Raw genomic sequence first — 243,793 nt, 5'->3', positions numbered from 1 at the left:
GCCTTGACTTGGGTGCTGAAAGAATCCTCGTGCCTTAGTTTTGTTTGAAGCCCCCCCCCCCCTTCGATGAAACTAAGGTGCGAGGATTCCTTCAGGACCCAAACGCCGCTTTCCAACCGGAAAAGCTCACCCGGAAGCACTTTCTCGTCAAACAAGATGGCGGTGCCCAGCAAACCGGCGACCCAGTAGGAAATGTTCCACGGACCGGTACCGGTCCGCGGACCAGTGGTTGGGGACCCCTGCTCTAAATTGTCAGATAGATGATTCTGTCAGTCGAAACGGCAAGCAGAAGTGAGCCGTGGCTGCGAGCGCTCCACCAAGATCACAGAGATAAGACGATCGGGGGATTAGATAAGCTAATTGCCTGAAGCGGCCATCTCAGGCTGCCTGCGGAGTGGCAGGCTCCGCCAGCCACAAAGAACTGCTCTCTAACTGATCGGGGAGATGACCTAATAGAACCACAAGCCTTGAAATTGCCAAATTAATTGGGGAAAAATTTACAAGCCGAATTAACCCAAGAGCAAACCTGAATTTTGACTAGCTGAATCAGAAAACCGTTCCAGTCAGGGAGTGCACAACCTCTTACCACGAAGGCTGAGCTAAAACTGGGGGATGCTGGGGAGGTGTCCCATGGAGGAGGAGGAGCGTCCCGGAGTTTTAAGCCCAGCCTTTCCAGAAGAGACTGAAGCACACACACCCCCAACTTCTGGATGCTATGAACAGCTCATGGGAGAAATTTCCTTTTTTGCATTTAAAAACAGATGTAAGAAAGCATCTGGAAAATATCAGAAAATGTACATTGCTGCACTTTAAGGAAAAAAACAGACCTCAGAACTTCAAATTTTTAAAGAATTTTGAGAAAGACCATTGCTAAATACATATCAGAATCATTTTACACAGTTTCAATCATTTTCACACCCCAGCCTTTTATCTTAATTTATATTAATTTTCAGCTCTTTTATGGTGGTGACAAGACTTGGTGTTTCACATCTACAATTAATACACATAGGGTCCTTTTATTGTACAAGAAATAACACTAAATATGTAGAATATTTGGCCAGAGGTTTGTTTTTAAAACTAAACCAGCATAACATTAATCAGGAAAACTGAGAGGGGAGCTTTCCTTCCTCCTTGTAACTGATAGTGAGGAAAGCCTGCCACATTCCACATTTGATGGAGCTCAAGCCCTTGACCTCCTCTAAAATTCTTTTAAGATATATGACATTGTTCTTCAACAAAAGCAACCTCCAATATGTGGCCTGGAAACAGAAATATATGTCAATTCCCCAAATAATATATAACTTGACATAATTCAGAACTGTCCCTTTTTTGTCACACTATTACATAAAAAAGAACATCTGACCAAGCTAAACAGGAAATTTCTAAAGAAATTGTGTGTTTATAAATATTTACCAAAGCCAAATGTATGTTATACTTACATTGCTTGGTATATTTTATAATGAAAAGACAATTTGAAAAGCAAAATGTAATTCATTTACTACCTTTCTCTTTGTACGGGAAAACAGTGTCATTTCCCCAACATATAGTGTACCTACTCTTGTACATCCTGTCTTCTAGAATGATTTTTCTCCAGAGATTTTTGTTACTCCCATCTTTACATTATTCAGGAAACTATTGAAGATGTGGTTGCTGTCTTTGGCCTTGGGATAGGGTAACTGAAGGCCCTTCTTTGTTCTTTTGCTCATTTTGTTTACTTTGATCCTTCAGTCTGTTTGCCTCTTAAATGTATGTGTAGGTGTACACACACACACACACACACACACACATACACATACACAGATCTAAAAGACACAACAGACATATATATAGATTCCTAGCTGTGTGCCCACAGTCATATGGGAATCCATCTGCCTATATATTACATCAAACAAATAAATATATGAACCCCAACTGAGGCTGATTATACCACATATAAAAAATCTCCAGCCAGTAAATTGACTGAGATTGCTCTAAAAGGGAGAGGACTGTTACTCTTTTCATGATTCAAGTATCTTAAACATAAATATCCAATTTTTTCATAAAGAAATTCTGCTAAGTCCCTCTATCTTAAACTACAACTCTCACAGTTCCTAGTTGAGTGAATGTACCAACATTAGTATCAAAATACTTCTGTTAGTTTGAAATGTCAACATCATCAACACAGTTCAATTGTAAATTACAAACCCCCCAATATTCTTAGTTTCTACAATATACTATACTCGGGTAGGATTCAAATTTTTTAACAGCCGGTTCTGTGGGCATGACTTAGTTGGTAGGCGTGGCTTGGTGGTCATGTAACTGGGTGGACATGGCTTGGTAGTCATGTTATTGGCTGGGCATGGCCAACTCAATATCACTCACATCGAGGCACGCATCTCCTTGCCTGGCCTCTCATGACTGTGGATGCTGCAACAGTCATGTGTGAAAAATGGTCATAAGTCATTTTTCAGTGCCATTGTAACTTTGAATGGTCACTCCACACAAGCAAAGTACCAGCAAAGGAGGAAAAAAACTCCAGAGAAGTTCCAGAGACAGGAAGTCTAGTCCTTCCAAGAATGTAATAAGGGTTAACGGAGAGGCAGTTTCTGTAAGCAACACCAGAATGTTTCCTTCCTGCCTTCCTTACAGGATTAGGCCAGTAATTTCTTCTAACAACTGATTCTCTGAACTGCTTAGTATGTTAACAACTGGTTCTAGCGAATAGGTGCGAACTGGTAGAATCCCACCCCTGTTTATATGCTTACAATGAAATTTCATTTTAATGTATGCCAATTACTGTACATTCAAATGACAATAAAGTTATTCTAAGTGTAAGTCTAATAAAAGATGGCTAAATATAACAGGGCTTAGTTCTTTAAGTTTGGCAAAAACAAAACTGCAGAAACTAGTTTCTAATCCTAAACAATTAAGAGATGTATAAACTAAGATCATATTCAAATGCATTTGCCCAGACTTTACAATACACAATTAAATTCCAAAATAGACCCAGGAAAATTAAGAAGGATTGCAGAAATATTTTAAAATCTATTGGCCATCAGCCAATCAAATAAATGCTTTGAAATCCCTATAATTTAAATGCAACAGATTTAAATTCTTTTCTTCTGAAAATCAGTGAATTTAAGTGATTAACTTCTGGCTGAATATCACTCAGTACATTTTTGCATGCAAATTATCATCCCTGGCTAAATAAATAATTTATTTCCTAAATGTTTTATTTTGTTGCTATTATTCATGTTCTTTGGGGAATGGTTATGTGTACTAGATCTGGTTTCCAAAAATCTAAATGAGTAATAGATGGCAGGCTTTCTGTGTATCGTTCTGCCACCTAGTTGTCTTTTTTTCCAGCCCAGAATTGGTAGTTTTTATTATGATAAAATGAAACTGCAGTGTTTATATAATATTCAGTCTTCATTGGCAACTCCATGCTATTAAAGACAAAAAAATAAAATAAAATCTGGGTTAGCACAATACATCAAACTACAAAAAAAAAACAGCCACATTTTAAACAAAAATGTTGAATAAATGGCAGCTCATGTGATTGGGTTATGGTTCAGTATAGTCAGGGGTGGGATTCTACAGGTTCACACCTATTCACTAGAACAGGTTGTTAACATTCTAAGCAGTTCGGAGAACCAGTTGTTAGAATAAATTACTGGCCTAATCCTGTAAGGAAGGCAGGAAGGAAACATTCTGCTGTTGCTTAACAGAAACTGCCTCTCCGTTAACCCTTATTACATTCTTGGCAGGAGTAGACTTCCTGTCTCTGGAATTTCTCTGGAGTTTTTTTTCCTCCTTTGCTGGTACTTTGCTTGTGTGGAGTGACCATTCAAAGTTACAATGGCACTGAAAAAAGTGACTTATGACCATTTTTCACACTTACGTCTGTTTGCAGCATTCCCACAGTCATGAGAGGCCAGGCGAGGAGATACATGCCTAGATGTGAATGATGTTGAGTTGGCCATGCCCAGCCACTCACATCCACCAAGCCATGCCCACCAACTAAACCACGCCCACAGAACTAGTTGTTAAAAAAAATGAATCCCACCCCTGCATGGCAGGAAAGGTCATAAAATGAGGCAACAATCACTTAACAAATGTTTCACTTAGCAACAGAAATATTGGGTTCCTAAGTGGAGGACTACCTGCATTATTGCTTTCAATCCTTAAAGCCATTCTGTAAACACAGGATTCTCAAGTGAAGAAGCTAGTGTCATACTTGTCCATTCTTCAGTCCTCAAATATGATTGGTCAAAGCAGGCTCTGAAATTTTTAAATTATTAGGGAAGGATAGTGTTCAACAGAATATGAAAAACATCAGTTGCTGATGTTTACATATATATATTGCTCAATTTATAATGTTTCATTTAGTGACTATTCAGTGGCAATGGCACTGAAAAAAATTATATGATCATTTTTCCCACTTACGATTTTTGTGATCAGAATTCTAACGCTTGGTAACTGGCTCATAATTTATGATGGTTGCAGTATGCAGGGGTCATGTCATCACCTTTTACAACCTTCTGACAAGCAAAGTCAATGGAGGAAGCCAGATTCACTTAACGACTATGTCACTAACTTAATAACTGCAGGGTTTCACTTAACAACAATGTAAGAAAAGCTGTAATAAGGGGTCAAGTTCTCTTTAACAACTGTCTCTCTTAGCAACAGAAATTTTGGGCTCAATTGTGGCTGAAAGTCAAGGACTACCTCTTTTTTCCAATCAATTGATAGCCTTTACCAAAGCAAGAAAATGGGTGGCATATATTATCCCTCCCCCAAAATAAACACAGATAACCAATTTGTGCCTGCAGGAAAATATGCTTTGATTCAATTTATAAAGCTGCCTAGAAGAGATCTGGTAAGAGTACCTTTTCAAGAACCTGCTGCTTGAAAGACGGATCTTATGAAAGAAAAAAACAAATACAATATCCCAGAATCAATATTTTAACCCATGGATGTATAGCTTTGCTAACACAACTGGTTTGTTTACTTTGAACTTAGCAAGCTTTGTGAATTCAGCCGTTGTGATTTAGTTAGCAAACTATTATTTTAACAGTGCATTTTATTTATATCCGCCTTTCCATTCAGGCATATTATGAAGCCAGTAGTGACCAAATATGGTATTAAAGAAATGCTAAATTATTAACAGTAGAACAACTGGAATTTAGCTGAGGGTGAACAATCCTTCCTAAACTAGTCTTACCAACTGAGGAGGATCCAACTCCATTTTGAACAGGCTGAACCAAAATTTCAATTTTCTACTGACCAATAGCCTGTGTTGCCTGGATTCAAGTTCAGCTTCTTCTCGTTCATCCGGAATACACATTGCTTTCTTGGAATTAGATACTAGGAAGCAGTACGGTGCTATCAGCATATTGATAGCATCTCAATCTAGATAACATCCTCTACCAGTTTCCTGCAGATATTGAGCAGCATAAGGGATAAGATAAAACTTTGGACAGGCTTACAGTTCTTCATTACTTTCTAGGCATGACTCAACAGGAAAAATGCAAAGAACCTGTTGCCCCAAGACCCAGTCTTAATATTTGCTCCAGACATATGCCAATTTTAATAGCACTGATTATTGTGAAGAAGTCCAGCACAATTCAGGCTAAATTTTTCCTTTCCAATTTCTGTAAGTTATTCACTAAGCAATCTTAATCATTCTTGCTAAAAGCTTAGATCAAACCATAACTCTAATCAATGTTTCTAATATACAAACACAATAGTCTGTCTCTAGTGACTTCACCTCTATGGAGGTATACAACTTGAGGTATTCTAACCAATATGGCCTTATGCCACTTGATTATTTTTAATCTTATTTTCCAAATATATGCGATAACTCTCCCATCTGGGAGGATTTTAAGTTGTACAAAACTGAAGAAAGTTAATTAAAATGACGTTTGTAGTAAAAACAATGCATCTTGGCCATGATAAAGCTGTCAGTTGAAGCTGAAAATAAGTAATCTCTATTATCTTAAATATGTTTTTTACAAAACATGAAAATGTTTTGTCATGTTGGCATTTAATCAATTTAATTATAAGATGGAGCCATATTAAAAAAACAGATGACTATACACACATATACACTATGCATATGTAATAATACATTCTACCCAGAATGAAATTACTGATATTTATATATATAGGTTTTTGATTAAACATATATCACAGGTAATCCAATCTGACAATATAATGTGTATAAGTTTCTTTTTAGAACAATCAACTTTTGACTCAAATGACTTTAAAACAGAACACTAGTATCTTCTTTTCTTTTTTCATCTTTGCAAATTTCAGAGGGATAGCCTTATTACAACAATTACATCAAGTCTTAAGTCACCTGAGGTTAAATGAGAAACAGTAAACCTGACATTGTGCACTTTTACTCAAAAGTAAGTCCCACAGTAAGTAGTAGTTCATTTCAAAGCATGCATGAAAATAATACACAAAAAAACTGTTCCTTCAAAAGGATATGGAAGATGAGAAACTAGGAAGAAACAATACCAAGAACTGGGAGATGCTTCCATGTATTTATTCATTTTATTTTGGAAAAAAAAAACGTGGCAGCTTTGATAAGTAAAATGGTATTTAATTAAATTTATATTTTGCTTTTCTGTTTATATAAACATTTAAGATCTTAGATCTTATCTCTATCATTTCAAAGATCAACACCAATACTGTAAATTGTGGCTGGTAGGCAATTGGCAGTAAGTGCAGAACTTTTTAAATCATGTGATTCCCATTCTTTGCACCAATTAGCATTGGGACAATCAAGACAGATTGCAACCAATACATCAGTGGTGGGATTCGATTTTTTGTTTACTACTGGTTCTGCAGGTATGGCTTGGTGGGCATTGCAGGGGATGGATACAGTATCAGAGATGGTATTTGCCAGTTCTCCGAACTACTCAAACTTTCCGCTACTGATTCTCCAAAACTGGTCAGAACCTGCTGAATACCACCTCTGCAATACATGGAGAACTCTGTCCCAAAAAGTTGCAATTGGTTATGAGCTGTAAGTTGTGTAAATGCATTCTTTGTCATACCCACCTATTTGAAAAACTAGTTAGAGCTAGGATTAAAAAAAGCATTCCCAAACTGCAAACAGTATCCAAACTAGACTTCATCTAAAGTCCATTTTTCTCCTTGCCAACAGTATCTCCATCTTCTCTGGGTTTAATTTTATTCTCTTCTCTTGCATTCAATCCATTACAAAGATAAGGCAATGTCAAGGTACTCATTCTTCCTTTAGAGTTAGAGGACTAAGGGCAGTAGAATTTGATATTCTTAACATAATAATCACTTCTCCAGTTTTCCAAAGTGATTTCATATAGGTGTTAAATGTACAGGAGACAAAACACAGCCCTATGGAGCATTATAGGTTAATCAGCTAGATAGCAAACAACAATTCTGCAACACAACATCTGCTCATGGACCAATTGGAAGGATTAGAATCATTGAAAAGCAAGTGCATGGTTGATGCTATTGAAAACTGTTGGGAGGGCCAGGACATTTAGTAGGGTCACAGAATCATCCTGCAAGGAACTAAACCAGCCTCAGTAGCATACCCCAGACAAAATTCAATTTGAAATATGCCCAAATAATGCATTTCATCAAAATACATTTGGAGCTGTGAGCCTATCACTTTCTCAAGAACAGTATATTTGAAACTGTCCTATAGTTAAAATAGATATTTTACTCAATGGAGGACCTTTAAAAAAAAGGCCTTTTAACTACCTCCTTTAAACCATTAAAAACCAATTTTATTTATTAGTTTAATTTCTGTAGCTGCCCATCTCAGCAAGACTTTGGACAGCATAAATCATAAAACACAAACAATTAAGAACAGTACAAATATAGTATATGGCACTAAACCTGTTCTATGACTGTTAATGTTAATACAGGCAAGAAACGGTCTTTCACACACTCAAGGCCCCAGGCCAATCAAGTCTCCACTGTCTTGCAAAAGGTCAACAGTTTAGGAATCATCCTCATACCTGAAGGGAGAATATTACAAAGGGCAAGGACCATGGCAGAAAAGACACGTCTCCTGGTTTCCGTGTCCAACATTCCATGTCTGGCAGAGCCTGCAACTTGCTCAACCTGCCTGACCAAATTGGACGGGGAGAGACAAATTGGAGAAAATGGTCCCTTAGGTAATTCAGACTCAAGCCACAAAAGACTCTAAAAGTGATAACCAGCTCCTTGAATCGCACTCGGAAGTACACTGGAAACCAGTGCAGCTCACAAAGCAGTGATGTTACTCGTATTGAATACCCAACACCATTTATTATCTGTGCAGTCACATTCTTCACCGGTTGTAGCTTCTGAATGCTCTTCAGGAGCAGCCCTATGAAGAATGCCTTGAAGTAGTCCAGACAAGAAGTCATGAGGGGCATGAGTGAAGCATTAAAAAAAAAGCATGTGGAGTCCTCATTGAATCAGACCATAGAAATTCAAAAAATCAGAGTTAAACAATCCATATTTTTATGCAAATATCAGTGCAATTATTGGAATTATTCAAAATTGTTTCATTGACTTCAATGGTAGTTTCTCCTGAATAGTGTCAATATTTTTTGTCAAGCAGTTTATTTGAATTTTCATCTACATACTCTAAAACACTGTTTTGGCTTTGTAGCTCTATCTTTCTTCATCTAGGTCACAATTCTGTGCCAGATTTTTCCTTCTCCTGAGATTTATACTTTTTGTGCTCATATCCAACAAAAATAGATTTTTAAAGTATATCAATTTAGGTTAATACTTTTCCCTCCTCAGAAATGTTGGTTTCATAGCTAGTTTTAAGAACCATAATACTCAAACAGATTTACTATCAAAACAATCAAATCAAAACAAATATCTGAAATGGACCATTTTCAGCCTCCCAAGGCTGCAGGGGCTTCCCTCGAGACTCTGGTAGGGTGAAAATAGCCTCAAACGGACTGAAAATCAGCTGGGAGGCGCACACATGCACAGTGCAGGTAAGAGGGCGGGGGTGTTGTGCAGGCATGTGCAGGGGGGCGCATTGTATTGTGGGTGCCGGCACATGTGCGCGCGCTTTCGGTATACCACAACAAAAAGGTTCGCCATCACTGGAATAAGGAATCTAATAAACAACTAGTGGACTTGAACAATAGTCCTGCTGCTTTAATCCATATATTTGTCAATTGTGCTTAAAGCTATGACCCCTAATTATGTTAATGCTCAAAGGCATTACAGGCAGAAGTGATATGGCTTTTCACAGCATGGACAGGCTTTGATTAAAACAGTGGCAACAGAATCTCCTGGTTAAAATAGAGTACTTTTTAGCAAAGACCTTTTGGTTTTGATTAATCAGTGTCTCAAAATGACTTTGTTTCTTTTTTGAGTCATTAATTCATGTAAAGGCAATGAAATTGTTCAACAAACTAGAAGTATGAAATAGTGTTAATGAACCAGCAACTTGAGTTTTACTGATTGACTGTGTTGTGCCTCAGTGAGTTTTGCAAAATGCAGTGAATGTAGTTAGTATATGGTTCATTATATTGCACAAATTCAGGCAAGTGGGTTAATTTAGTATGTTTCAGTTATGTTCAGTAGTGTAATATATAGGGTGAATATAGCCTTAATCTTGCATACAACCAATAGTTGTATGCATGTAAGGGCAAATAATGTCTGGTTATCAAACATTCTTTGTACAAGAAAGGCTGATTTGGCTGCTTTTTCCCAGTCTTCAAGAAGATTATGTAGATGCATTTGTTTCAATATACTTCCCTATCTCAGGGGTGTCAAACTTGCAGCATCACATTGTCATTATGTGATATATTGTTACTTCCCCCACCTTCACTAAAGTGGGGGTGGGCGTGGCCAGTGCATGACGCATCCAGTCTGCAGCCCATGAGTTTAACACCCCTGCCCTATATGATCAACAAAATTTGGTTTCCATAGTTAGTAGGTATTTTCAAAATAAAGTTATTTTGTTATTTTGTAATACATACGAACAATGTAAGATTTACTCAAGTGCCAGAATTATTACAGTAAGCATAGAACTACATTCCAAGATAGAATGATAACTTGAACATCCTTCCTTTAAATAATTTGAACATTTAGTTGAAAGCGGTTATCAGTTCTCAAGAACATGCAGTTTAGCCCTTAAGTTTTTGTTGACAATGTTGTTTTTATTACAATTTAGTAATAAAGATTGATTAAAATGTGAACAGTAGGACTTCTGAAATTTTTACAATTTCATCTTGGCTGATCAAAATAATACAAATAAGATTCAGAATGATATTACTGCTATGATGTATGTTAGTAAAAATCTCACCAGCTTCCCATCTTTCACAGAATGAGCAGTTTGGATTCAGTTGCAAAATAATACTAAGACATAAGAGAGACTACTGCAGGGTGAAAAAAAAACTTACTAAAGGCCCCTATATGTTCTCTGCTTTGATCAAGTTTACTTTATTAGAATGACTTTGTGTCAGGATGAGTTTCTTTCTCAGTATCCTGAACAAGGCAACAAAGGTTTTTTTCCTTTTTGGAGCTCAATTTTTAATTGTAGAAATTATGTTTGCCTGATACATCAGCTACATGTTAAGACAGTCACATTTTAGCCTAACATGTAATATATAAGCCAGTTTGTAGATAAGTATACTTTAGTGTTCTGTATAAACTCATTAGACTTTTTTAGAATGATTTAGATAACCATGGATACCTGTGTAATGTGAACACTTTCTATGATGCGTATGGGAACTGACTTTTCTTCAAGAAACTGTTGAAAAAGGACACAAATGTCTGTAATGGGCAAATAATATGAATCATGAGGCAATTTATACATTTAACCCAGGTGGCATAACACAAGTGCATAATTATGCCATTTGCCTGATCTCTTGATGCATATGTCATCCTTGTGGTATACTGCAGATTCCTACAAAAAGGTGTGTGGGAAGGATGGAGAGTGAGCTTCTTTTTGAAAGATATATTTATCTCCCTCCTCTTCACTCCATATCACTTATGCAATTATTTGAGTCAGAAATATAAGGCTGGAGGGTGTAAGCTATGACTGAATTTTTCCATACAATAGTGTTATCTGTAGCTCAGGCTTGAACTGTGGAACTGTCTTGCAGACATTTCATTATCAAACATCAGTGCCCTGATGATACCTAGTTTGGTGATGAAACATCTGCAAGAAAATCACAAACTATGATTGAGTTATTGAAGATATATTGTCCTAACCATAGAATGTCTTGTTTGGTTGATTGCTTCTGCATTCTATGAAACCAGCTATTATGAATTATAAACCATGCTTGATGTTTCACACTGTAGCAGCTGTAAAATCATTCAACAAGCCACATTAAGCAGACTCAAAACTTGGCTGCAGCACTCCAACAAGATCCAGACTGAGTTCCATCCTTAGACCTGGAAACCTATTGGGGGACTTTAAGCCATTACTTTCTCTTGGCCCAATGAACTTCGAAGGGTGTCCCAAAGGGTGCTTTTTTCAAGAGGCAACAGGACTTTCTGGCTTTTCTTTGAAGACATTTTGCTTCTATCCAAGAAGTTTCTTCAGCTCTTGGGGAAGAAGCTTCTTGGATGAAGAAGCTAAATGTCTTCAAAGAAAAACCAGAGAGTCCAGTTTTGCCCCTTGAAAAAAGCACCTTTGGGACAACCATGACCAGGATGATTGAGAATCTCTGTAGACATACTTCAAAGGGTGATTGCTTGGGAGGGAAGGAGGGTTGGAGTAACATGCCTTGAATTCCTTAACAAAAGGCAGGATGAAAATTTCAGAAATACAGTAGATAGGTTTACATGGTTTCCTTGGGGAAGAGTCGCCACGGAGTGGTTTTTGCCAGCACATCTGTCAGCTGCATGTCGTTCCGACTCATCTTACTGTCTCTCTATCGCAGCCCGGGTCTGCCTACATCGGCCCGTGAGGCATTTATCCTCCCACCGCTTTTCTTCATTTCGAGCCAGCCCCCCATGACCTTTCCTGACCTCGGCGCCCCGCTTCCCCTCCTCAAAGCTCCGCCTCGGAGGAGGAGGTGGGCGTGGCCTAGATTCCCAGACTGGCTAGTCCGCGCCGACAGCTCCTCCCCTCACTTCAACCGAGCTTCAGCGCCGCGCGAGCCGCTTCTCGAGGCTCTCGAGGCAACGGATGGGGATGGTAGCGATAGTGGGCAATTGCCTGTCGTCTGTCGCGGCTGGTCCCGAGTGCGGGGAATAGCCCAGTAGTCCCCGACCGTTTTCGTTTGGCTCCGACGCCGGCCGGGTTGCTAAGCTTGGGGGGAAGCTGCTGGTCCCGGTGAGTTGCTTGGGATGGGGTGGGAGTGAGAGGGACCGAGCTGTGCGTTGGGTCCCGGGAGGCGAACGGAGCCGGTGGCGCGTGCGGGAGTCTCTTCCATCTAAACTCGCGGCGGCATTTGGAGGTGCGGTGCTTCGCCAGGGCGGAAATCTCCAGGGAGCTGAGGGTGGGTGGACGAGCGGAGGAAGGGAATTAAGACAAGTGGATGAGCTGCAAGACCGTTTTGGTTTTTACTCGGTGGAAGATCTAGAACAAATTCTACCATCACCTCCCGTATATTTTGCCTCCTGTGTATAGATGTTCTTTTATGTGTGCTTGCTGCTGTCTCTCCAGAATGAATTAAAACACACACACACCCTTCCAGGCTTTATTCATGAAGTTTAAGCAAAGGCGAAGCAAGAAACATTAGGGCGCGGAGTTGTCCCCCCACCCCACCCCCCCACTCTCTCGCAGCTAAGTTACCCAGAAAATTTGGGCGTGATTGTGCTGATTTGAGCTCCATTCAGGTGTTCGTGAAGGAGTGGACGGAGGGAAAGATGTCCGACCACTCCTTTCACCGACCACTGTCAAGCGAGGAGCAGAGGGGCTATAATGAACAGGGTTAGAGCTATCTCTGCCTTTTATTTTTGGCTTTGGACGTTAGGGGCGTTAGCTTGTTCAATGGGGCTCGGGTTTAAAGGTGGTTTAAACGAAGCCCGGCTTGTAAATAAGAGGAAGGAGAAGGATACAAGTTCTGACAACCGAAGTGCAAAGGAGTCGTTTCACTGTTTCAGAAATTAAAGAGTAACCTATATCTGAAACAAGCTTTGCCTTAAACACAGATGCATAATCACTACGATGTTTAATCACCAGATGCATAATCACCAGATCTTTTTATATAAACCTGCATCAACATTTTGCTTTTCCATACATGCATTTTCCCCTGGCAGCTTGTGGGAGTCACCATGCAATGGATGGCTTACCTCTTAAAGATGTGGGAAAGTAAACTGTAAATGCACCCACATGTGCATAATTCTGCTCCATACATTACATACATTATTACTCACTTCTGCTTTTCTGACTCCTCTGGCTGAATATATATCAGTTATTTCCTGATGGTCTTCTGCTATTAGTGTTCCAAGTTCTTAACCATGACAGGATGGAAATCAGATAGTGTGGAGATTTGTTAAGCTGACAGGTTAGAAACTCTGGAGGTTTGTTAGGCTGACAGTGTTTTCCTTTCCCCCTCACCCCTTAACAAGCAAAAGGGATAGTATCTCTGTTTGTTTAAACTGCTTCTCAACCTGATCAACTTTAAGATATATGGACTTCAACTCCCAGATTTCCCCATGCTAACCATAAAAGTTGCAGAGGAAAATACTGGTGTAAAAGATAGGCTGGGAAGTAAATGAGGTAGGCTGGAGAAATGAAAAAGGAACGTAAATTAAAATTTGTAATTCCCCCCTCCCATTTCATTTTAAATGTTTAGAAGACTGTTTCAAATGGATCTTTAAAATTTTAATATTTAAGAATTGGGATGAACTACTGGCTTTATATAATGCTACTGCCTTTTAAAATAAGATGAGAAGTAAAGTTTTTTTTGTGGTAACGTGTTCAATTTATTTGCAATTGCTCAGAAAGAATTACTTTCTCCACCAAGTGTAAAGTGATAGTAAGGAGAATAAGGTGTAAGATAACATGGGAAATTGAATTATCATAGCTGATTATTCAAGAGTTTCTGTTTGTATCTAGGCCAATATAAGCCCTTTTAGAAACAGCATTGTGGTTAGTGTAATTGTAACAGTAATTGAACTGTTTTGTGCACAATTATCTACAACTTAGTTTAGATTCTTCTGGTTTAACATGTGTAAATTTACTCATTATGGATTAACATTATCTGTGAACCAAAGCAAAAAATTAGGATTCTTCAAATTACAGTTAAAATATTGCTATACTATACTATGTGAAATGAATTTAGCAAATGATTATGGTTGTATGGTTCCAGGTTGTTGCTTATTTAGCAAATCATGTTACATAACATCATAATTTGATGTAATATGTGAATATGTCACTGGCTTAACTGGTGATTGTAAGCTGTGGATACATTCATACAATGCATTAAAGGTGATTACAGATGTATCAATCTGGGTTATTGACTTACCATATTGTGTGAATCTAGACCATTTGGTTAATTTTGTTACAATATTATGATGCAAATCCATACAAGCTTTTCCACTCACAGTATTAAATATGTTACTATATGTAAAAATAATAAAAATTATTGGAAATAATTTCCTTCTTCAATATCTCTATGTCACCTTCAGAATTAGATGTTTGAGTGAAAAATCCAGAAGGTTAAAAACAATTATTGATCAATGTGGGAAATTATTGGAGAGGGACAATAATACTATAAACTGAATTTTATTTATTTATTTGTAACTCCTCCATGCAATTAATAGAATAACAGAGTTGGAAAGGACCTTGGTGGTCTTCTAATCTAACCCCATGCTCAGGCAAGGAACCCTATACCATTTCAGACAAACTCATTTCCCATTAGCTGTGAGAAGCATAGAACATATGTTTGCTTCTGTTCCCAATTTTATATTGCCATCTATTTTTAAAGATTAATATGAAGAGCAGCAGTACTGCCCTGAGCCTTATGATAGAATATTTTTTTAATCTCAATCTCCATAATCTTCATTAATCTCATAATATTCAGTGTAACTTCCACTTTTGAATATGAAATTGATTGATTTAAATTTCTTTGCACAGCAATAATTCCCTTAATGTCATTGCATATTTACAGCAGGTGAGAGGTATTTAGTGAAACTATTATTCTAGATTTGGTCAACCAGAAATACTCCATTCATTTTGGCTGGGTGATGTGCAGAGAATTTGGTGATAACCCAAAGAGTTTTTTGCAACTGTAGGTAGTTCAGTTCTTCTATATCAAGTAGGCTAGAGCTATAAGCTAATTATGTTGCACTCATTTAGTATATGAGAGCAGTGTCTTTCTTTCATACCTATTTTTGGTATTATATTGCTTTGCATGGTTTCCATTATCAGAAAGTCACAGCAAAAGCTTAGATTGCTTTCTGGCTGAACTTCCTGCTTTGTGCCTTTCAGTTTTATTTTGAATTTAGCTCAGGTTCAACTGCAACTAAGCGCTATCATTCATGAAACCATTTCCAAAACTAAACATTTTAAAGAGCAACTAACAGCCTCCAACTATGACATTTTTCAAGAACAATGAAAAATATATTTGCATACTCAGTTGTTTCAGGTGTTTAAGACTTATGTGCATCTGCTCATTGTTGCATACAAAAGTGAAATCATACTAAAAGTGCAGAACTTCAGAGATGTTGGTTGTGTCTTTTGTGGAGTAGTACTGTCTGCTTTGTGCAAATGATTCTTTAAAAAAAACCCAACTGAATTAGTTTAAAGAGCTAAACATTCCACATATGGTGATCTCATATTTTTATATGATGCAGTTCAATATAGGTTTATAGCCATGCTTGCATCATGGCTAAAGATGGGCATACAAAAAAGTGATGGTCCAATAACATCTGTAGGACCATAACATCCCCACCCCCCATTCATACAGCACCTGAACTCTCCCATGTTCCAACCTTCTTCACGGATTAGCAGAACATGAAAGCATAAATCCTTCCCAGAGCTCCTTTTCAGCATTTCAGGAGTAATGTTCGAGTAGCTTTTAGATTAGGGTTTTATTAATCAGAATGCTTTAGCTTGTTAGTGACCTGAACATATAGTAAGAAAAGTTTCTTAACAATTCTTCCTTCTTGCCCAGGTTTTAGGTGTGCAGTGCTGGATTTAGAAGCATCTGAATGCTGTGGATATTTCCTAAGAGACCTGAGGTGGTGAGTCCCAGCTATGATTAGGACTTTTATCTTTTATAACTACTCTGTGTTGCATGTGCATCCCGTAGTTTTCTGAAGCCAGGCTCCACATATGAACCATTCTGGTATTTTTATTTTTATTTGTTTACTATGTTTATGTTACTCTGTTTTGAAATTCCCATCACCCTATATAGAAATCCTAGCTACCTTGAGATTATTTCTTTAATGCAGGAGGTAAATAGTAATCATCAAAATTATCCTATTGAATTGTCAGAAGAATTTTACCATATAACAATTTTAACTTATAGGTAATTGCCCAACCAAGACCACAACTGAGCCCAAACTTTCTGTTTCTAAGCGAGACATTGGTTAAGTGAATTATGTCCTCTTTTACAACCTTTCTTGCCACAATTAAGTGAATCATTGCAGTTAAGTTAGTAACATGGTTGTTACGTGAACCTGGCTTCCCCATTGACTTTGCTTGATAGAAGGTCGCAAAAGGGGATCACATGACCCCGGGATGCTGCCACCATCATAAATATGAACCAATTGCCAAGCATCTGAATTTTGATCACATGACTATGGGGATGTTGCCATGGTAGTAAGTGTGAAAAATGGTTATAACTCACTTTTTTCAAAGTTACTAAATGAACTGTTGTAAGTCAAGGATTACCTGTGTTGTGAAATAAAGGGCAATAACCAATCCACAGACTTGGATTTTTAAAATCTATTCTGAATATCTGAGGTAAAGCAGAAGAATATGAACTTTGCCCTACAGAAACCACACAAATGGAAGTTAAATCTACCACATAATCAGTGATGGTATTCACATATTTTTGCTACTGGTTCTGTGGGTGTGGCTTGGTGGGCGTGACTTGGTGGGCATGGCTGGGGAAGGATACTGTAAAATCCCCATTCCCTTACCAGCCCACTAACCTGCTTTCCAGCTCCGTTCTCCTGTGCAGGGCAACAAAAGAAGACCCAGCCAGTCAGCTGGGACGCGGGAGGCAGAGAATAGATCGGGGCGGGGCCAGTCAGAGGTGGTATTTGCTGGTTCTCTGAATTACTCTAAATTTCCATTATTGGTTCTACAGAACCTGTCAGAACTGACCGAATACCACCTCTACACATAATGTATGTGGAACATTCCTTGTTTAGATATACAGGATCTCCATTTCATCCTTGTTACTGGGTATACATCCTTTAGAAACATGCTCAGCCCTGATGGGTTATTTTTATTTTATCTGTGCCTGTAGGTTATTTTTCACCACAGACCTTTTCCCTACAACTCTACAAACTTTGAGATTCTCCCATGCCACCTCTTCCTCAGATACAGGCAACACCCTTTTGGTTGTGTAAGTGTCAATATTCATAAGTTCATCAGAGTCATAGGAACAAAGGAATATCTTCTCGGCCTGATGCTCTGTTTTGTAGCAGCTTGATAAAATATTTAAAACTGTTGTTGAGATGGGTTAATGAGATTCTGTACAAAGGCTCTCTTTCAACATGGGGAGGGATTGAATGATCTTAAGGTCCCTTCCTACCTTGTGACATCTTTGTGAAGAGTAAATGTTGCAGCTGGCTCATTTTTAACAAGGTTTCTTTATTAGAAAACTTATTTTTCTTTGGATTCTTTGGTACTATAGATTCTTTGCTTATGGTACCAGTTATATTTATTTCTCTGACCTATTGTCTGCAATGTATGAATGGTTGTTCCACATATAAAAGAAATAATCCTATGTCTTTATTTAATATTTGCCAACTACACCAAAACTGTTTCATACTCTGCTTTATTGAATCTTAGTGATACAGGATGTTTATGTTTGTACTTGGCTCTGGGGCTGATCATGTTACTTCTGCACTTTATATTTGCATGATAATTATACTATTATATTGTGATCAGTTTCCCTGGCTCCATTCCAGCAAATAAAAGCTTTGCTGAATGATTCTTTGTGCCTTGTCTGAACTGAAACCTAATGTCTGTCTGTAAAGTCACTTTGTGCCATCGTAACTTGATTGAATCACATTTTCACTTAGAAGCAATTTTGGGTCTGTTAATGGTTTTTGATGAGTGACCTGATTTTCTTTACTGCTGTCAGTTGACTCCGCTTTATGGTTCTATAAGATCTTATTTTTTTCAAAAATACCTTGAATGCCTTTATGGCTCCTTATTTGTACATGCAGATTTACTAGAGAGTGAAAGCTTTCATAAGAAGTTACTTAATATATAAATGTATAGCTGAACACCTATAAAGTCTAATTTTAATTTAATGTCTGAATTCCTTTCCCCCTGATAAGTCATCTAAGGAACGTGTCTTTATGAGAATGATTCAAGATGTGTTGGCTTTGCCCATTTTGCTTCCTTTAATGTTCCTGCCTTCTCATCAGAGACCTGTCAGAGCAACGTCATCTGTTCAGAGTCTGATGGTCAAAACAAATGCAGGAACAACTATCCAAGGCTTTGAATTATGAGTTCAGGATGAAGAATTTCTCTTAGATATTGTAGATTCCCAAATGTGTCAGAAAGTAAGTGCCTGGAGACCTTTTTTAGTTTTGTTTTAATTCCCTGATAGATCTGAACATTCTCAAACAACTTGATATGATTTTTAGACTAGATTTGCATTTTTAAGTAGCCCAATAGCTTTGCCCATTTTTAATTTTTTTTCACATATAAAAGTGATGTATATTAAGTTTTCAAGTGTGAGTCTCTTTTGATTATAGAAAATGTGAGAAGTTAATTGTATAGAAAAGTTAATTACTTCATTGTGAAGCTCTTTTTAGTGAAATGAAAGTGTTTTGCAGTTACCATTATGAGTCACTGTAATATATGCTTCATCTATTTTTATCTTGCAATTTTATCTTTGTATGTATGTATGTATGTATGCATGTATGTATGAAAAGAGTGGCCTAGTGGTCTAGTGGGGAAGATGCTCACTTCCCACTCGGAAAGTCGTGTTCTGACCCAGGCTTTGTTCAAATTAAGAAAACACACGCTGTGTGTAAAAGCAAACCTTTTTCATTGCGACACTGGGAATTATTTGCATTCCCAGCCAAAACTCAATACACACAATTGTCTGAGATAAGAGCACGTCTTTCAGTGTTGTAAAAGGCTGCCAAGAAACAGGTGTCCACTTAATTAGAAGATAAACTGACAGAAGTTTCAGCAAAGACAAACCAGAGTCCCACAGGGCTTCAATGAGGAATCAGAATCTAGTGAACTTCTTTGCTTCCTGCAAAGAGCACATCATCGAGGGCTGGCTTTTATCCCTTATGGGAGGGGCAATCGCCTCCCAGCCTTACTTCTGAGATGCCCCTTTTGCTTCAGCTGCTCTCTCCTTCTAGCAGCCCTGCACACACACACACTGGGAACAGGCTCTCCTTCTAACAGCCCTGCGCACAGGCTCCCTGGGGTCCTCTGCTGCTGCCAGACTCCAAAGACTCTGAAGGCAGCACCCCACTCTCAGATAGTCCTGGCCCCATCCCTGCATCAGATGCAGGACCCTCATCCAAGTCCTCACCAGACTCCCTGACTGGTTCCCTTTCATTCTCACAGTCCGATACCTCTGCTGCTGCACCGGCTGCTGGCGAACCACAACAGGTTGAGAGTTCAATCTAGTAGCAGCAGAAGTTTCTCTTTCGTAGGGTGCAAAGAAAAAAAAATCTGCTATGAACTCTACATGGAGTCAGGAAGAGCATCAGGCCAGTAAATCCTCAGCTCCATCCAATTGCCTTGACTTTATTCCAATTCAAGGGATTACAGAGTTGTAAAAAGGGAGGGTTCTTTTATGTATGAATGTATGAAAGTTCAGCTTAGTGTAAAGGTTAAGACATAAGGCTAGAAGCCGGAAGAATGTGACTTCTAGACTCGCATTTGCCATAAAGCCTGCTGGGCAACACTGCGTCAGTCGTTCTTTCTCTGTCCTATGAAGAAAGAAATGGCAGGCCACTTCTGAAAAGCCTTGCCAAGAAAACTGCAGGGACTTGTCCAAAAAGTCAAAAACTGACTTGAAGGGACGCGTGGGCATACAAACACACACACACACACACACAGAGTTAAGCAGCCCAATCATGGTAATTGGGGCTAATGAGAACCACCTGGTGAAAACTAGTTGCCTATTCTTAATCTAAATTAAGATAGATAGTAGCCTTTTTTCTAACATCTCATTTTGCAAAACATGAAGGGTGAATTTCTATGAGCTTACTGTTGTGCTTTGGTTCTAACTGCTGATGATTTCTCCATCAGTTTTTACCCCATGCCCTTCAGGCTCACCAGTAATTGCAGACAAGCTATTAGTAGAAACAATTTAACAAACAATTTTGCACTTTAATAAATATCTTGCAAAGCAAATGCTGTGATAATTTACTATGGTGACGAAGGATACTGGCTCACGTCATATATAGCCTTACTGGATGATGGTAACTTTTCCCCTAAGAGTTGAAATTGTTAGCCAAATATATTTTGTACTGAAATCTCTGGAGCAGACACTGTAAAATAATTGAAATGAATAAATGACTGAATATTGGGCACAACTGTCCATTCTTGATTAATAATAACTCCACATATTGGCTTACTTAAGCATGAACTATTCTTTCTTATCTAGGCTATTTAGTATAAAACACAATTTTTGCCTACAGGAGATGCTTTCCAAACAATATAGTCATAAAGCACTTCAGAGTTTGATGTTTTCAGAATAAGGGTTGTTTACGATACTAATGAACACAGAGGGCAGCCAAAATATTTGGATTTCCTTTGGAAGTTCTGTGTCAGCTGGTGCTCCATTCAAAATCCAAGAAAGAAATACTTAGACTCTTGTAGTTAGAGAAAAGATATCTTTTACTGGAAGTCAAGTGGTAGCAACAAGAGAATTCTGAATCTGAGGAAATAGGCACATACATTACATATATCAAGGGATTGAAATGTTCCCACCCCCAATAGTTCAAACGGTTCTTCCAATGAAATGTTGTAAAATTCATCATGTGGACATCTTCAGGTGGTTATGATTAGTTGACCTTGGCTTACTCAGATAAAGGTTTGCAGTTGCGAAGAGAAAGCTAAGCAAGAAATAGAAACCCTCCTTAGTTTATACAACATTGGTTATTAACACCTCCAGCTCACTTCCCATACTTTTCCCCCTTCCACCCCCCATTACTCATGACAGCCAGAAAGAAGCAAAGCAAAGGAAGAAGATCTTGAAGGCTGACATTCTGTATACTTTGTCAATGTTGGAATAGACAGTTTTGGCTAGGACTTATCTTGTCCTGTGAAGTCATTGTAACTCATAAACTATGTTTGGAGTATAATTTAACACAATTCATAGTAATATTCATGCTTCCAGAAGAATGCAGGCCATGAAAGTGAAAGTCCACCGACCAAATTTCAACTCTGCTTATACAGATTTGGCCTTAACTTAGTCTGTACCCAACCCAGTACTCCAGAATTTGGGGTTACTAGAGGCCAGGCTGGCTAGAAATATAGGAACTTGGCAGTCCTAGCATACCTGGAGGGTGTCATGTTTGTGAAAACCTGTCTTTATGCTTCCAGAATAACAGGAAGAATAATAGAGTATATTGAAGCAGCCTACACCAGCCTACCATTTTTCAGATGTATTGGGATAGAAACTTCTTGAATTTCCATCCAGAAGACTCAGGAGATCCTAAGAACAAAGGGTGGCAGAACAGACTTAAGCACATGGGATAGAAAGAAAGAAAAAATCAGGGAATGTAGCTTCTTTCTGATTTATTGCTCACAGCTATTTTCTGCTCTTCTTTCCTAATGAAATCAAGGATAGACTTAAGGGCTGTGTTATGAAAATAACCAGTTAAGGACATGAGAGGACTATAAACTGGGTAGAGGCAAAGTCTTCACTAGCCCACCCCAACTTTCAAAAATAAAGATGACTGCGAAGCTGGCTTGCAGGTAGGTATTTTTTCTCCAGCATTCTTGTTTTCAATGGAGAGACAGGAGTTAACAGAAGCATTAGAAGAGAGTTAACTATCTGCAAGATGATGGGTGTGGCAATGCAATCAAGGTCCTGCCCAAGGGCATAATTGTAATGCTGCATCCACATCAAACAGATTTTAACACCTTTTCTGACCCCCCCATCCCTCAGCAGATATCTCTGGGAAAATATTGCTCTGTAAAGCTTTAATGTCAAGCCAAACCCTAAGTTGTGGTAACATGATTTACTTCAGATTTGGCAGACCAACTTATCTCCTCTTGAAAAATTGAACTAAAACTCTCTTATCTCTCTACTGCATTTTCTTCCAGGTTGGCTGTCATGAAAAATACCAGAATAACTTGAGTAATAGGCTGCTTGTCTTTTATTTATTTGTTTTTTTAAAAAAACCACTTAGGTATATGCTAAGGAAAAGTGTTTGCCTAAATGTATATACAGTATCAGTTACTATTTACCATAGGTACATATATTCAAATAGCTTTAGGTAGGTCTACTTTTTTTTACTTTAAAGGCTTCTCAGATGTTTTTATTTATTCACAAAGATGTTGTTGATCATTCCCCATTTAACAGGGTAATTAATGTTTTTCATTGATTAATTGTATTCCCATTCTACTTCTTTCACTCTACAGTTTCTTTGACCTAACAGTGTTTTTGCAAAAGGCAACATGACTTTGTTTTTTTCTTTGATTTCTTTGATTCTGAAGAAGCTTCTTGGATAAGAAGTGAAACATTTTCAAAAAAAAAAAACAACCCAAAAGTCCACTTGCCTTTTGATAAAAGGACCTTTGGGCCAACCATGACCTGGATGATTGAGAATACCTATAGACAAATCTTAGAAGGAAGAAATCAAAGTCCCTTTCTGTGCATAATTAAAAGTCAATGTGTTCTTTCCATTAGTACAGAGGTCCCAAAATTCTGGGTCATGTTAGAAACTTAGTTGGACTTAAGTGGCAGAAAAGTGAGCAAAAGTGAAATTGTATCTCCCCCCCCCTCCTGGTCTCTGGAAAAATTTTCTTCCATGGTACCAAAAAGATCTGGACCACTGCACTAGTAAAATTCCATAGTGTTTATCTTTCCCATCTTTATTCTTTGCTCTGCCATATTTCACAATTGCTATAACATTTCAGATATGCAAAACATAAACTAAATAACTTCTTCCCCATACAAAACATTCTGCTAACTTAGCTTTCTAAAAATTCCAGTCTGAATAAATGAAGTAGTATATTTACCATTCAATCCAATTTCATTGCCAATCTGACTTTGCAATGAAAAGGAAATTTCATTTGCTGCCCTTATGCTGAACATATTTATTAACTCTAGTTTAGATTAGAAAACAACTTTTGCTTTATTTTATATATATATTTTTTAAAAAATAATATAAAATAAAGCAAAAGTTGTTTTTTTTTAAAAAAATAAAGTCAGCATCTATAAAACTACAAATACTTGCCTGGCTGTCACTAGGGAAAATAATAATAAACAAAACATGAGATAATTCAGTGATAATGAAAGCTTTTGCATGTGAATGTAAAACTGAATGTTTTGTTCTTTGGAAGTGGGGAGGTGAAGTTTGATCTATTCCTCTCCTGTCAAGGTCAGGAGAAGAATTGTTTAACCAAAGTTGCTGTTGTGGTTAAGGAAAACCCAGTTCCTGAAGGGAGTTTTCCTTGAATCCAAAATGACATTTGCAGAGTCTTTTCTTTTGCTAAAACAACAGTTGGAAGACTAAACAATCCTGCACCTCTATTCCCAGCTAAACGGCTTCTTGGGCTTACTCTGAATAACTATTTATGTATAAGCAAATGTGCAATGTTGTGATAAAATAATGATCTAGTCTAGATTTGGTGGTGTGAGATTTCCCAGTTTAAACTTTTTAAAATTTAATTTTTTTATCCAAGGAACTTTTAACAAAATAAAAGTAATTGGAATATTAGAAAAGAAAGATAAAAGACAGTGAATAAGTAAAAGAAAACAAGACAAGGTTATAAAGAAGTGACTTTAGATCATTTTTGCAGTGGTTATACAGTAAATCATTTATATTTTATCCCCCCTCTTTCTCTATGTTTAACGCCAGTTTAACCTTTGAAGGATGAGAGTTGTACTTAGTTTATATCCAAAAGGTGTTTTGAACCCCATATTACATAATAAATTACTTTCCTCCTTATCCTTATGCTCATCTCATATAATCTCCTAAATCTTCTCTTGGATCAAAGTACATGTTGTAAGTTTTTGAGGTCAGAGGCTATGCTCTTCTTATTGAAGCACTATTCACACTATGTATATGAATGTATATTAGGTATGCACAGTCTGATTTCCACATTAATCTGGGATGGTTTAAATCAAACATTTAATGCAAGTTCACCCCAGAAGAAAAATAAAGGAAAGAAGAATTTTGGAATCAAGAAGTTGACTTGTCGTATCTAACAACAACACAGTTTTGCTGAGCTGTACTTTATGAGACCATGTTTTCTGCTTTATCAACTGTTAGACAAATGTAAAGAGGCTCCCTGCTATCTTATGTGAAACCCGTCTTCCTCAATTAGGCTGTTTCCCATTCCATCTTCTTTCCATTCTTTTTCTTGTTCACTCATAGATATGTACATTTCTGTAGATTTATGCTACATAAAGCTGTACAAAGTTTTTAAAATGGCATTCTAAATTGTGTTCTGTGGTACATCACAAAAAGATGCTCCTCCCCATAAGAGTCACTAGAAGAAGAAAGCACAGGACAATAGCGTACATATGTTCACTATAAAGAAACAAGATAATCTGATTTCATGGTTTATTTCAAGAGAAGAACTGCATCATGTATCTTTGACATAAAAGTCCATTCCCAATCTTTTCTGTGTTTCCCTTATTTCAATGCAACTGTGTAATTAGAAAAATAAAATGATTCTGTTACATAGTGTTGGGAAACGCCCAGCCAGGCAGGGATGAGGACTCAAGCAGGGAGAATAGCCATGAATCATTGCACAGCTGCAAGAGATCCATCCCTAAGCTTCATGGAACCTTATCTATCTGTTCCCAAGAGAAGGCAAATAGTCTGAGAAGATACCTGTATTGTAGGCATAATACAATAGAGTAGTTAGCTTGAACTCTACGTGTGTGGATCTGTTTGTGCCTGACACATAATTAAGAATAAGAAATCCTTGACAGTTCAATATACATTGTCTAACAACTGGCCAGTAAAACTATCTAGTTTTGACTAGTTTTATTTGAGGACAAATACTCATTTTTCATTCATTTGGAACTTGAAAGGTGACTGATGCACCTGATATCTTAATATCTAATCATTTGCATAAATCAATATCTAATATTTCATACTGGAGGAGGCAAGTATTTGGGTATTGATTGCTAAACAGGTGAATCTAAAATGAGAACATGTTTTATGTGCTGAAAAAATGGTTGTACATGAGTTTATATCTCTATGTATCTTATCTATCCTATCTATCTATCTATCTATCTATCTATCTATCTATCTATCTATCTATCTATCTATCTATCTATCTATCTATCTATCTATCTATCTTACACACACACACTGCTCCCATAATCAGAAATACTGCTTTTTTCTATTGACTCTTTGAACAATGCAAATGTTAATGGAGATTATATGTTCTGTATCTTCTCTCTATCAAGATAAAAGAATAATTACTCCCCCAAATACTTTGTGTCTGGAAAAAACACTGACTTGGTTTATACACATGCTATGTCAAGATGTGATTTGTTTGGTTTTATCAACATATGATGTTAACACAACCAACTAAAGTTTATTCATTTAATCATACTGTATTAAGCAAACTATGGCTTAGCATGGTATATAAACCAGTCACTGCTTCCTTCTGTTGACTCTCAGAAAGCTTGAAACATTGGCTCATGGTGAGAACAGAATGTCATGAACTACAGGTGGCTTTTATAGCTAGGTTAGCAATTGGACTGATGATTTCAGTAGAAATGTTTTAGAGGACAACAGGATTTTAGCAAATAGCAAGATGCTTAGACTTTATTCTGTTCTGAGACATTGTAAAAAACCTTGGATTATAATTCTAATAGGTATTAAGATACAGTGATAGCCCTTGACTTACACAGTTGGGACCAGAATTTCTGTTGCTAAGCAAGGTGTTTGAGTGACTCGCACCCAATTTTATGACCTTTTTGACATAGTTCTTAAGCAAATGACTGCAGTTATTAAGTGAATCATGTAGTTGTTAAGCAAATCCAGCTTCCCCCATTGATTTTGCTTGTCAGAAGCTGAGAAGATTGCAAATATTGATCACATGACCGCAGAATGCTACAACCATTGTAAATTCATGCCAGTTGCCAATTTTGATATGTCTGCTTCTGTGATTGTAAGTGTGAGGATTATAAATTGCTTTTTTCAATGCCATTATAACTTAGAGAATATTGTTTCCTTTAGTAGCAACATTGTCTGATTTGTATACTATTTGCTTGGTTGTTTTATTATAAAACACATCTAATGGTGGTTAAATTTGAATTGCCCATGGTTAGAATTGTTGACCTGGTGTGGTGTTTTAAGTAAGCCATATTTAAACAATTGCTTGGTTGGTAAACCCAACTTATTTGAAACATGGTAAGAAGGGTCCTAAGGTTGCCAAGTTTGGAGACCCCTGCTCTATGCTCTTCAATGCAGGAGTGGAAGTGAGCAGCCAAAAAAAAGCAGGGCCTAGCAACAAGGATGATTGCCTCCCCAGATCTATTGCATCTGGTGAACTTGAACTGCAACAGCTGCAGTAGCTTCAGGATTCCTTTTCCTGGGGCTTAAGTGTCATTTCAGTGTGCAGCTCAATTACTCAGCCCTAGGATAGAAGCATAGATTAAAGAAGCTGCCTTGGCTAGAAAACTTTAACGCTAGATTTGTCCACCAATACACTCCTATTTGTATTTATGATACTAATACACTGCTATCACCTATTTTGATTCTTCAATGTAGGTCTTGTTGGAAAAAAAACAGAGATTCCCAGATTTCGAGCTAAAAAATTTACCTTCTGTTGGACCTTTTAACCCTGGATATTTCTATGGGAGGCTCTGCATATAAGCTGCACTCATATTTTTGTTTTGCTTTTTATGACTCTAAAGTTTCCAGAAAATTATTCACATTCTGATATCTTTAGTCTAAGCATGAACTGGACAGATAGATCCCTTGGCATGCAGGTGTCATTGGAACAGAATATCTTTAATAGCCAAAGTGCTGGTAATTAACTTTAGAGCCCTTTTTTGACCTAACCGTGGGATATATTGAACACTGATTGTCAGAAATGAATTTGCCTGCCTGGTTCGGTCATCTGGAAAGTGTCTGCAAGAAATACACCCACAACCATTTAGGCAGAAGATTTTTTCCATCTTAGCCCCCAACTCTTTGGAACACACTTCCTCCAGATGTGGCACAGTTCTGTTAGACTTCCACTAGCAACTACAGTAAAAGCTGTGTTGTTTCAACTTCCTTGTTGCTATAGGCTATACTCTGCCTGTAGCAACGATTAACTTGTAAATTTGTATTGTTTTTTTTCCCCGAATGTTGCTTTTTATTGCTGGGTATTGTTCTGGATTGTAAAGCCTCCTAATAAAATAAGTGAATAAATACATTTTGGGAAACTGACCCTTGATTATTGGGGATGATAGAAAATGTTGCAAAGCACACTAGAAGGTGCTAGGTAGGTTAGAAATGTTTTAGTAATCACAATAGTTTAGTAACTAGAGACACTTTGGCCGAAAATTCTTATGGTTTAGAAAATTATTCCTTGGATAGGTGCCAGTTGTTGACAAGGCAACTTCGGATAGCATTGAAAAATTAATTTACTGCTTTGGGGATAGGTAATAAAATTACTCTGGCTTGAAAAAGAAGCATTTTTATTTGAGAAATGTAACACAAAGGAGAATATCTTCAACTCTAGCTTTAATATAAACAAAATATAATTAGGTAAATATTGATTAGTATGTATCAAAACATTGTGTAATATTTTCAAAAAGGCAAGGAAGGTAAATGTGTATTCTGTATCCCAAAGGGCTGCTTTTGAGATTTTCATAGGTATCAAAAAAAAAAAAAGACTTTAGATTCTGAATTATTAAACAGTATAGTATATACAAAGACAGATCTATTTTGCAGAGAACAATGGTGTTTATGTTCAGGCCTTGCATTCTTTATGTTGGTTAGTTTTCAGATTTAGAATTGCATTTTAGGTCAAGCCGGGCTAAGATATTCTTTGCAAATTTTTCTGTGAGTGCTGCTGCAGGGGAAAAAGTCAGTGTACTGCCTACACAGTGTACAGTGTATCTTATTTTACTACAGCTTCAGTGCTAGAATAATTGTTCTTGGAAGCTTTCCCAAAACTCATGTAACTTGTTGAGGAACCTCTATTATGTGGGAATGACGTTACTGTTGTAAGAAGTCCTGCATAAGTTGTTGCTGGATTTCTGTATTGCTTTAAGCCATAAAGTGATCAATTTGGCCATGAAATAAGGTTATGTCTGAACCAGGCCATTGGGTGGTAGTTTTGAATAAACTATGGTAGTGTCATGGTTCAGACATAATTTTAATTCATTGACAAACTGATGTTTAAACAAAGAGCATAATGTGATGTAGGAAGCTTAGCATTCTGTATGACAATCAGGTTACAAGAAACACTTTCCTAAGTTTCCATCACTTTCCATCTAATCTATCTCAAGAGTGCTCAACTTGGGGTGGGGTGGGGGGGAAAGCAGCTTTGCACATTGTTTTCCACCAACCGCTATTGTTCAAAAATAAGTTGCTTGGGCATTTCTGATTAGATGTTGACAAACTGGAGTTATTTTCCCAAAACACTGAATTCCTAATGATAAGAGAGAAAAACAAACTTCCTTTGCAAAAGCTTTTATCTTGGGAAAACTGGAACAGTGTTTTTCTCCTTGGGTTAAGGGAGTATGCTTGTGAATGCTTGGTTTTCATCTTGTCTCAGGTCACATTTTATAGATCAGTACTTGGCTTTGATCAATTTGCTTGATTCCGCAGCTCTGAAATATGTAGCTTTCTTCTTAATTATAAATTGCTTATGCCAAAACAGTATTGAGAAATCTGGATGAAAGACATGTTATTAATGAATGGAATTTCCTATTGGTAATAGACCTAAAGATTTTGCTTCCAGATAATTGGCTCTGCTTCAAGGTTGGAAGATCTGATATGACACTGTTCAGATATGTGCCACAATCTTCCTTCTTAGGTTTGCCACAATCTTATTCTTCTAGAGGACTTTCCCTATACCGTGTTGCTGGATCTCCTTGAAATAATGGTAATCTCTTTTGCTTCATGATACTTTTACAAAAAGGAGATGAACTGGAGCCACCAATTTGGCTATAAGAAGACAAATTTAAGAAAATGTAAGCTTTCTGTCTAATGCAGAACATCAACTATTCTTCGCCAATACAGTTCAGGTTGACTGATGATAGATTATTACAGAGACATTTCCAGCTCTAAATTGAAATTGAAGAGTTCTGCTGCAAGCTGTTCTGTACTGTCAGTGTTCCCAAGCTATCCAGTTGTTTTTAAAACAATAATTATAATGATTTGTGGATTTGATTTGGCAATTGGCAGCATTTCTGTACACACCTTTTAGAATACAATAACTTGACTTGATTACACGAGGCAACTTGGTAGCAGACCAAGTGCTCCAGAGGAGTTTATGAAACTGGTCTGTTTAACTAAGCATTGTCAATGAGAACTGGCTTGAAACATGAGCTATAACTAGAGAGCTTCTGCATGCAAACTCTATGCTCTGTCAGTGACTTACAGCCTTTCCTCTTACTTTGGATATGCTGCCCCATATGTTTAAAGGCCATAAATGGATATTAGTTCAGATGTCTTCAGAATTTTCTACAAAGATGCATCAGAAGAAGCTGGGTTCACATTTCGTAGTAAAACACTCTTCAAATATTGTTTTATTTAGCATAACATGGTAATTCAGTCAGTTACTTTATTGCAATCTTAGATCAATATAAGAAATGTGCCCAAGAGTGATCTCTAAGCATATATAAATCTGCCTTAAGAAACCGGTAAATACAATTTGAGACAAAATTAAAATAAATGTATAAATTATGGTTTGCAAACCACAGTGCCTGAATTTATACAGCATGATGTATATTTTCAAAAAGAATAAGTTCCAGTCACATTTTCCAGCTTCTTGCTTTTTTTTGATAGAGTTTCCATATAAACTTTATTTTTACTAAAACGGCACAGTTATTTGCATTAAAAATGCTCAGTTGTATAAAATTAAAACTATTCTTTTAAAATATAGGTCTATGATGGTGAATTATTTTGGACTTGCTATGTTAAAATTTTGGAAAATACCTTACTTGATTCTGCTAGTTTGCCCCCCACCCAAAACAAAAAAGTTTTTTTACATATTCATTTATTTAAAAAAAAAATACAGTCCAATCATGCGTGTGATCCCTAGGATATGTTGCAATCCACTTACCTTCAGGCAATGTTCTCTTTCTGTTGACAGGCCCATGTGGTGTACCTGAGGCAGCTCTGGGTCACATGAGGCCCTTGTTCTTGAAATAGCTTTGGAGAAGGCTCTTCCATGGCCTCTGCACTTTCTGAGCACTCCTCAATCTTGTGTGATTTTCAGGGTTTCTGGAGACTGCTTGAGAGCACAGCCGTCTCTCATGACTTTTGAAGGTCCAGGGGCCATGCGAGAACACACTCCATTCTCACATGCTCTCCACAGCCTTTGCAAATCATGTACATTGGGCATTGATGAATGTTGGTATGTCATCCAAAATGTTGTGGTGTGTCACCTATGACAATTGTGTCATAGGTTCACCATCATTGGTATAGATGGTGAAATGATATTGCCTAGAAAGCAATCAAATTAGTGTATTAAATTACAAGCTACAGATTACTATGGGAAGTACACTGTATGATCATACTGTCTTAATGTGATTATTTTACTGGGGACAAGATTTAGCCACAGAGAAGAAAGCCATGTCATTCTGGATATATATATATATTCTGAGGTTCTCGCGGGTATTTGTATGTGGATCTTTGGTTGTTCGGGTTTTCTCCCGCGTAAGATTCGAAGTATCTAGGCAACGTTTCTGTTGGGTATATGGATACACCAACCAGGTTTGGGTTGAATAAATATGTAAACCTAGGATTAAGTGTCTATGTAGCTTTAAGCAAGAAACTGCAATGTCATTGTGGGTGCGGTTGCAGGCAGTAATATAGGTAGGAAGGGAAACGTAATAGACCCGGCTTCTGGATGCACCTGGTTCTGTTCCTGGTCTGCTGCCTGCTGGAACGTCTATCTGCTTATTTTGGAGGCTACTGTGCCAGATACCATTTCAACTGAACACAAAGACTGTTTGCTTGGTGAGCTGAGGATTCAGCGTTGTCTTTGACAGAAAGGTATCGGGAGGAGAAGATTTACAAGCAGATAAGGACATTGTATTTACTGTTAATGGACTTGATAACTGGATGGATATACTGGATAATGATATATGGACTGAATGACACTTCGTAATCTCTGTGTGCAATAAATAACTATTTTATAACTACAAACAGTGTTTTTGTCTCCAGTGTGTGTATACTCTTGGGCCCACTCTCTCTCTCATTTGCCTGCCTGGCTTGACTGCTGCTGCATACTCTGCTTGGGGGTTTATCCCCAAACACTAACAGTTTCGATGAAGTCTCATTCATCATCTTCAGGCTTCTGTCTCCGGCTCTGTGCTTCTCAGAGTGAACAGAAGACAGAAGCCTGAAGATGATGAATGAGACTTCATCGAAACGTTGCCTAGATACTCGAATCTTACGCGGAGAAAACCCGAACAACCAAAGATATATATATATATATATATGTTTCTGAGGTTCTCGGTATTTATATGTGGATCTTGTTGTTGGTCTCAAGATTCGATTCTAGCGTTGATGAATCCATTCATCACTTCAGCGTCTCGCTCTGTGCTTTCAGAGTACTCTGAAAAGCACAGAGCCGAGACAGAAGCCTGAAGATGATGAATGAGACTTCATCAAACGTCTAGATACGAATCTTACGGGGAAAACCAACAACAAAGATCCACATATATATATATATATATATATATATATATATATATATATATAAATATAAATATAAATATAAATATAAATATAAATAAAATATAAATATAAATATAAATATAAATATAAATATAAATATATTTAGAAATGAAGACCAGAAGCTACTTAGCAACCTGCTTTCTCTTACGAATGTGGAAAATAATGAATCTTCCATTCAGTTTATTTGTGGTTTTTTGCAACAGTGGAAAGACTGTTACATAAACCTGTTCCCGGGATGATTAGAAGGGTCCTCCAAGTATTATTTATTTAGTTAGTTGACAGCTACAAGGAAACAGGTGTTTCCAGTGTTTAGCGATTTGTCCTTTAATATTTGGCATGAATGTTAAGAGCATACCAGTTATTGAGGTAAAGGATTGTGGTAGGGACTACAGTTTCCATTTCCTAAAGCAGGATAGACTGGTTCCAAAGCACCTGCCTGTAGGTATTGCATGCTACTTTAAAAAAAAAAAGATTTTGGCATGTTTGAAAGGGTGCCTTGTACATTTGTCAACCTTACAGCCAGTGCACCCTGACATAAATTGGCAATACTAAGTGAAGAAATCAGCAAGGTATGCCAACCCCCCAAGACCATCGCAGGATCTGTCAGATTTTATCAGTCCATAGGTTCTACTCAGGTTCTTCCACTCAGCTAATTTGACCTGTGCTTCTTGACCAGTTATGATACAAGTGTTTTATATCTTAAAACGAGTCAGTCTTTGATTCCTGATGGTTGTTTGGACAAATCCCTGCAGTTTTCTTGGTAAGATTTCAGAGTTGGTTTGCCATTGCCTCGTTTCTAGAGCTAAGAGAGAGTGACTGGCTCACAATCATCCAGCTAGGTTTGGGCCTAACACAGGACTAGAGAACTCACATTTTCACTATTTCAAGCCCGGTGCCTTAACTACTATAATAAGCTGTCCTTCATTGAGTTTATACTCTACTGAAATCTATCTTGCAGTTTTTCAAAAGTTTTCTTGTTCTTTGGAATTTTATTATACACGCATTAGGCAAGGATGTGCAAAATATGATTGGCTGCCCTTTTAGATTATGTTATCTGGGCACTCTGAGGGTAATTTTCTGGAAATTGATCCCCTGAACAGAAAATGGATTGTGGTTTTATAAATATGGTACAATGGTTATGGATTTGACAACTAATTAGTTTCAAGCTTCTTAGGTGACACAGTGTTTGGCTTCCCATTTCTGTCTATTGCAGAAAACCTTTAGAGGGAATTCCTCCCGTGGACCTTTTTCAGAACAAGAAACAGAAAGCAAGCTGACTCTCCACTCTGCTTGAATGTTGGTTCCCATTAATCTTAGCATTGGCTGATAGAGCTACCTGTCGAATGATTTCAGCAAGAATAGAAGCAAAACCTTTCAGCCTTCAGAGATGAGAGTCTTCTCGGCAGGAGGCAAAAGCTTGCTACCTCCCCTATTGGTTTCCCCACTGAGTTTTTGTTGAAAGCCAGTAGAGAATATTGCAAATGGCAACCAAATGATCACAAGGTACTTGCTAACTGGTTGTAAGTGCAAACGGTTGCCAAGAACCCAGATCGCGCTCATGTCACGGGTCATGGCAAGGGTACTGCTGCAAAATTTTTGAAATGTCCAGTAGTGCTTTATAAACCACCCATTCCAGAATTGTTTTAATTCCAGACTGCCATTAAGGGCTCCATGTACAAGAAATGTTATAGTATCTTGCCAATTTTTATTTTATAGAATTCTTGGGGCAGAGAGAAGTACTCACAATAATTGAAGGTATATTTAATTAAGTTGATCAAATACTACTTGCTGCTGCCTTCTCTGATAATAGCTTTTTTTCCCAAGCTGACACCAGACCTTTTCTTTCAGAATTATCTTTCTTTCCTCCTTCTCTTTAACGTCGTATCTGGAGTTCATGTTAGGTTTGAATGGATTTCACCAGGCCAGGCTTGTGGATAGTCAGATAATTACTTAGTGGAATATTAGAAACATGGAGTTCAGCTAGGCTATTAAAATCAGAATTGTTCCTTCTGAAAAAGGTGCTTAGTACTGAGGGCATTGCCTGAAGCAGTCACTGAGTCCTTTTGGAAATTAACAGTTTAAAAATGTGATTTTCTGAACAACAAATTATTCATTAATCAGTGATCATGTGCATTCAAGTGGATATAAATGCCACTTTGTATAGAAGCTACAATGTCTGATTAATGATGGTTGCTGAGAAAAATTGTTAAATAGAAAACAAGTTGTCTGCTTTTCATCTATGCTTGTACTGTTCTTCCTCCAAGATTTTCTATGAAACAGGTTCTTTTTAGTAATGGATAACTAATTCAGGTTCATATATAGTCAGAGCCATAATTTGTTAATAGTGATAATTATATAATGAGAAAGGCAGGGAAAAGGAAATTGAATAGTAGAGCCAAGGGGCTGTATTATAAACATTATTTCACTGGGTTCATGTTACCAGTCATCTAAAGTGTATATTGTGGATAATTCTACAATTAATTAGAAATAAATTTTATACATTTCAGTGACAGTAATTCTTGTAGAAATGGACTTAGATTAATAGCATTAAGAGACAGTATGGGGACTTCCAGTTTGAACTTCTTCAGCGATAGACCGAAACCTCATCTCTGTGAAGCTTCGATCCGTGCTCACCACTGGAGCGCCCCGAGCCGGCTCGTTTCGGGGCTAAGCTACCTCGTAGAGGTGGTGAAGAGGGGGGAGACTGCCTGCAGGGTTGAGGAGAGCTGCATCTCTCCTCCCCAGCTGGCCATTACTCCCTTTCCCGGAGGTGGTTGCACCGGTGGTCAGAAATGGCCACCACAAAGAAGAACTCGACTGGAAAAGAATGTGCAGGAGGAAGATAAGAAGAGAAAGTTTTGGTTGACCAAGTCAAACAGCAAAAGCAACAAATAAGGAATTGAAACTATTAAAAAACAATAACATTGTTCCCTAAGAAGATTTTTAAGCTGCGAAGGAGAGAGAAAAGGGAAAAGATTTGGTTTTCTCCTTTTCCTATACTGACAGCTAAGAGATTTAAGCAAGAAATTGGAAAAAAATCCACTTTGACATCAGTAGGCATTTAATGCTGAAAATAAAAAGTCAAAGGGATAATAAAGATTTCTGGATAATTAAAACCTTTTGAAAACAGGAAAGGAGAGAAAAAGAATAAAAGGGTAGGATCTGGAAGGGAGGAGACTGCCTGGAATTAAAAAAAAACTTATAGCAAAATCTCAACAAGACTTCCTCAAAGGTACATTCTAACTGAAATATTGCAACAAAAACCCCAGGAAGAGAAAGTCGAAAAAGAAATAAGAAGATATAACTCGGGACTATCTGGATTACTTGATAATTTCTGGATTCTTGATTATTGTCTTGAATGACTCAAATCAATCGGGTGGTTGTTTAAAACTGTTTAAAATGGCTCCACTTTTAGAAGAACTGAAAATGAAACTTAAAACGTACAAAGAAGATGCACAAGAAGGGATAGGTTCTTTTGGCTTCGTATTTCAGTTTTTAGAAATGGAATTATGAGAAACAACAAGAAATGCCTGCAGAACAAGAAGATGTTAAGATTTTAATGATTATAAATGATAGAACTGAACTGGAACGGAATGAGGGTTTCTAATTACATATATTTACAATCTATTTTTTTTTAAGAATATAGTGTGTATTATAAGAATGTACCAAGCAGAATTCGATTGGAAGTTATGTATTATGTATTATGTTGAAGGTCATAAACTTAAGGTATATATTGAAGTTTAAATAAGAGTTGAATGGATGTAATTAAAAGATATAAAGGTGTCATACTCCAATTAGTAAATACAGGAGAAAATTTGTTTAATGAGAGAAGGTAATATGAAATTGAAACAGAACAGACAAAAGTATAAATATAATGAATTGAGATGAGATAATCAAAATAAAATTGAGAAAATTAAAAGAGGGGAAAAACTATATAGAAAATGTAAAATAGTATAAGATATGGAATAGAATACAAAAAGGAGCATGAAATTGAGTTTTGTGTCTGTATAGAGAAGTTCAACCCGGGACCATGCTATTTTCAAAAAAGATGTTTTACTTGTATTTTGTATGTGTGAAAACCCAAATAAAACTTTATTTTAAAAAAAGAGACAGTATGTAGAAATATATTCCATTGAATACATTGAAATATATTCCATTACTTGTTATCTCACTTTTCCTTTAAGGATGTTAGACTGACATCCAAGGCAGGTTTAAAATAATTCTGTGAGCAGAAATATTCATAGGGGAGTAAAAACAAACCTGTCAGGATGGCTGCCACTATGCAATCAAAACCCTACCCTTTGTTTTGCATGTACACATAAAAAGAAAGCAAGGTTTTGAATGCATAGTTGAAGTTCACAATCTTGAATTTTTTTTGCTTGTGAAGTAGGTTAGAGTGAGAGAAAATATTTGATCCAAGTGTTTGCCCCATTAAGTAGATCAGACCAGGAAATCAACTCTACAAAAAGGATAAAACTACTTTGGTTAAGATTGGTTTTAATCACAGAATCTTGCAAGGCTGGTTGTATAGTGCCACTTCTTTCTCCTTATAATTCAATGAATTAGGGAAGTGTCTGTCAGAGCCACTTCCGAATGTTACCAGGACACTCCACACTGATTTCACCCCTTGTTGCCTTGGCAGTGGAGTTTACATAATTCCATTAAAGTCATTTTCCTTACTCTCTACAGTGATGGACCAAAATCAGAACTTTTTGATACTCTGTCAGCTCCACCACTAAGTGCAAGACTGATTCTGCTGTACCTTCTCTCTCCCTTCTCATAGGCCAGTGAATCAGGGATGTGTCCAGCTGAGCTGCTTCAATGTTATCACGTGGTCCTGGAATTTAAAAAAAAAAATCTTTAGCTCCTTTTGCCTTAGCAATATTTTCTGCATATCTCTGTCCTTACTCCCTACACCAAGTCATTAATAAAGTTCCCAATCAAGTGGGAGTTAGGCCCTGGGTTTTCCTTGACCTGGTCTGATGCCTTAATTGCTACACCAGATTGCCTCTCTGGTACAAGAATGAGAGACAGTGATAGACTGGGGAGAAAAAGCAGATGAAATGGAATGTTACTTTTTTGCTCTGAGCCTCCATCCCCATATTGCATCACAAAATTATGGAATAATTTTGGAATAAAGGAATAAATATTTTTTAAGGAATAAAGGAAACAAAATTAGTTGTATGTGGCTCTTGTCAGTGGCTATCATAGTAAGCATCCCATATCAGCAAGAGAGGCATGTTGTATATATCATTTGTTTTACAGTTTCTAATCTGATTTGTGCACCTCATTCCTCTTATCCTAGAATGCTTAGGGAGAAAAATGTCCATTGGATCAAGCAAGTGAAACAGGGTAGAAACTTCAGTATTTGATCAAAGAATATTTAGTTTCAACCTGTTCTACAAAGTGTGCCATTGTTTGATATAGCAAAATTAGAAAAGAAAGCCCAGAGGAATTATATTAATCAGGAAAGAACAGTGGTTCTCAACCTATGTATGGTCCATGGACCCCAGGGGATAGGTGTAATGTCATCACAGAGTGTCTTCAAAAAACTTGAAGAAATGTTGCAATTTGAATCTTAAATCTTAGTGGTCCATGGCCACACAAGTTATTTAAAGGGGGTGCACGATGAAGAAAAGGTTGAGAGCCATTACTTAGATCATGTGAAGAATAGTCTGCATATGAAACACATACAAAAAGCAACAGAAGATGAGAATGACAATAGCAGCAAAATACAGAATAGAATTAATCACAGCTTACATTTTAGTGTAATAAAAATAACATTGATGGTAAGTATAAATGATAACTCTGTAAAAAAGAGATAAATTGGAAAAACAAATTTTAATTGTACCAATAAACAATACCAAGTATACTTCGATTCTATTAAAATAGATAGTATATTTAACCATGAGGGAAATAAGTGAAAAGACAAATGTACAATTTCAGCATGCAAATCAGTACTGGGGGACATAAGCGGTATTTTTTCACATAAAGGTTAGCTAGAATTAGTTTGGTTTCCTGTTAATTAAAGGGAGCTGGAAAATGCCTGGGGTTTCCATTTTTGCCTCTGGAGTCCTTTCCAGATTATTGTGCCCCTGAAAATTGTGAACCCTGTCACAATAGAATGGCCTGATCTTGCCAATTTTCTTCCTCGGTAACTGGCCACCTAGGTAGTTGATGTTCTCCTTTCTGTGTTTGTAGTAAGTGCTTTGTAGCTTGCAGGATGTTCTCAGCATACCTCAAAAGCGATTGGCAGCTGCTTCATGGAAACAGATCTGGGTGGGTAGAAAAGAGCTGTGGGTGGGTAGGGGGAGAAAGTGCTGACCAATCCATTGGCTTCCACTGCTTCACAGGTGTGCATACCTTGCGGTGCTGCTGTAATTAGGTCTGGCCAGTGTGTACAAAAAGCAAAAAAACGTAAGTGCAATGTCTTTATTCTGCTTCTGTTCTTTTTTTTTTTCTACTCCAGGAAGGAAACTAGGTCATTTTGAAAAGTGAACAGAGTGGATATCCACATGGAGTTTCTGAACTGTGTCATGTGCTAATTAATGAATTGTTGCACTGAAGTTGGGGGGAGGAAAAAAAACGGCCAGTTGCTTTTCCCTCAAGGGTTTAGGTTCTTAATGGATCAGCATGTCCGCCTATTCCCAATTGCTGCTCAAAGCAACTGTTGCATTGATTTCTATGCAGCTACAAGCCTATCTCTGAACAATGCTGCTAGTGCTTCGTTTTGTGGTTAAAGAGATTTCTGCTTGATGGCAGTTGCTGATTTGCTAAAAGTAAAAGCTGCATGTCTTGGTTGAGAGCCCACATCCTTTCTTCCTGATTCCTGGAAATATCTTCACCAATAAACACTGTGTCCTTCTTTTGTACCAATTGGTGACTTCCACTCAGGAAAGAGTGAAATCTTTTTGTCATAGAAATAACAAAATAACAGAGTTAGAAGGGACCTTTGTGGTCTTCTAATCCAATTCCTGCTCAGGCAGGAAACCTGCTCAGACCAGTGGTTATCCAATCTCTTTTTTAAAACTTCCAGTGTTGGAGCATTCACAACTTCTGGAGGCAAGTGGTTCCAGTGATTAATTGTTCTAATTTTCAGGAAATTGCTTCTTAATTCTAGGTTGCTTCTCTCCTTGATTAGTTTCCATCCATTGTTTATTTGGAGCTTTAGAAAATAGGCTGATCCCCCCCTTCTTTGTGGCAGCCTCTTAGATATTGAAAGATTATTATTATTAAAATATTAACTCAAAGCATTCATAATTTGATAGAATTGAAGTGTCAGACAAAAGAATTGTTGGGCTCTGAGCATGATCACGAAGATCTAAAAAAATAATAATCCAAAAACAATTTCTGTCCATGGACATGCTTATCTGTTGTTGCCAATCCAAAATGAAAAATGGTTTTAGAGTGTTTGTCTTTTGTATGGGAATGCTTGTGTTGTGTTGAGGAGTGAAATTTAAATGAATGCTGTAAATATTCTGATCATCATCATCTTTAAAATATTGTAATAAATACGGTAGGAATGTTCAAAATTGGTGAGAAAATAGTTATAAATAATACAACTGGGTAAATGTTAAAATAGGGATATGGCTTGCTTAATTGATTTAATATATGACTTGTTACCATGTGAGTGAAGGCTGTATTTGGGCCTGAAGGTTGGAAGAATGTTGTTAATGTTCCTCTACACAAAGATAGCAAGAATGCATACAAAAACTACAGTGGGATGACCTTGTTAGCTGGGTTTGAGAAACTGTTTGGCAAAATTCTGTTTGAAAGAATATAAGATATGAGATTGAGCCAAATTTGGAAAGTGACACAATGCCATGCGGTTGAATAAGGAACCAAATTATGTGCAGTAACAATTGAAAAAGTCAGGTGATTCACCAAGTATGAACCACATTGGTACAGTTGTTAGAGTGCAGTACTGCAGGCTACTTCTGCTGACTGCTGGCTGCCTGCAATTTGGCAGTTCAAATCTCACCAGGCTCAAGGTTGACTCAGCCTTCCATCCTTCCGAGATGGGTAAAATGAGGACCCAGATTGTTATCAGAACTGCTCAGAGAGGGCTGTAAAGCACTGTGAAAGGGTATATAGATCAAATGCTATTGCTATTTAACCATAGCTGAAACAAACCTGGCATAATATCATGAGCAAAATAAGCCTATATTATTAGTCTACCTAGAAATAGTTTCTATCAAATAATCTAATGGCCTGAATATTATCATAAGGAGAATGCTGTGAAAATGGGGTTGTGGTTTAATTAAGTCAAACAGTGATATCCTTTCCAACTCTGCAGTTTTTAACTCTATTCCTGTGGTGATAGCAGGACATTTCTATTTATGTTCTTTTACCTTTTCTATAAAACTGTGAAAAAAAACAAAATTCATCAAAAAGAAATAATTACTTTGTTGGTCTATATAACTGATTTATAACTGATTTCAGGATAGTCAAATAGAACCATTCCAGGCTTTGTTATATGTCCAGTTCAAATTGTACTATAATTTGTACAGGTTGATGTGTGTGTGTGTGTGTGTGTAGAGTGGGAAATTCTGCTTCTAGTTTTATTAATTGCAGAGTGAACAAGATGTTTGCTTGTGAAAATGATCTTCTGTGTTCAATTCTTTTAAGATGGCATTTAAAAGTGATGAACTATATCAACTGATAGTGGTAAAATGAGCTTTGCATCCTTGCCTCTCTTTACTGCTACTTCTCTATCCATTCATAAAAAGAATGAAATTATGGGTAATTTAGGACATAGCAAAAAAAATAAAAAGGTGCTTCTTCCCATAGTGGAATTTATTACTCCAGGAGATATGATAATCACCGTTTTAGAAGTCTCTAAAAGTTGTGGAAGGGGAGGAAGTCAGATAAATTTAGGAAAAATAAGACTATCAATAACTATTATCTATTATAGGTGTATGTTAAATGCTCTGTCTTACATATTGGCAAAAAAAATCAGAAAATAAAATACAAGTTGAATAATCAAGACCTTGCTGATGATCCAAACTCTGTCAAGGACCTTGGAATACTCATCTCTAATGATCTAAGTACTAGAGCCCACTGTAACTACATAGCCAAAAAGGCATTAAAGTGTTCTTAACCTAATCCTACATAGCTTTTTCTCTGGTAATATCACACTACTAACTAGAGCATACAAAACATTTGCTAGAGCAATACTTGAATACAGCTCATCAGTCTGGAACCCACATTACGTACCTGATATTAACACAGTTGAGAAAGTCCAGAGATATTTTACAAGAGTTCTCCACTCCTCTACTTGTTGCAGAATACCTTATGCCACTATACTTGAAATTCTAGACCTAGAAAACCTAGAACTATGCTGCCTTAGGTCCGATCTAAGTATAGTATATAAAATCATACATTGCAGTGTCCTACCTATCAATGAATACTTCAGCTTCAACCATAACAATACAAGAGCACACAATAGATACAAACACAAGGTTAATCGCACCAAACTTGATTGCAGGAAATATGACTTCAGCAACAGAGTGGTCAATGTCTGGAATACTCTACCTGACTCTGTGGCTTCTTCCCCAAACCCCAAAAACTTTAACCTTAGACTGTCTACTATTGACCTCACCCCCTTCCTAAGCGGCCTGTAGGGGGTGTGCATAAGCACACCAATCGTGCCTACTGTCCCTGTCCTAATGTTTCTTTTTATTTTTCTTATATGTATCCATTTCATGTATTCATAACTATGTTTATATGTATACCTGTTATCTTATAATCACTTGACAAACAAACAAACAAATAAATAAAATGTTATCCTTCCTGAAATGAGAGGCAATGTTGTTCTTAAGGAATATAAGTTTTTTTTTTATCATCTTCAAGTCCAGCATGCTGGCTTCCTAAACAAATCTGTTTAGCCTCTATGAAAACCAAATACTGAACTGGAGGTCCATAGTCTGCTCTAATCGGGTTTGTGATCTCTCCCTCTCTCCCTCCCTCCCCTCTCTCTCCCTCCCTCCCTCTCTCTCCCTGCCCCTCCCTCTCCCCCTCTCTAACAGTTCACATGAAAATGTACTTTATAACTATCAGAAAGCAAAAAACAAAAAGAACTTCCTGCATGTTTTACATAAATCATCCCAGCAACACAATAGTTTGGGGAGAGATACAGTTCTTGCATATATGGTTTTCATCAACTCTCCTTGTCGGTTTTCTCCCGCAGGGTTGCTGAGTAGGAGTTGAATTCTTCAGAATTCCATCTCTGCTTTTCCTTTCAGGAATATCTATCCGTCTATCCTAAGGCTTTCTTTCAGCTCTGTTTTCTTCCCTGACTCATTTTACCATGTAACTCTCTCTCTATGGCAGCATTGTTCTCTTCTTTTCCAAAATTGTCCATTTGACATCTTTTCCAAAGGATGAGGCATTTTGGAAAGAGATGCTGCAATAACTGAGTTCCCCTCCCCCTGGGTACCAGAGTAGCGTATGCTGACCAGAGTAACAGGATCCTGGCCAATCCAAGGATAAACCAGGGTGCTTTGCAGAGCTAGTACTCTAGTCCTTGGTTTTATATGAAGAAATGCACTACCGCTCCTTTGTTATTTTGCCTGATGTAGGGAAAGAAGGAAGTACCATATTTTTTGCACTATAAGACGCTTTAGACTATAAGACGCACCTAGCTTTTGGGGAGGAAAACAAGAAAAAAAAGTCTACCTCTGCTTCCCAGCAATTTGCCTCCTTGCAGCAAACAGCAAACAGCCTGTTCAGCTTCAGCACAGCCTGATTTAGCACGAGCAGCTGATTGGTGGTTGGATCGGCCTCCTGAAACACCACTTATCAGCTGTTTGAGACTACGGGGATTGCCACTGTCCATCGCCGCCACCTATCACCATCTCCGCATGCCTCATTTTAGGTCTCTGTGGACCCTGTTTTCAGCCTCCATGCATCCCTGTCTTGAATTAATTTACATAAGGTCATTCATTCAAACTGGAGAGCTACATCAATGACCAACAGCTTCAGGAAATATTTTCTTTGTCACTTGGACTGCAGTTATCTATTAATAGTTGTTTTTACAATGAAGATTCCTTGGGGAGTAAAAATAATTATATCAGAACTTTTATCCACAAGTTAAAACAGCTTAAAGTATTCCAGGAATAAATCAATTGCCTCTATATTTTACAATATACATAGTAATAATGAATGTTTATAATCTTATCAGTGTCCCCATTCAGAACTACTGCATTTTTATACACTGCTCAAAAAAATAAAGGGAACACAAAAATAAGACATCCTAGATCTGAATGAATGAAATATTCTTATTAAATACTTTGTTCATTACATAGTTGAATGTGCTGACAACAAAATTACACAAAAATTATCAATGGAAATCAAATCTAGCAACCCATGAAGGTCTGGATTTGGAGTTACACTCAAAATTAAAGTGGAAAAAAACACTACAGGCTGATCCAACTTTGATGTTATGTCCTTAAAACAAGTCAAAATGAGGCTCAGTAGTGTGTGTGGCCTCCACATGCTTGTATGACCTCCCTACAAAGCCTGGGCATGCTCTTGATGAAGTGGCAGATGGTCTCCTGAGGGATCGCCTCCCACACCTAAAGCATCCCCCAACTCCTGGACAGTCTGTGGTGCAATGTGGCGTTGGTAGATGGAGCGAGACATGATGTCCCAGATGTGCTAAATTGGATTCAGGTCTGGGGAACGGGTGGGCCAGTCTATAGCATCAATGCCTTCATCTTGCAGGAACTGCTGACACACTCCAGCCACATGAGGTCTAGAATTGTGCATTAGGAGGAACCCAGGGCCAACCATACCAGCATATGGTCTCACAAGGGGTCTGAGGATCTCATCTTGGTATCTAATGGCAGTCAGGCTACCTGTGACAAGCACATGGAGGGCTGTGCAGGCCCCTTTCATCTGTGGTGAATTTGCCAATCCTGGTGTTCTCTGGCAAATGCCAAACCTGCACGGTGTTGGGCTGTAAGCACAACCCCCACCTGTGGACATTGGGCCCTCATACCACCCTCATGGAGTCTGTTTCTGACTGTTTGAGCAGCCACATGCACATTTGTGGCCCACTGGAGGTCATTTTGCAGGGCTCTGGCAGTGCTCCCCCTGTCCCTCCTTGCACAAAGGTGGAGATAGCGGTCCTGATGCTGTGTTGTTGCCCTCCTACGGTCTCCTCCACGTCTCCTGATGTACTGACCTGTCTCCTGGTAGTGCCTCCATGCTCTGGACACTATGCTGACAGATATAGCAAACCTTCTTGCCACAGCTCGCATTGATGTGCCATCCTGGATGAGCTGAACTACCTGAGCCACTTGTGTGGTTTGTAGACTCTGTCTCATGCTACCACTAGAGTGAAAGCACCACCCACATTCAAAAGTGACCAAACCATCAGCCAGAAAGCATAGGAAGTGAGAAGTGGTCTGTGGTCACCACCTGCAGAACCACTCCTTTATTGGGGAAGTCTTGCTAACTGCCTATGTTTTCCACCTGTTGTCTATTCCATTTGCACAACAGCATGTGAAATTGATTGTCAATCAGTGTTGCTACCTAAGTGGACAGTTTGATTTCATAGAAGTGTGATTGACTTGGAGTTACATTGTGTTGGTTAAGTGTTCCCTTTATTTTTTTGAGCAGTATATTATTCTGCCTCTCACAGTGATGTTGATAAGCCTGTTTGCAGTGATCTCTGATCTAGATTTTAGTGACTAAAATAATATTCATGGGTTTTATGTTTACATTCATTATGGACTATGATTTTGGCATGATAGGCTATGAATATAATAAAGTAAACATTCAAAATTATTCTTAGCATAAGGTAACACAGCACATAAAAGTCTTTTAAAATTAAGCTTTCCTTAGTTTTTATCCAGCTAGAATTTAAAGACTGACCAGATGTCTGACTATATTGGACAACTTCTTGATTTTAATTTGTTTCATAAGAACTATAAATTCATTGCTTTCTATAATGTAGTAGTACAGGTAGTCCTCAACTTACAACCCAATATTTCTATTGCTAAGCAAGACAGATGTTAAGTGAGTTTTGCCTCATTTTACTACCTTTCTTGACACAGTTAAGTGAACCAGTGCAGTTGTTAAGTCAGTAACATGGTTGTTAAGTGAACCTGGCTTCCCCATTGACTTTGCTTGTCAGGTCACAAAAAGTGACCACATGACCTCGGGACATTGCAACCATCATAAATACATGCCAGTTGCCAAGTGTCCTCATTTTGATCACACGACCATGGAGATGCTGCCATGGTCATAACTGTGAAAAATGGTCACAAGTCACTTTTTTCAGTGCCATTGTAAAACTCTGAATGGGGACTAAATGGATGGTTGTAAATCAAGGACTATCTGTATATTGTTTGGCAAAATATTATTTTGAATCTTTTTCTCTTGCCCTGTTCTTTTTTTTAAAAAAAATATAGGACAAAATATATCGTCACTTTTGGCCCTCTTTCTCTTTTTTTCCAGGATTCCACCATGTGTTCCTCAAACTCTGAGAAGTGCCGTTCATGATTCAGGATGTCCTCTTAATGCCAGATAGTTGTCCCATAGTCGCCTAGACAAGGCTACAGGTTCAGCAGCTGTGTGGCTGAACCCATCAACCAATTTGTGGAAGAAATGGACACCCATATGGACTTGCTGACAGAGCTCCACCTTCTGGATAAAGTACCTACCCTAGAGCGACTCCGAGCTGCTCAGAAACGCAGGGCTCAGCAGTTGAAAAAATGGGCTCAGTATGAGAAGGAGATGCAGCACAAGAAACGGAAGCACGAGAAAAAGAGGAATGTAGTCTGCTCCAAGAAGGTGTCTTTTGAGGCCAGTGTTGCACTGCTGGAAGCTTCGTTGAGGAACGATATTGAGGAAGGTAAGAAATCCTAAAAGTGAAAATCACATGCATTTTGTAAATCTGAAGGTTTGTCTGAAAACATTTTAAGCACCAAATGGTGTTCCACCAAGTAAGATATCGAAGTAAATTGTGGTTGTCTACACACAAGCCAGGTGAACGGCTAGCTGCATGAGAGGGAATCCTTTGATCTTCTATATTTAGAAATTGTATTGCCCACATTTTATCTTTTCCTAATTATTACTTATGTACCTGGTCTAGACTGTTTTGTTTCTAGCCCAGATTACTTCCAGTAAGTTTGGAGCAGTCTGTTTCAAGGTTGGCACCATTTGATCTTGAACTGTTTTGTAGACTTTTCCCTAAAGACATACTTTAGTTAGGTCATATTAGATTAGCTAATGAAAGCAGCATATTTTTTCCTGTATAATCTTCTTTATATTTATCACACCTTAATAAAGGGCAAATTGTCTTTCTTCCTGATACTTTGCATAAGCATTTAATGTGGCTGTGTTCACACAGTGTAGGAAGTCAGTTAGTTAATATCTGAAAACCTGGCCATGGTAAATGATATTGTGTGAGCAATGATAGAATTGTTTAATTTGGCCTCCAAAAGTTTTTAGCTGTGATAGATATTTTTTGCCTAACATGGAAAATAGTTTGATGAAATTATTTTCTTTTCTTATTTGATAGTAGTCCAAATGTAGAACAGAAATTAGTCTGGGTCCATTAGAAGCATTGTAAAGTGACTTAAAAGAAAATGCCATGTACTAGTTTCTGAATTACATAATAAACTGTCAAGGTGCAGTTAAGGATTATTCCAGACACTTCCTATTCCTGCTTCCAACGTTAGACATAAATCATTGAATTAGGATAATGTCAAGGATAATCTGAACTCAGATAATAAAGATTGTGGGTTTGGAAGAAGATTTGGTGTATGTCAGTGGTGTCATTTATGGAGGGACATGAGACTGGGAAGACCGAGGGAGGAGGAGCCCATAACACGGCAGAGGAGACTGCCATGTTATGGGATCGTGAAGAGTTGGACATGATTTAACAAATAAATAACAACAAAAATGGTATATGTCAATGATATATAGTAGTAAATACAATGATATAGTAAATACAATAAGGAAGTTAAAATGTTGAGGTATATTTGGGATTTTATTCAGAATGATTTGTAAAATATCGAGCAACAAAAATATTAAGGGGGGAAATATGTGTTGTTGTATTTTACCAAGAATACATTTAAGAATGCTACGATATATTTGAAGGATTTGAAAGAGATTAATTTATACCATTACATTATGAAATTATTGATGTCATCTGCTACAGTTTTGGAACTTGATATATAGGGTGCAGTGTAAAACAGTTGCCTCAAGGCCTAACTTGACATTCCTTTGAAGATTGGTCTTTCAGTTATATATCTTGCCTTGCTCTTCTTTAAAGCAAAGCTGGTGACATTTTTATTGCAATGCAGTGCATAGAAGAGGCTGTTTATCTCTTCTCTACCTAGCATGATCCATTCCTTGCTTAGCTAGATTTCATTGACCTGATGATATGTAAAGTAGATGAGAATTTAGCCTCTACTGCCACTTCTCTTCCAAGATAGGCACTTCCCATGGGCTCTAGTAGGGCTGACCTTGGATGTATATTCTTTAGTATATAAACTTCCATAAAAAGGTGATATACACAGGTCCTATTGCTATCTATACAATTTTAATTCTACTGGTTTTCTATATTTTTTCAGGATGTATCCAGAAAAGGCGCAACTGAATTTAGTTCCTCTCATTTAAGTGTGCATAGATAGGGCTTATAATAAGAGTTTAATTAGTGAATGAACTACCTCCCCCCAAAACATAATTCTTAAATCAAAATCAAAGAAACCACATTTTGGCTTTGATATAATGTGTGGATCTTATTATAGGCTAGATAGTGATGGGGCAAGAGGAACTAAAATTCCCTGTAGGTGGTCTTCCTCAATGTGTTGACTTCCAGATGTGTTTTACTACAATCCCAGAGTTCTTAGACAGGATGCTGGTTGGGAATTGTGGGACTCGGAATTCCCAGAATATATCTTGGTGGCCATGTTGGTGCAATTGAACCTCTGTCTGTGATACAGACAAAAAGGCAGAGGCATCTTGGTCTTTTTCTCCATGCTATATGGATATCCCTGGAGGGAAAAAGGTTATTGTGAACTGCATCTAAAACTGCATAAATATGTAAGAATATTAACTTTGAAGTGTTTTGTACAAGATTTTTTTTCTCAAGGCAAAGGAGAAAAGATGCGTGATATTTGCTATTTATCTTCTCACTTCAATTTAACAAAGAAAGCAAGGGAAAAGAAAACCTACCAGAGTCTTATTTAACATATATTGTTGCTGCTTGCTTGTCTCATATTAGCTATAGGGTTAGCTTTCACATATTAGGCTCTGAAGGGAAAACAAAACAAAAAATAATTCCTACTTTAAAATCTGTCAGTCTATTCCTAGGATTGATAGGTAGGAATGAGGAAAGGAAGAAAAATCCAGGGAATAATAAAGAATTTGAATGATCTTGTCAGGCAATATATCCACAGTGTAATTATTTTCATGGAGCTAACTCTGGAGATCTGCCCCCAAAAGCTTTATATTTATAAATAACAATACAACTTGGATGAAATTAAAGTAAAGTAAAATCTGATCATTTTTGTCTTGCTTAGAGATATAAGTCTCAGCATGACTAACTAGATGGAAGCAAAAGAAAAAATCTACAGTCCATTTGTATTTAATATAAATGCAGGACTATAAGCACCATGTAGTGTAAATACTCTAAATAAATAATAGGAGTGGCCACAGGGTGTTGTCCAAAAATCAAGATGGTACCATAAGCAGAATAACCAAGGCTTGTCTGGAATGTTATTTGCTTTTTGATACTAGGCATTATAGATTCTTGTTATTAAGTTCAGTCCTCTGTCCTTTTATCTCCTTCCTGTTCATGCCTCTCCCCCCATGCTTAGCCATATCCTTGCACATCTGGTTTTTCCTAAGTGCAGATCCTTGCCTTTCTTGCCACTGGACAACATTTTTTTGGATAGGGCTGACTGTTTAAGTTTATTAAGGTCCTTTTGAATATTTAACAGACATGTTAGGATGTGAACCCTTTTGGAGAAGTAGATCACTGAGCTATGGTTTACACCAAACTAGGAGGCTGGCTTATACACTAGTGAACAAAAGTCACAATTCTAAATTAGTTTGAAAAGCTTGAGCATTAGACTAATCAAACATAGTGGTATTCACCTGTGACAAGTTCATTAAAAAATCCAATCCACAAATATGAATTCGTGTAGATCTGGTTTGGCAGAGTATATGTGGAAAGAAGCTAGGAGTAAAAATGGAGCACCAGCAGAATATTAGCAAGTGATGAGATAAGAAGCTATAGGAACCAATGCAGTCTTGGGTTACAATGATAATAAGAATTAATAACGGATAATATTTGTAGCTCAAGGTTGAAATGAGGAGTCCTTGGTGCTCTCTGAACTTGGTTGTTCTCTTGCAGACTTTTCATTATCAAACTAGGTAACATCATCAAATAACAAATGTGTCCAAATTGCATCAGGGGATAATAATTCCACTGTATCCTGTGCTTCTTTTGGATGTGAAGTTCTAAGCATTAAAATTTAAAAAAACATGGAATATTTTAAGGGAGTTTAGAGGAGAATTATCAGGATCATATGAGGTCTGGCAACCAAGATCTGTGTAGAAGCTGGACATGTTTAACTTGACAAGGCAAAACTTAACAGATGTGTTAAGCGTATACAGATATCTGTGTATAAGCTGTCACGTGCAAGAAGAGTGAATGTAACTGCTCTCCACTGATGTCAAGAGCAGAACAAGTATGAATATGTTGAAATGAAAGAATATTCTGGCTGAATATTTGGGAGAATTTCCTGATAGTTGAACAGAATACCTAGAACAGTGATGGATTCTTCCTCAATGAAAACTTTCAAATGGGGGGGTAACGATGGTACATTTTACCAGTCAGAGAGGTTTTAGTGGATTCTTCTTCAGAGTAGAAAATTAAACATCATGGAATCCAAACCCAAACTGTGGAAGAAAAATAATGCCATATTAAGATTTCTAATATTTGCATGAAACTTTGATGTGTAAGTCTTCACCAGACTGTCCCTGATTCTGTCACATATGTTGGACTTTAAATCACAACATTACTAACCAACATTAAAAAAAGCAGGATTCAAAACCCCTCACATCAGGGCACATATAGATTTGGGAAGATTTGTTTAAACAAACCAATCAAAATACCACAAATTTGGATGGCTGAGGACTAGGTGGACAGAGAAGTTTATAAGAGCAGAAGTATGTCACATACTGCGGAATTTTTTTTCTTCCCTTCCTGGTACAATTTTTGTGGGTGGACTATTTGTTTTTTTTATTTATCTTGTTTCTTTACATGTGTTAATGGAACTTGAACTGCCACTTTCTGCTGGCTAACAATCCCATTGAAAATTAGCTGCAAATTGCATTATCAAATGTCAGTTATATAATTTGAAGGGACAAAGGATCCTGCAAAGTGTTTTAGATGTGCATTTAGCTTTACAGTATGTCCATCTATACTGTAAGACTAATGTTTATTTACTTCATTTATGTAGTCCACAAGGAGGGCAGTACACCAATGATACATTAAAACAAAAAAGATAATACAATAAATCAATAAATCACTATAATAATTCACAGCTCAACAATACATAAAATACATAAGTACATAAAATGGCATAAATAGGTGTACAGATATCAAGTAACAACTAACAACCTTTCAACATCACTAAGGTCACAGGTTGTCTAGCTTTGACTTAAAGGTGGCAAATATTTGTTGCAGCATTTGTATTAATCAGTTTATCTCAATGAAGTGCATTGGATGCCTTTACAAGCTGGCAGGTATTTTAAAGTAGCCATCTGTTTTGCAAACTCTGTGTTGCCAGATCTCAACAGGGAAATCTGAGGACACATTATTCTGTCATTGATTTTGGCAGCTGAAAGCAGATGGTAAGAACTTTGAACTGGCTAAATAATATTTAATCAATCTTCTGATCATTTTAACTGATTGTACAAGGCTCTTAAGAGAAGGCATATTTTCTTAAGTATAGGGTGATTGCAGTCTATTAAGCAAAAGCTGCACAGCATTCATAGGATTTTCAATATTGTACTGACAGAGTAAATCAGTTGGGAAATTGGAATGCAGGATATTTGTTACTATATTCGAGCCAAAGTAGTTTTTAGAAATGATTGAATATGAATTTGATCAGATTCGTGGCAATTCCATATTAAAAATACATAAGACATGTATTGAGATTGTTTTCAATTCCCAGTGATGACAGTAGATATTTTAAGTATATTTTAACCTGAAATCAAAGCTTTGACTAGTTTTAAAATAATTAAGGGGGAAAAGCCATCTGGTTGTCTTTTCAGTAGTTTGGTAGGTGACGAGTTGATATCACATGAGGATAGCTATGTATCTTTCAAACTCAGCTTAACAACACTTGATCAACATTTCAACCTGTAGTCCAGGTTTACTTTACTGATTGATTAAAGGCTTATAGATTTGCAAGCTTATATACTTAATAACACTGTGATACCAAGTTAGTACAGAATAACAGAGTTGCAAGGGATCTTGGAGGTCTTCTAGTCCAACCTCATGCTCAAGCATGAAACCCTATACTATTCCAGACAAATCGTTGTCCTATCCTTTCCTAAAAACATCTAGTGTTGGAACATCCAGAACTTCAGAAGGCAAGTTGTTCTACTGATTAACTGTTCTAACTGTGGGGAAATTTCTCCTTAGTTCTATTGATTGCTTCTCTCTTTGATTAATTTCCACCCATTGCTTCTTGTCCGATCTTCAGGTGTTTTTCAGAATAGTTGACTGCCTCTTCTTTTGGAAACCCCTTAAATATTGGAACACTGCGATCATGTCAGTATCATGTACAATAGAGGTTTTATCTGAAACTAAAGTAAGAAATCAAACTTCTTTAATCTAAAGAAAAACCAGATGTGATGATGCAAAAATCCAGAAGATCACTAGATGGCAGCAAAAAGACACTAAGGAATTCTAATTCTTTACTGCCATCTAATGTTCACCATTTTTATGCAAAATACATCTTGGTCCAAGAAGCGGCAGTTTTTGATGTTTCCTTATCTAAGGCATTGAGGCTTTCTTGGTTAAAGTCAAAACATTGGACTGGCCTTGGGAAAATTGGTAGTACCTTCATAACCAATCAGAAGCATGTAATATGTGCTATATATCCTGGCAAGAATAATAACTTCCATTTCATAGATATGAATTAAAATGTAGCCCTCTCTTGAGTATTTAGAAGTCAGAAAATATTTTTATATGTATATTTACAACATAATTGTCTCTAAGCAGTATACAATATGTAGTTGAACTTGATTGATTCAAAACAGTTAACTAAGGTTGTTATTTGTTTTGTAAATCATCAGGTAATCTCAGATTTATTGGCTAGATTGGGAAATAGGAAAAAATACAGAAGCAGGCAGAGATAGCCAATTCCATGCAGTTGTCAAAAACATTTAATGGATGTGCCCATGTAATGACAATGTCACTACAGAATTCTCCATTGGAAATATGAAATACTAGTTCATTTCATCTGCTTTTAAGAACAGAAAAACAAAAGTAAATTGCATCCCATTTTCTGAAGCAAGACTTCAATAATTATGAATTGGATTAGCAGATTCATCCTCATCATTGTCATTATTGTTGTTATCATCGTTGCTGTTGTCATTGAATCCAGCAGCAAAACTATTTGATTTGGCTACGATCCAATAGCTGAATTTGAAATGTTTTTCCACTTGGCAGCAGTTACCCAGTTTAGGAATGTACTATCTAGTACACACCCTTTCCCCTCTCCTGTTTCACAGGAAGTGCCTCTGTGCTTTCCACTCATGGCACAGGAAGCGGTAGGCGAGGTTTTCCATAGCACACATGGCTGCTCTTTCATTATGACACCCTTTTCAGTGATTGCAAAGTAGATTTGCTTCTCACATTAAAATAGAAGAGTTTTTTTGTTGCTTATATATAAAAAGAGAACAGCAAAACAGGGAAGCAACTAGACATGTGTAGGATGTGAAGGATGCTAAATCATACTTTACAAAGACTCTTATTGCAATGTTTTTTCACACCTATTTTTTCATATAATTATTCTTGGCTATTGTCAATCCTATCCAGAGTTGCTGACACTAACATCAAGTATATCCCCTTTGGCCTAGTTTTCACAAATGATTAGAATATTGATGGCTTTTAACCAAATGACTGAGGATGTTCTGTTTGGAAGGCTTTAGAGATACAGATATGATTTTCAATTTGGGATCTTACACTGATTTAAGTTGATGAGCTGAGCTGCTGGTGAATGTTCCTTAGTTTTAAAAACCTTGCATCATTTTGTATGCTCTTGCTTTGAGGGGACGTTACTCTGCATATCTTTAGCTTACTGTCTTAAATAACGTTTCTTGAATGAAAGGGAAGCATATATATCTGTCACTGAGATCACAATATGTGTTGTGATCTTCAGTTTCTTCCAGTGGAAATAGGTGCAACTGATGCTGACACTTAATGGAACATTTTTAGAACATAAAAACATTCCCTTCCCAGAAGGTGCACATGTACACACACACACACACACACACACACACACACACACACACACACACTGCTTAGTTCAAATGCTTTTATTCAGTTTATCTGTTCTGTTATAAGAATTTTCCCCTTGTTTATGTTGAGGTTACAAATTTGTTTCTATCCAGATTTATATTTGTTAGAAACATTTTTTTAAATAATGTGTTACAATTTATTGTTCTGGATTTTTGTGTTTTATACAATTTTTGAAACTCCTTAGTTTAAATATTTATATAAAATATTTAAATAAATATTATAAACTGCCAATATGGTCTGAGCATTAGAGGATGCAATATAAAAGAATAAGAACTTGCTCTGCTGCCTTGCATGGATGTTATATTGGGTTATCTAGCTTTAGCTTGATTATTACTATATATTGACAAGAACAGAATGAAACACTTTGTGATTTCACTGCCTTTGATTTCCATCCTGCTTTAGCCCACAAAGCTTTCCTTTCCATTGATAAAACCACAATATAACCAAATGTTATTGCAAATTAATCTACTTCTTTAAGAGCAGACAGATAAGGGCATCAATCCAACCTGAAAGACATGGTGTCCTAAAATTGTCATGTGACTAGTACAGAACATGATGCTTCTAGCAAAAGGCATTTATGGATTTCTTTAGAGGGAACATTATTTTGACTGTTCATCAAAGGGCATGTCCATGCTATTATGTGTTTTTATATTCAATCTGGATTTTCCTGAAATTTATTTGCTTATGGATAGAGTACATGATTGGTGGCACACATAGGCACAACATCCCAAATCCTAGGGTCTTCACCTAGAATTTCAGGAAACAGAGAGATCCCTGTCTGAGAGAAGGGGAGTTGCTTCTAAGCAGTGTACATGGTGTGAAGACAGATGGATAGTAGTTTTTATCCAAATAAAGTAGATTCACGTAGTCAGAAGACACTGATGATCAGTGCCTTCACATCTCAAATTGACATTGATGTTCTTTCTTGACCTCAATAATGCAGACAGAGCATTTAGTTATTGCCAACAGATTGCACTTACTGACTGAGGACAATTGGTTAGATGTTTATTATTTAGACTAAAAAAAGAAGGAAAAAAATAGTAACAAAATGGATTTCAAATGGAAGCAGTTAATTAGACATTGCTGTGTACAATATTTTAAGAAGTGTCATTTCTCAGAAGAGTGGGAAAGTGTGTGGGATGCACTTTGTTTTCTCTCACATCTTTTCTGCACCTTCAAAATAGGCATTTTTGAAGGTGCTGGAAAACATTCCAAGTGGGTCACTTTCTATTTTGTAAAAATCAGGGTTGAGAAAAAAGAACATTAACAGTAAAAGATTAATATTAAGTTGCATACCTCTGTCTCACCTACGTATATGCATATTTAATTATATCCTTCCCATCTGACTCGGTACTGCTGGCTTCCGTCATTTCTTACAGAAAAAGCAGAATCAATATTCTAGTTGTTAATATCAGGACAGGCAGTAGTTACTGAGAACAACTGATATTTTAACATACAATATTGAGTGATTATTATTTGACACATATCTGGCTTTGAAGATCTTGAACTGAGGGGATGCTTTAGAACTGCCTAAAAAGATTAGGGTAGTCCTTATTTAGTATAGGGGGAAAAAGATGCAAAACCAAATAAATCAGGCACCAGAGAACCATGGTGGCACAGTGGTTAGAATGCAGTATTGCAGATTAATTCTGCTGATTGCCAAGAGTTCAATCCTTACCAGCTCAAGGTTGACTTTACTTTCCATCCTTCAAGGTCAGTAAAATGAGGACCCAGATTGTTGGGGGCAGTATGCTGACTCTGTAAATGCTTAGAAAGAGGTGAAAAGCACTTGGAACAGTATACAAGTCTTAAGTGCTATTGCTGTTTCTTTATTATCAGTTAAGAAAAACACACACACATGCAATTATAATAGTGAAATGTGAGCATGAGAATGCCTCTATTTTACCAGACCCGTATTCATTAAAAAGGTTATCTTACATTGGAATATCTGCTCTTGAGTTAGGTGTTTCAACAGGCCATTTGAAAATAATATTGATGAGACTTTTGGCATAGGGCAAAATGACATAATACTTCAAAAAGTATTTTTACGAAATAAGTCCAGGTATTTGAAAAATAAAATAAATGCTCATTTTGTTTGCTGGTGGTCAAGCTGGCTAAGATGTTGGGGATCTGTAGTCAGACTTCTTATATACTTATTATACTTTATATACTTATTATAGACTTATTGCTATTAAGATATTTCAACATCATCTATGGAGAAGAGATATATAGAGGCCATTGTAATGAGAGTACCATTCATTTCTCTTGCAGATGCTTTTAACTTAAAAAAGAGATCTTCTTGTTAAATTGACAAGAGAGAAGAAAACTCAGACAATAAACGAGGCCTTAAAATATATGGCTAACACATGTGAAATGATACTACACTCCTTTGCTAATTACTAACTTAGATTTTGCCCTGTAATTGGAATTCAGCATAGCAGATGACTTCTAAAAATGCAGCATCTATATTCCTCTATGAGTGGCAGATATGGGATATCACCCACTCAAATATGTGTTTGTTTTGTATGGGATGTCACCCACTCAAATGATGATTACTATTACTATTTCAGTTTATGTGGCACTTCATAGCAGAGACATCATTTGTCAAACAGTTCTATTATGAATTATTAACTACTGTTGCCAATGTACAAATACACCACAACTTCAGTTGAGAAGTGACTTTTCAGTCTTGAAATATTTCCTTTTTTTTGTTCCTGTTATCCATCTTGCTAACAGTTTTCATCACAAGTACAGTGCTGGATCTGGTGTATGCAATATGTCGCTTCATTATATTGGATTTACTTTAAGTGTGTTGGCTATGTAGCTATAAACACTGAAAGAAACAATATTTGCAACTGTATGTCATATCTGCATAGATTTTACTAAATAGAGTTGGTTGCTTTGGGTAGTAATGAATTAATCCAGTGCTTCCCAATATTTTTTTCATTACCCCAAATCATGTTCAAGGTTCAGTAAACAGTTTTGTTTGTGTTCATTATGGCAAAAGTGAAAAATCCTACTTCACACATGTAGGTGCTTGGAAATGACAACAATTGCATTATGGCCTCCTCACAGGATATTCATTGTGAAGTGTTAACCACAAAGATTCCAAATGATTATTTTGTTCTCCAAATAACATTTTGCACTGACTGCTTAATCTAAGTTTAATCATTTGCTCTACAAAACCATTAATGATTTTATATGTTGTTATCCAAAGAAAAACCAGTTTTACTCAATTTTCAGTAATTTATCAAGGTTTGGGAAGCACTGACTTAATCTCAGAAAAGATTTCTTAATGCTTAATTTGGTTGTTAATAGTCACATTTTGGAACTGTTTATCTCCCTCACAGAGGGATTCCAGATGGAAAAAAGTTACCTATTACTTCATGACAAGAGTAGTTCTCCAGAAGACTCTGTACTACAATGTTCAGGTGTCCAACCCAATCTAGCCAGTAGTAAAAATGCTTGTAGTTAGGTCAATACTTGATCATACTTCTCTACTTCTGTCTCAGAAGACAATTTGTCTGAAATATTATGATGTTTCCTGCTTGAGCAGGGGGTTGGATAAGAAGACCTCCAAGATCCCCTTCCAATTCTATTATTATATTATTCTTGCACCTTCCTTCTCTTCCTTCTAAATCTAATGGAATTAATGCAATCTAGGTGGGTTTAATTCAGACAGTTTCGGTTCAGGGCTGGCAGCTAAATGACAATAAATTTTATCCGGCCTTTTAAAAAATTCCTTCTGGTTCCTTGATTCCAAGGAAAGTACTTGCTATTCTACATTTTGGAACTGTAATTTCCACCGGAAATACAATTATTCTGCTTGTCTAATGGGAATAAAGAAATTCAAATTACTAGAAATCTATCTAAATAATAAGACCAAACTGAAAAAAAACAAAACCCTGAGTAGCTGAAAAAGGCTTAACATTTGATTTGGTTAGCTTTAAGATGATGATGAGGAGGATTCTTCCAAGAATTGACAGCAGAGACTAATCAGAAAATATTGGCAGTAAAATCTAGAGGCTATGTGTGTTTGCATGTTTAGTTGCATGTTTTTCAGATATCTTCATTATGTCAATACCAGGTTTTCAATTATATTTATAATAGTAATTTCACTTGCCTTAAGATCCCAATTACTTTTTTCTGCTGCTTTTTCAAAAAATATTGGAAGCATACCAATTTCTGGCTTCCTGTAGACTTTTTATCTTTTCCTCTGAGAAGCAAAATGCAGCTTGGGATTTAGGATTTGTAAGGAAGGGCTTGGAATGAAAAATATTCCAAGCTGGAAAGCTCCACATTTGCTACTTCTACCCTTAAACATATAGCTTCCCAAGGATGTTTTGCTTGCATGTAGCTTTCCCAACTGTTGGTTTTCATCCAAAGTAATCACTGGAAAGTGTGACATTAAAGAGAGAAATGGTATATGTGTATGGTGGTGGCAGGATGGGCGAGATGTATCTGAGGGGGAGAGGGGGGCAGAACTAAAAAAATTTCCACTCAAAATTAGCTCCTCAGAAGTAGATAAGAAAAAAGGAGTGATTTGGCAATTTAAATAAATAACACTATCCCTCATTTGTGTTCTGAGTAACTGGTGATCCTATCTAGTATAAATTAGTTACTGGTTATTTCTGCCAACCTTGAATAGTCTCACTTCCTTCTCAAGTGTTTTCAAGATGATATACACAGTAAGCAAGAGATATACATAATTAATTACAATGATTTGATAGCCTATGTATGGGGATTGGCTTGAGAAAAGTCACAAAAGTCATTAATTGTTCTGTTCTTTATATATTTGTCTAATCAATAGCAAAGGCATGATTAATTTTCCTTATCCTACCAGTATACAGTATATAGATGGGACATTCTTGAGCCCTTCTAGTCCTAAGATCTGAGTGGCATCTTTCATTGTTCAGACACATTTGCACTAGATAAAGTTGATTTCAATTTCTTGGATGGGTCCCTGCAGGATCTTCCTTTGTGATTATTTTTTTTAATTCCCCAAATCTAGCACATCATACTAGTACTTCTTATAGCCATCTATGCATGTAATAAGCAGGGCAAATCTTTATTAGGCTTTGAGATCGGTCAAGGTTGATGCAGAAATAGCTCTTAGTAGGAGCTGTACAGGTTGCAAATGAAACTTTATTAGATATCCATTTGCTCAATCAGTCTGGAAATAATGGTTTTGATTTACTTTTCAAATTAAATCATAATGTTTTTCTAATGTGGGTTGATCATATTGTGTGAAGTGCAGACATTTTGTCAACTGTAGCTTAAAAGGAAATGGATTATATGGACTTCTGTTGCTCTACAGTGTGCCAGCTTTTCAGAGAGAAGGGAAAAGCTGCTCTCTGGAGTGGAGGTTGTTACAGTTTCTAGAGGGTGAATGTCGTTTCAGTAGAAAAATACAGTACATAGTCTTGGAAATAGTCTAATAAATGCATTCTAATCTTTTTTGGAGTTCTAGAAGCATGATTGTAGGGTGGATATTTGCACCAAGACAAATTCCTTGTGTGTCCAATTACACTTGGCCAATAAAGAATTATATTCTATTCTATTCAGTTTGCTAGAAAACTCTTGATTTCTCTACAAACGAAACTCTTAATGGAACTTTAATTTTATTTACCGCACAAAGTTAGTTGTTGAGATGGGAGACTGTACAAATTGAATAAATAAACAAACTGGAAACTCCCGCTTGTTTTAAACGTGATTTGAATTCAATCTTGTACAGAAATGTTTTGAGCATGATTGTAAATATTAGCAATTTATCTATTTTGGCTAGAGATTATCACACAAAAACTGTTTTTTCAATTTTAGTGACTTTCTTTAACAATGTCAGAGTTCAAAGTCCGGTGTATTGTTATGCCAAGAAGCTAACAGAATTCCCATTGTACATCAGCTCATAATTAAGCTGATGATATGATAATTAAGGCATAATGTCTTGTTCACATAATTTAGCACAATATATTGTTGAGCTTTGTTTGCTACAGATTATAAATGTTGTGGTTCACTGGCAGCTGGTGCAGCTGGCAGCGGAATTGGACAGTAAGAAAGAAAGGGGACCAGTCAGGGAGTCTGGAGATGACTTGAGCGAGGTTACTGTGTCTGATGCAGGGAGAGGACCAGGACCATCTGGGAGTGGGGTGCTGCCTTTGGAGTCTGGCAGCAGCAAAGCAGAGGATCCAGAGGAGCCTGTTCCCAGTGCGTGTGTGCACAGAACTGCTAGAAGGTGAGAGCAGCTGAAACAAAAGGGGCGACTCAGGAGTAAGGCTGGGTGGTGATTGCCCCTCCTATAAGGGATAAAAGACAGACCACAATGATGAAACCTTTGCAGGAAGCAAAGTAGTTTGATAGATTCCGAGTCCTCCGTGAAGTTCTGTGTACTCTGATTGTTTTTTTCTGGTACTTCGGTTGGTTTCTGATATAATTAATTGGATACTTCTGTTTTTGGCAGCATTCCACAGCACTGAAAAGTGTGTGAAAGCAATTCTCAGCGTTGCAATAAAATAGGTTTTGCTTTTAAAACAAGTTTGATATTAATTACATTTGATGAAGCCTGGGTCAGAACACTAAAGGGGTTGCAGGAGCTTAAAGTGTAATGTAAGTATAGTGCAGCCTCCAGCAAACATGACTCAATAAATCACATTAGGGTTCAGCATGACACCTGAGTTTTCATATTTTGCCTTTCTGGACTGGGAAACAGTGCAAGACTAAGAATATACCTTGTCTCAGTGTATAGGAAAAAGGACCAAAGAGTTATCCTGAAAAGTTAGGTGAGAGGAAGTCCCTTTCTGAATGCAAATTTCTGTGCAATCGTTTTTCTCTTTCGATAATGAAACAAAATTCTAGTTCAGCAAGTTCCATTGGATCCATTTTCTTTTCCTGTGAAAGACAAGTATCATCTGTGAAATTAGGTAAAGTATTCTGAAGAAGAAATTATAATAAATCTCATCCTGATCTTGTTTAATACAACAGGTCTATGTCAGTCTGGCTTATTCTCTTAGCAAAGCCCAACACTTAATCTCCCAAGTGTTAAGTCTTTTCTTTTCAGGATATCCCTACCAGCAGAGTTTTAGATGTAGCAATTAGATCACTCAATGTGGAACCAAAGACTAAAAGTTATCTGAAAGCATTTCATTTAAGAAGAATAATCCTAAGAAATCTTGCATTGCCCCTAGTTTAAGACATGGCTATGTTGGGAATTGGCAGAGCATTCAAGAGAAATAGCTGCAAAGTCTCTTTGATCACCATATTCATTGCCTGAAGTAATATATTTATTTACTTATTACTGATTTTTTTTATTGTCTAGCTCCAACTGACTGGAAGGAGCCATTCAGGTCATTTAATCCAACCCCATATTGAGGGCAGTAAAGGGTATAAGATTCTACTACATTTCTGGATAATTTGTTTCACTGTCAAATTACTTTTACACGACATTCGAGTAAATTTTCTTTCCTGTAATTTAAATCTGTTTATTTCATAAGATTGAATTGAGAGAGAACAGTTCCTAATCTTTGATTTAGCATTCTTTCAAGTATTGGAAGAGTACAATTATATCTTACTTAGTCATCTTTTATCCAAGGTAAACCACCTAGTTTATTTAACTGGTCTTCATAGGTTTTAGCTTCTCGTTCCCAGATCATCTTCATTGTCTTTCTCTCACCTTGTTCCAGTTTCTCTGACTTATTCATAAACTCTGCTACTCTGAAGTGGTCATAGTACTTGAGACTAGAGTAGAAAATGGAGGAATAACAAAATAACAGAGTTGGAAGTTGGAACTTCATCTGATTTCCATCATTTTATTTCATTTGAATATTATAATTCTGCTGATGCAATCTAAAATGCACTTATCTTTTTAGCATCCATTTCATGCTACTGGCTCATATTCAATCTTTACTCAAAATATTATTCCAATGTTTTTTCACAAATGCTATTAGTTAGCCAGATCACTCCCATTCTCCATCTGTGCTTTTGCTTTTTGTTTTCTTAGATAAGGATATTTCACTTTTCACAGTGAAATTTCATTGTGTTACTTTCAGTTTTTTATCATTCATTTTGAACATTATTTTTGTCTTTTGGGAAATGACTTATCCCACCCAATTTTGTTTTATCTGCAAAGCTGATAAGCATCCACTCTTATCTCATTGTCTAAATAATTTATAAAAAACATTAAATAATAGAAGATCCATAACTGATGCTTGTGGCTCCCACTTGTTCCTTCTCTTCAGTTTGATGAAAAACTATTGATAAATACTCTGAATATATTTTTGAGCTACCTGTTTAATTATTCACTCATCCAACCCACAATCTACTGATAAATCAGCATATCATGGATACTTTGCCAGATGCTTTTATTTTTTTTTGTCAAGGTTCTGGTCTTTTATAGAGCTTTTTCTGCAACAGAGGCTTGTATGATGTTATGAGGGCCATATGGCTCTGTCTAGTACATGGATCATACTTTTACTCTGGTGTGGAAGTAAACATGGATATGTACTAGTCATAGTAAAACTGCTAGTCACAGAATAATCAGGCTGCATATTCTTGTAGATCTCAATTTACCCAAGACACATTGTGTCAGAGCTTTACCTGGATCCCAGCAATCACTGCCTGTAGCCTGTACTCAGGAGCTAGTAGTAGGACTACACTTGGATAGAGAAGTTGCTTTTATTCCTCATACAAGATGGCTAAGAAATGAAGGAAGTCAGCCACTAAACAATATAGTAATTCATCCCACTATGTATAATAGGTCTGTGGTTTAAATTGTATTTGCTTTCCCCTGTTGTATAGAGTAAATGGCAATAGCACTTAGACTTATATACCACATTACAGTGCTTTATAGCCCTTTCTAAGTGGTTTATATAATCAGCATATTGCCCCCAACAATTTAGGTCCTCATTTTACCCACCTTGGAAGGATGGAAGGTTGAGTCAACCTTGAGTTTGGTGAGATTTCAACTGCCAGATTGCAGTCAGCCAGCAGTCAGCAGAAGTAGCCTGCAGTACTGCACTCTAACCACTGTGCCACTACCGCTCATGTTGTTCATTTCTTGGCCTTGGGTGTATAGGGCATCTGAATCATGTTTTAATAATTATTTTCTCTGGTTGCAATCTCTTTACTATCAGCCTTGGTAGTTTCAGCCCTCAGGGAATGGCTACTGAGTCTTAGAGCATGGTGTTATCAGTCTGTAGAACCCACTAATTCCCCCCACCAATTCCTGAAATTCTTGATCAAAAGTTCTGGTGATAGAAAACTGACTATGTTTGAGGGAACTCCTCCCCCCACCCCCATCTCTCATGCAACCCAATCAAGTTTTTGTGGAACCCAAATGTTCCATACAGTCCAGTTGTACAAACATGCTTTGGAGGAGGCAGCTGGAAAATATTTGAGTAGGATTGTTTGTTTGTTTGTTTGTTTGATTTATATTGCGGCCTATTCGCCCATGGCGACTTAAGGTGGCTTACACAATGTAAAATCATATTTAAAACAAAAAATAAAAATAAAAACAATAAGAACTAACAAAAAGAATCAATTAAATTAGAACAAACAATAGAACAAAATTTGGGAAAACAAAACAAATATCCCAATTCTCTTGGTCAAATTGGCCCTTCTTATAGTGATAAACTATTTTTGGTTCTGATGTTTTCTCATATTCAAGGAAGAAACACTCCATGTGGGTTTGTAATACATATCCTGCTATGTTGGCTTGCTGTTGGCCATACTGTTTGTGGATGATGGTTTTTGAAGTTCAAAACATTCAAAAGATATTACTCTGTCAACAATTAATATTTTCCTATGGCATTGTGAATTCTTTAAATTTCCTTTGCTTGCTTTAAGATTTAAATGGGGGTGGGAACAGAAGCAGCAGTAATGCATATAACTCCAGGACTAGTAGAGATCATCAAATGCAACTAACCATGAACTATCATCCCATAGCATGTTACCAAAGAGCCATTCCAATATGAAAGACTTGCTGAAATAGAGATAGTTGGTCCTTCTTTAGGAAGGCATTATGCTATGACTAATCTGACTGTTTGCCATCTCTGCCTTCAGGGCATTTGGATTTGGATTTAACATGTTCAAACATCAATGGGCATACATATTATTCAGCCCCAGTTATTTTGGATAGAATTCCCCAACTAGGAAAGGCTAATTACATGGAAAGTCAACACAATAATGGAATTGGATCTCCTAGCTTGTAACATACATATTGAAACAAAGGAAATCAACTGTGATAAGAGTATTTTAAAACTTTACCGTATCTTCCGCCACATCATGATTTTAAGAATCTTTTTTTTTCACTGTATTAATTAAAAATGGGTCAGTTAGTATTAATATTATATTCCCGAGGGACTGAACCACCCCAATTATGTCTGCCTGTCCCATTAGATCTGGAAAACAGGGCATGCTTTAATTCCTGTCTACTAGAGACTTAGGAGGTCACCATCCTGGCACCCACATTATGGAACATTCTTCCTCCTCCTTGAAGTGATGGTGGCTCCATCCTGCTAAAGTTTCATAAGTATCTCTAGACTTGACTTTGTCATAGGACCGGAGATATTCTTAGGGGATATTCTTAGTTCCAGTAATTTACTCTCCCTTGTATGACAGTTTATATTTTCAAGTATGATAGTATTATATTTTCTAAACAAACAATTGTTGTTATACATATATCGCTTGATTTTTCTGGTGTACACTGCTCAGAGTCATTTTGTGTGAGGTGGTTGGCCAGTGTGTAATTGTACAATAAAGGAGTGATATATTTTCTTTTGCTGAATCCACAAGCAACCAATCAGAGTTCTTTCTTAGAATTAAAAATAAATGCTCAGTTCATCTATGTGGTTATTACAGTGTGGAAAATTGAGATTCTGAAGACTTCAAAGCTGGAAGTGTTGGCACTTTCTGAACTGTAATGATTAAAAAAACACCTTGTCCTCACAACTTTACTACATAAAGCCAAGCTCTTGCCTTCTAATTAGAAGTGACTCATTGCTTCCCTGGAACATTACTATGATCTATGTCCGTAGTATGCAATTATCTCTCTTTTCTCTCGTGCAGCATAGGCAGCCCCTTCAGCATTAATTACTTTAATGAATTTGCTGAGATCACCTTTGGCTTCTAAAACAGTTTATTTGATGCTATAAATTGTGAAGACAAAACAGTGTGCTCGGAGTCTAAGTATTACTCTAAAAGTGGCTGCTGTACCCTTGTTTGGGTTTTTTTTTTTTTGCAGTAACTTTTGAAAGTTAGTTTCCATAGTGAGCACTGACTTATTAGCAAGCACAAAATACATGGTTTAAATCTTCTTCTCTGTGTTATTAATCTTGACAGCTTAACTGGAGGTTAATGAATATGGTGCAGTTGCTAAATCTGATGAAGTGACTCCTATGCTTTCTAATAATGGCATCTGCAGCAAAACAAATTAGTTGAATAATACAAATGTATCCAGGTTGTGGGTTTTTATCTTGGTTTGACTTACTTCTGAATGAATAAGCAAACAGAACTACCATGTCACAAATCACAATAAAAATGAACATTGGTTTAAGTTTCAGATGAGAAATTGCAGTTGATAGAAATCTTGACTTTCTATCAAGGAAGGTCAAGGTTGTATTTGCATTATATGTTAAATTATAAAATATGATTAACAATCCACCTACAGTAGTTGTGATAAATACCAGTAAACCCTAGTGTCCTGGTTCAGAGATCATGGGGAAACATGGGTTGGGTTTACTCAAGACCTTTTACATTTCAAAGGGACTGTATTTGTTTAATATGCTAAATTTGGGTGGTATAAATTTTGATTACGCTTTTGATGGCTTGGCATGCTGTGCTAAATCCAGCATGTTTGGTTACATTTGTCATTAAATGTATTGGGTAAATCCAGAATATGATTAATTCAGTAACCAGATCAAGCATTTTTTGAAAATACACTAATGATTTTTGACTTGGCTTGGCCCTAATAGTTTTCGATATCACGGCTTGGAGCTTAACCAAATCACATGAAGCCAGATCTAGCCAGTGTGTGTGTGAGTCACACAACCTGATCTGTCTAACCCACTCCCCTTCTACAAATTTTTAAAAAATCTGTGCTTGTAGAAGAAATGAGAGCCTGGTTCGTTAAAATCCTAGTTATAATTTTAAAAGCATTTGAATGTATGCAAGAAATATTTTAAATGTTCTTTTTCACACGTTCTGTGCAGTTAATATCGCTTCAATACTTTCAGTGAAATGTACACTTGGATTTTGTTTTGATAATACTTTCTGCCTTTCATTAACAATACTCACAGATTCCGGATGCTTTTTTTGTAAGACATGAGAACATTTCTAGATTTTGACAAGCCTCCAAGGGGAAATCACAACTTGGTGTTGTCAACATCCTGATGTCAGTATTTAATCATGATTCTAATACTTGGCAATTGGGAGAGCTCAAAATCTTTTGATTGTCATTGTTCCAATAATAATTATGCTTGAAATTAGATGGTAAAATAGGGCTTTCTACAGCTACCTATTGAAGCCATGGATGAAGTGAAATTTGATTCAGGTGCTTCCTCTGACTGGTATTCTATATGTAGGTAGTTCTTGACTTATAACTACAATTGAGCCTAAAATTTCTGTTGGCAAGCGAGCTGGTTGCTAAGTAATTTTTGCTCCAATTTGCTACCTTTCTTGCTGCAGTGGTTAAGTGAATCACTGAGCTTGTTAAATTAGTAATATGGTAATGATGTATCTGGCTCCCTTATGGACTTTATTTGTCAGAAATGTGCAAAAGGTGATCACATGACATCAGGACACTGCAACCACCATCAATGTGAGTCAATTGCCAAGAGTCTGAATTTTGATCATGTGACAATGAGGATACTGCAATGGTTGTAAATGTGAAAATCACAAGTCACTTTTGTAATGTAACTCACGTGAGGGGCACCTGTGGTGGTCTGGGGAGAGTCAGAGTCTGTCACCTGTATCATAGGCAGTTCTTCCACCTCAGCTCCACTGACTGATATTTGCTTTTAAGAATATTCAAGAGTTCTGCATTTCCCTTTTATTGCATGTTGATCAGCTGTCATATGTAGTACTACATTCTGCTTGAAAAAACAATTTTACCCCCCCCCCATCCCTTTTTCATGTAAAATACAGTGCTCGTTTCAATATACTGAATCTGAAAATCATTTGTGGGTTGACTACTCTTAAGGTAAGTATCATACAAGGCTGTTTTCAAAAAGCAACTTTATTTTGGATTAGAAACAATGGGCTGGTTCTTTGCTGTTGGTTTCAGAAGGCTGCTCTTTCCTGTAGCTCTGCAGCAGCAGCTGTTGTAAGGATAGATGAACTGTTGACATAGTATCAAGCTGCATGGGTGATCATGTTGCAGACAATGAGATGGGAATTCATTGGTTGCTTTGCCAGTTATGATCTCTTCTCTCTTTCTTAACCTCCAGATCAAAGAAAATGCTTACTACAGGTGGTCTTGAATGAAGAGAAGAGATTAAGAGATTTTATTTTTAAAGGTTTCCTAAAACCATGTATGAAAAGGGAATCTTTGTACTGCTTTCTTAATCTGATACTGTTAAAGAAACAATCATGAATTTTTGAACTGTTTTCATGCTATTTGATATTGAACAGTTAGATACTTCTGGTTTTAAGAAGACATTGCATGCCAATGCATATAGCAACCCATCTCTAGTTCTAGCTTCTAGGAGGATCAGTGGAATTAACCCTTTTACACTAGCTGCTGCCTCTTGTAATTTCACAAGTTAAATGATTTATGCAAATGGATCAGAATCTCTTCTTTTAAGAGTGAGCTTGAACATTGACCACTTCTGCAATGAGATAATTCAAAAATAATGCACTAGTTTGTGATTTCAATCTTCTTGATTTATCATCAAAATGAGTAGAATTTGCCTTCCTAAAACAATATTTCCCTAATGTATTTGTCTTCTTCTGATTTTGATAGTACTTGTTAGTAGAGTTTATTTCATTTTATTTTTTGTCTATGTAACAAGTGAGCCTTCAGAGCCCAATGTCTTCTTTAGAATGTGAGAATTTTCCTTACCTCTTCACAACTCTATAAAACATACCAGACCTAGAAGAATCAGACCTTACAGAAGGTACCCAGGAAGGAGGCTTCAACTCTTCCAGTAAGAGAAATTTGCCTTATGCAGTCTACTTAGAATTAGTGTCTGCTACCATATGAGTTCCTGTTTCTCTTCAGTATTATATGTCTCACATACTGACTGAAGCATCCATTTAAGATCTAAGTCTAGATATTTTATTGACATTTGTTCTTTTTTTGGGGGGGTCATTTTGAGATGCAATAAATCATGTGATTTTTGTAAGTTTGAAACTATTGTCCAGACTTTGCATATTGGAGGCTTAGATATAAATTGTTGGAAGAAGAAAAGTTCTGTATTAACTTAGAGCAGCTATTTCTTCTGTGTAGATTTCATCTCCTATAGTTGGAATTGTATCAATCACCATGTTGGTCAACATACCTGGGAATAGTCTCTGAGACATAATAAAATGCACTTTTTCCTGTCATTCAACTATTTTTAGGTTCTTGGGATTGTAGCAGTGATAGCAGATACTCTCCTAGCTTCCATAATCCCAAGGTTGCTAGACTCTAAGGTCTAGCAGATTTTGTTTTTCTTATTCTAATAATTAAGATGACACTATGACATACTTGTAGAGGAATGTGCTACAGAGGACTTGTGTATACCCAGGTTATGATAGTTCCTCTCTATTTATTTATAAATGTAGGGGGTGTTATTTGCTTCATCTATGAAGAAGATTTTCTGAGCCGATAACTGAATGTTCATGAGTTACAAATCTTTGGAAGAAATTGAATATGCATTCTCCCTATACACTACTTTTGTGCCATTTTTTGTTTTAAGGGGGTTCTCTCTATTCGGGAACCTTGAAGAATTAAGGTTTCTGTTCATGCAGAGGCTACGCACACAGAGACATGCATGCTTAATATATGCTTAATATGAAGGCACTTCTGGGTTCACTTAATGTGTGGACCTCAAGCTTTGTGCTTGATATGGTTCCAAGCCCAGCTTGATGTATTCAGTGATTATGGGAAACTTACCTGAAAAAGCTTAAATGTTTTGCCTCTATTAATTAATTATAATGTTGTATAGCCAATTTTCATTTATTTATTAGATTTTTAAAAAATCCCACTTTTATTACTTTATAAGTAGCTTCAGATGGCAAACATACATAATACTCCTTTCTCCTATTTTCCTCACAATAACATTTTTGGCCAATTATCATAAAAATACAAAATAATGTCAACTTGTTTAATATTCTGACGCATTTTTACTAGTAAAATCTTCTGTTTTGGTATGTTTTGTAGTTTTTTTCTTGAGTTGTCCAGTTTTGGTAACTTCAATTTTTCATATATTTCTCTGATTATTCACAGTGCCTTTGTAGCTTGGAGTTTATTTAAATGTTTTTATTCTGTTTCCAGATAGGTTTTAGGTCCAAAGTTAGATGTTTTGAAAGAGCTTTTGTTTATATGGATTTGACTGTACTGCTGAGATAAACAGCTTTTGGGGCTCATCAGGATATATGGTTTCACAAGTCAGCCTCCAGGTAAAGGAACTGCTTGGGATAGTCTTGGAAATAATTATATTGCAATTCCATTGTATATAGATTATTATGGTTTCAAAGGGAAGTGGCCTTTGGGCAGAGATAAAATGTTGGATTTAGAGCAAGAAGGAGAGCAGGATTAAGTCTTTTTTTTTAAAAAATGAAACCCTTATAAGACACATTTGAATGAAAATCGATTGAAGTAACCCATTAAAACATCAGCTTTCTTTTAACATATGAAAGCGAAACAAAAAAAAGGTTCTTATTCTAGGAAATCTGAGACAGACCTTTTTACATCAAAATATATGCTTAATATGAAGGCACTTCTGAGTTCTTGATATCTTGTTCTAGGTATGGGTATAGAGTTGGGCCTATTAATCTTTTTTTTTCTTTCCTAATTTTACTATTTTAAATAATCTCTTCAGTAGTTATTGGTCTATAGATGTCAGGAACAAACAACCAGACTCACATGTGTAGAGTGCAATCTGATTACTTTATTATTCTATGCCAAGTCGACAGGAATATCCCCAGACTGGCATCTTTCACCTGGGAAGACTAGATAAATCGTAAGGGATTTGGAGGTGTGTGTGTGTGGGGGAGGAGATTGCACTGTTGTGCTTATGTAACAATTCCAGACTATCTCCTCACTTGAGCTCTCCTCCCAAGTGGGATGGTTGCTCTCCAGCAATGTGGGGGAAATGCAGGTACTTCCTTATGTTACCGATAGAAGCGCCAAGTATCCCACTTCCTTGAGTCCTACCTCCATTTCAGCTCTTTCCTCCCTCCTGATGCAAACAGTAGATGTGGAGAAGGAAAAGATTTAGAAAATTGTAGGAAGGGTTAAATAAACAAGATCCATGCTACTTCTCCAATAAATTATGTAGCCCTTGAAAGTTGTATTAGTCATGGAATATTATCCAGCATAAGATGTAGTTTGATTCTAAAAGTGACTTGAATGGTTATATTAGGGCTGGAAGGAAGGGAAAAAAAATCACTTTTGAGGAGATGGTCAGGGGCTTCTCTAAGGAGAAAGGAGTAGGCCTCGTTTTATGGGGTAGAGGTTGTTTGTTTTGGTTCCATGTGTTTTGCCATTGCCTCCTTCCTAGGACTAGAAGAGAGTGAGTAACTGGTCCAAGATCATCCAGCTGCCTTTGTGCCTAAGGTGGGGCTAGAAGAAACTCAAACTCGCATTGTCACAGAGGTGTCATGTGACATATCGGGACTAAACCGGGCATGGGTGTGGTCAGCATGTGATGCATCTGGCCCATGGGCCATAAGTTTGAGAGCCCTGGGCTAGAACTTATGCCTTAAACATTAGACCAAACTGGCTCTTGGTGTATGCATGCAGATTATCATGTGCTTTTTCCTTCATGTAGATTGCATCATAGTTCTTTCCTATTTCATACCACAAAATAGTGGGAATCCATATTACGGAAGCACATTTGAATGGATTCTGGAATCCAGGAGCTTGGAGGCATCAGTTGGGGCCCACATTAAATTAAAATATTGTCTTGCACACATTATGTTTTTCATTTTCTAACAAATTCTAATATGCAGCAAGGCATTTGGGCATTTATGGAGTATGAACACAACTGTATATTCAGTGCCATAATTCTCAAGGATATGTATAATATATACATAGGAAAGAATTGTGTTTACTCTTGTACTGATTTTTTTCATCTGTATTCAGTCCTAAAAGGGTTTTGAAGAGTGACATGGGTGGGCTTGATTTAATTAATTAATTATATTTATAGCCTGTCTTTCCTTAAGAAGCTCCAGGCTAATTTTCCATAAGTGTGTAGGTACCACTGTTATCATTCACATGAACATGACCAAGCAGAATGAATCTGGATTTACAAGCAAAAGTGTCTTTCTTATATTCACGAACGAGTGTATGCCATGCAGGGCAGAATATAATTTGTTTATTCTGCAATCAGCCTCATTGTTCTTCCTGCACTGAACCAGTGAGTCAGTTTCCGTTGTTTGTGTGATTTGTTTTTTGTTCGGTTATAAAAGACCTTTTTAACAGACAGAAAACTGCAAACAGAAAAAGCCTAATGCAGGAGGTGTGAGCATATATTTTACTTAATAACAGTGGAGCAGATTGCAGTTTGTCACTGCGTGACTTTAAGCTTGGGGGAACAGTCTAGAAAATAGTTCCTTGTGTGTGTAGGCAGCCTTAACAACAGGGTGATAAAAGAACATTCAAAGGAGGCTGAAATTTAAAAAAAAAGTGCTGTAAGAAGAAGGCGTTGATGAGGTTAAAGAGAGTTAAATTCATTGGTGGCGCCCAAAGTTTTAGATTATAACCAGCACTACTGATGCACTGAAGAACAATTTGTAATTCTTTCTAACCCCTTCAAAAGTTACATAATCCATGGCAATTATAAAATAATTGGAATTGCTAGTCCAATAAAGGAATCTAGCTGTTTAATAATACACATTTCAATCATTTTAATTGGGCTAAGACTAGACAAACAAACAAAAGACAATCCAAGGAAAGCAGTTGTAACCTGGTCTTCAAACACCTGCCATGCTCTAGGCGGCATCTTGGCATTTACAGGTAGACCTGAAGGACTTCTTTCTGAAAATCCTAGAGATTTCTTACCTGTCAAGGAGATAATTCAGGTTACACTTTGTTCTAACCCAGGGGTGGGGGACCATGGCCCTATTAGGGCTTGTGACTTCAATTGGCTCAGAATTCTGGGAGTTGAAGTCCACAAGTCATAAAAGGGCCATGGTTCCCCACCTCTGTTTTAAGCCATAATATAGGGTTTTTGGTTTTTTTTGAATTAGCATACTCTGTGAACTTACGTTTTAGCATAATCAGTTTTTTTTCCAATAAACTATATAGTATTTAACAATATGTGATTCAACAAAAAATAGCCTAATAAGATATATGAGAGTTCAAGGAGTTACATCAGGACTAGCTCTCAGCCTAATTTAATATGTATTTATACCTAATTTCAAAAGATCTATCTAACAAATTCAACTGTCTGATAAGACTTCCATGGCCCTCATGTTGCAGTTGAAAAGAGAAAAGTATAGAGTAGAAAAGAAGAGGCATCCATTTTTAACTTTGGCCATGCTTGGAGTTAGTGTGTAACATCTAATAAATTGCCTTCATGTAATTACTCTTCATTGCCTTCCAATCAATTACCCTCAATGACAGCCATTAAGGCTCCAGCTAGAAAACAAAAGTCATTGAATTCTGGCCCATCTTTGGCAGGAAGACAGCTGGGTGAAACTGCAGCAACTAGTCCAGGCAGTCACCAGAAGTCAATGATGACACAAAAGCACACACATACATACAGAGTTCCTCAACAAAAATAGTTTATATGGCTCAGAAGGGTTGGTACTAGCAAATTCTTTGATTTGAAATAATCTGGGTATATTGCAACTGGGGTAGAGATTAATGCTCCTTAAAAATCATCATTTTTCTCACTCAGAAAGATGGGCATTTCTAAGATTAGAATCTCATATTAAGGACAACCATGGCTTTTTAAATTTTTGGTGATTCAGTAAGCTACACGGTATGTTCACACACAATTTTAAGCAATCCACAATGGTTGGGTTCATGTATCATATTAATCCAAAACTAAGTGTTCAGTTTGATATGTGAACCTTGCCATTCTTTCATGGCTCACCTACATTGTGTATGATAAATATATATATATATATAGCATTCAGCTTTGTTCGGGTATTTTCCCACGTCATTGTAGTTGTGCTTTTAAAGTTGTAGCAACACTTCGGCAGAATCTCATCTGCCATCATCAGGCTTCTGTATAGTGTTCTTCTGTTCATCTACAGAAGCCTGATGATGGCAGGTGAGATTCTGCCAAAATGTTGCTACAACTTTAAAAGCACAACTACAATGACGTGGGAAAATACCCGAACAAAGCTGAATGCCATACATATAAGTACCCACGAAAACTTAATATATATATATATATATATATGTGCAATCCTTATATGTATACTCTAATTTTTAAAGATTTTTAAAAATTACCAATTATTGTCTATATATTTTTAATATTGTTTTTATGTCGTGTTTTTGTTTGTTGTACACCATCCAGAATCACTTCTGGTGAGATGGGTATCTATATAATTCTGATAAATATATGAAATTGAATCTTTGCATTTAGAGGAGGAAACAGATAACTTCTCTTGCCCAAAAAAACTCCTTGTCAGTTTTTTGTTTCCCCTTTCATGTGTTGTGTTGGCTGTTTTCTCTACATTTTTTAAAAGTAAAACAAAAACCATAATAAAAAGAATAAGACCATATGAGTGCTGTTCAACTTTGCTTGGCTTGCTTCCAGATCAGGATCAAGTAATTGACCACCAATTGAAGATCAGTGAAGTGTAGCCTCCAGCGACACCATGAACTTAAGACTGTCGTGTTTATGGAACACCTTGAGAAATGATGTTTCTAGGAGATGATAAGTTGCTATACTGAATGGTTTCCTGCTGACTGCTTCTGTTTTGTTTGTTAAATAATAATAACCTTTTGCAAAATTTGCAAGCTGAAGCCTGCACACACATGAAGTCCTGTAATGTCAGTGAAAGGTCAAGTGACCATATTCTAGGAATAGCTCTCAGGATAAAGAAGTAATTGAGAAGTAGAAACATTCATGAATTTGAAAGCCGGGGGAGAGAGAGAAGTGAACTGTCTAGCAGTTTATCTTAACTGTGTCAAATTATGCCTCATACATGTTCTTGGCAACTAACAGTCTGCCCTGGGGCTAAAATCCTTATACAGCGGTCCAATATTGTGATAGTAGGCATTTTAGAGACAAGCAGTATAAGGTAGGCAGGAAGTAGTCCAGAGATTTAAGGGCATTGAGAACTGTTCAGTAAAGTCTTAATTCCTAGTTTAACGGGTAAGACTGATCATGTGTCTTGCAATTCTGATAAAAAAGCTTTGTCCAAGAGTAACCATTTATATTATGAATAATAAAGTCTTCAGCTTTATTGATGCACTGCTCTTGAAACAATTTAATATGCAAAACTAGGCCACTGAATTTAAAAGTAGAATCTTTTAGTGAAACAAAAACCTTTGCAACCCCTGAGTTTGCCTGCTCTCATTCTTTCTTTTGAAGAATTTAAAGCAGGAATGGGTAATTCTCAGAACCCTGTCTGATACTGACATTGAAAATCAGTACGGTTTTTCCTTTCCCTCATTAAAAAAAATCCAAAATAGATAACATAAGCTTTAAAATAGTTTAGACCTGGTTTCTAGAGCAGAGAATCCCAACTGGATTTTCTCCAAATCCCAGGAAAAAACCCTATCCACAATGTGTGTGTGCTGGCCCGCTAACAATTTCCAGAGAAACATCTGCTTCCTACTACCTGCATTTTTTTTATTTAATTGCCATTGAGTCAGTCTAAGGATGGCCTTAGGTGCTCTGCTTTCACCTCCCAATGTGGTATGAAGGCAGTGTTAATCTCATTGATACACAATATGGTCAACTTGGAATTATGTGTTCTGTATTGGTAAACCTGTAGCTCCAATTACTTCTGCTGGCTTCCAGTGCTAGTTTCCTTTGTGTGATGCCACTTTCATTCAGCTTCTAACCTTTTCTCACACCCCTCAGTTTTCTTGAAGGAAACTTGATTCAGCAGCCACTATTTCCCCCTTTTTAAAATAGGTTGGTCTACCTAAAAAAAGAGGGAAACCCTGAAATGGACTAGCAGCTAGCTTTTAGATATCTTGCATGGTCACTTTTCTTAAGTTAGTATTCTTGGCAGTTAGTCTTCACACTAGGAAATTGTAAATCCATTTTTTTTAAATTATCCAACTAAAGTTCCCAGGATTTTCTTCCATCTGGCACTGAATTTGTCTTTTGTCTGAATTCTTGAAGTCCCTTTTGCTGTACTGCAGTTGCCTTATTGCAAAATTGTACTTTCATTTTAAAAACATATTATGCAACTAAAGTTCCCAGTATTTTCTTGGGGAATGAGAAGAACAAGTAGCCAAATAATGTCCATCTGGCATTTAATTTGTCTTTATTTACACACTTTAAGTCCCTTTTGCTATACTGCTGTCACCTTGTCGCAAAATCTTGACAAATGGTCTTGAAATGCAGCAGGAAAGCAAAGCACTATCATAGCCAAGCCAGCAAGAACACAAACCTATTTACACCTTACCTGCACAGTTATCTTCTCCATCCACTGGAAACTATCCTAAATTGGTTCTGAAATGTACAGGCTCTCTGTGCCCTTGGGGGTTTGGAAGAAAGCAGTAAAATAAAATATAAATGGAATTCAATGAATAAACAACCTCATCATGATTAGCAATGTATATTTCAGAAAAGCTTCTTAGCCTGTTTGACAAGATCAAGTGTGAAAATGTTTTGAAACAGTTTTTAAGGGGTATTGCTATTTTCTGGTGACTTGTTCAGATATTCCTTTCTCTACCATTGCCCAGAGTCATATTTACTCCTGGGGATTATGAATAACATTCCCAATATATGTACGTAGACTTCAAACAGTGCATTGAATCAAAATGGGCTTTGTTTGGTTTTGGCATGAAATGTTATATGGAGTCAGCCACTATTTATTGAGGAAATCATAGCTCAGTATGAAAACAGAACTGTGTTTTTTTCTTTCTAAGTAATTGTCTAAAACAGGTAGCCCTCAACTTGTGACCATTCAAAGTTACGATAGACCCTAAAAAAGAGATTTAAAACCTGGTTTCAAAGGTCCGATATCAATTTCTCCCATAATAGCCTGACTATTTTTGAGCACTCGGTAACCAGCCCACATTTATGGCTATTTGCAATGACTTTGATCATTTGACTGTGATTTATGTCATTTTTTCTGGAAACCAGTGTTTACTTCAGGTTTCCACCAAAAATCACCCTGTAGTCAGCAATGGGTTCACTGAACAACTGCAGTGTTTGCTTAACAACTGTTGCATTCACTTTATGACCCTCCCATTCACTTAGCAAAAAGTTGATGTAAAGTTAGGTCCAATCACGAGATGACCCATTTTATAACTATTATGATTTATGATCATAACTGCAGGGCTCAATTGTGGTCTGTCGGTATGTGCTCCTTTCAAAATCCAAGAAAGAAATACTCAGACTCCATGGTTCAGAGCAAAGTTCTTCTTTTACTGGAAGATGAAAAGGAAGCTACAAATGGAATTCGAAAGTGAGAATTTGGCGCGCAGATCACACATACAAAGAAATGGAATTGTTCCCACCCCCAAAAGTCCAGAAGTCTCTGCCAATTAAAAAGTTCGAATATATGATCATGTGAGCATCTTCAGGTAGTGATGAGGCCTCTGTCCGTTGACCTGACATATTTTGATAAGACCTCGCAGCTGCGCAAAAGGATAGAGGCTAGGAAAGAAATGGAAAATTGGAAAGAAGAAATCCCCCCTTCTTCTGCCCACAGTAAAAGAATGCAAAACACCTCCAGCTCTCTTCCCCCCACAATTACCCCTCCCCCGTTGCTAATGACAGCCGAAAGAAGTAAGCCTAGTAGTAGAGATACTAAGGGAGAAATAAAGGATAATAGTTGGGGTGCCCGAAGAGATCTTGAGGCTGACATTCGGACCCCCTAGAAAAAGGACATTAGTCCCTGTAAGAGAGAATAAAAAGATATGTTAAGCATTGCATACATTCTTATGGTTTATCAGGATACTTAGTATAAAATTTCTTTAGCAGGTCAGGAGCCCTAACGTCTTTTTTCGCTCACCCACTCAGCATGAGAGGGGGGAAATGTTTCAGGCTACAAGATATTGTAGGCACCCCTCCTTTTCGAGAGTCTAAAATCTCTTTAACTTCAAAATGTTGTTCACCCTCAATCAACAATGGGACGGGCGGATCAGTCTGGGTCGGTCTCAATGTACAGGTGTGTTCGGGTTTTAGCAGGCTGACATGGAAAACAGGATGAATGCGACGAAGAGTCTTTGGTAGCGTCAATTGAACTGTCACGGGATTCACAATTCGCTCAATAGGGAAAGGCCCCACATACTTAGGGCCTAACTTCTTTGATCTCTGAGTGGTTTGCAGATACTTGGTTGAGAGGAATACTTGTCGCCTACTTGATACGACTGTTGTGGGGCCTTTTTCTTGTCTGCAAACTTCTTATGGGATTGATGCGCTTCGTCCAGAGCTTTGCGGCGACTGGCCAATTGAGTTGTAGTTGAGATATCCAGTCATCCAATGACTGGATATTGGGTTTCTCAGCGAGGAAGTTCAGGTATGGGTACAAAATCTTGTCCCGTGGCCACTTTGAACGGGGTAAAACCAGTGCTGCTGTGAACGGAGTTGTTATACGCTACTTGGCAAAGGTAGCAGGTCCACCCAGTTGTCTTGCTGATAATTTATGTAACATCGGAGATATTGCTCTAGCACCCGTTAGTCCTCTCGCAGGCCCCATTAGTTTGGGGGTGGTGGGCGGAGCTTAAGCCTGGGTGGAGCCTATCAACTTCAAAAATTCCCTCCAGAAGTTCGAGGTAAATTGAACTCCTCGATCTGATATTATACGTTCAGGAACACCATGCAGTCTGTAGACGTGTATAATGAACAGTTTGGCTAACGACTTCGCCAAGGGAATCTTGGTGCAAGGTATGAAATGTGCCTGTTTGGAAAACAAGTCGGTCACCACCCAGATCACCGTGTGCCCAGCAGTCTCAGGTAAATCTACTATAAAGTCCATAGAGATTTCCTTCCAAGGGCAGTTGGCCTGGCCACATTCTGCAACAGACCTGGCGGCTTACCGGGAGGTCTCTTAGCTGAGGCGCAAACTGGGCAGCTTGCTACATAAGTTTCAATGTCTTTTTTTCAAAGAGGGCCACCAGAACTGCCGCTTTCACCAGGTGTAAGGTCTTCACGAAACCAAAGTGACCTGCTGCCTTGGAATCATGAGTTTGTTGTAATACTTGGCTCCTCAATGTTTTAGGTACATACAACCGCTCCCATCCAGGCTAACCCATCTCTAACAGTGCAGTTATTTGCATTTGCCTGGAACCATTCATCTGTTTTCAAAGCTTCTTTAAATTGTTCGATCAAATCATTGGACAGATCTGCCTCTTGTTTCTTCTTTTGCGCCCTGGTGACCACTGGTGATGCCAGCTGTGTGGTGGGCACAATCGGACTTATCACTTCTTTTCGAACACTGTTGTATTGTGGCATCCTAGATAAAGCATCCGCCATAAAATTCTTTCCTCCTGGGATGTACTTCAGAAAGAAATTGAATCGTTTGAAGTACTGGGCCCACCTAACTTGCTTAGGAGATAGTTTCCGAGGCGTTTTTAAGGCCTCCAGGTTTTTATGATCAGTCCAAACCTCAAATGGGTACCTCGCGCCTTCCAGAAAATGCCTCCAGGTCATTAGAGCCCAGCAGACTGCAAAAGCTTCTTTCTCCCAGACAGCCCATCTACGTTCAGTGTCAGTTAATTTACGGGATGTGTAGGCACACGGTTGTAGTGTCCCCTTCTCGTTTAATTGAAGTAAGACCGCTCCTACCGCTACATCACTTGCATCAGCTTGGATCACGAAGGGGACATCCATGTCCGGATGCTTTAGCACTGGCTCGGCAGCAAATAGTCTTTTTAGCTTCTCAAAAGCGGCTTGGCACTCCATAGACCAATTCAACGGCTGGCTAGGCTTTGGCTTCGCTTCTCCCTTTTGTTTTAGGAGGTTGGTGATAGGCATGGCTATTTTAGCAAAACATGGGATGAATTGCCGGTAAAAGTTAGCAAATCAAGGAAACTTTGAAGTTGTTTTCGGGTTCTTGGTGAGGCCCACTCCAATACGGCTCGTACCTTCTCCGGGTCCATCTCAAGACCCTCGGGTGAGATCGATATCCCAGGTAGTCCATCTTTTCTTGATGGAACTCACATTTGGACAATTTGGCGTACAATTTGGCAGCGCAATTTGTGCAGCACGGACTGTACCAGTTTCACATGTTGGTCTCTGGTCTCCGAGTAGATAAGGATATCGTCAAGGTAGACCAAAAAACCCCTTGTATAAATGTTCGTGGAGCACTTGGTTGATCAATTGCATGAAGACAGCTGGTGCCCCTTGTAGGCCAAACGGGAGAACATTGAATTGGAAGCAACCTATTGGGCAATTGAATGCAGTTTTCCACTCGTCTCCCTCTTTAATTCGGATTCGGTAATAGGCCTCCCTCAAGTCCAGTTTCGTGAAGATCTTCCCCTTGGCCAGGTGAGCCAACATGTCCTTCATTAGAGGGAGGGGTACACATTTCCACGGATACCGCGTTCAAATTTCGGTAGTCCACCACCAAGCGCTTGGAGCCATCTTTCTTCTCGCGGAACATCACAGGGCCGCCACTCGAGTCTGGCAGGTTGGATGAACCCTGGTTTCAAATTCTTGTCGATAAACGATCTCAATTCCTCTAACTCCTTTGGGGTCATCGAATACATCTTTGGTTTCGGTAGTGTCACCCCGGTAGAAATTCAATGCTGCAATCGGTTGACCGATGGGGAGGAGCTCATCGGAGGCCTCTTCGCTAAAAACTTCTCTTAGGTCCCAGTACTCTTCGGGATTTTCTCCTCCCCTTCTATGCGTTCGGCCCTGTGGAAGCTGTCTCAGCAGGGGTTTGGGGCTTGGGATGGGGATTCTCCCCAGTTTAAGGGGGTTTGCTCCTCCCTTCCTGGAGGTTGGTCAGTACGAATCCGCATCCACCCTTTCTCCAGTTTACTTGGGGATTCCATTTCCGAAGCCAGGGCAATCCCAAGATTAGGGAGTGTTCCATCCCGGGAGCCACAATAAGCACAAGGTCTCGCTGTGGGTTCCCATGGTCATCTCTAAGGGCTCCGTTATAAACCGTGCAGGGCAACCCCCGCTTCAGACCCATCTAATTGGTAAAAGGATATGGGCGTTTTCAAATTTCTCAGTCCAATGCCCATGCCTTTAACTACTTTCATGCTAATTAGGCACCTCGTGCACCCCGAGTCCAATAAGGCCAGCATTTCCCCCTCAGTACCCGAGGTGGGCACCCTTAATTTAATTGGAATGGTAAGGGGGCCCGGTTAGGACTTACCGAGACGTCATCTTCCGAGTCGGTCTCACTCTCGCCGGGAGGAGTCGGGGTCCCAGCTCTTTTTCCGCTGGGGGAGTGACTCTACAACCTCCCTATTGTTAGCCCGGTTTCACGAGGCCTGGTTGGGGAGGATTCGGGCTTCCTTCAGGGCCCGTCCTTTTTTGGATCTGGTTTGACTCGACAATCCGCAGATCGGTGGCCTTCCTTCCCAGGCAACGGAAACAGGCAGTGGATTTGGCCCTGTCATCACCCCTCCCTTCCGGGGGCTTAGGGATCTCTCGGAGCCGAGAGAGAGGCATGGTGCTCCATGCGGAGCCTCCTCTGCGTCTACTTCGGGCTGAGATCTATTTCCACCTCTTCCCGCTAACAGGTACCACAACTGCAAGTCATGGGGATCCCTTCTGGAGATGCACATGTGGTATACCTCTTCATTTAGGCCATCTTTGTAGGCTTCTATTAGAGCTTCCTGGGACCAGCCTCGAATGCGATATGCCAGCTGTCTGAAATCTTGGGTGTAGTCAGCACCTGATCTCCCCCCTTGAGTTATGGTTTTCATCCTGATCCTGGCCCTTCTCTCTGCCAGAGGGTCTTCAAACCTCCTCCTCAAGGCAGTCATAAAAACATCAAGGCTTCGCAGTTGGGGGAGTTATCATTATACAGAGTCACCACCCAGTCAGCTGCCATCCCCTCCAGGGTTCTGGTAACACATCTTACTTTGGCTGCTTCAGAGGTGAACTCCCTTTCATATTCTGCCATATAGCTTCCAACCTGCACCAGGAAAAACCCCAAGTCCTTGGGATTTCCTCCAAACTTCACATCTAAGGAGGGCAGGTGGCGTCTTCTAGGCATTACCCCGCTGCTGGGGCTCCCAGACGGGAGCTGGTGGTTGCGCCCGGCGTGGGATGTGGCAGGGGGTGGGGGCAGCCCGACTTCCCCAGGCTGAACTCGCTCTCTCTTCCCCTCGTATGTTGGAGCCCTGCCGGGTTTCTCAGAAGCATCCTTAAAGCTTTTCCCGGCTTGATCCAGCCTGCATTCCATCTCCTCCCCCCTGCCACAGCCGTTCCTCGCACCTCTTCGACTTACAGTGATTCCAGGAGGGGGGGGTCTTCGGTTTTCCATCCAACTCCTACGACCATCTGGGCATCTCGGTTGGAGTTTCTTCCAGTGTAAGGTCAGCTAACAAATCGGTGGCTGGCATCTCTGGTAACAGCATTTGCTGCCCCCACAGCTCCCTGCTCATCCTCCTCGCTGGCTGGAGATGACATGATGTGAAAACCCCCTCGGAAGAAAAATTGGTGTTTTCTCCGGGTGGGCTGATGGGGACTTTCGAATAATGTCGGTATGTACTCCTTTCAAAATCCAAGAAAGAAATACTCAGACTCCATGGTTCAGAGCAAAGTTCTTCTTTTACTGGAAGATGAAAAGGAAGCTACAAATGGAATTCCGAAAGTGAGAATTTGGCGCGCCAGATCACACATACAAAGAAATGGAATTGTTCCCACCCCCAAAGTCCAGAAGTCTCTGCCAATTAAAAGTTCCGAATATGATCATGTGAGCATCTTCAGGTAGTGATGAGGCCTCTGTCCGTTGACCTTGACATATTTTGATAAGACCTCGCAGCTGCGCAAAAGGATAGAGGCTAGGAAAGAAATGGAAAATTGGAAAGAAGAAATCCCCCCCTTCTTCTGCCCACAGTAAAGAATGCAAAACACCTCCAGCTCTCTTCCCCCACAATTACCCCTCCCCCCCCGTTGCTAATGACAGCCGAAAAGAAGTAAGCCTAGTAGTAGAGATACTAAGGGAGAAATAAAGGATAATAGTTGGGGTACCCGAAGAGATCTTGAGGCTGACATGGTCATAATTCAAAGACTACCTGTATATTCTTGGAAGGAAGACATATAGTAACAGAAAAGCAGAATAACAGAATTAGAAGGGACTTTGGAGGTCTTCTAGTCCAGCCCCTTGCTCAAGCAGGAAATCCAATACCATTTCAGACAAACAGTTGTCCAATCTGTTCTTAAACTCCTCCAGTGTTGGAGCACCCACAACTTTTGGAGGCAAGTTGTTCCACTGATTGTTGTCAGGAAAATTCTCCTTAGTTACAGCTTGGTTCTCTTCTTGATTAGTTTCCATCCATAGGTTCTTGTCCTTCCTTCAGATGCTTTGGAAAATAAGTTGATCCCCTCTTTTTTTTGGCAACCTCTTGTAGCACAATAGTAGGACAAAGATTTCTGGGAAGTACAGTAGAGGGAGTTTAATGAGCTGTCATATCTAATCTTTGCTGTACCTATTTCCATTTTTGTAGTGCAGACAAAGGATATTGTATGGTCATCGTCAGCAGCTTTATTGTAATAAATGAACTGTCTGTATGAAGAAGAAAAAAGGGGTGTGAATAAATCGAGTTTTCCTCCTTATAGCTTCTATGCATCTTGGCCAACACAATACCATCCAATATAATTAAGTAGAGATTATATAAAACAAAAAAAAATCCTTTCATAAATATGCAGTCAATGCCAAATTCACTTCCAGAATATGTGGGGATGATCGCTAGCATATTTGATTGGATTAGGCACATTAATCCAGCCACTAAATTGCTCTAATAAATAGCTTGGACACCTCGATCAAGAACAAAATACAAATATTAAGAATAAGAAACCAAAGTCTTTGCCACTATCCATGTGTTTTCTTCTGAATAAAACCAGTTTGCATTGTCGCCTGCTCAGCAAATAGGGTATAACATTACTTAAAATTTGTGGAGGCAAGTGTATACCCAAGGGCTAAAGAATGTGAGGTAGAGGAAAGAACAGAACAGGCAAGTTTATTTTTATTTTCTGAAATATATTGTAAAATAGAAGGGAAGCAAAAAGAACTGATAAAATTTAATTTTCATGTAGCAACATGGCTATATCACTGGAAGCAGACCCAATGTGATTACAGATACTCATGTCATTAGTCCACAATGGCTTTTAAATGAGCCAGATTGAATTAAGAATCCTAATGGAAGTTGTATTCAGAGTAAATCAGAAAAGCCAGAGTCACTGGGGGATGACACATTTATTAGTCAGTGCCTCCGAGAAGGGCAGGAGAAGCATATATACTTTCTGGGTCACACAAATTACCTCTTTGGATGAGCTGAAAAATATGTAAAATGCAATGTTCAGATGAGAAAGGAGAGGGGATAATCCTAAGGAAAAATGAAAGTCAGGGGTTGGCTGCTGGGAGTTTGCAGAGGTTCATGTGATCCTCTAGCTAAGATTCTGCACAGTTTGGAGAACCCCCCAAATCCCACTCCTGGCTGGGCCCGCCCACCCCGCTTTGCCCCTCACAGGAATCCTCACGTAGCCCATTTTGAATGCAGGTAAGTGCAGGGGAGGGTGAAAAAGGGGCCTCCTGGAAGTTTGGCAAGGCTGGAAACAGGCCCGTTTTTGCCCTTCTGGAGGCTCAAGGAAAGCCTCCGGAGTCCAGTGAGGGCAAATGCCATGGTGCAGGAGGCCGACTAGGCCATGCCCACGCCCCGCCCAGCAACTGGGCAGAGAACCTGTTGCTAACATTTTTGAAGCCCACCCCTTGTGAAAGTCTATGGTAGTATATGTTTGCAAATGGTTATTTAGGGAAGATTTAAAATTTTCCCTGAAAAGAATTTACAAAAGTATTTCCCAAATCTTAGTTCTCTCCTCTCTCTCTTATGATGGTGTTTTTAAATAGAATTAACAAAAGCTGACCATTTTTCATGCACACTCAAGAAAGAAAAATGCCTGACCTAGATTTCTTCTGTCTGGCACCTTTCAGATGTGCAGATGATGAACTACTGTTTTTTTTCATCCCCAGTTAGATGGTCACGTTGTCAGATATAGACCAATGCATGTGGAAGGCACCAAAATAGGAAAGGTTAATCTAAACAAATCATAGTATATAGAGATATAGATACAAACTATGTATTGGTGTTTGTGTGATAGGCACATAGGCTGTGCAGATTGTAAATCTGAAACATGACACGTTACGCATACACAAGGATATGTGTTTGCCTTTTGCAACCTCTGCTGCCAGCTTTCCCATTAACTTTTCCTGTAGGAAGCAAGCATCCCATCATGGGATGCTGTATCCAACATAAATACGAAGACTGGTCATAACCACTTGTTCAGTACTGTTGTAAGTTTGAACAGTTGCTTGAGAAATCATTAAGCGTGGACCACCTCTACATGTACAGTAATAATGGTACATAGCAATCATGCTATTTACTTTCTGGGTAAACAATATGTAGCAATGTTGAAGTAGTAGGCAGAGAAATAATACTATATCTTTCTACCTTCCTGTTATTGTAAACCATCCTTGGCTCCACCATTTCCATACGCTTACACATACATTGCTTTTTGTTCTTTAGATTTTTAATATCTCTCCATCTTCTTCTCTCTCTGGACTCACTTAACCACCATACCACACTGCTGTATATATTTATATTAGTGGTTAGGGATGATGGACTAGGAGTGGGGATATCCAGTTGCTAATCCTGTGAGAGCTAGCTAGGTCATTTTGGGTCAGTCTTAGTCTTGAAAATTGATAAGTATCTTTCTACACCACACTGAAATAGCATAATCAATTAAAGTCTATAACTTTCAATGAAAAGGTTTTTATCCTATAGGGAACTAATCTTAATTAATTGTCATAAAACAGCCCATATTTCCTCCATATTGGTCACTAATACTGTATATGGTCACAGTCATTCATCACATGTTAATTCTTGCTTTGTCATGCATTCTTTTTAAGGGCTCCAATTTCTACCACCTACCATTTATTTTATATTTTTATAAGATACCTAACCATCAATTCCATATGACAGTGGGCAGAAGTATTCCCTTGTACTAAGACATTTTCATTTGCCTTGACAAGCATTCATCTTTTGCAACAAACCACATATTATCCACTATCTTTCTATGACACTTGCACATCTTAAAATTTATCCACCCATTTTCATCTCTTTAATAAATACTCTAGTGAAGTACATAAATTCATCCTCTTGTTTGTTTTTTACCATTTATATGTTCAATAACTTCCCATTGTCTATTGCACTTTCCCTGTTAAAAATGCAACTCTTTCATTATTCTGCTTCTAGTTTCTTTGCATCCTTTAAACCTGATGTCTCATGGTGAAGAATCAGTGCTTTGCATCTTTATACTGGCTTCCTGATGAACAATTAAGATTCACTTCCAAAATTCTCATTTTTCTATGGGTTTCTAACTATCTAATTCAGGATTCATCTTTAGGGACTAAGAGACATATCTGAGGTACTCTTTAAAAATATATACTTTCAAATATTGTTGAAGTGCAAATCTGCATCACCGTTGACCATACTGGTTTAAACTCACCAAAACTGAAGTTTAGTAACTTTGAAGGACATCACATTGCTAGTTCTTGATTTGAAGCAATGAAATTCTGGTAATTGTGACTGCTGAACAGGATTCATCTCTCAAATGTTCTGATGTTAATTAAATGCTAGAGCAATAGCATGCTATAACAATGCATCTGGGGATGTCTGAATAGTAGATAGATTGTAAAACAATTGTTGAGTGAAAGTTTTTGGATTTTAGATGGTGCTTGTTCTATTGTATTTGATAACATAAAGCACATTCAGCTAATTTCATTGTGCATTTTAGACACAGTGGTTCCCTTTGGGGCCAATTGTTTGTACCATTTAAGTATAAAGTGTAATAAACCTTCCTGAAGATAAATCTTTGCCTTGTCTCTTTCAGTCTGTTATTTATTGAACAACGACTTCAGTCCCGATCTGTGCAATGAAGATGGATTAACTGCACTGCATCAAGTAAGCATTTTGAAAAGCAGAAATGTGACATCACTCAGGGAGAAAGGAAGAAAAATAGTTGTATATCAGGATTTCTGGGTTGCTAGTGTAGGGGTCTAGGGACAGTAAGAAATAGTTGACTGCAATACATGAAAGTAGTTACTATCTTTCCTTGCTACCAAATGGGAAAGCTGGTAGTAAGTAACTAGTATTTTCTGTTGTGCAAAACCTGTCTGAAACAGAAGTTGCATTTTTATTTCCAATTCTGTTAATTGATTTTGATGCCTGATTAAAGTTAAGAATGATAGTTCTTATAGTTGTAGGAATTAATTATCCTCCTTTAGTTCTAAATCCCTGCACCCACCATACTTGCATTTATTCAGATAAAAAGCTGTTGGCTGCAACAGCTCTTCTAGTCACTCTAGACAGTATCGCATTTTTCTTTAATTTAGATGGAATAAGTGTCCCATCAGCAGACAAAAGTGCAAGTGGGTTAAAAGATAAGCAGCAAGAGATCCCTGGAAGTCAGCATGCATGTTAGGGATCTTGCAAAGTAAGAAGTAAACATAATAGATCAATTGTAGTAATTATAGTACAAGTTATAATTTACTGATTTTTTTCCGATTTATCAAGGGCTCTGTATTTGCTTAAGAACGAAAATGAGTGAGATTAATTCTTGGATTTTATATTTTTAAAAACAAGAGCTCTGCCATTGTTCTCACATCCTCACAATATTAAATGAAGTCTTGAATACAAGCCAAAATTATCAGTACGCCAGTCCCCAGTCTCCTTCTGTGTTCCATTTTGATTTTATGAGTTCAGTATTAAGTCATCTCCTTATTTTCCTTTCTCTAGTCACAATGCTTTTGTTTTAATGTTTCACTTACCGAAAATTAAGAGAGCTCAATAATTTGCACATTGGTCTAATAAAGATATTGCCTAATACATATTTCAGAATCTAGTCATATTGGCAACATAGCTTATTCAGCTATTTGCTTTTTGATTCTTTTTCCTGTTGCTACAGTCTCTTTCTTGCTTTAATTAGCATATCATCCAGAGCAGAGGATGATTTTGAAATGTAATAATTAAATAAAGCAACAAAACTAATCATATAAAATATTGCACATTAGAAGGCTGGTTGTTTAGATAGGCTGAATTCTGTCTCTTTTTCCATTCCCCGCCACTGTCCTGAAATCAGTGGACTTTTGGGACAAGAAGCATCATTTTGAGATTTCTCTTTAAGGTTGGAATTATATAAGTTCTTTGGAATGCCTTGACATATAACCTGAATTCATTCATAGATTTTATAATGATAAATGCAGGTGTTGCTGAATAATGTTAATCTGAGATATTGCTTTATACTAGGGGTTTCAAATTTTTCAGGCCATGAAAGTTGTCAATTAAAAAAAATCAGAATTCCTAGAACTTCTGATCAAGACCTCTAGTGATAGAAAAACAGCTGTTTTTGATTGATATTCCCTTTTGCTCTTAGTTTCTCATGGAGCCCCCATTGTCACAATTGCCTAGATTCCACAGAACACACTTTGAAAAACTCTGCTTTATTTCAACTATGCAAATGGAAGAAGAGTATTGGATTTTAAAAGATCAGATTTGGCTTTTTTTGCTCCTAGCATTTGGCATTAAATTTAATGTCATAAATTTAGTGTCATAAATCACTTGTATGTTTAAATGAAAATTCCTCAGGAATTCCTAAGAAAAGTGCTGAGTTATCAGCTGCTGTGTGTTGTATGAGGAAGCGTGAAGCATCTAAATGAATGACACATTCATTCATGGGTACAACTTGAAAGCTTGTTATAAAGATAAATAAAAAGAGGGCTTCTTCTTTACCATCGAGAATTGGTCAGGTGCACAGTCTAGAAATACTAAAATGGAAGGCGATGCTCCAGAGCCATGTACAATATACAAATAAAATCTTCGTGCTATGGACTTCTTTAACAGCTTACTGAATTTTCATTTAAATTGTTTAGCCCTCAGCTAATACATTTCACACCACTGTGAGCTAAAATCTTAAGTGAGATGGTTCCAAGATTGTATCATTTGTATTATCTATATAAAAGAAGACCACTGATACTTGAAGTTCTTATAAATTAAAACTTTTTTTGTAGTTTTGGAGAGAGTATTGCAGAATATCGTTGCCTGAGGTGCACATTTTCATTTTTATGTGTCAGATTGATTTTTCTGCTTTTGATTTCACACTTTCTCATGAATACTGGATTATAAAAAGATAATGTCTGTATTAGTGAAATAAAAATTATGTTTTGATGGATCTGTTGGCAGGTGGCTATTGGATATTGCCTATGAGAAGTAATGCATACTTTTCACTGACACCAAATTCTGAGCCTGTGCTTGGAACTTGTTTATGAAGTATGTTTCAGAATCTACTACTAGATGCTGGGCAAAGAAAACAACTTAGCCAAAAGCTGTTGGTAATCTTTCTATTTAGGTTTGCAGTATGGAATGGAAGAATAAATGCAATTACAAGATTAGGTGATTACATCTCATATTGCAACATGAGTCTCCCCATTGCAAACACAAAGCTTGTCTTCATCATCTTGACATATCTCTTTCAGCCATTTGTATGTTATCAAGGCATCAATGCTCTGTCAGATGGCAGTAAAGTGAAAGTCACTCCATTGCTTCAGGGGGAAGAAATCATCTATATAAATTAAAGCTTAACATTCTGGTTTGATTTCTCAACAGTGCTGCATAGACAACTATGAAGAAATAGTTACACTCCTTCTGAGCCATGGGGCCAATGTCAATGCAAAGGACAATGAATTGTGGACTCCTCTGCACGCAGCAGCAACATGTGGACACATCAATTTAGTGAAGATCCTGATTCAGCAGTAGGTGACCTGTGATATTTGGTATTTTTGTTGGCCCAGTTTTGTGCTAAATCTAGTCCACATAGAACCCATCTTAAAACATGTGTGAAGACAAATTGAGTAAAGCATTGGAGCTGTATGGGCTGGCTGGCCCCACCAGTGCCCCTATACTTATCCACTTAGTATTGCAGGTCTCCATGCAGGAGCTATGTTTACATTTTATAAATGAGATTTTCCTGTGATTCTGCCTTCCAATTTATGCAGAAAGCGATACTCTCATTCAAATAACAGAATGCAATTTTTCTTTACTTTTTTCCTCAATATGAATAGATCAGAGAAAGCATGAATGTGGTCAGTGTACATTGCTTCATCATCTATCTATTCTGAACCCTTATAGATTCAGGCAAATGCTTGAATAGAATGCCTTCCATCTTTTGGGTGCAGACATTTTAGAAAATGCAACAGAAAGATATCTTGTCTTTGGTTTCAAAATATAAACCCTTGAACAGCAAAAGTGTTCTCTTGAGGAGCAGATTGTAATGGAAGTACTGTATGCTAGTATTTTAAAGGGGAAATTCTCATTCAAAGAGGTCTCTCAATAAAGAAATGTCTTCCTCATCTTCCAGATATGTTATAGATCTATTTTCTTTGGGTAGATTGTAATTGCAGCATATGTCTTCATTCTATCAGAGCAACAGTGAAGCATAATTTTTAGTGGAAAGATAGGACAAAAAATGAAGTACAGTATAGTTATGAAATCAAGACAACATCATAATGAGATAGAGACAAGATGGATGAATAGTTTCAGTATCTAGTGATGATGGTCTGGTAGGATTCTTCCATATGGGGCATATGTGCTGATTTGGGATCAATACCATACTGTTGCTATTGATAGATTTTTCTACAAATATTGGCTGCAGTTTAATGCCAGCACTAAAGCAGTAAAGACACTTATTCAGCAGAAATGCTAGAGCTGTCCTGGTGGACAGCTGCTCAGCTTTTTCTCACTTCCTGTTAAAGTCAAATGTGTTGCTACCACTTCACAAGGTGTCATGTAAGAAGCTGGAGCAATGTGGCTTTTACCAAGATGATAATGATAAATCTTGTAAGATACTTCTGAGCAATTGGGGGATGGAGATGATGGTTGTGTAGAATGGATAGATCTGCTTTTTCAAACCCTCATATGGCTGTTTCAGTAGGTAAGAGTTCTTAATTTTATTTTTTAATTTTATTTATTTTTTATTTATTTTTATTTGTCAATTGCTTACAAGATAATAGGTATAAGTAAAAACATAGTTATGAATACATGGATACATATAAGAAAAATAAAAGAAACAATAGACAGGGATGGTAGGCACGTTGGTGCGCTTATGCATGCCCCCTCTTAGGAAAGGGGGTGAAGTCAATAGTAGAAAGTCTAAGGTTAAAGATTTTGGGGTTTGGGGAAGAAACCACAGAATCAAGTAGAGTATTCCAGACATTGACCACTCTGTTGCTGAAGTCATATTTCCTGCAATCAAGTTTGGCGCGATTAACCTTGAGCTTGTATCTATTGTGTTTTTATGGTTGAAGCTGAAGTAGTCATTGACAGGTAGAACATTGCAATGTATGATTTTATATACTATACTTAGAACGGACTGAACGGACTGAAGGCGGCGTAGTTCTAGGTTTTCTAGGTCTAGAATTTCAAGTCTGGTGGCATAAGGTATTCTGCAATGAGTAGAGGACTGGAGAACTCTTCTTGTGAAATATTTCTGGACTTTCTCAACTGTGTTAATATCAGATATGTAATGTGGGTTCCAGACTAATGAGCTGTATTCAAGTATTGGTCTAGCAAAAGTTTTGTATGCTCTAGTTATTAGTGTAATATTACCAGAGAAAAAGCTATGTAAGATTAGGTTAACAACTCTTAACGCTCCCAATTTTGACCATTTGTATTAATTAATTTAATTTAATTAGTTGTTAGTGTTCTTTGTCTACATCTAATTTATTTTGAGAGGAGTAAATATTTGTAATTATGTTCTATGTTTTTTTCATTTTCCTGTTTGAAGTTATCCATGGTATAAATTTAAATGATATGCAGACTGGAGGATAAAACATATAAAGAATGGTTGCTAAAATTGGGTATGTCTAGTTTAATGAAAAAAAGGACTAAGGGTGACATGATAGCAGTGTTCCAATATCTCAGGGGTTGCCACAAAGAAGAGGGAGTCAAGCTATTCTCCAAAGCACCTGAGGGTAGGACAAGAAGCAATGGGTGGAAACTGATCAAGGAGAGAAACAACTTAGAACTAAGGATAAATTTCCTGACAGAACAATTAATCAGTGGAACAACTTGCCTCCAGAAGTTGTGAATTCTCCAACACTGGAAGTTTTTAAGAAGAAATTGGACAACTATTTGACTGAAATTGAATAGGGTTTCCTGCCTGAGCATGGGGTTGGACTAGACAATCTCCAAGGTCCCTTCCAACTCTTATTCTATTCTATTCTAGTGTAGTACATGAAAATAATTTGGACTTTACATTGATGTGATGTATTGCACTGCTTTATTTTTTAGTACATAAGCAAAAGTAAGTTCCTTGGTAAACTTGTGTATTTGAGTGCATGTGTGTGCATATGTGTATATAGGAATGTATCTCATTTTAAGAAATAATTTCTTAGTCATAGGGTGTTTTATACTTAAGGTTCCAAGATGAATCCTTGCATCTCTAATTAAAAAGCAAAGATAGCTTGACTTGATCAGAATAGATAAGAGCAGACTAGATGAACTAATACTGTAGTCTCACCTGGGTTAAAGCAATTTTTATAGCTGTCTTTGAAACTGGCTGAAAACAATAAAAGCATCTCAGCAGTTAAAATAAAACAGCAGTCAGATCTCCTTACTGAAACACACAAAAAACACACCTTAATTAAACAGCTTGGCATTCTGCCAAAAGGAACCTATTATGGCACTAACCCAAATCTTTGGGAGCAAATATAAAGGTTGTGAAGCAAATAATTAAAGTGATGATTCTGCAGATGTCTTGCTTTCAAACTAGCCAAAGTTTAAACTGAAAAAACTGGCAGTATGAATTGGGTCTAAAAAGAAATTGTAGCATGTTTCCTTGCTTTGTTAATGGAACATGAACATTCTAATTCAGAGGTGGAGAAAGGGACTGGGCCATTCTGTGGAAAGACAGTTTCAGGGTTTAGAGTCAGTGCTGCCTTTTCACTCCCTGCATTTTGCTCTAATGGTGGTCATCAGAATCTCAGTAACCCTGTTTTCTGGCTGCTCAATCCATTGTTGGTGTCACTAATGATTTAATATATAAGAGGACCAATTTTGAATGCATTACAACGCTATTGTGCATGGGAAAGGAGATAAATGTGCCTATCTGTGGGTGGCATCAGGTGTGGCTCCAGGGTAGCGGCAGTGAACTGGAAATTGTCATCTGAGAGATTCTGGTGAGTTTCAGGGGCGCTGTTCATAACGTCAGACTATAGGGATTAAATGGAACTTTTGTTAGTGAATCGTCCTCCTGCTAATGGCAGCTTCCTTATATGAACTGACCAGTGCTGGTTTGGCAGTTGCCAGCTTTTTTGATGTGGATCAGGTCAGATTCCACAACTTTTCTAGGAATATTAGTGTATTATTGTAGGGTATATTAACAGACTCCTGAACGCCTGTCAGAATTTCTCTCTGACCCATTTTATGCTAAACAGAATCAAGGTGGTGTTATTTTGCGTTTCTTTCTCACACTTTCCATTTTCCCAGAAATTTGTTATAATTTGTCCTCTTTTAATAGTTCACCCTTTCTTTTACCAAGGTCACCTCTATTTTCCTTTGCCACAGCTGAGTCTCCAAAATGTATGATAATGGAGGGGGGGGGAGGATGACCCTTCATCTTGACATATTTTGTCAATTAGATTGAGACAGCTTTGGAGTTCAAGGCCACCGTTTAAATGTTGTACCTGATGATTCTTGACTCTTGACGAATGTATCTTTTGTTTTATGTACACTGAAAGCATTTGCACCAAGACAAATTCCTTGTGTGTTCAATCACACTTACCAATAAAGAATTCTATCTATCCATGGCAACTATAGACCTGACCCAGATTTTTGAGGGTCATGCTAGATCTGTTGGGTTTTTTTTTGCCTCAGTGATAGTGGGATCATAAAATGATCTGAAAACTCCCAGTTATCTTTGCCATTCTCTCGGTTGTACTTTGCTATAGAGAAGGACCAACAGTGTACATTTGGTCCACTCCAGATACTTAATGAATCCCATTGAGATTCCAAGAAAGTTGGGATTTTCCTGTTGAGTTTCAAAGGAAGTTGGATTGTCTATTCAGTGATAGTGCAATACTCTTTTCCCTCTACTCCTTTTCTTTTTTTTTTTTTTGAACAAATTTTATTGATTTTCCAAAACAATAAACAGACAAACAAAACATAGAATATAATGACATAAGAGTTTTTTTTTCTTAAAAAGCCAATACAACATCTTATTTAAAGACAGAATTATTCCAAGTTATCACATTTCCAAACAAGCACAATTTGATATATATATTTACCTTATCTGTTCATCTTCATATCTTATCCCAAACTTCTCTTTATTACTTCCTTTCCTTCTATTTATTCAAATTATATCTCTTTAACTTTAGATTATGTACATTTTTTATATCCATCTGTCTTATACATTTTCATTATTCTCTTCCAATAAAAAAAACAAACAAGACATAAAACATAAAAACATAAACATCTTTTCTGAAAGTTGCTTGATCCCGGGTTAAAACTCATCGTACAGACACCTCTTCAAAAATCATGTTCCTTTTATATATCATTCCATATCTTATTACCGTTTCCCATTTTCTATATAGCTTCTTCCTTTTTTTAACTCTCTTAGTTCAAGTCATAATTTATCTCAGTTCAAGTCATAATATTTAACATTCTTTGTCTGTTCTCAGCTATCCATTCATTTTTTCTCTTTAAACAAAACCTCTCCTGTACGCTAATTAGAGTATGACGCCTTTAACTCTTTCCCCTAACCTAATAATACTTAATATCACACATAACTTATATTGGGATTCTGTTTAGCACATCCTAAAGTCACACCATATATTATATAAAAAGAAAAAGAAAAAGAAAGAACGACAACAACAAAGAAATTTATAGATATATAATATAGGTAGTACCCCTGTCAAAACCATTTTAATCGTACCTATTGATACTTATTTTTATATTTATATCTTAAACATTTTATTCTATAAATGCCTATAATAACACAATCTTATGTACTTTACAGAATCCCTTTTTCAATTAAATTTACCCATTGTCTCTGAATAAATTTTGTTTCTTCAGATCTTGCTTCCCATCATTGAGACTTCTCACCCCTTCCTTTCTCCCTTGCTTATTCTTTTCCTTACCCATTTTCCCCCTTTGCCTTTCCACCTCCCTTTTCTCCTTGTGCTTTCCCCCTTCTTGTTGTTTTCTAACCTTATATCTACCCTTCAACTCATTTTTATCTTTTTGGTTGTTTTTTAGGTTTTAAAATCCCTTTTTCCTTTTCCTCTTCCTCCTTCTTCTCCCCAATAGGGTCACATGTTCATCAAAAATGGTTCCTTCTTTGTCCCAATTATCCTGCTGCGCAATCAATTCTCCATAGGAATACACCGCCATTTCTAGAAATTGAAAAAGAATGTCCAAGGTATCTTTCCAGTCTTGTTCTTCCTTTTTATATTTTAGATATTCAGTTTTAAATTCATCCAAAAGTGGTGCCATTATAAAGAGGAGAAATTTTCCCAAAACAACCACCCGAGTGTTTTTAAACAAAGAAAAAAGTTTCCCAAAGATGCAAAGTCACCAAACAATCCAGATAGACTATTTCATTTAGCACTTTTTCTCTTCTTCCATTTCTTTTTCTGGGGTTGCTATTAAGTCACAAAATTCCAATTATAGTATGTCTTTTGAAGTCTTGTTAATGTTCAAATGGCTCTTTAAAATTCTAGGCAGTCTGCTCCTTATTTTCAATTTCTACTTCAATTTTTTTCCCTCTCCCTTCCCACTCACAGCAGAAGAAAAAATTTTCTTTAAATATTTAGAAATCCATATCCCTTTGGCATTAGCATAGTCTTTAGCATTTAGCATACCTTCAATGCGGGTTTCGATTTCTCTCAAAGCTGTTCCGTTTGGAAGGAGAGTGAAAAGAAAAAAGTTTTCCTTTGATATCCATTAGCTGCTTACTCAGTCTGGGAGCAATGTGTCTTTAGTAGGTGTTAAATACCAGGATACTTTCACTGTTCCTTTGTCCCGGTCAGCAAAATCAGTTTCATTTCTTCACAAACCCCTCCAGCACATTCCTTTTCCCGGCTGGGCTCTTCTAAATGGCGGCCATGAGACCACCGTTCAGTTGCCATCGGAGAGGGAGATTTAGCCGGCTAGGGAAGAGAGATGCGATGTCTCTTGTCCCTGCCAGAACCCCCCAGTCTTCACCACCTTCTACAAAGGTGGCTTAGCCCCGAAGCCAAATGGCTCGGGGCACTCAGGCAGTGAACACAGGCAGAACCCGTGCAGAGTCACGGAATCCTGCCTGCACCGAAGCACCACAAGCCAGAAGTGTCATCCCCTCTACTCCTTTTCAACAGTGATATGAAGTGCCAGATGAGATGATTTGGTGAAATACCATATTATCAGTATGTTGATAGTATTTTGCCCTAGGAACTTGCCAAAGCTCTTTGCCAATGTCTGGGGTCTGGGAGGAATGGGAAACAATTGGCTGTAGTTCAGTTCTGGCAAGATAAAGTATCTGTGTGTCCCTGCCCCCAACACATGGATACATGGAGATTTATATAAATAACCTGACATAGGGCCAGGTTATTTCGGTATCAGATGTCTCCAATTGTTTCTGCATACTCAGACAAGTTGGACATACCCCAGATTGCATCTTTGAAGCAGTGTCACGAAGTGAGACCATGGAGATATACTTTCTCTGTCCCAATGCTTCCCTGTAGAATATCATTCTACCATGAGATTTAGATGGCCTCACCTCCATTTTCTGAAAAGCTCTAAAAAGGTGTCTGTTTCCCCAGTGGGCCAGCATGTTAGATGAACCCAGATGTATGGCTGTAGATTGTACAGTTCTTGAAATCATATTAACATTATTTTTGCAGTTATTTTTATTTGAATTTTCAGATTTGATTATGGTTTAATTATGATTAACTATTCATGGTCTTGGAAGAAAAATAGACCACCATTTAAATATTTGAATGAATGAATGAATGAGCAAGTCAACCATCATAAATTTGAATGAGCAAGTCATAAGTTTACTGACTAGCCTATTTTTGAGTTGATCACAGAAGATTGCTCCAGAAATAAAATAAAATAAAATACAGTGGCGAAAACTTTACATGTGTTACCTTGAACTTGGAAAAGGATGTTTAGGCCATAGCATTCAGTAATAAGAATATAATACTTGTTTCACTGTAGCAGTTGAGCTTTTGGTATCAAAAGAGGCAATGGACTGGATTCATTTTTATTTGTTTATTTGCTGAATACAAAGCAACGTATGTTTGTTCTAATCAAAGCAGGATTCTGTCAGAAGTCTTTTGGATCAAAGAGCTTATTTAAGCACAGAATCAAAAGGCTTCAGTGTCAGAGCATAGAACCCAGGGAGACTTGTAAAAGTAGCAGCAACACAAAGGAAGTCTGATCCTATGCTTTGTTTGCTGATATAGACAGAGAAAAAGCTTGCAGGTGCATTGTACATTTTAATTTCCTGTTCTCATGGGGTAGAAAAATGAGCATAAATACCCATAAAAGTGGTTGGTTGGTCCTCTTCAAAGGCTTTCAGTGTCAAGGCAGGTCAAGCTTAATCTGCACCGAACATTTTCATGTTGAAGTTCAAGTAATTCAGAATACTTGGAACCTTTCTTGGCAGTTTATCCAGGGGTATAGATCCCCTATTGCAGCAGAATAGTGTGTTTCTCAATTTAGATACCCATCCAAAGTAGCTGGTAAAATAGAATGGAAGGATATTTTTGGGGAAATGTGTGTGTGGGGTTATTGCTGTGTATGAGGCCATGTTTATATCCTCCTTAATATCCAATCACAATAGAAAACCCGAACTAACAGGAAAAATATTTTAATTCAGATAGACACTTGGTTTTAAGTTGTTTGCTTAAACAACTTAAGCAATGGTTTTAAGCAACTTAAGTATAGTTTTACTGTCAGTAGTTTTTTGAACTTTCCATTATATTTGTAGGAAGAGACATTTGGTGGCCATTCCTCCAATTTTCTCCAGGAAATTAGAAATTCTCTGATCGGTTTCTCAAGGATGGGAACTTTCCCTGGCAGGAATAGTTCATCCTTACTGAAAAAGTCAGGGGAAGAATCAGGAAGAGATGATTGTGTAATGAAAAGTGGCTAACTTATGATTAACTTAAATGAAAGACTTCCATAATCTTATATGTTAGAATTTTCCAAAATTCTCCTTTTCTTTGAAAAATTCTCTTATGCCAATTCTGTTATATTACATTGAGTGAAAACTATAGAAAAATAGTAACATTATGTTTTTGCTCAACACAACCTTTGATTAGTCTCATTATGTTTTATGCTGAATTGCTTTTACATGATTAATATTCTTTTACGTGATTAATATTCTTAAATGCTATTAGTAGTGAAATTCTGTCAAACATCAAAATCCAGGGAAGGCCACTGGTGGTTTATTCTGTTTCTAACAGAATAACTTGGGTGGATAGAAGGGCTTCCTGTACTTGTAATAAGTAGCATGGATTGGTTCATACCTTGCACTAAGATGGTTTGTTCAACAAGTATTAATACGTTAAACCTAACCCATAAATTATGATAGATTTGTACAGTATTAAGCCAGACACAACAAACCACATTTTGACTTAGTGTGATGTTATCCCAATTCTTGTTGTTCATCATTATATTAGAGCCTATAGTAGTCTTTCCCACTCTATGTATTCCTCTAATATGTGGATTTTAATTCCCAGAAATCCCCAGCCATTGCTGAGAATTATGAAAGGTATGTCTATTGAACAAATGGGAAAAAGTTGATCTGTTTAATAAAACCTGCCATGTTTGCTTGGCTGCCAAAAATGTAGATAATATAGGAGGTAAATCATGAAGGAGTGGCTGCTAGTTTAGGGCACACATACCTCTCAGCACCTTCTACTGTAATAAATAAGGAAATGTTCTCCAAGAATGTAAACATTTACAATAGTCAGTACTGTTTACTTATTTTAAAAATTTTCCTTCATCTTAAAATTTAGCGAGACTCTTGAGAAATGTGTTTGCTTATTAGATTCGTGGCAATTTCTTTAGTAATCAGTAAAAAAAAAGCCACTGGGTTGCAGATTGATATGGCAATGGCATTGTTTGTTTTTTGATCTGTTTAATCTCATATAGGAACTATGAGACAAACGAGACCAGCTCTGCAAAACATGCAGGAGAAACATAAATTCCCATAAATTATCCATTTTCCCATGAACTGCTTTTCCTTTGAAACCCACCATATTTATTTATTTGTTTGTAGTTTGTCAAAAGCAAAAGACCAATATGGTGCTTACAGCACATTAAAATTATAAAGAACTATAACAATAATAGATTAGCACTCCCCCCACAAGAGCATAAGTAACACTTAGCTAGGATTGAGAGCTCAGTAAAATAAAAGTGACCTCAATGACCAGACATCTTCTAAATACCACTCAATAAGTAAATTCATTTAATATATTATTAGAAAATTAAAAATGTGACCTTGCTGCATGCTATGTAAAACTAGAAATCATCTAGTTTTCAATGGATATTTTACTGGAATGTCAAAAACTACATTTCAAAACTGTGTCCCAAAATGGTAGAAAGTTTCCATAGGTGAAATGACAGCTGTAAACTTGCCCAGTGGGGGAAAAATGGGATCATCTTTGTTTCTCTACTTACTCTGTGGGGCTCTGGGAATGGTGAGGATGTTGGCAGGTTGTACCTGGTCTATATTATACATTCTTCAAATTGCCTGAGGATTTTCTGTCCAACTGTTCAAATATCTCTCATGTCTTGCTTTTTTTTTCTTGCAGTGGGGCAGACCTACTGGCAGTCAATGCAGATGGCAACATGCCATACGATCTCTGTGAAGATGAACCAACTCTGGATGTTATTGAGACCTGCATGGCATACCAAGGTAAGCAGGATATGGGAACATCGAGCATCAGATGAGATTCTGTCGATTTTTTTGCCCCACAGTATAATTTTCTGTTTGGAGGCTAAGACAGCTTCTTCCAACCTCTTCCCTTTCAGATGCATTGGTGTGAAATGCTCATTTATTCTTGCTGTTGATCACAGCTAGAATTCTGGGAGTTATAGACAAACATAGGTACAGTTCCATCAGATTGGAAAACACTGTTCTGCCATTTTCTAAGCACTTATTTGGCACTAGATTCCACTACAGGTATTCCTTGACTTACAATAGTTCATTTAGTGACTGTTCAAAGTTATGATGACACTGAAAAAAGGGACTTATGACCAGTGGTGGTACCGTTTCTGTGAGCGTGGCTTGGTGGGCATGGTGTGGCTTGGTGGCGTGACAGGGGAAGGATACTGCAAAACCCCATTTCCTCCCTACCCCACTAACTTGCTTTCCGGTTCCGTTCTCCTATGTAGGGCAACAAAAGAAGACCCAGCCGATCAGCTGGGACTCAGGAGGTAGAGAATAGATGGGGGCAGGGCCAATCAGAGGTGGTATTTGCTGGTTCTCAGAACTACTCAAAATTTCTACTGCCGGTTCTCCAGATCTGGTCAGAACCTGCTGAACACCACCTCTGCTTATGACTGTTTTTTATAGTTATAACCATTGCAGCATCCCCATGGCCATGTGATCAAAATTCAGATGCTTGGCAACTGATTTATATTTATGACCTTTGCTGTGCCCCAGGATCATTGCGATCACCTTTTACAACTTTCTGACAAGCAGTCAATGGGGAAGCAGATTTACTTAACAACCAGCTTACTAATTTATCAACTGCAGTGATTCACTTAACAACTGTGGCAAGAAAAGTTACAAAATGGGGCAAAAGTCACTTATCAAATGTCTCACTTAACAACAGAAATGTTAGGATCAATTGTGGTATTAAGTTAAGCAGAAACAGCATTTCCATCCAGTTGTTCATTTTATCAACTATCAGTGATATTTTCTGCTTAGATTCATGGCTACATAATATGTGCAATTTATTTGTTTGTTAAATATGTACAAAATAACAACTGTAGGTATGAGCATAAACATGAACAAAGGAAATAAATACAGATAAATGAGGACTAAGACAGGGACGGTAAGCACCCTGATGCACAAAATTGTTATGCACAAAATAACATTTTATTTATTATTATTAGGTTTGGAAAACATCAAATGAGAATGAAAAAGTAACTCATAAGAATCCTGATTTTTAAATAACTTTTAAATGTTTTTTCTTACTGAAAAGATAGCAACAGTGTTGTTTAGATATTATATGTCAATATAATGATGTAAAAAGTAACCCAAATATAAAAAGCAAATAATAGGTGCATTGTCAATATATTTCTTTTACAACTTTCCCCATAAGAAAATGAAAAAAAAAAACCTTGAATTTTTTTAAATATTTCTTTTTAAAATGATGCATTAAAAATTAAGAAATGTGCTCATATATTGCAATGCAATGTTTACTCTCCAAAGTTATTTCTAAAACTTATGTAATAGGGAGACTATTTAGAGTATCAAATCATTACAGTTCATTTAGACAAAGGACACTTTATACAATAGAACTCTGAAGTCAAGGTCAAGAATGCAATTCTTCCAGTTGGTACTGAGATATTTTATAAGGAAAAGAAGGACTTGGTACATTTTTAAAAACTCATGAGTCTATTTCTCTTTCTAACTTTAGATAGATAGTTCAGTAGAATTTTTCTGAAAGGACTGAGACTAGGATGACACATTGTGTTATGTTATGTTATATCTGTAATTTTATTGCCATTTAAAAAAAGAAATACAGATAAAACAATGTGCAAAAATAAAAGAAAGAAATATGCACCTGACCAACAAATTAATTAGCTACAACAGCAAGGCAAGTTACAACAGCAAGGCAAAGAAAAGAAAGTAAACAAAAGGAACAAACAAAAATAAGCCTAAAAATTAACTTACTAAATTAGTTTAAAAATAATAAAAACTTAGCTGAAGTTAAAAAAAACCACACACAATAAAAATTGGCACAGACAGAAGCATGTCTTTTAGGCCTTGCATAAGGTTGAGAGGGTCAGGACAAATCTGATTTCTGAGGGAAAGGGAGTGGGTTCCAGGACAAAAAAGGCTGTGTTCCTGGGCCGGAATAAAAATTGTTCAGTCTTGTAAAATAAGATAAAATTGAGGCCAAAGAGATATTTAATTGCATCAATGTTTTTGAAGAGTGAAAAATACCTTTTCAAAAATTTCTTCAATCTTTAATATCTGGGGTACTTTTCGTGGAATCTGATCATTTTTGAGGAATATGGATTATATTGAATGTTGGGAACAGCCAAGAGAATTATACTGAGACACAGGTTGGAATGGGTATTGGCAGCAGCATTTTTGCATTTAAATAAATGTGAAAGGCACTTTTAAAAATTATTATTTTTTCCTATTCATTTGCTTTAACAGTTCCTGAAATTGTTACATTGCAAATTTCTTCTTGTATTCATTGTAGGAATCACACAAGAAAAAATCAATGAGATGCGAGCTGCTCCTGAACAGGCAATGGTTGATGATATTTCAGACATGATTGCAAGAGGAGAGGATCTGAATATAATAGATGCTCAAGGTGCTTCGCTGGTGAGCCATAACCACATTTAGAGACGGCATGCCAACTGACCAGCTTTGAATATAGCTAGACTTATACATATTCAAAATACTCTGTAGGGTTTTCTTAAAGAACTTGGTCCTACAATGGCCAGTATTCAAACCAGGGCAGGTTTTTTTCCTCCAAGAAAAAGGAAGAAATTTTGCTTATTTATTAGTTTGCTTGATTTGGGTCTCATTATTTTTGAACTATCTATCTATCTATCTATCTATCTATCTATCTATCTATCTATCTATCTATCTATCTATCTATCTATCTATCTATCTATCACCAGTCCAGTGTTCAAGTTGCATGTACACTAAAGACAGAGTTAAATACAATATTTCTATACAGTTGACATTTACATAGAAATTAAGAGTAGTTGGCTGAAAGTATGGAATTGCCCAAAGATTCATTTTGTAATCCTATGTCTGTTCAATAACAGTAATAATAATAGAAATCTCTTAACATACTACATTGATCTTATGGCATAATCATTAATTTAGTCTAAGTTTGGAACTAGAGATTTGAATAAACTAGTCATATGGTTTTATCTGTCTATTCATCAGATTTGCATTGAACACTAGAGATTATCATGGCCGTTCTAAATGAGGTTAGAGTCGATGCTAAATTAAATGCTTCACCCTGTAAAAGCTTCTGCTATGTTACACTACTATGTGGTACTGTATATGTTAGATATTGAAGTGGGATTACAGACTCAATATAATAACAGAGCAAGGGAAATAAATAATCATATTTTTCTTATATTTTGATTAAGTTTAATTTTTAATGGTAAATTCTGCATTAAGTGACCCAGAAAATACATTCAAATAATGATGTGAAATGTATGCATAAAACAATGAAATGACTTAATAAGAATGGTCCTATGTATTCATCATAAATGTGGATGCTGACTTTGACAATGGATGATTTTTTAATAACATGACTGCAGTTCTCATGAAATACACATTGCATAATATTACTAGGGTCTTAGTAATACATAATAGACATTACCCCATGGCATGGAAAAAAGGATTTCCCTCATATTCTCCACTGAATCTAAATAAGGGGTGGGATTCTAGAATAAAATAAAATAAAAAAATCTTGTTTCATTCATAAACTGTAGAATTCCCTGCTAATGGTGCCCACCATTCTAGGCAGCTTCAAAGAGAAATTCCTAGAGATTAGACTGCTGGGCTTGACAAGTGTAGATTATCTTCAGAATCAAAGGTGGCATCTTTAAATAAATACTGCTCTGGAATAATATGGAAGGTAGCTATTGCCTTTAAACTTCTGCTTGCTTTTTGAATGGCTGCTTGAATAATGTTGAACTAGAGAGAGGACTTTTTTTGCCTATTTCTCCAGGGGTTTTATGGTCATAGTTTTTGCTCTGCTGAAATCATGGTACAGTTGTGTAATTAGGAGAGTGAGGCCATCTCACTAGGGATTTAGGGAGGAAAAATCAGCCCAGTCTTTTCCTTCAGAGCCAGTTGACACACTTAAATTGCTTTTCTCTTCTCCAAAATTGTTATTACCTGTAGCATGATGTGGTGAGAGGAAAGAGCTAGAATGGCATCTGTTTTGAACCTTCTCATAATATCAGCTTTAGGGGAGCCTTTTAGGTGAAAGAAGAAGCAAAGTTAACAGGTTTTTTCCCCTGTACAAATATTTGGAAGCAAAAAACCATTAAAAATGTCCACTTTTAGTTGAGCCCTAAGACATTTTATTTGACTTATTTATTTAAAAGATTTATAAAGGCTCCCTATCAGAATGGCTCACAATAGCAAGACATGGTGTTTGATGCCAGATTCCAACTTTGGGCTGCCAATATAGATTTTTAATTCAGGTATTACCTGTTTCCATTTGCTCAAGAAATCTTACCATTGATTGGTTAATACTGAATTATTATATATTAAATAATGCACATTTATTTGGTTAGGTAAGAATAGAAGTCATATTAAACACTAGCTTCCCCTAGTCTGAATCTAGGCTGACAACTATAGCAAGCCACTGTTAATTAAGTCACATAATGGTGATCCTATAGAATAAATACCAGGATAGCTGTAAGTCAAATCAAAACAAGACAAAAACCAGTGTTAAAAAGAATATGCAAAGAAAAGCAAATGAAAAAAATGAGGGTATACATAGATACACATGCATGTATTACAGAAAATTGCAGACATTTAAAACATTCTTATTCCTTCCTGGCTATAGCTACACATATCTGCCGCCAATGGTTATCTACATGCAGCAGAGCTGCTTCTAGACCAGGGAACAAGACTGGACCTCAAAGACTGTGATGGCTGGGAACCCCTCCATGCTGCTGCTTTCTGGGGACATGTATGTGCTTCATTAACAGACCAGTTCAAATATAACTAGAGCAATTCAAGAAAAATTAGATTATCAAGAGATATTTATGATATAGCTATATGGAACCTGTCCAGAACTGTGTATCACTGAACATCAGCTTGGGGCTGTTCTTGTGAGAAGAGGCAAGCAAGAGTAGGATAGTAATTTCCTGCACTACCTACTTGTGAATTGTCCTTAAAATATCAGAATAACCATGTTCCTAGTTTAGCTCAGCCTTGCCCAGTCTAGTATATTCCAGAAGTATTAGATTATGACTTCCAGAATTCCAAGTCACCCATTGACCAAGCTGAGTAGAGTTTATGAAATTTTAAATCCCAGGATTTCTGAAAGGCACAGCTTGGGAAAAATTGAACTGAAGTATTTATTAGATTTGATTTATTAGTATATAACTTGTTTACATTGAGGGCTTCATTGCTGTCTCATGATATACTGCATGTTAGATGTTGCACATGTGCAGAATTAGTATAGTAGATGTGTTCAAAGGGCGGGGGGGGGGGAAGTCCTATTCAAAAACTTCCCCCGCTCTCTACTTCATTTTAATTTTAAGGTAGTTATTGAAAACATATTTTGCCTTAGAGGGTCTATCTTCGTATAGGTAGCCTAGCTTGTGGGAAGGTATTACATTTTAACATCATTTTCTTTGTTCCAGATGCAAATGGCAGAGCTCTTAGTGTCCCATGGAGCAAACCTGAATGCCCGAACAGCTATGGATGAGATGCCCATAGGTGAATTTCTGCCATTTCTATTCTTAGTCAAAGTTTTCACAGCATAACAACATTCAAATATCTTTTTTCTCTTTTAGGAATTGCTCAGATAGTCAAAGTTTTTACAACAAATCTGAAATGTTGCTATTTCAAGGTTTTTTTTTAAATATATAAAGACCATACATTTTTAATGAATTTGGGAATACAAGTTGTCAGTTTGTAAAATGTTCATGAATAGCATGCAAAGCATGCAGGTGGTGATGATGAGATACTGCAGGATTCCTTCAGAATCTTTTTTGAAATTTGCTAAACATGAAATGTTGGTTTCATTTCTCAGATGCTATTATGTAAAATATGGAAAAATACTCCTCTAAATCTTCAAACCCTGATATTAGTAATTAAAATGCAATCTGTATTGTACTAATATCCCATATGTACTGTACATACATACGTACATACATATTTAAATTGGATTTCAAGTAGATTTTTAAATAGAGAAAAAGACATTTTTCCTTCCTTAGTCAGAAAAAGGCATGTCAGAAGTGACTAGATATTTACTGCATCTGCAGTACGTAAAAAAGTAGTTTCACAGGGCTGCAAATATCTGGGTGACCATTAGGTAGAAGCAAAGAGGTACAGAACCTCTTTAACTTTTGGGTGCAATTATCCAGATTTATATAGCTCAGATATTAATCCATCTTCAAATAACAGTAGGCAAATCTGTAATCAACTCTATGGTTCTTTAAGTTATCCAAGACTTATATTTTTCACTATCCTGTACCATGGACTATCATGTAGAATGTCTACTGAATGCAATAGTCCATGCTTATGTCTGTTTTATCATCATTGAATAATTCAGTTAAATGAATTTATTTGTGTTCCTTTAGACCTGTGTGAAGAAGATGAGTTTAAGGTTCTGCTCTTAGAGCTGAAGCATAAACATGATGTCATCATGAAGTCTCAGATGAGGCATAAGTCCTCCTTGAACAGGAGAACATCAAGTACTGGAAGCAGAGGGTGAGTGAATAGGGAAAAAATGTGTTAAAAATCTATTCTCAGTCAGTCAGTCAGTCAGTCTGGACTGACTTAAGTTTTTTTTCCAAACTACAGGTTGGAACTTGTTGAAGTTGATTTTCCCCATGACCATCTAATTCCGAGGTGCAGAAATGCTGACCAAAATATTTGTATTAAGATACAGTCCTCCAAAAACAGTCCCCCAAAACCAATACTATTTTTCCACATGTTTTATCTGAAGCAAATAGGGTCATACTTTAGGTAGATTTTAAAATTAGTATTTCACTCTATTGATAAATCTTTTCTCTGTTAATTGGTGGCCTGACCTCACATTAGAAAATTGTGCATTCATTTGGTAAAGTTGAAGGGAAAAAAACCACACAGCAGTTCAACATGTGCTGTCATCTTTGATGGCATTCAAAATACGTTTTAATAAATAATATTGACCAAAGATTACCAAGTTTAAATAGGTTATTATATTTGGCTTGTTCATAAGGCAGGGATCAACAAATCTTTCAAATGATGGACATATTTGGAAATGTGCTGTAGATACCTCACAAAATAGCCATTATCATTAACATAGCCAATCATACTGTTTTTCAAGATGAGCAATCCAGATTAGTTATAGGTTCTATGTTACCTATCCTTGATTTAAGCCAATTGCTTTATACTTTGAGTAATCTGGAGTTTCATGCAGTGTACCATGGATAGCAATAGGGTACTTTCCTTTCTATTAGCTAGAGAAACATGTGATGATATTCTAAACTGCGAGTACTGCTCAAGCCAGTATGGACAACAGAAAGTTGTAAGTATACTGCAAGTTGCAACTACATCTGGAGTATCAGATTAAAAACTTGGAAAGTCATAAAAATAGTTCATGAAATGAAACACCAAGAGATTCCCCATCATAATTAGGATATAGATATGAACTTAGTTTAATTAATATCCTGGTGTATGATATGTAAGAGTGCCAGTTTAGTGTAGTGGTTAAAGCATCAGGCTAGGAACCAGGAAACCCTGACTTCTAGGCTCGCCTTAGATACAAAGCCAGTGGATGACTTTGGGCGAGTCATTCTCTCTCAGTCCTAAGAAACAGGCAATGGCAAACGACTGCCATTCAAAAAACTGCCATGAAAACTACAGACATTTATCTGGACAGTCACCAGGAATCAAGATTGACTTGAAGGCATCAAGAAGTAGCTTTGTATTCTTGAATTTAAATATGCAGTATTTAAATGCTCAAGAAATATTATTCCATACAAATTGTGATTAACATTAATTTAGAATCCAAAAATTTCTTTGTGTTTGGATATGTATGTCATGTACTTAGTATTTGTCCAGCAACTTGTGATAAAAGCAACAGTAAGATTTATAATTAACAGAGGAACAATTTACAGGTTGACATATTTACATGATTAAATAGCTGTCTGAAAAATTCTAAACCATGAACTTGTAACAGAAATGAATTTAATTTAAAGTGAGGGAGTGATTCAGTATGTGTTACGGATGAATGAGGATTCATCCATGAATTTCAATTTTGTGATGGTTGACAATCTACTTTTGAATAAATGAAAAGAATGACTCATTAGTACCACCTGGTGTTAGAAAACCAGTCCAATTCTGCTCAGGTAGACCATCTTTCCTTCTTCAGAAACGTGCAGCTATAGAAAAATTTCTATTCCATTTCTACAAATCACCATTTTAGTAAATCTCTTCTCTTTACATCTTGTCCTAGAAAAGTGGTGCGGAGGGCAAGCCTTTCAGATCGAACAAACCTTTATAGAAAGGAATATGAGAAGGAGGCTATCATCTGGCAACAGATAGAATCTTCTGAGGATCAAAGAACTTCTGATTACAATATTGACATTCGGGAGGTTTCCTCTAACCAAGAGAACACAGATCCAGTACGGAAAATCTAATAATTAATACATTCTCTTGTTCCTATTAAAGCATTTCCAATCAAGAAACTATGTGAATCTTAATGGAAGTACCAGTTGCTTAACTAAAACTCACGATAACCAAAGCAAATATGCCTATTATGTAATCTTCTTTATTTCCCTTCCCATCTTATGTTGATATTATTGCTGGCCCCTTACATTTTTTAAAGGAAAAAATATCCTTTATAAATTCCTTTCAGTGGAAAAAAGCCATGTATTGGTTTAACATACAGTAAGACTGCACAATTTCTTCTTAATAGTATTTAGCCTCCGAGTTGTGTGTTGGGGGCATAATAGATGGGGCAAGGAAAAAGAAAACTATTTTTCACTTAATCTGATTACCATCCAGTCAAATAATGTATTATTTTTCTTCTCTTTAAGAAATTTAATTTGGTAAAAACTTTGGGGGAGAGATCTCTGGGAGCCACACTAAAGGTTTTTGGATATCACGTGATCCTGAGCCTTCGGTTGGATAGCTATGTAGTAGAGTACAAGGGCTTGATTTTATAATGCAAGAAAATCAGTAAACATGGGCAAATTATGGGCTTTATTTATTTTTGTGTTTCAGAACTTGACCACTGATGCAGCTATAATTCTTCCAGAGCTGATAACAAAAGGAACACAATGTGATTCAGAAAATCTCCTTCAGAATGGACTCAATCTATCCTCCATTCCTTACCAATATTCTATTCCAAATGGAGATGTTTGGATAATGCATTCAGTCCTGGACAATGATGGAAGCCAAGCATTACCCTACAATACCCCTGGGATTTCTGACTCTCATCACATCTGGGATGAGTACAAAGAAAGGAATCACCAAACCCTTTCTGAACTGAAACGGCAGCGAGCAGCAGCCAAACTTCTCAATCACCCTTTCATCAGTACGCACTTTGCTAGCAGTATAGGAGACTCAGTGGAAAATGGGGGAGAGGCTAAAGAACATTTGATTAGTTCCAGGACACCTTCTTATACATCCAATGGAACTTCAGTTTATTACACTGTGTCAAGTGGTGACCCACCTCTCTTAAAATTCAAGGCACCCATGGAAGAAATGGAAGAGAAGGTGCATGGTTGTTGTAGGATTTCCTGATCTCAGTTTATTCCTACCCAGTTGGTAGGCATGTTGCATATACTACTGAATCTTCATTTTTACCATTGCAGGATCACAGAATCTGGTTTAATCATCTGGGATTAGGCTCTTCGATGTTTATGCATACCTGGTTCCATATTTTGTTTTTGCAGTTTCATTAAAAATTTAGCATGTGTAAGTGGAAAGAGAAGTGAAAGTTAAACTCTACACATAACTTTTATTTACTAGATGAGAGAGTGTTAATTTGATTACAACTCTAATCTGTTTTGAAATATCTATTCATGGGTTTCTGGGACCATAATATGCACATGAGAATTAAATTCTGTTGACATTGGTACAGCATTACTGACAAACACTCTTTTAAAGATTAGGTAAATAAGAGAAGACCCAGTTTCTTTGTGTAAAGATTTTGCACATGAAGATATATGCACTTTATGATAACAACCAACCCAAAAACATAACCTCTAATGTGATAGCATTGTTGGAATGTTAACTATCTTGCTGCCAATTTTGTTTTGCCATCATTTATTAGCATTCATTTTATAAAATAATGAAGTAGGTTTTCAACTCTTTTAAGGAAGAGATTATTTTCAGCTCCTCAGAGCAGTACAGTTAAAAAGTTCATGCTTCTACCTAGCCTCCTCCATTGATAGTCCTTTTTAGTTTGCACTTGAAAATATTTTGATATGCATTGCAGTAGTGTAGCATATTTTACTTCATCATGTTCCGTCAGAGAATTACAATTTTTGATTTACCACCAAATTCTATTTTGAATATTTTGAGAGAAGTTTTCTTTCTTCCCAGTGTTATGCCTTGCAATTTGTACTATTATTTGATTAGCTTGTTCTGCTGTGCATAAACTAAACCCCTTGAAGTGGCTTTTAAACATTACTATACTAGGGTTTAAAGATGGGGATGGGCATCATTTTAGGCTTCACTACAAATTTCAGCTACATCTGTGTAGTTACCACTTTCTGCATATTGTTTGACCAAGAAACTGGTGGCCAGAATTTATATGCTGGAATGTAGTTGTATTCATAGGAGATCTATATTCCAGAGTCCGGTTCTCCTCATCGTAACACATTTATCTACTCTTTTTTTTAATCTGATGCTATTCAACTGTGTTAGGAATATAATATTCAGAATTCACTGCCAGCACTTGGAGGGGAAGGTGCAGGTTTCCCATGTTACATTGTAAGGGTGTTGTGCATTGCTCCACTCCACAGAAGCTCCTGCCATAACTTTTGTTGTAATATGACACAGAAGGTTTTCACATTGAATAAAAGCCACTTAGCAATATCTAGCAATAATTTTTAAATTTGCAGGTGACCAGCACCATAGCCATGTGGTGAAAGCCTGATTGCCAATCAGAGATAAACATGTGTTCTTATCATCCATAAGATGCTTAACTGCACTGAAAGGAAGCACTGGTCACTGTTGGTCTTATTTTTTAACCCAATCCCTTCTTGACTCGTACCTGATTTATGAAATAGTAGTGGTTTAATCTTAATTCCCCATAAAGTTTCTTTGTTAGAGTGAAAGGAAAATGTAACTTCTGAAACTCTTCATACTACATCTGATGTAATCTTCCATCAATTGAAGATTAGATTTGGAATTCTCTTGCTAAAAGCTAAAGTCTCTATTCCTTTGGCAACCATTTTGCAAGTAAGCAAGCAAGCTAATTTTTCTTTAACAGGGAAAACAGTGTACAACACATAGGAAACTAGCTATCTAAGAGGCAAACTAGGTAACTTAGTCTTTCCCTACTATATATCCAAGGGTGTAATTTTTAGAATAATTACAGGGCTTTTAAAATTATATATATATCTATTGCACATGATGAAGGGGAATGTTTCATCTGAAGAAGTGACTGCAGTTTTATGAAAAGCATTCTATAGATCTGAACTTTGTACTTAACACAAAATAATGAGAAATAGTCTTCAATGCAAGATATCAAATTAAGAGCAGCTGTGTGTTGGTAAATTATATGTGATTAAAATGAATGTTTCAGCAATGAAAATCTCACATCTTATTTAATTCATGATGTTGGAAAAGTATCTCTTACATGTTAGAGCTGATAATAAAGTAGCTGAAAATTTTGCTTATTCAATATTCAGTCAGTTTTGTACTTGCAAATATAACTTCAAAACAATTGTCTTTGTTTATTTTTACTTATTTTTGTTTCAGTTTTCCAAAAGATCCTTCAAATTGGAGAAAGAGGATAACCCTGAAACAGAATTATTTTGTTACTTTTTCTCTTTTAACTAAATTGTTAGGTGCATGCTTTCTCTGAATAGAGCTGTAAATCTAAGCAGGTAATTGTGGTTCTGTTTTCAATAATGTAGTCAAAATTGTGAAGTGTTGTTGATCATAATATACATTAGGAATTAAGGACAGTTCTGCACAATCTTCCTTCTTGTCCAACAGTTGAAAGAATTGTTCTATAGTTAGTAGCAATGAGACAGGTGTTTAACAAAACTTCTCAGCATCTATATCAAATTGTGATTTATAGGAACCATGACAGTAAATCTAGGATCAGTAACTATGTAGAAGAAAAAACAATGTTAATGTAAGTGTCTTGAGTCCTGATCTAGTTTTTTTCTGCTTGTAACTTTCTTGAATTTTATCACTTCTATATTTTTTTCTCCAAAGCTCTGTTAAAGAGAAAAAAAATAGCACCTTACCTTTAGCTATTTTTGTGCATTCCATCTGGGGAGCACCCATAGATTCTTCTGATACTTCAAGTTATGCTATAATAAAAAGACATGCAATTCCCCCTTAAATTGGGCTGCAGACAAATTCAATTACCTAAACATATGATTACATGAAGACAAGAAAATTACATCTGGTTGTAAAATCCCTAGTATCCCTATATCCCTACATCAGAAAGCATGATGTTTAGAATTCAATATTCTGAGGAAGATTTAACCTAAATATTAAAGACTAAAGAATTTTGAACAGGCATCTAGAGTAATTTTTCTCATCAAAAAATCTGGACATGACAGAAAACCCAGGCCTTTCAATAACAGGCCACAGGTCTGCAAATTCCTCAGTGCATTATTCACTAATGTAAATTGGAGGACTGCAATCTCAGTTAATTATAAGCAATTATTGCTTTGAATTGATTACTTATGTGTGTATGTTTTAAATCAGTTAATATATTGATTACAATGTCAAGGTGTTTACTCTGCACTAACAGGCTATATAGACTATTATAAACACAATTGTGAAGAGGAAGCTGTGGACTCAGTTGAAGGTTTTGGGCTTGGCATCAAGTATAACTGCCCGGGGCATTTCAATTTTGCTTAGAGGATGACAATAGTAAAGATGGTAATTTTCACAGGTCGGGATGGTAGAAGTGTGATTATATAGTATTTAATCTGCTTTCTAATACAGTCCTCTCCAATACATGTTGTTCCGGATTTTTTTTTAAAAAAACCCAGCTTTGTTGTAAATATATATATATGCAGAATTTTAAGATATTTACTATACTACCACCATTTGGGAAAACAATAGAAAATATCTCTATGTAGTTTCTTTAAATGTATGTCTTTATTAACTTCTTGAATTTATATCAGCTCTTTAATATTCAGTATATTCTGAATACAAGTCTGTCATGCCCCCAGCTGGAGAGTAAAAGTATTATACCATATATATTTCAGATGTCTGATGCAGGACTCAAGTTACTACAATGCAAGAATTTACGAAGCCATAATCTAGTGGTAGTCCTCCAACCATTGTTGAATTTCAACTCCTGTAATCCCCAGATTTTATAACTAACAAAGATTCCATGGGACCTGTGGAGACACATGTTCCTCACAGTTGGTATAGACTTTAGAGAATCCTTTTTTACAGCACGACTGGCTCAGATTTGTTTTTCTTATTTTTACCCATCTGAAAAATGTCTTTTTACTTGCCTAATCTGTAAATGCAATTAAAATAACACCCATACCATATCCATCTGGTATATACTAAGTCCCAAATGCAGTTTACATTTTTTTCCCCTGTATGAGGCATGGAATAAAACAGCCATGAGACACTTGGGGAAAACCAAATCACATACGTTGCTATAAATCCCAAGTTATCATTTCAAAAATTAGCAATGGAAAGCATCCACAATTTACCTAAAGTTTTCTCTTGCACACTTTTCTTTTGTAACTTTAATAGCTCTTCCATATCTTTTTTGGACAGAATTCTATTATCTATAGCTCCAACTTGTTTTGTAATTTTGAAACAACAAACAAAACAAAAATCCCTATGAGCTATTCTTGTAGCATAGAAACTGACCATCTGTATTCCTCTCTAAGATTTGTCAGTTCTGAATTTCAAATTTCTAGTAGAATCCTAACCTTTACTATAAAAAGAAAGAAATAATCAGTAGTGCCATTGGAAAATTACTGCTTTTTAATTAATGGGATAGATTGTTGTAATGGTTACTCTGCCATGACGTAAATGTTACATGATAATTTAGCAGCAACATTTTTCAACATCTGGAAAGAAGGAAGGAAACTGGTGACAATAAGACCAATAAACAGTGAGAATAAGCTACATTCACACCACCATGTCGGCAGTATGCCTTTGCAATGACTCTAAGTATTTCATTGAAATAGTTTACAAAAAGAAGGTAGGGATAAAGAACACACACATGTATATATTAGCAACACTATATATATATATATATATGTCATTGAGGTCCATAATATCTAATATATTAAAAAATTTTAAAGGATTATTTTCTATTTTTATGAAACTTAATATTATGATGTATGAAAAGATAGTTGTTCCATAACTAGCTGAAACAATATATGAAGTCTTAAACTGCCTCAGAAAACTGATGGCATGGGATATATCAGTATTAGTTTCTGCCTTTGATTAAGTGAATAGTTTTTAATATAAACTATTAAATTTCCTTTATTAACAGGAAAGGAGATGAGTGTTGATTCTTTGTGCATATTCAAAAGTGGGGGGAAAGGACCATGCTTGCAGAACTTTGATATCTTTGTCCTATGTACTGTATAAGCAGTGTTTTTTTAAGCAATAACCCATTTTGTTGCCTTGCAATAGGACCTAATGTAGAAGGAAGCAATCTGTAACACCCCAGATGTTGTTAAAATGTCTCCAGCTTTTTCTGGGAATCTGGCCAACAATAAATATATTTAAATCTTCCTGATCTATCAGCTTTGCTGAAGCTGAGCAGATCTAGGCTCAAGTCAGTACCAGCTGAGAAACCAATGTAATCTATTGTAAATTCCATGGGGGGAAAAGTGGGATATCAATAAACTTAAAAATTACAGTCAGGATTCAGGAAATAATTGAGCCTTTGTTCATAGACTATGAATTTTTGTGGCATTCCTGATTAAATTGAAACTAGAGATTGAGAATAAAATAATCTTTAGTCAATATGCACCCACAGACTGCACTGAAACACCTATTTTCTCTTTGTTCTATATAATTTATAGCCTGGAATTCACAAATCATGATAAGTGACTATGTGGATTTGTCTACAAAAACAAAAGCTTTGTTGAACCAGTTCTACCCTACCTAGCAGTCTGTGGCCAAACAATAGCTATTTATCTATCTATCCCATAAGGAAGATCTTTTCTTCTGCTTATTGATGTTGATGGAGTATGTAATCATTTATTTTCCTTAAAGAGGCAGCTGGATCCAGCTGTAGGCCTATTCATGTATAAATACACTAAATCATGCCAGTGAGGCTAATTCCCATAAAGGAAAAAAAACCACATTTTAGATTGTTTTAGTCTGTATATAAGACTCTGTGGATAGGATAAATACATAAACTCTTGTATTGGGTGGGAAAAAGCAAAGGAACATAAATTCTTCTTCTGCAATGGTAAACCCCAGGGTAACCTAGTGAATTACATGGGAGATGCATCTGTTTAACCACTGTAAGACATAAAAGGCTGGAAAAGCTTTAGATAGGAAACATCTTAAATTTTTACACAATTCATATGGAACCAATTCTTAGGGCCAGGTTGACACACCCTGTGAAAAAATGTTGCAAACACTAATTGCCAAATAACTTCAACTACTATATTCAGCAGGCCAACTTTCCCATCTGAATCACAAAAGTCTTACTGCACTGTTTGATGGATATTGTCAGAATATCAAATTTAATTGAACATGTCTATGTACATTACATGTTACCGAGGTACTGTCAGATTTTCTTAGATGGTCCATTACAGGTCAGAAAAACATGTGAACAGTAACAAGCATCATATGAACAGATGTAGCTGTTTCCATGAAGTCTCTTCTCATCAACAACTGCTAGTGGATTTAATATTTTTTTAAGGAAAAATAAGTTGAAGCTAGGTCCATTTCCTTCACTGACAAACATATCTGTGTAATTATTTTTGAAGAAGGTATACTTCTAGTAACAATCAGCAACATAGTATCTACAGGGTGATATAATTTTTAATAATTACATGGAGTCCTTGGTGCTCTCTGAGCTGGCATGTTTGCTTGAAGATGTTTCATTACTAGACTAAGCAACAGCTTCAGTGATGGAAGGAAATGGGGTTTGCTCTATTTATATACAGTAGAGTAGCCTGTCCTGTCAGTGTTTTCATAGAAGTGTTTTCTTCTTGATAATTCCTTGATTAGGCTACTATTAGTTGGTTGTTATCTGAGTTCAGTTTCTTTATTAGGCTATTGTTTATTGCTTGTTTGTCTGATGTTAATCCTGGTTTTAATCCCTGTTTATCTGGATGTTAATTGCTAGTCAAAGAAGTATTTTGGTCTTTTCCTTTTCAGTTTTTTATTGTCTCCTCTGAATGGTGTGTAAATGTTGTTTCTGTATGCATCTCTAGTTCATGACTGATTTGTCTGAGTGCCAAGCAACCAGGAAATCTGAGTATTTTTGGATTTAGCTTGATCTAGGATGCTCAGTTTCCCAGTAGAAACTATCCATGTTGCAAGTTTTCACTGTTTCTTCTGAGTGCTAGTTGGTATTTATGGATGTATTTAGCTGGTCTCTTGCCTGTCTGTCCTACATAGTGGCTGTTATAATCCTTACACAATATGGTGTAGATGACTACTTTTCCTGGACTACTGGATCTTTTGATTAACAAGATGTTTTGGAGGGCTTTGGCTAGTTTATATACTATGGTGTGGTTGAAAGTTTGTTGCTTGTTTCTGAGGTCATTTTGATGCATGACAGTGGTATTCTTTTGATGGCTTGTATTTGTTGTACTATTGTGGCTTAAGTGGTCAGGTACTTTTTGATAAAGTTGCATAAGTACCAATTTTGTTGGCAGATGCTGCATAGGCAGTTTTCTTTTTCTGGTGTCTGGGTTGCTAGTTGTTTATGTGTCTGAATAATGTTCTTAAAAGAGCTCCTCTTGTGGGAAGTTGAGTTATTATTTTGGTATTGGAGAATTTGCTTTCTAAGAGCTGTTTTTCAAGTCTTGTTTCTCCAATTTGCCATCATTTCTTCTGTTGATGAGGATATATAGAGGGCAGTGTGCTGTTTTCTTTTTCCTTCAAGAAGTTCATTCATTTGAAAATTTGTCATGTGTTTTCTGTTGTTCCATTTATTTATTAAATTTACATGCTGACCATCTCACTATTCAAAGGTGGATAAATATATTATGACAAAGGTGTCATCTACATAATGGTCTATACTTTTGGTTGTATGTGTCAGAATTCTATATTGGTAGTTTCTAGATACTGTATTCTAATCTTTGCTATGAGCCTGAAACTGATGATCCCATGAATGTTGGTATGTTTGTCCATCAAATTAAAAGTAGGTTGTGAGGCAAAAGTTGATGAGGTCCATTGTTCTGAATCTGGATATTTCAATCTTACTGAATTTGGTTAAGCCAAGTGTGTTGTGTAGTGTTGTTGCTATGGATTCTTTCACTAGTTCTGCTGTTGAAAATAAGGTTCATTTCCATAAGTTGTATAGATAAAAGATAAATCCCAAACCCATATGCATATTTAATATGGAGTGTCACATCCTAAAATCAAAACCTAAGGAAGGTTTTGAACTTATAACTGAGTTCATATATGCTAGAGTATATCCATAATTGGATAAATTACAATTGATTGTGCTTATATGATACATTTACTCATAAACCATAGTTTATAAACCACAACAGTTTATTGTATATGCATATTTAATTTATTTAACTAGTGGAAATAAAAGATATACTATCTGTTAACTAGAAGCATTCAGTCAAAATACAGGTGTAAGTTTTGTTGTGCTTCCTCTTTCTAGGTTACATATATTACTGAAAATGATGTGGAATCATATCCAACAGTTCCATAAATCAGTCTGCCTTTTCTTTTTTTGCTTCGCTTTGCTATGGATCACATCCACCCTATTTTGGGAAGCACCATCCTGGTATGCATACAACTCAATGATTCAGATGCATAATTCTGCTTCTTTATATATGATTTTTTTTATGAGCCTGAACATAGAAGTAATATTTCTACAGTGGTATAATGCAATCTTTTAAGGACAGTGATTGGGTTGTTTCAATCTAGGTGAGCTAACAGCTGCTTCAATGATACAAAAAGTAAGGTTAAAGAGAAAGTGTGCGTGTATGTCTGTGAAAATAAAAATTCCCTGCACACTCCATGGATAGTATGTGTCTTCCTCACTCAATACCAGGTAACCTCTACCAGAGGTATGGGAGTTTGGGTTTTTTTAATACAATATCTTAGCTTCACTCTTCTGTAGAGAGTTCCTATATTATTCCTGGGATCTGTTGGAGCCATTCCCTCAAGTTAACAGCCACAGCCTCAAGTGTTTCTATCACCACCGGGTGCACTTTGGCTTTACTTTTCACAGTATCTCTAATTCCTCCTTCAGATGCTGGTACTTCAGGTTTTCATACACCTGATGTTGCTGTCACTTGGGACAGCTACATCACTTGAAGTCTTTTGATCCTTGTCTACTATCATGATGTCTGATTGATTGGCTATCTGGTGTATCTAGATCTGGAAGCCACATAGAACTGTAGCCGTTGTTCTTCACAATCTTCTGTAGAATTTCCTGTCTGGACTTGGGAGGGGGTGGCACATACATTGTGCAGATGTTCCTATGCAAAAATGCCAGCTACCTGGCTGTGCTGTTCAGGGTATGCTGTTTTTCTCTGAATCTTATGCCTTGTCATTATGAATTGGACTGTCTTTGAAGCCTCTTTACAGAGTCTGCATCTTGGGTCCTGTCTTGTATGGTAGACCCATGCTTCTATGGATTTGGTGCTTAGTGCATGTTCTTTATGTTGCTATGATCAATGCCTAAATGCTGTCTTTTACTTCACCCCATTCCAGGCACTGGTAGAATTTTCTAATGTCAGCCACCTTGGCTATCTGTCAGTGGTACATTCCATGTACTCTTGCCTTCCTCTCATGTCTGCTGCTTCAGGCTTTCTCTCAGCAGCTCATCTTTGAATACATTGAGAAATATTGATGTACTCCTGGATTCCCTGAGTTTCCTCCAGTCCAGGAAATGGCTTTTGACATTCACCAGACCCTGCTCACCCCATTTCCAGCTGGTACAGTTTCTGGGTATTGGATTTGGGATGAAGGCTCCATTGTGATGAGCTTCCAGGCCTTTATATTGGCAACCTTCATATCCTTCTTTGGCTAGCTCACTATTCCAGCAGAGTATCTAATGTCTGGCAAGAAATACAGGTTGATGGCATAGATCTGGTTCTTCTCATTGAGCTGGGTCTTCAAAATGTATCTTATCTTTGGATGGTGCTATCCTCCTTATCTCATTGTGATTTCTATGTATCCATGGAATATTAAGGTACTTAACTACTATTTGCCCACACTTCTCCACGCCAAGATATCCAATGTCCTTGCTATAGATCAGGTGGATCAGTGAGTCAATGTATTGTTTATTCCTAGCATACAGCCTGATATCATCCATGTAGAGATGGCTGGTGGCAGTTCAATTCTTGAACTTGTATCTGTATCTAGTCTAAATAACTCTAGCTATAGTATCTATCTATCTATCTATCTATCTATCTATCTATCTATCTATCTATCTATCTATCTATCTATCAATCATCTAAACACACACACACAAATTCTTTGCATGCCTCTTCATGGGATATTTTGGATAAATCACCTTTTAAAATTACATTGGAGAAAGAAGCCAGGGAGACTATTGAAACAAATTAAAGCAAGCCAGAGAACGTGTACACAGCATGGCATCCAGAATTCTTTCCAATATTCTTAATATTTTTAGATTTTTTTACAAAAAAATCTTTATTACTTCAGAAAATAACTCAAGGTAGCAAAATGTACATAATACTGCCTCCTCATCCTACTTTCTCCATAATAATAATCCTATGAGGTGAGATGAGCAGAGAGAGAGATGACCCAAAGTCACCCAGTTAGCTTTTATGCTTAAAGCAGGACTAAAATTCAGAATTTCTTGGTTCTAGGTCAGCACTGTAATTACTACACCAAAGTGGCTCTCAGTTTAATTCTTAATTCTTACTTTTTTCTGACTAAAATACTAAGAAGGGGGAGCTTAGAAGGGAGGCGTCACCACTTTGAGTGGCTGCCCAACTGCCTCTTCCATAGGAATGAATGAGGAAAGTTCTTTATGGAATATTTTCCACCACAATCCCCAGCCTGATCTGGCCAATTTTTAACCATAATCTTTCTTTTGCCATTTTTAAAACAAAATATCATTGCACTAGTCTACTGGGTTAAAAAGTTGTGGTACACCAATGCTCTTTCCAGTTTGTCTTGGTGTTTTTTAATCTAATGCAGTTGGATTATAATGCTGGTAATGGTGTATTACTTATTCTTCTTAGACTAACAGACACATATATTTTGTTCTTTCTGAAGTCTCTCCAGCTGCTCATATTTTTAGAACTGAAATCATTCATAAGAAGAATTCTTTTAATATGTCTTTATTTGAAAGTAAATGAATGAATGGAAGGCCAGGGATGCTGCAGGGTAAAAAAAGATGATTATAGAATGAAAGGCAGGATGGTCACATGCATATAATTAGTACATGCAAATATAATGTATCTGGCACATACAAATTTTAAAAAAAAATCTCCCTCAAATAGAGACATTGTAGAAAAATGAAATTTTTGTTCTTTATATCACTAACTCAGGTTAATGTGGAAAAAATTGCACAGGTCCTGTTCACACAGATGTGCCTATGCAGATGTAAACAAGCATGCATAGGTAAATTAGATACACCTTCAAATGCATGTAGTATGAAGATAAATTCTGTGGCCTCCTAGCGTATTTAAATATGCAGTATATCTGTTTATCCAATGTGCCCATTCATCCCAAAAGAGATAGCAAAAAAATAATGTGGTATATTTAGATTTGCTGCTGCAAGTAAGTGTTTACCTTGACCTATATGTGGAGAACTAAATCAACTTAACAGAAGGCTAAGTTCTAAAAATGCAGATTAAAATTGACTGAGCTGTGTCCTTTGGTACAGTGCCATTTGATTCAATTTAAAGAATAGAAAATACCTCTTTGCAAACTAAGCTCAAGCTGATTTCTTGAGGGGAATTGTTTTTCTTATGACATTTCCTACTTTAAACATATTTCACTTCAAGTTTTAACGGGAAGCAACATGCAAAAAATTTTCATCACTCAATAAAATAATATGTATGTAACAGATGAGGGTTGTACACAGCTTCAGACTCTAAGGCAATCCCATACAGCAACTTTTATCTTTCCCAGGATCACACAGCTGCCTTGTACAGCTGCAGAAAAACAGGGGAGATGTCCACTTTGAGAAATTCAGACTGCCTGTTGTTCTTATACCTAGAAGCATCTTTTGCCTTCAAATCCAAGGTGCTATAGAGTCTCACAGTAGATCACTTCCCCAGCCAGAACAGGAAATAGCAATATACATATGAACAACAGCCAATTTTGATAATATTTCGATCTGCTCCTACTTCATTTTATAGTGAAATACCTTGAATGCAAAAGTGCTCTTGGGCTCTTCCTATAATCTGGACATCAGCTACTTTCTTACATGAATGTTTCAGAGAAATGATACCATCATAATCTCTGAGCATTTCTACAGCTTTACATTATTTTTATCAAATTTATTTGCTGCCCATCTAGTGATTCAAGGTGACTCTGAGCCACACTTTCTAAGAATTTTTTGGGGGTGTAGACAGGAACAATTCTAAGGTCTGCATCGTTTCTTGACGAGACTCCACTTTCAGGCTGTAGTAAGAAGCAAAACTACAATATACTGCTGGGTTTATTTTCTCTCGCTGTAATATAGAAAAGGAGTACTGTAACCAAACTGTTCTTTTGAGAAGTCTGCAGTGGTTAATGATTCTATCAAAGCACCAACTGCCAAGGATTATTATGTTGCACATTCCTCCATAGAAAATGATGCTTTTTATTTCTAGAGAAAGTCCCATTTGCCCGGAACTGGAGTTAACAGAGAATTACTACTTCATATGTCCAGCACTAAAGGTTTCATAAATTGAGTTAAAAGAGAATATAGTTCTTATTGGAAACAATACTCAAGACATTACTTTTTAAAGTCAAACTTCATGGCTAGATAATAGAAACATATTTAAAAGCTATATATAGTGCTAAAGATGCTTGTCTCAGAAAAATCCTTATTGCTAACTGTAATGGGATGTTAGATACAGGAACAGTAGCTTGAGCACATCTGGCATTGGTCAATCCTTATTTTCTGTTCCAGGTTGCATAGACTTTCCTGTGTTATGTGGTTCCCTACACAGCCAAGCATTCATGTACCTCTGTGCTTCTGATCCCTTACCTAATAATGGTGGTCTTCCCTTTGGCTAGGTCGGGGGTCGGCAACCTGTGGCTCCGGAGTCACATGCGGTTCTTTGGGTCCTCTGCTTCGGCTCCCTGTCACTCTGTCACGGCAGAAGGATGAAAGAGCCATCACCCTGTCATGGCAGTGGCATGGCCAGAGCCTTAGTGCGGGAGTGAAGCGCCCCTGCCCTTGTCTTTGCGCGGTAACAGCATTCCGCCTTCATCGTGGTACATTTTTCTTCGCCCAAGATCTCTAAGGCCATGTGATCCTGTTCATCAATAAACCTTCTTTCCGAGCAACTTCTATGAATCCAGTGTCTTTTTCCCTACTTGGAACTGAATCCAGATGGATATTTCTTCCAACACTATCTTGATAGTTTGGAGAAAATAATGAAATTTAACCAAGTCAAGTGCAAATTTTTTTAAGAAACAAACATGAAACATACAAATATAGAACAAGGTGCAGCCAACTTGGCAATGAGGCTTATGAAAAAGATCTTAGCATAGTAGCTGATTATAAACTGAATGTGGCTCAGCTGTGTGATGAGACTGTAAAAAAAGCAAATGGAATTTTGGAATGCATCTGTAGTTCTATTGTAAATCAGTGGAAGAAGTAATTCCACTTTATTCTTCATTTGTGAGATCTTAGCTTGAGTTTATTTCAGTTCTGGGTTCTATGCTATTTAGAAAACCTGGAACAGGTTCAGAGAAAAGCAAAGAATGAGGATCTAGAAGATAAGCACTAAGAATAAAAGAACTCAGCATGTTCAGGCTTGAAACCTAAATACTGAGAGGAATATGATAACACTTCAAACTGAAATATTATCACACAACACCCATTAAATGATAGAATAAACTAAGGAAGAATTTGGCAATAGAACCAATTATTTAAAAAAGTGGGATGTTTCCTTTTGTCAGGTATGTTCAAGTAGAGGCTTGACAGCCACAGATGTTTCAAACTAAATTTCTGAACTGAGCAGTGTATTGGGTTTACTGGCTAGAGAATTCTGGGAATTGAAGTCCAGACACATTAAAGTTGCTAAAGATGAAAACACTGGTTTAAATGTTGTTTTCCATTCTTACGCTTCTGTGAAAGAGAACTATTCAAATTGATAGACTTTGACCTGATAGAACAAGGATTATCTACTGAAGCACTATGTGTCACATTCTCTGTATTGAAGGGAGATTGTCCCCTTTTACTTTACTTCCCACCAACTCATTTTAAGCCACTCAGGAGATAGTATACAATTCCTGAAGTAAAGAGACAGTAGGTTTTTATAATTGATCCTCCAGGCACTTATTTGGTCCCCTTTTAGAATCATCAAATTGGCTACAATGGCCACAACTCCTGACAGCAAATTCCATAATTTAGGAGAAAAAAATGAATATCCTGCATGACCTCTATCATTTTATCCTTTATCCTCACTCCAAGCTAAAAAGCTCCTGTTACTGCAATCTTTCTTTGTATTGGAATTGCTCCTATACAGTGGTAATTTTGACTGCCCTTTTGCATATTTCAATCTTTACAGTATCTTTTAAAGATGTAATGCACTCTAATATTTTCATAGAACTATGTATCTCATTTCTGATCCATTATTGCTACCAAAGCAGAAGTTTGATATTTATATGCATGTTATACATGTTTATAATTAATTGCATTTGCCATTTTGAAATATATTCACCCACTTTGGAACATTCTCAATCTTTTTTGAGTTTACTGTCTGACCAGTTTTGTGTCATACACAAAAATGACTACCCCTTCGTTCCAGATAATTTTAAATAAATAAAATTTAATTAATAAGCACTAGTGATCCTTGGGGGAAGTGCTACTTTCACAGTCCATTTATTGCTCTTTCCTGGTTTTTAATTATTTCTAATGAGTTAGGTCTGGTATCTTTGATTTTCTTGAAGTCTAAGTAAATTTAATGGTTCACTAATATGCTTGTTGCACAAACTTCTGTAGGAAGCTGTTATGAATTCACTAATTTTTCCAATCAATCCCCCCAAAATGTTCAGCTGCTCTATGGTTTCCTTTACTGCCCCTCAATCCCCTTTAAAAATTTTTTAACTGGGTTAAGTCCCAGTCCTTAGTACGGATGCTGATATTAAAAACAAGGTAGCATTTTTATGAAAAGAACAGTCATTTTGTTCTTCTGGCGAAGATCTCGGGATCCCCGAGGATCCTCTCATTTTTGTTTTGTGGCTTAATCATGTCATCTTTGGCCTAGGATCAGCAGGTGCCGCGTCTACAAACGTGCACAACCATTCTCATTTAATTCTGGACACCCAAAGGAGGCAAGGCAACTTTGACAGGCTGCACTTCGGGCTGCTTGCAGCGTGTATCATTACCTACCTGGTCGAAGAGCACAGCAAATGCCCCACCGCGCCCAAGCCCCGGGCCTGAGCGACAAGTATCTGCTGAAGCCGAGAGCTTGGAAGGACGGTTGTTTTTTAAATCTCCGAGATACTCCTTTCTTTCTCTCGGGATTGGAACGGCCGCGCCGAAATACAGCCAATCACCTAGCCTCCCCCGCCCCCTGAGAGGCGAGGTGACAGCCGTTCCAGCCTATAAGAGAAGCGCGGACGCCAGTTTAGATTCAAATGTTCTATAAAGTGCCAACTCCTCCCACGCGCCCGAGTATTCCCTAAGGTTCGCGTCCTCCGGCAGGTGAGGCTAACGAGGCCGATGGCGAATCAGTCCCAGTGCCTGGACGATGCCCCTTTCCGGAGTTTACGCGGCTGGGAGCCCGTTCCCCCTTCGACCTATAACGAGGTGCAGCGCCTGGCGCTGGAGGAGCTTATCGCCAAAGGCCGGCCGGCTTTCCAGGCTTTCTTACGCCGGGAAAAAATGGGCTCTTTCCTTTCCGATCCCGAGATCCAGGCTGTTTTGCGCGCCGCCGTGCAGCCACTCGGAACAAACGAAAGTGTCTCGGCTACAGGCCAAGCCCTGAACACCTCCTTGGATTGCTCCTCGCTCACATACTTCCCGGTGCAGTCCGACGTTGAACCACCTGTCCTAGAACTGGGCTGGCCTGCCTTTGTTACCGGCTCTTTCCGTGGACTGACCCGCGTGGAGACTTATTTCCAGCCCTGTTTTGGAGAGATAATCTATGCTTGCAAAGAGGCGGTGCGCAAGCAGATCCGGTCAGCCAGAGAAGTGAGTGAAGGGATCTCGAGTGTTTCTTTGGCTTGGCAGGAGCTGCACTTCGTGGTGGGCACGATTCGGCCAGGGTGGAACAGCCGTGGTGTCAAGTAGGGCAACGTTGCAAGCAGATCAGGCTTGAACTCTCGTTTTTAGAGTCCGTTCCCGCAGCCACAAATCTACAGTTCTCGCATCCTTCTTTGCTATGCTATAACTATCCGCAAATTACTGCTCCGTGTTTGACGAGTGTCTCCTAGGATTCGCCTTAATGTGTGGTTGGAAGTGCAGTGTGTGTTACCTTTTATTAGTCGATGATTTGTGGTTGTCGAAAAAGCCTCCCAAGTTTGGAAGTTGGGTGTGGGAAAAGAACTAAAAGGTTACTTCCACCACGAGCTACAAATTTGTTGGGTTATATTGTAATACTTTTTCAAGGAAGTGCATGTTGGGGGATGCTTCTTTGTAGAAGCAGTGCAGAATTGTTGTGCTTCGTATGAAAGGCGAAAGTCAAATGACATAATAAAAGGTCAGTTTAATGCAGTGCAGGACAGCTGTGGGACTGCTAGGTCAGTGGTACACTTAGATCTTACAGTCCCTATGTCTGTTTATAAGTCATACATGCATTAATATGTAGATAATCATTCCAATTTTTAAAAAATGATGTAATAGATAGATGGCAATGTTCTAATTTTTTCTTCATTCCAGTAAATTGCCTTACTCACTTGGAAACCAGTGCTCTAGATTGTTGCTAAGCTTTTTCCCAACAGCCTCATCTGGTTTCAGTGTACAGGGAATTGTGTTCAGTAGCAGCAGAAGCTCACAGATTTCTTATCTCCTAAAGAGGAATCCTTGATGCCTGTGACTCCCCAGTGTAACTGGGATTTGTTTGACTTATTTTGGGAGTAGGAAGTAGGTATGGTGTTCTCTGTCAAATGTGGTTATGCTTGCATTTATTCTTTTTTGTATTACAGTTGCTGTTAATGTAAACACGGAATTGAGCAGAAATCTTCAGTTGGTATATGGATTGTGGAAGCAAAGGCAATTCTTGAGGATTGGAAATAAGCTGTTAACCATCCAGTCACTTGAAGTTGCTCTTTTGTCTAACTTAAGAAAATAAATTCCTTGCGTTTTCAGGCTAAGGCTATCCAGTTAATTCCAATTTTAGTGGAGTTTACAATTTAGGAGCTGGAAAGATCTGATTTGTTACTGCACCAAATGACGCATTCATTACACTCTCTGTGGGCTTTCTGTATCCTTCATCTGGTTTCCGTTGGCAGCTAAAGCTCTTAGTTAACCTGTTTCCAAAATCCTTCAGTTTAGTGATCTGTTTCATGCATTTCTTCTTTCTGGTAATCTAGCACCATTCAACTCACCTTAGCCACAGTCAGCATGGCCAAAGGCAGGAACTAGAAATGTTATATAGTCCTCAGCTTATGACCACAATTGAGTCCCAAATTTTTGTTGCTAAGTGAGACAGTTAAGTGATTTTTCTCCCATTTTATGACCTTTCTTGCCACAGTCATTAAGTGCATCTGCCGTTCCTATTGACTTTGCTTGTCAGAAAGTTGCAAAAGGTGATCACATGACCCCAGACATTGCAATTATCATAAATATGAGTCAGTTGCCAAGCATCTCAATTTTCATCCTATGACCATGGGGATGCTGCAACAGTTGTGTGAAAAACAGTCATAAGTCACTTTTTTTGTGCTGTTGTAACTTCATAAGTTATAGTTAGTGTTGTCACTAATCAAACTGTTACAAGTAGAGAACTACCTATAATTGAAATTATTACTTGGTCACTAAATTATTGATTCCTACTTTGTATCTATTATGGATAATTATGTCAGTATAAAAAAAGCCTACACTTAAGATTTTCATAACTGACCACCCCATACCAATAAGTAAACTGAAAAATCACAGCTGTTAAAAAGTGTCCTTTGCAAAGAAGGCCAAAGTTATTGTTTACTCATTGAAATGGATTACATGATTCTGGTTGATGCTTCTAAAATAAGAAGCAGGATGGCCTCCATCATATCATAATGCTATATTTGTCATGGGAGGAGTCTATGAGTTAATTCTAAAATATTGGGTGGCAGTCCTAGCTAAAAATATTGAAGCAGGGGTACCTATAGTCTTTGGAACCAATAATAAACAATGCTGTTCTTGTGAGGGTATATTTTCATGACTAATGACGCTATAAACATGTGAAACCATTAGTTTCTGGAGTGTTTCGTTTCCTGTCCTGCATGCTTGTGTTGTGAACCATAGTGTTATAATCAGTAGGAAGAAGGAAATTCACATTACACAGCCTCAGTGACACAGAAATAGGAAAGGCAAATTTTCTTTCTTGGCTGTGATGTAAGCAAGGCTGATAAACCAAATTTCAAGATAGCAGATGACAAATGATTTGTGTTTCAAAAGCCATTTATTTAATGAAATATATTTGACAGTGGCAATATTAATAGCATATTGTTTTGATTTTATTTCTCAATGACTTTATATCAGTTTTTTCATCAAATACCATTTGCCTATTGCCATATAATTTTAATTTATATCTTTTTAGGAATACAAGAAATTACTTTGTACCATGCCAGATTATTTAGCTTGTCTAGTTAGGTAATTCTTGACAGATGACTGGATAATTGTGCTGTTTCAATGGAATCCTCTCCCTCAAAAGCTACTTATGACCTGATTTCAAAGTTCTGATGTTGCCCTTCCCTGTCCCCCCACCCCCTCAAGTGGTCATGTAACCACATTTTGGGCACTTAGCAATCAGCTTTCATTTTCAGCTCTTTGTGGCACCCCAGAGTCACAATCACAATTTACAATGGTTTTTCCCGAAACTGGCATTTACTTCCAGTTTCTGGCAAAACAGGCTATATGAACACTGGTTTGCTTATCGACTAACACTTTCACTTAATGATCACCACAAAAAAAACTATAATATCAGGTCAGTCATGTGATGACCTGTTTTACAACTATCACAACTTATAATTATAATTTTTAGATTCAATTACAGTTATAAGTCAAGGACTACCTGTAGTTTGATTTGACATTGTGTTAAGACAATGTGTTTTGGGGGTCATATAATGCATTGATTTGTGAACTACAATGATTAGGTTCATAGAAGACAGAAAGCCAAAATTAGTTAATTTAGTAAACCATGATATCTAAATGTATTCTTACAATGAATATAAGCAAAATTCATATATAGCATTTTTTCTAAAATATGAAACAGCCTTGAAATATTTTGTAATTTTAACCTTTGCTTCAAATAAACCAGGATGCTTTACTGTAATCATTACCTAGTTATTGCTTTTTGGCATAGTTTTTTTCCATTATCTTTGTCAATGTGGTGAGCATAGTAAATAGTTTCTTCCAAAACTACATGGGCCATCACTGACATAAGAGTAAAGCTGTTGGGTTCAAGATAGGAAGAGGAAATAAAAACTTTATTTTTTAAATTTGTATATCACCTGTGATTTGGCAGCATATGATAGCAATAAGGAATTGCATGAATCCAGAAGCATGTTTTGATAGAAGCAAACCTCCTCCTCAATATTTATTAAAGAATTAGCAGAAAACTTGTTTCTGGATTTATAGTACAAATTATCACAAACCCATTTGTTGTGTTTGCTTTCTTGTCTGTCCACTTCACATAGCAGCCTTAATTTCTGCTATGCTTACCAATGGGTGGAGATACCAGGATGCGAATATTTCACTCAGCTGTTTTCTAGTATTTCTGGTTGTTGGTAGTATGACACTGTCAAAGGCTGATCACCTTAGTATCATTTTGTGATACTAATACAGCTATAGATTTTGAGATTTCTAGTTCTATTCAGAAAAAAGTGCACTGTTTACAAGTTCATGTGAGTGTTCTCCATATGGTGAGATGATACTAGATTTTTCAAATGTGATATAGCCTGTAATTAAAGTTCTAAATTAAAATTCCCATCATTTCTAAGCAAGTAATTATGCTAAGCAGAAAAGACGCAATTGCAATTCCAATATGTTTTGTTTAGAAGGTACAATTTAGTTAACATTGTAAGGAGAGATACTGATGGAAGTGAGACATCATGAAATAATCTAAGGCTTCCTCTGAAGATGTCGTGACTAATTTGATTAATTATTCTATCAAAACACAGCACTGATGATGATTTGATTCTACAGTTTCCAACTTGATACACTCAAGTTTGTATACTCTAGCTTTTATAATCCCCAATCCATAGTGTTTAAAATCATGGGATTATATCCTGAAATATTAGATGGATATCGGTTTAGAAAAGGCTTTATGTACCATCCAAACTTAATGAGGCCTGTTCTCTGGCTGCTGTATTTTTAGTATCGAGATTAGGTAGAGACAAACGGAATAGAAAACCTAGGGCAGGGACTGGACTGTTGTATCCTATGGGACAGGACTGGTTGACTGGTTAGGGCTTGAAAAGTGTACTTTATTATATATAGTGAATTTCTGATCACCAAAAACTAAGAGTAAACCACCTAGGGGCACCTATAGCTAGCCACAATAATGACAAAATATTCATTTTGATATCACAGTGCAAACTATGCCCTTTCATATCAATATTGTGACATTGCATACAACTTCTTCAGAGTGAGGTATTTGTGTTGCATTTTTCTTTACTATCCCTTGTGCCATCTCTTAGGTTTTGTTTCTAAATTTCTAAAGATCATTCCCAGTCCAAATAGTGGAACTTGCAAACTATCAAGTACAATTTAACTATAGAGTATATGAAGTGACATCTATATAATAAAAACAGCCTGCTTTCTTTTCTTTTTTTCTTGGTGTTGAGTGATTCAACGTTCTTGTTTTAAGTAACTGTTATTCAGTTATTTCTGTAGAAATAACTAAAGCCCTAAATTTCATCTTTTGAAATATCTTTGGGCATTATTTGTTGTGGCAATATGCACTAGAGCAGAGCCTCCCCTTTTTGACACCAGGAACTGGTTCCATGGAGAGTTTTTCTGTGGACCAGAGGGGTCATGGTTTCTTGTGCTGCCTGCATCCTGCGCAGTGATGGGGTTCAAAAATTTTTACTGTCAATTCTGTGGATGTGGGTGTGGCTTGGTGGGTGTGGCTTGGTGGGTGTGGTGTGGCTTGGTGGACGTGGCAGGGGAAGGATACTGTAAAATCTCCATTCCCTTCCCACTCCTGGAGGAAGGTTACTGCAAAATCCCATTCCCTCCCCACCCCACTAACCTGCTTTCCAGCTCCATTCTCCTGTGCATGGCAACAAAAGAGGACCCAGCTGATCAGCTGGAACTCAGGCAGAGAATAGATGGGGGCAGGGCCAGTCAGAGGTGATATTTGCCGGTTCTCCGAACTACTCAAAATTTCCGCTACCAGTTCTCTAGAACTGGTCAGAACCTGCTCAATACCACCACTGATCCTGCAAATGGGGCTTTGCTTGTTTGCATGGCCCAGTTTCTGGCATGCCATGGACCAGGGGTTGGGGACCCCCTTCACTAGAGATAAATGTAAGTGCTCGAGAATACACCTTACAATAGATGCTCTTTACTATTTATATTATATTGAATTTGGACTCAAGATAAGTACAGTGGTATACTGCCATACATATTGAAGTACACAATTCAGTGAACAGTTCCAGAGTCCAGTTCTCTAAAACAAATCACCTTACCTTGCTCTCCAAATCATTGACCTTGTTGATGAGTTCCAGGTATCTAGAATCCTTACCTAGCCTTCTGTTTCAGCTGAGGGATGGGGATAGTCATATTCCACTTTGGTTGGGAAAGGGAATTAAAAAAAATCTTAACCATGTTATATTCCAATATAATTTAAAGTGATATACAATACCAAAGCAGTATCTATATATTCAGATCAAATTATTTCAATATAAATTGTTGCATGCACTTACTGTAATTGTTAACTGGATTGCTGTAATCACTTGGGGGGATGTTACTTCTTTCAATATCCTTCCTTGACAGATTGAAATATACACATACAGACAAATATGCAGTGGAATGCAGTTACTCATCTGCCTAACGGAATGTTGGAATGGTGCCTATTGTAGGACAAGCTCCATTTACTGCAGGGCAAACAGTTTTATAAAACAGATGGTAAAATTTACTTTTCAAGTACAGCTTGGACTTTTTCAGGAAAGCAGAAGCTGCACAGACAGGTTTACGAGAGAAGAATGTAGGAGTGAATTGGTACAATTAGGTGCTCTTGAAAAAAAAAGTATAGGGTAGTTGTTCAGAATAATTTAACAGCATTGGCTGTCTATATTACAAACAAAAGAAAATTTAGATATTTTCAGGGCAAAAATGGTCATCGAACTTTCCACACACAGATCTATAGTCATTGCTGCATTTTATTTTCAAATATGTTGCTATTATGTTGATATGCTTGATGGATTTGGAGAATAATATGCAGAAATAACTCTGTTCTGAATGTTTCAATAAATTTCAATCCTTATCATTCAAGTTTGACATTTCTATAGGATATCCCGCCCAAAGGTTGGGGTGTGTACTGTGCAATGTATGTATTCATTTGGCTGACACAATACTAGACCAATGTACCTGTAATTCTTGTATAGCTACTTTACAATTGTATAGCTTATTTTCTTTTGGTCATCTTATTTAGTTTTCCTGCTTCTGTAGTCCATGAAGCTTGATGAAATCAAGAGTGTTAAACTCTTACAAAACTGAGGGCAGAAAGAAGTTTGTGATAGTCCTATTGAAGCCACTAATTCTCAGAATTTAATATTTGTGGGGGGGGGGTGTCAATGCTTTTTCTACAGATGCAAGCATCTTCAGTAAAAGATATTTAGAAAGAGGGTTAGGAATATCAGAATAGGTAGTATGTATACCAGTGTTCAAGTGTTTTTAAAGGAACTTCATATAAATAACTATATGTTATTATAATACTAATGTTGTAAAAGTAGTTCATCAGGTGGACTGCAAGGCAAAATCAGGACTTGCATCTCTGGAATCTATCAGTTGGGCATCTTTAAGACAGTGTGCTCTAGACGAAGTATTTGATTTACTCAACATGATAGGCTAAAAAGTGACTGGGTATGTGCGGCTCAATATGGGATATGAACAAAGTGTAGTTTATCATGTTATGCAGACAGGCAAATGGTTTAATTTGGTAAGCCTTGGCTTAGGTTATTTTGGTTAACATGTGTTGGAGTTTGGAGTTTCAAAGTCAAATATCAAATTGATTCAAAGGCAGTTCATTTAGAACATGACAGGAAAAGGTGCATTCTCCTCCATGCTGCTGAGAGACCCCAGGATGGGCTAGACTCCTCCTGATGACATCATCAAGCTGAGTCTGTCTTGTATAAAAGTAGCAGCCTGTGGGAGTGACCCCAGCTTTGACTCAGCTTCTTTCAATGACAGTTGAGCTGGTGTCTCTGTAAGCAGTTTTAGTCAGCAGCAAAATCAACAGCGATCTTAGAATATTGGCACAGCACCCGGGGACCTGGTGCAGCTGTGCCTTTAGGAGAGTGGGCCTCTGCTCTCCTGCAATGCCAAGGATTTGACGTTTTCAAACCGAGGGAGACTGTAAGTAAGGGAGAAGCCCTTGACCCTCCCCTACAGCTCTCCCTTTGCAATTTTGGTTGTCGCGATCGTAAAGATCATATCCACGATAAACCGTACCTCACAGCTGATAAAAAAACCCACGGTTTTTCCCTTTCTAGCCGATTTCATCACTCGAGGCTGTTTCCAGTCTAGGGAGCGACTAACAGCCATCGTAGCCTGTAATTCATGCAAGAGGCCATTTTAAAGCTTCTTCTTCCAACGCACATGGCAAGCGGCCATTTTAGGTGGCCTCATCTACCTACAGCTGCCTCCTATCCCCAAAAAGGACCCTAATTCAGGATACTGCATAGGCAACACATAGCGAGGGTTGCTCTCAGCACCTTTTGTGTCAGCTTATGCCAAGACAAGATCCACACAGAGCTTTCGGGCCTGAACACCCAAGGTCTCCAGACTGCCAAAAGAATAAGGAGACAACGCTCTCAATCTGTTCAAAGGGAAGTAGCGGCCAAGATCAGGGCCAAAGCTTTGGGCCCCAAGGAAACATCCCAGGCTGAACTAAAAGCAGAGAAATGAAGACATGCAGCCTTGGAGAGACAGTTCAATAAAACTATTGAACCAAATGAGGGGACAACTGCAACAGGTTTCCCAACCAGCCAATCCTCTGGTGGTTCAGGCAGGTACTTCCAGGGGGGTGGAGGAAACCCCAGTCCCTCTTAGCCACCTCCAATCCTGGTCCCCAGAGAGACTTGAAGTCCAAGTCGGACCTCAAGACCTGAGCAGATCAGGCCCAACTTCATTCAGGCCCTTTGGGACCTCTCTTCTCTGTCATCTGTAGCCCAAAGTAGCTCTCGACCAAGACCAGAGGCTACTTTTACACCAACAATGGCAGGCCTTCGGCCCCCAGATCTTCCATCGAGTGGCAGACCCTCTGACATCCACAATGTAGTCTCCATAACCATCAGACAGGGTCTAGCAGAAGGGCTTCAACACATCTTTAGGCCCTCAGATGGGTCCCAGCCCACTTTTCCGGCCTATTCTCAGGCCCAGATCCCCAAAAGGGGACTACCTCACCTTGTGGAGCACAGGGCCCCTACTACCCACGCAGAATGGGTTGATTTCGATCAGGGAGACTGCAGAACCATCTAAGCGTAGCCCCTCCCCTGCATCTGAACGGAAATAGGGAGAAATCTGGGAGCCCAACCTCTCAGAGGAAGAGATGGATCTGAGGCCTGATCAACCTCTCTCAGCCGCAGTATTAAAACCTACCTTATTTAAACCCCTCCTCCACAAGGCACTGGTCACAGCCCAGTTGTCCTTGGAGGAAGCTGCCCCCAAACCTCAAGTGGTGCAATCGGGGCATGGGGATTCCCTCTTCTCCAAACCCATTGTTCACTCGGAGGTCCTTCCATCCCTCATTATTTTTCTGGACTTAGTCAAGGAGCAATTTGCCTTCCCCACTGCAGGCCCCTGCCCATCATCCCATGATAGGCGGTTTTACAACATGGGCCCTTCCCTAGCTATCACTATTGCAGTCCCCTTGGTATACGCCACAGTCGTGGCTTCCTTCTCAAGCACTCCAACTGAGCCCAAGGACGTACTAAAGGCAGAGGACAAACGCTCCGAACAAACATTGAAGCCTCTGCTTGGGCCGTCTGGGCTTCAACTGCTGCATCGTTTTTTTACAAGGTCTTCCATCCACTGACTGCACCAACTACAAGGCCACATACCCTCATCAGACTTTAGATCACATCAAGCTCTCAATAAAATTATAGCAGCATCAGAGTTCACGGCGGACACCACCCTCAATGCCGCCAAGTTCTCCAGGGCCATGGCGTCGTCCGTGGCAGCGGAGCCCCGGCGCACATGCTGGCTTCGCCCCCCTGCACCAGTGAGAAGCTGTTCAGTGATGCGCTTGATCCATTCGTCATTGAAACAAAGGACAAAAGAAAAGTTCTTTCCTTGACAGGAAAGAGGGCAGACTTCCGCCCGACCCCATACTGGCCACCCCCATAATGGAAATTGAAATCAAACCAAGAACTGAAACAAAATGGAATTATAATCGATTGGTGGCCATATTTGCAAATGCAAAATAAATATAAAAAGACTCAAAAGGTTTTGAATTTGACAAAGGGAAGAACCAACTAGATAAAATATTAATGGGACCAGAACAAAAACTTATACAACTAGAATTTCTATCGTCACCCCCAGAAAATTTTGTGTTCTGCCCTGTTTCCCGGGTCAGTTCACGAAGGGCCCTTATGGAATCGGCCATTCAACACCTGGTCGACATAAGGGCCATTCAACCAGTCCCTGAACTCCAACGGGGACGTGGCTTTTGTTATTGCCTTTTCGTGGTCCCTAAGGCCTTGGGGGGTGGCAAGCCATTTTCGACCTAAAATTTCTGAATGAGTTTATCCCATACAGGCGCTTTAAAATGCAGACTCTGCATTCTATTCTATTTGGGAGGGTGATCTCCTCTCTTCCATTGATCTCACAGAGGCTTACCGCCACATTCCCATCTGACCTCATCATTGCCAGTTTCTCCATTTCTGTTACCAGAATTCCCACTACCAGTATCAAGCCCTTCCCTTTGGGCTCTTGTCTGCTCCAAGAGTCTTCACAAAGATACTTGTGGCATTGGTTGCTTCGCTCCGGTCTGTTCCAGTGAGGATCCAATGCTACTTGGATGACATTTTGATACTGTCAATCCTCTACCCACTCCGCTCATCGAGATCTACAAACCACACTCCATTGCCTTCAGTATCACGGCTTTTCCATCAACTCCAGGAAGAGCCATCTCTTCCCCACAACCAGATTGCTCTACCTGGGAGTGGTCATCGACACAACTCTATGCCAAGTTTTTCTGTCTCCTGATCGAGGGAAGAGCCTTACCAAGATCATTCGACAGGTTCAACGTCAACATACTGTCTCCCTGTCGCTCTTGTCCAAACTATTAGGGAAAATGATCTCATGCATCAGCATTGTTCTGTGGGCATGGCTACACTCCCGAGCTCTACAATGGTTCCTGCTCCCCTTTCAACAAATAGGAACCAGCCACACATCTGCCAGGGTCCAGCTCACTCTGCAGACCCGTCAAGTGGTGGCTCTCCCCAGCCTTTTGAAAGGAACCCCTGTTCAAGGAACTGGACAGACGGCTCATCACCACTGATGCAAGTCTCCTGGGTTGGGTGGCCCACATGGACGAGCACATAGCTCAAGGGATTTGGTCCTGGATGGACAGGACCAGCCCTATAAACTGGCTAGAACTCAGAACCATATATCTAGCACTGAAACATTTCAGGGACATGATAGCTGGATCCCATGTGCTAGTGTTGATGGACAATATGGCTGCAAAGGCGCATGTCAACAGGCAAGGGGGTACAAGATCCAGGGCCCTTATGAAGGAAGCCGAACTGTTGGGACGGTGGCCAAAGAGGCACCTGTTGTCTATCACAGCAGACCACATCTTGGGAGTCAACAACTCCCAAGCCGATTGGCTGAGCAGAAGCTTAGTCGACCATGCAGAATGGTCCCTTCCCCAGTCCATATTCAGGGATCTCTCCCTCAGGTTTGGGACCCTGGAGGTAGACCTTTTCGCCTCTCCCCAAAACGCTCAAGTAAACAGGTTCTTCACCAGGTTTCCTTGTCAGGGAGCAGAGGGGACCAATGCACTTCAGAGCAGATGGCCCACTGGTGGTCTCTAAGCCCTTCCCCCTCTTCCCATCATTCTGGTGATCATTTGGAAGATGTTGGAGGAACGGGCAGAGCTGATTCTCCTGGCTCGCCATTGGCCCAGGAGACCCTGGTTTGCAGAACTGGTGAACCTGTCTGTAGCCACTCCCTGGAGGATCCCAGACCACAAGATCTCCCTGCATCAGGGAACCCTGCTCCACCTGGATCCCCAGTGGTTCAAACTGACTGTGTGGCGATTGAGCGGCAACTGTTAAGAGAGGCTAATCTCCCAGAAAGGGTCGTCCTTACTATACAGGTGTCTCGTAAACCATCTACGATGCGCTTCTATGATGCCACCTGGAGGGTTTGTTGTCATTGGTGTCAAAGAGAAGGTCTCACTCCAACATTAGCTGAGGCAGCAGAGGTCCTCCGTTTCCTTCAAGATGGCCTAGAGAAGGGTCTCTCACCTAACACCTTACACTGTCAGGTAGCGGCTCTTTCCTCAGTCCTCTCCTGGGACTCATTTCCTTCCTTGTCCCACCACTCTTCAGTATGGAGATTTCTAAAAGGGGCTTCCAATCTCTGCCCTCCTGTGGTTCACAGGTTTCCATCCTGGGACCTTCACAAGGTTCTCCAGGCTCTTAAGAAAACCTCCCTTCGAACCCCTCAGAAAGGTGTCCCTTCAATTCTTAACCCTGAAGGTGGTTTTCTTAATAGCTATCACATCAGCTAGAAGGGTGTCAGAGTTGGCTGCTCTCTCAATACGGTAGGACCTCTGCACCTTTCACAACAACAGAGTTGTTCTCCATCTAGACCCTACCTTTATACTTAAGATTAATACCGTGTTCCACAGATCCCAGGACATAGTGGTACCTGATTTCTGTCCCCTTCCGCACCACATCCTAGAGTGCAAGTGGAACACCCTAGATGTTAGAAGGGCCCTTAAAATTTACATCAAACGCACTTTGACGTTTAGAAAGACAGAGGCCATGTTTGTGTCTTTTTCTCCTTCCCACTGGGGAAACGAGGCCTCACCTCCCACCTTAAATAGGTAGATCAGGGCATGTATTGAACAGGCCTACAAAGCCAAAGCTCTGCTGGTGCCCCAGGGCCTGACAGCACGCTCCACTAGAAGTGCTGCGACTTCAACTGCCTGGGCCACCCAGGCACCCCTAGAAGAGATTTGCAGAGCGGCTACATGGACATCCCCATCTCCATTCATCAGACACTACCACCTGGACTCCTATGCCTCAATGAGCGTGGCTTTTGGCAGACGGGTGCTTCAGTGAGGGTGCCAACTTTGGAGTGATTAATCAGACGAGGACCCTCCCGAGGACATCCAGGCTTTGGTATGTCCCATCCTGGGCTCTCGTAGCAGCATGGAGGAGAATGGGCATTGTTAAATTTACTTGAGAACGCCCTTTCTATCATGCTGCTAGAGAGCCCAGCCTCTCCCTTGTTTTGTCTGGACTATGGTAAGATATGTTATTGTTCAAGATTCTGTTTTGGCTTTCAGAGACACTCACTAAAGTCTGTCAAATACCTTCGCCAAAGCTGGGGTCACTCCCACAGGCTGCTACTTTTATACAAGACAGACTCAGCTTGATGATGTCATCAGGAGGAGTCTAACCCATCCTGGGCTCTCTAGCAGCATAGATAGAAAGGGCATTCTCAGGTAAATTTACCAACGCCCATTTTACAAAAAAGGAATGTGAAGGAAGGAAAGGAAAAACCCTTGAGTTGCTGTACAGGTAACACCAAGAAACAGCCACTTGATTTACATGATGAGATGTTTAGACAGGTAATCTGGATTGTTTTGTCATGTTAGAAGATTACTTTTAAAATTTCTGTTTGCCAAACATCTGGTTAAACAAACAAACAAACAAAAATCCTGGGGAAGAAAGACATAAAGTGTGAGAGCCAGATATCACTTTTCTTGAAGAACACACAAATCTCTGCATAAGAATGAGAGTTTAGTAAATAGCTTATTCTTCTATATCAGTGGTGGTCTATATAAGTGGTGGTCTTCTACCGGTTCGGCCCGGTTCTGCCGAGCCAATAGCAGTGATGAGCAGCGGAGACCGAACCGGTTCTCTCCGCTACTCTGTTGTTAGGCCCACCCATCCACCCGGGCTCCCATACTCACCTTTATCCTTTGAATTTGAAGCGCAACTGCTTTGCGTGGCACAGAAGGTGCCACGTAGCAGCTGCTGAAGTGACCAGGAAAGTGCAGTATTGCAGGAGGTGAGTGCCTCTGCACCTGTGCAATTGCCTCTGCGTCTGTGCAAAGTGCATGTTTGATGTGCACATGCACGCAAAGTGTGTGCATGCATGCAAAGAGCGCCCACCAAGCCACGCCCACCGAACTGTTGGTAAAAGTTTTTGAATGCCACCACTCTTCTATATCACTGATAAAGTCATAGTGATGTTTTGGAATGGTGTTTATAAATGTGTCATAATTATTAATATACAAAAGTTATTTGATAATCCAGAGACTTGAAAAGCATTCTTCTTGTGACGACTCTTTTCTCATGTAAGATTGTAAAAATATCAGGCAATTAGTGTTTACTTCCAGCATCCAGGAATACTTGACATTCCTATAGTGCCAAGTTCTAATAATTTGTTATTCCAGTATTTGACCCATTTATATATATATGTTTAGTGCTCTAAAAAGGAGAAGTCATATGTAGCTTGTAGATTTGTTTTTAACAATTTTAAATCCTAAATACAGCACTGACATTCCCAACACCAGTAGCAAGCTGGTACTTGGCTCAATTTCTGCCTTGAAGGAAAGGAGTGGAGAAATGTTGAAAGATAGTTGACTTTGTTACAGTAGCTACTAGTGGCCATGATGAAAGTAATTATACAAGCCCAACATGTAAGATTAATTGCAGGAACATGTAATATTTTCAACAGACATGAAAAAGAAAAGATATTACAATCATTGCATATTTTCTGGATTGGTCTTCATTATCTGAGATTTTTATCTCAGAATTCAATTGTCAGTATGGCCATTGCTATAGCACTTTATATACTTCTGCTTATGCAGATTGGGAAAGGCTGCTCTAGACTGTAAGAATAAATCTTTATTGAAAATCAGCGGTTTCCCCACCCTCAATGCTAGCTATCCAGGTAGTTTCTTAATCAGCTAATTAGCAGGCTGCATAGGATTAGTTATGCTCAAAGAAAGAACGAAAACCATGATTCCTCCCAGCAAATAGGTTGCAATTACAGGTTTGCTAGTAGGAAGCTTGGTGAGCTTTTCCTAACTCCTCAATCTTGTAAAATAAGAATCAGTGACAAAGAATGTGAAGCTGTTCAGTTGTGGCATTTGACACCGAGGCAGAGTCTTTAATAAATAAGCAAAAACCACATTACATATTCCTCCATATTTATTCAATAAAAGATGATATAATATAGAAAATGGGTATTGCTCTGACCCAAACCTTGTTCCAAGAAAACAAACACGAAACAGAGGAAATAGAAAAACCTTTTAATGATTCTTTATGAATTCCATTCCTTCACAGTTAAAAGGCTGTTTCAAATTAATTATCTCTGATAAGAATGAGCCTTGCCAAGGTGGTGCAAGAATACTAGATAAAGTTACTAAGGAAGATTTCAAACACAAAGAGTCTCCAAACACCAACCAAGATATTTCAAACGTCCACAAGGCTTGAGTGCAAAAACTTATTTGCTTCTTGCAAAGAACTCGGTTTCTCAGCTGGCTTTTATCTCTTGAGGGAGGGGCCATTACCTTGCAGCCTTACTGCCAAGTTGCCCGTGCTGCTGCAGCTCCTCTTTCCTTTGAGCAGCCCTGTGTGCATGCGCACTGGGCACAGGCTCCTCGGGAACCTCTTCATCACTGCTGCCAGCCTCCACAATCTTCGAAGGAAGCATTCTACTCCCCGATGGTCCTGGCCCCATTCCTGCATCATACTAGGCCCCTCACCTGAGTCCTCGCTCTCCGAGACTCAGCCATCCACACCTGCTGCCGGTGAACCACAACAGGTGTATTTTAAAACCGGTTGCCAACCTTTCGGACCTCAGGGACTACCAAACTCATAATTTTAAATACCAGGGACCACTAACTGGTTCTGTGAGCATGGCCTAATTTGTGGGTGTAGCTTGGTCGTCATATGACTGGCTGGGCATTTTTATATAAATATTGAATTTTTATAAAAAGAGCAACTTTTAGCCAAAATCAAGCAAAGTAGGCAGGCAGATTGAGTTGCTTATAGAATCACAGATTCATTCAGAAATCAATTTCTGCCATTGTCTAGCTCAGTCTGTCACATAAAATTTGCTTGCAAACTCATAAAATTTGCTAGCAAGCAAACTCACAAAATTAATTCACAATACACCATGTATGTAAATATTGAATTTTTATTAAAAAAGAGCAACTTTTAGTCAAAATCAGGCAAAGTAGGCAGGCAGATTGAGTTGCTCACAGAATCATTCAGTGATCTATCTATCTGCCATTGGCTAGGTCAGTCTCTCAAGTTTGCTTGCCGTGAGTCTGCACTGTATAATAGACCCTTCAGTCCTAAGGGAGGTTCGGTTATGCTTAAAAGGTAGAAAGCAAGAAATTCAACCATTTCCTGCTTCCTAGCTAATCTAAGTCTCCTGGCACAGCAGAACAGATGATGGTTGGAAAAAGGAAAAATAGCAATTTAGCAGGCAAATTTGCTAGGTAAGGAGTGAGTGGGCGGGGAGGGTTTCCGCGGGCCATGTGGGCGGTGCAGCCTTGTGTTTCTGTGCAGCCTGGGTTAATTGCTTTGGGGGGGTGCTCTGGGGGTGAGATTTCTCTGTGGCCCACCAAAATTTTGTCGTGGCCCACTGGTTGGAAACCGCTGTGCATCTCCTTCACTGTTCATATGGCACTATTGCCTGGATTCCTTTGCTTTCGCTGAGGCGCCATTTGGACGAAGGATACTACAGAAGGTTTTCCCATAGTCGGAGTGAATGCATCAGACAGTGACCCTCCTGTGGACATGCAGGCTTTGGTATGTCCCATCCTGGACTCTCGTCGCAGCGTGGATGAGAATGGGCATTGGTATAATTATCTGAGAACGCCCTTTCTATCTACGCTGCAAGGGAGTCCAGCCCCGCCTTTAGGTGTCTGGTCCTGGTGGGGGAGGGGTAAATTAATTGTTGTAATCTATCTTCCAGAGCCACCTTACATCTGTCACGCATCTTCGCCTAAAAGCTGGGGAGCCAGCTAGGGGTTTTTATATAGTGGCAGACTCAGCTCTTATGACATCAATGGGAAGAGTCATACCCATCCTGGACTCTCTTGCAGCGTAGATAGAAAGGGCGTTGTCAGGTAATTATACCAACGCCCATTTTGTGCTAAAGCCTCTGATAAAATGTTTGTAATGTTGGAATTCATTTGATTTTATCTTCAAGGTTATTGCTGTGGTTATGGACACCTTCACAGATATGGACATCTTCAGTGACCTTCAGGAAGCTTGTAAGAAGAGGCTGGTTCCTGTGTATATACTTCTGGATCAGAATTTTCTCTGCCATTTCTTGGAAATGTGCAAAAACTTGGAATTCTCCCCTGAACAGGAAAATGTATGTTATGCGACATTTTTATCTTTACATAGACATAGATAAGATTATTTGAACATGATTGAAAAAGAGGAGAAAGTAATAAAGTATCTTTAGTAATGTCATTAATAACTAAGTGATTTGGTTTCATAAATGATACTAAAAACCAGGATGAGATAGTGAATATTCTGTCTTTCAAAATTACTTTCTCTAAAAGATAGAATTTTATCTACACTGATAAAATAGCTTTACAAGCTATCTTACAATCTCTACTATAGAGGGTGTCAATTATGCATCCATGATTGTAGAAAATAAACAAGTAATATAATCTCAGAGATTTGTACAATTAGTTTAGTATATATCCGTCTGATAGCTTAAAGAGGATTAAGGTTCTCTATCTGCTATCTTTTTTTCCTCTATTTACATTTAATATATGTATATTTTATCTACTTACCCCAGCATAATTTTTTTTTACTGGTAAATAATTTCTGCTAGCCTCATTGTCCCATTTCAGTTCTGTATAGAGAGAATGTAGCCATTTTATCAGTAACCTAAGCGGTCTTTCACAGGTGCCAAGCTACTTTAGTTTCCTACTGGTTTAGCTAATTCTTTGAGATCCATTATTAAAAAAAACCAAGGTTCTAGTTTTTTGTAGGATGCACTTTAAGTCCCCATTAAATGGAATATGAACAAAAGATCAACTGATCAGGTTAAGGCTTCAAGTACCTACATCCATGTCTAACCCTACACTCACTGGAAAAACCAATTGAGTGAATTTCGTATTGGAGCAGAAAAAGTTTCTAACACATTAAAGTTTCTTTAATGTGCTAAGTCAATATGCTCCTATGGCAATATAATTGTATAAAGTAAATGTTCTGCTTTATACTCTATAAACGTTATGTTCTGCACAACCTTGTGTTTATAAAGATGCTCCAACTTTAGAATCTGCTAAGTTTGTTTCTGAATGGCATACTTTACCTCCCTCTCTCAATATGAAATGTACTTTTTCATCTGGAGTTTGACTGCATTTCTCTTGGGGCCTGCCTGAGAAATTGACAACTTAAATTTTGGTTAAATCAGTTTACTGTCCTGGATAGGTTTTCTTCATCACTAAGGAGGCAAATTATTCTGATCCAGCATATTATGGCAGTATCTTTACCCAGCCTAGATAAAGTTTTAATCAAAACTAAAGTGAGGATTTGGGATTTAGATTTACAAAATGTCAGGAATCAAATCATCCATTCCATTATGGCACAATTGTAGACTCTCCATAGTCATTCCTGGCTACTTCTGTAACGATCTGCATATTTCATATACAGTTATCATCTTATGACCTGCCATTCGCGACTTTGAAGTTCTGATGGACCTTCCAGGGAGGTCCTTATGCAAATTTAAGGTTTCTCAACAGTTGGGCCCTCTTGCAGTCAAACGACTGCACTTTGGGTAATCAGCAACCAAGCTGCATTTACGGCCATTTGCAGTGTCCCACAGTTAAATCACCATGTTTTATAACTATTTTGCTAAAAACCAGCTTTTGCTTACAGTTTTTGGCAAAATTGTGCTCCTTAATAAACTGTTCACTTAACAACCATAGCATTCATTTAACAACTGTGTCAAAAATAGTCTAAAATTAGGTTGTGATGGGCAGGTACCATTATGGTCATAACTCAAAGAATATCTGTTGTAATTATGTTTTTTTTAAAAATTGATTTCAGTTGGAGCACTTTTTATTACAACTATAGCAAAATATATTAGTCTCCCATATAGCAATTGTATCTGGGATTGCTCAGATTCAGATGTTGAATCAGTAATTCATATATTTTTATATTTCTCATTTACTGCCCATAGCATCTGGCATTCATAAACCTGGTTTTCAGAAATTCTCTTTGATCAAAAAAATTCTAGTCTTCTGGAAGACTTAATTTGGTTTGCCACATTTTTAGGAACAGCTATGGGTTGCAAAAGCTAGTTGATATTATCTTGTCAATAAATGCTTCAGACTTAGGTTTTTCTTTTCCTGTATTCTTAATTTTGTATTTGTATTTTTTTGAGCTAGAACAATAAATAAAGGATTTGATTCAATTTCTGCCATTCTTATCATTTTTTCCAGTAGTTATCCCTTGCAGCAGATTTTCTTGACATTTTTTAATGCTATGTTTCTGTGCCTGTTACTAATAAGAATACTGATTTGCTGGTTTGATAGTGTACAGAAGCTCTAATGGAAAAATCTGCAGTTGAAGATAAGAATAGCATTGTGTTGTATAGTCATAAATCTTTGTTTCTGCACTGTCAAGCTCATTTTATCCCTTTGCCATATCAAAGGAATTGAATGGATGAGGCACAGTTCCATCCTTTTAACTGATGCAGAAAGAAATCTTAAATCACATAGAAGAAAAACAATTGTTAAGATTAATTTTGAACAGTTTTAATTTTGGAACAAAGAAATGCATGGAACCCATTAGCACTCAGTAGATAAGCATGTTGACTTGACAATGACCCAAACATACTTCACTACTGTATATTATATTTCTGCATTGCCATTATGCCCTTTTTATATGTAGGAGGCTAAACACATTGCCTTGGTAATTTTGTCTAAAATTTTGTCATTTTGAAAACAGTTAATGAGAGTCCGAACTATTACTGGAAACACATATTATGCAAGATCAGGAGCTAAGATAATTGGGAGTGTCCATGAGAAGTTCATGCTTGTTGATGGTGTAAGAGTGACTACAGGCTCCTACAGGTAAGTATCTGTTCTAAATTATGGCAAAACTAGCTTGGCTCTTGGCCTCAATAAGTGGACAAGCTTTCTTCAGCTAAGTAACCCAGTTGATTTGACATAATTTTCCATAATCCTCCAGTATTTAATATTGCACAAAAGTATCCATGCAGGGAAAGCTAAATTATTTCTTATTAGATCCAAGAATGGATGGTTAACGGTTCCACATGGAATTTTGTGTGAAAAGCAAGCAAGGCTGTATTTCTTCCAAAACATTCTTGTTTTATATACATTTTTATATTTAAATGGAAGTATGATTTCTTTTGGGGTTTTAGTTTTCTTATTTAAACTGGGTTGCCATCAAATTTCAGCTAGTTGTATCTTCTATTTACCTGAATGACAAATAAAATACGGTAGGTTAATTTTTCTCTGTAAGCCAGAATTAAATGTTTCTTTCTGTCAGGATGCTTTCCCATTTTTAAAAAATATGAAGAACCCCAAAAGGCTTTTGTTTGAATGGATTTTATTTATCAATCCTTATTATATTAATAATTAAAATTGATGTATTTGCTGCCATTTCTCATGTTTGAAAGGACTTTAATATATTTTTCTTCAACAAAAGCTGACAAATTTTGAGTTTGTGGACCACTGTGAGGGTTTTGCAGAATACCCAGGGACCTTCAGGACCAGATTTTAAAAAATACTACTATAGATGGTCCAACAAGCGTTAGCTTTTAAGAATCTAAGATTGCTTTTAAAATGTGAAATGTGGAGAGATTGGAGACAAGCATACATATATTTAAACTGGAATGCTTTTGGTAAGAAATGATCTTGAGAAAGAGAAAAATGCACTTTCACCCAAGCTTCCTTTCCTTTATAAATGTTGTTATTGAAAGACTGGATTTCATCAAGTTAATAATGCCATTAACTTGGAGTAGGTCTAATAAGGTCTGCCTGGACTGCCATAAGCTTGTATTTATACATAGCCTGTGGGCTAGAATTCATTCTTTATTATTATACTTGCAGCCATAGAGGATTCTAGTCGCATTGGAGTTCTACACTATTAGTGCAGTGCTGACTTAACTTTCTTAATATATTCAAATAAAATTAATAGGGCATTTATTACAAAAACCCAAAATAACTTCCTATTCATTTGTAAAGAATCTTGTTTATAAACACTTCAAATCCTATAACTATAGGTGTAGTTTGGTTGTTCATTTATTTAGTTAAGACTGGGAAGGCAGAGATTCAAATTTACCACTGAAATGACTTTGAGCAAGTGATATTCGCACAGCTTAATCTATTGCAGGCATAAATATGTAACACATCTTTGTGCCCATTTTTCCCTAGATTATAATCTCTTGCTCAAAATATATCATTAAGCACTTTAAAATGCATAATTAAATTGTTATTCTTCTTCTAGTGTAGGCTTGTCCTAATAGCCATCTGACAATTAGCTAATAGTCATTTAACTTATTAAGCAGCAATGATTAAAATTCTTGGTTTCACCGTTACATAGTTAACTTATTATTCTTCCCTGGAGAACTCCCAAGTATATTGAGAGGAAAGTACAAGATATAATATAGTATAATATTTTATCTTATACTCTTAAATGTAGCCAGTCCTTATTTTTTTAACCAATTATATATAATTGGTGAAAATTGGATGAATAACTAAACATTACTTTGCCAGCAATTAAATGTTACAGTATTGTTTGGAATAAGTAGAATGCTTTCCCTCAATAAATTTGTTTCAGACCCAGGATTCCTATATGTCCTCGATGAATTAGTATCTCGGCCTCAATCTATCTGATAAAAATGGGGATAATTGTCTACTTTAAAGGGAAGGGAATTAATTTAATTCATACTATAAATGTATAATATTTTCTCTTTCCATCTTTCTAGCTTCACTTGGACTGATGGGAAGCTGAACAGCAGTAATTTATTGCTACTCTCAGGCCAAATAGTGGAACATTTTGATTTGGAGTTCCGAATCCTGTATGCACAATCTAAGCCTCTTAATTCAAAGCTGCCTCAAAGCTGCAGAACTAGTGTTTGCCATGAAGATCTCGTCAATAAACTAACACCTTGCAAAGATTTCACTGTGGGTAATCTTCTGAGAGCTGAGTTTGCTAGGCTTTCAAGCTCCCCCAAGAAACTTGAAAGAGAAATAGAACAGGTGAAAGAGCTCCAAGGGGGGCGGATGAGTGCTAAACGGCCACATCTTAGTGGTGAAGAGGAATGGCATGGTGGTTCTGAAATGCTAACAAAACCTAAAGAGACAAACAGCCAGTCCACTCAGACTGAAACCTTAGACGAGAAGCGAGCAACAACATTCTTAAACTGTGCCACACAAACTACTACTTCTGTGGTTTCAGCCACCACCCAGACCACTACTCGATCTAGAATGGTGGGCACTCAGACGACAGTTGTATTTAAAACTTCTATGACACAGACTGACAAAAGAGATAATGTGGAAGTACCCCTGGCTCAGAAAATACCTGATCAGAGGATTCCTGATCAAAAAATCTCCTCTAAAGAAGGGTCTCCTATTTCTAGAAAGTCCACCTCAACTTCTTCTAGTGCACGATCACTTTCTTCATTGTCCTCTCAATGTTCTCGGGCAAGTTCTGCTGGTTCACTAACATCCCTTAGGTCTATTGACTATTCTGTCAATCATCGGGGAGATTATTTCCGCAAACTAAACAAGGAGAGGGAATTTCACTACTCTGTTATTCGATCCAAGCTTAACCATATGGTTTCCATGCTCTCTAGGAGGGGAAATGCGGCTGAAAATTACAGAGGTTGCCATCCAATGAGGTGTAACTTAAAACCTAGACAACAGATTAGCACAAGCCTAATAAATCTTAGAGACTTTGCACTGTATAATTCAAGTGACTGCTTCTGAGAAGGAGCTGTTATATACATAGTTGTCAGCAAGGAGATTCTTCTCTTCTTAAACTGCCCACTTCTGTAATATTACAAGATTTGATTGAGGCATGGAGAAAAAAAAACACCTTGCGTGCAGCAGAGCCAATAGGTGGATCAACTTTAAGAATACAAAAGGCACTCTTATTTTATTCTATAGATTTGTTTAAGATACAGCTGTTGGAGGTAGCCAGGTCTTGTACTTCAGCCTGTTTATTTTGTGGTACGTTATAAATATTTAGGAAGAAGGGATTGACTGTTTTTGTCAATGCAGTTTTTTTAAAAATTTCATTATTTTTTACCCAAATGTATGATCCAATCAAGCCAGTACTCCATCCTCATAATAGCTAAATATGCCCTTGCCATTAATAAAAGTATGGCAAATTTTCCACGTCTCTTGCTAATCTTACACTATAGTTAGACATATAGTGTTGATGAATTTAATAAAAAGCATTTATTTGCAACCATGGATTTTAGCAAAATAGGTTGGATGTACATTTTGAAAATAAAATATTTTTTAAAAATGAACTTTTCCAAAAGTGTGTTAAGACATTTTAGAATCCAAATCTAGTCTCTTGTGATTGTATCTCTGATGAGGTTCACAATTTCAATCTGAAAACTTTTGCTAGCCCTTTGTTCATTAATTTATTGAATTACAAAATTGTATATTCAGTTCTCCATTATGGGTGGAGATAGCATCCAGGATTGGGTTATCAGTCGCTGCTTGCTGATTGGACTGAGTCTGTCAGATCTTTGAGGACACTCCTCGGTTGCTAAGGGTGCCCCAGAAATTGATCGGTCAGCTAGTTGGACGATGTGTATTTTTTTGCTCCTACAAAACCTTATATCTATAGAAAATTAGGCCTAAATTACTCAAAAAACAATCCTGTATGCTATTTCCTAGGCAGCCGGACTGGTCTACACTTAGGCGGCTGTCAAAACGGAACAAAAGATCGGTCAGGGCTTCGGCCCAGACCATCCAACAACGGATCGGCTGTGGGCTGATCTGCACCAATTGTGAGGTATTTCACAGAGGTGTGTTAGATTAAACATCCACACCGTTCCCCGTGTTTGGCTTGGAAGGGCTTTTGGTGGCTTCAAATGGCCACCTCAGAAGCCTGCAATTACAGCAGCAGCGCTTTAAGCAGGGCCGAAGACCAGCTGTAGATAAAGATCATGATTAACGGCATCCTTAGACCACGGGGCAATGATTCCTGAGCAAACTTGAGCACCGGAGACCATGAAGATGGTGGATTCCACCCAACACTCTAGCTGCGTGAACAGGACAGTAGAGGAGATGGCTCGCAGGCCGTCACACTCTCAGCCCTGCAGCCCCAAATATTTCAGACTGCTTTGCAAGCCCCAAGCCAAGGGATAGAGCTGCAGGGGCTCAAAAGAGCTCCAAGGCAGCTGAGCAGGACAAGTGTCGCAGGGATAAAGCAGTGGACAGATTGTGGGCTAAGGGATAAGAAGCAGCCCAAAGGAGCTCACAAATGGCGCCTAACAGCTCCATGACAGATTCCCGCCAAAATGAGGAGCGACCATTATAAAGAAGAGCCAAGTCTCTTCAATCTGACAGGAGAGTTTTACCAGAAGTGGCCACTAGGGGAGCTGAAGAGTAGGATCTAATGCAAGATTCCATTGAAGGCTGTGAAATTAGAAGTTTCTTTTCTGTCTGCCCAGCAACAGGGCAGTTGCCTGCAACTACCTATAGAACCAGAGTGGCCCCTGAGGCTACCTTTACCCCCACTTCATCCTGCAGTGGAACGAGAGTCTGAATTCCAATTTAACATGCAGGCTCTGTTAGCTGAGGCAGTGAAGCAGGGTATATCAGCTGTCTTTAAAAAATCCAGGCAATCACCTGAGGCTTCATTTTCCTCCTCAAAGCATAGCAGGAGACAAAGGTTTCATTATGAGGATGATCTCTCCATTCATTCAGGGTCCGCTTCTTATGCTCCTGCTGAGAGTACTCATTCCAACCCATCTGACAGCTGATGGATAGAAATTATTCTGACGATGTGGGCTTTGATTCTGACCAAACCGCAATTTCAGGTCTATTCTGGAGGGAATTGGGGAGGGGGATTTCCTTACCTCCATAGATTTAACTGAGGCCTACCTTCATGTTCCCATTCTTCCATTTCATTTTTTGAAAATCTGGGAACTGATCTGGAAAGAGGAAAAGGTCAACAATCAGGATGGATCCACAGAACACTACAGAGTAGGATACTCCCACAAGGTCATTCACTGTTATTTTCTCTTCCTGGATACTCTTGTTTCACTCATACTTGTCCACCTGCTTTGTTTTGCTTCCTTACCACTTCTGACATTTTTTCATATTCAGTGAGAACAGATTCAGTTCTTTGATTGTCTATGAGATTCTCAGTCATCCAGGTTGTGGTTGTCTCAAAGGTGCTTTTTCAAGAGGAAACTGGACTTTCTGGTTTTTCTTTGAAGACTTCACTTCTCATTTAAAAAGCTTCAGCTTTTCAAACGTCTTTAAAGAAATCCAGAAAGTCCAGTTGCCTCTTGAAAGAGCACCTTTGGGTTCTTTTTTGACTATTAATGTGCTGTAACACAGGTTTCTTTTTGTCTTATTTTTTTAATACTTCTGCCTTGCACTCATTTGTAAGAATGATTGTTTTGACTATGATTTTTAAAGAATGCTGTTTTGCATTATGACAAGGCTTTTCTCTTATTAACTGATCCATGTAGATGACAAAAACTCATTTTTCTTCACATTAGACAGCTGTAACTACAATTTTGAATATTCAGAGGTATTTATAATTGTAATTTAACTTAGAAATGCTTGAAAAAAGTTAATTTTTCAGACCAATTAAACCAGGAATCCCATATTAAAATAATCCTCTAGTTGGATTGGAATTGATATTTATGGATACATTTATATGTGCTGAAATTGAGTAGGACCTATTATCTATTTCTTTTTATGAAAGAGCTGTACTTCAAGTTTCTAGAAAGCAACATCTAAAGATGAATTTATATAGGCCCATGATAATGATCATCAAAAATCAAGATGCTACATATAGACAAGAAGTTAGTAAATTTCTAGGAAATTTACTAAGGAAAGGTGCAGGATCACTGATGATCTTCTAGCAAAACTGACTCCCATAAAATCATTTATGTGAGTTCCCCACTCCCACCTCATGTGTGATTATTTATGGCTATTCTGGTTTCTGTGAAAGTGATGACATCTTTAGGGGATTCAGGTATGGAGAAAATGGCAACCTTGAATAACCAAGGCATCCCCAGCAACAGCTTCAAAACTATTGGTAGCATCACAGTCTGCCTTTTGCCCAGCACGCTGATGCATTATCACTAGACATAGAATCAAAAATACATTATTTTAAATGGTTTGCTTACTACCTTTATCTAATATATGTTTATATTATATCAAAACATTCATCAAAATATGATTCCCCTGATCAAAGTGCATTTATATAAAACTGAAAATGATGAATCTCTACACCTGGATAGGGAGAAAAGAATGCATCTCTCATTAGGCCTTTATTGTTTCCACCTATATTACAAATTTATATTTATGTAATATGCTGTTTATTTGAAACTATCAAAATGATTTACAAAAGATAAACACAAAATAAGGATAAAATACCATGGGAGCGATTAAAGATACTTCAATCTAAAAAATATCTTCTTAGTTAATACCAGTATGAGATATATTTTAATAACTATTATTTCTTTCTCCATCACTTTGGATTATTAGCATCTGAAATATTCCAGAAAATTTTTTCTATACATCAGGAACCAGATTAGTTGGAAAAGCTCATGAAAAATTCATGAGTTGATGGTAAAAGAGTGACCATAGATTTATTAAGGCAAGAAATTTTCCTAATGGATAGTATTTCCTTTAATTTCAATAATTGAGGGGTTGTAAATTACTGCTCCTCAAAATATTTTCAATCACAGAAGAATACTTTCAATTGCAGAAATTTACTGGCTGAGTTTGAGATACTCACTGTCTGAATCCAGCAGGGATTCTTGTGCAAAAAATAGGAATTGCTACATATGGTGCCTTGAATACCTGAATGGAAAGGGACAGAAATTAAGTCAATAAATAAATAAACCCCTTATTATGTCTTCAGCAGAAAACAACCACTTGAAATCATCTCTATGCTATCAGCATAATTCATGAAGGATTACTTATCATCGAATAATGATGGATATATATGTAGTTGTCAAAGTGCAGATGTCCTCAATGAGATTTGAGATGTAATGGGACTCAAATTCCTAGAATTCCCAGTAAGCATGATCCTCTGGCCCAGCTGATCTGGAATATGCCAAATTGAGCAAGGCAGTGTATAATGCATCTAAATACAGAATATAAATGGGATCTGAAACAAAATTTTGCAATGGGTAATGCTGTTACCAGCTATGTTACACTTACCCAATGGACTGTAATATTTTAATGTATTTAAGAAGATCTATGGTGATATTTTTTTAATGTTAAGAATGTTAATGTCACATTATGTTCCAAAACTTTGAAATCCAGCTATTTTTGAAAAGGTAGGGTTATATTGGACCTGCAAGGTTGGTAAGAGAATTACTTTCAGATTTAATTCGAAATAGGAGCATGTGGAATTCTGGGAATTGAAATCCACACATCTTAAAAGTTACCAAGGTTGAAAAACGCTATTGCCAAAGGAGGTCATAGCAAACCGCTTCTGCGGTTCTACCGAAGCCTTTATCTTCATCTAAAATATCCTAAAGGCTGGCCTCTCGGGAAAGCAAAACTACAGAGAGCCTGAAATCTAACGCAGCCCTCGAAAGACACCTCCATCACCCGCTGAAGCTCTGCTGTTGGGTGGTAGATTGGAGAAGAGACAGCCGCTTCGCAAATGCGAGGGAAAGAAGCCATGGTAACCACCAGCCAATCCCCAAACACCTCTCGATCACATGATCCTTGCAATGGCGAGAGACTTCGTTCTTGTCTTTTTGACCTTTCACCCCAAGATGGCGGCGCCCGTGGGTCCGTTGAAGTTTTGGAAACCGGGTAAGCCTTGAATTTCTTGGAAGGGACGGGAATATAAATGCCACGGGAGGGAATAAGGAGTGGAAGGGTGAGGTTTGTTTTGCTCTAGTTTTGGTGGAAACGTGTTTCAAGTTTGCGAAAGGACGCGCGGGGTACGCGATAGGGAATGCAACGATGCTCTATTTTGGAGGACGGACGTACGATTCTTGTGACTCATTAAATAAGTAAAATAAAAATAAAAATAGGGAGCCGGTCACAAATTAACAAGTCTAAAAGAAAAGTTATTCTGCACCTACTCAAATCATCCTCATATTTAACCTTTGAACATGACGTTCATTTGACTTAGAGGCTTGTGAATTTTGAACTGAGAAAATTGTGCTTCCCTTTATTGGCGGTCCTCCTGCTTCCCCCCCTCCCCCAATGCTATGAAATGGTATGTAATGGACCTATTTACCTCGTTTAGGTGGCGTTAAATAAATGCATCGAGATTAAGCTGCTTGATATACAAAAAAAAAAAATCCATAAGATTCCACTCATACATTCGCTAAGTGAAGACTCTTTTAGGTCATGGAGTTTATCACTGAATATATGACCAGTCTAATTCTAGTTGTAGAGTATTCAAAATTAATACACCCATAAATACAGCCTCCTTCTTTTGTTCCAGTGAACCTCTTTAGAGGCAAACCACAAGATATTTACATTTAAAATATATTGAGGGAGGTGCATTAGTCTCTTCCGTGAATTTTTTAAAAAAGGAATTTACCTATTTTAATAGGCAATGAATGCTAACTAGCACAATGGCAAAATAAATCTTTTATTCTGTACAAAGCAGTAATAACTTGAAATGATTTTAAGATAACTGTCATATGAACTGAAAGGATATGATCTTAAATTTTAAAGGGGCATTGTGAAATTGAGGAAAAGCTTCAACTTCACTAAAAAGTAGTAAGGTAAAAATCCTCAGTGGTGGAATTAGATGTTGTTCTTGCTAGCTCATTATATGTAAATGCAATGGCAGTCAAGTGCTGTGATAACAGGATCTTCTGCAGTCCTAAGCAATTTACATGGTAGCTTTTATCTATTTGCATTTTGTGGTTTTTCTGGCATGAAGGATAATTGGAAGACAGTTTTCCAATGCAGAAACTTAATTTTATAGAGCTATTAATATTTAAATTCAATTACTGCTCACTTTTAGCCATGGAGTTAACCTCCTTAACAGCTGAGGCACAGTGTTTGCAGCTATAGTTTCCCTTGTATAATTATCTGTATATGAATACAGATTGTTTCTGGTATCTTGTTTGCAATTACAAGAGAGTATGTGGAATTTGTCTGCATCTTAATGCCACAAAAACTGATGACAGTTTTTAATATTCTGTATAAATATACCTTTGTTGAACTATTAATGCCATCGTTCAACGAACACATTTCTTAATGCTGTAATCATTCACACTTGGGGTTCTAAGGAAGATTGTAGAGCATGAGCATGTCAAAAATTTTATTCTTTAAGTATTTTTCATTATTTTATTAATATAATAACCACTTCTTTCTGAGATTATTAATGAATATTTTATATTTCAGTGAAAAAATAATTTGCCCTTGAACTGATCTCTCTTGATTTCTAGAAAGAACATAGACACGGTGGTTCTTCGGTGGTTACTGTATATCCAGATTTTAAGAGTAGTATTTGTAGCCTTTTTTACAATGATTTTGAATAGATTACAAAGTTTGATACATTTTGTTCTAGGAAAAACCTATAACAATGTGATAATTTTGTATAAGCATACATTGTTCTACATACAACCTATTATTTCCTCACATTTCCATTAACCCGTTTTATCCTGCATCCTTTTAAGTTATTGAAGGGTAGAGGGAAAAAAACCGGCTGATGGCTGCCAATTTGTACTATGATTTTTGACGCTAAATATGTGTTTGAATAATTCTATGAATATTTACTTGCAAGGAAGTTTAATATACAATTTTTAAATAACTACTTATCAAATGACTGTTATATACAATTAGTGGTCAGTTTTGATGGGTGCTGATATTTAGTATGACCATAATAGTTATATGCACTTTGTTCTTCATATGTAAATAGTAAATCATATACAAAAAATATCAAAATTTAGAAATAGAGTACAAATTTTTGAAGTACAAAAAATAAACTGAAGATTGTTGAAGAAAAAATTAGTTGATTTTGCTCTATATATTATGTAAACCCTATACTATAGGGCCATGATGGCAAACCTATGGCACGCGTGCCACAGGTGGCACGCAAAGCCATTTGTGCTGGCACGCGAGCTGCAAGCAAACTTACCTCACTGCACATGAGCAAACCTTCCAACTGATTTTCGGCCTCCCAGAGGCTTGAGGGCAGTTTCTGCAGCCTTTGCAGGCTGAAAAATAAGCCCTTTGTCACTTCCGGTATTACAGGGAGGCTGGGAGGCGCAGTGCTGGTAAGGGCGGCAGGGAAGGATTGTGCGCACATGTGCAGGGGGAATGGTGTGTGTGTGTGCATTTCCTTCTGGATGCTAGCGTGTGAGCGCGTGCACAATTTTTGGCACAGGAGCCAAAAATGGTTAGCCACCACTGCTATATGGTTTATATAACATATAGAGCAAAACCAACTAACATTTTTTCCATAGTGCAATCTATGAATTAAGTTCGTTTCTGTGCTGCATAATTTTGAAAATATCCATGACATGTTAAAGAAACTTTTTTCCAAATCTTACTTTTTAGATGTGTTCAGACAGCAATAATATGGTTTCTGGGCAAGCTATTACACTGAATTAATAGCAATACATTCATATTATATAATTAAGAAAGCATTTGTATGGTATAAATTGTAGCTAATGGTAAATTTTGGCAAACCTAAATTTACAGCAACTTTTTGAATTGCAACATGTGAAGATGTGCATATGCATGCTGCTTGATATTGCTGATAATATCTTAAAATAGTAATATGCTGTTTATGGTACATGAGCTAATTTGAGGTACAGCCACCAGGCTAGCAACTGGGAGACCAGGAGTTCTAGGCTTGCCTTAAACACCAAAACCAGCTAGATGAGTTTGGACTAGTTACTCTCTCTCATCTGTAGGAAGAAGACAAAGGCAAACCACTATTGCCAAGGAAAGTGCATGGACTTGTTCCTGAGTCAGCAGGAGTCAGTATTGATTTGATGAAACATAAGAACATAAGAATTAATTATGTAATCAAGTTGGAATGATTTTTTTTCCTCCTACAAAATGAAGAGCCCACTGCAGCTTACATATACATGTGATCCTTGACTTACAACCATTCATTTAGTGACCATTAAAATTTATAATGGTATTGAAAAAAACAGAAACAACCTTTTTGCACCATCCCCATGATCGTGTGTTCAAAATTCAAACTTTTGGCAACTGGCTCATATTTATGATGGTTGTAGTGTCTCAGGCTCATATGATCACCTTGTGCGATTTTCTGACAAGCAAAGTCAATGGGGAAGCCAGATTGACTTAACAATCATGTTACTGACTTAACAACTGCACTTCATTCACTTAACTGTGTCAAGACAGGTTGTAAAATGGGGCAAAACTCACTTAACTGTGTTGGCGTGAAATTATTTGAAAGCTCTAGCTACCAGTCCTGTTGGTTGCTTGACTATGAAGGGCTAGGTAAAACAGCAGGACACCTGTCTGTCTGTCTCAATCAATCTATCAATCAAATTTATATAGCTGCCCATTTCTCCCAAAGCAGGAGCATTGCAATAAATAATTTTAAAAAACTGATAAAAATATAAAAAGTTGCAGTAATAAATAGCATAAAAATAAAACTAACACTGGGTGAAAGGAGGATAAAAATGGTTCCCTCAGCAATGGAACCATCAGAACAGATCTCCAGTCTCCTGGGAGCCCCAGACTTGGAAACATAACCAGGTATTGAAGCACCTTAACAAAAAGTCAAAAAGGGCCATTCTAATTTTAGGGGAAAGAATGTTTCGTAAGGAGGATGCCACAGCAGAGGAAGGCCCATCTCCTGGGACTAATCAAACATAGATCCCTAGCTGATGGTACCCGTAGCATGCCTTTTCTGCAATAGGGCAAGTAATATAATTGGGCAGAGACAGCTTCTCAGATAACCAGTCCTATACCACGAATAGCTTTAAAGGTTAAAACCAGCACCAAAATTGAACCCAGAAGCAAACTAGCAACAAAACCAGCCTGTGAAACAAAAGTGTAACGTGCTGCCCTAGAAGCATATGTAAGTGCCAGTACAAGAACGTTCTGTACCATCTGAAGTTTCTGATAGTGCAACCTCATCCAACATGAAAGATCCTGGAATCAGTGGGTTCCCAGAATGAAAACTGTTTAGTTTTGCCAGGGTTCAGCTGAAGTCTGTTGTTCCCCATCTAGACTCTCACAACCTTCAGGAACTCGGATAAGGCATTTAGCAGAGAGGGAAATATATAATTGAGTATGGTCAGTGGTGATACCTCACTTCGTGCAATGGATGAGCTCAACCAGTGGCCTCATGTAGATTCTGGAAAGGAGAAGAGAAAGTACCAAGCCATGTGACACCCCACGTTGTAGGGGCCATTGGTGAGATTTCTCCTTTCCAAACATGACCAACTTGTAATGACCTTGAATGAAGGAAGTGAACCAGTGCAAAAACATGCCATGTAAACTCCGACTCTCTGAGCTGATTCAACTGGTCAACAATATCGAAAGTCATCAAGAGGTCATTAGGGCAAGTAGGGAGGCACTATGTCTAATCCTGCTGACAGCAGAGGACACCCCAAAGCACAATCAGGACTTTGTCAGCAGTCCAAACTGTTTAGATTTTTAAAATCCAGCATTTTAATTCCTCATAATCATGGTATCTACGGTAGTATCATAGAAAAGCATATATTTCAGTCTGCTACCAGTAATGGTAGCTCTTGTTTTAATCTCTGAACCATTATTTTTTTAAAAACCTGCACTATACACAGTGCATTAGAAAATTCGACTTTGAGACAATTGAAATATACATAACTGAAGAACTGTCTCTCCTCATCAAATATGGACATGACTGGTATGCCAGCAAGTTGGTTTTTTAAGTCTTTTAAAATGCAAAACTGAAAAGCTCTGGATTTGTGAAGACTAATTCTCTCTTAAATGTAGTATGTCGAATTACAAGTGAATTTGTGAACAAAAACATTTTTTTGACATTTATGTTTTTGTAAAAGTTGACATCAGATTAATAATAGTTTGTTTGCTTGGGTATGTAGGCACAGAAGGACCTGGTGTCAGCCTCTCAGAGGAAAGACAGAATGCTGCTGAAAGTTCAAGTGTTTCGGTCATCTATAATCCCTTTATTTCCCTTTCTATTGAGCAACAGAGGCAAAAGCTGCCTGTTTTTAAGGTATGAATTACTTTTATTACTTTGAACTGCAGAATTGCAAGCATTGCCATTTAGGTATGCTCTAGCTTTTCATATTTCAAACTGATCTTGCAAAATAGAAAATAAATGTATTTTTAACTTCTATGTAAGTCACATTATGCGGTGACAGAATAATTTTTCCTATCAATGTATGGGAACATTGTGACAGTAATACAAGCCTGCCACTTTCACTGTTGATGTAAACATGAGTTGAATTGCATGGCTGTAAGAATTTTGTGCTAGATTGCAGCTTGCTTGGTAAAGATTATGGGCCTCCTTGTGTCATTGTGTGATATTATTTTATATATTTTATTGTTAGTATAATCTTTTAAAATAATTTATAGTACAAATAAATCTGTTTTATGGTTTGTTTAAGAATATATGAGATAAAGCATTCTACCTAAATATTCCCATAGTGCTGTTATAGAATGGATTGCATCCTTACCCCTTTATTGAAATTTCTTTTATGAGGTACTTTAATCCATGCCTGAATACTTATTTCTCTTCCAGCTTAGAAATCATATCCTTTATCTGGTAGAAAACTATCAGACATTAGTGATTGTTGGAGAAACAGGATGTGGGAAAAGCACTCAGATACCCCAAGTAAGTATTAATAGTCTGCATTTATTTGTTTGTTAATGGAATACTTGACCTGATTTTCAAATGTTTTCCATGGATGGATGTATCACAATCTCTGTCCTTTTGTCTGCCCTATGCTCTTCTAGCACTGTTGGCTTGTGCCCGCTGGCTGTTCCTGCCAGCTTTGCGACTTTGTGCTAGCTGGCTTAGCCTTTTTGCCCTGTGCTTGCTGCCCCTACCATTCGGTGCTTACTGGCCTTGCTGCTCCTGTTGGCCTTTCTGCCCTGGCTCTGCCATGCTTCACAAGAAGTGGGCATACAATTTGGACAAGGCATATGCAGCATGCTTCATCTGCTTTGGCTGGAATAAGATTGCAGAGGTCGTCAAGGGCCAGCAAAGCCCCCTTGCCCTTATAGGACCAGCAAGCACAGGGTGGCAAGGCTGATGGGAAGACAGGGCCAGTGAACAAGGGACAGTAAGGTTGGCCTAGATCAGGGGTAGGGAAACTTGGCTCTTTTATCACTTATGGACTTAAACTCCCAGAATTCCTGAGTGAGCCATAAAAGGTTCCCCATCCCTGGCCTACTGGTTTTTCAGTTGTAGGACATATACATTTGTATATTAAACAGTCCCCTTCAAGTCAAAAATTGATTTCTCTCACAACTGAAAAACCAGTAGGCCAGGGATGGGGAACCTTTTATGGCTCATTCAGGAATTCTGGGAGTTGAAGTCCATAAGTGTTAAAGGAGCCAAGTTTCCCTACCCCTGGCCTAGATGGTGGCGTACAAGGTGGTTAAAAGTGGCAGAGATCCTGGGATGGATTGGTGGGGGGAGTTGAAGAGGAGACAGTCCTTTGTCTTACCAAGGCTTGAGGCTGGGAGAGACCAAGCTTGTATTGTGTTGGGTCCTTGTCTAGCAACAGGTTGGATTTGGTTAGCGAACCAAATTGCCATCACTAAGCAATATGGTCATGTGAAATTGTGTTTTTTGATCACATTGCTTAGTGATGGAAATTCTGTCCCCAATGTCTGTTGTAATTCAAGGACTACTTGTAATGTCCTTTAATAATAAGCATATTTGTATCATTTATAATTTTTTTTTCTGCTTGTATAACCATGGCTAGTTTGTAATTCATGAATGCTGATCAGAAGTCATTGAATTGGTAGGCCTGCTGGAATTAATGATTCTAAATAATCATATCTAGTTTGCCAAATGGTCCAGCTGGATTAACTAGAACATGGAACTACCTTTTTTATTTGAATTGAAGCCAGCTATTTGTAGCAGAGGAGCATATTCAAAAATATTCTTCAGTTTCAAATTAACATTTGCAAATAATTGCATTAACTCCATGGTTAATTCATACTTTTTCTGGATAATTATTGATCTAATGAAAGTATTTTACAATGTTCACATTAGCACCAATTCTTTGCTGCTGTTATATCTCACAATAACTAATTTATGTCTAGAATTTGTTCTTGCCACTAAAGCACTATCTGAGATGAGCTTTATTCAAAACTTTCTGGAAAATGGGACCATATGATGATTTGCTACTAGTTCCCTTTCTATCTGTAACTCCCAGTAACATCTTTCATAAAATTCCAGAAGAACCTTCAACTTTCCAGGACATGGCACCTTTGCTCTCCTTACCTGGACTGCCACCATTTCATGCTTAATGACCCACGGATCTTGAAATTACAGTGGCAGCCAGGACTGCCAGGAGAGTCATCACTAAGTAATGTGATCACATGACATCACATTTTATGACTGCATTGCTTAATTATGCCATTCCCAATAGCTGTCGCAACTCAAAGATTATCTCTACATTAGATCTACATTTTTTTCCCAGTGAGACACATGACTTGCAGGAAAATAGAAATTGATAGAAATGAAAAATAATTAAAAACCATGATTAATATAGAATTTATTCATCAATTCTAATAAATATTTTTCCCATGATAGTATCTAACAGAAGCTGGTTGGACTGCTGAAGGCCGGATAGTGGGAGTAACACAACCTCGGAGAGTTGCTTGTATTTCAGTGAGTGGCCTGGATTTCAAGTTCTGAGATTTCTCTATATATTATTTTTACAGAATATCAGATATTTTAATCAAGTTGTAAAGTTTGTCATAAAGTATTTGCAAATACATTAAGCATTCTTGACATTTGTTAACATCTATGAGACACTGATAAAGGTATAGATAAATACTTTCTACAAGTTTTCATTGAAATTTTTTGCAATAGTATCTTAGAATGTATATTTTCTTTTATTTTTTATTTGATGTGAGGACAGTAATTTGCGGTTAGGACCTGTGTATAGTCACAACACACTCTGATGCTTTTCATAATTGAACATAGGTTTTGGTAACAATTTCCTCGTCCTGGAAAAAAACATCATGCCTTCATATGTGGAGGAAAGTAGACTTGATTATGTTGCAGCTCTGCAAATAATAATTTTACTCAAGGAAGACCTGGTGCCCATTGTTCTCTCTTACAATCTCTTCTGCTTTTCCTGTATAGTGATCTGCTTCCCATTACTCAGCACCTTCTTCCCTTTCCTTCTTCCCCTGCCTTCTCTTAGTGACTGATTCTGATATCCATTCATGCCATCATAAACAAAATTTTCATTTGCTTTTTCTTACTGTTCCTGTACTCGCCCAAACCATTTCTGTCCAGAATAATCACTTCTCTTTTTACATGTGAAACAAAACAGTTTTGCTTCATTCCATATACAGACCCAAACATCTGAAAAGTACACTTTGGGATCAGATATGGTCTATCTAAAACTATTTGTTTTGTATAATTCTACCTATACAGCAGACCGGTAAAAATCTTGAATGTCTTTGACAGTATATCGGTATATTTCATTATAATTCATTGCATGGGTTAAAACTTTTTGACAAAGGGCACAAAAGGATCTTATAGTGGATAACTTGGTTCCAAAGAGCTATTTTGGGAATGCTAAAGTGCTTATACATGTTTAATGAGATATTTGATATTTTATTAAATCTATTAAATTGATTTGAAAGTTATCTTGGTTTCAGTAATGGGTTGTCATTTAATGGAATTAAATAGTATACAAGATAAATTGATTTTGCTTAGTTTTATATTTCTTTGGACACTGCCATTGGCTATGTCTCCAAGAGGGTTCTTTCTTTCTAATAAGATTAATCAATTTTGATTCTAAATTTAGAGGGAGACTGACATTGGAACTCCCTTTCTACTTCCTAAGCTGAGTTCTTTCCATATCAATAAAGTTTGGTGTTGGGGATATATAAGTGATTAAATCTGAGGCATATCAGTTGGTCTTATGGATGAAACATTCTATGTCCTCTTGGTTTCTGACCAGGGAGGAAGTTTAAAGCAGCCATTAGTTATATTTTCTCCTGCTGCTTATAATAGAAGAGGATGATTACAACAACAAACACTTATAGGAAAGGTTTTCTATGCTACTCCTTCATTTTCACCTTTAGAAAAGGGTTGGATTCAGTGTACTGTCTCAATAGCAGAATAATCAGACTATGCCTGGAGCTAGAATTTCATTCCCTAGGTTCTGCTGCATGATTTGCAAATTAGTTCATGTATGAATTTCTGAAAAAAATAAATAAATAAAATTTAAAAATAGTCACCACCCTGTGAGAATGCCAAATGCATGCAAGATTAGATGTTCCTAAGATTTGACCCATTTACTCTGTTGACTCCCCAGAGTGATAAAGACCAGTTTAATCTATAAAATTAGGAAAATTAGTAAACAGTGCTAAATAGTTGCTTTGATCGCATAGCCACATTTACTTGAAGAGCATGAAATGTACTACACAAAACACTTAACAATTTTGGAACTTTGTAAAAGGTTTGCTATATTTGTCTTGAATTATAGCATTGTATTTGAAAGATTTTCTATATTTATTAAAGTATAGCATTATATAAATATGATTAAAATGTGTCATTTCAGCTTTGTGTTTATGCGTGGGTTTAGCCATGGTTCATTTCAAGGTTGCTGAAATTTATCACATGGCCCATTTTGAAGAACAAGTGTGAAATGCACTTGGACATTTCTATCTTTGGTGCAGCAAATATTAATTGATAAGATTATGCTTTTGTTTATTTAGATTTATAACTAATTGTTCACTGGTGGAATATTGTAAAATAGTCCTGAAGACACAAAACTGTGACAGGAGAAATAGGCATAAGAAAGCTTTAAAATAATGGGTCAAAATTTTTAATTCATTGAGTGTCAAATCATTGCAGATGTTTTATTTCTTTCCTATAATGTCATCTCTTTAAAAAGCTAATGAATGCCATCAAATAATTCCTCTCTGGTGCCTTTTTATACAGAAACATGGAGCAGACAATGTCATTTCTTAAATTGAAGTTTCCTTTTTATAGTCTTCATTTGGATCCAAAAATATGTCTGGTGTTTCTGTTACATGATCTTTTTGGCACAAAGTACACCTCTTTAGTAGTGAAAGTGTTTTACAGCTGCCACCAAATAATGCATTTCTGATGATGAAGGGGAAATCGCCAAGAGTCTGGCAGTTTTCTGGTGAAAAGAAAGTTTTGGAGAACTTCCAGCTCTTTTGTGTTGGAGTCCTTGTTCTGGTGCAATTTTTAAGAACAGTAGCTTTTATTTTATTTTCTTCATCCTCGTAGAAGCAGAATAACTGCATTGCCAGTATTTATTAATGAAACTGGGCCTTGCTATATAAAGATTGGTTATAACTAACTACTACATAATGATCCAACAGAATTAGCTCAGTTTAACCAAATTTTACTTCATTATTTTTTCCTAGTTGTGCAAGATCAGCAAACAGTACATATTCACAAATCAAATGTGTTTATTATTTGCAATAGTCATGTTATTCTTTCTCCTAGATTGCAGAGCGGGTAGCTGAGGAGAGGGGTGCCTTACTAGGCCATGAAGTTGGATATTGCATTCGATTTGATGATTGTACTGACCCACAAGCTACAAGAATTAAGGTAATCTATTTGAGGTAATTAAAGTACTCTATCCTCAAAGTATTTATGAATATTTCCAGTCAGTCAAGATCAAGTGAAACAGTACATTCTGGGGATGAGAACACTGGGGAACAATGCTGGTTAGCTGCTTTGAATAGGTTCTAATGTTTTTCAGAGTCAAATCAGTTAGTCCTTGACTTAAGACCATTTATTTAACAATGATTCTAAGTTACAACTATGTCGGAAAAAGTGTCTTATAACCTTTACTTATGATCACTTCACCATCCCCACGGTTACATGATAGCAATTGAGACCCTTGATAACTGGCTTGAATTTAGGATGGTTGCAGAGCCCTGCAGTCATGTGAGTTTTCCCTGAATTTCTGATTAAAAAAAGTCCACTGTGGATGCTGAATTCACTTAATTGTATTATTTGCTTAATGACTATGTGATTCATTTAACAACCATGGTGATCTGCCATAAAAATGGTCATAAAATCAGGTCTGGTTCCAATTCTGGTTGTAAATTGAGTGCCTATGGGGCCACTTTCATACATACTTAAATGACTCCAGGGTGGTTCCAGTATTCCAAAGCACATTTAAATGATGGAAAGAAATGTCAGATTTGTTCATTTGAGATGGATGGCCATTCATTTAAATAAATAAGTGATTACATGCTGTAAATGCTACCTTTTTTAAATTCAGCAATCGTCCTTCTTTCCCACTGCAGCCAAGACAATATTTTGTTCCATTTAGCATTCTCAACTGTTGCTTTTTTTCTTTATGTTGTTTATCCTTCTCCAAACCTTCAGTTTCTTCCAAGCAGTCCTTGTCTTCTGCAGACATACTGCTACTTGATATAAAAGAGCTGTACTAATCTCTGAACCCATGGAAGTAGATGAAATTACTTATCAACTGCTGCAATTTGGGGCCATGAATCTTGTTTCAGAACAAACATAGATGGGTTTTTGTTTGTTTGTTACAGTTTCTGACAGATGGAATGCTGGTCAGGGAAATGATGGCCGACCCATTACTAACCAGATACAGGTAAACACACTAATTATTGTTAAGCTATTAATGGTAATATTTCATTTTGTCTGTGTTTATTTCTACCTCTCTTACTTTTTTATTTTCTTATTTTTGTTGAATGTATTATAAATATTTGGGGATTAATCTTGTATTCTGAGTTTTGTTTATTATTTCAATAAATCAGATACAATAATGATACTGGCTGACTGTCTGTCTACACATACTTACCTACCATCTATCTATCTATACACATAAACACAAACATAGACACAATTCGTAGGAGGTGTTAAAATACCATCATTACATAAGCAGATTGTTCTTTTCATTCCTGTTTTGTTTGTCTTTCTGAGCTTTGCTATAATACATACCACCTATTTATTCGTTTGTATTAAAAATTCTGTTATATAAGTAAACGTTAACTCCCAGGGTAAGCACTTCTATTTTTCTCTTCTTCTGAGTGCTCCAAATATGCTTTGAAGGGTCATATAATTAAGTCGCTCAGATGTGAAATAAGAATCCATTTGGTTAATTGACCAGATTTTGCCAGTGGAATAATACAAAGCTTTGTTCCTATGCCATCCGTCCAGTAAACTCACAAGATTCGTTTTTCTCACCATGTACATATATCCGGACTAGACTGTGTTGTTTCTCTGGATCATGTAATATATGTATGTAATAATTGTTTAAGTATGTATGTATTTATGTTTATGTAGCATATATTGGAGATGGTGACCTTTTGAGAGCTATATACAATGAAATTTCATTTTAATGTATGCCGATTAGTGTACACTTAAAATGACAATAAAGTTATTCAAAATCTAAGTCTAATAAAGCTAGATGTAGCCCAAGAAAATTTTTTCAGCCCATCTATAGTTATGCAATTTTTGTCTATATTTTCTACAAAGGACATGGTTTAGATAAAAAGTTATTCTTGACGTTCTATTAATTATTTTGAGTTGTATTTCTGAGAATTGATGTATAATTTATTATGCTTTGTTGTAATTCTGTTGAAGTTTTTAAAGCTTGGGAGTCACAAGTGTATAATTAATATTTCCATAATATATTAACTGTGGCTATTAAATCATGAATTATATTTGTTGGCTTGGTGCTACTAAGCATGTTTAATGTTGTGATGAACATTTCATGATTGGGATCTTTTTTAAAAATATATTTTGGCTTTTATTTAGTGTCATCATGTTGGATGAAGCTCATGAAAGAACTTTATATACAGATATTGCCATTGGCTTATTAAAAAAGGTTAGAATTCTGACTATTATTTTTCATACCTCCTTTTTCAACCATTGAGTTGGGAACAAAGCAAATACTTATTTTGTTGCTGTAGGCCTACAATCTTGCTTATATCTTAATTTCAATGATTTTAAGGCCCATATATTCAATCTACATCAAGAATGGGAATGTATGGCCCTGATAGAAGTTGCTGAACTACTGTTCACAGTATGGCTAATGGAGATTCTGTGGAATATAGTTCTGAATTTGGAAACAATATTGTTGTGATTTTGCAGCATCATGAATATGAGTGATATGGAGAAAATAGTATAGTGTATCCTGTTTCACTGTGCAATGTTGCTTAGTAATTTTTATACAAGATATATCAAGGGTGAGGGTTATTATAAAGATTGAATACTTCTAGGGTTAAATTAAGATACCTAACTGATCATTCAGAAGAGGAGAATCTATAGCAGGGGTGTCAAACTCAATTTCATTGAGGGCTGCATCAGGGTTGTGTTTGACCTCAGGGGGGTGGGGTGGGCGTGGCCAGCTCGACATCACTCATGTTGGGAGTGCCTATAGTGGCCCGAGGTCTCTGCCAGTGAAAATGGAGCTCTGTTTTCACTGGCAGAGGCACTACAGGCCAGTTCTTCGCTGTTTCCAAGTTTCCCTAACCCGAGGGTCAGATCTAAGCACCCCACAGGCCGGATCCGGCCCACTGGCCTTGAGTTTGACACTCCTGATCTATGGCATTAAAAACTAATGTCAAGTTTAGGTGAATGGATCATTGTATGAGAAAGTGAGAACAAAAGCTGATTTTGTAATTACTTTGCATTATGACATGTAATATTTACATGTAATTCTAAAATATACCAGTACTTCTTATCAAAGTTAATTTTAGATTTTTATGGTATTTGATCGTAACTGAACAGTCTTTAATATTTTTCCCTATAGGTTCAGAAAAAACGAGGAGATCTTCGCTTGATTGTATCATCTGCTACACTGGATGCTGAGGTAGGTGATGCTCTGGAAGAGTATGTTAGAAAGACAAGGATATATTTGGGTACAAAGGCATAGTCTTCTGGGAACTATTCTGTGAATGTAAATCCCACCAGAGTAAATGGTGGATTGTTTAAAAGCAGTGATTTTGTTCAGATGATTATTTTACAGGAGATTTGTAATAGATACTGTTTTAAGCCCTAGGAAGATAAATGGACCTTTTCATGCTCTTGAATAATATGTTCTGAATTGGGATGTTCACAGTTGATAAAGTCATATAAGAAGACACACTATCTTGATTTGGGGGCAATTCATTTATCTCGGGTGATTCCCATCCCAAATCACTGTCTGAATTCTTCGTCTCTGCCTCCCCACTTCCCTGCTTTCCTGGTAATAAAAAGAGGGTTGGAGATCTTCCTCCAGGCCTCCCAACTCTTTTTTCCATAGTTAGTATTAAAAAAAACAAACACCATAGCTCTGTAAATATGGTTGACAAAAAGTGCTTGCCTTAAGAAGATCCATTTCCCAGTGGTCCTTGTCTCAGAAATGTACTCATGCCAGTCCAGGTAATGAAAATAAGGGGTGTGTGTGAAGAACATCATACGAAGATTTGTATTTCTCAGTTAAAAAAAAAGTTTGGATGACTTTATTTTTCTCCTAGCTGAGTCCTGAAAGCCATGATTAACCTCAGAACTATTTAACTAACAATAGTTATCTTGTATAAAGCTTAAAGGTTTTGGTTATGTTATCTCTGCTTGCCTAAACTACATACAGACATTCCTTTTCAGAAGCCGTTAGAAAACCTACAAAATGGCATCTTAGTTTCCTTTAATATAGATTAGATTCTTTGTGTGTGAGTGAGTTATTGAATAAATGGCTCCTTGTATGTTCTTTCAGTTCTGTCTAGTTTTCCTACTCATTAAAAATTAAAAGGCTGCAATTTTTGTTTGCCAGTGATAATTGATGGAAAATAATTATCCATTAGTAATGTAAGTAGTAAATAAAATTCTGTTATTAATCACAGTAAATGTCTTCAGAACATTAATTATTGGACTAAGTAAATCTAGAAAAGAAATACAGGCCACACTGCTAATTTGAAAAATTTGAGTTGTATTTCATATGGTTAGTATTTTATATGCTTGTGTTTTATAATACATTATGTGTCCACATAGAATGTAGAAAGTAGCTTAACTGCATATTTAATGTGTGTCAAGTATGCAAATGAAATCTCATATATTTATATATACGTATAAATTTGCTTCCAGCTAATTATGATCGTTACTGTTAACTTTACATTTTTACGAGCAAATTGTTATTTTTAAATTTACCAAAAATGTTGGATCTATGTTCTTCTTTTTTAAAAAATGGATAATTTATTGGTCTTATTAAATCATGGTCAAAATTAAAAATGTTACTAAGATTACAAGATCATATATATTCATACATATCTTAGAGAGAAAGAGACAGACAGACATAGCTATATAGATAGATCAAATATGGTAGTTATATATATGCTTTAGTAACTATTTGATGTTATTTTGAAAATATGCTGCTAGAAGTAAGGATTTGGTTTGCAGAAAAAAATCTGTGTTTTTATTTTAAACTTAAATATTTCTCCTTGGATTCCCAGCATTTAATAAGTGTTGCTTCCTTTAGCTGGTGTTGTTGGTGATGATTTTACTGTCCTTACTTTAGAAATTTAGGGATTTCTTTAACCAAAATGAGAGCAGTGATCCAAGCAAAGATACCAGCATGATCCTCACTGTGGAAGGACGGACGTTTCCAGTGGATGTCTTCTACATTCAGAGGTCTGTTCCTGTTTAATGCTTAAGTGGTGGTTAGAAGAGAAGTCTGGTTGAGAAAGGAAGATTAAATGGATCTTTAGGTATTCTTGGGCTTTGTTACCAACACATTTAGGATATAAACCTAAATCCTGTTTTCCGATTGATTGTATCTCTCTCCTATTTTGTGAGCAGCAGGCGCAGACTTGAGTGGAGGAGGGCTTCAGGAACCTTCCCCCGTCCCCTTCTGCACCGGCCAGCTGGAGCAGACTTCAGACAAGTGCTACGGGGGCTCGGTGGAATCTTCATGCTTTTCCTCCCCTGGAATCTTAATTCTCCCCTTCCCCCTCCACAGAAGGGCTATGGGCAAGCTTGGCAGCAACTTCATGCCCTCCCTCCTCCTCCACAGAAGGAGATGGAAAGGTCCGGTGGCAGAAGTGGGCTTGTTCTTTTACCTATGCATCCAGATGCTTTTGCACTTGTGCTAAGCAAGAAATGTGGATGTTCATAGGTGGATAATCTTTTGCTTGTCCCTTTATGTTCTTGTAACATCGCTACTTTTACAATTGACTAAAGTGAGAAGTGTTCAATTTAATTGTGATAAAACATTCTGGAAGAGTAGCCATAATAGATAAAACATGTTCTGTAGCCTTTTTGAAGCAAATGTATTATTTCTGTATGAGCTGTTGGTCAGTGCTTATTTTATTAGTTTTGTACAGTGATATGCATATACGAATATACTATAATTTAGTCAGTTCTTTTTTACTTTGAATGCTATGTGGAATGACACATATTTGGCACTGGAATCTAGATTTTCCACCACATTCTACTTAAAATATTTTTAAATATTTCCTTGTGTGGGCCTGCCCATTCCAATTCTATGATAAAGAGATATGCTTGAGTAAGATACCTTGTGGTGTGATAACAATTTTAACTCCTGCTTCCTTGTTGAAAATTTAAAAGTTGCTTGTGGACAAATAGTTACTGAAGACAGTTGAACCAGATTTCGAATTTTGATATAATTCAGAAATGCTACATTTGAGTGTATATTGATTTTGCATTGTTTAAAGATTAGATTTTTAATAATATTCTGAAGGATACTTATTGTTTGTTGAACTAGTTTTCCACTAGTGTATATACGTTCCCAATGTATATACATTGAATTATAGAATGTTTAGAAGTATCAAATGTTTTATGAAAAAAACTGAAAAGAGTAGTTAGAGTTAATTTTTTGATCCTGTTAAAAGGATCGAATCTATTTGTATTTCCTTTGTTCCTGGTGATAAATAGAAATTGTATTACCCTTTATTGGGAAATTTATTATGTTTTTCCCCTTTCCCCTAACAGTCCTGTTCCAGATTATGTGAAGTCAACAGTGGAAACGGTCATGAAAATTCATAATTCAGAAGGTGATGGAGATATACTGGCATTTTTAACTGGACAGGTAGATGCAAAATAAATTTTGTCGTCTTGAAATTACTGGTTTGATGTAAGATAATATGTTGACTTTATTTCATGCAAGATTGCTGTTCACATCTAACTTAAAACATTGGTTATATTAGACTTTCAGAATCTAGTTTCTAAGAGGAGGCTACTGAATTATAGTATTGGACTCTATTGGCTTGAAATGTTTTAATCTGTGGTTGAGGTATACTGTATCAGGAGGCTATGAGACGAGGAAGTGTATGTGTGTGTATGCACATGAGGCATACACACTTGAGGCAGTGCAAATAACAACTGTAAATATTTAGGCATTTTCTTTTAATAGAATGTATTTGCCTATTTTTGAATAATAATAAACAAGAGTGAGTAATCTATGAATATTTCTTCCCTGCCTATGGTGCAGCAAATTAAGTTTCAGTTCTCCAGAACTTTTTTGTTTCCAGTAGGTATAAGATAATAAAGAGATGTGCATGATGCAGGAAACATGTTTTCTTCTGAACCTGGAACAAGCCAAAGCGTTTTCAGAGATTTTGCCAAATTGTTTTGAAATGGCCATTGGTCAGCAGAAGTAAACTTAGGAATTTTTAGCTGTTCTGGTTTAGATAAGTGTATCTCAACCTCAGCAACTTTTAAGAGGTATGCATTTCAAGTTCTAGAATTCCCCAGCCAGTTGAAGTCCAGGCTTCTTAAAGTTGATGAAATTGAGGGACACTGGTTTAGATGGAACAGATTGAGTTGAGCAAGGTTGATGGGTGTTGTTTGTTTGTTTTCCCTTCTCAGTATCATGCACTAGTCTGCCCTCTACAGTCTTTCTCTTTCCATGTACTCTCATTTGCCAATGCCCTTGGCATTTTCCCAAACTCTCCCGGAAGCATCTCGCCTGGAACAAAAGCAGCCCTATTTAAATCTGTGTGTGGAACAAAGCACAAGAAACATGTGTGCCAGTTCAATACCAGAAAGCAGCACAGAATGGTTTGTGCATGAACATTTTATGATTGTTTTCTACCTAGAATCACTTGTCCATGATGGGAGGATATGGAAATTGAATAAATAAAATAAAATAAATTTATACTTCTAATCTTTATTCATGGTGTTTATTGCTTTTTGAAACTTAGGCAAGTTCTTCACTTCTAGCTTTAATAGATCAAGGCAACAGCATATATAGAGGTCAGGATCTGAGGTGCAGAAGTATGTGGCTAATATTACCACATATTTTTCTATCTGAAAAATTTGTAGGATATGATACAGCGTGGATTGGGTCTGAAGAGAGCAATTGGAATGTGCTTGATAGCCAAAATATGTTTAATAATTAGAAGTATAGTTATGACTACTGTAGGCCTGCTTCACACATTAAGATACTGTAACAGTCAATTGGGTGAACTGTACTTCTAGCAGTTTCTATTATATGAGGAAATATATTCCTTTGCATTTATATATTCCTTTGCATTGTTATGACAACACATAATCCTCACATTCTTAGTTCAGAAGAAAATACTTTACTAAACTACTAGGTATGTAAACATTGCATGCCAGCTTATTTCAGAGTATTTGAAAAGGCCATTTCTGTTCTTGCAAAAGGGTAGCACTCTTCACAAACTTCTATTTGTGAAGTTGCTCATTCTTTTAATAGGTGGAATAAGACCTACCAGCTATTCTAACATGTTAGTGATATGCATATATTTGATCACTGAGAAACAGAATAGCAGTATTAAAATGTCCTGAAGTATATATGATGTATCAAATAAATCTGAGGATTTTTTTTTTGCAAAAGATCAGAAATCATAATTTGGAATGAAATGAAAAATAAGAAATAAGGCATATTCTTCCTCTGTGAACTATGTTTTTGAGAAATGAGAATAAAAAAGAAGACATAATACTCAAGTAATTGAAATATTTATCTTGACACTCCCCAGCCATCTACTGAAACATTTGTGGAAATCTATTATAAAGGTGGCAAACAGTCTGAAAAAGAAGGTGTACCTAATTTCAAAGGCCACAAATATATACTTTCCATTCAACTTATGGAATTTGCAGGGAAATTATATTTAAACTAAAAATGAAAAGAAAAACAATTTATACTTCCTTTTCTGTTTTCTGTTTTGTATGAAGTCCTCTAAAAGCAGCCAGATAATTGATGGTTATACAAGGCTGTAGTATGAAAGTTCCCATTCTGTAATCTGTATTGGGCTGTAAAGTATTGTGGCACATTGGAAGAAAATCACTTCGATGTTTGGTATCCTATTAGCACAATTAACTGGCTCTTTTAAGACTATGAAGAGGGAAAAAAAATTATGAGAAGCTAGAATAGATGTCTCCTTTTAAAAATAGTTCAGGCTCATGTTATGCTCTTGAAGGTACAGTAAATATAATTTAATTTGTCAATCACTCAACTACTTTTCTAGGAAGAAGTAGAAACAGTTGTTTCTATGTTGATAGAACAAGCTCGAATCATCGCTCGCACAGGCATGAAGAAACACCTGCGTGTCCTTCCTATGTATGCTGGATTGCCTGCTACTGAGCAAATGAAAGTTTTTGAAAGGGTGTCTCATAATGTGAGAAAGGTAAAGTATATATTTATTATTTTTAAATATAATTGCCAAGTCTCGTGTCTGAATTGAGGATGCAACTCCCAATATTTCCAGCATAAACATTCTAGGCAGAAATTATAGAACATTACAGTATTGGTACATTGCAGGGTGCCAAGCTGGGTAAGGTTGCTGTGTGTTTGTGTGTGAGTAGTACCCGTCTTCTCATACTTAATTTGTTAGGATAGGATATGCATAGAGATACTTTATATTACACTTGAAAATGTAGAGATTATTTTATTTTATATCATGTTCAAAAACATATCCTCTGCTGGGATATTCCAGACCATATTTTGGCTGTTAGAAATGCCGAATTTAAAGCAGACAGAGTTGACTCTAGTGGTATATTGTTAAGAATGGGACCCTTTCTTTTGCATCAGTCCTTTTTTCTTCTCCCCCCACTTAATTATGAATTTTCCTTTTCAATGTCAGATGAAAGAACAGTTGTTCTTAATATTTTTAAGAAGGAAAGCAGCAGTGTGTTAGGCTATTTATTCTGGAAATTTTATCTACTGACTGGGCTGCAATTTTGTTTTTAGAAATCTGTTCCTAATCTACGGTTTGTTTCACATGTACAAAATAATGCTTTACTGAAAAATTTGCAGTGTTTTAAAATGGCTATTGCTGTTACATAGTCATTAGTCAAGATTGAATACTAAGCATTTCTTACAGTTCTAGTTTTGTTTATATGTTTTGTGATGTTTTAAAGAAGCCCTTCAAGCAAGTCACAATTGTTATATTCTCAAGCTTACCTAGTTGTTTATGAAGTAGGGACTAATTTTTACCTTGGTCCTTTCAGGTGATAGTGGCTACTAACATTGCAGAAACCTCTATCACAATCAATGGCATTTCATTTGTCGTTGACTGTGGCTTTGTGAAGCTTCGTGCATATAATCCCAAAACAGCCATTGAATGTCTTGTGGTTGTTCCAATCTCAAAGGCCTCGGCTAATCAGAGAGCTGGTCGGGCTGGACGGAATCGCTCGGGAAAATGTTACAGACTTTACACAGGTAGAGAGTGCTTATTAGTGGAGTTTTAATTTATTGCCAATAGTTTCATAACTGGGTTCTGTAACTTAGCATTATAATAATAAATTCAACTTCAACTTTGTATTTTGTAATTTAAAAAACTTAATAAATTGTTCTTTATGCAAATGGTTAAAAATATTTCACAATACTGTAAGAAAATACATAAGAGGTAATTTTGTTGATAATCCACCTTCCCACCGCAAAATAGAATTTCATGGTTCATTTTTAATCTCTCTTCCCTATTATGTTCCTCAATACATTATGCAAGCAGATTGTCCTGTAATTTCCTTTTTCTGAAGGTCTTCATATCTTCATAATGCTGCACAAGAGTTTGTACTACAGAATGCTTCAGGGAAACATTTCTTTATAGCCAGATAAATCTTCCTTGAGAGCCAATTTGGTATAGTAGTTAAGGCATCAGGCAAGAAACTGGGAGAAACTAATTCTGCCTTAGGCACAAAATCAGTTGTGTGATCTTGGACCATTCAATCTCAGCCCTAGGATGGAGGCAGTGGCAAACCACTTCTTGCCAAGAAACTGTAGGGATTTCTCCAGACAGACACCAGAAATTAACATTGACTTGAAGACCAGCGCCTCCCCACACCTCCCAAATGTTCCTTCGTATATTCTTCTGGCTCTGTAAAATTATATTGCGGATGAAGATTTTACCTGCATTTAGTATGTGGAGATAGTGCACAAGTAGGGAAAAATATGTAGCTGCTTTAACAATTCAAAACAGCTGCTTTGAATGTGTTTCTGTGCATTCTAAAGCACCACTTTTAAAAGATTTGCACAGCCTTGTTTTCAGGTGGAACACTTAAATTTAATATGCATTATTAATTAAGTTGTGGAATCTTATAATGGGGGAAGGATTCATGTTTGAAACTTAACCACGGAGAACTTTGCTTTCTCCATAGAGGAAGACTTTGAGAAGTTGCCACAGTCCACCATTCCTGAAATGCAACGCAGTAACCTGGCACCAGTTATATTGCAGCTTAAGGCATTAGGAATTGACAATGTGCTTAGGTTTCCCTTCCTCTCAGTAAGTAAGAGAACCTTGTTTAATCTTTCGTATTTATTATATTATCATGAGAAAAAAGAACTCTTCAGATCTCCTATCCTTTTATAGTATCTTATTTCCCACCATTCTTCAGTATGGGAAGGGTTATGGTAAAACTTAACCATAGCACAATATGAAAATGAATGATGTGAAGTGATGGGGATGTTAGACTTGGGCCATAAAGACCCACAGTCAAACCCCTGTTTGATTGTGTAGCTCACTGAGGGCCTTTGGAGCAGCCACTTTGCAATGTTTTATTGTATGAATCAAAATAGGGAAGATCCCAAAAGCTGTTTCCCTTTTCATTTCATGCTTTTCATATATGCATGTATGTATGTATGTATATGTATATGTATATATATATATATGGCATTCAACTTTGTTTGGGTATTTTCCCACGTCATTGTAGTTGTGCTTTTAAAGTTGTAGCAATGTTTCGGCAGAATCTCATCTGCCATCATCAGGCTTCTGTATTGTGTTTGTCTGTGAGTCAGACTGTATTGTGTTCGTCTGTGAATCAAACAAAAGTCTGACTCACAGACGAACACAATACAGAAGCCTGATGATGGCAGATGAGATTCTGCCGAAACGTTGCTACAACTTTAAAAGCACAACTACAGTGATGTGGGAAAATACCCGAACAGATCCCCCCTGATACCTCCAGCTCAAACACACCCCAATCAGGCACCCAGATGAAACCTAGCTTCCTAATAAATGATAGCCGTCCATTTACTCAGAGCCAAGCCACACTAAAAGCCTCCAATACAGGGAACACAATGTTGCCAGCGAATCAAGATAAAAAAAAGCCACAAAACAGACAGAAAATATTAGAAACACCAACCAAGCAGAACACAGCAAACTCCAAGACCAATAAACACAGACCAAGACTCCCAGCCAATCAGGAGGAAGAAAAAAACATTCTGGCACAGCAGTAGGCTAGCTCCAAATTTAAAACAGAAATGGCTGGGAAAGTCTGACTCACAGACGAACACAATACAGAAGCCTGATGATGGCAGATGAGATTCTGCCGAAACGTTGGCTCCAAGATAGCTACGTCTAGTTCCTTTGTAGACCGGTATGTGTTTGGTGCAGTGCTCTACAAACAGAAATGGTTGGTTGCATTAAATAGGATTCAAAATTATGTGAAAATAAGTATACACATATTTTGAATTCTATGAAAAAATATTTCTTTACAGATTTTATAAATGTTTGCTTATCTGAATGCTATCAGAGCTTCAGCCTGGTTCTCTAGATATTAAAGAGGTTTGAGTGAACAAATGACATCAGTGATTGGTGATAGTCTCACTTGTTTCATAAAGTCATCCAGCGTAGATACCTTCCTGGATGCATGACTCCTGTTGGAAGCAATGGTGGCAGCCATGGTCAGGAGGGGCTTTGCATAAATTTATCTTATACACTAATGGGCCATTCCTGGACTGGGAAGCCTTGCTCATAATCATGCCTTAATCGCTTCCTGTTTGGATTGCTGCAATGCTCTCTACAGGAGACTGCCATTGAAGATCACCCAGAAACTGCAACTGATCCAGAATGTAGTGGCACACACAGTTTTGGGTACCCCACAGTTCACCCGACTTACAAAAATGCCATGTCAGCCGCACTGGCTCCCAATTGTTATCCATGTGCAATTCAAGGTTCTGAATCACTTTTAAAGCCCTACAGTAGGTTATATAAGTGACTAAATATTATTATTTAATAGGAAGTTGGAAGAAGGCCTTCACAGTGGCTGTCCTATGTCTTTAAAATAGCCACCCAGCACAGATCCAAGACATGGCTCTTCCCCCAAACAATGTCTCTTATAAGTTGCAAAGTGGACTCTTCTTTAATCTGTGCCAATCTTTTTGAAGCCAAGTAGATTACAATAGGAGGCTACCGATTCTTTCTTGAATTCATAGAAAGGTGGTTTTCTAAGTTGAAAATATCCTTCTGTAACAAACAGCAAATTACTTTTTCTCTAGCCTCCACCAGCTCAATCAATGGTGCAAGCTCTGGAGCTGTTGTATGCCTTAGGAGGTAAGATGGTGTATTTGTTTATTTTTTAACTCCAGAGGGGCTGAAAGATGTTCATGTTATTGCCTTTACACCTAGGTACTATTTATCAATTAGCCAAAATAGAACTGTCTTGCTTTTAATGTACCAGGGTTATAAGAACAAAAACATTTTTCCCTTTGAGGCAAAGCACTCTGAAGATTTGCTTGTTCTGTGTCAAATGCATGCCAAAATTTTTATAAGATCTATAAAAAAGGTTTTTTTTCCCCAGACCAAATGTTGAGAATGAATATTTATGTCTTTTAGTTAATGTAATCTGCATTGCGAATATCCTTTGCAAATGAGTGCTACCTATCATTTATAAGAGTAATACATTGTTGGTCAATTAATCTCATTTTTAGATATTTTAATTGTTAATCAATAGGGTCAGAGCACTAAAACAAAAGATGGCTAAAAACAGGACCCTTGCCTGGAATTGAATTGAAGTAAAATATGTCTTGGTGAAACAAGACATACAAAGTCAAAGGCAACATCAAAATTATAATAAAAATGCAATACATTTTATACAACTAGGCTGTTGTTAAGAAATGTTTTTAAGATTGCAGACTGTAAAAATAATTGGAGATACTGTATTTTTCTGAAAAAATGATATGTAGATTTCAACATTCATCATTGATTACATTTTTTGTTATATGAATGCTAGGCTGAAGATATAGCAACTTACATAATGCAAAGATCCCAGGAATATGATTTAGCTCTGGAAAACAATGCAGCCAATCATGTCTTTCTATATTCTTAATATTTTACATTTAAGGCATCCTTGTTAGGGATACACCCTAGCAAGATCTGCACAGGGCAGTCAGGCAGGCAGGCAAAATATGTGAGATATCGTGTTGTGTAGCTTACACTCAGTAAACCATACACAGTGCCAATTAAAGTAGTTTTATTCCAGCAAGAGTTAAAGCATAGTCAAAACAGTCCATATATCATACACTTAGTTCAGTCCGTCCAGGGATTATCCAGTTGCAAATTCCAATGTCAAAAATGAGAGGTCGGTACACTTACAAAATAACAGTCCGGTAATTTATCTCCTCGCAGTAGAGAGAGATATACAACAAACTCAGAAACTCCTCTCTTCCGTCTGCAACTCCAGTAATTGCCAGCAAAGCGTCAGGGAATCATCAGGCTTCTCGTCAGCGTCTCTTGCTCCCTCTTATGGTGGTTTTACACCACACCCAAAATACATGCTTTGCATTTAAAGTAACACACACTTTAAACTAACAATCATAGCTTATATATATATTATCTTACCCAAACTAGTTAGGTGACCAATGTTATACCTAACATCCTGAATTACCAGTATTTATATTTTGTATCATCGATTGTTTTTCTCTTGCAGGACTGGATAAATATTGTCGTCTCACTGAACCTCTGGGAATTAGAATAGCAGAGTTCCCTTTAAATCCTATGTTTGCAAAGATGCTCCTAGAATCAGGTGATACATTCTATTATAACTTGGAGTGTTAATTCCTCTTACTTTGTAATTAAAATGTTTAATGTGCATTTATCATTAAAGTAAATATTTTTCTGTATGTTAGATGTAGATGCATGATAGACTGGTTATGAAAGTGAGGTAGGAGTACGGGTTCATCTGGGTTATGAAAGTGAGGTATATGTACAGAGAAAGCAGTATAGGAGATATAATTCTGTGATAGCTGTTTTAATTGGAAAGGTGTAACAAAAGAAATACTGTTCCATGACAATGAATTTTCTTTTCCTTAAATCATTTTGCAGGAAATTTTGGATGCTCTCAAGAGATTCTGAGCATTGCATCCATGATGCAAATCCAAAATATCTTCACAGTTCCTCCAAACCAAAAAGTTCAAGCTGTAAGTGCTGCCTTATACCCACTGACCTAACTTTGAAACACTCCTGGGCTGCTTGCATTGACTTGTTTACTTGGGTACCTTGTTTTCATTTATATTTTGTGCCTCCTTATTTAATTAAAAACATTACATGTGACTTGTGTAATAATGATGTAGTTTTTGATACGGTTTTGCTTCCAAGTACTCAATACCTATTGAAATACCATTTGAAGTGTACTGCTGACAAGACTGTTGTTTTCATGGGTTAGTTGAAACTTTGTTCACATGCAGATTTACTCTACTTAGATGATACTTTTCTTGAAAATTAGCAGAAAATTATTCCTGCTTCTGTTGTTTGCTATATAAAAGATTTCTCCTTTTCAGATTAGAGAACATAGAAAATTTGCTGTTGAGGAGGGTGACCATCTCACGATGCTTAATGTCTATGAAGCTTTTATAAAAGTAAGCAGCTAAAATACAAAAGGACCTTTGGGTTTTTCTAGCCATGATTTCAAGTCAATATATGCCAAAATATCATCTGCAATAATTAACATTGGATGGGTTTTCCTAAAGCTAATAAAGTCAATTTTAGTTGTAATGAAGGCAAGAATTTCAGCAAAGTTAACTGAAAATCCAAAAGTATTGTGATTTTAGAAATTAACAGCCTGTGGTGTATTTTGTAGACATACTTCTTTAACAATTATCTCTCTTGCAGCAAGAGATAAAAGTACATGTAATATTTAAAATTAAAGCTGAGATTAGTAATCTTTATAATTACTTATGTTGTGTAACTTGGAGCATATTTACTTATCTTTCAAGCATGTGTGCATGTTAGTGTTAATGTCTTTATTGCAGAATTCTGCAATGTGTAATAGCTTTCTCAGTAGAAATTAAGACTTAGGATGCAAATAAATTAAACATTAAGTTTCAGTTGTGAGATTTAAAAAAAGGATACCAAGTGAGCTTAAAACCTTTTATTATTTGAACTGGCAAAATAGTAGAATGTATTTTGCAAATTGCACTGCTTTTATTTTGAAAGGATAAGGTTTTGAGATTAGTGTTGCCCTGTAATGTAGAGTGGGGAAGTTTGTGTATATTTTCATTCTCATGACATTTAGGAAACCAGAAAACTGCATATGAAGTGCTAATACTTTGTGATAGAAATTTTGTTGGTGTAATTCATCTTTTCCTTTTTATTTGTAGCACAACAAAAGTTCTCAGTGGTGTCAGGAACACTTTCTGAATTATAAAGGACTTGTTAGAGCCACAATTGTAAGGGAGCAGCTGAAAAAACTTCTTGTCAAATTCAAAGTGCCAAAAAAATCAAGTGAAGGTATGAACTGTCTTAATTTACCAAAGGGTTTCCTGTGTACTTTTCATGTTTAATTTGCAGAATGGAATTTTTCTGTTTTGTTTTAGTATGTAATAGTACTCGTTTCTTTATTTTTGGCATTGTGTCTTATAACACACTTATTTTTGTGTATTTTTGAGAAGAACTTTTTTCTATCACTAATATGCAATTATTGGCTATTATTTTTTTCATTTTAACCTGATGAACAGATCTAATATCTATTGAAAAAGATAACTTTGCCTCTCCATTTATGTTTTTGGGGGCAGCTCCAGTAAGCCCCATGCTTGGTTGCTATGATTTGAAGGTCAGAATATCTGGACGATACTAAGATACCTATCTCTGATACATGCTCATTGTAAAATGACAAATCCATTTCTTTCTTATAGGTGATCCGGATCCTGTTCTAAGATGTATTGTTTCTGGATTTTTTGCTAATGCAGCCAGATTTCATTCTACTGGGTGTTACAGGTAAATTTTATTTTTACCCAGCATCTGGTTGGCAGCAAGCAGTTAATATAAAATGCAGAGTGCAGTAATTAAAAAGTAACCAGTTACATAAAAAATATAAGCACAAAGTATTCATTCTAGCAAATTCTTCCAAAACCAATAGAAATACTACTATTTTCATTTAGCTAACATAGGCTAGCCATGATTGATCTGAAGAAGTTCGTTCAGGATTATACATGATACAATATCATAATACATATATGATACATAAAATTATTACTATTTGAGTTCATAAAATTCTTTTTGATAGCCGTCAGTTGGAACAATTGGTCTCTAGTATGCTTGCTCCCTTTGGGCAAGCTGGTCATCCTGATAATGAATTCACTTGAACTAAATCCAATTAGGTTGAGGAGAGATGTTTTTCTTGAAGAAAATCTGCTTCATTTGAAAAATGAACAGGAGATTTCAAAATATTCAATAGAAGGCTGGGATAGCTGAAATGTTGCTGATTTAGTAACATGCTGATCATGCCAGTATTTGAGGAAATTGATAGTGGCTTGTACTGTACATAAATATTGACATGTTGCTTTGGTAAATATTGTATTTCTAAAAAAATGTTATTTCAAGGACTATTCGTGATGATCATGAACTCTACATACATCCCACTTCAGTGCTATATGCAGAGAAACCTCCTCGTTGGTAAGCTAAGTTTTTTTAAATTTCTGTGGTTTTTGATATTGTAATTTTTGGAGAGCCAATCTTAGATTTGAAAGATTGTAATTTAGAAGGTAAATTAGTTTACAAGGTGCAAAATGGAATGATTTCATTTTGAGTGAATGCTATCCGATACTGCTCATTGATTTTTGACTACAGACTTCATAGTGACTGATTTTGGAATTGTTTGCATTGACTGCTAGAAGATGTTAAACAATTTGCCTTCATGGAAGACATACATTATATTTAATCATATTTGCTGATTATTTGGTGTGTCTATAATGATTCTTGATCTCTCAACAGTTTTTAGTATTTTTGACTTACAGAATTTGGCCTGATTTTGAGGGTTTGGAGTGGCAGTTACTGTTTTACAGTGGTTCTCCTTTCTCTATGGCTGATTCTAGTCAGTACTGATGGCTGGACAAAGATCACAGAGTCTCAGTTGTGGGGTCTTGCAGAATTCAAAGCTTTCTCCTCTTCTGCTTAACATTTACATGAAATCGTTGGCTGCGGTTGGGGTCAGATATTACCAGTATGCCAATTATGCCCAGTTATTTATCTTGATCCAGGACCAACTTGATGATGCCATCAAAGTCCTAGCTTTATGTCTGAAGGTCTGGATGGAGAGAAACAATTTGGATCAATCCTAACAAGCATAAATGAGTGTTGCTAATTCCCATGCAAGTTCATAATTAGATCATATAGTTCTTTGGAGAGATTTCTGTGTGAAATGTATTTTCTTTGAACTCTTTCTAAGTATGCTGAAGTGTACAGCTGACTTCCAAAACAGTTCAAATACTCTAAATCCCTTCAGTCTCAAGCGGGATTGTGCATATTAATTTACAGCATATAGATGTTCATATTGAGGCTTATGGTCTACCTGATGCAATTTCTTCTTGAAATAGGAAAGCATTTATACTGTATGTTTTCTTAATAGATGCTGTTTATAATGAGCCATGTATGGTATGGGCTCATGAGATGGAAGCCAATGGTCCCCAGGCTAGATATGATATAAAGATAAACATATCTTTTAGACTTAGCAGATTATCAAAAATCAGAACTCTCACAGAATTTTCTTTAACCAGATTTATTGAAAGGGGGAAAAAGGATAAGGTTACTGAAGAATTTGCTAGGATGGACTTTTCTTGATCCTCTTTCTAGCTTTCCTTTGATTCATGAAAGAAGTTGGCTAATATAGGTTGTCCTCAACTTACAACAACTCGTTTAGTGACTGTTCGAAGTTACAAGAGCACTGAAAAAAGGGGCTTAGGACCATTTTTCACACTTAGGACCTTTGCACTATCCCCAGGTTCATATGATTTACATTCAGATGCTTGGCAAGTGGCTCATATTAATGAGCATTGCAATATCCCTGGGCTCAGTTGTGGTCGTAAGTTGAGGACTGCCTGTATTTTGTCTGAGCAAGGAAGAGTGTGTTTATGCTGTGTGTTTATAATATTTCCAAACTTGCTATTCTCTGGGGTAACTCAACCACCAGACTTCGAGGCATGAATGAATGGGAGAAAAAAAGCCTTGAATTTAAACCTTTGAATATGTATAAAAGTCCATAAAACCTTTGCATTGAAATGATAATTCACCTGTTTGTTGTTCATGTGGCTTTATGCTTGTCTGCAGTTAAGCTTCTAATCTGACCAAAGTATGGCTGTGAATACTAAGGGTAAAACTAAGGGTAAAACTAAGGGTTAACCTAATCCTGCATAGCTTTTTCTCTGATAATATCACACTACTAACTAGAGCATACAAAACATTTGCTAGACCAATACTCGAATACAGCTCATCAATCTGGAACCCACATTACGTATCTGATATTAACACAGTGGAGAAAGTCCAGAAATATTTCACAAGAAGAGTTCTCTACTCCTCTACTCGTTGCAGAATATCTTATGCCACCAGACTCGAAATTCTAGACCTAGAAAATCTAGAACTACGCCGCCTTCGGTCCGATCTAAGTATAGTATATAAAATCATACATTGCAGTGTCCTACCTGTCAATGACTACTTCAGCTTCAACCATAACAATACAAGAGCAAACAATAGATACAAACTCAAGGTAAACTGCACCAAACTTGATTGCAGGAAATACAACTTCAGCAACAGAGTGGTCAACGTCTGGAATACTCTACCTGACTCTGTGGTTTCTTCCCCAAACCCCCAAAACTTTAACCTTAGACTGTCTACCATTGACCTCACCCCATTCCTAAGAGGTCTGTAGGGGGTGTGCATAAGCGCAGCAATGTGTCTATCATTCCCGTCCTATTGTTTCTTTTTATTTTTCTTATATGTATCCATTTCATGTATTCATAACTATGTTTATACTTATAACTATTATCTTGTAAGCAGTTGACAGTTCAAATAAATAAATAAATAAAATATTGGAAGATAACTAACTTACTACTTAGCTCAGATGTCAAGTCTCATGCACGATATGGTTTATTTTTATTTTATCTTTTATCTTTAGGGTAGTATACAATGAAGTTATACAGACTTCGAAATACTACATGCGAGATGTTACAGCTATTAAATCTGCTTGGTTATTGGAACTGGCCCCTCATTTCTATCAGCAAGGAACGGTACGGGCTCGGCATGGACTCCAAACGGTACCACTGCTGTATTGGCAGCTCTTATTTTCTTGTGTTTTGTATTTCACAATACAAAATTATAATATACTTCAAGGTTTAAATTGGTTGCTAAATGAGATAAGTGTTAAATAAGGAGTGGCTGGGTTTCTAAAAAGTCAACACAAAATGAAAACCCACATTATTCTTGAAATCCCATTAATTACAATTAAGTCTTATTTCAGGAAGCAGTAGGAACTAGCAAATCGTTGAGAGAGAGAGGGACCGTTGTTAACAAAATGGTGTTCTATGAATAGGTTGATCACTTAGATTTTTAAATGTAAAGGAGAGATTCTGTCAGCTTAGTCTCAATGAGCGAGACATATATTTTCTTTAGGAGATAAGTAGAAAGAAGGAAAAAGAAAACAATTGCAGTTAGTCCAGTGAATTATTCTTCACCACCATCTGTCACATCAAGAGAGCAATGAGTATGTTATGCAACTTTGCTTGGAATGATTATATTACTCCATCTGATTAACAGTGGAATACTTCATTATGATATAAATTCTATTGATGAAAGAATTACCAAAGCCTGCAACTTTGCAAGATGTGTTTTCCTCATTTTATTTAGTTTGTATTACTAGGCACTCATGACCATTCAAAGTTACAATGGCACTGAAAAAGTGACTTATGACCGTTTTTCAGACTTACGATCGTTGCAACATGTCCATAGCCAAAATTCAGACACTTGGCAGCTCACCCATATTTATGACAGCTGCAGTGTCCCAGAGTCATGTGGTCACCGTTTGTGACTTTCTGACAAGCAAAGTCAATGAGGAAGTCAGATGCACTTAGCAATCATGTTACTAATTTAACAGTTGCAGTGATTCATTTAACAAGTGTGGCAAAAAGTTCATAAAATGGGAAAAAGGTTACTTAACAACCGTCTTGCTTAGCAACAGAAATTTTGGGCTCAATTGTGGGTCATAAGTCAAGTTCTACCTGTGTTTCTATATTGGCAAATGGTTTTATTTTTTAATGCTTTTGGCTGGATGGCAAAATGGACTTTCAGAAGAGCAGTAGAAGCAACATTCAAGCTGTTAGTTTTGATTAACTCTTTGAAGAAGAATTGGTTCATTAGAGCATTTATGAGAGTATAAATTTTAAAAAATACTGTCTTTTTTTTCCATTACAGCATCTTTCCCTGAAAGCCAAAAGAGCTAAAGTAGATGACCACTGACTCACTCTGGCTGTTGAAGTTCACCATGTGTGATGCTGAAATTGTCACCAATTTTGAAAATGTACAACTGTCTTCCAACAATTAGTTGATTAGCAACCTGACCTCATATCAACTATTTATGTTGAAATACCTGCTTGCCAGGATTCTGTAGGGATGTATGCATGACCAATACATTGTAACACTTAAATAGAGCTTGTATTGTGGACATCTTATCCAGCAGTCTAGTTGTGATGACCACTTCTGTTCATCAGGGCATTATGCTCATTTTAAATAAAGTTGAAAAATTATCAGTGCAAAAAAAAAGAGGATACAATTTCAAGGAAATTTGCAGTACATGGATAACTACATTATACCCTTGAAGCAGAAAGGAGAGGAGGCAGATACAGTGCCCTCAGAGAGATGCTCAGGATCCTTCAGACCACTGTGAGAAACTTGATCATCCTGGAACTACCTGCTACTTGTAGGCAGATTTGGGAACACAAGCAAAGCCTTTTGACGTACCTTAATGGGTAGAAATGAAAACCTTGAAACTGTGATTGTGCCCAACTGCTGTGATTTTTTTCCCCTGCCTTTTTTTTCTGTAAAGCAATAGATTTCTAATCTTTTACCAGTTTATACATTTCTTCTTTCTTGCATTTTCTCTCTTATAATGGTCATGATTTTCAAATTAGCTTATTTTACAATCGTAATGTCAAGACTTTGCTAAATTAAGCTCCTTGAGAAAGGACTTTAGTGCAGGCATCTTGTTTGTTGTTTCCTTTCATTTCAAAATTAAGAAATAAGGAACTCGGAGCCAGTACCTGCACATTCTCAAATTTTTAATGTTATTAGTTAACAGAGATCTGTGGTTCTTGGCATGTGGTTATATCCAATGCCAAACTGCTAAAATTCAGATTGTGGTGATTATAGCAATGAGGATAAAGAATCCAACTTTAAGATAGAGCCAGAGGACCACATCCAGAAATATTCTCTTTTTCCCTAATGAGGCTCAGTTGAATATAAGGATTCCTTGGAATGGGATACAGGGTGCTATAAAATTGCTAGTACTCTACCTACATCATTTTCTGCTGCACGCTCCTTGTACAGTAAATAAGTTTTGGTGAAATGACTAGCTTCGGAAAAGGAAAGATATTAGTGAAACAGCAAATTAGAATAAATCCCTTGATACTAAATTCCCTCAATGAAATAGAGTATGGGCCCCATTTTACAATTAACTTGAAATCCATTTGACAATATTGTTTATAGTGAAATATAATAAATGATACAATTTACTTCCATGAATCTTAAAAAAAAAACTTTTGACACACATTTTAAAAAATAAAACATTCTGAATGTTGCAGTCGTGCTAGATTGTTTTCCTCAGAGAGGAAGGATGGTTTGTATAGAGTATACTGCATAAGGTGTGCATTGACTGTTTTACTTTTGTAACTTCCTTCTTTGCCTTGGCATGTTGATATTTATTTTGAAATATTTATTTTAGATATATGTATTTTGGAAATATGAATTTGTCTTTCTTTCTAGAACATAAGTTGATTGTATGACTTGCTGTCTTCTTTTTTATTCTTCTTTTAAAATACATGTAAATTGTGACATTTTTACACAGAATACGGATGTGCATCCTGAGTCACTTTTTCAAACTCCTCTTTCCATTCTGCTTTTCACAAATCTGCAGAGAAGCTTGATCCATCAATGTATGAGCCATACAATGTCTTTGTGCTGTATGTGCAACTTAACAAAATGTAATTCCAATCTATAGTTTCTCTCCCTCTCCACTGTTTGTGAGTTCCATAGGCTTATCTTTTATTTTTTGTGTACTATGTAATGTCCAGAATAGTGCTGTTGCTCCAAATGAGACTCTAAAAAGCTCTTCCTTTAAAGAGTTTGCAAAGTCCGGGATACATAAAGTGTGTAAATTTCCATGTTGCTTTGTCTTCTTGCAACAGTTTAGAAAAACAAAATAAAGCTATCTTCCATAACTCTGGAAATGTTGTGTCTATTTATGGAAGGTAATGAAGTGTCATTTTGTATTTTCTATGTATGTGGGTTTCTTGATAACAATGCAGGAGTGGCTTATCATTGTCTTCCCCCATGCAGAATAAATGCAGAATAACCTTTGCTATTGTCACTAAAGTAAATGTGTGTCTCCATCATTTTCCTATATCACTGCTGCTCCATACAAGTATCTCCATGCTTTAGCTAGGCATCTGGGATAACCTTTAGATCTTGAGTGATCCTACTTTGCACACATACTGAATATTTCTTGTTTATCCATCCCAGAAATTCCCTGCCATAATGAGGCAGCTTAGCAAGACTTTTGGGGAGGGAAATTCGGTGGACTAAGTATCAGAAGACCTGAAAGATGAGATGAGACTCAGATCATCATAGAGAAAATCTATGTCAGAGGTCTTCAAATTTGACAGCTTTGAGACTTGTGGATTTCAACTCCCAGAATTCTTCTTTCATGTTAGCTCAGTAATTCTGTGAGTTGGAAGTTCACAAGTCTTAAACTTGCCAAGTTTGAAGACCCTTGGTCTATGTGGTCACTAAGAATTGATAATGACTTGATGATACATAGTCATTTATAAGTATTAAATCTATATTCTGATGTTAGTTTATGGAGAGCTAAATATAAAATAATGAATTTGATGTTGGTTACCATGATATCAGATGAATGTTGATGTAGACTTGCATAGTCTGCTCCTTAAACCCAATTCTCTATCAAGAAAAATGAGATTCTTTACCATGTTTGTGTGTGTATTTGTGGTCTAGAGAATTGGCATTGCTTTAAGGAGTTGCAGAAAAACTCAACATTTCTATTCCCACCCTCCAGTGCTGCATGAAGGGCTGCACAGACACGCACAGCCTCTTTGCCTATTTTTTCTGTTGTACAGTGTTTGTTACACACACACACACACACACGCACACACACACTGACGATTCCACACATTCGCCTTTTATTATGTTTCTAATAAAAATGAAACAAAACCATTTTTCTTAGGGGAAAATGACCAACCAAGTGACACAATAGGAAGTGTGCAGGGCAAGGCTTCTGGAATTCTTTCCAACCTATTTACCAGCAATGATCATGGGAGGCATCTTATTTTTCCTGCACAACTAGGTAACATACATTTCCTGACTGCAAATGTATTTCTGCTTCTACTTTCGGTTTATATTGCTTTGCATTGGGTGTGCGTGTATCTGTCTCTGCAGGTGTGTACTAGAAAGCACAGGGCTGGTTGCAGATGCTGCACTTAAGTCACATTATGAGAATGGAGCAGCTGGAAGCATTTTGAGCTGCTTATTCAAATTGCCACTCCCATAGAGGTGCACTTGAGAAATTCTTCCTGGTGTGTTATTCTCCGCAGCCCTTAGCCTGATCCAGGCCATTATTTTTACTTCAGTCCTTCTGGTTTTCAAATCTCAAGTCTTTCTTTTGCTACACAAAAATTGGTCCCATTCCATTTTGTTTTTGAGAAAGTTATCTTGCTGATAGAGAGTTTCCTCAGTGTACTTCACATAATTTCTTTTTTTTTACCTTCTGTTGCTTTGGAAAGAATAAAAAGTGCAATTTGGTAGCCGACTAGAGAAGCAGGTAAAGGGCATGATAAAATCTGTAATTTACTAGGTTTAAATTTGATTTAGATAAGAGGGTATTCTAAATTATGTCCATCAAAACAAGTGAATTATTTTGCATATTTTGCACAATTCCAGTGATATCAAAACAGCATCAGCAGTGGGATTAATTATTATTTTTCTTTTTAAAAGAATTATAATCTTTAGAAACGTTGAGTACTGTGATCTGTTGTCAAGAGACCACAATCTCACCTAAATATATTTTGCTTGTCAGGGCAAGGTTCTGGGAATCATGTCTAAAAATAATAATCTTAAATATTCTGAAGTGCTACTTTTTCACATCAACAGATCTGGTGGGGTGGTGGAGTGAGGGCTAGTTAATTCTTCTGAAGCAGATTTAACAGTCTTTTTTAGGTAATTTAGATATCCCACCTTTCATTCAGGGGCTTAAGCTAATGTGCATTCCCACTCTTCTCCAAAAATCTGAGGATGTGCATTCCCACTCTTCTCCAAAAATATGAGGAACAAAGTAAATTGGATTACAAAGAGTGACTCTCCTAAACTCATCAAGTGGGTTTCCTGGGTCTCCCCAGTGCCAGTTCAACACTTTAATTAATCTGTCAATTACTGCTGTATTATCTTTAGGAAAAGGATAAAATGCATCTCACAACTCGAATTGGTCCTAATCTGCAGTCTGCTTGTCGTGCTGATATGGATTATGATCTCAGAATTAAATCTGAAGTCACAAGAACTGAAGAGCTGACCTTGATTCTTGGGAAAATAAAGTAGCACAAATGGGTGTGGCCTAATTTGTGGGTGTGGCTTGGTCATGTGACTGGGTGGGCATGGCTTGTATGTAAATATTATAAATATTTATGTAAATATTGATTTTTTTATTAAAAAAGAGCAACTTTTACCCAAAAGCAGGCAAAGCAGGCAGGCAGATTGAGTTGCTCACAGAATCACAGATTCATTCAGAGATCTATCTATCTGCCATTGGCTAGCTCAGTCTGTCACATAAAATTTGCTTGCAAGCAAACTCAGAAAATTAACTCACAATATACCATGTATGCAAATATTGAATTTTTTACAAAAAAGAGAGCAACTTTTACTCAAAAGCAGGCAAAGCAGGCAGGCAGATTGAGTTGCTCACAGAATCACAGATTAATTTAGATTATCCACAGTCGGCTTCCCGAGTCTCTACTGAAAAGCTTCAGTCCTAAGGAAGGTTCGGCTCTGCTTCTAGATTAGCTAGAAAGCAGGAAATCCAAGGATTTCCTGCTTTCTAGTTAATCTAAATCTCCTGGCAGAGCAGAATAGCTGATGGTCGGGGAAAAAAAGGAAAAATAGCAATTTACCAAACCAGGCAAGTTGGATGGCTTGCATGCCAGGTAAGGAGCGAGTGGGGAGGGGTGGGGTCAGCCAGTGGAATGATTTGCGGGTTCTCTGAACTGGGGATAATCGTGTGTGTAGCAAGAAATCTTTGGCTGTGCTGCCTGGACAGCTGACAAGTGCTGTGCTTGGGTGCGTTTGAAAATCCTCTTGTTTCTTGATTTTTCAACCTCGGCTGTGTCGCGTGAAGCAGCTGAGGAGGGAAAAGCAGGGAATAAAGGACAGCCTAGAGCCTGGGCAGGCGGGTGGGCCAAACACCGAACTGATTCAGTGTCAGCTGCTCTTCACAGCTACAGGTTCTATAGAAGCGGACCGAACTGGTAGCATCCCACCCCGATCCCAAATCTGTTGAATATATTCAGATATCTAGAGGCTTCAACCTTGAATAGTGTTTCATGATGTCCATGTTGATACAGATCCTATGCAGGGGTGGGATTCTACAGGTTTGTATCTATTCACTAGAACCAGTTGTTAGAAGAAATTACTGGCCTAATCCTGTAAGGAAGGCAGGAAGGAAACATTCTGGGGTTGCTTATAGAAACTACCTCTCTGTTAACCCTTTTTACATTCTTGGCAGGACTAGGCTTCCTGTCTCAGGAACGTCTCAAGTTTTTTTCCCCTCCTTTGCTGGTACTTTGCTTGTGTGGAGTGACCATTCAAAGTCACAATGGCACTGAAAAAGTGACATGACCGTTTTTCACACTTATGACTGTTGCAGCATCCCCACAGTCATGAGAGGCCAGGCGAGGAAATGTGTGCCTTGATGTGAGTGATATTGAGTTGGCCATGCCCAGCCAATAACATGACCACCAAGCCACGCCCACCAACTAAGCCATGCCCACAGAACTGGTTGTTAAAAAAATTGAATCCCACCCCTGAACCTATATATGGCACAGTGCAGGGCGGCCTACAGGCTGGATATGTCACACGCAGGCCATACCTACCCCACCTCCGTGAATGGGAAAAACATCATGAAATGTCACATGATGGCAACGTGATGAAGCAAGTTTGACACCCGTGGTTTATAGGCTTTTTCCCAGGTCAATCTAGGCTATTCTAGGAAATGGGAAGGAGAACCTGGACTACCTATAACTTCTCACTTTAAGGAAAGGTACAACTATTAATTATAGGTATCTGAAATTTTCAAGTCAGATTAGGAATGAAAGATTAAAAAATCACATTGTGAAAGATGTCATTGACTACCTTTTTTCTTTGACAGATTGAAGAGTTTTATTCTTCACTGATCCCACAAATAGACCTGCTTCAAAACTGAAGAACTGGAGCTAGAAGGATAGAGCAAAGGGACTTTTTAAAAGTAGGAATGCTGTCTGTTTCTTGGGAGTTACACTTATTGTTAATTGGAAAAAAATATTATGGGAAAGGTGCTTTGCTACCAATATGGATATGATATGCCAACAATATGGATTCCAAATTTTAGTAATTTAGCTTTAAAAGTTACATAACAGGATTTCAAAATATTGATTGACTATTCAGATACATAACTTTAGTTGAAATACAAACGTTTTTCAAAATTTCAGCTAACCAGGACAATTTATTCCATGCTGTACAGGTAGAGGAGTAGAGGAGAATAGAATAGGTACCTGATTTGCTAAAATCTTGATAAAGAAGAATTTCATTACAATATTTTGTTAAAGGTCCCATTTCTAATGAGCAGCACATACGTAGACATTTAATGAAGGCATATTATAACCATTGTCTTCGAGAAAACCAAGGTTGAATTGCGTTTGTATACATGTGGTACAATTAAATCCATGTGCGCAGTCATCAGATGCAATCTACCTGCAATTCTTGCACAATGTTTTCGTAGACATTTTGTGAGTTGAGAAGTAGCCAGTAATTATACATATCTGCACTGATTTATATGTCAACTTCCTCTATCAAGTGCTTTAAAAAGCAATAGGAAAAAACACTGCTCAAAAAATAAAGAGAACACTTAAACAACACAATGTAACTCTAAGTCAATCACACTTCTGTGAAATCAAACTGTCCACTTAGGTAGCAACACTGACTGACAATCAATTTCACATGCTGTTGTGCAAATGGAGTAGACAACAGGTGGAAAGCATAGGCAGTTAGCAAGACATCCCCAATAAAGGAGTGGTTCTGCAGGTGGTGACCACAGACCACTTCTCAGTTCCTATGCTTTCTGGCTGATGGTTTGGTCACTTTTGAATGCTGGTGGTGCTTTCACTCTAGTGGTAGCATAAGACGGAGTCTACAACCCACACAAGTGGCTCAGGTAGTACAGCTCATCCAGGATGGCACATCAATGTGAGCTGTGGCAAGAAGGTTTGCTGTGTCTGTCAGCGTAGTGTCCAGAGCATGGAGGCACTACCAGGAGACAGGCCAGTACATCAGGAAACATGGAGGAGGCCGTAGGAGGGAAACAACCCAGCATCAGGACCGCTACCTTTTTAATAAGAATATTTCATTCATTCAGATATAGGATGTCTTATTTTTGTGTTCTCTTTATTTTTTTGAGCAGTGTATTTTGTTCCGATTAGCCTCTTCAGAGGAGACTGCCTTCCTTGATTTCTATTCCTATTTACACATTGCAGACTATCTGCTTACATTTAAATGTATTATCCATGGATCCTTTCTCATTCATGAGTAAGGGTAGAGTGCCAGAAATCAATGGTCCAGGAAGATGTAGCATTGCTGTTTATAGCTATAATTGGCAGAACTCTTTTTATGCACACCATTCTTATGATGCCATCTTGATTTATTATTGTGAATGCTGAATTTCCATATATAGTCTGCTTGATTTATATAGTTCCTCCCCCCACACCCCTCTGTGTGGATTCAAGCTATTTAATATTTTACCTATTGATCCAAACCTTCACATTTTGAGCTTCATCCTATATCAGCACTAGTTACCTGGAGATCCTTGGAATGCTCATCTTCCTGCTGTTTTTTTTTTTTTTACAATTACATCTTTTAGGTAATTGTTAATGTTCTCCTTTTCACCCAGGTATCCTATGAAAGCATTTGGTATGTAGTTTTATTTGTTTGTTTTATTTCACTTTTAAAATTGAAATTAAATTTATACTGTATTTTAATGTACAGCTTATTCATGAAGCATTGCTAAAATTACTGACTGTAAACTGCTTGGCATGGCAAGGCAAAGGGAAGTGGTATGTGAATATACTAAATAAATAATAAAAGGACATGCAGGTTGATGGGACTTAGTGTTTTCAAGATTTGAAACTGAATCAATGTACAGCCCAGTCTATTACAACCTCATTGATCAGCAGATCAAAGTGACATATTGCTAACCTCCTTTGTTTCAATTATTTATGCCAATATCAAATTAGGAACTCTCTTTTTTTAACCAGCTGTTGATATGATCCATTGTACGTTTTGAAACACAGCAAACTAATAACTTGGCTGTGAGTTTAAAAATATGGCACAGGGCCAGGTTAGCTGAAGACCTGCCTCTCCCCAAGGACATCTACCTGTCCTATCGGATCAGATGGGATGGGTATGCTCCTAGTATCTTCCCTGAAATATTGCCACTTTGTGGAATTTAGGAAGTGTAGCAGCAGTACCCTTTTCAGTCGCAGCCTTTGCCTTATGGAGCACCCTTCCCCGTGAAGTTTGGTAGGCCTCTACCCTCCTAGTCAAATGGCACTTAAGAGTTATCTTTTCCCCCAAGTGATGGGACAGGGTGAGGTAGGTGAGAGGATTTAACAAGTGGAAGTTTAACTTTGGTGCCAGGTTTTTAGTCTTTGATATAAGATTGAGAGAGAGAGAGAGAGAGAGAATTTGAGCACAAAAATCTGCTGTAAACCTTCAATTTTTTTTTCTGCATGGCAGTTGGGAGAATTTTAACAAGTGTTCTTCACAGCACTTAATAAAAATGGCATGTTGTCAGTTCAAGAAGCCATAGGAGATTTCTTATTTTCTATGTCTCTCCAGAAACCTCTTTAGAATGATGGGGGCATTATTTCAAAGTCATTTTTGAGACAGACATTTTTTTTAAAAGGCAGTTAGAGACTTCTCCTTTTAGGAAGAGTTCTAATACATAAATTACAAAGAAAGAGTAAAATGACCTACAGCTGTCCCCATATGTAATATAAAGGCTTTGGAAGTTCTGCCACTGCTTTTCTCTCACCTCTTTTGCTTGGAGTTGAAAATTGTCTTAAGAAATTTCACCTGAACATTAGTTGAGAACATTGCCAATTTGTTCTCAGTTCATCAGGGTTGAAGGTCTTGTTCTTGCAGTTAATCTTCCTGGTTGGAAACAAGGGGTGGGGGGTGGGTGGGCATAGCAAGAATCTCGGTCTTGCAAGAGCCTAGCAAACTGGCCTAAAAAAGAAAATTGGAAATCTGGATGCTAACAGAGATCGCTGGGCTTGGAGCAACTCAAATAACAAATTGAACAGAGAATATCTTAAGACGGGTCTGGTTTATTGTCCAGATCGGGTTGGCGGAAAAAAATATTGGGAGGCTGAACAAAGAGATGGGCTCCTTTAGCAGATAAATGGGCTGATCATTTCATATTGAGGAACAATCTCTAAAACATAGTTTACTGCACAGCTGAGGACTGAAGCATTTGCTGATGCCAAGAGCTCCTGCTCTGACCCTAGGCGCGAAGGGAATTAAATGGTGCACTGTTTTTTGATGGTTAAACTCCCTGAAGAAGACACACCATTTGTTACCAGCACTCTGATAAAGTAAAGTGCAGTTTATATGTACAAGGCCGGCCTTCAACTCATCTCAGAATGAATGGAGAGGTAAAATTGAATTTTACACTCCTGCTGCTATGATTAATGTTCTGGCTGTCAGGTGCTACTTTGGACCACAAGGGGGCAGTGCGGCCTCACGATCTCCCACCTTTTGCCTATTTGTGTACCCGAAGTTGCAAAACGGATGTCTGCATAAATGATTAAAGGCTGTGAGAATAAACCTGTTATAGCAATAAATTCCCTGTGTGCCCACCTCAGTAAAATCCTTTGATATAAGACAGTACCTGACAAAGGAATAAACTTGTTAGATGAATAAAAGACATATGTTAAATCATATGTTAAATCATAGTTTTTAACAGCACAGCTCTAGGTCTGTTTGGGAGGAAGAATAGAAACCCAAATAAAAGCAGGGCGGGGGGGGGGGGATGCTCAATATATTGTACTGCCTGAAATATACCACTATTTTTAATATTTAAAAGTAAAGTTCTGTAGAGATTCTCATTCATTCAGGTCACAGTTGTCCCAAAGGTGCTTTTTCAGGAGCCAACTTTTTTCTTTGAAAGAGGTTTCACTTCTCATCCAAGAAGCTTCTTTAGCTCTGATAGGACAATGGGAAATAATAGGATTTCTGCAAGAAATATAAATCCTTCCACTCCCCACCAGCCTGTCAAAGCTGAAGAAGCTTCTTGGGTGAAAAGCAAAACGTCTTCCAAAGAAAAACAAGAGAGTCCAATTTCCTCTGGTTAAAAATAAAATGTATAGCAGTAAGCACGTTTATACTGAATACATATAAATATTATCACTTGAGTACAGCTCAATTTATTACTTATGCTATCCATGAATAGTAAATTTTCTATCGTGAATGCACACTTAAAAAAATCTAATCAAAAATAGCTCTCTTGGATATCTCCAGAGACCTATAAGATGTTTAATAATTAAATTACTTTACTCAGTCAATTTGGCAAGGAGCTCCAAAATAATAGGCATATTCTGTTCCACACACCTCAGTTAGATATTACAACATTCCTATGAAGGAATGTCACTCTAGCACATAGTAGATGGTTAGTTTAATTTTGACATTTGCATAATTTTGGTTGGGGCAGCCCACTATAATAAGTATAAAAATGACAACAATGTAAACAAATGAATATACAATGAGAGAGGGAACTACTCAGTTTTATTGAGCCACAGTTCCTGTTGTGATATCTAGAATATCACAGAAAAAGGAAGAATATTCTTGTGACAATGACCTGGCTAATCTGCAATAGAGGAAAGGTTAAATATTGTTCCTACAATGGAAAAAAAAAGCTAAATGTACTGCTGGCCAGTGTACAGTACTACAGCTTGAAGAATGGACTTCAACTCCCAGAATTCCCTAGCCAGACTTGAGAAATACTAGCTTGGATGATTCAATACAATGCTGTTCATTTCATAATGAAGATCTTGGTTGAAAGAAGATAAGCCCGCAGCAGATTCTACATTCTTCTTTTCTGATGCATCTTAACCTACAATAGGAATTGGTGAAAAGATGTTGTCCAGATGTTTTAAACTATAACTTCCATCATCTATCTATCCATTATCTACGTAGGGGGCGTGCATAAGCGTAGCCATTTCATGTATTCATAACCATGTTTATACTTATGCCTGTTATCTAATACTTGCTTGACAAATAAATAAATAAAAATAAAATAAATCATCGCTTTCATTAGCCATACTCACAAATTATGGCATTTCTTGATTTCTGGAGAACATATGGCAAATTGGAGTTGATGACTGAAGCAAAGAAAAGGAATAACAAAAAACTGAGTAGACTCACTTTCTAATCACTTTCAAAATTGCTCATTAACTGTATCTAAACTATTGGTTTCCTTTGGAACAACAAGTTTGAAAATGCCAACTGCCTTTAATCCTGAATGAAAGGAAACTTTAATGATGAGCTTTAAATAATTTAAAGAATCTGAAATAAAATAGCAAAAAGCTAAGTAACATTTTGATTTTAGAAAGTTATAAATAAATTAATGATCCAGATAAAATTGGAATATTAAAGCTGTTACAATAAGATCTTGGAATTTATTTATAATTAATAAAGAAATTATTTTGTTCTTAATTATTAATAATTAAGAAGAAACAGCTTATTGTGGAAAATAGATTTTTTTTTAAAAAGGCATAGCAAATATAAGCAATGTAGTGATTTCAAAAACTGGGCGGTAGTGTAATAGTAGAGATTGAAGATTTTAGGTAGAGGAAAGCTATATAAGCTTATAAAATGATGAAAAATGTTATAAGAATAAAACATTGAAGGAAAATATGGAATGCAATTAGAAAATATCAGCAATGTCAGTAATGATGTCTGTTTTTATGAATAGACTACATGTAAAAGAGGTTATTGAAGAAATGACAAATGTAGAACAAATTTTATCTGACAAGATAGACATGGTATTGAAACTGAACTTAACAGATGACAGACCAAGAAAAGGGCTTAGAATAGGATGCTTCACTTAAATCTATAAAATAAACCGGCTGAGTTTTAAAATTTAAAAGGGAAATACTAATCGTAAATCATGAGAGTGACCCAAGTATTTACAAAAGAGGCTTGTTACAGCCTTGAAAAATTCATTGCCAAGGGACAAAGAAGAAAGGTAGAGAAATCATATACTAGAGCATTCACCTGACATTGAGATGAGTGGCATATAAATTTAATAATAATAGCAATATTTTAATGAACTAAAGAATAGGGTTCTTAGAAGTAAAACATAGAAATATAAACTTGGTTCATATGTTGTTATTTCTGGCAAGCCTTTCTGGATGTTCTCCTAGTGTTTATGGTTTTTTGTGGTTTTCTTCTGAAGTTTTATAGATTTGTTTATAGTTAAGAGTTAGAATATGGGTTGAAAAGATAAAAGTTTGTAACTTTAGAGGGGGTGAAGAGCCATTAAATTTGTTTATGCTTGTGAAGAAGGTTCGAAATCAGTTTTGTATGTATATCTTTTTATTCAGCCCTGCTTTTTCTTTCTTTCCTCTTACACTTTTAACTCCTTTCTATTTTCTTTTCTTTAAGCTTAGTTTTATTAGCTTTTACTGTTATAATAAAAGTATAAAACAAATTATGGAACCCTTTGTCGGGGAAATCAAATTATCATCGTACCTCTTGGTAGATTCAGAGGGTCTCAACATGCTTGCCTTTCATAAAGCCATGAAGGCCTGTTTGTTTCTCAGGCACCAGATCAGGATGATTTTTCAACCCATCCTGGACAATTGTTTTGATCACTTGGTTGCTTTTGGTGGATTTTGTTTTATATTATGTTATTGTTTATTATTTTAATTGTGTATTGTCCATTTCTGAGCTGTCAGCTATATAAATTGCTCAGATAAAACATAATTTCATTTTTACATACTTATTTTAGGTTCATGTATAATTTTTTAAAATTTATCCTGGTCAGCAAAACATACATTGTTTGGCTGTTGAATTGATCGGTGTAATGTGTTTTTAATTATTTTAAAACAACATTAAAAGTCTGCCCCTTTGAATAAAAGCTCATGGTCTGAACTTGGAGCAGTTGTTACAAAAGAAGAACCATTTTATCCTTATGTTGACAAAAATTCTGGAGTCCGGTAGCACCTTTTCTGATTAACAAATTTTATTAAAAGGCAGAACTTTTTGTCAACTGCAGTTTATACATCTGATGAAGGGATTAATAAATGCGTGTCTCTGAGTCACTGCTGACTCTTGAAAATTGCCTGGACAAGTCCCTGTGGCAAGGTGTTTTGGAAGTGATTTTCCTTTGCCTTCTTCCTAAGGCTGAGAGAGGGTGTCTCGCCTTAGATCACCCAGCTGGCTTTATACCTAAAGTTAGCCTAGAACGCCACATATTTAACCTGGTGCCTTAATCATTACACAAGCTGGCTCTCTCAAGTGATTATAGGCCTTTGAAAATCTTTTCTGCTGGCACTTTTGTTACGTGCAACTGCCCTGATGGCTGATTTATTTATAAACAAGAAATTAAAAATCTCTTAGTGATGATTATTGTTGTAGGATTGTACTTTTGCTTCTCCTTTTGTAAAAGCTTAGAGAAACTGTCATTAAAGCAGGACTTCAGGTATACCTTAGCATATATTTTACCTTCTGCGGAATACAGGCTCTCAGTTCCCTGCAAGAGACTTATCCAAGGATGGGTTAATGAAACTCCAGAAGAAATGCTTCAATTTACAGCATCCTATCACTTTTGAAATTGCAGCGATAATGGTGAGAACAAGGAGAAAAGCAAAAATCCTAATAATAAATGGTGAAGAATATCAAGGAGTCAGCCTCCTTCCCAAAAGAGGAAATTGTTTTTTTTGACAATTGGTTGTTTGTGGTGGTGGTGGTGGGAGGGGAAAAGTCACTGTAAAGCAAGGAGTTTGTGTAGAAGGAGATAAGTTCATATCAAATGGGCATCTGGTGACAGGAAGGAAATGGCGGGACAGCTGGAAATGCAGAAGGAGAGCTGAGAAAATCGATACAAGATAAGCGTTGGAGGGGAAGTGCTGTTCATCAGGTGACAAAGTTAAAGACAGCAAGCCACTAAAAGGGAGAAAATATCACTGACCCTCTGCAATATTGATCAAACAGCTGAGACACCCAAGGCCAAACTCACCAATAAAGTGAGACGTATCAGCAAGAAGTCTGTGAGAGGAGATTGAGCTAGTTTGTGAAGGTCTTTGGAAAAAAAAAAAAAAGGAGGGGTAGCGAAGTCCAGGGAGGGAGTTCCATCCTGTCTCTTTTGTCTTGTTAAATGCAAAGCTGTGAAAGGACTTTGTGCAGGCACAGAAATCTCTGGTTATCAAAATAGAAAACAGGCAAACAATGTAAGAAGGAGCCCACTTCCTAGTACAAGTAGTCCTTGACATATGACCACAATTGAGCTCAACATTTCTGTTGCTAACATTTGTTAAGTCCTACTTCTTGCCTTTCTGGCCATACTTGTTAAATGAATCACTGCGGTTGTTAAGTTAGTAACATCATTGCTAAGCAGTGGTGGTATTCGACCGGTTTTGCCGGTTCTGGAGAGCCAGTAGGAGCGATGAGCAGCAGACGCCAAACCAGTTCTCCCTACTGCATTAATGGCTCTGCTGTTGGGCCCACCCATCCACCTGGGCTCCCATACTCACCTTTATCCGCTGAATATGAATTGCAGCTGCTTTGCACAGTACAGAATAGTGCCGCACGGCAGCTGCTGAAGCGATCAGGAGATTGTGCAGGCTTGCAGGAAGCGAGGTAGAATGCCTCTGCGCCTGCGCAAATGCCTCTGCGCTTGCGTAAAGTGTGCATTTGGCACGCGCATGCACGCAAAGTATGTGCACCCACGCAAAATGCGCCCACCAAACCACACCCATCAAACCAGTGGCAACAATATTTGAATCCCACCACTGTTGCTAAGTGAATTCGGCTTCTGTTGGTTTTGCTGGTCAGAAGGTCGCAAAAGGTGAGCGTATGACCCTGGGACACTGTAATCATCATATGTGAGTCAGTTGCCAAGTGTATGAATTTTGATCATGTGACCCTGTGGACACTGCAATGGTTGTAAGTGTGAAATATGATCATAAGTCACTTTTTTTTCATTCTGTTGTAACTTTGAACAGTCGCTAAATCAACTATTGTAAGTTGAGGACTAGCTGTAGATTGCCCATAGAAGAGTACCTCTAACATGGAGCTGAACTAGCCATGGTGTGTTATTTCCTAACTTTCAAAGTTGGCTGGCATTTTGGAGAAATGGAAGCCATTGCAACAAGTAAGGTATTGCCTGTGTAAAAGTGTTTTCATAGCTGCAGAATGCTGTAATTACATAAACAATGGCTGGACAATGGTTGAGGAAGGTGTTCTTATGGAAATATTACTTTTTTTTTTGAAGTGGGATAAGCCATCCCTCTGCATTTAGAAATATTCCTATCAATTTAGCAGAGCTCATTCTGCATTGAAGTCCTTTTCTGATGGCACCATCAATATTAATTGTTTACATGACAATAACCCATCTCTGGATAGTTTCACATTACAATGTCAAGATGGAAAACCAAGGATATTTTCTTTGAAAATTCAGTGAGGACATCAACTGAAATTAGCAACTACTTTAAAGGTTAGACAGCTTTGTTTTCTCTAGTTATTAAAATATTGGCATAGTAAAATGCTGCTACAAGTTGGGTTCTAAAGAAAGTGGCCTGAAGAAAGTCCAGAGAAGTCTTCCCCTATTCCTGAGTAAACTTTGAATAAGCAGCCCCCTAGAGAATGAGCTTGTCCTGAACAATGGAATTTAGGCATGATGCTAGGTGAAGCAAAGACCCATATCATATTTAGATCTTACAATAATTGCATTTAAGTTCATATGTACATTAATATGTAACAAAATCCTACTGCCAATTTGAAATGCTAGAAATCATCCACACCACACAAAAACTAGGATAGTCCTTTTTCACAAAATGGTATGCTAACGACTCCCATATCTAGAAGATCAATAATTATCAAACTTCTTTCAAATACCTTGACATTTATTTCCAGTTATTATCTTCTTAGAAGCTTCACTCTTCAAACCTCTTTATGAATCCAAACAGTTTCTAATGAAATTATTAGATATTCAGTTTATAAGGATAACAGTTATATGCCTGCACCAGTTAAACCTTTAAAGCCAAAATGCTAAGTATGCTGCTGTATGACGTTCAACATTGCATTTACAAGGAGATCTGTGTCTTAGAGGGTACATAATCTATATTTCTGAGAACCTTATTCTGAGTTTCTTGTTAGTTGTTTATATAGAGTTAAAATGCCCTTTAACTTTACTATCTTTTATTAGCAATTAGGTGAGCTTGTCTACTACACAGGAACAGTCATGTTCCTTCATCCTCCCACCTCCACTTGATAGATCAAGTGGACAGAAGATTTATTTGAGCATGACAGAGAATGTTTTTCCTTCTTCTTGGAGCAACTGTCATTTAAGTGACCTGAAATCTAAGGCTTTTATTTCAAAATATGATGGTAGAGTTGTAACTATCCCAATCTGATTCCTTCAACTGAAATCAACTTCAACTGGAATCAACCTTCAACTTTAACTGACGTGTCACTGCTTCTTTTCATTCTTGTATTGTTGGCACAGGCAGGAACTACTCATTGATGCTTACTTGGAGCTAACCCAGACATACAGCTGGTAGTGAAATTACCTGAAGATTTTACTCTCAGAAAAGGTGTAGGAAAATAAGTCAGGGATGCAGTAGTGGTAACTTTAAAAAATATGCATAATCTTATTCAGATTGTGAATCCTAATAAACCATCAGTGAATCTAGGAAAACAGTATTCCAATATTTGAGGGACTGCCACAAAGAAGAGGGTGTCAATGTATTTTCCAAAGTACCAGAAGGCAAGACAAGAAACACTGGATGGGAAGAAGCAACCAGGAGTTAAAGAGAAACTTTTTAACCGTGACAACAATTAACCAGTGGAACAGCTTGCCTTCAGAAATTGTGGGTGTTTCACAGTGGTGGGATTCAAAAACTTTTACTACTGGTTCTGGGGGCGTGGCTTGGTGGGCCTGGCCATGTGACAGGGTGGGCGTGGCTTTTTTTTACAGCCTTCACCCATTTTTGGGAGCTTCCTAGCCTCAGGGGACCCTTGGGGGGGACATTTTTGCTCCCTTAAGGCTCCTCTGGGGCTCTGGAAGAAAAGGAACAGAGCATGGGAGGGGCATGCATCCCTCCAAGCTCCAATTTGGGAGTTTCCTAGCCTCAGAAGAGCCTCTGGGGGCATTTTTGCTCCCCTAAGGCTCCTCTGAGGCTCTGGAAGGCACAAAATGGAGGGAAGGGCTGAGTTCCTCCATTTTTTGCCTTCCTGGGCCTCAGCAAGGGGAATCCCAGCACAGCTAATGTATCTACAGCTGATTGTCAGGAGGGGGATAAAAGAAAGAAATGCCTTAGGTGAATGTCAGGTGTGTGTGGGCGTGAGCAAGCATCAGGCAGGAGGGCGACTGGGTGCAGGGCATAGCCAGCCAGAACTTACTACTGGTTCAGCGACCCATGCCAAATTCTTGCTACTGGTGCGAACTGGCTGAATACCACCACTGGTGCTTCGTCACTGGAGTTTTTTAAGAAGAGACTCACAGCTACTTATCTGGAATGGTATAGGCTAAGTCTCCTGCTTGAGCAGCAGGTTGGACTAGAAAACCTCCTAAGTCTTTTCCAATTCTGTTATTTTGTTTTGTTCAGTCAAAATGAATATAAAAAGCCAAGTGGTGGCCAGAAGTAATATACACCAGTCTAATTTTCAGAACCTGTTTTTTAGGCACATTAACTGAAAGCAACTTCATCTTATTGGTCACCTTTTTCTGGGTTGCATTACAATTGGCCTTTTACATAGTCATTATTTATTAAGGGTATCATTTATTTGAGACCTATTTTTTTTCTTTATCACAGTTAAGATGCCCTGACTCAGTGGACAGGAAATGTGGAAATACAATCTGCAAACCAAAGCTTAATTTTCTATTATTGTGCAATCCTATCTGCTTCCAAGACTTGAATCAGATAGGGTTGCACTGCATAGCAAGAATTCCCTGCACATCATTTCCCACTCAAATAAATGTTGCTAAATTCTACCAACACAAGACATTAACACTATGCAAGTCAGAGGTGTTATTCAGCATGTTCTGACAGTTCTGGAGAACTGGTAGCGGAAATTTTGAGTAGTTTGGAAAACCGTCAAATACCACCTCTGACTGGAGATTTTACAGTATCCTTCTCCTGCCACCGCCCACTGAGCCATGCCCACGGAACTGGTAGTAACATTTTTTGAATCCCACCACTGATGCAGGTGCGGCATCAGACACCAACAGAGGAGAAAATATTATTTGGGGTGGGGAGGGGGGAATGCAATGAGAAATATGTTGGACAGCAAGCAAATGTTTGATTGCTGTATTAGTCTCACCTGCCTATTTTGTCCTTCTAGATATCTAGCTTCATCAGAAAATCACACAAATCATAGATTAATATAATCAGTGGCAATAAAAGTTAATTGTTAATAATAATCAAGCTAATAATGCATGCTCACGATCATCAATATTTTAGCATACGTCCCAAATTTTCTCCCTGGGCATGAGTTGAGTAGATTTTTCTAAAGAAAAAAATTATTTTGATTGCATAAGTTTAGCAAAAGTCCCTAGTTAATTCAGATACTGCATAACTGTTCCCAGGTTCAACCCCTTTTATGCCTTCTATTTATGACACTGTTTTGTGAGTTAAGGAAAAGAAAAAAGAAAATGAACGAAGTTGAGATGCGATGATATGTTGTATTCACATGTTAGCTTGTATTTTGAATTTAATGGATTTGCAGAATTCTTTTAAAAAAAGATTGGTTCTGTATTTTATACCTTACAGAAACCTTTGTTTTTAAGCAATTTAAAACAAATCAGGCAATGAAATATCATTTTGTTTATCAGCTATCTTTTTTTACTTGGTTGCTTTTTAATATCGGTATTTTGTTCTTCCATATTAACATGAAGCAGCTTATTCTAAGCATCCCAGGTTTCCAGGCCTGACTGGCCTAAATGGTTCTAAGCAAATCTGCTATCAGCGGTATTTATTTATATATCCTGGCAGTCCTTTTCTCTCCAACTGTAGTTTCCCTTGCCTTATGCTGAAGGGGCATGTGGAATGGAACAATGTTTCGTGTATCAGGCCCAAGTTGTGGGATAACGGATGATGTGCCACTGCCTCAGCGCCAACAAACACTGTTAGATCAGCACTCTGCCTGCCTGTTGGTATGGTAACGGCCCTTTATTTAGTGGGACATGCCATCCATATCGCTGTCTGGCTATTTGTACTTGTCTAATTATTATTACTCTTTGCATTTTCTTCCAAGGGATGAGTAATAGAGGAGGGTTAGAGGGAAGGGAAGGTGCAGAGGGAAGAGAGTGGTGATTTGTAGAATAGGTATCTTGTCTTTGAGAGGGGGACATTTATCTTGTTGAGCTTCAGCTATAAGCAGAGGGAAGCAAAGAGAGACTTTCCTATATTTACATGCACATGCAATGTAAGATGCATGCCTGCACTTAACACGTTTAAGGTTAAGGGGCTAATTTTTCATGTGGAATACAAGCCATGCTCCTGGGCAGCTCTTGTTCTTTCCAATGGGTGTTAGATGTGAAGGACATAGGCTAGCAATCATCCGTTGATTTCTTCTCCTTCAATGTACAAGCCAGGATTCAGAAAATTGTGTGATTAATTCAACAACCCTTTGTGTCATCTGGCAAAAGTTTCAAAAGAAGGCTAGGGCATAGCGTAAAAGCCTGTGTTAGAAGAATGACATAAAAATCCCATTAAGTTTCTCAGCACTTCAAATCTTTGTTAAGTAGCAGAATAAATGTTCTGCAGTGAATCTACCCCTCACGCCAAATTCATCAAGGAATGAATCTGAGACATCCTACGGGTAATTCTCCCCTCCAACAAAATAAATAAAAACAGGGACATTAAGAATTACTTTAATGCTTCACTGAAATATTTCTTCCTGTCTGTGTCAACTAATTGGAAAAGAAGTTAACCTTAGTTCCAACAATGAGTATCACGCTTTTATATTATAATTCATTTCTAATATTAAAAATGTTGAATTGACTTGCAAACTTGGGGTATCTTAGAATTCTGGGTTATTACATAACTAGTTTAGAGAGATTCTTAAAGATTCAGTTTATTGTGATGTACATTTAATTGGAGTTCAGCCCATTTTTTTAATTGCTAAATAGTTATGCCTATGCCACACACACACACACATAGAGGTGGAGGAAGAGATGGAGACATAAACAAATGGAGAAATGACAAGAGAAATTATTTAGCTGGCAAAGTAAGGAACAAGAGTATAGATTTCAGGAAGGTATCTTTAAGGATGATCAGGTTAAAAAAAGAATCTTGAAAACTAAGGGTAGATTCCGACCAGATAAAAGTTAGAGAGCATCTTTTTGAAATGTTTTCTTTATGTCCCACACATCTGCATCCCCCCTTCTCATATAAACCAAACGGTTTGTCCTCTTCTATCTACATTCATTTATTCATTCATCATTCCTTCATTCATTCCTTCATTCATCCATTCATCATTCATTCATTCATTTATTCATTCATTCTCACATACACACACACACACACACACGGGGGGAAGAGAGGGAGATAGAATCACACAAATGATTATTCAAAAGCGTAGTTGCTAATTGTACCATAGCAGTTAATAGATTTGAATGCTTAGTTACATATATTTGGCCAGCTGTAGAGCTGCCTTCATACTGTAGTATAAGCCATTGGCTGTGCCAAAGACACAGGCTATAGTATGTCATTGGAGATCCATCATTGGCAGCTCTTTGCCTATCAAGGATAAACTCACGAATCCCAACAATTGGATGAATGTTGAGCAACTTATCTGCAGCTCCCTGATGTGCAGACATTTTATATATTTATTAATATGCTGCTTAATTTTCTGAATGGACTAGTCTATTGAACCTTTATGTTTTCCCCATTTGTAAATATTTTATTTATTTATTTATTTGATTTGTCAATTGCTTACAAGATAATAGGTGCGGCTTTGTTCCGCATTAGGAGGGCTTCTCATTGAGTCCAATGCATCAAGAAAGACACCAAGCCGGTTCAGTCTTGGATGAGCAGCCCCGAGCACGCGCTCAGGGAAGCCCTTTTATTGAACAAAAAACGTCACAAAAGAGAGTTCAGCCTACTTTACATGTTAAAAGGGTTGGGGGTCTCAGTGGATATATTGTAGCACCCAATCACAGTGCTTAAGGGATACAAAATAACCAATCCGTGCCTGCAGTCCAGCCAGTAGCCCAAGGTGGGCAGCATCCTTTTGTTCCTGATACCTGCTTTCAGCCTACGTGAGGCCTTGCAGGTATCGAAGACTCCTTTGCCTACGTGAGGCTTGGCATATATCAAAACTCCTTTGCCTACGTGAGGCTTTGGCATATGCCCAGGCTGTTAGATGTGGATTCGCTGCTGCATCTCCTCTGTTTTAGTTTTACGCAGAGGGATTTCTTCTGGTTCTTCGCTATAGTCCATACAGAAGCCCCTGCGCATGTTCTCATCGGGGTCCTCTGAGGGTATAGCTTTGTACAGAGATTCTTTTTCCCAGAGGGCATTGACCTGTGCAATGGCGCGTTTTTTCTGCTAGCAGTGACAGACTATTAGAGATGGTGCGAACAAAGATTGGTAATATACATGGAAGAATAACACACCCAGCAGCAATAATACCTATGAGCGCTATTATAGCTTGTAATCCTGGCAGTTTTGGGAGCCAGGAGCCAAAGATATTTTTGAGATCCATACCTCGCCATACTTGATCCGGATTGTAGGTTAATTGTCGCATCTCAGTGGTTAACTGTGCTACAACTTTGCCAACCTTGTCAATTTGAAGACAGCAATTTGTGAGATTAAACCTTCCACATACCCCCTTCCTTGGCTAATAAATAATCCAAAGCCAAGCGATTTTGATAGGACAGCTGTGCGTAATTTGTCTGTAGCAGTTGCAAGAGTGTTTAGAGCCTTATCTATTCGTTGACCTGCTAAATCTAAGACAGCTTGCAAGCGAATGATTCTATTAAGCATATATATGGGGTCCTGTACCCATAAGACCCGTCTTGGGCCCAAGTGGCCATGCCATAGGTGCAGACGATTCTCTGTGAGGTCCAGGTGTCCCCTGTGTATTCTGATTGGCAGGGAAGCCTGCAAAAGTATTGTCGGCTTCCCTTTTTTGCGAGACAACATGTCATAAACAGGGATGCCTAGTTCCTGCTTCACTGAGATTGGAAGGAGGAAGAAGGAAGGTCTTATCCATCCCAATACACATGACCCTTGCCAATCTGCTGGGAGGGATGGGTAGGCTAGGTTACCGCAGATCCAATACATGTCATTGGGTGCAGTCCAGTTCTGGGAGGATGAAGTGTCCCTGAGATAAGGGAGGAGGGTTGTGTTGAATTTTGTGGGTGTGGTAGTAGCATTATCAGGTGCTGTCCAATTCTGGTAGGAGATGTCCCACGTACCTAAACAAAGGAGATGTCCTACCGGAATGGACCCGTTTCGGGAGAAGCAGTTTCTACCGATTAGATTGGTAGTAATTGTCCAGATAAGGGGGTCAGGGGCAGTTCTGGCTGTTATGTTTCCTATAGAAGACATGTTGTTGAACAGTGATGGCGAGGCTTCTAAGGCTTGCCATGGCCACTGTTCTCCTGTGGTGGTTCCCCCGCAGACAAAGCAATTGGTTATTGCAAGTTGTTTTGCAATTTTTTCTGCCATGTCCATGAATAGGTTTTTGCTATTATGCTGGTATCAGGGCTTTATCTAGCTTCCTTAAATTATTATACACTGACCAGCCTAATGATGTTTCCTTACCCTCATATATCACTTCTGTTTTTATAGTAATGTAGGTGTTTGGGTCTGCTCCTATGCCATCGATCCCTATACCATAGGTATCCATGGCAGGGTGTTGTCTGGAGATAGTGATCTCTACCTTGTTGTCCTTGGTAGACCCTGATACTCGTTTAAAATGTGACAGATGATTGCAACCTGAGTATCCTCCCCCAGTGTAATCACAGACACAAGACCAACCCGAGCATTCAATGGAGCCCCCGCAAGGGATCCAATGATTAGGGTTTCCTACGGCCCAATTGATGGGCGTGGGACACAAATACTTATGATCATGAGCATATTTGGTTTTCCAATCATCTGACCCACAAGGATATCCCCCTGGTTTGGAACAAGCAATGCAAACATCAAAAGTTAAGACAATTGGGTCAGTACCATCCTTAAGCACAGTGGTGTGATTTAGGTAGTAAAGTTTTCCCTCCCCTTCAGGATCAGCTCTGCCAGAGGCTTTTGGAAGTCCGGCCCACAAAGTAACATTGAGGCGAACAGCCGCCTTGGGATCATAGCAAATAGTTTTTGAGTTCATTTTGCATAACTGATACATAGTCCCGTTATTCTGGCAAGTTTTCCCAGTAGAAAGGCATCTCTGTGGTTGCTGGGTATGGTAAATGAGAGTCAGTCGAGTGAAGCCTGCTTGTGTGGTTTTGGTCAAGCAGGGGGTGCAGTCATCTGGTTTGGAGGGTTTTGGTGATCTTTTAATCCTATGCAGCAAAGTGGGGTTCTGAATATGAGTGTCAGGCTGATTCACGAATTGTCTGTGATGATGATGAGATGAGTGAGGTCTGAGGATTGTCCAGGAGCTGTAGGTGTTGCGCGTAGAATCATGGAGGCGTTGACCTGAACAATAGTAGGTGGTTGCAGTAGGATGGGATATGAGGAGTGTAGCTCGAGGGGGTTGTTCAAAGGTGTTGACCCGGAAAGAGGCGTTGCTGGAGATGTAGGACCATGGCTGAGGAAGCGTTGACCATCTGAGATAAGGAGGAAAAATGTCCCAGGATGCAGTGCAGGTCAGCAGGAGGGGGGTGTCTGGCGTGAAGTATGTTACTCTGGATGGAATGGAAACTTTGGAGGCGTGCGCAGCAAGGAGGAAGAGGAGGAGGAGGAGGGCCAGCGAAGCAGCAGGGCAGATCATGTTGATATGTCTGCAGCTGGTGGTTTTGCTACCTTGGGGTGGTATGGCCTGACGTGCCGTCCAGGAACCCACAGGACACGATCTGGAAGCTGGATAGCTGCGTAGCCACGACCCCAGGTGAGGAGATCAGCAGGACCCTTCCAAGCAGGGTCTGGCAGTTGGCGGTAGTACACCTGTGGTTTGGGAGAATCAGGAGAGGGGGAGGAAAAGTGTCGCTCCGCTGCTGTTGTAGCAGGGGTGCCAGAGAGATTGAGGAAATTAAGCGTATAAAGGCAAAGATTAAGGGTGTTTTGCATCGCCGGGAGGCCAAGGGGTTTTTTCCCTTTGGCCAGATGTCGTTCTAGTGCTGTCTTTAAAGTTAAATTGGCTCTCTCTGCCAGGGCTTGTCCCTGGCTGTTGTAAGGGATCCCAAATTTGTGGGTGACCTGCCACTTAGAGCAAAATTCTGACATAGCCACACTAGTGTATGCAGGACCATTGTCTGTTTTTATTTCGTTTGGGCGTCCCAACGATGCAAAGGTGCGAATGCAGTGGTTGATGACATGTTTAGAGGCTTCTCCTCTCTGCGGGGTTGCCATTATGAACCCTGAATAAGTATCAATTGTGACATGCAGATACTTCCAGGGGGCAAATGGGGGAAACTGAGTAACATCCATTTGCCATATTTCACAGGCTTTCAACCCGCGGGGATTTACTCCTAAGGGGATGGAATTGGCTTGCTGACTGCAGGTGGGGCATTGCTGCCTGATGGCTGAGGCTTCTGCCATGGTAAGGTTAAAATGTTTCATGAGGGCTTTGGCATTTTGATGAAAGTAAGAATGGCTTTCCCAGGGAGTTAGGGTGTGCGTGGTCATAATACCTGCAGCTGCTTGATCGGCCACGTCATTGCCTTCCTGGAGAATTCCTGGGAAAGGCTGGTGGCTGCGAATGTGGCCTACAAAGAGAGGGTGTTGTCGTTGTGCAACAAGCTGTTGCAGTGTAACAAAAAGAGAGAGAAGGTTCTTGTCAATAGCAGGAGAGAGGTAAGAGTCGTGGATGGTAGAGACTATTTGGGTAACATACAGGCTGTCCAAGATCAAGTTGAGGGGTTCGCTGAAATTTTGGAGGACTAGTATGGTTGCAGCAAGCTCAGCCCTTTGTGGTGAAGTCTGCACAGGGGTGGTTTTGGTGTGCCATGCTCCATTCTTTTGCCAAGCACATGCCCCTCGTTCCCTGCTGCCATCAGCAAATATAGTCAGGGCACTGACCAAAGGTTGTTTGCTGATGGGAGAGGAGAAGGAGATGGGTATGGTTCTAATGATCTGAAAACGTGGGTCAGCGGGTGGGTGGCAGGAGACTAGCCCAGGCCAGTCGGATAAGGCCAACTGAAGCTCCTGGGAGTTTTGGAATAGAGGTTCCCAAATTTGCAGCGAGAAGGGGATAAAAAGTGTGGAGACATCTATCCCCATGAGTGCTTTTGTGCGGCTCCTGCCCTTTATGATTAATTGAGCCAATTGAGCTGGTTTGGAAGTGATGGAGCATCGGGGTGTGTGGGAGAGATGGATCCACTCTAAGATGTGGAGCTTTTGGTCCTTTTGGGTCACTGCCGCAGTCAAGAGCCTTGGGGTGGCTAGAATGACCATATCTAGAGGAGTATTGGCAGCGGCCCTATCCACCCATATTCTACGTATGTTCTCTTCTATATGGGTCAGCGCTTGAAGCTGAGGTTGCTGCAAGGATATTTTGTCAGCGGGCCCTTTTCCCCAAGTAAGGGCTTCGAATAGTGGAGAGAGAGTGTCAGTGGTTAGTGACAGGAAAGGTCGGGCCCAATTAATGGTGCCCAGATATTGTTGAAGCTGAACCAGGGTAGGTTGAGGAGGCAGAGAGAGTGAGGGAGTGAAGGATAGGCAGTAGTTGAGAGCATTTTATAGCCTAGATATGCATAGGAGTCAGCACTCTGCACCTTTTCAGGTGCTATGTGCAAGCCTCCCTTTGCAAGGATGGCTTTCAGGAAAGAGAACGAAGCAAACACTGTACCTGGGGGTCCAGGAGCAGCAACAAGGATGTCATCCATGTAATGATACACCAGAAATTGTGGATAGGCAGAACGATAGGGTAACAGGACCTTATTTACATAGTGCTGACACATGGTGGGGCTGTTGAGCATGCCCTGAGGTAGGACTTTCCATTGAAAGCGAGAGGAGGGAGAGGAGTTATTCAAGCGAGGCAGAGTAAAGGCGAACAAGGCGCGGTCAAGTTCATGCAGTGGGATAGAGAAAAAACAATCCTTTAAGTCAACAACCATGAGATCAAATTTTTCAGGGATGATATTGGGATTTGGCAGACCACATTGTAATGCCCCCATTGGTTTTATAATCAAGTTCAAGGCCCTCAAATCTTGTAGGAGCCTGTATTTGCCTGATTTTTTCTTTACAACAAAAATGGGGGTGTTGTATGGGCTGACAGATGGTTCAACATGCCCTTTGACAATTTGGTCCTGGACAAGTGATTGCAAGGCTTCTAATTTGTCTATAGTGAGGGGCCACTGATCCACCCAAACAGGCTCTGTGGTTTTTAGTTGCAGCCGCAGTGGGGTTTCAGTGGAGGATGCCATTAATCTATGATGAGTTTTGCATTAAGTTGAGACATGAGATCACGGCCCCACAGGTTAGTGTGTAGTGGAAGCACCAAGGGTTGGAGGTAGGCAGTGCGAGAGATGTCAGATGAACTCACCGGTAGCCAGTGTTTGCTACGGTGGGCGTGCTGAACTCCTCCCACTCCCCGAACGGCCGGGGCAGTTTCCAGGGGCCAATCGTCTGGCCACTCAGCCGTTCGGATGACACTAACGTCAGCTCCAGTATCTAAGAGACCCGAAAAGACCTTATCATTGATTGTGAATTGTAATACAGGCCTGGCTCGTTCCATAGATTGATGAACAGTGAATGCCCAGGCATCTTCAGTTTTAACAGGTACTGGAACAGCAGTTGCCACTAGTTCTCCCTTGCTAAGTTTTGTGGGAGTATTTCCAATTACTGCTATGGCAACTGAGGAAAAGTCATCGGAATCTCTCAGAAATGGAGATGCAATAATTCCTTTTGCCATGAGGTCCCGGATGGGATAAATTATGAGGGGCGTCATGGCAGGAGGAATGGTTTTCAGACACGTGGGGAGAAAGTACACAGTGCCTGGGATGTCAATTTCCATATCTTCAGAAGCAATTAATTGGAAAGATATGGTGTCAGCCTTTGGAGCGGGGCTGGCTGACTGCCCCCCCTCTAGTTTCCCTGCGGTTGGGGGGTGCTGCTGCGACACTGGTTTGCCCAATGGTACCCCTTTTTGCACCTTGGGCAAATTGTTTTCGGCTTGTTGTTGTTTTGTGGATTGTCTCTAGCCCTACATTGTGCTTTGAAGTGGCCTGGTTTCCCACAATTGAAGCAATTCCCAGCTGGCCTGTTTTGAGAATTTGCGTGCTGCAGGGCCATTGCCAGGTGTTCCATATTGTAGGAAACAGTCCCCACGATTCTGCAAGCCTTTAGATAGTCCGAGAGGGAAGCCCCCCCTCGGGCAGCCAGAGGCTGCAGAATCCTTTTACAATCCTCATTTGCATTCTCAAAGGCTAATTTCAACAGAAGCTCTCTGCGGGCCTCTTCATTTGAAATCTGCCTCTGAACAGCCTTTTGGAGCTCTTCTATGAATTCGGCATAGGGTTGGTGTGACCCCTGGGTAATTTTGGAAAAGGAGCCTATGGCCCCAGAGGCAGGATCATCGACCTTATCAAGGGCTTTGATAGCGATGATACTGACAAGGGCGAGAACTTGCTGTGGGATCGCTGTCTGGGATGTTAAGTCAGCGAATTGGCCCATGCCAAAAATTTGATCTGCTCTTGAGCCACGATCGTGAGCAATTTTCTCAGCTTCAGCACGAAAGTCTGATTCCCACACAACATACTGCGGTCCTGTCAGTATCATTCGGAAGAGGTCTTTCCAGTCTTGGGGTAGCATAAAAAAGGAGATGCTGATGGTGTTAATGAGACCTCTGACATATGGTGCCTGAATGCCATACATGGCCACAGCTTGTTTTAAATCTCTAATTAATTTCATGGATAAGGGCTCAAGCCTGGGCACCAAATTCCCAGCTCTATCCCCTACATATTCTATGGGGCAGAGGGAGAGCTCCTCTAGGGTAAGAGAGCCCTCCTTGCGCCCCTGTGCCATGGCTTGTGCAACTGCTCCCATGGGTGTCTGATCCCCCACAGGATTTAATTTAGGAGGAACCAAGGGTTCAGGAGCTGTGGGGGAAGAGGCTTCCAGTGGGAGAGCATCTTTGGTTTTGGTCTCAGCAGCATAGGGAGGGGGACCTCCTGCAAGGGGGGGGCTGCCAGCGTTAGTCAGCGCTGAGCTCTGAACTATCAAACATTCCATTACCACCCTCCAAGTGGTTAAAATCTTTGGCGGAGCCCTGGGAGTATCATGAAAAAAGTCACCCAAACGTTGCCATGTGGAGACTTTTAAGGACCCCTTTTCCGGATAAGCCGGACATTGCGTGTGGATGTATTTTAAAAGGGCTCTGAGGTCCTTTTTAGTTGGAGCCAGGAGCTTTTTGCCCTGACTCCTAAGAATCAAAATTGAACTCTTCGTTAATTCCCTTAATTCTTGCAGATGCACCATCTGCACTTTAGAGAATTTCCCGCCCATACTCACCTGAAGGGAGGATTTCTCCTGGGGAAGGATCCGTGACTAGACGGCGTCCCTGGGTTGCAACTGGCTCGTCCGGCCGGGTGAGATGGGAGGTTGAAGGCAGGCGAGTCTGCTTCTTTTCAGCAGATCACGTCGGGGTCACCAGATGCGGCTTTGTTCCGCATTAGGAGGGCTTCTCATTGAGTCCAATGCATCAAGAAAGACACCAAGCCGGTTCAGTCTTGGATGAGCAGCCCCGAGCACGCGCTCAGGGAAGCCCTTTTATTGAACAAAAAACGTCACAAAAGAGAGTTCAGCCTACTTTACATGTTAAAAGGGTTGGGGGTCTCAGTGGATATATTGTAGCACCCAATCACAGTGCTTAAGGGATACAAAATAACCAATCCGTGCCTGCAGTCCAGCCAGTAGCCCAAGGTGGGCAGCATCCTTTTGTTCCTGATACCTGCTTTCAGCCTACGTGAGGCCTTGCAGGTATCGAAGACTCCTTTGCCTACGTGAGGCTTGGCATATATCAAAACTCCTTTGCCTACGTGAGGCTTTGGCATATGCCCAGGCTGTTAGATGTGGATTCGCTGCTGCAAATAGGTATAAGTATAAACTTAGTTATGAATACATGGAATGGATACATATAAGAAAAATAAAAAGAATCAGTATAGAAAACAGGATGAACATACTTTGCAATAAAACTGAATCACACCTACATCATTACACATTTCAATGGTGATAAAATGGCACAAAACTGAAGTGGTTCAGATGAATGACTCATTCTGTGGAAGTTAGCAACATTTAGAATGACCAGAGGAAGCTGCTCATTTATGCTTGCATGTGTATTAGCTTGCTCAAATCACTCTAGCCATTAATTCCACTTCAGTATCCTTTCTATCTGCTGGTCTATCTGCAAACTTTAAATCATGGTTGTCCAACCTTTTGGCTTGCCTGGGCTACATTGAGTGAAGAGGAATTGGTTTGGTCCACATATAAAATATATACAGTAATGTAGTTAATGTATGTAAATAACAAACTTCTGTTATTTTTCCTGGGCTGCTGATTGGGCAGGGTTGTTTTAAATGCTGTTCTAGTAAATGTAAATTTGGAATGAAAGGAATGTAGATGAACTGGCTGCATCAAGCAGCCTTAATTTCAACAATGTGAATTGTGTAAGGGCCCCGACCCTAAGAAAAGGAATGGTAGCAAAATAGGCAAGAATTTTCTATTTTGCTCAGAGTTGACTTTGGTCAAGCTTCCAAATCAGGATGTAGAGTATGAGTTTTTCTGGATAATATCATCCTGCATTACATGAATGATGGATGGTCTGTAGATAGTTTATACTTACATTGTTTTTATGTGCCTAGGAAAATAGACTGTAGCATGTTTTTCCATCTTATTGATTCTGGAAAACCATGTCTGTCTTTATAGCACAATAATTCAGTGAGGGACAACTGGGTATGTGAAAAAATGAATGGCTACTCCTAAGGTGTTCTGTTCTTTAGTATTATAATCACACCATATAAAAACCAGAACCTATCAAATATTAGAAACTAGTGTTGGACACTGAATGTTACAGTCAGTCTGTACTTTATGTATGATGAAACATCTTGCTGCTACTGATATGCCTGTTCATATGGAGTCCAATTTGATGAATACAGCTCATGCAAAAGGACAGTGTGATTTAGCAGTTTGGCAGCCGATTGTTACAGGGACTGGGCCTGAATCCTGCTGGTTTTCTTTACTGCCCCTTGGTCCTTATTTCAAATTGTTTGTGTCCTGCTTTCCCTGTTCAGATATCTGGTAATCCTATCCAAATGCCAGGGTAAGAGAATCCAAAATAAAAACTAGGCTTTGTTTATTTATCCTTTTTCACCAGTTTGTTCTTGGTGAAATAAGTTCAGTAAAATAAATAGATATTTAATTATATTAATTTATATTGAATAGGAATGTGTTCCAAATGGAAAACCTTTACCATAAATTGTAAGCTTACATAATATAGCAGTGAATAAGACTGTGCAATTATTTTTGTTCTTGGATCTCAAGATGTAAAAAAAGGAAACTTTCATAGGTTTATGTTTTAATTCACTGTAGTAGCAGTTCTACTGTTTGTGGAATTCTGCTAATTAACTGGCAGAAAAGTATATTTGGAAAGTGTTTGCTTAGATTTTGCAAGGTCACATTTAGCAAAAATTTATCTTAACAATTATCTTGTTTAGAAGAAAAATGTCAGTTCAGATTAAAATGTTGAATGTAGAATTTCAGAAGTGACTAATTCACATGTGACAGGTCTGTGTAAATTAAAGATGGATGGATAAATAGATCCACATGTTTGTAGCCTAGAGAGTAAAGACACGGCTCTCCTTGTGGATAAGTGCCAGAAAAGCCATACCTGGGTTTTATCACTTGACTGAAGGATAATACTCGGATTATTTAACATTCATTCATGTCAGAAATCATTATGCACACCTATACTTAGATATCAAGAATATAATTTTATCTATTCTCCATCAGGCTAATTCCTATGTGGAAATATGTTTCAAAATAGGAATATTTAGTCATCTCATCCTCAATATGTTAATTTGAAATAGTATAGTCCAAATTAAAATCCCTTGATGAGTGTTAGGTCACAGAGAATTGAGCTATTTACTGCTCTTCCTTCTGCATTCTTATTTCTCAGTCACAATATAGTTTAGCATATTTTTTTTCTTTTATCATTAGAAACCTTGTTTTATATCATCCAGTTTCTATGCAGAGAAACTTCTTTATTTTTTATTTTATTTGGTTTGTCAATTGCTTACAAGATAATAGGTATAAGTAAAAACATGGTTATGAATACACGGATACATATAAGAAAAATAAAAGAAACAATAGGACAAGGATGGTAGGCACGTTGGTGCGCTTATACATGCCCGCTACAGACCTCTTAGGAAAGGGGTGAGGTCAATAGTAGACAGTCTAAGGTTAAAGTTTTTGGGGTTGGGGGAAGAAACCAGAGTCAGGTAGAGCTGGTGATCAAGAAGGCTACATATGTAGAATTTCACTGGTTGCCTTGAATTTGATGTCTCCTGCCTTGCCTCTGGTTTCCATAGATGGGGGTAGAGGAATGATAAGGACAAAGGACTTCATTGTAAAGTCCCAGTACAAGCTTATTGTAGGACAAAATGTGCTAACAAGCAATTACAATGCTATTATGAAAGATTGCATTACAGCACTGCAAATATTGATTGAGCCCATGACTATGGCAAAGCACTGAAAGAGATAAAGAACAGGAGCAAGATCGATACATGCATCTTTAAACCTATTTATTGCTGGAAGAGTTCTCCATTCCCCTTTCCTGTTCAATTTGGCATAATTTACCTTCATAAAGTGTTCAGCATCAGAGGTCTATTATTGGAGTAATCAGTTTTGATTAGTAGAGAGAAAGGGACAAAACTGTTTAGCCTCTAGGTGGAACTGTGAAAAGTGAGTAAACTATGCTTGACAGCATCTAATACAGTTAGAATGTAGACTTAATTTGATTCCAATTCTTTATGGCTTCCATGATCTCAAGAATCTATTGGTTTGTTAGGAGAAAAGTATAATAGGAAATGGGCCACAGCAGGTGGGAGAGGAAAAGGAGGAGAGAGATAATTTACATTTCTGGGATGTAATTTTCCTCAGTATAAATATTCTAAGGCAATCTGATGTTTGTTCTGTTTTGGTGTGGTTAGGAATGAACAATACTCTTCAGATTATAATTTATTTATTTATTTTGATAAAGCTGGAATGTTTACCCAAGATGACCAAAACAGAAATGTTAGATTTCTTGTAGAAAATCAACAACTGTTTCTGAAATAACAGGAGCTCCTTCCTTACCTACAAAACAAGAAAAAGCCTTTCAGCCCCTTAAAGATAAATACATTTTTGTTATCTCAAAGCTAAAATTTCCAATTGTAAAGCCTTACTTTAGGGTAATCCAGAGTTAGGGATAGGAGATAACTTTTATTCTCCTCTTTAGGTGAAATGACCTTACTGCATATTTCCCAAGCAACTTATGTGGACTGGAAGAACACAATTGTCCTTAAAGCTGCATGCATTTTTCTGTGAGGGAATGCTTAATTAACAAATTGTATGCAAAGGGATATATTAAAAGACAGCTGCAAAAATGTAATCCATAAAAATATTTAGAGAATGATGTAGGAATGAAATCATTATTAATAATGATTATTATTTCTTTCTACTGAGCTTAATTATTGGTGAAAAGCAATATGAGCCAGACATTGATTAAGACTTTTAATAATATATACAGGACTAGCAATCTTAATGGATAACTGTGTGTATAGCCAAGAAAAGGATACATCAAGTCCACATATTTGAATGTGGGCTGCTGGAGGCAATGTGCCCTAGTCTTTTTGTTTCCTTTTTAGGTTTTTTATTGTCTCTTGTAATTGTCTATAAATCACATATTTTGTGTAAATGATGTGGATTTTATGTAAATGATGTCAATTGGATTTAACAAACATTTGGCCCTTCCTTCAATTGGTATGTTAAATTAAGGTTTTACTATACTGGACAATTAAATAGAGATTAACTACATAGCTTTAAATACAAAAGACAATTCAATGAAGGACCATAGACTCCAATACACTCTGAAAAGTTTTTTTTTAAAATCAATGTTTTTTCTTAGAAAGCCTATGTTCACAGGGAATAATACATATTGCTGAATAGAATTATTACTACATGAAATATATACTTGAATAGAAAAGAGTATATGCATGTAGCACTTCAGTGTGAATGAGAGCGAGATTTTAGACACATGTACACACATACACACACACACACAGAATATGTATGTATGTATGTATGTATGTACGTATGTATGTAATTTACCCTGCCTGTTTTGGTGGGGATATGGTTTTCTCCTTGATTTAATATTACTTTCAATTGCATTTTTGTCTGGTATTGATCCCTGCTTAGCTGCATATTGGGTAATGAAATGAAATCTTTGCAAGCAAACAACCAAACTCAGAGTGTCTTAAGAACCCCAAAATATATAATTCATATTATGAAACAATTACCCTAACTGTTGTAATGAGGACTGATTAATAATTGAGGGCAGCTGTAATAGAGTAATACAGATATCATGGAAACTCCATTGGTGGTTGCTAGTTGGCTTCTGGGTCCAACTCAAGGTGACATTATTACTTTTAGAGCCTTTTATAACTTGTATCCTTGTTCCCTTTGGGCCCATCTATCATTGACAGACTTTATTCATATATCAAATGAAGGTCCACCCAACTCACACACGGGTGGTTCTAGGTGGCTTACAACTTTAAAAATCCACAAAATACCACCACCACCATGGCAGCAACAACACAATCAAATCAACAACCTGATTTGCTCCAGGCCCATTAAGAAAACCACTATTTTTACTTGGAATTACAATTGGTTATTTCACAAGTGGATCAAGGTCTAGAAGAACCTGAAGATTTTGAATCATCTGAAATGAGCAGGAAATTAACAGCAGATGGTTCTTCAATTTCTACTTCTTCCTCTTCAACATCTGGAGGACAACGCTCAATACAGACGATGTTACAACAAGAAAAAGAACAGGAAAAGGTGACACTGCAGATGATAATGCAAGGAATTCAAAGCATACAAGCAAGAACAGAGAGTATTGAAAAAGAGAATAGAAAAACTGATGAAAAGGTGGAGAATATTCAACAAATGATAATGAAGTATGATGAGAGATTCCAAAAAATTGAACAAGATAAACAAAGAGATAAGAAGATTGGAAATATTGATGGCAGATTAACAGTGGTTGAACAAGATAAAAGTGGGATGCTGAGATGGGAGATGGATAGATCAGAATTTTATCTCAGATTCCAAAACATAGAGGAAGAAAAGGGACAAAACTTAGCTGAGATAATGATAGAATTCTTGGCTGAAACTCTGGAAATAACCAAAGAGAAGATGATGGATGGAATAGATGAGGTTTTTTGAGTCTTCACAAGATATGCAGTGAGAAATAGCTTACCAAGAGAAGTTCACATCAGATTTACAAAGAAAGCCATTAAAACGCAAATATTGCAGGTGGCAAGAGAGAAAACATTGAAATATAAAGATACAGAGATTGTGGTCCTGAAACAAGTATCCAGAAGAGTGAGAGAGATGAGAAGAGAAGAGAATACTGATTCCTGACTAAAATTCTACTCAAAAAAGAGGTGAATTATAGATGGCTGATTCCAGAAGGTTTAATGTTCACATGGCAAGAACAGAGACACAGAATTGACTCAATTAAGAAAGATGAATGATTTTACACAGAATACTTTGGAGGGAAAGAGGAGGAGACAGAAAAAGAAATGTCACTAATTGAATTCCAAGAGGACTGCCAAATAGCAACTGAAAAAGAAGAAGGTGCAGTAGGCAGAAAGGTGGAAGTTAAAGAACAACGTGAACCAGGATCTATGAGATCTGCCAAACCTACCTATAAAGTATAATAATGGAAGAGAAAAAACTGATTACAATTAACATAAATGGACTTAACACAGCTGTTACAAGAAGGAAAACTTTCCATAAATTAGAGAAATTAAAATTTGATATAATCTGCCTACAAGAAGTACATATTAAAAAGCAACATGAACAACTGTTGATACAGCCAAAGTTAGGGACAATATTTACTTCTTTGACACAATGCAAGAAAAGAGGAGTGGTGTTATACATTAAAGATATTATCCCAGCGAAACAGATCCATATGGATGATGATGGAAGATTATTAATGGTGGAAATAATGGACAATAATATGAAAACACTCCTGATCACAATCTACGCCGCGAATGACAATCAAGAAGGATTTTATAGAAAACTACATATGAAAATAATTGAACTGGACTATGCTAATATTATTATGATGGGAGACTTTAATGGAATTGTAGACAATAAATTGGACTATACAACACAGAAAACAACAAAGCAAAACAGAATGACCCTCCCTAAATCCTTTTTTAAAATGGATTTAGTCTTTTAGCTAAGACTAAATAATACACCTTCTATTCAAACAGACATTTATCATGGTCCTGAATAGATATGATATGGATGTCAACAGAATAGTTAGCTAATATCCAAGAAATAAATATTGAAACAAGTAATTGGGCAGATCATAATCCAATGACAATTAAATGGAAAGGACAAAGAAGAAGATCTAGATGGATGTTAAATAATACTATACTAAAAGAAAAAGACTTCATACAGAGGATGGAGAAAGAACTTCCTTTTTTCTTAAAGAAGACACATCAACACAGAATGTATGGGATACAATGAAGGCATATGTCAGAGGCTTGATAATAGACTACAAGGAAAAGAAATACCATGAAAAGACTAGCCTCTAAGACATTAGAGGATGAGTATAAAGGACTTGAAAAAGAGTTACAAAAAATGCCACAGAAAAAGGACATTAAGTTAAAAATGGACATAATTAAACATAAAATGGGATTAATGGAAAAAGAAGAATTAGCACAGAAAATCAGAGGTGCAAAACAGAACTAATTTGAAGATGCAAATAAACCAGGTAGATGGTTAGCATATAAACTGAGAAAGGAGAAAGAATCAAGGAAAATATTGCAATTAATAGATGATCAAGGCCAAGTTTGCTATGGAAGTAAAGAGAAGAAGGAAATTATATGAGACTATTATGGGAAACTATACACACAAGAGAATATTGACAATGAAAGATTTAAACAGTACTTACAGAATGCTAACCTACCCCAGATATCTAAAGAGATTGAAATAATGTTAGAAAGCAATGTAATGATGATGGAGTTAACTGAAGCACTTAAGAAGCAAAACAATGGAAAGGCACCAGGCCCAGATGGACTTCCGGCGGAATTTTACAAAACACTACAAGAATCGTTGAATCTTCCATTGCTAGAAGTTATGAATGAAGTTATGTTAAAGAAGAAGATACCCAAATCATGGTCAGAAGCTTATGCTACACTTGTCCCAAAAGAGGAGGCCAGCCCATTACAAATCAAGAACTATCGACCAGGCATCCCAGGCCCTATAATAAATTGAATCTTTTCTGTCTTTTATTTTCATCGTTAACCTGTCCATCTCTATACAATCTATTATATTTTTAATAACCATGCCTTCTGGTGGAACCCTTTTTTCCTTCCAGAGTTGTGAGTACGAAATCCTTGCAGCTGTTAATATATGTAACATAATATATCTATCTGTTTTATTGCATTTTTGTGTTATTATACCTAATAAAAAAGATTCCGAATTAAATTCAATTTTCTGATTCATGATTTCTTCTATCCATTGTAATTGTATTCCAATATTTTTTTCACTTCCTGGCATGTCTACCGGGTATGAAAATAAGTGCCCTTTTATTTTCCACATTTCCAACAATTTGGGTCTGAATTAAACATTTTTGCCAATCTAGCGGGAGGAAGGTGCCATCTGTAGAACATTTTGTATTGATTTTCCTTGTATGCTGTGGATGTAATTAGTTTGTAATTTGATCCCCACATTCTCTCCCAATTTTCCAGGTCTATATTATGGCCAACATTTTTCACCCATATCACCATCGTCTCTTTGACCACCTCCTCTTCCATTTTAAAATCTAGTAAAAAGTTCTATATTCTTGAAATCATTTTCTTTTCCATGTCTTGTAGAATTTTATCTAATTGATGCTTTTCCTTGCAGAAACCAAATTGTTCTTTGTCCTTCTGATATCTCACCTGGATTTGCATGTATGGCCACCAATCTATCTTTATATTTTGTTGTTATAATTCTTGTCTCATTTTTAATCTTCCTTGTGGGTCTAATAGGTCTTTGTAACTCCTCTTTTTTCCCAGATCCATTGCGTTTGGGTATATTTGTGCTTCCATAGTTGACAACCAGTTCAGTATTATAGTATAATGATTCTTTTTAATCTTGTTCCATGTCCGAATTAATGAATCTCTAATCAAGTATCTCTGAAAATATGCATGCTGTTTACGTTTCCCATCCCATAGAAAACTATGCCACCCTCTCTGCAAGTCGTGACCCTCTATTGTCAATACTCTTCTATTTTCCAGGTTGATCCAATCTTTAATCCATACCATGGCCACAGCCTAATCCTACATTTCCCAGTCAGGGAGTCCAAAGCCACCCCTTTCTCTTTTGTCCTGTAACAATTTCATTTTTATCATAGCTTTTTTCCCATCCCAAACAAATTTACTTATTATTTGATCTAATTCTCTAAAAAAGGTTTTATCCAAGCTTATTGGTACAGTTTGAAAAAGATATAGTATTTTTGGTAGGGTAGACATTTCAATTGTTGCAATTTTCCCCAGTAGTGATAGCTGTAATTTCTCCCACATTTCCAATTCTTTTTTGATTTGTATTATTAATTTGTCATGGTTATCTTTTTTAATTGAAGAGCATCTTGCTGTTAACCAAATGCCTCAATATTTTACCTTTTTCACACTTTGCATTCCCAATTTTCCTTCTAATTCTTTTTTTGCTTATCTTTTAAATTTTTAGTCAATAATTTTGTTTTATTTTTATTAATCTTAAGGCCTGTCAAAGGCCTTAAGGCAGGCTTGTCCAACCCCCGGCCCACGGGCCGCATGTGGCCCAGGTTGCTTCGTAATGCGGCCCAGTGCCCACCCCAACCTTCGTGCCAGAGCCAGCGAGGAGGAGAGGCAGGTGTGAGGCAGGGCGAGGCGAGCGCCATGCCAAGCAGCAACAGAAAAGTCAGGTGCCGTCAGAGCGCCACCTCCTGCTGTTGCCGCCGCCGCCCCACCACTGCTGCTTCTGCCCCCGCCGCCGCTGCTGCTTCTGCCCCTGCCACCGCTGCCGCTGCTTCTGCCCCTGCTGCCGCTGCTGCTTCTGCCCCGCCACCACTGCTGCTTCTGCCCCGCCGCTGCTGCTTCTGCCCCCACTGCCGCTGCTTCTGCCCCCACCGCCCCTGCTGCTTCTGCCCCTGCCACTTCTGCCCCCACCGCGGCTTCTGCCCCGCCGCCGCTGCTGCAGCCGCTGCTTCTGTCCCCGCCGCCGCCGCCACTTCTGCCTTCCAGTCCTGCCTCATCCAGCTGGGCCATTTGCAGGAGGAGAGGTAGGCGCGAGGCAGGCGAGCTTTCTCCCCCTCCCACTCCACCCCGCAAAATTTGGCCGGAAAATAAACCGTGATAAAAACTGTGATAAAAAATAATTTTAATAAATAATTAATAATAAATAATAAAAACATCTCACTAACTTCATTTCCAAATAAATTTAATATGTTAACTCTGTTTTCTATGAGTTTTTTTGGATGATCAGGTATCGTTACTGTTATTTTATTTTATGTGCGGCCCAAACCAAATTTTCATCTTCTAATGTGGCCCAGGGAAGGTGAAAGGTTGGACACCCCTGCCTTAAGGCCTTGCCAAATTCCTCTATTTCCTTTATTAATTTTACTCCCGTATCCTCTGGATCTTCCAGAAAAAATATTATATCATCAGCAAATACCTGTACCTTATAATGCTCCTTTTTAATTAAAGCCCCTTTGATTTCTACATTTTTCCTAACGTTTTCCAATAAGTTTTCTAAGGTAAGAATAAAAAGAAGGGGTGACAGTGGGCATCCCTGCCTTACTCCCTTGTTGATATTAAATGTTTCCATTCTGTCACCATTCATTATTACACTGGCCGTCTGTGTCGTATAAATTGTCGAAATCAATTTAATAAATTTATTGCCAAATTGCATGCTTTCGAATTGTTGTATTATAAACTGCCAATTAACATTGTCAAATGCCTTTTGTGCATCGAGGAAGACCATTGCCAATTGTTTTCCTGGGTTTGCTTCATGATATTCTATTATATTCAATACCATTCTAGTATTATTTTTAATTTGTCTATTCAGTAAGAATCTGTTTTGGTCACTATGAATGATCTGATTAAGGGTTTTTTTCAATCTTTCTGCCATTATGGACATCAATATTTTATAATCAACATTTAAAAGGGATATGGGCCTGTAATTTTGAATTAATTGATAGGTCTGAATCTTCTTTTGGGATCAATGTTATATATATCTTCCCACATGACTTAGGTAATTTTGCTGTCATCAGTACCTCATTACAGAGTTCTAATAATTGAATTTCTACAATAATTTTCTTTGGAGTGTTTTATACAGTTCCCCAGGGAGACCATCCAGTCCTGGTGTCTTATTGTTTTTCCGTTTCAGGATTGCCTCTTGCAGTTCTCTTAATGTTATTTCCCTGTTTATCTCTTCTTTATCCTCTTCCGGGATCACAGGTAGCCCTTTTCCTTCTAAGTAATGTTGGATATTTCCCTCTGGTATGTCTTCCTTACTATATAGTTCCTCAAAAAAACTTTTAACAATATGCTTTTTCTTTTCAGTTTGGTGTTGTAGTGTACCATCAGCGTCATTCAATTGTTGGATTGCTCTTTTTTCTTTTTCTTTCTTAAGTCTATAAGCTAGCCACCTTCCCGGATTATTCACATGTTCAAAGTAATTTTGTTTTATCTTTTTCATGTCCTATAACCATTCATCTTGTGCTAACATGTTCAATTTATGTCTAATCATTATCTTCTCCCTGTTTGTTGTCTTATTATGTGGTGTTTTTTCTAGTGTTTTTTCTAACTCCTTAAGAGTATCTAGTAGTTTAGATTGTTCTCCTTTTTTCCCCCTTGTATCTACGTGTATTATATGAAATTGCTAGGCCTCTAATATATGCTTTAGTCGTGTCCCATAGGTTTGGAATTGACGTTTGTTGTTTTTGGTTTTCCTTCAAAAAGAACTCCAATTCTTTTTCCATCATCTTGACACATTCTTTTTCTTTTAGGATCTCCTTGTTTAGCATCCATCTTCTGTTTTTTTTTTTTTTCAATCCTTTCCAAATTATTTTAATGGGATTATGGTCTGCCCATGTGTTGGATTCAATTTCTATTTCTTTTATATTACGTTCCATTTCCGCATTTGTCCATTACATATCCAATCTTGACCATGATGCGTGTGGTGCTGAATAGTAAGTATACTGTTTTTTGTCTGGATTTCTTTCTCTCCATCTATATTTTTTAATCCTAATTCTTTCACCATTTGAAAAAATACTTTTGGTAATGTTTTCCTTTTCCTTTTTCCCCTAGATTTTCATTATTGTAGTCTTTTCCTAAATTTGCTATTGCATTGAAATCACCTAGCAGCCATATGTTCTCATATTCCTGTTCTATTAATTTTCTGTATAGTTTGGTATAAAATTTTTCTTTTTTCTAGTTCAGCACATATATCACTGTCAATAAGATGCCAGGTTTCTTTTGTGCTGGATTCAAAGGGCTTCCTCTCGTTGCAGTGGGAGGTTGCTTTCCTCCACTCTGCTCCTAGGTTTCCCCTTCTAACTCATGTGTCTCTCCAAGCTTCATGATGCCTCTGAGAGCTTCCAAGCATGAAAATTTGGATATAGGTTTGCAGAGTTCACTCTCCTGCTCCGCTTGACCTCACCACTGGAAGTCCAAAAAATGCCTAAATAATTTTATTCACCCTGATCAAAATGGATTTCTGCCAAAGAGACAAATTAAAGACAATACAAGAGTAATCTTGGACACTTTGGAATACTACGAGGCACACCCTGAAAAACAAATGGCTTTGATATTCTTAGATGCACAGAGGCATTTGACAATGTGAATTGGCAATTTATGTTATTACAGCTGGAACAGATGGGTTTTGGTAAAAAATTCACCCAAGCAATAGAAGCTATATATCATAAGCAAACGGCAAAGGTAACGATAGAGGGAGAATTAACGGACTCTATTGAAGAAAAGGAACAAGACAAGGGTGCCCACTTTGTTGTTTGTGTTAACTTTGGAAGTGCTAAACAGAAATATTAGAGAAGAAAAGGACATAAAAGGGATGAAAACTAAAAAGGAAGAATTTAAATTGCAAGCATTCGCCGATGATCTGGTTTTCATTTTAGAAGACCTACTAGAAACAGCATTAAAATTTACAGAAAAGATAGGGGTATATGGGAAGATGGCTGGTTTTTTAAAATAAACAAAGACAAAACAAAGATTTTGACAAAGAATATGTTATCAAGACAAAAGGAAGAACTGGCAGATGTCTTGAAAATCCAGGTCACAAATAAGATCAAGTACTTGGGGATACATTTGACAGCAAGATATAGTACACTAAAAGACAATAACTATATTATACTTAAGCAGCAGATAGCGCTAGATTTGGCAAAATGGGAAAATTTATAACTGTCATTAATAGGGAGAATATCAACAATCAAGATGAATATATTACCCAGAGTTTCAAACAATTCCAATTAGGCTTGGAAAAGATTATTTTGAAGATTTAAATAAAATTGTGTTGAAATGTATATGGCAAGGTAAGAAAGCGACAATAAAATTAAAACTTTTGCAAGATGCTAGAATAAGAGGAGGGTTTGGTTTGCCTAACTGGGAGTTGTACTACCAAGCTACAAATTTGATGTGGGTTAAGGAATGGATAACATTAAGAAATGCTAGATTGTTGACATTAGAAGGACATGATCTGTTGTTGGGGTGGCATGCTTTTTTATGGTATAGTGGAACTAAAACACAGGGGTATTTTAGAAGACATTATATATGGGAGTCTCTGTGGTTAAACTGAGAGAAGTCTAAAGGCAATGGTATCTGAAAATTCCAGTCTGGCTATCGACTATTGAAGCATTTTCTTATCCTATAATATACAAAAAGGAACAAACAGATATGGTGAAATATTGAATGAAAAGGGTGAACTTAAAACTATGCAAAAACTAGAGGAACAAGGTATAAAGATGAATTGGTTTTCATATGCACAAATACATTCAAGGTATGATAAAGATTCTAAAACAGAAGGTTTCTATGATAAATTGACTGATTTAGATAAGATTTTGACAGGTACTGGTGAAAAGGTGATTAAAACATTGTATGGATATTTATTAGAAATTAAACTAGAAGAAGAACAAGTCAAAGAAACAATGATTGCTTGGGGGAAGAATTTTGGATATGGGATTGATCTAGAGAAATGGAAAAAATTGTGGTCTCAAAATTATAAAATGACAATGTCAACAGCATATAAAGAAAATTTGTATCAGATGTTTTACAGGTGGCATTTCTCCCCAACAAGAATAGCAAGAATATTCAAGAACAAATCTGAAAAATGTTGGAAATGCCATCAGGTACCTGGCTCATATTATCTTATGTGGTGGATGTGTATGGATGCCAAAAAGTATTGGACTAAAATCCACACATGGTTGGAAAAAATGACAAAAAAGCATATAGACTTGAAACCAGAAATATTTTTATTGGGAATTTTACCTGAAATATATAGTAAAGAATTGAAATATTTGATTGTAAATGTATTAACAGCAGCTAGGATTGTATTTGCTAAAAACTGGGAAATGAGAAAATACCAACACAGGAGGAAGTTATCAAGAAAATACTGGAATATGCTGAAATGAGTAGATTGACATTTGAAATCAGAGAACAAGAAGACAAATAATTTTATAAAATTTAGGATCTATTCTATCAATGGTTAGACAATAAAACATGGTAATGAAATATGTAGATTTTTTAGAACATGATAAATATATAAAGATGTATTCTTTTTATTATATCTACAAAATGATTATAGGATAGATTTGAGATGATAATATGAACTGTCATAAAACAAATTAAGTAAAATATGGATTATCTTTTAAAACATGAATGAATAATAGTATAGTCAAATGATTGATTAACAATGATATTAATGTATTTAGGAATATTTGATTGACAATATGAGAACATATACAATGTAATTATAATTGAAGACTACGAAGTGGAAGCACAAAACAATTTGTAAACCAACTGACACACTGTATACACATATATGGAAGATGGTTTGATGTTTTTATGTTGTGTTTGTTTATATTTGTCTTAAAAACAATAAAACTTTTTTTAAAAAGAAAGAAAACCAGGACCTCTTTAGGGCTTTTCATAAAAGCAACAAAGTAGAGCCAAAATTAGATCCAAGGTAGTAAAGTTCAATAGAGAAGAGGCCAACATGGAGAAGGCTTTTTTGTGGTTCCACCAGATTTATATTCCTAATATACATCCATTTCATGGGACCTGCAACATTCTCTGTCTTCCTATTCTGGTGGGTGTAATGTGGGAGAGGTGATCCTTCAAACACTGTCCCCAAGCGTTATAGGGCTTTAAAGATGATAACCAGCACCTTGAATTGTACTCAGAAACAGATTGACAATCAGTGCAGCTCCCATAAAAGTGATCATACATGTGCAAGTCTAAGATTGCACAAAATTGTGAAGGCCACTGCATTCTGAACCAACTGAATCTACTGGATACTGTTCAAAGGGTATGCTGGCTGAGAGATCATGGTATGGATTCCCCACTCAACAGTAGGGATCATGAGCAAAGCAGGCCTTCAAAATTGCAACATTTTTGTTCTGGAATAGCCTGCCCCCTGTTCCAAGGATGATTGCATTCCCTGTTGTCATTTTGGAGGATATTTAAGACTGATTTCCCAAAGTGCCTTTGAAGGAGGGAGTGCCACAAAACTGGCAGCTGTTGGGAGGAGGGAGAATGATAATTTAATGCTGTCCTTGTTGTACATCTACTGGTTGCTTTAAGATCTGTCGGGTATAAGCTACCTAGAGTAATTATGAATTGTCAGCATATAAATTATAATGAATAAAGCTGCAATAATTTACCACAATTGGGTAAATAAAATAGCTGTTACAAGATTATTGTAATGTTTATAATGTGCATTACATCGCATTTTAGTATAAGATGATGAAGTCTGAAATGTTTGGTGATGTTAATAATCATGCCATACACCAGAAAGAAATGTCAGTGAATAATATTTTTTTTAAAAAACCTCCCAAATCCAAGGACCTGTCTGCATGTCATTTGAATACGTACAATTTTCCCTTCTGTATCTTTAGTTAATTAATATTCAAGTCAAAGTAGTGCATGTTAACAATATTTTTTGATAAAGATATAATAGCATTACTGATCTGCCTGGGCCTAGCCATTCAAGCCATGGTAATGATTTGTTGTAGATATCCTTTTTTAAATTGAAATTGGTAAGAGTTGTGGCAGGAACCAGTTAGCTGTTATTGTTACCACCAGGGCTCAGAGATTAAGTCTATAGAGCCGCATGGTAGCTCATGAAATCCACATGTTATTAGATGGGTTCCAGCCTCATTTCTCTATCCTCTTTGTTTTTCTATAACGGGGATTTAATTTATGAGAGAGAAGGAGAAAGAAGGAGGAGCCAGAAAAGGAACAGCAGTGGACAGGCTGATGCAAATATGCTACTTTTCAAGAGTAGCAAGAACTCGAAGAGATATTCAAGCTTACTTGAGGCTATAAAAAGATATATATGAAATCAGAACTAATACCCGAGGAAGCAGGACTTTCCCTATATCTAATAATAATTTTTAAATATGATTCTAGATCTTATCTGGTTTTATTAAAGGAAATTGGTAGCCTAATAAGAGTTTGCCCAAGACACAAATAAAAATATCAAGCAATCTGCATTAAAATGCAGTTCTCTTACTTGGTGGCTGCCCTCAGTACTGCTGACTCCAGAATGAATGTACAGATCTCCTATTCCAATCTCCTGTTTCTTCCCTGACTATTCCTCTCTGGAAAAATAAGTTGCAGAACTAGATTCATTCATTCTCATTCTCTCTCCCCCCCATAAATGCTTCAAGCATTCATAGGAAGTAGGACTGGAGAGTTTTTTTTTTAAAAAGTGTTCCACTTTTGTATTGAAATTCATTTTATAAAACTGCTTTACTCTAATTTAATTTGGTATAATCAGAGCCAGTTTAGTATAGCAGTTAAAGCATCAGACTAGAAATGAATTCCAGTCCTTCCTTAGCATGATATCAGCTGGATGACCTTGGCCAGTCACTCCTTCTCTGGACTGTTAACACACACACACACACACACACACACACACACACACACACACACACACACTCACGGTCCACAGATAAGGCAATATCTGTGCCTTAACCAGACAATTTTCTAGATCAGTGTTTGCCAACCGGTGGCCCACGGCCCACTGGTGATCTGTGGCAAAATTTTGGTGGTCCACAGAGAAATGGCAGAGGAATTGCCCCCGAAAGCAATTAATTCAGGCCGGGTGGGAAAACAAGGCTGCTCCACCCACATGGCCCACCCACCCACTGACCCCCAACCTTTGGCCAAGGACAAACCTTACCTTGAAGACTGAGTAGACGTGAGCTGGAAGTGGAAGGTAAGACCAATGGCAGAGGAGGGAAATCCACCCTGGGGTGGCTTGCTAATGTTGGTGGGAAAGTTGGTCCCATATTCCAGAGCTGTAGTAGTCACAGAAATGGCCCTTTGGTCATCTCGGAGCAGTTCCTCCATTGGGATGACTACAGCTCTGAAATATGGGACCGGCCCATGGTGGCTGGAATGAGTTAATGGTGCTGTTGTGAGGGGGGGGGAGTGTGGCGCAAGCAGGATGAAGCGGCAGTGGCTGGAAGAAGCAGTACTCACATTTGCATCTCTCTTTGCTACGGTACATTTGTGGCAGCCAAAGCAGCCCCTTGTGTCCTGCCACATCTATAGTGCAGCAAAGAGAAGCAGCCAGAGTCAACTCTAGCTCTGAATATACTAAATTGCCCCCCTGCAAACTGTTGTCTCTGTAGCTGAAGCGGCGTGGGAAACTGAAGCGGCTGGGCTCTCAAGAGACAAGAGTGACTCTGGGTTCTTGTCTTGTCTCTTTCAAGGAACGCTTGACAGCTTGACTGGAGGGGAAACCTCTTTCATCCACCCCTGGGCTCTGCAAGGCAGGTGCCAGGGAAGCCGCACTTGGGAGGAGCAGATCGGCCATTGCTGGGCTCCAGTGTGGGTTTCTCTCCCGCTGAGAGTGCAGCCATCGGGCAGGGAGGAAACGGCACCAAGCTTCCCTCCAGCAGAAGTGGTGGATGGAGGGCTGATGGAGGAAAGCAACTCTCCTCTTGGGGAAGTGAAGGTGTCAACCTCCCCCCTTTCTTTGCCTACCTCCAGGTGAAGCTGGAAGAGCCCTGGCATCCCCATCCTGGAGCCCCCACTTTCTCCTCCTCCCCTCCCCCCAATTAATCACTGAGGGTGGCAGTCCTGCTGAGGAGCCCCTGGAGGGGTGGCCAAGGGGCACTGTCCCCCAAGGAGACCAAAGCCCCCTTTCTGCCTCTGCTTCTCCCAGCGGCAGTTGCCCTGAGGCCCCTCAGCTCAGACCCCTCCCCCTTGCTCTTCTGTCTCTTTGGAAGGTGCAAGTGGGAAGAGGGATGGAAGCAGCCTGGCCCTCCTTCACACACACACACACACACACACAATTTTAATATTAAATTTATATTTAATATAAAAAAATTAAAATTTTTATATTTAAATATATTATCCTTTTTAAAAAAATCATATTAGTGGTCCTCGGGATTTAAAAGTATGAGTTTGGTATTCCCTGAGGTCCAAAAGGTTGGTGACCCATGTTCTAAATTTCTGTTATAAGTTCATTCTTCCCTTCTAAATCTTCATAAGCACTGCTGTGAACAGGTTTTATATTCAAATCAAACGTGTAGAATATAAGTTAAAACAAGAATCATGGTGACGCAGTGGTTAGAATCCAGTACTGCAGGCTAATTCAGCTCACTGCCAGGAGTTCGATCCTGTCTGGCTTATGGTTGACTCAGCCTTCCATCCTTTAAGGTCAGTAAAATGAGTAGCCAGATTGTGGGGGGCAATATGCTGACTCTGTAAACTGCTTAGAGAAGGCTGTAAAGCATTATGAAGTGGTATATAAGTCTTAAGTGCTATTGCCAGCTAGATAATTACATGCATTTTATTAGTTTGGCAAAATTCAGCTTTGATAATAAGAACTGTGGCATTTGGATAATAGGTCCATGAATATAATAGCACCCAGCAATAGCACTTAGACTTACCATGTATACTACAGTGAGGGTTAGGGTTAGGGTTAGGGTTGCTTTACAACCCTTTATAAGCGGTTTACAGAGTCAGCATATTGCTCCCAACAATTAACCCACCTCGGAAGAATGGAAGGCTGAGTCAACCTTGAGCCTATTGAAATTTAAACTGCCAAATTTCAGGCAGCCAGCAGTCAGCACAAGTAGCCTTCAGTATTGCACTCTAATCACTGTGCCACCGTGGCTCGGTGGCACAGTGGTTAGAGTCATAAAGACCTTGTAATCCATCTCAAAAAGATGCTTTAATGATGTAAACTAAAGAAACCTGAACAAGAAAACAATTGTTCATAGACAAAAGTGCAGATATTTTCTATAGCATGAGAACTTAAGTTTAATTCTTGCAACCTTTTTAGATAGATGAACAGGATGGTTTTGTTGTTTATTTACCAACCATAAGAAGTTACTCTTTCCATTTATATCAACTGAAATAACAGCATCTTTCTGAGGTTCTGTGAGATTTTTAATAGGAACTGCTATTCTGTCCTAGCTTGGTCAATAATTGAAGGGGGGTTGCAAGCTCACATTGTCCAAATTATTGCACATATATTCTTTTATGCAGCTCATTTAATCACAAACATTTATACCTCTTAATAAAAATTGTTAGGAAAAATATCCCCAGATTCCTCCTGATTTTTTGCCACTGAAAACTAACAAAGCTCTCCTCATACAAAATATATGATAGTTCATAAATTTCAGAATTGTATTAGGAAAGGACATAGCATATCGTTTTTAGTGAATATTGTAAATATCTAAATATATTTAGATAATATATACTGTTTGTACACAAAAATCCTTGCCAGTAAATTCAGTGAGATTTCTATCCAGGAATGGAGGAGTAAGGAAATTGTCTAGGTTTCTTGTTGATTGGAAATATTTTGTTGACTGGGAAATAAAAGATGTACTAATATATATTTTATGATTATTTAAATAATTTCTGTCCAATCTGCAAACACTTCATGTCAAGGAAGATTACAATAGGGATTCTTTCATATAATAATGTTTTCCACTCAGAAGGGGATTTAAAGTCAGGCACATGAGTTATAATATTTACTTATCACACCTTATACAAAGTATCATGTGTAATATGACAATATCAGAGAAATAGTCATGTATAGGAATACCAAACAGGATATAAAATGTTCCTTTTTTAATAGGCTTTTTTCCACAAAACAAAGAAGAAACTTTTCTAAAAATGCTATAAAGAAGAGTTTGCCTGATTTCCCAGGCATTATAAGAACAAGTGATTATCTTATAAATAAATAAGTTTATAATTTGTTTATAATTTGGATATTGGTCCTGGAAAGAATCCCAGTATGTTAAAACTGATTGTCAAAACTGGCACAATGTTTTTGTTAAGGGGATAGAATAATCCTTCTTTTGTTTTGTAAAGAGGAACACAACCACAGTCCTGATGACCTGCTTTCTACACAGGAGAAATTGATCAATGCTGAAAATAATGATATTTTAAGTCTATTTCCCCCAAGTTGGTAGCCCACAGATGTGTATTGAACTACAAATCCCATTCACACATTAGCCAGCAGGACATGACTGAGGATGAGGGGAATTGGAGACCAACTGATGACAGGTTGGACAAAGATAATTTTGGTACAGAATGGAACAGAACAGTGTATGCACAGCAGCTAAAAGGCCATTAGCTTCACTTGGTTAAATTTCCTTATGGTAATATACAGTTTTTATGAGCAATATGAGTCAATGAACTGATAGAATCAAGGGCTTTTCTCCTCAGATTTTAAAACAGGTTTTAATTAGCAATGGAAAGTTAAGCCTTATGTGGTCATAATAAACACAATCTGCTTATCACCTTTAGTGCTCAATATTGCCAGATTATAAGCATATGAAGAAGCGAATGAGGATAGTAAATTTGTAAAGGGTGAATTAAAATGGAATTTAGCATTTTCAGACACAGTCTACAATTGTTTCAGTCCAGTTAAATTTAATCATGACTATCCCATTGAAAGTAATGGGAGGGAAAGTTATTATAATTATTTTTTTCTGTTGATTTCAGTGAACTGAACTTTTTTTTACTGGAAAGATGGAGAAGCCATTTTCATTTAATTCTCATCTTCATTAAAACTTTTTTACTACCATACTGCACGGTAGTAGTTTCCCAAAACACTCAGAAATATAGGGGTACAAAAATGCCAAGGGAAGAAAAAAAATTGATAAAAATGGTAAATCAGAATCTAACTCAACAAGCAGCAAAGGGACAATTTTCAGTTTAGCATGTAAGAAAGAAACATTACTAGATAAAAAGATCCTTCTGTTTATTTTTTGTTCATTTCTTTATATAGTTCGAAAGGATCCCTTTATGCTACAATTTTTAATGTGACATAAGAATAGTATTCATATCTACGGAGATTCTCATTGGTTCAGGTCATGATTGTCCCAAAGGTGCTTTTTCAAGAGACAACTGGATTTATGCTTTTCATTGAGGAAGTTTTGCTTCTCATCTCATCTCAAGGAAAAATAAGGAAACTCCAGCTGCCTCTTGAAAAAAGTATCTTTGGGACAATAGTATTAATAAATCATTTACTATGATAATTATTTTAATTTCAGTTACATTTACATTTAAAATCAAATTTACCACCTGTCCTTACTCCCACTTCACTTCTTGGACTACAACTAGTTTTCAACATGCAACTCACAGGTCAGATCTGATTATTAAACAAAAAATAACTATTTTATTCCATGTTCCATTAAGAAATCAAGATAATAATTTTAAGATAAAAATGCACTTCAATATTATTGTCAGATATATTTACAAATTCGGTTGATTAATCAAATTAAGTCAAACAAACTTTTAGATAAGAAGCATTCTGATTAAAACATAAACTCTTTCTACAGTGGACTATACCTCTATTCGCTATTCTCTATTAAACCTAACACTAGTTTGGAATGCTAATTTGACGAACAAAAAAAGAACACAAAAAAGGATACTGCAACTGCTATGAGAAGATATTCACTTTGGGCTTCTGAGGATGGTATGGCAAGTGTAGATGGCTCTGAAAAAGTGGAGGCAATGAATGTGGCAAAGGCTAAGGAACTAGAGGGTAGACCAGTTTCTTGAAAACTCTCTGGATAAGAAGAGGCCAGGAAATTGCCCACATATGCTCCAGATAGCTGCTCCTTGTGGTGGACAGCAGTTTTTCATGTGCAGAGTGCCAGGACATGATGGGATTAGCTATCTTGTTTGTACCCCAGCAGAAACTTTCAAAGAACATTAAATTAGCAAAACATGTTTTCTAATGATTTTTGGAAATTGTTCATTAACTCTAAGTTATTAGATTGGACAATGCCAGGTTAAGTCTTCCTTCATTGATGAATGAAAAAAAAAACCCTAATCATACTGTTAAAAATGTAAAGAATCTGAATAAACCCCAGAAATAAAAATAACATTTGAAAACTGCATTAGCTATCAAGTTTCATAAATCCTTCCAAGCTTTAAAAGTGGTCTTGACAAACAGGTCTATTAAATAAATGCAGGCTCAAAGAAAAGAAAGCCTTATGGATTTCAACATTTAAAAATGATTTTGAAGAAGTATTTTGGCTTTTCACTCTACTCATTGAAGCAGCCTAACTGTCCCTTCCAACTCTGATTATCTGTTATCTGTTAACTTTGTTTAGGAAAAAAAAGTGCTGCTTCTTTAAGAGTTATTTTAATAAGTAGATTCATTAAAGCAGCAGGGTTGGTTTTTTTGCACTGAATCTTGAAAAGAAACACAGGGTGCTTTAATGAGAAATAGAGAGATGTTGGTCATGTGGGAATCAAAGCATTATTTCTGAATCTCCTTTGAGGCATGCTATTAATATAAATCAACCCGACCATGTGCTAATCTTAAAAACTGAACAGAAAAGTCTTTAAAAAATGAGAATAGACATTTCAGAGGTAGCCAGTTTTTAGGTCCACCAGGTTTTTAAATGTCAACCCAACACAGTCTATGGCTACTTAATCAGTTGGGCAAAGCAAGCAGTCAAGCAATTGAGAGTAGCGTTTATGTATTTCTAGCATGTTTATGATAAGATGAAAGTTCAAATCACCTGGGTCCTCTGCTTGATCTGCTAAATCTCTGCAAAATAGTCAGCCATTTCCCATTTATACTATAAAATTCCCTTGCCTGTTACAGTTACTAAATGGGCAGAAGTCCTAATAGAGAAAAAGTGGGTAAACTTACTGGATCCAATAGAAGAAAATATATATAGCTCAGGATTGAACTATGGAATCCTTAGTGTTCTCTGAGATTGGTTGTTTGCTTGCAGATGTTTCATTATCTAACTAGGTAACACCATCAGCTTAACAGGATCTCTATGGATATTATCTTCTTGTAGGCCAGAAAAACCTGTCAAATTATACCAAATAATATAGATTACAATAAATCAGTTTCATAGATTGTACTTTTTAAATACAGCATCTTGCTGTTGGTGCATATTTCCATGAGGTTGATAAAAAATTCAGATCTAAAGGATCTTGTTGGCCTTTTGGACGTAACTGAAGCTATGTCTTTGTCATCTAGCCTGGAGATCTAATCATGTTGGTGGAGATCCTGTTAAATGGTTACATTTTTAGGAAATGAATGTTGCTCTCACTGGTTTTCATGGTTCAGCAGTTTTATTGTTTTTAATGTTTTAAATTAATTTTTATAGTTGTCTTTGCATTGCTTTTTTTAACACTGTAAATCACCTACAGTCACAATAGTGAGATGGGAAGCTATATAAATTTAATAGATGAATAAATATGGAATATGTTCTCTGGTAATGTAAAAATTGAGTTTGACTATTGTTTTGCTTCAGTTATGATATATCCTAAAATGGATATTAGTAGATTCCATGTTCCTGAGATCTGAGTTATTTTTTTTTTTGTAAAACCAGTAGATCAATCAGTAGATTCCAAAAGCTAGATAGTGGTTTATTGGCAAAGTCAACTACCTTAACTAAAGACATAGATAGATTTGTATTGTTTATACAGACCAAGAATTTTAATTTTGATACTGATTATTCAATGTAGGATTATCGATTGTTTAATTGGAAATTAAAACCAATGATTAATTCATCAGCACAATCCTGACTATCTATTCCTGTTCAACACTGTTTGGCAGAGAAGATTAGTTTCAAATAGGCAAGCCTTTTTTTTTTCAAGTGAGTTTTTCTGCCATACTGATTTTCTGGTCAAAGTACTTGCCATTCAGGAGAGTTGCTGTTTTAAGTTATACTAGGTGAAGGATCTGTAGTCATCTAGGTATTATACAACTCATCCCTCATCTTTGACCATTCTGGTTGGGGCTACAAGGACCTGTGATTGGGCAACATTTGCATAGGCAAAGATTCTCAACAGCTTTATCCAAGACTTGGAGAAACCTGGTTGATAGTTTCACATTTACAAATAGTATAACTAGTGTGCAGTTCCATTATTCTGAACCAGTGCAACTCAGAAGAAACCCTCAGATGCAAGCACTCTGAAATCATCCTATACCTCAGCTTAGGTAAGGAGAGGAGGAAAAATATCAGAATTCTATCCCTGTCTGAAAAGTAAATGGGACAAATTAGTTTCTTGTCACTGCACTGCAATAAATACATTGTCATTTTTATACCCCAGTGAATCATATTCTCCATTTCCCCCGTAACTATTATACAGTCTGCTGGCAGTTCATCATTTTTTGGTAATTTTATTTTCACCAATTGTTTTATGAAATTTCTGAGTTTTATGGACACTAAAACAAATCTAGCCTGCAAGTGTTATAGCCCTTTAAATCACTAGCAGGAAATCTCAAGGTTCCTCCAGACTATGAGAGAAGGAAGCTTTAAGAAAGAAAGATTGCTGCTAGCTTATAAACTGAGCAAAAACTCACAGATAAGTTTGTAAAAGGGACATACATCACTGGTGGCAAAAACTGGGACATAAAACAACATCGTTCTGCTTAGCTCCCTTAAGAATAAAAATGGATTTTTATTTAGCAGAAGTGCTAAAGGAGTTAGGAGAAAGGAACATACAAGCTTCTCTGTGCTTCCTTAGCCATAACAATCCTTATTTCCGGCTGAGCAAAATTGTCAGGTACTATTACAGTGGGGCTGCAACAGATAACAGCCCCAGTAGCAAGAAAATAGAGTAGCAGAAACCTTTTCTTGCTCATAAATATAATGGTTGAACTTAGTTTTTTAGGGAAGTAAACTGCTGAATGCTTTAAGAAACAAGTTTGCTGTTGCTGTACCTAAATTCTTTCACTTCCTTTAAAGTTTTACAACTACTTTTAGAATTTCATACATTCCATATGCACATTCATTTTTCCCCAACTTGCTTAGAATCACCTCTCACAACTCCTGAGATTATAACTAACATCCAGAACTTCTACCACACTCAGAATTTAGGGGCTTGTAATACAACAGATCTAGGGAGCAACAGATTAGGGAAAGCAGTCATAGCTGATCAATACAGCTACATACATACTCTGTTTTCATACATACTCTGAAATTTAAAAGAATGTCAGTATTAGATATCAGTGTAGATCTCCAAGATTTGGTTGCTAGTATTTGTTGAAAATTCTGACACATTTTATCTAAATAGCTCCACCATACACAAATTATACAGTACTATAAAAGTAAAGAAGTTAATAGCAATATTAATCCACCAAGATGAAAAAAAAATCTGAAACAGGATAGAAGATAATAGTATTTTAGAATAGTTCATCTGTTTGACTCCATCACCAGAATCTAGCTGTCCAGAAGCACTTCAAAATGAAATGGGCAGCAAATAAATCTAACAAACAAATAAATAAATATTCCCCCAAAGGAATTTTAGAGGTGATATTTCTTTTGGAAAACTATACTCTGTGGAAACAACCATCTAATTTTCAACAAAATAAGCAACTATTGAATCTATACCAAAACTCTCTGAATTGTATTTGAGGTCCTGCCTTTTTGTTATCTATGAACCTCTAGAGCCACTAACTCCTCTATTAATCCCTCTATGGATTAAGCTTAATTCAGTACTCCCAAAGAGAAGCAATATGGTATTACAATTTTGCTCTCTTTGCACAGATAGAAATTTGCCAATTGAAAGACTAATCCATTAGGTTTTTTTTTTTTAAGAAAAGGTAAAAGTGACACCTGCAATTGAGGGATCAAATAGGTCACATATACAATGCATGTAAAAAGGGGCAGGGCTTCAAGCACATGGCTGTAGCTGCCATCTTTGATTTTTTAAAAATCTTTCTCCCCCCCCCCCCCCCACCTCTGCCTGTGAGAAAGCTCTGGTACTACTCTATCATTGCTATCATGGTAGTGCAAATGGGAATGGTGATGGTATTCCAAACATGTCTTAAAGATAACGTTAAGGGATGTTTGGGATCCTTCCATTTACAGCTTTTTGATTCTGTAGACCCGCCACAGAATGAGTTTGAGGGTGTGGTGGAGATGATTGAAAGCATAATCATGGGGCAAGATATGAGACCATAGGTACTTTGCCTAACTCCAACAAGTTTCATTTACTTTTTTTCAGGCTGCAATAGCTGTATCTGGTCTCACATGTTTTTCCAGACTGTACTCCTATGTAGTCAACAGGCTTTGGAAGAATTGTAATTCTAATTGGGTCACTCAACATATAATCAAATGACTTCATGCTCCATATGCACCTCAATCTAATACAGCCTCCTTCACCCAGATACATATTACCCTCAGGACCAGGTAATAACATATAGAAATAAACTAACCTATAGAAATAAACTAAAAGCTGCCATTAGACCATCAGTTCCATAAATAATTATTACCCTCCTTTCCAGATCCAAGAATAAAAAAGGAAAATATTCAAAGCACAGTGGGGAAGACCTTAGGAGACAGGACCAAGAGATTTTGCAAGGAAAGAATAGATAAGAGGTAGCATAGCCTGCAACTGGATATTTGGCAGGGCAATAGGCTCAAAAGAGACTCTTTTTAGTTTCTTGGATTGTAATGGAGATGTGGGGAGAGAGATTAACTTTTAGACTTGCATGATTCTGTCAATAAGGCTTTACAGTAAAATAGAATTGGCTGTTTAATTTGTGATTCCTATCTGGTTTACCCTGTGAAGCTGACACCAATGAACTGGAAAGAATAAAGTGTGTGTTTAAAGTGTGCACATATTTTCTCTACAACAGCAACCCTGAGAGGTGAGTTGGACCAAGAGAGAGTGACTGGTCCAAAGTCATTCACCTGGATTTTATGTCCAAGGGAGTGGGGTGTGTGTGTGAGGGAGATTAGAAGTCACAGGCTCCTGTTATCTTAACCACTAGACTACACTGGGTTACAGCTGTACAGGTGTTTGCAGCTGTCCCACAAATATAGTATATACTCAGCCTTCCATCCTTCTGAGGTAGGTAAAATGAGGACCCAAAATTGTTGGGGGAAATATGCTGACTCTGTAAACCGCTTAGAGAGGGCTGTAAAGCACCATCAAGCACTATAAGTCTAAGTGCTATTGCTATATAGCAAAAACAAACAAACAACAACAAAAACAGGCTACTGATGCTAAATGCTTCTAGTCCAGATTTGGAGATGTTACTACTATATTTACCAATATTGGTGGTAAATCCAATAATGTATGAGGTGGGTCATGTATATATTGTCAGGCTCCCTGGATTAGGGTTCAGCTGAAGATCACCCCCCCCCCAATTGTCTGAGTTCAACATTTAGTGGTAGCTGCTTAGCTACTTGACACTGCACAGTTAGCTAAGAATTTCTATTGTAAGCAAAACTAAAGTCATATTTAATAGTTGATCAGGAGAGTGTAATTCTCTCTTCTCCCCAGGACAGTTTAAATCCTTCTGTCTCCTATCTCTCCTACCTTTCAACTGATTCTTTGCTGTGTTTTCCAAGGGTTTGAGGTTAAGCAGCTCTTGATTATTGCCCATTATTGCCCACATATTAAAAATGCTTGTGTTTCTCTGAAAATAAGACGCGGTCTTATATTTTTGGGGGGCTCCAAAATAAGTATTAGGGCTTATTTTCAGGGAAACACAATGTCAGGGTGATCAACCTGGCTCTATAAAAAAGAGTGGCTGAAATGACACAAGGACAGAAGAAATGTATAAAACAGAATGTAAAACTATTTATTTTTTTAAAAAATGATTTTTTAAAAAAATCAGAAGACGTGATATTCAAGAAATACTATATTAAAACAATAGTTGTTCTTGCTGTTGTTTTAGTGATGCCCAACATATACCACATCTGAGGATTGGTGCATCATAGAATGCCAACGAATGATCAGAATCAAAAGGTTCTACTTTACTAAATCATCAATATTTCTTTCAGCACTGTATACCAAGGCCAGTGTTGTAAAAACCTCTTTGCTAATTGGCCAGTATGTGAAGACTTGGAAGGTTTAATATTTCTCCAGGTATTCTATATATAGTACCTCTGTCTCTCTCTCACTCTCCTTCACCTTTCTTGTAGCATTTAATTCTCTAACCTGCTCCAGAGATGGTGCAGTTTTACAACAGTTTTGTCATGTTGGCTGTTATACCACTGACGGCTTTGTGACAGGTGGCAGATGTGGTGGTGATGGATGTTTTCTTCCCTGTGCAAGGACAATGGGATGAAAGTGCAAACAAATGGGGTAATAGATGGGAAAAGTAGAGTAGTGTTGATAAGGCGCATCCACACTTGGTGATGTATGGGAAAGCAAGTGGTGGGCAATTTATTTTGGTAGAATGAGAAATTTTTAGCTGAAAGAGAAGCAAAGAAAGCAGGCAAAAAATACCTATAAGGGGATTGCACCAAAAATATGGCTTTTTGCATTATAAAAGAATCTAAGCTGTTTGATATCAAATGTGAAGTTCATGTTAAGATCACTCTAGGCTTGAATAGCCCTTTAGTTCAGTATTGTATGCATTGCAAATATTCTCAGTAGTCCTCTAAAGTTGTGACATGCCTTGGGGATTGTAGAGATATTTTGGTTGCTTTAATATAATTTAGATATGCTTGGAAAGTAATTACATAAATATCATAACTTTTTAACATTTTGTTTGTTTCATTATGGAGAATCTTAACTCTGTTTTGAAAGTTTATGTGTACCTCAAGCCATACCGACTTTTTGAATAAAATTTAGAAAGATCACCTAGATTTCTCTTTCTTAAACTAAGAGAGAAAATGGTGCTCTTAATGCTTAAATTACTCTTATATTAGGTAAGCATTTGTGATGCAAAGTCATCAAAATAGATTTTTAGTATTCAGGTTGATGATGTATCTTTAATCGGACAAACTGAGAATGTGTGTTGACAGCATAAGAGAGCCTGGATACTAGTGCATAACAAATAATGTTACAGGTAAGAATAAAAGATGTTGAGTCTCTAGAAAAAGTACAGAGAAGAGCAACCAGGATGATTAGGGGACTGGAGACTAAAACATATGAAGAACGGTTACAGGAACTGGGCTTGGCTAGTCTAGTGAAGAGAAGAACCAGGGGAGACATGATAGCAGTGTTCCAATATTTGAGGGGCTGCCACAGAGAGGAAGGGATCAAGTTATTTTCTAAAGCACCTGTAGGCCAGACAAGGAATAATGGATGGAAACTGAACAAGGAGAGATTTAACCTGGAAATAAGGAGAAACTTTCTAACAGTGAGAACAATCAACCAATGGACCAGCTTGCCCTCAGAAGTTGTGGGAGCGCCATCACTTGAGACTTTCAAGAAGAGATTGGATTGACATTTGTCAGAAATGGTATAGGGTCTCCTGCTTGGGCAGGGGGTTGGACTAGATGACCTATAAGGTCCCTTCCAACTCTGATTATCTGTTATTCATTAAGCATGGTATAATAAGAATTTGATGAGGCCAATAAGATATTTTTGTGCATCTAGAATGAAAACTCTGTGTTCTCAAAGAAGAATCATATCTCAGTGCACATGAAATGCCTGGCAAAAATATCTGGTCACTTGTGAGGGGAAAGTCTTAACTCATGGATTCTGAAAAATTAGTTACAGCAGACCAAAAAAGATTCATCTTTCTATATTCCAGAGGACATATTTGCCTGTTTGCCCCATGAACCATCAACAATATCTGCAAGTCAGGAAGGGGTGTTAGCTTCTACTTGTCCCCAGCTCACTGCAAATGTAAACTCTTCCTGTAGTTTCCATATTGAAAGTAGAATTTTCTGCCTTGTGCAGATCATCACTGTGCTGCATTGTTTTCTAGAAAACCTCCTACATTTTGATTTGCTACTCCATTAAGTGGCAGCAGCACCTTCTTGTGTTAAGGGTTACCTCTCTGCAGTTCAATAATCTCTCTGTTCAGTTATTATGGTGTACCAGTAGTGGAGTATTTATGATCCTGCCCACCAACATGGAAACCTGGGCATTTTATTGTTATTTTATTTTAATTATTATTGTTCTTTTCCTGAGCTACTTACTTTTCACCAGTGCAGTTCTAAACACTTGAGATTTT

The 243,793-nt window shown here is 37.6% G+C and overlaps 3 protein-coding genes and 1 long non-coding RNA gene across 10 annotated transcripts; 3 read left to right on the top strand and 1 right to left on the bottom strand.

The window, feature by feature from the left end:
* Positions 1-12,075: 12,075 nt before the first annotated feature.
* On the top strand, positions 12,076-111,028 carry PPP1R16B (protein phosphatase 1 regulatory subunit 16B). The gene is made up of 12 exons (XM_026697596.2): positions 12,076-12,280; positions 16,071-16,140; positions 45,625-46,021; positions 86,077-86,147; positions 88,848-88,993; positions 99,041-99,144; positions 101,672-101,796; positions 104,018-104,143; positions 104,823-104,898; positions 105,765-105,894; positions 107,627-107,795; positions 108,397-111,028. Exons 3-12 carry the CDS (start codon positions 45,775-45,777, stop codon positions 108,916-108,918), a joined length of 1,716 nt encoding a protein of 571 aa, XP_026553381.1. The 5' UTR covers positions 12,076-12,280; positions 16,071-16,140; positions 45,625-45,774; the 3' UTR covers positions 108,919-111,028.
* On the bottom strand, positions 82,181-124,190 carry LOC148126052 (uncharacterized). Of its 2 annotated transcripts, none has more exons than XR_015742723.1 (4): positions 124,034-124,190; positions 111,603-111,668; positions 103,339-103,418; positions 82,181-82,693 (listed from the first exon to the last, which is right to left on the bottom strand). It is a non-coding gene; the product is annotated as an uncharacterized LOC148126052 (long non-coding RNA). The 2 variants fall into 2 exon arrangements; XR_015742724.1 differs by lacking the exon at positions 82,181-82,693 and adding an exon at positions 99,177-99,313 and having other exon boundaries at positions 124,034-124,142.
* Positions 124,191-124,280: 90 nt separating this feature from the next.
* Positions 124,281-147,739, top strand: SACK1D (scaffolding CK1 anchoring protein D). Its single transcript, XM_026697595.2, has 4 exons — positions 124,281-124,837; positions 141,422-141,589; positions 144,184-144,308; positions 146,189-147,739. Exons 1-4 carry the CDS (start codon positions 124,367-124,369, stop codon positions 147,189-147,191), a joined length of 1,767 nt encoding a protein of 588 aa, XP_026553380.1. The 5' UTR covers positions 124,281-124,366; the 3' UTR covers positions 147,192-147,739.
* Positions 147,740-152,140: 4,401 nt separating this feature from the next.
* DHX35 (DEAH-box helicase 35) lies at positions 152,141-186,475 on the top strand. 6 transcript variants are annotated; one of them, XM_026697591.2, is made up of 23 exons: positions 152,141-152,237; positions 157,463-157,596; positions 158,125-158,217; positions 160,153-160,230; positions 163,063-163,167; positions 164,130-164,191; positions 165,361-165,430; positions 166,358-166,417; positions 168,098-168,210; positions 168,379-168,606; positions 169,531-169,627; positions 172,029-172,187; positions 173,011-173,221; positions 174,157-174,281; positions 176,276-176,330; positions 177,706-177,801; positions 178,101-178,195; positions 178,556-178,633; positions 179,375-179,504; positions 179,909-179,990; positions 180,597-180,668; positions 183,163-183,301; positions 184,455-186,475. In XM_026697591.2, the coding sequence occupies exons 1-23, from the start codon at positions 152,141-152,143 to the stop codon at positions 184,497-184,499; spliced, it is 2,424 nt and encodes an 807-aa protein (XP_026553376.2). In that variant the 3' UTR covers positions 184,500-186,475. The 6 variants fall into 6 exon arrangements, with proteins under 6 accessions (XP_026553376.2, XP_087785207.1, XP_026553377.2 ...); XM_087929081.1 differs by having other exon boundaries at positions 152,149-152,237; positions 179,375-179,498; XM_026697592.2 differs by having other exon boundaries at positions 152,149-152,237; positions 183,163-183,274.
* Positions 186,476-243,793: the final 57,318 nt, after the last annotated feature.

This window comes from Pseudonaja textilis, chromosome 3 (genome assembly GCF_049901715.1).
Source record: "Pseudonaja textilis isolate UNSWEBS1 chromosome 3, rPseTex1.2, whole genome shotgun sequence".
NCBI lineage: Eukaryota > Metazoa > Chordata > Lepidosauria > Squamata > Elapidae > Pseudonaja > Pseudonaja textilis.
Note: the sequence above shows the minus strand (reverse complement) of the source record. Positions and strands in the feature narration are given on the sequence as shown.

Bases quoted from the DNA above. Each gene is read 5' to 3' on its own strand.
- PPP1R16B (XM_026697596.2), top strand. From the start codon at position 45,775: ATGGACACCCATATGGACTTGCTGACAGAGCTCCACCTTCTGGATAAA. The intron at 46,022-86,076 runs GTAAGAAATCCT...TGTCTCTTTCAG, and splicing joins GAGGAACGATATTGAGGAAG to TCTGTTATTTATTGAACAAC. The intron at 86,148-88,847 runs GTAAGCATTTTG...ATTTCTCAACAG, and splicing joins GATTAACTGCACTGCATCAA to TGCTGCATAGACAACTATGA.
- DHX35 (XM_026697591.2), top strand. From the start codon at position 152,141: ATGATCCTTGCAATGGCGAGAGACTTCGTTCTTGTCTTTTTGACCTTT. The intron at 158,218-160,152 runs GTAAGTATTAAT...TTCCCATGATAG, and splicing joins AAAGCACTCAGATACCCCAA to TATCTAACAGAAGCTGGTTG. The intron at 163,168-164,129 runs GTAATCTATTTG...TGTTTGTTACAG, and splicing joins CACAAGCTACAAGAATTAAG to TTTCTGACAGATGGAATGCT.
- SACK1D (XM_026697595.2), top strand. From the start codon at position 124,367: ATGGCGAATCAGTCCCAGTGCCTGGACGATGCCCCTTTCCGGAGTTTA. The intron at 124,838-141,421 runs GTGAGTGAAGGG...TTTATCTTCAAG, and splicing joins AGATCCGGTCAGCCAGAGAA to GTTATTGCTGTGGTTATGGA. The intron at 144,309-146,188 runs GTAAGTATCTGT...CCATCTTTCTAG, and splicing joins GTGACTACAGGCTCCTACAG to CTTCACTTGGACTGATGGGA.